Source organism: Ictalurus furcatus, chromosome 1 (genome assembly GCF_023375685.1).
Source record: "Ictalurus furcatus strain D&B chromosome 1, Billie_1.0, whole genome shotgun sequence".
NCBI lineage: Eukaryota > Metazoa > Chordata > Actinopteri > Siluriformes > Ictaluridae > Ictalurus > Ictalurus furcatus.
This window is the reverse complement of record NC_071255.1, coordinates 13,941,933-14,152,689: the sequence shown is the minus strand read 5'-3', so window position 1 is coordinate 14,152,689 and position 210,757 is coordinate 13,941,933. Positions and strand designations below refer to the sequence as shown.

Below are 210,757 nucleotides of genomic sequence, written 5' to 3'. Positions count from 1 at the left end.
AGCTAATTAAAGGTACACCACATGCACCTCCTCAGATAAAAGACAGTACATACTAAAGGTACAAAAGATGTACCCGTGATGGTACCACCCCAGCGACAAGGAAGGGTACAGTCTGGTACCTGGAGTTAAAATAATATCCGAGTAAAATGCGTTATTGCGTTATATATGCATGTTCTTATAGATTCCCTTAGTGTCAACATCGTAAATATGTCTCCCCCAGAAACATCGTTTTAATCGATAGAAATCAAGCGTTCTGGTTAAAAGCGACTCTACAGTCAGGTTGAATACCCCGCTTTTCTAATAAATAAATAATTAAACAAATAAATAATAATAGTAATCATTCATCTAAATAAATATACAAGATAAAATCCAGACGGCGCACAGTTCAGCCCAGAACTCATTGCATCCTAAAATCACAGAAAAAAGCACAACATTAAACCTGAATGTTCCGTACAGTGCAGCTGTGTCGGAGTGCAACAGGGTGCGTGGAGGAAAAGTCGTACCGTGTTTATGCCCTCAGGCTGCGCCACCGGGTCCGAGTGCGAAAACGCGAGCGCAGATAATAAACGTTATGTTTGGAAAGGCGAGTTTAATTATAGCAAACGGAGTAAGAAGAGCTCGGTCACTGCTGGACTAATCACAACATGTCCTGGACTCCTCTGGAGACTTCATACACACTGCGAGGCGCAGAGTGAGCACAGCTCTTCTCTAATCTCAGCATAGACCGAAGGTGCTATCTTTCTTCCCTCCTGGAAGTCCCACTATTACTGATATTTTTTGTTATTAGACTATAGACACATCATAAAACTCTGGTCTGAGAAGGTAAAAAAATATATATTCCCGTCACTCTTAAACTTAAATAAAGGCTGTCACTAGGTTACAGATTGAAAAGATATGTAGGCAATGACAGAACTAGTTCTGGTCCAGCAGTGTGGGGGAAAAGGCGCAGGTTCCAATCACATGTTGAACTGCAATCAAACTATAGAGAGGAGTGGGATGGACGGTGCTCAGGTTCCTGTTGGACTGAACAGATGTCCCCGTCTCGCTCTTTCTTCTGTCGTGTATGGGCTGCGTTACCGTCACGAAATGGAGCTAAAGACAGACACGGCCCATTCGGTGGCCGCAATCATCGCGTTAGTTCTGGCCCAGTGCGCGCGAACAAAACCCGCTTCATATCGCTCGCTCCCGCATAATTCCGCGCAAAGAGAAGAGGAAGGAAAACAAGTGCCTGAGACGCTGCGAGCACTTTCCTCTCTCTCTCTCTCTCCGCTTTAATCCTCTGTCTGAGCAAAGCAACGTTTCACCTGTTCAAGCCTTGCTGTGCTCTGATTATAGTCTAATCAGATATGCATAAACGAGTTACACACGGAGTATCAAGTCAAATAATGATGAAATATATAGGGTAGTCAGGGTAGCTACTTCTCTCCATTATATTGCATAAGTTTAATGTTTGTTCAGAAACTTCTAGATTTTGATTTCAAAAGTGTTCCCTTTTTTTGTTCCTGACATCAGAATAAAACATTTTGCCTAACCCAAGGCTATTTGCTTGTTTGTGATAGGAAATATCAACATAGTTTATAAAAAAGGATCACCTTTCAAATAATACTTGTACAATCTGGAAATAACAACACAGTCATACATTTAAACTCTTTCCAGAATAGTATAAACCTGTTTTAATATTTATCATAACAGTATTGTGGTCATGTGCAGTTTTATATTAATATTAATCCCTCGGATGTCCTCAGAGATTTTCTATGCAACTTAGAAAAACAGTTCATCAATGGTCCATCAAATAGCTTTATATATACTTAAGGGTTACTGACCATTTCCAAGGGTTGTAACTGACAGAAAAATATTCTATAGTATGGTTCTACTGTACATTTCTAATTGTATGCTTCTTGTACCTCTTTGGAACAATGTAAACTGTCCAGTGTTGTCTGTTTATTATGTTACTAGTATAGCAGTCTATTTCTTAAAACTCTTACCAGAACAGTATAAACTTGTTTCAATGTTTAACATAACAGTATTGTGAATATGTACAGTTTTATATTAATATTCATCCCATGGATATCATCAGAGATATTCTATGCAACTCAGTATAATGCCCAGTTTCGCCACTGTGTTAAACATCATATGGCTATACCAGTTTTCACTGCAACTCAGCATGGTCGTGGCCCCGGCTCTGTCTGTTCAGTAGGAGGTCACAGAGAGAGCGAGCAGATGTCTGTGTGTATGGAGCTGCCAACTGAGGCCAGGGAAGTGGAGCCTCAGACACAAGAGCCCAAATGGTGTGACAAAGGAGGAGCAGGAAGCATGGCTGTGCCTGGTTGAGCCTCAGAGAGGGCCAGTCCACTGCCAGACACAGCCCACAGACCCGGAACTGAAACCCACTGGAGTAGATCCACAGGCCAGGTGATAACTTATAGCTGGGTCACAAACACACAATGACAAATATGGATGTATGGACATGCACTAATGATCCCATATATACACACAAGTACCATACATGGAAATTTACCAAATAAGATATTTAAGTTACTGATTAAGCAGTACATAAAGTTTTGATTTATGTGATCTATCTACAAGCTTTGCTCCAAAGCAAAAAGCATACCTATTACAAATCTGTTATTGTTCACCACATATATTATTGGTTAAAATATTTTTAGTGTCAATACTATAGTTGTGTCTTAATGAAAATAACGTCTGAAAAAACATTAAACCCTTATTATACAGGGCTGTGCCAAAAATCTCCAAACAATAAACACTAAATTATCATTCATATGATATGAATATCATATGAATGATATCATAAATATCATTCACATTCAATGCTCCCTGGGATTGGCTCCAGGTTCCCCATGACCCTGCTGGATAAATGATTGGATATATATATATATATATATATATATATATATATATATATATATATATATATATATATATATATATATATTTTTTTTTCAATCATTTCCAATGCTACAAGGTTGTGATGTCACAAGGTGATGAACTTTAACAGGAAACATGGCCAGCACATCACACACAACATTGCTGCCAAACTTATTAACAAATTCAAAAAGACTGGAAGTGTTGTGGACCAACCGAGACATGGATGTTCACAAACATCCACTGACGAAGGCACAACCGACATGGTGCTAGCAAACATTTCCCCCTATGGATGGAGACTTTTGGGACACCCTGCATTATTGAACCGATTTTTGAATTGTAGCCCCTATAAGCAGCTACACTGAAAGTCGTAATTTAATTTGCCCAACAAATAGCCATACTGTAAATATCCTACCTCCCATGATTTCTTATGAATCATGCAAAGGATTTATGCATTGCCTGAATGCATTGCCTATTAACATTCAGTTTCTGTTCAATGTTTGTTCTGGATGTTCAGGACAACTGGCTGCCATTCCTGCTAAAAGTTTTGTCAGAATGTTTAAATAATCTTTTAAAATTAACTGACACCACTGTTAAGTGAAGTTTTAAAAAAAATATATAAATCTATATGATTTTATTTAAAATCTATATAAACAGAATTGTTGTTATATAAAATACATAAACTTTATATATAGTAATTCATATCCTTTTATCTATGATCATTTTTGTGGTTAACAGCTAACAATCCATTGTTAATTAAAGTTTTCTTCTACTATTTTTAACACCTACCTCTGTGATATAAAAATGAGAAATATAATGGTATCTTAAGCCTAAGATAAGTAAAACATTTTGTTGAGTGGTTTTGATACCATCTCTATAAAGTGTAAACGAATAAATATATACTGTATAATACTGTAATACTGCCACATGGATGTGTGGATGGTGTGGTCTTATAATCCTGAAATGAGACTGAGGAGCTGTGTGATGTGCTGTATTTTATGTTTACAGAGTATAGTACATGCCCTAACAAGACTAACAAGGTGATATTTGTCATGTAAGAACATGCTTCACTTCCAGGTGACCCATGTACAATATATCATTCATCCTGATTCAATCAGTAGTACGTGGATACTGGATGGGGAGGAGGCACCCAGTGGTTAATCACTGTACCTAAGCACCTGGAAGAGTGTGGTGATAAACATTAACATAAGCCCACTAATTAAGCAGCAAATGAGATGCTAGTCTAAGATAGCATGAGAGACAATACTCTCATGTGAAAGGGACATAAGGAAGTAGGCTACTGACTTATGTACACCAGCAGGTTTCTGGATTAGATGGTATCTGTAGAACGATGTATTGCTAAATCCTCTTATTATTAGGTTCACAAGGGTTCTTCAAAGAGCTCTGTGTATAATTAAGGGTCACTGGCCACTTCCATGGGTTGTAGTTGTCAGAGAAACATTTTGTAGTAGAGTTATATTGTATAATTCTAATTGTATACTCCTTGTACTTCTTGGGAACTGTGTAAATTGGCCAGTGTTGTATGTTTATTATGTTACTTGTTCACTCTTGTCCACAGAGTCATCTCTCTCTCTCTCTCTCTCTCTCTCTCTCTCTCTCTCTCTCTCTCTCTCTCTCTCTCTCTCTATATATATATATATATATATATATTGACTTGTCAATTGTCAATTGTTTTTTGATGCCGTAAGTCTACTTATATCTTATATCTTTCTATATCTTAGACATCTCTTATATCTTCTGGGGAGATTTTCCTTCTACCAGATGCAGTTCTTTAACACTATATGCACAGTATGTACAGTATTGTTTGTGCTTCCTCATTCATCCATGAAAGGCATTTGCCAAACAGAATGCATTAAGAAATCACACATTTGTGTGAGAGGGCGTGGCTGGCATATTTTCTGCTGAGCGAGGTCGACAGAAGTGGGCAAGCAAGCTTTAAAAAGGGCCTGGCACAGGTGTAGCAGTGGCACTCACTGAAGGAAGGCAATGAAGCGCAAACAATCATCTAAATGTCTGTGAGATGAAATGGCTAGTTAACAATCTTTTGACTGCTCTAACCTCTTTGTCAAGGATCGATCGACCAGCTGCCACCTATTGTCAGCCTGGGTGGAAACCCCTGTTCTTGGGAGGTGTGTGTGTGTGTGTGTGTGTGTGTGTGTGTGTGAGAGAGAGAGAGAGAGAGAGAGAAAGAGAGAGAGAGTGTACTCTTTGAAAAGATGTTCCTCTCTCAGCCTTATATTTCTATAAATCAAAACAAAACTGTGTTCATTTTTGTGGAAAAAATAATATCTTTTTAGGATTTAATTGTTAAGTGAAGCTTGAAAAAAAATTATTAACCTTGAAAATCACATCATTTAAGTCAGCCCAAGCAAGTCTAACATTACTTAGTTACTTAGCTTAACTGTGTGGATAAGCACAACTAACAAGCCCTCTACAATATATTTTAAATTTGTCTCTTAAACATACACTATATTATCACAATATTACATGATTATAATATAGGTGATTAAAATAATATAGGATTACATAGGACATAGACTGCCAATGAAAATCACTTTTGTTTATTATTACATGTTTAGTGAAATTGAGAAATGTTAGAAATGACTTATTTATTAATTATGTTAATGGAACAATGTAGATCTAACGTAATCAGAAAAGGCTATAATTAGACAGTTGCAGCACACCATATTTATGTTTTATAGATTATAGCACTAATTAAGAGACTTTCATCTATAGGCATAGCACATTTGACCTTCTAAGTGTACCTGCCTTTAATAATTTCCCATTGGGATCTGAGAATTAGCCGTTAAGAAGTTCCACAGACATGTAGGTTTCGTTATTTAAATGCTATTCTGTACTTATATTTTCTGGTAATAATAATGTTTAAATCGAATAAAACATAAAAAAAAACCTGACAATGTACAGTATATGACATGATCTGCAGGATAACATTAGATAATTTTGTGTAATGTTTTGAGTCTTTGGACTTTGTCCACGTGAAGGACGTCCTCAGTAAGTGACACTGTGGAAAGAGGCAAGCATCTGAACTGCCTTCTCCAGCCTCACTAATTATCTCACACTGGCCATTCTGCCCATCGGCAGGCGTAATGGAGACCTCAATATAAGCCTGTCATGGAAATAGTGAACGCAGTGAATGCGGAGAGAATAATGTTTCTCCTTTTCTTTCAACTGTAATGTATGCATGATTTCAATATTTTCTGTGTGTGTGAATGTTGCAAAAACTTGAACTAGAAATAGAGCTCATTATGGCTAATTTGTTTGTTCCTCACAGAACAGTGATGAAAATGTACTTTACATAAAATATAGGGAACTGTGTTTCAGATTTGTGTAATATTCACTATAATACTTTAAACTAGTTTACCACTACAGAAAAAATCCATCTGATATGATATAGGTTGTAATCTCCTGCTTTTTCTCTCACAGGTTTCTTTCGAAGAGGTTCAGATAGTAGATGCCCTTGCATCAACAGTTCACTTTAATTATAGCTAAACAGCCATTTCCCACTGGAGGGACTGTCTGGACCAATTAAGTTGCTATATTGTACAATAAAGACACTCCCTTGTCCTTCGCTACCCTGACAGTTGTTTTTGCTTTTAATCAGTCAACTTGTGTCGCTTGTGTGATTTATGCTTAATCAGCATGGAGGGAATGTAGATATCACACAGAGAAAATCATTATGACTGGGTTGTGGTCATCATCCAGCCTTGTTCACGAGAGCCGTATTTCTTTTGCACATGGCAAGAAAGTGTGGGCATTGGCATCTTGGGCACATTCTAGTAGTTTTTAAGATTTACTTTAAATGATTTTAAACAGAAACACATTTCTTTTTGACTGTATGCTTAAGGTGATGTAATGATGCTCATTAGGCATCATTCTGAAATGTAAAATATTTATATATAAAATATTTCATAGCTCTCTTTTTGACAGCACTGCAGAAGTCTTAAGAGTCCTAATCCAAGCTATACTTCAGTCAAAATGTAGTGGGTGGTTGTGCATTGTCTTACAGCATTGCATCATTCTATTCCAGCTGAAGCAACGTAATTGGGAAGATATGGATAAAAAGCAGAATATGTCAATAAAACTTAACACGAGAAAAGAAATACAAATTCGGAGCAAAGAGCACAAAAAGTACAAATGTATATATTTGTATGGAAAATGTACATTTTTATAAGTGTGCAGGAACAGGTCATTTCTTTTCAGAAAAAAAACAAAATATGCTACAATACGCTAATTTTGAATTCTTGATTCTGATTGGTCAGAGGATGTTGATAAATTTTCTATAACAGCTGCTCAGATGGTAGTTCTGACTGTAATTCAGATGATGATAATGATGATCATGATAATGGTAAGGCTAATAATAAACAGATTGTTTAAATAAATATGCTGTTCAACAAAGAAAAACACAAGATTGTTGATCTTGTGAAACTTTCTATAAGGAGATGCATATTTACCATTTATGGAAGGAGACTCTGGTAACTTTGAATGGTTAAAAAGAACAAGTCCTTCATTAATAAAGTAATAAATTATCTTTGGTAAGTCACAGTGTTATAAGAGGAATAAAATCTTCAAGATGTGTTCTTATAGGGAAAAAATCAGCTTCCTGCTTCATGTCAGGCCACATCACATCACCTATAAAGTGTCCCCATAGTTGTGTTTTATTCCTTACATATTAACTGTACTATGAACCAACTGTAGCTCCTTTAAACACGGTGTGATTTATCAGAAAAGGAACAGCTTTTCTTTTAATATACGTTTATAGAAGAGATTCATTTACCAGTGACTGAGTCTGTGACTCAGTGTAGGCTGTCTCCACAGCATGGCAGCAAGCATGATACCTTGTTCTGGACACTTAAGACACCCAGACACTTAAGGAAAATGCCTCTAGTTTTGATTATATGAAGGACAGCATCATATTTGCCTCTAAGTGGAGCTAACAAGCATGTAATCAGATTATCCTTTGTACATTAGTGAATTGCTGTTCCTGCCAATTTGCACATCCATCGACTTGTTGCGGCATTTCAGATCACAGTATGTGTAAGCAAAAAATTTGACGGGGGGGGGGGGGGGGGGTTGGTTGACGTGTGGGAGCATGGGGTGGGGGAGGGCTTAGAGAGGAAGTCGGGGCATTCTTCTCTCCGTGCAATTTAATCACTGTATACCCAAGCAAGTATTGACAGTTGTCCTGTGGAAGCTATTAAAGTTGCTGTCCAAGGTTAAATGAAATTGCAGTTTATCAGGGAAGCATTGAGAAAATAAGGGAATGTGCTAGAGGCAGCTGATTAATGTGGAGCGAGATCAACACAAGGGGGTTCATTAAGCCATACATCACCAGGGTAATTTAACATGTCATCACGCCTGCTTTCCTACCCTCTGCCACATGTGTGCATATGCATGTTTATGTCTGTGTGGATGCTCATGATCTCATAGATTTAGTATTAAGGATGATGATGATGATGGCTCTTTTAATAAGGATCCCTGTATATCATCAGTCAAAAAGATATACATTACACCCTATACAGTTTATATCTAACTATTAAATTCTTATGTACAATGATGAAGAGTAATTTATATGAAGTACTCTGTACATTGCCATAATTGTTATTTCTGTACAGAATACAGAGATTCAGCCTGATGGTTTTCCAGGCCAGCCCACTTCATGTCCTCACCAGTGTCTGGCTTTTCTAATCAGATCAGGCTCTTGATCACTTGTGGTTTTGTGGCGGTGCTGCAGTGGGAGACATAAATAAGGCTATGCTAATAGAGCTCAGCTCCCTGTGTTATTTATTATCAAGGATTTGTTTACAGGAGGATAATTGATGGTGCCTGAGGGACAGTGGAGAGTCGGACATGAATCAAAGACCCAACGAGCCTCTTGATAAGGCGTTGAGAGTCACTCGTAATTAAGCGGGGCACTAGAGACCAATTGTTTGTGGAATGATTTGGCCGGGGCTAATTGACACTAATTGTTTAATCTGATTTTCTTGCCTTCCTCGGTTGATGCTAAGTTGGATCCCACAGAGCAGTCATCCACAACCCAATATTAATAAAGTCCAATGGTTGTATGTTATCGTGTGTCAGAAAATGAAAGTGAGACATTCATACATGCATTTGAAATTCTAGTGCTTTTTTAACCCATTGCAAAAACCTTCATTTTTACAGAAATTGTAAGGAATCCATATAGAGCTTTTCTTTAATAGGCAGCTATAAAGATCATTTAATTAGGATCAGTTATAAGGGATCAAATATGATCAACAGGAAACTGAAGGGGAAAAAAACCCTTCCCTGTAATATAGGGATATATAATTAGCTTATCCAAAGAAAAAAGCTCTCCATGGTAAATCATGGCCTGTAAATCAAATCTCTAATGCTGGTCAGCCTACACCTCTCTTCCATCACTCCTTTATGCCATGCTAACAGCTGGGCTGCCACAACCTTCCCAATTTACCCGAACAGTCCAAACCACTTTCAGCAGCACGCTACACCACTTGGTTCCAGCTGACTGACATTTAATAGCTTTTAATAGCCATATTACTTATAATTACTGGGTCAACATCAGCAAATGTGTTTCATGGCTCATTAGCTAAAGATGTTAGACAAAAGGTGTCTCTATATTTAACATTGGAGGAGATAAAGAACAAACGTTCTTGAGGCACTGTGGTACTGTGCCTCATATGAAATCCTTTTTGCACAAATGAGAATGGAGGTGAGTGGATGCTCTTGTTTAGACATTAGCCATTAGTTCTTGTTAAATTTGTGCAGGCTGCAATTCAAATCACAGGTTGACATTAATGAGCTTGGTCTAATATGTTATCATTTCTATACAAGGTTGGGAGGGTTACTTTAAAAATTCCGTTAAAGTTACAAATAACTTCATTAAAAAAATGTAATTAGTAACATAATCCAAGTATCAGAATATGAAAGTAATGTAATCTAATACATACATACATACATATATATATATACATATACATATATATATATATATATATGTGTGTGTGTGTGTGTGTGTGTGTGTGTGTGTGTGTGTGTGTGTATACACACACAAAATTGGGTTCACTCTGCCCACCTACATTCTTTTGAGTTCCATGGAGTAAAATAAAATATCAGATGCCATGAGTGTGTCTTCTGCCATCATTTATACATTTCAATGACCATGTAGTATGAAGCAATGTGATAACATGAAATTAAAAGTGACCTTATATGACCATGGGCATTGTTTTGACTCAGGATAGCTGTCATTTGCTGCTAGTGTCAAGCAACTATTTGACGTCGTACACAACAGCGCTTCACCTTCATGTGTTCACTGAGAGTAGATTAATGATTGAGAGGCAGGAAATTGGCCAGTATTTGCTGCGAGCCTTTTATAATCGACCAATTGGTGTGCAAGAAAGCGGGAATTACAGAGAGGAGTTAAAGCAATGCAAATATGCACACACATGTTGCAGTATTAGACCATAAGCACATCATAACGAAACTCACGTGAGCCACAACTGCATGGCAAGAGAGAACCAGAATTATAATCCAGCAGCTGTCTATATTGTGTTATGTCAAAAGGTTAATTTCTTTGATTAAAAATGAAAAAAAAACCCAAAACAATACTGATAGTATACCCACTTTTTACAAAATGTACCTGTAATCTGATTACTTTGTTTTTTGACATAACTGTAACAGATTACAGTTACCAGTTACGTAACGCCGTTACATGTATTCCGTTACTTCCCAAACCTATTAGTAACAGATCAGTCATACAGACTTGTATAGAAGACACTCCATATACTGTAAGCAAGTTTAACAACAAACAAATAAAACAAATGTGTTGTTATTTAAGGAAGAAAAAAATATATAATTGTTGAAATGGTGAAGCTTTCTTCAAGAAGATGTTTATGTAACATATGTGAAGAGTCTCCAGTGTCAGCACTTTGTAACAGTCAATAGGTTCTTCCACCAGGCGCGAGTCTTCAAGACAGAGAACTTTGCACTTTCCAGTTTCTCTATAATGTGACAAGCTATTTTTATGATGTTTTGTCTTGTTCGTTTAAGAGAGAAAGAAAAGAGTCTAGTGAGAGAACAACTCTTCATAGTTGCAACAACTTTAATGATAAAGGAACTAACAGATGTTGTTTCACAGCCGTTACACATTATATGCAATTATAAATGGTTGAAATGGTGCTGTTCATTAATTTATTAAAAGTTTTTTTTTTATTTGCTGTAGTGTAAGAGGAATGAAACAAAAACAAAACTTTGCGATGTGTTATTCATGGAAATTAATCAACTTCAGGGTGTTAACAGTAATTCCACTTTATGTTTGCCCGCATCAAATCACCCTTGATTATTTTCATAACATAAACAATAGATAGAATACCTACCTACCTATCTACCCACCCATCCATCCATCCACCCACCCATCCATCCATCCAACCATCCACCCATCCATCCATCCATCCAGCTATCTATCTATCTATCTATCTATCTATCTATCTATTTATGCATCTATCTATCTATCTATCTATCTATCTATCTATCTGTCTGTCTGTCTGTCTATTCCACAATTCCACAAAATGGCAATCCAATAAGGAACAAATTTCCATAATTATTAATTAAATTGCTGTCTATCTAATAATAATAGTTTATTAGCAGACTCATGTCATGGGTAAAGTAAGTGGAACGATACAAAATGGTGCTTGAACTCCTCTGCATCCCTCTCTGATTACATTATGCATGTCTTAAAAATGAGCCCTTGATGGATAGAGCTGAACAAATGGACATTAGGTCCAAGTCATTAGGCTTGTAGTTTTTTTAATTAACACAAACAGTGATGAGTTGTTAATGATGATTAGATTAGAAAATGTCACGTTTTACACCGGATTTTTCTTTCTGGGCGAGATATTAAAATTCTTAACCCATAATATATAATCCCAAATAATTATGTATTTCTTATTGGCTCATATTAATATTTAATATATTTGCCTCAAATTTCTTAATGGCTTTGTGTTTGAAATTCAAAATTGTTACAGGCTGAATAATATTGATACAGTTTCATTTTCTGCAAATCAAATGTGCAGCCATAAACGTAAACAAACAAACAAAGCAACACCACGTTAAATCTATTGTACAATTTGTCATCATCCCTGTCCAAGTTTCCAAAAGTGATCTTTAATGCTGACAGTGTTTTAGTTCTGCTTTGAGCCTCTTTTTCATTGTATTTTGTCATTTATCATGTCAGTGTTTCTTCTCAATAAAGTTTTTTTTCCTGATTTATCAGACATGGCCCCCTTTACTTTGTGTTAATAATTGGATTCTATTGAAAGGATGAGTTTCATTGATTTTGTCAATGACTGCAGACATTACCAGCCTAAACCCTAGATTGTCAGCAGGATCTGTGTTGTGCTGGGATCAATAGTGGTGAATCTTCACCTCTGCTTTTTTTCTTTATTCACTCTGTTTTCCTTTGATTAAGACCGAATATTAATAACAGAATAAAATAGAATATTGTCACAGCATGAAAGAACGTTTCAGCTTCACCTTCCTGAGTGATCTTTTCTACGGGTTTTGCTTGTTTGATTTAACTGCTAATGATGCAAGAAAGACATTTGGGCTTCAGGGAAGAGAGTTTTAGCTCAATAAATTGTGTCACAATTAAGAGCTGCTACTTTATCATCTGTTTAAAAAGTAAATAAAGTAAGAAAACAATAATAATAAAATAGAAAAAGTAAAAAGTAAAGATGGCACAACTATGCCTTATAGTTGTTCTCAGAGTACTGAAGTTATCTGCATAGAATTTATTGTTTGATGACAATGGATGACGGTCAAATTGGGATTTTGTTTTTAAATTAACCTCTTATGTGTGTTCAGAAACTATTAACTATTTGTAACTGAGTGTAAAAAAAAAAAGACAAAGTGAAACCTTGCAAGTTTCAGCTTTATTTTATATTCTACATCATTTTACCTGATTCATTGACTCATTTCTACTTATACAAAGGTTCACAGTTTTTTTGTTTTAGGTTTTTTTTTTTTTTTTTTTAGATTATATTATTAAAACAAAAATACAGGTATATCAAACTTTTAATGCAATATACAATACTTTTCTTGTAAGTCCATTACATTTAAGATATATATTGTAAACACATAAAAACTAACAAACAAAACAGATACTGAAAGAATCACCAACCCAACTAAAGTAACAAAAAGAACAGGGCTGAAAGCTGTTGTGTATTCGCAGGGGGCTCCTTGGTTTCATTCGGAACTTTCTCAAGACCTTGTTTTCAAAACAATCAGAGAGATAACCTTCAGAATCTGTGGTTCCAGCCTTTTGCCATTATTTTCAGCATAGATACACTCTCATCCGTTGGCCTGTGGGATAACGGCCGTTTGCATATCACATTTTCCGAGGGAGCTTAGAGAAAGGTCACTTGTTGTAATCCATCTGGGACTCTCTGGGCTGAATGTAATCAGTATACACTTGTTATTCTGGGGGCCTGGGCTTTTTCTTTTATTTGCTGCTTGGACAGAAGTTAATTTCCCTTGTGACCCTTTGTGCAATAAAATAGTATTATCTGTTGCATGAGGGAAGAAGCAAATTAGCCTTCTCAGCAGAATTTTGTCACTACGGTGATCACTTATAAGTTTATTTACTTAATTAGATTAAGAGCTCTGTAAAGGCTGTCTCTGAAGTGGGGAGGCGTATCTGGTTTGTCTGAATTATCTCGCCCTTGTCTCCATCGATGACTCTCGCAGTGTCCGAAGTTCTTAATGCAGTGACGCACTCACAGCAGCCCTCGTGTCAAACCATGGTCATCTATGAAATATTAAGAAAGCTTCATACTGTTGGCCAAAATAAGACTCTGTTTATAATCGGGATTATACATAGGGATTATCCATGTAAAAATGGAAGTGTAAATGAGACTCATCCAAAACACCTTTGAATCCAATCGTTCAAAACCCTTCAGGATGCAGTTGAGTAGGTGAGGGTTAAAGGTGTCGGTCAATCATGGCAGCTTAGCAATGATCTGAACTCATGATTTTCCTTTCAATAATCCAAAGCTTTAACCACTTTCCTAAAGTTTTATCTTGCCTAACTACAAATTGACCCAGATTGACGTTTCTGAAGGCTTATGCTTATCCAAGTCTCTGCAAACTACATTTGACTACCAAAACTTCACCCAGTAGTTGATGCACATGGTCTGGGAATGCCAAGGTTAGAGTCTTTTAAAATGCAATGAAAATTATAAATGGGTCAAAAAAAATTGAGCATCTATCTTATTCATAAAACATTTAAAAGTAGGACCAATGCTGGAAGTTCATTTGAATGTGAGCTAATTTGCATATTAAATCATAATACCTCAATCTGGCCAATCGGAGTCTCTTTGGACTGCAATTTTTTAAATTAAATTCTATCAGGATGTACTCCAGGTATAGAGACACATGAAATGGCCAGGGATAAATAGGGTCTAAGACACTGCAACAAGATGAGGCAGAACACTTTCTAGGAGCCATGTCTAATTTTGAAGAGAAGCACTTACATCGACTTACAGTTCTAAAGAAAGCTGCTGAAGGAAGTTGGATGACAACCATTCTATCCCCCAACTCGATGTGAGCACTGAGCTATTGTTTGTAGTCACCTGAACCGAACACAGAACGAATTATGAGCGCCAAGTCTGCTGTCTAAAGCCGTTAATGTGGCTATTTCACATGGCCCAGCACGAACATGTGCTATTTGATAGCCTTCGGTTTCTTTCAACCATTCAGGTCTGCTAATCCTTCTCTCGGCTGAAGTCTGATTTGTCAGTTAAACTGGATCCACCACACTGTGCCTGGCACAGCTTGATGCTAATCTGTCAACGCTGTACAGACGTTCTCTGTCGAGTTGTGTTTTTCCTTTGAAAACTGCATGCACAACAGGGCACTGCCTCTGCACATTGTTTTAACAACATTTGGTTACCATGCAAAGATCTTGATGCAAAATAATTGTGCATTTTCACAGCTAAACAATGAGTTAGTAAAGGGTTTTCAGTGCTGCTAATTGCTGAGCTAATCTTTCTGGGACAATATGGTCAGATTAGCACGGAAACACAAACTGCCCTAAACCCCAGGACTGGTGTAAATGATTTTTCATGTAAAGATTTTCTCACACACATAAACACACAATCCAAAGCTTTTTTTGTGTGAATGGAGCCTTAGCGTCAGCATGTGGTAGAATTTCACAGGTGTATATGTGTTTGTGTGTGTGTGTGTGTGTGTGTGTGTGTGTCTATGTGTGTGTGTGTGGAGAGGGGCATGAATGCATATACGTGTGTGAACCTCAGTGGGTGAATGCAATGCTTAACTGACCCGCGGAATCTAGCTCATTATCTCGTCTATTGTGCAGCGCTCCTTCCTCTACCCCATTCACACCCTGTCACAGAGCGGCTTGCACTTCCACAGGCCTGGCCTGCTATTTCATGCCTCTTCAGCCCCGTAGCGAGCAGGGGAAAGGGCGGCCCCTGCTTTGTGTCCCCCTCGCCGCTCTTCACACGCCCGGCAGGGGACTTCCTTTCTCATGTCACCGAAACCGGCACAGCCTAATCCGCCCCGGCCGCACCACCCGCCAGGCATGCTGGGAGGAGGCATTTAAAAAGTGGCCCCTAATGGTTCGTTAATAAATCGCTTCCATTTTACGCTCAACTCTTCACACCAGTGTGGTAGAGAGAAAAAGGGGGCCGGAGGAACCCGAGAACTGTCATTAGTCGTGTAGTCAGACAAGCTTGCCATCGTATACAGGTGGCTTTGATCTCAGTGGTGAAAGTGGAATGTTTGAACATGTCGTGAAGCTTTAAATGTAGTAGGAGTGAAGCAACCGACTATGTGAACTTCAGGACCTCAGCAGTGCTGATGATAGAATGATGATGGAGAAATAGCTTATAAACACTTCTGGACACATGGAAACGTATGATTTGGTTGAAGGTTAATGGTTAGAGCAGTGCCCTGCTGACCGGTTTAAACCTGTGACAGGTCTCTGGAGACTCCAGTGCCATAACTCTCTTATCAGTGAGTAGGTGAGTTGGGTTAGAGCACTCAGCGTGAGTGGGATAAGAGGTTAGAGAGGTGCTCCGTATTGACTGGGACAGAGAGAGGGATATTTAAGACTGAACAGAGGGGGCATCCTGGGTGAATGAGGCCGTGGGGGATTGGCTCAGCGGGAGCGGTCAGGGATGTTAGGGGTGTCGGCAGCACACAGGGATAATCTTGTTAAGTGTGACACACAGCCAGAGGGAGTGGAGGGGTGGTCCTAGAATCACACACACACACACACACACAAACTTAGATTTGTATTTCTATCTGTGTGAGGTATTAACATTAACAACTTGTGTATTTCTATAGTTAAAGAATGCTGTGCATAACCATTACATTAACCTTAGTACCCACAAGGAAATTATATATATATATATATATATATATATATATATATATATATATATATATATATATATATATATATACTGGTCGAAAGTTTGGAGACACTTGACTGAAATGTTTCTCATGATCTTAAAAACCTTTTGATCTGAAGGTGTATGATTAAATGCTTGAAATCGGTGTCGTAGACAAAAATGTGGAAAAAAATTAAATAAATAAAGAATGAATGTGTCTAAACTTTTGACCAGTAGTGTATATACTTTAAGAATGTGTACTTTAAGAAAGTGTAAGAATGCCTTTGACAGAAGAAGAAATTATTAAAATCATTCTCATGGCTGGAGGTTGCAATGAACTTCAACAGGAAACTTGGCAAGCACATCACACACGACATTGTTGACAAACTTATTAACAAATTCAACAAGACTGGAAGTGTTGCAGACCAACCGAGAAGTGGATGTCCTCGAACAACCAATGATGAAGGAACAACCGACATGGTGCTGGCATACATAGTCCCCTATGTATGGAGACTTTTGGGACAACCTGTATATCCTTTCACCATGGAAAGCAGGCAAATAATAAATTTTTATGGTAACCTTCGCCCTTCCATAACACATGTAAATAAAATATAAGTATACAGCTGCATCTAAGAAATGTGAATATCATGGAAAAGTTATTTTTTCCGTAATTTAATTCAAAAAGTGGAACTTTCATATATTCTAGATTCATTAAACATAAAGTGAAATATTTAAAGCCTTTTTTTGTTTTAATCTTGAGGATTATGACTTCAAAAATCCAGTATCTTAAAATATTAGAATAAAGTGTTTATAATACAGAAATGTGGCAGTGTTGCATTCCTAGTGTCAAGCCGCTCCTGAACCAGAGACAATTTCAGAAGCGTCTTACCTGGGCTAAGGAGAAAAAGAACTGGACCGTTGCTCAATGGTCCAAAGTCCTTTTTCAGATGAAAGTAAATTTTGCATTTCATTTGGAAATCAAGGACCCAGAGTCTGGAGGAAGAGTGGAGAGACACAGAATCCAAGTTGCTTGAACTCCAGTGTGAAGTTTCCACGGTCAGTGATGATTTCATGTCATCTTCTGGTGTTGGTCCACTGTGTTTTCTCAAGTCGAGTGTCAATGCAGCATCAACCAGGAGATTTTAGACCACTTCATGGTTCCATCTGCTGACAAGCTTTACGGAGAGTAACTGGCTTGCTGGCCATGGTATTACTGTGCTTGATTGGCCAGCCGACTCGCCTGACCTGAACCCCATGGAGAATCTATGAGAGACACCAGACCCAACAATACAGACAAGCTGAAGGCCGCTATCAAAGCAACCTGGGCTTCCAGAACACCTCAGCAGTGCCACAGGCTGATTGCCTCCATGCCATACCGCATTGATGCAGTAATTCATGCAAAAGGATTAAAGCCCCGACCAAGTATTGAGTGCATAAATGAACATACTTTTCAGAAGGTTGACATTTCTGTATTATAAATCCTTTATTCTAATATTTTAAGATACTTGATTTTTGATTTCCATGAGCTGTAAGCTGTAATTATCAAGATTAAAACAAAAAAAAGGCTTGAAATATTTCACTTTATGTTTAATGAATCTAGAATATATGAAAGTTACACTTTTTTAAATTAAATTATGGAGAATTTTTTTTTTCCACAATATATTTTTTTAGATACACTTGTAAAATAAATTTAAATTTAATAAACAGGTTTTAGAGCGACATTTGCTTCCATCCAGATTCCATCCCATCTTTACTTCTGAAAGACTCTGCCTCTCTAAGATATTCTTTTGATACCCAATCATGTTACTGACCTGTTGCCAATTTACCTAGTTGCAAAATGTTCCTCCAGCTGTTTCTTTTTAGTAACACTAATTTTTCCAGCCTTTTGTTGCCCCGTCCCAACTTTTTTGAGATGTGTTGCAGCCACCAAATTAAAAATTACCTAATTTTTTTTCTTAAAATAATACATTTCATCAGTTTAGAAATTTGATATATTTTCTATGTTCTATTGTGAATAACAGATGGGTTTATGAGATTTACAAATCATTGCATTCTGTTTTTATTTACATTTTACACAGCGTCCCAACTTTTTTGGAATTTGTATATGCAGAAGAATATTAAGGAAATGCTATATTTCATCTTGTATTGGCTTAGCAAATTATTACAGCACTAATGTCCTTTAACAAACTGAGTATGCATGTCCGTATTGTCTTTATTTTTTAATTTATATATATATATATATATATATATATATATATATATATATATATATATATATATGTGTGTGTGTGTGTGTGTGTGTGTGTGTGTGTGTGTGCGTGCGTGCGTGTAAATGCACATGTCAAACAATTTGTTATTTTATTCTTCAATTAAGAAGTGAGATTTTGCACAAAAAAAGTACACTTCAACTTGCCATCTTATAAGCAATTATTTCTTTTTTTAGATTTCAGCATCTAAGTGGTAATTTGCTTGGGCTGTGGGGTCATGCTGTTCGTCAGAGTGTGAGCAGGTCAATTAGTGTGTAGGAGGATCTGTTTATGTCACTTCATAGCTACATGAAGTTAGCTGAAATGTTGGAAGACAGAAAATATGATGTAAAAATGGCATTGTGTTTAGTCACAGCATTCTGGTCCATCAAGATTTTCATGCAAACTGCACCACCTTTTCATCTCGAACAAATGGGATTATGCCTTAAAATGTAAAAATAGGACTGTTTACAGGTTTGGAAATGATTCAGACGTTCTGCTGTAGTCTTTAACATGCATAAAAACAGTGCTATTATGTGCTTTGTTCACCCTGAGCAATCTGTACCTAACTCTTTGTCAGTCAATCAATGCACTGTGTTATCCAGAGAGGAATAAATGGGGTGGTTATAGCAAACAAAAAGCTATCAGTGGTTATGAATAGACAGACACTAGAGAGAAGGGTCAAGTGTCAAATGCTTTGGCCAGCTATAACCAAACTACTGTCATCAATAATAGCTAGAGACAGAGTATCTCACAGAGAGAGAGAGAGAGAGAGAGAGAGAGAGAGAGAGAGAGAGAGAGAGGGAGAGAGAGAGAGAGAGAGAGAGAGAGAATTGGTTGAAAACATTTCTCAGCTGTACAATTCAAAGCATGCAACTGTTCCATAAAAGCACCTATATAGAGAATAATTTTCTTACATCTCTCCACTGGTCGTCTTGTGTGTGTGTATGTGTGTGTGTGTGTGTGTGTGTGTGTGTGTGTGTGTGTATGTGTGCGCATGTGGAACAGACCCAATACCCCATGCTCTGCTCTAACTACTCTAAGCCTCTTGTTCCCTTTCATTCTAAATATTATAAATGTTTCCTTCTAAAGTAAACAGTCATTTTGTCATCACCAGGCTTCAGTAACAGCATGAATGTGTTCCCTGAAAATGTCATGTAAATTAAGAGCAGTCAACTATTTGACATATGAAATGTATTTTGCACTGGTTCTAAAAGGGGTATTACGTAAGTCCACAGCTGCTGAATGAAGGTCATTAGTTATGTGTCATAATGCATGATGCTTTATCTCTGGAGCAATCCTCCTCACACTAGTGGTCTAAAAGAGTTTGCATTCAGGTTACGCTGGGGCAGAATATAATCACAGGCATGTGTTCATAGATAAAAACATCTTGTCCTGTCAGGTATCTAATTATTATTCTGCTGTTGGTTCGCACTTTGTGTGTGTGTGTGTGTGTGTGTGTGTGTGTGTGTGTGTGTGCGCGCGTGCGCGTGTGCACACAGTGGGGATTTCCAGATTTCCCCCCCATATAAAACAATAAATAAAAAAATCTCCTTCACAACTCTACCTTATGTTTTTTGCAACCCCCACCATGTGACAGTGGAAACAGCACTCGGAACCATAGAAGAAATGCCAGAGTTTGCATAAGTGCATTTTCTGTAACATTTTGGATCACCGAGACTTCCAAACTATAATTTTCAGATTTAAGAACTCAGTTTTAAAGTTCAGATTTTGGCAAAACTTCACAGGTGGCATCTTGTCACAGTTCTTCCTGAATATTATTCACGTTGCACAACTCATTATATAATACTGCGGCTTTTGTCGATGGTGGAGCACATAATATGTAACTTCTGTTGTGATATCTGTTATTTAAATCCAAACACCTATTTTGGTTAGGAGTTAACATACTAATTCAAAATTTTCACATCTACCTCTGTGATTTAAAACTATATATATATATATATATATATATATATATATATATATATATATATATATATATATATATATATATTCCTGAGCAATGAAGTTATGGTGTACAATATATGAGAGTGTACATGTGCATGTTTATGTTTGTATACATTGGGGTCCGAAAGTCTGAGCCCGCCTTGAAAATAGGGGATTTTATTTTCATTTAAAACTGGGGAAAAAACAGAAGGTTTTCTAATTTTGAACTATTTAAAACAAAGAAAGTTAATGTTCAATATGTTCAATATTTAATATTCAAGATTCTGCACTATTTTTAGGTTCTTATTTACATGAAGCAAATGTTTGACACTGACCAGATTAACTACATTGTACAAAAGGTCTGATTTTCTACTGAAGCATGTATTCAGATGACACGTCGATGGATTTGATCTAAAATGAATCATAATGTTTTGCACAAACTTGTGGAGTCCACACAGCTTGAGTGCACACTCTCATTAAAGCAAAAAGGGAACATACCTAATACTAAGAAACTCGTAAATATTTCAGAGATTCTAATTTTCACTCAAGCTGTTGTGAATAATATACTTTATAATAAAAATTGATTTATTAAATTAGAAATGAATGCAAAATAGAATCATTTTTCACTTATGCTCTTATACCTTTGAACCCCACTATAAATACTTTCCATGTAAATTTGCCATTCTCACAATGTGTTAAACTATATAGTACGCATTCTGCAAGCGAACACACACACACACACACACACACACACACACACACACACACACACACACACACACATTTAGATATAAAATAATCATGTTGAGAAATCTACAGGTGTTGTACTTTATCAAGACTATCTGTATCAGTTATGCATTTGTGTATTTAATAAAAACACTCCTGTGCAACACATTCATACCATTCCATCATAAAAAAACAGAGGGAGTTAAAAGGTCTTTGCCACTGTTTATCTGCCTGCCCTTTCTTCCCTTGCCCTTGGTTTCCTCTTCAGAAAATTGATGTGCTCTCAAATTGAAGGTGAGTACTTGACAGGTAATGGTTTAGCATGATAACTGCTCAGATTTCATCAGTCTGGGTTTTTTCCTCTCATCGGAAGAATGATTGTCGGAAGTTTGTGTGCGATTAGATGCCGCACAGTGCATCAGATAAACATGTAGAGGAGGAGAAACAGGACCCCAGCAGACACAGACAACAGTACCAGGGGCAGAGCAAGCGAAAATAAAAGCTTTAACTCATTTGGCTTATTTGCACCGGGCGCCATTATTGTCCAGTTGGTTCCAGACAAGATTTTGTATATAAATCCCATGTGGATGTGGTACCGGTACACTTGTAATGCAATTGTTCCATTACTATGATTTAAATGTTACATTTGACTCAGTACAAATATGGACAGCAGTATAGCTCTGGTGGTGAGGCTGGTGAGGAAACAACTGCTCATGGCTGTTAAATGATGTGATAAAAGGAGCTAACTTGTTTTGTGAATGGATGTTCCACAACATTAAACATAACTACAAAGTAATAAAAAGTACAAGGTGTCGTTCTTGAATTAATAAAAAGTGTAATTATTGAGTATTTGATGTGGTATAAAAGGAATAAAACACTTCGGAACATGCTGTTATTGAAAACTTTGTGGTGGTAACATCACATGACCACAACATTGATTAGTTTCTTATAACAGCATGCCATGTTTAGATTTTTGTTCCTTACTTCAACCTGGCCTTTTCAAAGATATTGGCTTGTTTAAGACTAAAACTATAAGGTCCACAAATAAGCATTTATTAATAATTAACTAATATTTTCACAATGATGAATTAATACAGGCACTAACCGTTATACTTCCTTATCAGGAAATAATGAGGTATATACATTAACAGCCAGATGAGTCATAGTATATGAATAGCCATTAATATTGGTATGAGTATGAATTGCCATTAAGTATTAATCAGTTCCTCCAGGATTTAGAGATTTTGCAATCACAGAAATGAATTCAAAATCAAACAAACTCCACAATATTCAGAGGAGCTTGGGATTTTTCAAAATTACCGCATAAAATTTCTGCAGATTTGGGCCAAGACGCATCATGTGACATCACAACGTGCATTCAGTCAAATCCCTCTTCAATTCACGTGCATCGAACATGAGTACAGCTAAAAGGTCTCATTTGCCAACAAACATCACTGCGAAAGACTGTGCAAAACAATTTCATGCAACTGCGATTTTGCCAATTCAAGGAATTTTCCTCAAAAAAGTGCACAAAAAACTCCACAAGTAGCATCAGAGATTTTGAAAAAAGCTGCAGCAGAATCAGGCATTTTTGGCTGCAACAATCACAAAAAATCCTGTACGGACTGATGAATAGCTATTACTTATTAGATATTGACATTTTGTAAACTCTCTCTGTTAATTAATACCAAAACATACAGTATTAATAAAATCTTTTACACTATGAAGGGTGTGTTCAGAAACAATGGTCTACTCAAATTATAGCCTATTATGTACTGTAATTTCAGCCAAATTGAAACTTTTGTATTTTTGTTTTCCCTATTCCAAACTAAACCCTAATACAGGGTATATTATTAATGCAAATGAAAAAGAAAGATATTGATATATTTTTTTGTCTGTGATATAAAACATAGATCTATATACAGTGTTCTAAAAGCACCTCTACACACAGCACTAAAGTAGGCCATAAAAACTACTCTAATTAGCACATACAATTGTTCTTACAGTGTACTTGTGACCTCCTGCGAGATTTTTATAACCTCACACAACCACAAAATAGGTTGGTTTTGATCATGTTGTCTCAAAGCAACTGTTATTGGCGCTGGCTTCAAATTACCTGTCGAAAATGATCACTTAGACTGTTCAAAATGATTGAAACTCAATTTACAGTAAAGTAAAGTTGTGTGTATTGGAGAGGACAAATATCTGGTTTATAATTATTCAGATACTCTCACAGATTTAAAATGACTAAATACCAACAACAACTGTAATTTTAGAAGGCAGATATAGAGAAAACATGCAAAAAGCTCAGGATTGAACCACGGACGCTGGCTCTCTGAATTGGCAATTGTATACACTTCATTATTTCCTGATGAACTATTATGAAATAATTAAGTATTAATTATTAGTTAATGGTTAATGAATAGTTAAATATTAATATATGCTTATTTGTGAATGTTATAGTAATGTTATCTTCTGAAATCCACAAATATACACTCACCACCCACTTTATTAGGAACACTTGTACAACTGTACAACACCTGTAGAACCTGATGTGGCCTTCTATTGTTGTAGCCCATCCACAGTAAACGTTTGATGTTTTATGCATGCTGAGATGCTTTTCTGCTCACCATGCTTGTAAAGAGTGCTCATTTGAGTTACTATAGACTTCCTGGCAGCTTGAACCAATCAGGCCATTTTCCTTCCTTGACCTCTCTTAATAACAAGGCATTACCGGGAACAGAACTGCCACTCAGTCAGTGTTTTTTGTTGTTGTTGTTTTTGTTTTTCTGCACCATCCTGTGCAAACTCTAGAGACTGTTTTGTGTAAAATTCCCAGGAGATCAAGAGTTTTTAAAAGACTCAAACCTGCCCTTATGGTACCAACATCCATGCCACGATCAAAGTCACACACTTTTTCTTCATTCTGATGTTTGATGTGAACATTAATTGAAGCTCTTGACATAACTGCATGATTTTATGCACTGTGCTGCTGTTACATGATTGGCTGCTTTGAAAACTGCACGAATGTGCAGGTGTACAGGTGTTCCTAATAAAGTGGATGGTGGGTGTATTTTTTCACAATGTGAAAATCTCATCATCAAATAATTGGTATTGCATGTATGAAGAGTGATTAATTAATGGGCTTTTACCATAAAGCTCTGTTTTTTACTTTTCAGTCCTGTAAACATAAAGAACTTTTTGACTTGAAAGTGAAGACAGTTTTTATAAATAAAGATCATTATTAGTGCTAGTATGCCTAAATATGACTGCATTAGGGTTGTTGTCAATTATTTTTACTATTTTTACTTTTTTTTTTTTTTTTTTACTTTCTCCCAAAGCAGTGCTCAGATCAGACTGATCTTAGTCCCAGTCTTTGATCAGGCTTGGAAGTTGAATGATAGACTTTGTTACACAGAACATCACAGAAGAGGAAAATGCCATGCAAGCAATGATTTGACTGACAACAACATTTTCATGACGTGTCACATCAGGCAATAAGACGTCCCTGTTATTAAGTGTGCCATCAGGGATATAATGTGACACAGTTATAGATAAAAATGTATAATGTACTGTATAATAAATCATTTTTATAATAAATAATAAAATGCATTGCTATGTGTGAAGGTATACTTGTCGACCTGCTTATAAGAGAACTAATCCAGTTTGATTCTGATCACAAACCCTGATGTCAGATTATCCGGGAATCTCTGTGCAAGCACATAGCCATTGCAATCATTGTTGTAGAAAATCTTTGGTAGCTATTATTGAGCTACATCATTATGTCATTATAAGCACTCTGTTTGAGTTATAGAAAGCCTTCTCTCTCGCTCTCTCTCTCTCTCTCTCTCTCTCTCTCTCTCTCTCTCTCTCTATCCCTTCTGCCGAGTAAAACAGCTGTGCTGTCCTTACAATGCATTAAGTCTCCCGTTCCTTTTAGATAGTTAAATTGTGCATGAAATGTCGTTGGTGCAGGCCGCTCTGAAGCTGCTCTGATTAGGCAACATCTGTTACATTGGGGAGAAATCCGTGTCTACCCTAATTAGCTGTCAGACAGGGATACGGTGTGCCTGATGGCGACAGGGAGCTGCCACAGGTTCCTTGTGCCCAAGCCGTCACCTGCCTGGCACAACTACGACCCCCCTCCTGACCCTCACCCGCCTCCACAAAGATCCCTACCACCAACCACCCCCAACTCACCCACTCATCAGCTGTAATTATGGAGAACACTGACACAAAAGAGCGGGCTGAAGGGGAGTGAGGCATGCCCATCTGTGTGCACACACACACACACACACACACACACAAAACAAGAGGTGTTTGTGTTCTATCTTTTATTTCTTATCTTTACATCAAAATAGTGTAAACGTTTACATTGCTTTAGTATTTCAAGCTGCTTTTTGAAACGAATTGTAAATGTTTCCAATAATGTTACAGTCTCGAGGTTTTTCCAGTCTTTGATTATGTTGTGTCATGTCACGTCCCCCAGCACATGGCTTTATTTCAGAAATCATTACTCTAAATATTCCACCCCCTGTTGCTGCCCCCTGACTTTTAGTGTAAATCTATCCACTTCAATTAAGAGCCAATTGGAGATAACCATTTCCAGTGCAAGGAACAAATCGAATTGCCAGCCTAAATCTAAAAGGCCTAACTGTTATTAAATGCGTGTAAACTGATGTTATATAATCGTAGCATGGCCCACACTTGTTTTTGAAACACATTGTTCCAAAAGTTAACCACTCTTTTTCTGCACACACCAACAGACCCATTTACAACCTATTGAAGCATAACTGTAGTAATATACAGAACTGAAGAAGTGCTGTATGATTGTTTGAAGCTGCAGATGTCTGCATAAGTGTGTATATGCAATTATTGATTTACATTAAACAAATACATAACTAAGTGCCATGGTGGCATTGCAACCTCATACCTCTAGGGTCCCTGGATCAATATTGAGTTTGGGTTACAGTCTGTTTGGAATTTAGCATATTCCCTGTGTCCTCGAGGTTCTCTGGTTTCCTTCTAAGAACCTGCAGGTATGTGGACTGGCTATGCTAAATTGACCCTAAATATAAATGAGTGTGTGAATGTTTGTATGTATGTGCACAGAACCATGTAATGGACTGGCGCCCCATCCAGGATGTACAGTATTCCCACCTCACACTTAGTGCCCCTTGGGATTGGCTCTGGATCTATCACTGACCAGTATAAAGTACTTGGACTAGTAATCAAAAAAGGTCATGAGATCAAACTCCCAGCACCGCTAAGCTGCCACTGTTCGGCCCTTGAGCAAGATGAGATAAATGTAAGTTGCTCTGAATAAGGGTGTCTGCCAAATACCATAAATGTGAATGTATGAAGAAGCTAAATATCTGGACACAATATATATGATCTGCCTGACTTATTTCAATTCAATTCAATTTTAAATGAAATGCTATGCTGATGAGACTCTACAGTTTACATTTCTGCAGTCGTGCTCGTGTTGCATGATTCACTACAAGTTTTAATGAAATTTCCTAACTTTTTCCAGCCTATAGACAATCCAATCAAATTGATTAGGCGACAAAAAGTGAAAAAAGTACACTAAGTTTCCAAAATTTGAAATTGCAGCACACAGAAGTAATGGCTGTGGCAGTGATGGTGCTTGTGGGTGGAGTGTTGAGTGGAAGATGAGGGGGAAAAAAACAGTGGTGAAGACTGACAGGCAACAAGGAGAATGTCACAGCAATTGCAGGGCCATCAGAGCTGCAGCATGATGGCTGATTGCCTCATGTTTCTCTCAGAGAGTCCATCGGCGAGGACGTGTTGCACTTTCGCCCGTCTCAGGCTCCAAACCTCCGCCACTGCCTCCGCCGCTGACATTTAAAGTGTTGATTCCTGAGCACTTATGTTAATTGTTGTAATTTTCCTGATGAAGCGGTGGCCTGCTACCTAGATGCGGCCAATATAGTTTTACATTTTCTCTGAGCGTGTCGCTTGGCCATTTGGTCCATGCAGTGTCAGCTTGGAGTGCTACTGAAAGCCGACAAAATTGCAAGCAAATTGCATCAGATTGCCAACATTGTGAAAAGGTAAATTGCTTGCAAATCTATTTAAACCACTGGCCTATTTTCATCAGCCACAGTACTTGGTATTCATGATTGCTTAATTGGCGACCTTTTCTATTGTGTAGTGCTTTATGGTGTAATGGAAAGCGATCTTTACCAAACCAATTATGGCTTTTTTTCTCGCTCCACGCCAGTACATTATGTGGTGATTGCAATGGCTAGTTCTTTGTAAATGAACTTTCTGATTCCAATTATTTCTTTATGTAACCGACGGAGGACAAAGAGTCATTTGTTTGCTATGATGTTGAATTTGAAAGCTCTTTGTGCCTAAGACTGTCAAAGCAAATGGAGGCTCAAAGTCATGCCCTGCTTTTGACTGACCTCTTATCTAATGCTGCTTTTTCATGGCAGGGACCAATTAATGCCTCAACTAGTAAAATATTGTGTCAGGTATGTGAAAACATGTATATTAGCTCACCATTAAAAGTGATATTTTAGCACAATGGTAAAATGTAGTGTGTGCTTGTAGTGTCGCACTGTGCAAATGTATCCACAGCGCATGCACAGCTTCTTTGTTTCTGCTTATGCATCAATGGCGTTTTTAAAATGATATTTCAGACAAAAATCACAAAACGTATATGATGGCTGTTACATTCAATGTATAGGATGTTTTTGCCTTTTAGATTTCATTTCGATCATATATGATAATGTAGTATAAATAAATCAATGAAATAAAATAAAGTACTCAATCTGAATTCAGTGTAAGAAAACATTGAAGGGAATTTCTGTACATTTTAATAGCAATAATATGATTTTAAATATTTAATAACAATTAAAATTTTTATAAAAGCTTATCATATGTTTAAAAGCTTAAGTTTATCTTAAACTAATGAGCAGTTATCATTCTATGTAGCCCAGCATGGCTCATTTCTTATTCATCATAATGACAACATTGGCTTCTTCATTTGTATTATGTTTTTAGAAGTTTTACTGCTCTGAAGTGAGCAAACATCAGAAGAGGTATATTTGAACTTCATGCACCATAAATGCAGAACTTGCAATAGACATTTCTGTCCTGTGAATCATTTCAAATGTTAGTGTTCTAAAGAAGATCAGGTATTTCAACAGTGTGAGCAATAAACATTTGTTCATCAAAAATCATCATTCATACTTCATTCATTAAATGCTTTTGCTGATCAGGATCATGGTTGATCCTGCAACTATCCAAGGAATTCTTGACATGAGGCAGGAATACACCCTGGATGGGATGCCAGTTCATCACAAGGCAATATATGCACACACTCATTATGTATTTTATCATATCATATTTGCGTAACACTATCGGCATTATCCTTTTATTCAGCATTTCCACTGATTGTTCCAAGTTAATCTTAATTGAAAATGTTTTCTTTGTAGCATACACAAAACCACAAGTAAGATGCAAGTCAATACTTCAAAATGTATTCATGAACTGAATAGACAGATACAAGGCTTCAAGTAGTAAAAAAAAATAAAAATAAATCTTGGTCCCTGTTTGAACTTATATTTTTGTGTAGTGTTTTGTACTGTATGTTGCCATTGCACGGGGTTTGCCAGTTCGCTCCTGAGCTTGGGTTACCGTCTGTGTGGTAACGTCTGGTAGATGTCCAAACAACTGAGTCACTGGCTGACTTCAAACAATATCTAAAGACCTACCTCTTCCGGATGTACTTAAATTAGCACTTTAAAAAAAATTATTGTCTGTGTTTCTTACTGATGGTATTCTTAATCCATGACCTAGTGAACCAGTATTAGGATGTATTTATTGCTAGAGACTTCAAAGGACTTCTGTAAGATTAGGGTATCTGCCAAATGCCATAAATGTAAATGTAGTGTAAATGTGTGAAGGTTCACATGTTCTCTCCTTGTCAGAGGGGTTTCCTCTTGGTTCTTCGGTTTCCTCCAACCTCCCAAAAACAAGCAGGTAGGTGGATTGGTGACCTGAAATTGCCCCTAAGTGTGAATGAGTGTTTATGGTGTCCTGTGATAGACCTCACACCCAGAGTTTCCATGATAGTCTCAGGATCCACTCTGACCGTGGCCAGGATAAAGCACAGGATGAAGATGAATGAATAAATGAATAGTTCACCTGTACATCTCAATTTGACATAAAGAAGCAAAATGTTATATGTCTATATTTTAAAGCACACCATATTTAATGAATATTAAGCTTGCCCTCTGTGTTTAAATTGGATATATTTAAATAAAAGTGCCTTACATAAAGACCAGCTTTAACAAAATAGGGGCTTATAAATGTGTCTTTAAACTGAAGGCATGAAAAAAATCCCTTACACAGAAAAACATATTATGGTTGGACAACTTTAAACAAATGCCCATACAGTTCACACTGATCTGTTTACATTAACGATAAATGTAAACCTCTGTCACAAGTAAATTCAGACAAATACTGTTTTAGCACATTTATGTGCTAGCGAAATTATGTCCCAGCTACCTTAGAGGGTGCATGTACTAGAGAACGACAAGGGACAGGCAATGAGTTTGATCATTATAGAACTCAAGATAAAATGAGCCTATTTTAACTTGTGGTCAGGCAGGACATGTGTGTGCATGCGTTAGGGCAGGGGTCTGAGCTTTGGGTGTCAAACTGAAAATTTTGTCTGCGTAAGGGCAAAAGCTGATTGATCTTTCAGAGTAAGATCGATAAGCAGGCACTGTCATTTCTATAACGGATGAACTGGCTTGCGGAGATAAATTAAGACTCCACAGATCAAGCCAGCAGAGGCTGAGCATCATGCTCATCAATCCATGCCAGCTGGCTTTGGCTAGCACTGTGTCTACACTGTGCCGCCTTCAATCTCACAGCCACTGCTTTAGTCTGCGCAGGTCCCCTCAATGCACTATACTGTATTTTTCATATATGTATCTCTAGTATATCTAGTATATCTTTCATATATATATATATATATCTTTATCATTTGCTGAATTGCATTAAACTGGAGCATATTGTCTTTCTCACACATCCTTTATCAGACCTAATGTACACACTGGGATCATTTGTCTCTCTGTGTTGCAAGGCATAATGTCGACAACAGTCTTCATCATGAGTGAGATTAGGGGGACATTAATACAGTGGTATTTGTCTCCTGCTTGTTCTGCTCTCTCTTTGGCTTGTTGCCGATCACATCTTTGTTGCTGAGACGTGCTGTTTTCACTCACAGGATTCGTTTAACCTTCATCTGCTCATCTGTTACAGTATTGCTCATGTTGCGAGGCTGAATGTAGTTGTTACAGCATCATTGGATTGATGGTAGGAAAAAAACATTGCATAATCCCAACTTTGTCAAGCACATTTTCCAACAAATCTCCTTTTGCGTGTTCTCTTTGTGTCCCTGCGGGGTTCCTCCGAGTTCTTCGTTTCCTCCCATCTCCCAAAAACATCCATGGAGGTGGATTAGCTACACAAAATTGCCCATAGTCCCATTCAGGGTATATTCCTGCCTTAAGCCTAGTGTTCCTGAGATAGGCTCCAGATGCACTATGACTGTAACCAGGATAAAGTAGTTACTAAAAATGAATGAATAATTAAGTAAATTTTTTTATTATTGACCAAAAAAATTGCAGACTGGTTAATGATAAATATAAAAGAATATGTTGTTTAAAAACGTAACCAAATGATAGATATCTTATAATTACGAGTCTAGTTTTTTCTTGATTAATATGATCACTGGGGTTCTTGATATGATTATACCTAGTGTTGGGTGATATGACAATATCCTATCAATATTGCAGTAAATTATGTCATGATGCACTGCATTTCACAACACTACCACCAACTCTTTTGTTGTTCACAGTAACAATTCACTTTTTTCTATTCACTTTTTTTCTTTAAACATGGATTTATATTAATGTTAAAAGCTCTGTTAAAGTGTTTTAACAAGCTTCTTAGAAAAACCTCAGCAGAGCTAAATATACTGGTAAATATACATATCATGGATATTGAGAATATGAGCTAGTATTATATTATTTTTTTTGCCATAATACACTTTAGTTGAAAGAAAGAAAGAAATAAAGAAAGGAACCAAAATCTAGGAAGCGGCCATATTCCTTAAATTCCACAAAAAATAGTAGTTCTTGTTGTTTTTAACAACTTATGACCATCATGATGGGTAAATGCCATTAACAGACTAAACCTCATTAAAGGTCCTGAATGAGAATCCGTGCATGTGTTTGGGTTATTGAGCGAGACAGAGAGAGGTGTAATGCACATTTAATTCCCACCGTGTACACTACTTATTAAATTAAAGTTGTGGGGAGGTCTGTCAGACCTGACATCGATGCCTTTGGGCTGGACAGCATGTGTAAAATTGGTCAACAAGAGATTTGAAGTGGTGGCTGGAGGTGAGGGGGGTGGCTGGGGGTGAGGGGGTGGTTGGCGGGTCAGCTATGAGCCCCTCTTCCTCTTCCCTCACTGGGGTCAGCTGTCCCAGAGCGGCTGCTGTAAAGACTGGTGCAGAGAGACTGGGGTGCACTACATCACCTCCAGCTGGGAGCCTTATTACTCTCACCCCTCCTTCACCTGGCCCGGCCATTCATAACATCGGCACCTTATTAAATATACATGAGGCGGCGGGCAAGAGGGAGGGGGATTGGCTGGTGGGGTGAGGAAGGGGGGCTGCAAAGGGGGGTTGATAGTGCAGGTGGCTGTCAGGACTGTAATTGGTCGCTGCTTGCCTTTACAGCGTAAAATTGTTTTCATTATGTGCGCACACACACACACACACACACACACACACACACACAAGAGACCCTCAGTGAATGCTGCCCCACTTCCCTGAAGACCTGAAAAGACTGGGAGTGTGTGAGAGAGAAAAGGAGAGGAGATAGACATAGAGAGAGAGAGAGAGAGAGAGAGAGAGAGAGGTGCTCTAGAGAACAGTACTCCACTTAAACAAGTTTTTAGCAAGGCAGGATAGGAGGAGGAGGCAGGCAAGAAAGACAGAAGTGCTGAGGACAGTCGAAGAAGCAGCAAGAAAGTTCATCATTGACTAACTGCGCGTGGATAATAGCAGACAACACAATTCATGCTAAAAGAGAGAAAGGGAGAGTGAGAGGAAAACTGAGTGAGATTAATTTAAACATCTCGCTTAGCAGGAGGAGGGGGATTTTGTGGCTTTAGCCACCCTTGTGCCCCTTGAGAACCTCTCTGGTCACAGAGGGAGCAGAGAGGGAGTGTGGAAAGAGAAAGAGAGAAAGCACGAGGGAGAATGAAGGAGTAGTTTCCACCTGACTGGAGTTCCCATGGTTTTCCATGCAGGAGCGTAAGCTGGTTTCGGCAATAAACTCAGCTCATTGTCGTTCCCAGAAAGGCCAGTCAGGTCCCCCCATTTGGATTCAAGGGTGTCTCTTTCTCTGCTCCATACACTGAACTAATCACCACAGTACTTTGTTTAATTGCAGCCAAAGGGAGAGATGTGTTCAAGAAGTCATCATGATCCCACCCACCCCTTCAAGCCCCCTAGCTTCTCTCTCTCTCTCTCTCTCTCTCTCTCTCACACACACACACACACACACACACACACACATTTTAATGAATTGCACAACTATGCAGGACAACAAACAAGGTTGCTGAATGAATACTGCTCTGGTTGAGAGGGCGGGAAAAGATAAGCACTGGAGGTGTCCGTGGTTGTGTGTTTGGATGCTTCTGCTGGTTGCTGGTGTGTAAACAGGACTGGTGAGAATGCAACACTTCAGACTGTGCTGATCTGGCTGCTGGATGTGTATCAGTGCTAATATATGGAACTGAAAGCACGACACCGAGCAGATAAATAAGTATCTGCTGGCAACCCTGCTGAGATATCACAACACTGGCGTTACTGAATCCCTAAGCGACCTTAATGATTACAAATTCAACCCTGCTCTTTTAAAACCAGAGTTTCAGAAAGAGAAGGTACAGGGCCGTGTGTGGGATGACTCAGGGGTCACTTGTTTAGTGGTTAGTATGTGTGTGTGTGAGTGTGTGTGGGATGGTGCAGGATTTATGGACTAACCCAAAACCCCCAGCCCCACCCCATACACACACACACACACACAAATGCACACACACACACACACACACACACACACACACACACCAGTATCCTCTCATTCACTATCCCAGCCTGTGATAGACAAACCCATCCCCTCTTTTCTTATTCATTGAATCAGCCCACAAGCCTCCATTCCCCCATCAACTTTTTGTTCCCTTTCAGAGGTAGGGAGATTCTTAAAGGAAGTGAATAATCTTGAACAAGAGCAAATAAAAACAGCTGAGCATCGTTAGAGTAAATAAAAAGAAATCCAAAGTGCTGATATTGATTTGATGGACAGAATTTAAGAAACGCTGTGTATGCTGAACCAAGAAAAATGAAGTTATTGCAGCAATATATTATTATGTGTGCAGAAGTTAGTTCGAATTATTTTGACATCATTACAAAACATATAAACATACCATGGGATGAAAACAACCTTTTTAGCATGTCAGGAGTCATTACTAATAAAATCAGGATGGATTATAACCAGGACTCTGCAAGGTTGTGTATTTTTATTTATTTGCTGTTGAATGTTCAGTTCATGAATATGACTATAAACTACTATTTAAAAAAAAAGAAATAGATCTTATGATCAATCATACATATTAATATTTGGTCCCAACTTATTAACTTATTGCTGCTTATAAAAATATATGACACCAAATATCTATTGTAAATGTGGAAATTTTATTGACTGTTAAACCTAGATATCAGAAATGGGCAAAAACAGACATGGGTCTGAGGCTTAGCTGTGAACAGTGCATTGGTCACTGAGGAAATGTCTAAGTAATCCAATAATATCCATTATCAGTGCAGGAATTCTCAGTGTCATATCTGAGGTAAGAAAGTGGAAATCAGGATCTTTGGCAGCTCCTCACAGGAAGAACCCACCTCATCATTAACTTAGCAAGACCTTGTATGGCGTTCAGATTCACCCAGACTAAAAGACTTCTCATGTGACCTGGGACACTTACTTAACCCCACACCATGTTTGCTGCCCTACACTTATAGGGTCCCATCTGGATCATTTAGTGCCTAGGTGAAAAGATTAGATTTTTTTCTGATTACTGCTCAGAGCTGTTGGTCTTCATGATATTTCTGAGAAAGTGAATGCATTCATTGCGATCTGTGTTGCAATATAACACATACTTTAGGACAAACTTTCATCTTTCGTTTCATTTTGTGGTTGAACTTAGATACCATTAAAGCAGATAGGGAAATATATTTAATAGAATTCAAAGTCTTTTGGTAGTGCACCCTTAGGGACACCCTTAAGAAAAGTATATGGAAATTGTTGGACCTTTAATCTCAACATATGAATCATTTCCTTGAATTTTAGAGTTTCAAAAACAAGGGATTAATGTAATACAATTGCTATTCATGAATCAATCTCTCTCTCTCTCTCTCTCTCTCTCTCTCTCTGAAGAGCAGGAGGATTTAGCATTGTGTGGCCAATTGCACTGTCCCTCCCTCTCTCTCCTCTTGACTTCTGGGAGGGCAGAGCGGAGGCAGAAACTGGCCAATGAGGGCACTCCATGGCTCATGAAACGCTGAATTTTAGCCTCATAACTCTCCCGCCCTCGTTGTCTGAAAGACTGTTTAAATGGTTTTGGTTTATTATTGGTCACCGAGGGCCAAAGGGATCTTCTGTGAGGCCTGTGGATGGGAGTGGGTGGATGGGGGGAGGTGAGTAGGACCTGGCTTTTTTTGGCCAGACAGCTGTTCAGGACTTGACTGACTTTTCATATGGATATGTATGGTAATGGCAGGCAATAGACTGGGCATGAAGAGCACGCAGCATTTGGGTCCTCTCTCTGTCGGCCGTGCCTGCAAAGGTCCCACAAAAGGAGCAGTAAAAGGGGGCAGCGCCGGTGAAGCTCTCACTTTTTGTGGGCCTGAATTAGTTGTGCAAAAGCAGTGAAAGTGATCTTTAGCAGTGTAAAAGAGGAAGACTGCCCATGGGAGCTGGCAAGCTCATTAGCACAAACCGTGTAAGCGCCGACAGATAATCAGCTGGGGCAGATTCGACCATCACGCTCGTGAAGCCTGTCACAACAGTAACACCCCCTCCTCTCCTCATACAAATGATACAGACTCATCCCATTGCCTTTTATAATAGCTATTCTCTTTTTCTTTATCTGACTATTTGATTTGTTTTTTCCCCCTTCCATTGGCTTTACCACATGTTATACTATAAGTATGAGTTTGTGTTGCCATAACCATGTTGTGTCATGAGTTTGTTTGACTTTTCTGCCATACTACAGAAAGGTTTTATTAACAATAAATGAATGCTTGTTTTTACCGTCACTAAATGGCAGTGAGTCCCGTAACAAGTGAAAATATGTACTTGGGGGTGTTGAGTGGCAACGGCTGAGTATCGCACATGTTCAGACCCAGCAGGACCTTGTGTCTGCTCTGAGTGTAATGGCTGCCTAACTACCCAAAGAGTAAATGGCCTGGAAAATGCCATTTTTATTTTCATGTTAATTGAAATGGACTAATTGTTAATATATTCACAAGGCAAAAATGCCACAACAAAAGAGAATCTAGAGTAGTTTAGACATAATTCATGCTCATTCATTTGATCCTCAATAGCAGAAGCATAATCTGTTCATGAAACATGTGGGGGGAAAGTAGATTTTACTTTTATAAAAAATATTATGTTATAATTTGAATGTGCAAATTTTTGCAGTTCATGTACATTAACTGGATACCAATTTACTCATATAGTAAATGCTTCTAACCCATAGTAAATTACTGTGGTGTCAAAAAAGAGAAACATGGCATTTTGTGATTTGGTCATTTGTTACAGCCTTTTAGCAGAATGAAATGAAAATCACTTTTTAAAAAAACAGCTTTTAATACATTTAGTATAATCCAATTTCCAAATTTCCCTAAAAAGGAATTACGAGATACGGACAGTGGGGGGTGAATCCGTAACCAACAATTGCCATCCATTTTCTTAAAAAAAAAAAAAAAAAAAAAAAAAAAGGAAGAAAGAAAAAAATTGTCAAGCAGCTAAGCAGGCCTATTCTCTGCGGTAGTCCTTTCCTTCACGGGCAACTATAGAAATTAGCCCTTGCCTTCTCTGTGCTCTCACACTTGGCTACACACACTTGCGTGGACAGAAGAGGAAAAAAAACCTCTTTTCTTTCTGTCAGCATTCCTGGCCAACAATGGCTAGATTAGGCAACGAGAGGGCCCCCTTCTGTGGGGGTTTGGGGGGGTGGTGGTTGGTGTATTGAGTGGGCCAATGGCCTCAGCTAGAACAGCTGGTGGGGGTTAATGGTGACTGAACCCCATGGTCGGGACCCTTTCTCTATTGTGTGGGCCACTCATGGGAAGGGAAGGGGACCGATGACAGGTTCTGGGTGAGGGACCCTCTGTGGAGCATGCGGGGGTCGCAGCGAGAGCTGTGTGTCTCTGCACGTGTGTGTGTGGGTGTTGTTGCTAGATGATAGAAAGTAAACTGAGGCCCAAAAGCTGATCTCCCAGAGCCATTACTGTGAGTTTATTCAGCGTGATCTCTTGAGGAGAGAGGAGAGGTAAGACAGGCAGAATGATACATGTTCTGGGGGGTGAAGACGACCCTGGAGAAACAAGGATGGAGCATCCTTTAAAAATTAAAAATGGAAGAAGGCATGTAAGGTAGTGAGCCTGTATATTGCTCTATATATTTATCTAGCTCGATCTCTCTCTAACTTTCATTTAACAAACAACAGGTCGCCTTACTAGTGTGCTTGATGAGACTTTAAATTGCTTTCACTGCATGCCCCGGTGTGCTTCATCACGATACAGATATTCCCACAAATCGATCAAACCACTTTACTACATCCAGAACTCATATAGGAGCCAATCACTTGAGTCCCTGATCACTTGGAGAGCAAGCACCACTATTTTTCACTGTCTGTATGGAAATGCACATAGTGCACTGCATTCAGGAGATGGACGAGGGCGTCCAGGACGCCAAACCTGTAGTTAAAGCTCTTTTTATCTAAATGCCGCCTTGCTGTGTTTGTGGCTGTGGTTGGGTAATGATGCTGTGTGTGTGTGTGTGTGTGTGTGTGTCTGTGATCAGAGCTGGGGCTCAGATTCAAAGAGCTGTTAGCCTAATGGCTGCACACATTAGTAGTCAGAACTGAGAGACAAGGGAGAATCATGGGTACTGTGATGTTAACCCCAACACACCTGATTGTGTGTATGTGTGTGTGTATGCAGTATGTGTTGACTGAACGTTGAGCTTTGTTCTGTGCAGACCCTGATACACAAATCCCCCTCTTTCAGCAGAACCACTCCCCAGTGTCTCTCTCTCTCTCTCTCTCTCTCTCTCTCTCTCTCTCTCTCTCATTAGAATCCTGATTATGATAGTACACCACTGTAACATTTAATAGGGGATGACACCTGATTCGTCCTGCAACAAATCCTCCCTAACCATGCAAATTGAGAGGTTGAGAGAAAGAGAGAGAGAAAGGGAGTGTATGTGTGTGTGTGTTTGATATAGTGTGTCAGACTCTGAAATGAAAGATTAGTGTGGAGATGAGACGATAGCGATGTGTGGCCAATGCACTCTGTGCCGTGATTACAAGAAGGCTGACAAAATCCCTCGTGTCTCTGATCAGCAGCAGGACCATCTGAAATTAATAGCATTTAGCATTTGACCTCTGGGGTTGTTAACTTTAAGTGTAAATTAGGCGTGAAGCACAATAACACTACCTGTATATGCACCTGTATCTTTAAGGCACCCCAAATATTCATATCTGTATCTGTATTTGGATTTTAACCTATAGTGGGTGTGGGGATCTTTTGTGGAGTTTAATATATACCCTACCACTCTGACCCCGGAAGCACACAAGTTCATGATTGGTCTCAAGTAGAGATGTGTGTGGGACTGTTTTTCTAAATCCCACTCCTGCAATTCTTTTTTTTTTTTTGCAACTGCCCATGATATTTTGTAACAAATTTAGTTGGTTTTATTCCCCAAAATATAAAAATAAAAGCCTCATTTAAACCACTGCAACCATGATCAACCATGACTAAGGATGAATGAACGAACCTTGTACTTGCATCATGCAGTGACTCACGTTCATGTTAATGAAGGAGGTTTTTCTTTGTCCCACGAGCTTCATGTATTAAAGTAACTTGGGGAGTGGTAACTCAGGGGTTAAGGTGTTGGTCTACTGCTCAGAAGGTCATGAGGTCAAATCCCAGCACCACCAAGCTGCCATTGTTGGGCCCTTGAGCAAGGCCCTTAACCAGTTGCTCAGATGAATGAGATAAATGTAAGTTGCTCTGGATAAGGGCGTCTGCCAAAGTCTGTAAATGTAAAAACCTCCAACTCACAGAACTAGTTTTGACCAGACCCCCTGTAAATCGTTCTGTCAAACATTCTAAAGTAAACCTTAAAACCCAACAAATTTGTACCTGTATTTTTTAGAACCCATTATCCGTTCACTGGATATATAATGCATACATATTCAGTTGCATCCCTAGCATAAATATTTCATCTCTGCTTTTTGGTTTGTTTTTGTTATTTTTTTTTTTTCCCCCAGAAAATGTATAGATGTCATGTAAATGATGTCAGCTTTTCGGTTGATAAATGTTTCAGCTAGGCCCAAGCTGCTCTTTCACTAAACATGGAAATGAAATCCCTATGATATTGATTTTCCTGTATTGTTTTCTTTCTCTACAATGCAGCTCCTGTAACACCTGGTTCCTCAACCTATTCCCTGTATCAGCTCTTCTAATTTACTGTCTCCCCTCATTCCAGCAGGCAGAGGAAGTCGTCTCTTCACATACTGACACACACACTTACGCACACAGTAAGAGTCAGGCTGTGTGTCGTCTTAACTCCCCCCCACCTACCCCCTGACAGCAAACATTTCATTTCCTCATGCTGTCAGTGGAAGCTTTGTCCTGTGCTTGTTGGCAGGGCCTTAATCTAAAACACAAACTCACTCACTTAGATTAGCCACTTCATCTTCCCCCTGATCGTATTCGGCCGATTGTTCTCTATCCACACGGCCTCCAGATCCCATCGAGTGATGCTGTCTGTCTTGTATACCCTGCTGCTTTGCTCAGACCAGCATATGTTTGCCCCTTCCCTGTGTGTTTATTTAAATTGTTGCCTTTTATTAAGGGCTTTTAAGAGATCATCTAGATTGGATCTGATTCAATCCTGACACACAGCTAACTGCTTCGGTGGACCTCTCAGCTCCATTTTCTTCCTCTGAGCTTATACTGGAAAGCATAGCAGTTGACACCTTGGCAAAGTAAACTGACAGCAGAACAAAGTTTCATGACTGTGATCTCTCAGCGAACGCAGGTAACATGAAGATCATTGTGAAGGTCTGCTAGTTTTTTCCTTGTTCATTTATGAGTGACAGTGATTGCCTCTTGGAGTCATGACTACCTGTTTTAACAAGTTCTCTCCTCTGTGAAACACCTACACAGCTGTTGCCCTCATTGTGTTGCTCAAACCTCGATCATAGACAAGGAGACACCAAAGGACCAGCAGCAACAGTCTTGTACTGACTCACTCTTCCTTCTTGGCGCCAATACTGGCGCTGTGTTTCCTGTCTTTAAAATGCTGAATGCGTGATGTGAGTTTCCAGGTGTTAATTGTAGCTGTCACTATAAATAAAAATATATACTATAAATCTAGAAAGTCTTGCTCAGAGTAACCACAAATATGTGTAAACTGCATTTCAGGTACACACACTGTCAGCTTTTTGACATTAAAGCGACATTTGAGACGTTTGCAAACTTACAACTCATTTTTTTTGTTTTTTTTCCCCCCCTTAAACAGGTTGAATGACGTTCGGTTCTCTGGCGGGAATTTGTTAAACATTTTAACAATGTGTTGCTAAGAATTAGAAGCTTTCTATGGTAACATACACCACCTATAGATTGTCAATAATCTGTCAGCTGACTGTTATCAAGCAGTGCATTAATTACTATTTCTGAACAACATGTCAACAGTTTATGGTTGTTAATGCTTAGCAGATAATCTATACACACTCTAAAGAATTATTGACATATTTCTAACATTTGCTTGGGATGGTTCAGGTTATGGTTGTTGATGTTTAGTAGATAATCCATAGACTATTCACTTGTCCCTTTTGCTTTCAGTTTATATGGATGGTCCAGGTTATGGTTATTGATGCTTAGCAGATTATCTATGTGGCCTCTATTGATGCACTTTGTTATATATGGAATTAAACATGACAGGGCATGTTGTTCTAGGAAAATAATTAGTGCTGGGGTGATGTGATGCAGCATTCCAACCGCAGAGTGGTTTATTTTCCTATAAGAACATGTCCCGAAGTGTTTTATTTATCTGATTATTCCACAGTAATTTGTCAACAATTACAGTATTTCATTTATTAAAGACATTGCACTTGCCAGACAAGATAGTTTGTTTTATTAGCTACTTTATAACAGCTATAATCAGTCATTTTCTCAGCAGCCTCTCTTTTTGATCTCTTTTAAAGTTAATAAGAGGAAAAAAACACAAGTTGTCATGTTACTGAGACCCTGGAAAGCACAATGTCCTCTGTCCTGAAGTAAAGTGGTGAGAAAAATGACTGAGTGTTACAACACAAAGATCCATCCATCCATTTTGGTACCACTTATCCCACAAAGGGTCACAGGGAGCCTGAAGCCTATCCCAGGGGATTCGGGGCACAAGACGGGGGGACCCTGGATGGGGTGCCAATCCATAGCAGGGCACAATCTCACACACTCTTGCACACCCATTCACACACTACAGACAATTTAGAGATGCCAGTCAGCCTACAACGCATGTCTGTGGACTGGGGGAGGAAACAGGAGTACACGGAGGAAACCCCCAAAGCACAGGGAGAACGTGCAACCTCTGTGCCCACAGGGCAGAGGTGGGACTCAAACCCCCAAACATGGAGGTGCAAGGCAAATGTGCTAACTGCTAAGCCACTGTGCCCCCTAAACAACAGCATGTTTGTTTGTTTGTTTTATAAATCTAGTTATTAGTAGGGTTAGATTGTGTGGTACGTCCACCATACTATTGCTGTGAACAAGCTATTCCTATGGAAATGCTAGCATATTTGAAGAAATGCATTAATATAAAACTGTGGTTGGCATTAGAGCTGGCACTACTGTCAGAGCCATACCAACAATTCAAGAATTCAACAGTGCTTTGGAATAAACAGTAAACATAATAATAATAATTTATATGGGTTTGAGAAGAACCTGGATACACTGCTTCATTACAGTGTCTACATTGGACTATCTAGATAAAGTGTTATCCTTTACGTTGTCAAGATATAGTGCAGAAAGATAACCAGATGACATTTCTATCTGAAACACAGAATTGTGAGATAATCGCCACATTTACTGTTGCAACATTCACTCAAATTTGTTCTTAACAATAAAATTTATTATCATATTTGTGTCAACTCTCTTACTTGTTCCATTAAAGCACCCTTGTGAGAAATATAACTGTTACTGTTTTTCCAAAGTGGTGGAAATATTGTAAAGTTATGGATTAAATGCCATGTTTGTCAGCATGTTATAGATGGCAGAAGAATGTGGACGTAGCTGGTGACTTGGATGTAAAAGAGTGGGATTTATAGCCTGGAATCTCTTGAACAATTTTATCAAAGGCCCATTCCGGCATAGCATTTTTCTTTGGCCCATAAATCAGTGCTCCCGGGGCTGTGTGCCTGGACAGTAAGAGGAGATAGATGAGCCAGGGGAGAGGTCAATGGCTATTTTTCACCCCAGAGTCCTGTCACAGCCTCTGGTGTCTGCTGCACCTTTATGAATTGCTCTATTACTGACTTGTGTTTTTAATTTGTTTTACCCTGTTTGGGTAAAAAAAAACAAACAAAAAAAAAACGCAGGGGCATTAGGACCCCACTCAATCCTGGCCAGATAGAGATAATGTATTGATTGTTAAATCACTTGTTTACTGTGGCTGCATGTGGTGTTATATGAAAATTGAAGAAACTTTTGAAAAATGAGACTAGGACTTGTCCCTGTCTGAAATGTTACATCTTACACATACATACATACATACATACATACATACATACATACATACACAGAGAAGTTAGTATATATCTATGTATTGCATGTCCTTTTAAAGATTCAACAAATATTTTCAAATCTTAAGTCATATGTGCGATATACCTTTAGTCTAAAATATTTTACAACATTATGCCAACAGTGCATGGCTCATCATTACTTTAATTGGTTATTTTTATTCATTATTATTATTATTATTATTATTACATTGAAAGCACCTGCCATATAATAATCATAATAACAACACAACATTTTATTCATCTGAACATACAATGTAGATGTAAATAATATAAGCCATACTTATTTGGATTATTTGAGAAATTTTGCATTTAAGCAATACCAGAAATCAGTTATTACATTATAAACAATACACTGCAGTCATGTAGATTTACTAATTTCCCCTCAAAGTATCTACAGTTTGAAATTTGATGACTGCCTTCTACATATGATATCTCTATCTCAGTTCTATTTGAATAATTATTACAGTGTAATTTGTGCTTCTTATAAACTATTATGAAATGATTTGAAACCTCATATTCTTTTACATATGCATCTGTAGCACATTGCACTCCTTATTATTAAAAAAATAATCATTCCAAACTTTTGTACAATAGTGTCAGTTTTCTCCCACTGACAAATTGATAAGTCAGTACAGATTTGTATATGAATCAGGCATGTACAGTAATAATGTAAGTGCTGTAAATTATAGATGTTACATGCTGTGCCTGTATGTATGAGGGAGTCTGAGACAGAGTTCTCTCACTCTGAATCACATCTCTGATTTATTCATGCATTTGTCATGGAGGCTTGTTGCTGGTCAGGTAGATGCTTTCATCCACTCCCCCCTGATTGAAAGGCCTTCATTTGCTATGCGTCCATGTAAAGTGGACGTCTCTCATCACCATGGCGACCTTGGATTTCCAGTCACTTTCATTTAAATCGGATTCTCAGCATGATGTTCCGTCAGCAGTGTGCGTGCAAATGGCTTTGGAGCCTAATAAAGCCAGTGGCACCATCTGATTATTCACAACAAGGCTGAATCGAGACATACTAAGATCACAAAAGGTTGAGGAATGAGTTAATGGAGGACTACATTCAAGCAACAAAATCTCCTATTGCTAAGATTCTGAAATGTAATCCCTTTTATCTGATCACACATAAGAAGAAGACTGAAAACATGCATACATGTCACAACTGTTGGTATATTTGTACAAAAGTGCATGCACACACATATACACACACACACACACACACACACACACACACACACACACATACACAGGAAGTTCTCGTCATAACATGGCTCCAGCAGAGTAGTTGGATAGCATTGCAGGCATTCCTGTGTGCAAGGCCTGAGAGAGCAACCATCGCTTGAGGGATATGAAGGGTTGTCTGTGGTGCTGCTTGATTTACTATGCCGATGTGATTGAAGCTGAGGTCAGAGGTCATAGGTGCACTGGCGGCCCCTGTGATCATTTTCATCAGACTACAACAAATAGGCAGACACCGAGTTAAACACGCAGCACCTGTAGGAAGAGTGTTTGAGAGCTGTTTTACTTGACATGGCACTTGTTTTAACATTTTCTCCGTTTTCATTTAACAAGTGTGTTTCAAATGAAAACACGAGATCTATCAAACCTCACAGCATTTCTTTTACATATTATGTGCTTTATCTAACAGAGGCCCAGTTCATATTTGGGAAAATTGCCCCACACAAAAAAAACCCCACCTAGACTACAAATCATTGCTACAAAGAAGAGAACTATGCATAGTTTTCTTTGGAATTTCTTCCAAAATACTAATTGACCTCTGTCATGCGAGCCATCATCGAGAAATACAATATAAATGATCCATCTCTGTCAAAAGCTTAGTACTTCTACTACACACCATGCACAAGCCCCAACATGTTCAACCATTTTGTTCTCTTTCTTTTATCAGCTGTAATTTTTCAGACCTGCTACCTAGCACTTAAAGCTCAGTAAATTTCCTCTAGGAGAGGTTCAGTGACGGAAAATAATGTTTTCATAGCAACCATCTAAAAACAACAGACAGCCTCCTCATTCATCTTCTCAGTGGAGGGTTCCCACATGTAAAGGCAGAAAAGATATGGATGCTGACAAATATACAGTAGTATTTATATATATATATATATATATATATATATATAAAATACTACTGTATATTTATATATATTATATATATTTATACTATATATATATATATATATATATATATATATATATATATATATATATATATATATATATATATTTTGGTTACAAGATGCATTTATTACAACACATACTCCTGTAGGAGTACTAACATCGCACACACAATAACGCTGGCATTTCCAAAATGACATCAGAGCAAAATGTGTAAAGCATGTCCAATGATAGTTATCAGTTGCACCATTTTTCCGGACCATCTCCACGTTCTCTGAACTGTGTAATGTATTCCACAGCCAATCAAATCAATCAATACCACAATAGACCTTGTCAGATAGTCTGAAGGCTGTACAGACTTGATTAGAGTTAATCAACAAGGACCAAGCATGATCTTTGCTCTAGTTGACTCCTAACAATCTCCATACTTCATACATCTCCTAGCTTCAGGGAGCGACCAACTGAATTTTTAAAAGGGGGAAAGAAACTGGGTGATGCTGTGATTATAGGGAATGTCCCTACCCTTTTCCCTGAAACCAGAGCTCAGACTTCAGCTACTGTCATCAGACATGTGATGGTAATAAATAGCACAGTGCAATCACGAAACTGCTCCAAACCTGCAGAAAATAATCGTAATTGTATTGTGTTGGATTTGATTACAGATGCTCGTGAATTTTTCTTGGTGGCATTTTGAGCAACTTTGATCTGGTGAAGTTTATATTAGTTATGTGCAAATGTATGAGTACATAAAATGAAAGATATTCTCATTAATAGTTTTCTTTCTTAAAAAAAAAAAAATTATTAGGAAATCAACCATGGCATCGTGGCATTGACTTTATCGATTAAAAAGACATGGTCTTAGTCAAACAGTGATACAAACATCCTTTAGTTCATAGGTTTCCATGAATTACTCTCTATACGAGACACAATTTGAGCCTGATTGTAGAAACCTCTTTTAAAAAAAGCTACTGCAGGTTGTGATTTTACGTGAACCCATGATGCACTAAATTATAGACATCCTACATCCCACGTATGGGACCTTTTGATGGTTGCTGGGCAACAACTAATTAAGGTTAGCTGTGTAGTATGTGTGTGTGTGTGTGTGTGTGTGTGTGTGTGTGTGTGTGTGTGTGTGTGTGTGTAGTTTGGAAGACAATAGGAAAGCATTTGTAGGAACCGAGTAAGCCAGCTTTCAATGTTTTAACGTAAGGTGATACAGGACAGTATGAAACCTAGCACTTAAACCCGAAATATGACTTGTCCAATAAATAAAATGTCACATAAGAGAACATATTCCTCTGCTTATTCACAGTGAGGATGTTATCTTGACCACAACGCAACATGTTGCAAGGCATTGGCATGAAAATGAATTTGAGTGATTTACAGATTCCTCTCTCTCGAAAAAAAAATTCAACCTGTTGAAACATCATGAATGAAAGCCATAATCAATTTCCTTTTTAAAAAACGGATTCCTAAGCTGTTGTGTGCTTTCTGCCTATCCATTAGGTGAAAGATCTAAGCATTTGCTGTACACTTCAAAATGAAAGAAATAAAAGAGAAAAACACAGCACAAGGTGGCTCAAAATGAAAATGTTCTCGCCCATCAGAGCTGTAGAGAGTGGCATTAATACCAGCACTCTATTGAAATCTAAATGCACTGGAATCATTAGAAGCCTGGCCCTCCTTCTTCCTCTCTTGTCATTCATTGGGCAGGAAACCAGATGACTGCTGGGAAATAAACAGCACATCAGTGACTCTGCATTAATGTAAGACAGATAAGAGACTTTCAAGCGTTTTAGAACTATATAATTAGCCATTGCTTTCTTAGCATTTGAATGGGCACTTAAACTTCGAAAGCTCTCATTGTCTTGGGTTACTGCCCTATACTCTTAGCATCAGTTAAGCCTTCCATTCAAGAGGAAATCAAAGGTCCTAGCATTAAAATTAAGGAAAAGAGACCCTGTCTTTGTAAATCAAAGACAATTGGATCTCAGCGTTTTTGGTTTTGTTTTGTTTTACATCACTTTTTTTTTTGTTGTTAGTTTAATGGATTATCTTCAAAAGGAGCACAAAGCAGGAACATTGCACTGCAGAAAACATCTCACATAACGCAATTTTGTCATTACAATCACAAAGCAGTATCAGAATTTCGTTAACACTGTAAAAAAAAAAAAAAAGAAAAGAAAAGAAAGAAATTCACTGCCTCTTCAAAAAAAGTCTGAACGGTGACATTAAAACAGAATATGCCAATGATAATGACTTAATCTCATGTTCACCATAAAATAATTGGTGAGTATCATGCTAAAACCAATAAAAAGGAAATTATTGTCAAACTTCTGATGTACTCTTTGAATATCCAATTCCTATTGCATAGGAATTTAGGTAAAATGTGTCCAGTATATTTTTCATAGCTATATATATATATATATATATATATATATATATATATATATATATGCGCAGATCCTACACAAGTAATTGTAATAGAATGGTAATTGTGCACTATATCACACTTTCTGGCCAGCAGACGCGAGCAGGTGGTCGTGGCTGATGAAGAACAGGAGCAACATCCGTGCTCAGGCTCTCTTCAGAGTATCCTTTACAGTGAAAGGAACTGGCTGTGCCATCTGCATGCCTGGTTCTTCAGCCCTGTGCATCAGCAGTGCACTAATGACAGAGAATGACTTGTCACCATGCTGCACAAACGACTCCAGCCACTATTTATCATAACCTCCTATTTTCCCCGCTTGTTCATGAGCATGTCCGCTTGTTGAGAGGTTTTTTTTTTTTTTTTGAAAGACCACTCATGTGGACATGGGCTGGGTGGATCTCAGCTGTGCCTGTGGCTGTTTAGCAGGGCAGCCTGATTAGGTCCTAATGAGGGGGTCAGCTACAGGACAAAATCTGCCTCTGCTGCACTCTCGGCCCTGTTGCTGATGGCAGGGCTAATCATGTGTGAAAAGCCACCATGTTATGGTGACATTGCTGTGATACCACATCGCTTTAGGGTCTGTGGAAATGAGGAGCACTAATGGTTCCTTCAGAGGTGGAACAGAGCATGAGCAAATGGTGGTAGTTCTTGTCGTAAGGCTTGTTACGGGAAAACTGAATCGGATTGACTGCCTGATAGGGCTGTGATATACAAAAATGGAAAACACAATATCACAATCCTCTAACTGTCCATCAGCTCCTATTTGCAGTACCATAGACAAGTGTCAGCATTATAAATTGTACAATTTGTAGACCAAGTTGCACTTGATGCAAAATAGCTAGCAAGTAAACTCTATATACAGACAGGTGACAAAAAGGAAACAAACAACATAAAGTGTCTTAGTCAGGTGTCTGGCTACCATGAGCTGCCTAAACAGCTTCAGTGCACCTTGGTACAAATTGTACAAGTCTCTGGATCTTGTCACCTGTCTGCATGTGTATATACATTGACTGGAAAATATTATTTAGGATTTTAAAGTCCCAATTAAGGTTTTAGGGACCTTTTCTCAGGAGCTGTAATACAAGTAAGATCATGTTGTTGTTGTTGTTGTTTTTAAAATAATAAATAGAGCTGCAGTATTAAATTAAGAGGTTGAAGAAAAGATATCAATATATCAACATGTATGGAAACATTTTCACCCCTCAAGAAAAAAGAAAAGAAAAGAAATCCCATCATCCTCTTGACAAGCATAGCTGTTTGCTAACATGGCACTCAGTGAATGCTTTTTTGAGCAGTACTTAGAGTCACACTGAGCATGAGATTATAGCACATTGACAAACAGGCAGGGAAGATGCCTGAGAAGTGCTGCGGGCTTTCAACTGAATTACATGCACATTTTCAACTCTCAATAGGAGTCCATCAGGAATTAAAAGCAAGTGATTGATGACAATCCTTCTTCAAATCTGGGGATGCAGGGAAAAAAAATGCACCTCTGTTCCAATATTTGGACAAGTTTAACGTGTACAATATGATTATTCTTTTATAATTTTCTATGATGTTTTTCCCACATACTTTAAATATTTAAACTAAATCCACCATTTTGGACAAAACAAAAGAACTTTCTTTCTTTCTTTCAGACTGAGTGCAACATTTGAACTAAAGGCAAAGATCAGCAGGATGGTCACATAATTTACAAACACTCAGGCTTCAGTGATTATTAAGACCTGAGTAAAACTTTGACCTAGTTGAAAGGACAAGCTGTCAAAGTAAGCTTTCATGTACTCAGAGCAATGGTAATAACTGTTTAATGGCTTGTGAACTGACCAAATGACACAAGCTCATCTCTCTCTCTCTCTCTCTCTCTCTCTCTCTCTCTCTCTCTCTCTCTCTCTCTATATATATATATATATATATATATATATATATATATATATATATATATAAATTTCCAAGAGGTCAAAAGTCTCTGCTTTACTGAACCTTACACTAATTATCATTAGCATTTTGCTGCAAAGAGAGCTCAAACTTTTGTTCTTTTGTTGTTCTTAGTAAATTCTTGGTTCTGTTGATCTTTACCCACTGTAAGTTAGAACCGTTTTTTACATGGGATAAATAAAAACCCTTGTGGTTTCAAGTTTTTGCTAAAAACCAATCATGGAGATTTGATTGTGTCAAAATGGCCTACAATTTCTCTGCAGTCAGGGACTTGAAATAATTATAAAATTACATTTTATTTGACTTCAGTCCTACTTGGACAGTGGAAGACCACAGTTCCTCTTACTACTGAACCAACAGTAGTGACCTATGGGATGAAATAATTTGCCCTTTTTAGCTGCCTGCAAATCACCTCCTGCCAGTGTCCTAGTTTTGTTCCCGAGGCCAATTAGCGAGCCCTACCTTAGCCTGAGGCTAAAAGGCTACTAATGGGACCATGGAGGGGTATCCACCTGAGAGGTGTGGAAAGTTCCCCACAGAGCCTTCATTCGAGAGGAGGGAAGAGGTGGGGACAGGCAGGACAGAGGACTTCTAAAGCTTTTACCATCACACTGAAGCTTCATTGTGACTGCTGGCTGTTTGATCTTAAAATAATTTACTTAATGATCTCACGGCGGGAGCAATTGGTGCTGCTCGATTACCCTGCCAAGTCTAATGGACAGACGAGAAAGGGAGAGAGAGAGAAAGAGAGAGAGAAAGAGAGAGGGGGGGGAGGAAAGTGACAGAAAGAGGGGAGGACAGACAGGATACGGTGAGGATTAAACACTGCAGGCTGTTTACTGCGGAGATTGAAATTTCCCAGCCTTATAGAGAGGGGTGAGTTTAGGGTTGGAAATCCACATCAAAATCCACACCTCCTCCTACCGCCCATGCAATCAGGAGACTGAATCTGTTATGAAAAAAACGGATAAATTCTTTGGTCTATCAATTGATCAAAACGTTTGATCAATTCTCTAGACCTAATAATGTAAACTGGCTAACAGACTTTCTTCTCACATAATCAATTTGGCATGAACATCATGAACATTCTTCATGAACAAGAGTTTTTCTTGCTTTGGTGTAGGCAGGTGCTGATGTACTAAGTCAGCTTCAATAAGCTGACTGACAGGAAAGTGGAGAAAATATTAAGTTAGTTTGGCCATTTTTCCTGCTCTGGCCTCAACAGCATGTCAGATTCTAGTCGATTGATTTTGTGCTGCAACAGAAAGCTAATCACTGTAACGACAGGGCATAAAGTGCACACTGGCACCCCTTCATCTAATGCTGCAGCTCAAATTCATAACCACAAGCCCCTCTTCATAATTCATCATTGTATGCCAGTGAATGAACCGCAATTACATTTAATGGCCAAGTTAAGAACTCATTTTGATTTCATGAGGGAAAATCGAATTAAAAGCAGAACATAATTATTTGGCTTTTACTGAGGGGGCTGTAAGACCAAAATGTAGAACACTATCTGTATCAGGGTTTGTATCAAATGCATTGTAGAAAACCGGTCTCAACTGGTTTACTATTTACTTTAAGGCCAGCATCATAAAGTCTCACAAAAGATATTCAATAGTTCAATAGTTTTTCAAGAAGAAGTAATTAAATAGTTTTTTGGGGTTTTTTTTCTCCAGATTTTCAGAAAGGCAAGAAAACCAAATACACACATATCCCGGATATAGGCAGACTGAATCTGAAACTGAATCAATTTCCAACAGGTCAAACGGCACTGCTTTACTGACCCTTACACTAATTAACACTAGCATTTTACCACAAAGCGAGCACAAACTTCTTTTATTCTCAGTGAATTCTTGGTTCTGTTGATCTTTACCCATGGTAAGTTTGAAAAGTTTTTACACCCTTGAGGTTTCAACTTTTTGCTAAAAACTACTCATGGAGATATGATTGTCTCAAAATAGCCTGCAATTTCTCTGCAATCAGAGTCTTGAAATAATTATAAAATGACATTTTATTTGACTCTAGTCCTAGTGGCCGAGGATGACTGCTGTTCCTCTGACTAGTGGACCAACAATAATGACCTAGTGGATGAAATAATTTACCCTTTTGTATATTTTGATTGAGTGTATTCCAAGATGCAATAGAGCAAAATCCAAATCTAGATCAATTCAGCAAATGCTAAAGAGAAACAAAATAATTTACAGCGGTGACCTGAGGCACAGATGTGGTCATCAAGGTCAATCAGAAGAAAAGTGGATAGATGTTTTTATTCCTGTTTGGCCTTTAAATGCTGCAACTCGTGATTGCCATCAATGGTGTGAATGATGAGTTACACCACATTACAGCAAAATGACATTAAAATTACAGCTTTTGCCTACAATATATTTTTAACATCTGGAAATTGTTTTATTTAGGCTGCTTACTAACATCGCCATAGCTGTCTGGCTGCAAAGATCATGTTCCGTAAGGAGCCAGTTTAACAAACTGTGGTAAATGCAGCCAGTCTGCCTAAAGATGACTAAAACCTTATTATCTAAGTGTGATTTTCTCATGCAATGAACATCACAATTTGACCAGTTTGTTGGATACATGAAGTGAATAAGCCTAATTTATTTGGTTTACAATCAGATACTAACTGTCTCCGATGCTGCTGCACCCATCGCATCATTATGAAAACAGAGAAGAGCCCTTACACACTCTCTAAAGATGACAACAAACAAAGTTTTAAAAATTTCATATGACCTTATTAAAAACATTAATGACATGAAAATTAGTTAGCAGAAGTCATTTGTATATTGAATATTTCTCTACTGATGTTAGTGTGAACAGAGATCATTTGAGTGATGAGATGACAATGAGGTTCTTATTTAAATCCCCCAAGTGACTTATACCTCAGATGATGAGACAGAGACTGATGTGGATGATGCTGATAATTAGCGTGAAGCCAGTTCCCATGATAACCTTACAATTCTTTAAAATTTGGCAGTAATGTTGTTTTTCTGGTAGAGCTAGGCAAGGCAGACTTAAAATATTACAAATTTACTTCTGGATGAGATACAAGTGAAAAGGAAAACATACTGTATTTCAGTTCAGAAAGCATTCAGGTTTTTGTCAAAAAAAAAAAAAAATATATATATATATATAAAAAATCATTTTTGGCAGTTTTCCATTGGGCAAAATTCAGCCACAACTACAACTGACAGACTTTCCCAAACCGTCAATCATATATAAATAAATTATTTAATAATGACATGTTATAAAATCCCTATTTATGTATTGCCCTAACATGTTTTTCATTCTTTACTGCATTACACTGATCCTGTGCCAATAAAACCTCTAAAGGTTTTATGCTGAACAGGGATAGTTTATCAACAAGTGATTTACGGTCTGTGTTTTCACAAGGTAACACATCTCTGAAAGAATGTAGTCATATCTGCCAAAGTGTCTGGAACTGTTTCATTCACGCGCCTGCTAGTAAAACTCTCGTAACACTTGCAGCAGAGGCCCCCCAAACACACACACACACACACACACACACACACACACACACACACACAATGACATCTTCACTCCACCAACCAAAGGCAGAAGTCAAAGTGGCGGGCTTTTAGGCTGACAATAGATGTGCACTTGAACATTCAACTCGCTCTTAGAGTAGAGAGGAAAACAAACACTCGAACAGGATTGAACCACTATTCAGAAAGCCGAAAAGCCAAGTGCTATGAGATATCTGCAGACCAACAAAAGTGCTTGATAAACAGATTTCAGTTACACATTAGTGCCAAATTTTACAATATTTGACAAAAGGTAAAAACTCTGTAAACAAAGCAGTGTGAAAGAAAAATTATTATAATCAGTGAAGATAATATTTAAAAAACAATCAAAAAAAAAAAAAAACACTTTAAGTGACTTCAGATTCAGACACCATTAAAACCTTATAAAAAGTTATTCAGTAACACGCCCAAGGATTTTAAACTAATGCTATACCCTTTTACACTTAATAACAAATAATAATTATATATGATCTTGTGTTTTCACTTAAACTAATTTTTCTTCAGGCTCTACTACTGGTCATATACATTGTGACTATAAAAAAATACAATTATATTTAAGAAATTGGCTTTTACATATCTTCATACATGTCTCACCGGCAGTTGGTACATTCACCCAACATTGTTTGTTGGTCCGTGATGTAATAGATAGTAAAGCCTACATTGGTGTCCTGATGCATTTTGAACATTTATTGACCCATTTCCTCTGAGCAGAATAGTTGGTGAGTGTTGGATGAGACCATAGCGGGTGCATATTAAAACTTTTCCGCTGCGGCTCGGTAGCACCTCTGATCTCCCTGCACCAAGCTGGAGACTTGCACTGGCTCATAAATCACACTGTGTGCTGTGAGCGGAATAGCTCATCGGTCCAGGATTAGGAGCTCGAAAGGCCACTTGTTCTCTGACTAATGCCAAACAGAGCTCGGAGGAGGACGAGAAAGCCCAGAACCGGTGTCAGGGAGCTCTCAGCCCACACTCTGTCATCTCTAATGGGGATGCAACGACAGTGGCATCTGCAAGATCCGCATGGCTAAGATTAAAGCTGCAATGCATGCGTATATGTGCATATGTGTGTGTATTCTGCTATTCTGCTAAAAGGTTGAAAAGCTGATTATTACATAATAGATGTTCTTATGGGAATTAATGTATTGTATTAATCACTAATTCTTGATGTTGTCAGTATGCAGTACTACTGTGGGAGCTCATTAACGGGGGTAAAGCTGCCTTTTGTGGATAAAAGCAATCCTCCTTAGGGAGTTCTTAGCACATGATGTTCTGCATGTGCAAGCACACACACACAGACACACCTAGACACACACACTCAGACACACCTAGATACACACACACACACACACATTAAACTATAAGGTCCATGTAAAACTACTCAGATGTATTGGACTTAATTGGAGTATTGAATTTAATTATAATTCAATTAATGTAATGGAATTCTGTGGCAGGCAGTGTTGTCACCTCACCACTCCAGTGTCCCCAGTTTGAACGTGAGATTGGGTTACTCTCTATGTGGAGTTTTGTATGTTCTCCCTGTGTCCCCATGGGGTTCCTCTGGGTTCTACAGTTTCCTCCCATCTCCCAAAACATCCATGGAGGTGGATTAGCTACACAAAACTGCCAATAGTCCCATTCAGGGTATATTCCCATTTTACTGTCCTTGTGATGACCTTCCGCTGACATAATTATTAAAGCAGCTAATTGATGCTGTGCCTACAGTAAAACCTAACCCTAATCTTAACCTCAAACCACACATGGGGACATTTGGTTTCCAAATATATATATAAGAAATTGGCCCCGCTTACACACACACACACACACACACACACACACACACACACAATAAATCATAAAACCATGTTTCTAATCAAAATAAATCATATTTAATAAGCACATAGCCTATAAGCAATTAACTATTTCTAAATTATTTTTTAATGATGTTATTGTGCACAAAAGCATGAAAAATTGGGCTATTGCGCAAAGGAAAAAAAAAAAAAGGTCTGGGAATAAAAAAAAATTGTGATGTTCTAACTTGTCCTATCGCATGTCTTAAAGAGGCGTTCGTTAGCCTATCTAAGAGGAAGCGTTTAAATCTGTCATATCTTCGGATAGGAACTCTTAAAACAAGTCGAGCAGGAGGAGGTGAATCAGCTTCCTCTCTGGAGGGCGCATCCATCAGCGCGAGTTCGAGGCTGCAGCGCCGTTAATTTGTCCTTTTTTCTCTCAGGCTTGCCTACACCGCGGGGCGCGCGCACACTGCCGGGGGCCAGGATGTTGCTGCAGCGCTTCCTGTGTGTGTGTGTTTGTGTGTGTGTGTGTGTGTGTGTGTGTGGCGATTTCCATTGCGCAAATTATTTCTTAACCCAGCTCTGTATTCTCAATGCTTGTGTTATTGTAACTTTCTCTAAAACAGGAGTTCTCAAGCATTTTACAGCCAGGTAGTAGTCATGGGATAAATCATAGTGATTATTAAATAATATGCTTTAGGCAGGTGCTCCCTACCTCTGGTTGATATGAATAATAACACACTCATTGAATGGTACTGTCCCTACGGTTGGCACTCATGAAAGAAACAGGGCTTACCCTCATGTTAAATATTGTATTGAGGCTTTCAAGATTAATAACTGAATAATAAGCTACAATTTTATGTGGTTAACAGAAGGAAAACCTGTGAGAATATATATATATATATATATATATATATATATATATATATATATATATATATATATATATATATATATAATCATCAACAATTAGATATATGTGGTTCGTTAGTTAGATTTGCTGTAGTTTTGCAGTTTATGGTTTCTGGGTACCAGCCACATTATCCTCTAAATCTGGATGTGTTTAAAGCTGTGGAGATTATTAAATGAAATAAATGGTATTTATGGAAGTATTGAGAAAGTGTGTGTTGAAAATGAAAATGTGAATTTGCTGTGTATGTGTGTATATCTCAATTTGGTTCAATTTGACAAAAATAGGAGAAAAAGCTCCCCAATTCTCATAAATCTACCTTTCACTAAAATAATCCACAGTGGAAAAGTAAACTTGTGTAAAAGTCTTAGTTAAAATTGAAAAAAAGTGAAATGAAATTTACAAAGGTATTCAGACATGCTGTTATAACACCTGAAAATAAATTCTGATAAGTTGATTGGACATGACTACGAAAGGCACACCTTAACTTGTCTTAACTCCACAGCTAATGTCAGAGTGAAAACAAGTCATGAGATTAAAAGGATGGTCTGTAGAGAATTCATTCGATCCAATTTATGTTAAGGCTGTAACATGAACTCAATGAAGTGGTCCAAATCATTTTAAATGCACTGCATATAATTGGAATGAGATGTCTAAGAGGAGGTAATGATTTGAGATGATGCAGAAAATAATATTCGAAATGACCAATGATAAATGATTTGGGGAACAGTAGACAAAACCACTTATCATGCCTGGGCTATCATACTCTATTGCTCTGGGTATGAATGTAAATAAGACATGGAGGTAATGTAACGCAGTTAATTTACTTAACCTATTTATTTTTATTTATTTTATTTATTTTATTTTTTTTTAGAAAAAAAAAGTTGCTGTCAATTAACATTTCACCACTTTTTGAAGTCGGTTTTAATTATTTATTTACCACACAGGTTTTGATATTCAAGAGAGAAAAAGATACAAGCACATCAAGTTTCATGTTTCCACTTTAAGTAAAATATTGAACACAAGGGTTAAATGATACATTTTCCATATGCATGTAGATTGTATAGACCATATTTCAGTAGATTAATGCTTCTTGTTTCTGTTTAGCATTGTTTAATTTTTAAAGATTTCAATCATGGTGTGGAAAAAAATACTTACTGCAACACAATGAGACACAGTGAGAGTGAAAAAACTGCTATTTCACAATGTATGCAACACATTACTAGTAATGTTGGAAATGGTGACATTTACTATGAAATAAAAGTTGTGGGGAAGCTTCATTTCCTCCTGGCAGGAGGAAGGACTGCCCTCGTGAGGACACTGCTGATACTCAGGGCAGGTTGTTGTTGTTGTTATTGTTGTTGTTGTTGTTTTTAGGCAGCTGTTGTCCACCACAAGTTATGTCCAAAAACAGTGCTCCAAGTCGGTGTGTGATTGGAGAAGAAGCTAGTTATTGGAGTTATGCAGAAATCTTATTTCCGGTAATGCAACCTGTGATTCTTATAAAGTAAATTAGTTACAGCTGTTGCAACCCACCAGATATCATTTACTGATTCAAACTTAATCGTAGCTGTACATGATTCACTTCATTACAATCCCCCCCCCCCCCCACACACACACACAAATTGTACCTTGATTGATTTCAGTGTTCAATAACTATTAGCTTTAATCCTGAAAATTCTTAAAACTCTTCAAGCTGGCAACCCGGAAATGTTTGGTTTAATTGTAAATTAGGCCCCTAGAGGGCAACAGTGGTGCACTCACTGTCCCAGAACAGCGTTTAACCTGTCTGTTACTTCCATTTTTCTCTGAATAATTTTCAGACCAAGTAAAAAAGCAATGTCGCAAAGCATAAGACGAGTTGACAAGTCGTTCCCAAAGGAACTCAATGTAGTAGGCCATGATAAATGAAAAAAAAATAAAAATAAAAAGAATGAGTTGTACGCCTCATGAATGGAAGGCAAGCCGGGGAATAAGTCCTTTCCTACAGACACAGTCAAACCACAGTGGGTTAAAACTATAAAAACCAGCTCCCGCTTCTGTTGGACAAACCCAGTTTGTTTGAGCTAACGTGTTTACACTGGGTCCATTGCCATGGCAGCACAACGCCATCCCGCCCCTCACGGCGCGTGCATTTCTTTTCTCTTCAGTGTCTCGCGCGAGCGCCAAAACAATCCGCTATTTTTCACATTAGTTTAAAAAAGAATAATACACAGCGTCCTTCATAACTGTGAAAGTATTTCATTCTACTTTTCGCCAAGTTTGAAACTGTTCAGGGACGAGATGTTTGAAGAAGATGAAGAAGAAGTTGACCCTCTGTTTTCTGAAGACGAAAGGGTGCAGTTTATGGGCGAGAAAATTTGCCAGATGTTAAAAGTCACAACAGAGTCCTGGAACAAGTTCGTGCTTATGGAGGAAAACCAATTCCTGCTCACTGACTACTTTGAAGCACGAGTTAAGTTTTTGTTTTTCACTTCAGCCGCCTCTGCTGTCCTCACTGTTTCCTCTGAGGTGAGTATGGCCTGTTCTTCCAAAATATGGGTTTACTAAGAGAAGACATGCAGCATGTATTGCTCATGCATCCTAGTGTTGCTCTGCCTGCACCAAGTGTACCCTCTGCCCTGTAAAAAAAAAAAAAAAAAATTGAGTACTTTACTTAAAAAAATTGATTGCCAAATGTAAAATGGACAGTAAATAACTGTAAAGCACACAGTGGTGGAAATAAGTATTGGACACATCAGCATTTTTTTCAGTAAATATATTTCCAGTGAGGCTATTCACATGCAGTTTTCACCAGACATCAGTATTAACTCAAGAAATCTGGAAATATAAAGAATTCACATCATTAAAGTCCATAAATAAAGTAAAGAAGAATGGCACATTAAAAAAGTATTGAACACGCTAAGTGAAATTTATTTAATACGTAGTGGAGAAGTCTTTGTTTGTAATGACAGCTTCAATCAAGACGCTTCCTGTATGAAGAAATGAATGGGCCTCAGTATTCAGGTGTGATTTTGGCCTATTCTTCTAAACATTTTGTCTTTAAATCTTGTTCAATTGGATTCAAGTCAGGTGATTGACTGGGACATTCTAACGCCTTGATTTTTTTCTCTGAAACCAACTGAGAGTTTCCTTCGCTGTATGCTATGGATTGTTGTATCAACTTTAAATGAGCTTTGACATGCCTTTTCTTTAGTAATGGAGTCTTGTGAGGTGAGTGTGATCAGTGGAGTGCATCGCCTGTTGTTTTCTCTGTGACGATGGCACCTGCTGCCTCCAAGTGTTTCTGGAGCTCTTTCTGAGTGGTCCTTGGTTCTTGGGCTACTCCTCTGACTCCCTGATCGGAAATCTTACGAGGAGCTATTGTGCGTGGCCGGTTGATGACGGAATGATGTTGTGTCCACTTGCGGATAATGGCCGCACTGGTGCTTACTGGAGGATTCAGAAGTTTTGAAATACATCTGTATCCGATTCCATCAATATGTTTTCCAACAATAAGGCTCCAAAGGTCTTCTGAGAGCTCTTTGCTTTTATCCATCATGAGATGTTTCTTGTGTGACACCTTGGTAACGAAAAGCCTTTTTATAGACCATCAATTTACTAACACAGCTGGTATTAATTTGCACAGATAGGGGGTATAATTACTTATGGATTTCAGCTGGTTCTTTGCCTTACCTTGGAGAACTGCTTTTTCTTGTGTTCAATACTTTTTCCTGTGTTATTCCACTTTATTAAGTGGTAATTAAAAAAAAAATTATTTAGTGGTAATTTCATAACTTTTATTTATGGACTTTAACGTTGTGAATTCTTCATATTTCCAGATTTCTTGAGTTAATACTGATGTCTGGTGAAATCTTCATGTGAATAGCCTCATAGGAAATATATTTATTGAAAAAAATAAACTGTATTTACAGTAAACAGCTGTAATATCCTACGTAGTATAAAATTTCCCATAATCCAGTACATTTGGCTGATGCAGGCTAGAACTGAGCTGAAGTTTAAGGGTTTTGCTCAAGGACCCAACCATAACAATTAGGCTCTGCAGGGATTTGAACATGACCCCCTGACCCTGTAACTCAAAGCCTCAACCACTGAACCACAGCACCTATCACAACTAGCTCACATTGAATCATTGCAATCCTTTAGTGGAGTTAAAGATCAATTTCATTACTAAGGATAATACCACTTAACAACCATGAAGATCACTTAGGACTATAATTCCTACAACAGACTTGCACGAAAGTCTCCAGTAGTCATCAGTTGATAACAAATAGACTTGATTTGAAAACTATAACAAACTTCCTGTTTACATAATTGTACTTTTTGACCACATAGTACACAATTATTGAAGGGAATTATCTATAATTGCACTATTCTGTGTCACCAAATAGTTCACACTATTTGAGTCGGTTTCCTCTCAAGGTTTCTTCCTCATGTGGTCTCGGGGAGTTTTTCTTTTCCACCATGACCTCTGGCTAATTTAGATATTTCTGTAGAGCTGCTTTTTGACACTGTCCATTGTTAAAAGTGCTATACAAGTAAGATTGAATTGAATGGAATTAATTCAGTAATGGAGGTGGTTCCATCAGTGGGCACTAATCTCGCTAGTTGTGGTGGCTCAGTGGTTACGGCTTTACGTTCTAGCTCAACAAGTTGAATGTTCAAATCCCAGCATTACCAAAACTTTACTGTAAATATGTTTTACAATTGTTTACAGTAAAATTTACAGCAATTTGTTTTTACAGCGTATTTATACTCTTAACTCTTACTTCTACCTAACATGCTGTTCTTCATGTATGTTGTATGTATACCAGGTTTCTTCTTCCGATTGCAAGAGGCTATATGTTCTCAAGAAGGAAAATGTGCCTGTCCTTTCTGAAAACTGCAGGAACATACTGCTCTTTGGTGTGCTCTCACCATCCCTGCTTCTACAGCTGTCAACCAGTGTGGACAAGGTAAAGAACTCTTACAAGGAAATCCTGCTCATTTCAAATGCAGGTAGCATCTCAAAGCTCCAGGGTCCCAGGTTCGATCCTCAGCTCAGGTGATGTTTGTCTATATGTCCTCCCTGTGTTTGTGTGGATTTGTGTGGATTTTCCAGATGCCTTCCACCTCTCAAAAACATGCCAGTAGGCGGATCAGCTAAGATAAATTGCCCCTGGGTGTGAATACATCCATGGTGTATTCCTGCCTCTTGGCCAGTGTGTCCGCTATTATCCTGACCAGGATAAAGCAGTTACTGAAAGTGAGATTTGAATAAAATATTATGATCTCACAAGTTATCAGCACTGATCAAGGCTTTAAAGGACTTTAGAGTGAATATTATCTCTAGCCTATTTTTGGGTTTTGAAATCTGCCAGCTCTCAGAGTCACCTTTCACTATCAGACAGATCTTTCCATGCATAATATGTCGATGTTTTATGTCAAGGTCTGCCTGCCACTTTTGTCAAACAAGGAGAATCGTCAGCTGTGGCCAAATGTGATATCCCAGGATGTAACACGACACATAGAGAATTTATCAAACAAGGTCTCTGTGGTTAAAGGACAAGTTGATGGGAAAACTGTGCTTCCTGTGCCAGCTGTGACACAGAGGATAGAAGACTGTCATCCATCAGCATCCATCAATCTGTAAGTTGGAGTTTTACACTTGAATACATTATGTATGTTGATCTATGTGATTTTAATATACCTTCTTTCCAGTTAACAACATATTCCATTAATTTCACAATTATTTAACATTATACATATTTCCTTTAATTTCACAGATTCAGTCAGGGCTGTCATGACAGGATGGCAGTGATGCATGCAGTTGAGTCCATGGTCATTAATTGGGCCCATCTGATACAAAAGGTCTTAAAAGAAGATTCTGCTGAACTCATCGTAAAAGGGATGAACCCAGGACCAAGCACTGAACTAGACTTCTGGAGGTCAAGAAAAAACAACATAGAAAACATTCACGAACAGGTTTGTGTCCCTGTGAGCATTTATACACTTTTTACTCATGTAATTCATTAGTAATGATGTAATTGAATTAAGCGTCCTATTCTCAGCTTCAGAGTCCAGCTGTTCAGAAGATGGTGAGAATCCTGGAAGTGGCAGACAGCAGCTATTATCCATCTTTTAGAGCACTTACAGAGGAGGTCTATGATGGTAATTAAGTTTAAACTTACTTGATCTTTTTATCACTGCATGGTGGTCTGTAACAACAAGCCTGTGCAGGTAGTGTGGCAAAATAATCAGCAATCTTGAACGTATCTTTTTTTTTTTTTGCTAGGCGACACAGTTGCCACTTCTCCTACTTCACATACCTCCAGCTCCTGATATTGGGTTACTGTTTGTGCATGTTCTTCCCCTTGTTGGTCTGGGTTCCTCTGGGTTAAGCACTTTTCTCCCACCTCCATAAAACATACCAGTGGATTGGCTACTCTAAATTGCCCCTAGATGTGAATTTGTGTGTGTGTGTGTGTGTGTGTGTGTGTGTGTGTGTGTGTGTGTGTGGTGCCCTAGGATGGATTGGCATCCCATTCAGGATGTAGTCCCCCTTCAACCCAAGTGTTCCCAGGGTAGGCTCTAGATCCCTGCAACCCTGACCAGGATAAAGCTCTTACTGAACATGAATGAATGAATGAATGGATCTCTTTTTTTTTGCAAATTTGACTCTTTCTCTTACATTTTTTTTTATTTGTAGCATTACAGGAAGCGAGAGATGTGGATCTGCACCTGCAGCAGCTTCGGCCAGTCTTGTCTTATTTTGAAAAGGAGGAGTTCTCATCCATCCACCCATTCATATCTCCACTATTTCATGTTATCTTTTTGGTTTGGACTCATTGCTCATTCTACCGCCAGCCTGCTCGTGTTGTAGTGCTGTTGCAGGAGCTGTGCAACCTCCTCATTCAGCAGGTAATAACGATGGAGATTTAAGGTACGTTCACACATACCGCGCTGCAAGTCGGCAGTCGCTGAACTATGAAGTCACTAGTAGGTGTTCCTACTACTGGTTGCTATAGTAACATTTATCAGTGGGTGGCGCTTCCACTTTTGACAACAAACCCGTTTTCTTGCTGCTAAAATTAAACATTTTGGATGGAGAGCTTATTTATGTAAAATTCACCAGTGTATGTTTGTCTCATATCCTACGAGATGAAGGAGAAGCAGTGTGTGCTTTTTGCCATTGCGGCCATCTATCTGCGGTGAAAGTCTGGGTTCACGAAACAATTCGGACTCGCAGGCAGCATGGCAGATTACGGCTCACATGTGCTCTACTGTCTTCACTCCCATTGGTAGTTGCTGCACTAAGTTGCTCCAAATTTGTATAAAGTTAAACTTTTCTCAACTTTGTCACATTGCTGCACATGCCCACATCTAGTTGCCTACAGTCACTGTCGCTCATGTCGCCTGAAGTCCCCAGCTCCCATTTAAAATGAATGGTCTCTGGTCATTTTGTCGCTGCGAGTCGTTGTACATGTGAACGTACCTTAATAGGATTTGACTGCCAGAGGAATTTACCATTTTATTTTTTCCCAAATGAGCCAAGAAGGAACATAGTGACAATTTACAATAGAGCATCTGTATTGAACATCTCAAATATTTTATGTTCAGCATTAATGGCACTAGATACATAGCTCAAGTTAATATCAGCATTCTCTCCTTTCCTTCAATCAGGCTAACTCATACCTGTGTGGAGAAGAGCTGCTACGAGGAGAGACAGAGGAAACTCTGGAGAAGCTTCAGACTGTTACGAAGCTTATTAGATCTTTTAAAGAGACATTCCATACCTACAGAGAAAATGTGGCCACCTGGGCCAGCTCCAGAGGAATACGCAAGTACTGGGACTTTCCATCCGCTTTGGTCTTTAGACGTTTTGACTCTTTCACAGCTCGAGTGCTACAGTTAGAGGTGGGACTCATTTCTGGTTTTGTTTATAGATTAATGGTACGTCAGCTTCAAGGTCCATTTCTAAATGAATCACACTAAATTAAATGGATATGTGCATTGCAGGATCTTTTCTTCACCATGGTCAAGTTGCAAAAACTGGAGAAGGTTATTTTTGGTGGAATAAAGGGACGAATGTACACTGAACAGGTTTTTCTACTGCACTCTGAGTTTCAGCAGCTCTGCAAAGGAATCAGGGACAGTGAATATGATCCTTTAGATTTGACATCCAAGGTACACTTTTACAACCAGTGAACAGTTTGTTGAAAGTGTCATAAAATGGAGTGATTTCATGTTAGTGTTAGAGTTGGATGAGGCCATCTAGGAAGAGGCAAGGAAATACAGATAAGATATGGTGTATAGTTTGCAACATGTGAGCATCAGTTCCATGGTGATATGCTGGTTTATTATGGTAGTAACACAGTGATGACAGCTATCGAAAGAGTCCTGTTGATGAAAGATAAGATATGCTACTCCTTGGAGATACCTTAATGAACATCTTTCTTTAATATTATTCTGACAAACTATATCTCCTTTACTCTGTTAATGTTGTATCAGAACGTATCAGAACTGATACTGCATATAATTCCAGGACAGTTTTAAATAGCCAATGTTTATGATGTTAAACCACACAGAAATTAAATGCATTTTCTGTTTCATGTGAAGGATTTTGATGAAGATTATGCACATTTTAAAGTAAAGGTTGCAGACTATGATAGACGGCTTGGTAACATCCTTTGCCTGGCCTATAAAGACTGTTCAGGATTGGAATCTATTTTCAAAGTAAGTTCCTACCACTGGTCACTTACAACAATTAAAATAATGTGTAAACACTGACACTTTTGTTTTGTTCATAGCTGCTAGCTATGTTTCGACCTTTCATGGACAGAGGCATCATTAAGGAAACATTCACCCCTAATATCACCAAACTGATGCACCTTTTTGGTGTTGAGCTGGAAACATGTAAATACCAACTTAACTCTCAACGAGAGCAGGTGTCACTCTTATTCGTTAGCACAATAGGTCATATACACTCAGTGAGCACTTTATTCGGAACACCTGTATACCTGCTCATTCATCCAATTATCAGCAGTGCAATGCAATTCATAAAATCATGCAGATATGGGCCAGCAGCTTCGGGTCATGTTCACATCAACCATCAGAATGGAGAAAAAATGTGATCTTAGTGATTTTGACCGTGGCAGGATTGTTGGTGCCAGACTGGCTGGTTTGAGTATTTCTATAACTGCTGATCTCCTGGGATTTTCACACACAACAGTCTCTACTGTTTCCTCAGAATGGTGCAATAAAGAAAAAAACATCCAGTGAGCTGCAGTTCTGCAGATGGAATCGCCTTATTGATGAGAGAGGTCAAGGGAGAACGGCCAGACTGGTCCGAGCTGACAGAAAGGCCACAGTAACACAGATAAGCACATAATTGTATAATTCTGGTGAGCAGAAAAGCATCTCAGAATGCACAACACAGTGGCCTTCCCAGTCACTGGATCTAAATCCAATAGAACACTTTTGGGATGAAGAATTGAGGCTGTTTTGAGAGCAAAAGGAGGTCCTACCCAGTATTAGTATGGTGTTCCTAATAAAGTGTTCAGTGAGTGTATATACTAACAATAGTGCTCAATTTTTGACATTATGAGATTATGAGAGCTGTTATTGTTTGGTGTGTGTCTCCAGAAGGAGAATTGTAAAGCTACTGTGAGTAAGAACATGCCGGACATGTCTGGTGCTTTGAAATGGGCCAAAATGCTGAGAAATAGAATCCAGATCCAGTGGGAGAATTTCCGATTTGTGCTTGACATGTAAGTGTTTCCAAACACCCAAGTCCTGAATGGCATTTACAATATTTTAGGGGGGAAAAAAATCACAACATTTGCTTGTTGTTAAGTTAAGTTACTGTTAGGGTTAGGGTTAGGGTTAGGTAACCCTAACCCTAACCCTTAAGTTATTGTATAAATTTTAATGATTAATGAAGGAATGCTGCTTCACTTACCTTCTAGGACTATGGAAGAAGCAGACATGAAGTTCTTATATCATAAATACATGGAGATGTCCTCCCTGCTGGATGAGTATGAAAAAGAGGTGTACTCAGATTGGTGCAGTAATGTAGAACAGGTCTGCCAGCTGAACCTTGACCAACCCCTAATCAGGAGAGATTTCATTTCTGGTTTCCTATCGGTGAACTTCAGTCAAGAGGTACAGCACATTATTATAGTTGACTATTTAAACAAACAAACAAACAAACAAATAAATGAATGAATGGATCCTATCTTGTTAACTTCAGCTGTTAGCTGTCCTGAGGGATGTCAGACATCTTCGGATGTTGGACCAGACCAGTATCCCTTGTGCTGCCTTAGAGGTGTATGAGAAGAGAGACATGTTTCTTACGGTTTGTGATGATTCTTATAACTTTGTAGAAAGTGACTCATTGTGGTTCTCTGTAGATATTGTCTTTGCTGTCTCTTACAGTATGTGGGACATTTCTAGGAAACTGTACTCAGTCAGTACTCAGTGAGACTTTTCCCTTCATTCCATTTCCTCTTTAGTGTATGAGTAGTTTGCAGTTACTAGTCCAGCTGTACAACAAGGTACGACAGATGGCTGTGGATGCAGAGATTTCCCTTATGAAAGCCGAGCTAGAGGCTATAGACAAGCAGCTGTATCGGGCTGAGACTGACCTGACATGGCAAGACCAAGGCTGCTTGAGCTATATCTGCCAGGTGAAAGACATGGTGTATAATATGGAGCGCAAGTTTCAAAAATCCAGAGACAATGTTGAGATGATTAAGGAGCTGATGAAGGGATGGAGCAAACAGCCAATCTTCTGCAGGAAGGATAGTAAGAAAGACACACTGCTGGTGCTGGAGGACAGAGCAGCTAGTGTCGCAAAGAAATACAGTAGCATCAGGAAAGATGGAGAGACCATACACAGTCTGTTACAGGTAGGAGTGTATTCATATGTGGGGCAATTTAATAGTGTATGCTACATTGTCCCTATATATTCATGTTTCCTCTACCTTGCCATTTATGCATAGAATATTTGTTTTATTTGCTACAGGAGAACAAAAACCTCTATACAGCAGATGATGATTCGGAAGCATGGAAAGAGTATGTGGAATATGTGGATGAAATGGTAGTGGAAGGCTTTTACAATGCCATCACTTACTCTTTAGAGTTCTTTGTTAACAACATGGAAGGATCAGTGAGACAGGCTCCACTGTTAGAGGCTCAGATGGTGCTTAGCGCGTCTGAGATAGCTTTCAGACCCTCTCTGGACATCGGTGCAGGAGATGGCCTTTATGAGTTAGTCGAGGGACTGTTACAGGACATTTTCCAAATGCCCACCCAAATCAAAAGGGTGGCACCTCATCTGGGTGTCAAAGACTATCAGGTGAATGTTAGTTCTCTTTTATTTTTTTTAAAGAAAGATATGTTTTGGTTGTTCATGTTCATTTATGAAACAGCAGTGATTTAATGTCATAGTAGCGTGAATTTTTAAATGAATGAATGTCTCTAATATTATTTTGCAGTGTGATATGGATGATATGCTGGACCTCTTAGACCTACGACAGGAAGTGATGGAGAGAGTGAAAGATGTGATCATGAGAGTCTCCCAATATCAGATCTCATTTGAAAACTACACACACCTGTGGCTGGATGATCGTAGTGAGTTTCTCAAACAGTTTCTCCTGTATGGTCAGGCTCTGACAACAGAATATGTGGAAGCATATGAGGAGGCTGTAGATTTACCAGAGAATCCACCCACAACTGACAAGTTCAAAGAGCAGGTAAAACTTCATATTTTTCATACTTTTCTTAACAGACATAAAGACAAATGCTGGTTTATTTTGCTTTTCGTAACAGATTGAAATGTTAGGACATATATTATCTAAATATATATATTGTTCTCCTACACAGATTGACCGTTATGAAGATCTGTATGTACAAGTGAGCAAGCTAGAGGACTCGCGAGTATTTGACGGCTGGTTTAGGGTGGATATCCGCCCGTTTAAGATGAGTCTTTTAAACACAATTAAAAAATGGAGCTGGATGTTCAAGGAGCACCTCATATCATACGTGACAGAAAAGTGAGAAGAAACCTAACTGTGTTTTCGTCAAAAGTGGATACATAGTACAATTTCAAATATAAAGCTCAAGTACTTTAAAGGGTTCTCAAGTCTGCAATCTGCAGTAGTTTCAACATACACTCTAAAAATTGGTTATTTCCTCAAGAGAGGTGCAACAGAAAAGGCATATGCTACATATATCTTGACTTGTAGATATTGACTAAATTATTTATTTCTCTAACTGTTAACATTCTCTTTACCTTGCCAAAATGGATTGCTGTTGTTTTAACCTTTAAGGGTCCTCTCTGAGAGACAAACCAAAGAACCCTTTAAAATTGTACATTTGTCCTTTTTTTCTATGAGTGATATTAATCTCACACTTTTCTGACATGCTTATCTTTATTTGCTGGTTGGTGATTTCTCTCCAGTATTTCAGACCTTGAGGAGTTTATCCTCAGGGTTGACTCGGGAGTAAGAGAGCCGGTGAAGAGTGGAGACTACCAGGCCCTAGTGCAGGTGATGGGCTGCCTGCTGGCTGTCAGATCCAGACAGCCCAGTACAGACCAAATGTTTGAGCCACTCACAGCTGTGGTCAGCCTGCTGCAGCAGTATGGAGAAACACTCCCTGACCATATCTACACTCAGTTAGAGGTAGCAATCTTCATATACCTATGATATTTCTGATATAATATTACAATGGTTTTGGGTTTATTCCCAGAACCAGATTAGATCCATTTTTTTCTGGTATTCTGGAGCCTTTGGTTCACAATACAGTGATTAGATTTATTCAGATTTGTGTAGTAGATCTTGAAATATTTTTTATTGATTGATTTTCTTTTCTTTGTTAAGGAGATACCTGAGAGATGGAATAGCATTAAGAAGCTGGCCTGGTTGGTGAAGCACGAGGTTGCTCCTCTGCAGAATGCAGAGGTGGTAGTCATACGCAAGAAATATGGAGCCTTTGAGGTCTTGGGGCCTTTTTTTTTATTCTTAACTATGATTAGAGTGACAGAATAAACAGAATGTCTATTAAAAAATTAAAGCATATTCCATTTATTATTTTAATTATTTTCTGTGCAAATGATAGATGATTAAAACATTTTTTTCAGTCTCTCTTACTTCTTGCTGATTTATATCACTCCCGGCAGATAAAGCTGCGCCAGTTTGAGGAGAAGTTTAGAATGGAAGCCCCTCTTCACTGCAACACAGAGAGTCCTTACACTCAGCTAGATAATGTACTGCATTTCCTGTTTTTAGTTTACTTATAATATATATATATATATATATATATATATATATATATATATATATATATATATATATATAATATATATATTAATCATCTTTATTCCACTAATACTTCCTTTACACATTGACTTTGAGTTGCCTTTGTGTCTTGGTTCCTCAGTGGCACAGCGAGGTGGTAAGACTAGAGCAGGAGGCGGCGACGCTGCAAGAGTCCTGCAAGCTGTTTGAAGTGAGCAGCCCAGATTTCAGGCAGCTAAGGCTCTGTCAGAGACAGATCTTTATCTTAAAGCAGCTCTGGGACCTGCTCCTGTGTGCTCAGGTTATTCAATCACATTAATTTCAGCTGTGTTATCAGTAATAATCCATAGCTGTGACTTCATTCTTTAGATACAGAATTGTGCACAAAATTGCCTATAGTTTCTGCGGATGTATATTGTTATTGGATATTGTGCTTGTTGTATGAATTTGTACCCTGTGGTGTAATATGTCTACACTGAGCATCCTTATAATATTATCTTTCTCTGCAGAGTATTATAGACGTCTGGAAGGAGACACACTGGAGAGAAATTAACATGGAACAGATGGATGCAGAACTGAAGAGGTTTGCAAAAGTGAGAGATTCTGCTTGGGTATTTTTCCATTTGCATTCATAATCAGCAATAATCTGTATTGTATTAGACAGACTGTGCAGCTGGCCTTGCAGAAAATAAGATCAAATACATTTTACTAATCCTCAAAGGTAAATTCATTTGTTCCATCACTGTAGTGTGTATTGTGTAATGTGCAATATATATTTTATATATATGGGCTAGTCTGAAAATGTTAAATTCAGATGGATTTTGTTTGGATAGTGTCTTAAATATGCTTTTCTCCGTCTTGGTTCTGGAGTATGGGAGCTCTGTGAATTCAAACTCAGGTCAGCAGGAAATCTGAATCTGATGTGGTATATAAGGAGGGAAAAGACTAACCTATTAACCTATACAGAACAGCAAGTACTCTGTGATTGGGGGAATTCTTTTTGGAAGATTTTATTAATTTGATAACCAATGCGTTTTAATACTCCAGGAAATGCAGAGTCTTGATAAAGAAGCCCGGGGTTGGGATGTGTATGTTGGACTGGACCATGCACTGAAAGATTTGCTGACTGCGCTACGGGCCGTGACTCAGCTACAGAACTCTGCTATGAGAGAGCGACACTGGACACAGCTGGCTATGGCCATGAAAGTGAGAAATGGGTAGAAATGGGTGTATTAAAATACTAGCGGTATAATGTATTGTATACTGCACATTTAGTAGCTGTGGTTTACAAAACTGTCATTTGTAACCTGTTACTTGTAGTCACTGTAAACCAACAAATGAATTTGTACTGGATGCAAGTAAAATCTAGATTGTACCAAGATTCCGTCAGTTAAAAGAGTGTTTTTCCAGGTTGACTTTACCGTGACGGAGAAAACAACGCTTGCAGACTTACTGACTCTGCAGCTACACGTGTACGAAGATGAAGTTCAGAATACAGTCTCTAAAGCAGTGAAAGAGATGGCCATTGAAAAGGTTTCAGTTCTTTGGTTCAAGCATGCGAACAACATCCTCACTGCATGTCTGCTTCAGTAAAAGAGTTGTAGGGCAGAGTAATTTAATGTCTCTTTCTTCTCCATCAGGCGTTAAGTGAGATCAGTCAGACATGGTCCCTGATGGAGTTTACTTATGATAAGCACTTCCGTACCTCGACACCTGTGCTGAAGTGCGACGATGAACTCATTGAGAGACTGGAAGATCATCAGGTATCAAAGTCTACAAAGGATATTCATTTATAGTTATTACAACAGTGACCTATAGTTTTAGTGCAGGAATATCTTGATCATATTCACGTCATATATGCATCGAGATGCAGCATTGTATAAGCTCAGTGTTTAGACATTGAAGCTGAAATGAAATAAGACATCATTTACGTTATGGCTTGGCATATTTAACTAGCTTATCAGAAGCACTCTTAAGCGGTTGCTTGGGAAATGAGTATTGTGTTTAGCACTTTGTGTGCCTTCTCTGTTACACCGAGGCGAGGGTGGACAGATCTCCTATTGTCAACCGCCTTCATTCAAACATCTGATTTATGGTGTACAGACCATGCATTAGTGTCTTTATTCACAAGCGGCATGCGTAGGGGCCAGATCCAGCCAAGCACAATGCTGTTCACGATGAGTCAGCCGTATCTCAAGACTCCTTACTCCCACACAGCCTAAAAAATACAACAGGCCAAAGTTAACACTCGGCACCAGGTTGTGAGAAAATGGTTAAACCCAAAAGAAGCTATAGCATCTTGGATTGCTACTTTAGGCGTAAAAAGCATTCTTTTGGTTGTGGATCTGTGGAATGAATGTCAGCTTGATTATTTTTAATCAGGATATTCACATTTGAAAGAAGATGTACTGATGATCCTAGGCCACTCATCGAAATAATATATTATTCAGCATCAGGTACATCTGTACAGCACTGTGCACCATCCTGCTTAGTGTTTATGTAATTTTGTTCCCTCTCAGGTACAGTTGCAGGCCATGCTGCAGACTAAGCAGGTGAAGTTCTTCCACAGACAGGTGCGGGTTCTGCAGGGCCAGCTCACACAGGCTGACACAGTGCTACTCATCTGGTTGGAGGTGCAGAGGACATGGGCTTACCTGGAGAGCATCTTTATGGGCTCAGACGACATTCATCACCAGCTGCCTGAGGAGACACGGCGATTCCACACTATTGACACTGACTTTAAGGTGAATTCATGGGTTCTGCATTTTGCACAGAGTCTAAAGCATTCTAAAGATAAATGAGTTGCAGAGAGCGTTTCTAACTTCCAAAAGTTCACACTGAGATGTCATGTAAGCAGGGGTGGGAAAGTACAGAGAAATTATAAGTGAAAGAGTAGATAACGTATGAAAATTTTACTCCGTTGAAAGTGGATGTGTCCAGCCAAAAATGTACTTAAGTGAAAGTAAAAAAGTTGCTACTAGTAAAACGCTGCTAGTAAAAAGTTAATGTTTTAAAAGCTGGAATTAAGCAAGGTCATGTTTTTTTTATGTAAAAGCTAACTTTTATTTGTTATATGTGACTGTTAGTTGTAAGAAACTACACTATTTTAAACTAATATATATATATATATATATATATATATATATATATATATATATATATATATATATATATATATATATATATATAATATTTATTTATTTTTAAAGATGTAAATAGCCAATATTTACCTTATCTAGAATTCAACTTCCTGCCTAGCCTACATTAGCTACTGGATTCCATGCTAGTCTAAACTGGCATTAGCAAAGACAAAACATGCGAACTTTGTAAAATGTAGCCAGTTAACATTGGCAGATTAGCAAACTTAACATGTTGTTTCAAATTAGCTGGAATTCATGCCTTCTAGGGAGTCAAAGGAGACACCTAATTTTATATGACTCTTTTCTTACTTCATCATATTGAAACATTTTATTGAGGTAGAGTCAGTGGCGCTCATCATCGATTTCGACATTGCAGTCTGTTGGCTTACACATCTTCAAACACACACTGATAGCTGTAGCACACACTACATTGTGCAGCAACGGAAGGTTACTGTAGATGATGAAATGGCACACTTACTGATTTACTTGATTATATGGTTTAAACTGAAATGGCTGGATGAGAGAAGGAACAAAAAGTCCTTTGAGATTTGTAAGGAGTACTTTGAAGGAGTAAAAAGTAAGTTTTGTTTCATGAAAATGTAATTAAGTATTTTGTTTCAATAACAAAGTACAGTTACTCAACTAATTTCCACGTCTACATGTAAGGGAACAAAAATATGTTCTTTTTTGTTTCGGTATAATTTGTCTTTTAAAAAGTGTGCATAATGAAACTGTCAGTCTTTAGCAAGTGATTGCAAAGTATTTACTCCCATTTAATGTGTGATTAGGACCTAATGTTTAAAAGTGCTGAAACAAAGAACGTGATTGCTGCCACCAGCAAACCCCATCTTTTGGAGACACTTGAGGATTTGCAAATAAGGTTTGCCTCTGAAATGTTCTAGATCTTTCAAAATTTCAAAACAAGGTATGGGGATAAGACATCAGATGATGAGTTACTTTTTCCTCCAGACTTGCTGTGTGTGAGAAAGCACTAGCCAAATACCATGATAAGAAGAGAATAGCTTTTCCACGCTTCTACTTCATCTCTTCTGCTGACTTACTGGATATTCTCTCCAAAGGCAACCAGCCCAAAGAGGTACTGTTCTTGTAGAAGAACAAACATAACACACAGTTATTATAAGAATGCATCCAGGACATCATTCCAAATCCTTCCTCTGTTATTGAAATATGGGTTTCATGGACACATGTTATGGAGCGTTACCATAAGACAGCTTCAACAGTGAGTAGAGAGTGGTCCTGTATTGCATTTTGGCAGTGTCTGCCTGTAGCTTCGATTCAATTGTGTTGAGTATTTAAAAAAAAAATCAGTTTAAAGAGTTCTCCCTTTCTTCATGTGACCTTTATCTGTTTTGATTTAACTTTTTTGTTCATCACACTAATAATTAGAAGGGCATTATTTCTCACCAGAATGTGATTATGATCAAAGGAAGACATTTTTACACTTGGTTTGAATCTGACCCTGGTCAGCACTTTTTCTGAGCAGATCCTCCCACATACCTGCTAGCATTTACTTTCAGGCATTCAACCATATCAGGGTCAGAGTGCCTTGTCTTGCTCTCATTGTGCATTGATTATAATTAGAAGTACCAGTACATTTGTAATTCCATCATTATGCATGCATCATTATATCCTTTCTTTGTCTACTTTCGCTCTTGCACTACATGTATTACTGTAAGCAATATCTCTTGATCTGCTAAATATGAGTCACTGAGCTGTATTATTTTGCTCAGGTCACCCATCATCTGGCTAAGCTGTTTGACAGTATTGCTGACCTGCAGTTCTGTCAGGACGAGCACAGGATGAAGGACATGGTGGCTACAGGGATGTTCAGCAGAGAGAAAGAATATATGCCTTTTCATTCGCAGTGTGACTGTGTGGGTCCGGTAAGTCCTGTTATCACCATGGAGATGTGAAGTCATGTTTCAATGTGTGAGTTAAAGATGTTTTTTTGCTCTTTGTAGAGACAAGGGTTAATTGTGCTGGGTTAATTTTTGTTGGTATTTTTTTTTTTCTTATTTGCTGTTTCATTTTTGTTTTCATTATTATCCCCTAAGATTTCAGATATTTGATGTCTTTTTCTATCAGTGGTATTGTTATAATCAAAACGTTAAGGTGATATTCAGCTACCATTGTAACATGCTTCGACAGGTCGAGCTGTGGCTGACCAAGCTTGAGGAGACAATGAGAGAAGCAGTGAGGAGGCACATAGCCGAGGCCGTAGCTCAGTATGAGGAGCGGCTGTGGGAGCAGTGGGTCCTGGAGCACCCGGCTCAGGTCGCTCTCATTGCCTCTCAGATCTGGTGGGCTACTGACGTAGGCCTTGCTTTTCAACGTCTGCTGGACGGCTTTGACACAGCACTGAGAGACTACAGCAAGAAACAGGTGATCTGATCAGGTTTAGGTTGTTTAATGAAACGTTTGAAATTGCTTGTGCCTTGAGCAACATGGTAGCTACAGTTTTGCATGAAAGTTTGTGAACCCTTTTCTCACATGAACTGTGAGAAAACTCACCAACATCCCAGAGTTGAAGCTGTTCTGTACTGAGGAATGGGCTAAAATTCCTCCAAGCCAAAAGGTCAATAGTTACCGGAAATGTTTAGTTGCACTTATTGCTGCACAAGGGGGTCACACCAGATACTGAAAGCTAAGGTTCACATACTTTTGTCACTCACAGCTATGTAATGTTGGATCATTTTCCAAGTTTAATATTTTTGTCTTGTTTGTTTAATTGGGTTCTCTTTATCTACTTTTATGACTTTCATGAAGATCTGATTAAGTTTTAGGTCATATTTATGCAAAAATATCAATAAATTCACAAACTTTCAAGCACCACTGTAATATGTATGTTCAATTTCAATTTAATATTCAGTTTTATTTGTGTCACATTTTTAACTATGGACATTGTCACAATGCAGCTTTACAGAAATCCACATTTAGATTTACATTACATACTGTAACCTGCATTATAGCATATAGCAGTACAAGTAAAATAAAATATGTGAAATGAGTATACTGTAAATAAGAGTACTGGGATATGCACAGGACAGTCTTTATGATTTCAGCAGATGATTCCCAAGTTTAGAAAGCTCCAAGCGAAAGAATATAGCCTTTAGTATCTACAGTATGTAGTTCATTTACTGATTTTGTCCAACATTTTCTTAATTTAGATTCCTAATTTGATGATTAATGTTAATTAGTCACAGTAATGTAGATCTGTACACATACCTACACCTCCATTTGCATTTGGTAGACAATCGGCCAAACCAGGTGGCTTAATACCAGCCAGAAATGTAGTTCTTCTAAATGGTACTGTTACCAAGCCATAATCTCATATGACTCTTTTATTTTCCCCTGTCCCTCATATCTTTTGCAACAGTGCCACTTCCAAGTTAGAGATAGAGCTGTTGCAAGGATGGGGGAGTTGATGGAGCGTCTGCAAGCTGCAAAATGCTTTCTCATCCTCTCTGTGATGAAGTGTGTAATGCTGAGCAATGTAAGCTGTAGTAAAGCAATGAGGCAAGGCTGTCCACACTGTCTCTGCAGTGTCAGGAGCTGTTTGTCTGTAGCAGCATGTAAGGTTAGCATGTCCTTGCCCAGCACAGCTTGCATAATCTAGCTCTTTTCCTTCAGGCCTTTGATTGGAGTCACTGTCAGACATCATAGTGATAAATGCAGCCCAAGCTGAACTGCTTTTACATCAAATATACAGGGGCTGGGGGTTGGAGATTACATCTCATTTGCCTGTAACACAGATCCACAGTGTAGCCCCATAAACCCCCCCCCCCCCCCACACACACACACACATACACACAAACATACACACATATATACTTACACATTTATGTGTCTAAATGTCTCTCTACACAAACTCAGATAAATTCCTCCACAAACATGCACCAACACATACACACAGTAACCCCATGTTGATAAATGAGCTCCCTGCTCATTTGGCCTCCTGACTGGAATATATGACCTTGCGCCATAAATGTGGAGGGATTTCTCTGATGAGTATGTGACCCTGAGTGCCTGCCGTTGCTGTTATTACTGTCCGCTTCTCTCTGGCATGTAAATTGATATAATTACTGTAAGCACAGGCCACAAAGCTCACTGTATGCTCACACAACCCATTACTGTGCCCTCATAATCTCTGAAATATCTGCCCCACTTCTTCAGATTGCTCAACTAAACTCTCTGATAAACATGCTGTTGGGAGAGCTGAGTCCAGGGGACAGACAGAAGATCATGACTCTATGCACCGTCGAAGTCCATGCCAGAGATGTAGTATTCAAACTTATCACACAGAAGGTTTGGTCATGTTTACAATGGGTCAGTTGTAATGTTGAAGCAGTGTGTATTTGTCAAGTAATATATTTAGATTTGTGTTGGTTTATGGTATATGTTATAGAATCAGCTCCAGAAGTAAACTTTAAATTAACTTTAAATAAACTTTAATTGAAGAACATTTATTCTAATAAAATTAGTCACTATTAATCACTATTATTCAAAACATTTAAATAAGGCAGTTAAATAAGGAAACCTAATTCTTTGTGGAATTTATTACCTGGTCACTCTTATGTTCTAATGCAACTCTAAATGATTTATTATTAAAGACAAGTACACTTGCAGGGTAAACCTGTTAAGCCTACAGATTAAATACTCATAGACAGTGCTAGAATTAACTGTAAAACATAAATATGTGGTGTAATACACGAGCCTAAAGTAAAGAATGACATCATTTCTAACATTTATTCACTAAACATTTCTCAATTCACTTATACATATTCCTTGTTTAGATTGTAAAACATAGAGTGTTTAAAATGTGGTCATTTAAACAAAAAAGTGCAAATATGGGGTGTTCAAAAACTTTTGAATTGCAGTTTAAAATAGTACCTAAAATATGATGATATGTAAACAGATCTAATAATCAAAGTAGGAATCAGAATAGGATCAATTATCGGTCAGATTCACTACATGACCATCACACCCATATGTGGGCCTTCTCCAAACTGGAATGGGATGTTTAGAAAACACATATGCGTGTGATGGTCAGGTGTCCACAAACCTTTGGCCATATAGTGTAGTTTTACAAGGAGAATGAGCATTTTTACAAGCTGTGTGAGCAGATTTTGGCTATGACTTAAGCATTGTCCTCCATTTTGTTCAGGTGAACAGTGCCAATTCTTTTGCCTGGCTTTCTCAGCTGCGTCACTACTGGGATGAAGAACAGAAGCACTGCTTTGCCGACATCTGTGATGCTCGGTTCCTATACTCCTATGAGTACCTGGGCAATACACCACGCCTGGTCATTACCCCTCTCACAGACAGGTACTGCTGCTTCTGGACATCCCTTAGCCAGTAGTGCTTAGCTACATGACTAATAATGTTTAATGTGAATGTCCCAAATTAGTCACAAGCATTGTGCTATTCATTGAGTAGTGATGCTATGTTCGTACACAGGTGCTATGTGACCTTAACCCAGTCCCTGCACCTGATGATGAGTGGAGCTCCAGCTGGCCCTGCTGGCACAGGCAAGACTGAAACCACTAAAGACCTGGGCAGGGCCCTCGGTGTGATGGTGTACGTCTTTAACTGCTCAGAACAGATGGACTACAAGGTAATGGCACTGTTAGCTGTTACACAAATAACTGCTCTATTGAAATGGTTCAGTATTGTGTCTGTCGTTCGCCCATGAAATACGGTTCTGATCTGACAAGTGTTTCAGTCCATAGGAAATATCTTTAAAGGATTGTCTCAGACTGGCACATGGGGCTGCTTTGATGAATTTAACCGCATCGCTGTCGAGGTGCTATCGGTAGTGGCAGTGCAAGTGAAGACTATACAAGATGCCATTCGTCACAAGAGGAAGAGGTAGGAGGCTGCAGGCAGTTGATCATGTTTCAGTCAATCATATACTCAGATACAGTGGTAAAATGATAGATACTGTTTTGAAGGTTTTTCTTCTTAGATGAGGAGATGAGCTTGAAGCCCACAGTTGGGATTTTTATTACCATGAACCCAGACTATGCTGGACGAACTGAGCTACCTGAGAACCTCAAAGCACTCTTCAGGTACAACAATATCCTCAGATATAAACACACAAATAAAATGAGATATTTTAGTGATATCATTTTTATTCGCAAATGACTTTTTCCTGAGAACTGGCTTCTGTGAATGCTAAATGGGTCTGCAGGCCGTGTGCCATGGTGGTGCCGGATTTGGAACTGATCTGTGAGATTATGCTGATGGCTGAGGGCTTTCTGCATGCAAGGCTCCTTGGCAGAAAGTTCATCACCCTATATAACCTCTGCAAGGAGCTGCTCTCCAAACAGGTACACTGAAATGCATATTGTGTTAGTGAATGCCAATAAGTACATACAGTAAATGATAAATAATCTAAATGTTAACATGAGCAACACTGTTGTATAGTCACAATGAAAGTAAACACGATTTACTGACGATTTAATTACACAGAACCATTATGACTGGGGCTTGCGTGCTATCAAGTCTGTCCTGGTGGTTGCTGGTGCTCTTAAAAGGGAGGATAAGGCCAAACCAGAGGATCAGGTAATGTGCCTCTAAAAAATGTAGTACTTTTCTTAATTAAAAAATAAGTAAAATGATGAAATCATTTTTGATTTGATTGTAATTGATAAGCTTGTACATTGACACATGGTCCTTCTACATGAGCAGGTATTAATGCGTGCTCTGCGTGATTTCAACATGCCTAAAATCGTCACCGAAGATATCCCAGTGTTCCTGGGTCTAGTTAGCGACCTGTTTCCTGGTGTTGAGGTGCAGAGGCGAACTGATTGTGATTTTGAGCACCTGGTTCGGCAGAGTGCCCTGGAGCTCAAACTCCAACCAGAGGATCCCTTCATCCTCAAGGTTAAACTTGCATACATTTTATAGTAATTCTGGGAAATATTTCAAATTGTCATTCAGTTGTAAAGGGCCTTTCACAGAGCGCGATTAAGTTACGCGAATGTTTGACGCGATGACGCTGTTGAAAATTATAGAACAATAAAACAATAGATCCCTGTCGCTCAGCAATGAAACCGGCCATCCAATTAGATATGAGCTTTAGATCACGTGTTTGGAGCCACTGCTGTTGCAGAAAAGGGGTGAGATTGGTGACACTATAGCACAGAAAGCTGTTTTCGAAAGTATTCTGAAAGAGAGAAGAGAATGGATATTAAGATTTTGTTATCATTTGCCAAGCTTCCATCCACTTTTTTGCACATTTCTGTTAGACAAAGTGAAAGTGCATAAAAAAAGTTGTTTGCTGTCTCCTGCCTGTTTCCATCCAATTGGCCTTTTACCGATAAAATGGTGCGCGCATTAAAAAGTGCTGTTTTCTTATGTCACTTGGCTCAGCGCGTGCTCTCTCTCTCTCTCTCTCACACACACACACACACACTCACACACAAGTGCGTGTACCATGGAGATGTAAAAATCTAAACAAATAAATATACCATTTCGCAAACAAACACAGTCTGCTTTGCAAAGGAAAGCTCGACTCTCAAACAAACAGAAAGCGTTTTTCTCACAAATGTGTAGGCTTGATTTTCTCACAAATGTGTAGGCTTGATTTTCTCGCAAATGTGTAGGCTTGATTTTCTCACAAATGCAGCTAAGCAACTTCCTCTTCCAAGTAAATTAAATCCTGAAATAACGTCTGCAATTAACACAAACGCAAGATATTTTCACATTTTATTCTATGACAGTAATGAGTTTATGTGCCAATTATCCCAATTTCGAACCTCAAATGCCCCAAGAGGAAATTTTTCTTGGATGTCTCTTATTGATAGGTTAAAAAAAAACTTGGTTGTTGCTATATCAATATTGAATACCAAATAAATTTTAGGAGGTTCATTTAGCATGAATTAGCTAAAGGCAATAAATCGTTTCGCGTTTGGCGTGAAAGCACCTTTTGATGTGATTTATCGTGTCGCGCTCAGTGTGAAAGGACCTTAAGGAAGTGAACAGTTTAATACCAATGAGATATTGTAAATGTCCTTCAGATTAGCCTTTGTATGTGTCCTTCATGGACAAACTCATTGAAACTCGTTGTAGGTAGTTCAGCTTGAAGAACTTATGAATGTCCGTCACTCTGTATTTGTGGTGGGAAATGCTGGTACAGGGAAGAGTCAGGTAAGTGTGTTGCTTATTAAAGCTTTTTCTCCTTACATTGTATTTTTTTTTTTTTTAGATTAGGTCACTTGCACTAAAGATTATGTATCAAAGCTGTTTAATAAAAATCCATATCCCTGTTCTCTGACAGATCCTAAGAACACTCTATAAAACTTACGTCAACATGAAAAAGAAACCTGTGTGGAATGATCTGAACCCCAAGGCAATAAATAGAGACGAACTTTTTGGTTTCATCCATCCAGGAACTCGAGAATGGAAAGATGGTACAGATATTTGTGTTATAGGTTTTCCTTTTATATTACAGTTTGTATTTTATGATGTAGCTGTGATTGATGGTGAACTGTTTCATGTGGCAGGCTTATTGTCATGCTTAATGCGTGAACAGGCCAATAACTCTCATTCTGGTCCTAAGTGGATTATTCTGGATGGAGATGTAGACCCCATGTGGATTGAGTCTCTCAACACCGTCATGGATGACAATAAGGTCTCCCTTTATTTTCTGAATGTCTTTCTAATAGATTTGTTTGTTCTTTGTGCATAACTGTAAATAATAATTACAGAAAAAAATTGAATAACCAAGAATTTATAACATTGTGAAAGTTTTGCTTTCTCTTCTGTCCAGGTACTGACTTTGGCCAGTAATGAGAGGATACCACTGACCTCCTCAATGAGACTGGTGTTTGAGATCAGCCACCTGAGGAACGCAACACCTGCCACTGTGTCTCGTGCTGGCATCCTATACGTCAACCCACAAGATCTCAGCTGGAACCTGTGAGTCATTTCAATGCTCGATTTCTTCATTATTCTAATAATTATCTGTATTAAAATAATTAGTATATTGAAATGTACATGATTATTATAGCATGATTATAACCTATACTTTTTGTAGTTATGTAACCAGTTGGATTGACAGAAGGAAACACCAGACTGAGAAAGCTCACCTTACCATCCTATTTGACAAATATGTCTCCCGCTGCATAGAGCAAATGAGAAGCTCATTTAAGACCATCATCCCAATTCCAGAAAACAGCATGGTACAGGTAGAAAACACAACCATTTACACTCACCGTCCATGTAATTAGGAACACTCGTACACAGGATCATTTGTGGAATTATCTAGTCATCCAGTCAGTTAGCTGCAGTGCAGCGCATACAATCATGATGATGAGGTGGACACAGGCTTCTCGAAACTGGACAGATGACCATAGCCTCAGATTCCTGTTCCTAATTACACAAATGAGTAGGTGTACAGGTGTTCAGGTAGACAATGAGTGTATACTCAATACATACTCAAAACAAGTAGGCACCAGTATTAATATCAGTCGTTTAAATGTAGTTCCTATAGTTTGTTCTTTTCTGTTTCTTTTTTCCATTCAGACTCTGTGCTTGTTGCTGGACTGTTTGCTCACCTCTGAGAATGTACCAACCGACTCGCCCCGTGAAGTATACGAGACCTACTTTGTGTTTGCCTGCATCTGGGCTTTTGGTGGTGCTACATATCAAGATCAGGTACAGCTGTTACCATTTCTATGAAATTATATGTTATAACTGTTATATGTGTTGTGATCAGTCTGAGCAAAATGTGTAAAACTTCAGTGTTTTGAATCACATAATGTATATCAAGTATGTAAGGTATAAACTTATATACATATAAAGTTCCAAGCCAAGTCATATTTCTTTGCAGCTGCGTGACTACAGAGCTGAGTTCAGTCAGTGGTGGACTAAAGAGATGAGAAGCATTAAGTTACCGGCACATGGTTCAGTGTTTGATTACTACCTGGACCCCCAGACCAGACGTTTCTCACCATGGACTGACAAAATACAATCTTTTCACATGGAACCAGACAAACCATTGCAGGTCATTGGAGTGATATCATATGGCACAAAAAGTTCTTTGGAGTTCAACAAAAGTTTTTTCTTTCTTTCAGAAAGTCTTTTTTTTTTTTAATTCCTGAATAGCATGCTTTGAATAGTTTTCTTTGTCTACCAGCTTGACTCTTTGCTGAGAAAATTCACACCCCGCAGCAAGCAGTTTTAATTTCACACAATAACAGGCTAATTTAGAGTACTTAGCACATTAGAGAGGGTCAGTGAGCAAAGTGAAAGAAAACAGCAGTCCTAGCTGTGAGGTTAGTCTGCTGTCAAATACAACAACTCAGTATTGGTCTGATTACCAAACCACCAAACTATGTCACAGAGAGTACTCTCTCTCTCTCTCTCTCTCTCTCTCTCTCTCTCTCTCTCTCTCTCTCTCTCTCTCTCTCTCTCTCTCTCTTTCTCTGTCTCTCTCTCTCACCAGCTCTCTGTATCTGATCTTTTTTATTCTGAATTGATCCTGATAGAATAATTGATTAGACAAACTACAGATTATTGTTGCGTCTTTTAAATGCCCATGTTTGATGATAAGTGAAATGGAGATAGTTATTTAACAAAATTCAATTGTAAAATGTTACAGTAATTTTAACTAATTAACAACAACCCAAGATCCTCTACAATGATATATATGCTTACTGTTTTAGTTAATCTGTGCCATGATTTGTATATTGAGTACAGGCAGTGATGGTCCCTACAGCAGAGACAGTGCGGTTACAGTACTTCATGCGCTTGTTACTGGAAAGTGCTCAGCCTCTGATGCTGGTTGGGGGAGTGGGCACAGGAAAAACAGCTATAGTCAAAGACTTGTTGGCCACACTACCAGAAACCTTTATATCTGCCAGTGTGCCTCTTCATCACTACAGCACATCCTCTACACTGCAGAGTGAGTCCTGTCTTTCCTCTTCAGGGCACTTTAAGCCTTCTTTAAACGGGTAGTGCAATGTCTCCTGTTGGCCCATAATAGAAATTTCCATTTGTTTGTTTAAAACAACATCTATTTTTTTTGACAAAAAGTTTTTCTTATCAGTTAAGACATTTGAATGAGCAAAAGAGAGCATTTCATAATATATTTTAAGGTGCTTATATATATATATATATATATATATATATATATATATATATATATATATATATATATATATATATATATACACACACACACACACACACACAGTGCCCTCCACTAATATTGACACCCTTGATATTTTCACCCTATGAAAAACTGTTTTCAACCTTTTGATCTTTTGTTTAAAAAATTTTTACAAAATACTATGGATATCAAACAATTACAAACACAACTCAGGTTTATCAACAAAAAATCTTTGTTAAATATAGGTGTGCAACAATTATTGGCACCTTTTTAATCAATACTTTGTGCTACCTCCCTTTGCCAAGATAATAGCTCTGAGTCTTCTCCTATAATGCCTGATGAGGTTGGAGAATACATGGCAGGGGATCTGAGACCATTCCTCCATACAGAATATCTCCAGATCCTTCAAATTTCGAGGTCCACACTGGTGGACTGTCCTCTTCAATATACCCCACAGGTTTTCTATGGGGTCCAAGTCAGGGGACTGGGATGGCCATGGCAGCACCTTGATTTTGTGGTCAGTAAACTATTTTTGTGTATGTTTTGGATCATCGTCCTGCTGGGAGATCCAACCATGGCCCATGTTAAGCTTTCTGGCAGAGGCAGTCAAGTATTCATTTAATATCTGTTGATCCCTTTCAAAGGGAACTCAATGTTGCGTGAGCTTCATGCTGTGGGAAGCACACCCATGCATGACCGGTATCTGAAGCTTATGTGACATCACACCTATTTAAAGGCCTGCCGTGGTCAGGTGACGTGGCAATTAAGCACGTTGCACGATTATAAAAACAGCACCTGTGAACCATGCCGCCAGCCTTATTATCTTCAGTGAGACTGCATGTCGGTCCTTTTGTGTGAACGCTCACAAAAAGACTCTTCATTTCCTCTGTATTTAACAAAAAATCTCCTTACTTTTCTGTCCCTTTTAAAAAAAGGGGGGGGGGCGGAGAAAAGTATGAGTGGGAGAAAATTCAGAGGTGTGTCACACCTTACCCTCATTTTGTTACGGGGGGGACACACTTTCTGTGTGAAGTGTCTGGGGGTGGAGCATGACACTGCGGCCCTTGAGGGGGCTGACTGCACGCATTGTGAGCGCTTTACAATCAGGCAGCTCCTGATCATGAAAATTACTCAAGTGAGAGTAAATAAAGTTGAGGTCATAAGTTTGCATACACCGTTGCATTTTGTTGTTTTTTTTTTAGTTCTGCCCTGAATAAGCTATTTCACATAACAGATGTTTACATATAGTCCAAAAGAAACACTAATAACTGAAATTACACAAATGAAACCGTTCAAAAGTTTACATATGCTTGATTATTAATACTGTGTGTTGTTACCTGGACGATCAGCGACTGTGTTTATGTTTTGTGATAGTTGTTCATGAGTCCCTTCTTTGTCCTGAGCAGTTAAACTGCCCACTGTTCTTATTAAAAATCCTCCAGGTCCTGCACATTCTTTGCTTTTCCAGCATCTTCTGCAAATTTGACCCCTTTCCATCAGCGGCTATATGATTTTGAGATCCATCTTTTCACACTGAGGACAACTGAGGGACTTGTACACAACTATTACAAAAGGTGCAAACATTCACTGATGCTCAAGAAGGCAACACGATACATTAAGGGCCAGGGGAGTGTAAACTTTTAAACAGTATAATCTGTGTAAATTGTTATTATTTAGTTTAAAGATCTTTTTTTCCATTTAGTACTGCCCTTCAGAAGCCACATAAGATATTTACATGTTTCCCGGAAGACAAAATAATAATTTACACCAATCATCCTGTTCAAAATTTCACATGCCCCTGGGTCTTAATGTATCGTGTTGCCTTCTTGAGAACCATTTAAAACTGACGATGCCTGATAAATTGGGCCAGGGATGCTCATCTATCCCCACTGTCTCAGACATCATTGCTGCTGACTAAACATTTAGCACGTGAAGACATTTGGCAGTAAACGGCTTTAATTTGATTGGGTTGAATTAAATGTATCAAAATTTGCACATATTTTTTTTCAGTTGGCATACAGCCTTCAGAGTTAAATATATTTTTATACCATGTGTTTTTTCAGAGATGCTGGAGAGGCCATTGGAGAAGAAAGCAGGCAGGAAGTATGCTCCTTCAGGGAATAAGAGACTCATCTACTTTGTTGATGATATGAATATGACAGCCACAGACGGTTATGGCACAGTTCAGCCTCACACCCTCATACGCCAGCATTTGGACTATAATCACTGGTAAGGACAAATGTGTGTATTTGTATATGACTTGGCTTTTATTAATGTAAAGTACAGATTCACACTCCTGCTGTGTTGTTTCTTATCTAGGTATGACAGTCAAAAGCTGTCTCTGAAAGAGATACACAATACCCAGTATATAGCCTGTTTGAATCCACAAGCAGGCAGTTACACGATCAATCCCAGACTACATGTATAGTATCTGAACTTGTGCATTGCTTTTATATATTGATTTGTTTTTAATCTTTTTAAAAGGCACTACTATTATTTAAACAATAGGACACTGTTCTGACTTTCTTGATAGACGCTACCTGATTTAAATCTCTTGCAGAGGCATTTCTCAGTTTTAGCAGTGAACAACCCTACCCGTGAGGCTTTGAGCTCCATCTACAGCTCCATTCTCAGCCTGCACATACAAAGCCTGCCATTCAACATGGCTGTGGCCAAGAGTGTCTCCTCCGTGGTGCAAGCAGCCATTGCTCTACATGACAGAGTGATCCACCATTTCCTCCCCTCGGCTAATAAGTTCCACCACCTCTTCAGCCTGTGGGACCTCTCCCAGCTCTTCCAGGTTAGAAGAGTACATGCATAAACTATTTGTTTATACGCTCACTTAGCACTTTATTAGGAACACCTGTACATTCCTGCAATTACCTAATCAGCCAATCGTGTGTCAGCAGTGCAGTGCATAAAATCATGCAGATACGGGCCAGCAGCTTTGGGTAATTTTCACATCAACCATCAGAATAGGGAAAAAATGTGATCTCAGTGATTTTGACCGTGGCAGGATTGTTTGTGCCCGACGGGCTGGTTTGAGTATTTCTGTAGCTGCTAATTTCCTGGGATTTTCACACACAACAATCTCTAGAGTTTACTCAGAATGATGCAGTAAAGAGAAAACATCTAGTGCCAGGCAGTTTTGTGGATGGAAACACCTTGTTCATGAGAGAGGTCAGCAGAGAAAAGCCAGACTGGTTCGAGCTGACAGAAAGGCTATAGTAACTCTGATAAACACTCTGTAATTGTGGTAAGCAGAAAAGCATCTCAAAATGCACAACACATTGAACCTTGAGAACTACAACAGCAGAAGACCACTTCTGTCAGCAAAGAACAGAAAGGCTTACCAGTTGAAGACTGGAAAAATGTAGCCTGGTCTGATGAATCACGATTTCTGCTGAGACACACAGATGGTAGAGTCAGAATTCGGCATCAACAGCATGAATCCATGGACCCAATTTGCCTTGGGCCTGTTAATACCAACCAATCATCACTTGAATGCCACAGCCTGTTTGAGTATTGTTGCTGACCATGTGAATCCCTTTGTGGCCATAATTTACCATCTTCTAATGGCTATTTCCAGCATGAAAATGCACCATGTCACAAAGCAAAAGTCGTCTCAAACTGGTTTCATGAACATGACAGTGTTCTTCAGTGGCCTTCTCAGTCACCAGACCTGAATCCAGTAGAACATTTTTGGCATGAAGAATTGAGGCTGTTTTGAGAGCAAAGTGAGGCCCTACCCAGTATTAATATAGTGTTCCTAATAAAGTGTTCGGTGAGTGTAAGTACCTATGTATCTATCAAAGCACAGTCTCTTAACAAAAGGCATCAGGAAATGAAGATGATTGCCCTGTTTTGGACACCGCTGTGTTCTTTTCTGGTAGCTTGTATATGTGTGATTCCAGGGCCTGTTACTTTCTAGACCTGAGTGTGTGAGACATAGCTCTGACCTGGTCCAGCTGTGGGTGCATGAGTCCAGGAGAGTATATTCGGACCGGATGGCTGACGCTGCTGACCTGCAGCTTTTCCACAGGCTCCAGACAGAAGTTGTTCAGCAAGTATTTGAGGTAATTATATAATGAGTATATACAGTCATGTGAAAAAATAAGTATACCCGATGGAAATTGTTGACGTTTTTGACATGTTTGGATAAGCAAACATTTGATCGTCTTTGAAACAGTGCCTATTAATAAAGTTGATATACTTGGAAAAAAGAACACAAGCAAAACTCGCTTTTTCAATCATTTATTCAACAGAAATATCAATAGACGTGATATTCTTCTGTGGAAAAATTAAGCACACTCTTGACCTCAGAAGCTAGTATTGCTACCTTTAGCAGAAATAACTTCTTGTAGGCGTTTTGCATAATTGTCCACCAGTCTCTGACATCGGCTTGCTGGTATTTTTGGACACTTTTCCATGCAATATTCTTTCAGTTGCAATATGTTTGAGGGTTTTCTTGCATGTACTGGCCGTTTCAAATCCCCCCACAACATTTCAATGGGATTCAAATCCGGGCTTTGACTAGGCCATTCCATAACCCTCCATTTCTTCTTTTTGAGTCAGTTCTTGGTGTTTTTTTTGCTAGTGTTCTCAGGATCATTATCCTGTTGAAAGGTCCACTATCGGTTCAATTTCAACTTTTGGACAGATGACCTCACATTATCTTCAAGCACTCTTTGATATGATGTAGAATTCATAGTTGAATCAATGAATGCAAGCAGTCCAGTCCCTGAGGCAGAGAAGCAACCCCAAACCATAAAATTTCCACTACCATGCTTCACAGTTGGTATGAGGTGCTTCTCCTGAAAAGCTGTCTTTGATCTGCACCAAACATGTCTGCTATTACTGTGGACAAACAGCTCTATCTTTGATTTGTGTGTCCAGAGCACATTATTGTAAACTGTAAACTGTAGTCTTGCTTTAATTTTCTCTTTAGACAGCAAAGTCTTTTTCTTGGGACACGTCCTATGCAGGTCAAATTTGTGCAATCTGTTTCTGATTGTAGAATAATGTACTTTGACACCAGCAGCAAGACTTACTAGCAGATCCTGTGATGAAATTTTGGGTTCTTGGAGACTTCATTTTGCATCAGACTGTCTGCTCTTGGGCTGAATTTGCTGGGACGACCAGTCCTGGACAAATTGACAGTCATTTGAAATCTGCGCCATTTGTAGATGATTTTTCTTACAGTGGAATGATGTATTTCAAATAATTTGGAGATCTTTTTAAATCCCTTGCCAGACTCATAGGCGGCCACAAACTTTTTGCTGAAGGCCTTATAGAACTCTTTAGATATTGGCATGATGACACCACACACCTCCATAGCAAAGGGAACACCAGACACTAGATGTGAGAGGGGTATAAATAAGACAGTTTCCACCTGCACTCCCTAAGTAGGTTCTAATCACTTGCACCCAATCTTGAACACCTGATTCTAATTTTATTGAATTGAAGGTGTGATAAATGTCAGGGTGTACTTACTTTTTCCATGTGACTGATGTTTTTTGTTCATTTAAATTGTGATCATTACTGCAAATGGAAATTTTGTGTCATTTGATAGAGTATATCACCTTTATTAATAGGTACTGTTTCAAAGAGGATCAAATGTTTGCTTGTCCAAAAAAAAAACAAAAAACCCACAAACAACAATTTCCATCAGATGTACTTATTTTTTACATGACCATACATACACAACTTCATTCAGTATATGTTTATTTTTTAAACAGCATCTTTTATAAATGAGAACATAATACAATGCCTGTATTTTATCATTTTGTAAACCTTCTGTTAGAAGCAGCTTGTGCTGCAGGAACCTCTGATATACCTGCACAGCAGCAAGGAGGCCATGGAGCCTTGCTATGGTCCTGTAGAGGGATGGGAGCAGTTGAAGAGCACCCTGACAGCTGTCCTGGACACCTACAACCAGCTTTATTCCACCATGAATCTAGTGTTGTTCCAAGAAGCCATGCAACATGTGTACGTGTTTTGCCTAGTGTCTACTTCAACAAATCATGCTAATGCAGAATTAATTTTGCTTCAATGTGAGTCTATATTAGAGTATAAAGGTCTTTTCCTAGTGTATATTCCAAAACATGAACTGGCCCAAACACGGTTCTGGTTCATTTTCTGCCAACAGGACAGACAACTTGAGAGAGACACTGTGACTATAGTACAAGTAATTTCATTGTGGTGCACAACAGCACCATTGTTAGTTTAACATGGAATACATGTTTAGAATCATTTTTTTCCTATCTGTGATTGGATGCAATGAAATGAAATGAATGTCAAAATTGCTCATCAGTGGAGTTTGTCAGTGATCACAGTAAGGAAATTAAGTTATATATAATGCTGTGCTGTGTGGATAATTCATTTGTCCTCAATTGCTAAGCACGTTACTTTGTGATTAAATTATTCAGCTGTCGGATCAGCCGAATCCTGGTGTGTCAGCGTGGTCATGCTTTGCTGGTGGGTGTGAGTGGCAGTGGAAAGCAGAGCCTGACTCGTCTGGCTGCCTATTTCTCTGATATGAACACCTTCCAGCCCGTCTTGCACAAGGGGTACAGCATCCAGGACCTGAAGGTAGCCACCTCAACAGATTTCTGTGTACCTACTAACCACAATGGGTTAAGCCAATGGGTTAAGTAATATCTGAACTAATAAGTGAAAGTACATTAAAAGTTGATCAGATATGTTCAGACGAGACCAGATCAATGCTGCAATAATATTACGCTCTAGCAGTACTATCAAAGATGACAGTGCCCATCAGTTTGAAGATAAATTTATAATGGCAGTGATTCATTAACAGAGATCATGTTTTCTTTTAGACAACATTTCCTCTAATCAATATCCACTCCTGCTCTGTGCATACCATTGATCTCGTTTAGTCCTGCCTGTACTCAACAAGCGAAGGACTGTCAGATACTATTAAAGAGTCTGGCCAAATATTTCAATGCCCTATTGATGAGGCTGCTGCTATCGTTTAATTCATCATGGTGTGTGAATCTCAGGCCATTTGGGTCTGCTGCATTGATCAACACACTTAACACTCTGGAGACAGCATATGCAATGCCCTTTATACATTGTCCCAAAATACCCTTTATCCTTTGATGCATTTTCAGATGTTTTTTATTGACCTTTAGGACAATAGAGAACAGAAAGAGGGAGGAGACTGCATGTACAAAGCTTAGTTTGTTCTAGAAAACCGTTTTTAATCATGCTAGTGCAGGTTTGTCTCATTCTGTAATCCTGTTGTGATCGCTCAGGTGGATCTAGCAGGTCTCTGTGTAAACACTGGGGTGAAAAACCTTCCTACAGTGCTCCTGCTCACAGATGCTCAGATCCCTGATGAGCGCTTCATTGTCATCATCAGCACTCTGCTTTCCTCAGGTCAGACTTGTTTGGTCTTTCTCATACACACATTGCATTGCATACTTAGCTCCTAAAATTGAAGCTTCTCTCCTCACAGCCCCCTGGGACAAACATTCCCTACACACTAATACACACTCTCATGCCACAGGGGGCCTCATTGTGTGCTTGTCTGATGAATGGGAAACACATGTAAATGTGGCTGTGGAAGTGAAGTAGATTAACGGTGACTGGGACAGGCTGCTATGGCATTGGATCAAGCCCTCCAACACACAGATGGTGCTGCTCATCTGTCACTGATGTCAGACCCAGGGGTCAAAGACCTGCTCTTGGTGTGTGAATTACAATAAAGCACCTGATTATTTAAGGTTTTAAATTCTAAAAGCATGTGTAGACCTACAGTGAAACGAGAACTAATGCTTGTGTTTGCCTAGTGTTAAAATTATGTTTTAAAATCATCTGTTTATTAAAAAAATATATAAAAAGGATGAATTTATTATAAAATGTACTATAGGAACATTAAGTACATATCATATTATATTGAAGTATACCTTAGTATACTCTTAGTATTACTCTTTTATATACCAAAGATTAAAGATGATGGCAGATGGAGATGCAGTGGATTTCCACTCATTGAAACAAAAAATTCTTATTCATATCTGCACTTACTGCCCACTTCATTAGGAACGCATTGCTAATACTGTGTAGGACCCCTTTATTCTCAGAACAGCGTCAATTCTTTATGGCCTGGTTTCCACAAGATGTTGAAGAATTTCTTTTGAGATTCTGATCCATGTTGACATAATTATATCACATGATTGCTGCAGATTTTTCAGCTGCACATTCATGCTGTAAATCTCCTATTCTACCACATCCAAAAAGGTGTTCTTTTGGGTTCAGATTTGATGACTGGGGATTCCACTAAAGTACACCAAACTTTAACCAGTTTGAGATGACCTGTGCTTTGTGACATGGCACATTATTATGCTGGAAAAAAGACATTATAAGATGGGTAAACCGTGGTCATGAAGGGATGCACATGATCAACAGCAATACAGAAATCATCTTAAGCAACCAAAGGGATACCAAAGCAGGCACAATTGGTGTTATGGCAATTAACACGATTGGTGTTAAGGGAAAACATTCCCCACACCATTACAGCACCGCCACCAGCCTGAACTGTTGACATGAAGTAGGCTGGATCCATGAATCCATGCTGTTGGTGCGAATCCTATCAAACCATTTGTATGTTGTGGCAGAAATCAAGATTCCTCAGACCAAGCAATGCTTTTCCAGCTTTCATCTGTCCAGTTTCTGCCTCACAGTTCAGCATGTTGTACCTTCTAAGATGCTTTTCTGCTCACTGTGGTTGTTATTTGAGTTATTGTAGGCTTTTAGTCAGCTCGAAGCAGTCTGGCTGCTGAACTCTCTCATCAGCATGTCATTTCTGCCTGCAGAACCACTCCTCGCTGATGTTTTTTGTTGTTGCACACAGATGGTAGGGTCAACATTTGGCACCAACAGCATGAATCCATGGACCCAACCTGCCTTGTGTCAACAGTCCATGCTGGTGGAGGTGGTGTAATGGTGTGGGGAATGCTTTCTAGGGACACTTTGGGCCTGTTAATACCAATCAATCATTGCTTGAATGCCACAACCTGTTTGAGTATTGTTGCTGACCATTTCCTATTTTTTATACCATTCTTTGTCAATTTTAGAGACTGTTGTGCTTGAAAATCTGTGGAGATCAGCAGTTTCTGAAATGCTCAAACCAGTTTGGTACCAACAACCGTGCCATGATTGCAGAGTGCCACTAAGGTCACATTATTATGATAGGATTTGGCTATCAGACAAAATACAACAACATAGCTAATAACCTATTCTTTCATTTAAAGTTTATGTTTATTTACATTGATCATACTTGCTATGAAAAGAGTAAGAAAATTGAAGGAGGATGATTTGTTTGTGCAAGGCTACAGTGCAATTCCTCATACTTTTCAATAGCTATATAAAAGTGATTTGTAATCTGTACATTTCTATAGAATTGACCTTGTTAATTTGTTATGTTTTAGAAAACATGATGGAATTCCCTCTTCAGTTAAAGCTGAGTATAAATGAAAGAAGTGTAAAGTAGTTTTTTCGCTGCTGTGTGCTGTTGCAGGTGAGATTCGAGAGCTATTGTCCGATGAGGATGTGGACACTGTAGTGAAGGCAGTGAAGAGGGAAGTTCGTGTATCTGGCTTGTTGGACACCACAGAGAATTGCTGGAGGTTCTTCACAGACCGTGTCCATCAAAATCTCAAGGTCTTACAAATTGGATGTTCTAAAGAGCACTGCTCCATGTCGTCTAAAAATAAGTGATGAGTTTATCTAGTTGAAAATTAAATGCTTATAGATTACATGTGTTTATGTGTTATGCGTGTGTGTAGGTGGTGCTGTGCATGTCTCCTGTAGGTACCACCCTGCGTGTTCGTGTGCGCCATTTCCCAGCTCTCCTCAGCTGCACTACAGTGGACTGGTTCCACGAGTGGCCCCAGGAGGCACTGCAGTCAGTCAGCCTACGGTTTATAAAGGAGCTTCATGGCATTGAAGTGAGCTATAGTCAAAACTTTTAAAACTTTCAAAAAAGTCCATCTTTTACACTGGGTCGCTGTGTTTGAGTAGACATTTCAAGTTTGGATTCAGCTTCTTCGATGTCCTCTGTTCACACTCTTTAGTTTGTTCTAGGTCCCTCATCATTAGTTTCACTCTAAAGTGAAGACAAATGGGTGATCACATGCACCATGAGCATTATGACAGACACAGTTTCTCTTTCATTCTCCCTCACCCTCTCCGTCTCTCTGTCTGTAATGTTGTTTTCCCTGCTCCAGTGGAACAATCACTAAGCAGGATCATTTATGCTAATGAAGCAACAATGATTAATACACACAGACTGGCCCTCTAAGGAGCCACAGCTGTTTCAGGCATTGCCAGACTGTCTGTGTATATGTGTGTGTCTGTCAGATGACTCAAGACCAGCTGTTAGCATGCAAATTCCCACAGTTATTGCCGGATCCATGTAGATTATTTTACTGATGAACCGATATCGTATTATTAAAATGCACCAGAAAAGTGCAAAAATGGTCATTTTACACAGTGCCAGAAAACCCCACAATATTTAGTGTGAAAACAGATAGGTTTATTAATTTATTAGAATTAATTAGATGAGGAAATTTGTTTTACTAAAGGTATTTCAGGTATCATAATAATGCTGTGTTTTTCCTCTAATGATAAATCTAAATATGCACTGATTTTATATCATGCACTGATAAAAACCACCCACGCAATGAAGGCTACACCAGCAGGGATATTTCAAGAAAGCCCGAGTCCATGAGATGCTAGCCACATTCACCTTATTCCATATGCTGTGTTTGACCAGCTATAAGCCATTATTTTCCCAGCCTAATCGTGCTCTCTCACTCACAGCACCTAAATTTCAAATTGAGTAAGTGAAGTATCTACAAACTTGGAGATGAATTCAGGATTTATGAAGATGATATTTCAGGGTCCGTCACAGGCAAAGATGTTAAAGGGTGCTTAATCCAGCCAGCTCCCACTCATGTACTCTCTCTCTCTCTCCCCTTCTCCTTCTTTACAGCCAGCCATTCAGGAACCCATCAGTCTTTTCATGGCCCACGCTCATGCCAGCGTCAAGCAGGTGAGTGAGTTCTATCAGCAGAAGGAGAGGAGGCACAACTACAGCACACCCAAGAGCTTCCTGGAACTACTCAGGCTGTTTGGTGCACTGTTGGAGAAGAGAGACATGCAGCTACAGCAGAGGCTTAGCAGACTGAACTCAGGCCTGCATAAACTGAAGACCACTGCCTCACAGGTAATCTTCCCCGAATGAGGTGTGTGTTTCAGGTGGCCCCGAAAGTTGGAGGTGTGGATTAGCATGATTCTTTGTCTTTAGAATTCTATAGTTATTTTTTCATATATAAATTTTTAAATCCATTCAGTTTTGCCCTTATATAGCACGAAAAATCCTGTACGCCAAATGCATGGTGAACTGTGCAGTTCTGTAGAGGAGAATTACCTACCCCCTTTCCATACTTTTTTAAGATCCTTTCTCTACAACAGGCATAAAAATAAAGAAAGAAACAAATTGTCATTATGTACATAAAAAGTACCATCTTTCCTATTCTCCTATATTACTAAAAAACTTGTGCTCTTAATTGAAGGCAAAAGAGCTGCATATCAATGTTCTGTATTGACGATTGGTCTAGTATATCCATTTACAAGGATCTTCAACTTTGTTAAACATTACAGGAAGAGCATTAATAATAGAATTTTCTCTAGGAGAGACTGTCTATTGCAGGGTACTAATAATTGTAAAACCAATGTTTTGAAGAATTTAAGTATCTAGGCCATTTAAGAAAACAAAAACTTAATTTTTTTATGTTTTCAAATATGCTATACAGTGTCACTATATGTTTAAATTGTAATATTTACTTTTTATTATTTATTCTAATTTCTTATCATTTCTTTAATGAGTTTTTTTTTTCTCTAAGTGATCATAATAAGCTTATATATATTAAGAGTGGACTTAACAGGTAGGTTTTGTAAATTTGGAAAATTGCTTTGACAGAATGTATCTGCAATAGTTAACTTTTCTCCTTCTAATTGCTATTAGCATTCTGGATAGAGGAATACTGACTGATAATATGTAATCCAGTATGGACTGACACAATGTTTGCCGCCATCTGTGATCAGAAGTACAGGAAGTAATTAAATGATCCACACTGAACACTACAAGACATTATAAAAGCATTATTACAGCTTGTGTCTTGACTTGCCCACATTTATTCAGATGTATGAGGGTTAAATTTGAGGGGAAAATTTTGCTATGTATTGGAATAATTGTGACGTGGCATGGTCCTGGGTTCGATGCTAAGATCTACTTTCTTTCTGTTCATGTGGAGTTCCACATGTTTTCCCTGTCTGAGTGAATGTTTACTGGTGTGTGCAGATTCAGAACGTGCTTTTAAATTGTAACACTGTGGTATCATTTGTGTACTAGGTGGGAGAGCTTATGGCTAAACTGAACTCTCAGGAAGTGGAGCTGAATATAAAAAACCAGGCAGCTGAGGCTCTGATCACCAAGATTGGACGGCAGACTGAAAGAGTGAGCCAGAAGAGAAAGGATTTAGATCTAGAAGAGCAGAACGTAAGCATGCCCCTTTGCTTATTGTGCCTGAATCCTGTTGCCAGTTTGTCTGCAGATGAAACATATAATATAGTTATGGCTGTTTCTGTTCAGGTGGCAGCCATAAAAGCAGAAGTGACACAGAGACAGAGGGACTGTGAGGATGACCTGATTAAAGCTGAGCCAGCTTTAGAGGCTGCCACTGCAGCTTTAGATACTCTTAACAAGGTGATTAGCACTAGTCAAGTATTGTGCCTGAGCACTGTAAACATTGTTCTATAATGCTGCCAGGTGGCCTTTATTCTGTCGCCCCCCCCCCCCCCCCCCCCCCCACGCACACACAAAAATGTGCATGATAGCTGGCTAGGTTTTTTTTCCAGCACATTTTGGATGATCTACTATTTTCAGCTGTTTTTTTTTTTTTTTTAAAAAAAACAAAACACTTTGTGAACAGGTGAACCTGACAGAGTTAAAGACGTTTCCCAATCCCCCAGAGGCCGTAACAAATGTGATGGCAGCAGTGATGGTCCTGTTGGCCCCGCATGGACGTGTTCCTAAAGATCGCAGCTGGAAGGCTGCCAGAGCCTTTATGGGCAAGGTGAACCTGTCATAGTAAATATCCCATCTCGAAACCCCCCACACACTATTCAGATTCATATTATTGTAATCCACAGGCAGTCCTTGAACTTGTAGACCTCTAACATCATGAGCAGTGCTTGAATATGCAACATTTTCCAGACAGGGTGATGAAATATGAGTGGACTTGTTCAGTTATTAGATGTGAGGAACGACTGCTTTGCCACCCTTGATGTGTACATAGGGTTGAGATATATTACAATATATGCTTCATGGCTATGAGGAAGATTTTTAAACATAATATTAGCTGTACGTATATTCTGAAATAATAGGAGATGAAATCCATTTTAACAAAATCCATTTGACATTTTTGGAGGCATTAATTGTTGATTCTGTCAAATGACCCAGACTTCTTCCTGCAGCTGGATGACTTCCTTCAGGCTTTAGTATACTATGATAAGGAGCACATACCTGAGCAGTGTCTGAGTACAGTGAAGCAGAAGTACCTCAGTAATCCGGAGTTTCACCCTGACCATGTTCGCACCAAGTCCTATGCTGCTTCTGGTCTCTGTGCCTGGACCATCAATATTGTGCGCTACTATGAGGTGAGAAAGAAAAACAGTATTGTGAAAATATTCAGTAAGAATATGTAATAATAATTTCATTCTGCATGCTCTTTTCTGGTTAAGATGTGTACTTTGTTGTCAAAAAATATGATAAAATGGTATCAGAATACTTTATAGCTGCCGTGTCTTACTCCTTTACCATCACCTTCTTGCTATTTAAAAAAAAAAGAACTTATTGATGCATATTTTCAGTTCATTAGACACTGATCTTTAATATACCTGCTACGAGCCTACTAGCCACTCAGTACTTGCCGATACACATCCAGGTCATTTATTAATTTTAGTGAATTGGAAATGATGAAAAACAAACAAAAAAGAAACCTGAGCATTTTTTTTGGGTAATATTTATTGCTTTAAAGCCAAAAAAACTGTTTGTGTATAATGTTTTTCATTTTGAAATGAGCACTTTATTAGGAACACCTGTACATGCAATTACCTAATCAGCCAATCGTTTGGCAGCAGTGATATGCATAAAGTCATGCAGCTACACCTCACATAGTATCTCAGAATGCACAACACATCAAACATTGAGGCAAATGCACTATAACAGCAGAAGACCTTCATCAGGTTCCAGTTCTGTCAGCTATGAACAGAAAGCTGAGGCTGCAGTGGGCACAAATACTGGACAGGTGAAGACTGGAAAAACGTAGCGTGGTCTGATGAATCTTGATTCGTGCTGAAGCACACTGATGGTAGGATCAAAATTTGGTACCAACAGCATGAATCCATGGACCCAACCTGCCTTGTGTCAACATTCCAGGCTGGTGGAGGTGGTGTAATGGTGTGGGGAATGTTTTCTTGGCACACTTTGGGCCTGTTAATACCAATTAATCGTCACTTGACTGACACAGCCTGTTTGAGTATTGATGCTGACCATTTTCTAATGGCTACTTCCAGCATGCACCATATCGCAAAGCAAAAGTCGTCTCAAACGGGTTTCATGAACATGACAGTGAGTTCAGTGTTCATCAGTGGCCTTCCCAGTCACCAGATCTGAATCCAGTAGAACACTCACAGCATGATGGTACACCTGAAAAATCTGCAGGATCTGCAACCATGTCAACATGGACCAGAATCTCAAAGGAATGTTTCCAACATCTTGTGTAATCCATGCAACAAAGAACTGAGGTTGCTTTGAGGCAAAGGTTGCTCAGTGAATGTATATGGACCCTGATGTGAGGTAATGAAAGAAATTTCTGTAATAACTCGTTTTTCAGGTGTACTGTCAGGTTGTGCCAAAGCGTCAGGCTCTTTCTCATGCCAACACTGAGCTGGACAATGCTACAGCTAAACTGCTCACCATTAGAAAGAAACTGGTTGTAAGTATTGTGCTCCATTCATGTTTAACATTCATTTGAATGTACAGTTTATATTTGTTTACGTGTAAAGAAACATTTACCGGAAGACTTTACCAAGCATACTTAAAATTGTAATGTTTATGCTGTGTATTGAGACATGTCCTTTCTCCTGTCTGTGTGTTTCATATTCAGGATCTAGACAGGCACTTGCAGAGCCTCACAGCCCAGTTTGAGAGAGCAGCAGCTGAGAAACTGCATTGCCAGGAGGAAGTGACTCGCACCAGACAGACCATCGAGCTGGCCAGTCGGTTGGTGGGAGGCTTGCAGGTACTACATGAACAAGTAGGCCTAGGGTCAGCATCTGGCTACACAACATGCTTTTGGTGTATCGATACGGATTATAGTTTTGGCTACAAACAGAGATGCTGAGCTAGGAAGGAAGGGCTGCACCATGACAAAACAGCTACTGAACTGGCCAAGAGGCCAGTGGACACTGGCCAAATGGAGGTGAGGGAAGAGGGAGACCAAAAGCCTACTGACCTTTTTCTTTACTGTGCCAAAATAGTAAATTATGTCTATGGTTTGCTTTGTATATAATGCAAAAAGAATATTATAAGATTATTACACAGCATGCTTCATTGAATATAGTAATAATTTAAACTGTCTCATAAAATTCAAATGTACTTGAAAATATACTTGAATTCAAATTAATGTTATTACAAGTCCATTTCAATTGATAAATCTATTTGAATTGACTTTTAATAATCACTTTCCAATTTTGTATTCTGTGTTTAAAAAAAAAAAAAAAGTATTATTCATACAGTGTATGCTTATATTTTTCCTATAGCATACTCAGACATTTATCACCCGGATAATCCAAAATCTTTACCACTGTTAATGTGAAATAAAATTAATGTAATATTTCTTTTAGTGTTTTTATTTATTTATTATTTTATTTATTTTTTTGGCAGCATTCTACTTCCTTATTCAGAGAAATGGATAGGGCTAGAATGGGACAGCTTGGCCTTTATGCATATCAAGACAGATGATTTGTCTTTATGCCATTGACCTGGAAGCAATAGTGTTTAGACTAATAAATCAGCCTATCTATATTTAATCATTAACTCACCGCAAAGCCTCAACAGCTGTTGGAAATTAAAAACACTTCAGCCAGGACTGAGTGATATTCCAAGCAATCCATAATACATTAGGCAAAAAATTATAGTGATTTTTAACTGTCTGACAATTTATTATGTGACATGTTCTGCATGCTCGACCCTGCATAGCCGATGTTAGGCAAGATTTATCGCTGCGGTAGCATCTCAGCCATATTATTGAAGTTCTAAATGAGGCCTAAATTGATGCAGAGTGAAAATGTAACTACACTTTCAAAGCCAGTTTAGGTGAATTGCAATTGTATACTTTATTGCTTGTGTTCTTTTAGTGTGTATGATCAATGGGGAGGGAACATAATCAACATATGGGCCATATGTTCATCTTCCTCCACCCCTGACATTTGATGCTGTAAAGTTGTCTGCGTGGATTTAACCGTATGAAGTCGCACTTCATTTCTGCTTTGAGAGAGTTTTGAGAGCTGATTTTTGTCAAACGTTTAGACACACTCATTCTTTATTTATTTTAGTTTTTCCCCACATTTTAGAATAATAAAGTCATCAAAACTCTGGAGTAACACAAATGGAACTATGAGAATTATGTAAAATAAATCAAAATAATTTAATATTTTAGCATCTTAAAAGTAGACACCCTTTTTGTCTAGAATTTCCAGAAATTTATTCTTGGCATTTTCTCAACTAATTTCTTGAGGAATCTTCCTGAGATGCTTTTTAAACAGTATTAAAGGAGTTCCCACCGATACTAGACACTTATCGGCTGCTTTTCGGAATATTTCGCTCCAAGTCATCCCTTTAAACAAATATTTTTTTGTAAATAAAATGTTAGTTTTCTAATGAAAGAAATGAATATATTGGCACAATTCTATTTTTGTCTACAACACCGATTTCAAACATTTAATCAAACACCTTCAGATCAAAAGGTTTTTAAGATCATGAGAAACATTTCAGTCAAGTGTCTCCAAACCTTTGACCGGTAGTGTACCTCACCTTCCTGTGTGCAGTCTGAGAATGTGCGGTGGTCAGAAGCTGCGCTGGAGCTGGAGGCTCAGCAGAAGACGCTGTGTGGGGATGTGTTACTGGCTGCAACCTTTGTCTCTTATGCTGGATATTTTACGCAGCCTTACAGGCAGCAGCTTCTAGAGTGCACATGGAAGCCTTTCCTCAAAGAACAAAAAGTATGTATTTGGCTTATTCTATCTGATTTATCGTTCCTGAAGTTCCTCAAATTTCAAGGATTTTCCCCCTGTATAAAATATATTTGAGGTCATTTTACATTACAGAATGCTCTACTTCTGTTTCTGTGCATACCAAAATCATTGAAGCATTGATCTGAATAGCATCACTGTGTGTTTTCCTTTTCTCACACCTCATGTTCCAGCCCCTCATCCCGCTAACAGAAGGCCTGGACCCTATCCTGCTGCTGGCTGAGCAAGCCAGCATTGCCGCCTGGCACAACCAGGGCCTGCCGCCCGATCGGCTGTCTGTGGAGAACGCTGTGATCCTGACTTGCAGCCAGCGCTGGCCACTCCTTGTAGACCCCCAGCAACAGGCCGGCAAGTGGCTCCGCAACCTGTACGGACCTGGACTCAGAGTGCTGCAGCATGGAGAGAAAGGGTGAACACGAATATCCTTCTGCATCACCTTCAACTATACTGATGTTTATTGACTGCATAGTGATACATACTTTAAGCTCAAGACTGAGTGTAGTATCAACATATATAATTTTCTGTTTTTGCCCTTATTTTATTTTATTTTACTATCTAGATATTTGGATGTGATTGAGCAGGCATTGGTCTGTGGTGAAGTTGTGTTGATTGAGAATGTGGAGGAAAGACTGGATGCAATCCTGGAACCTCTGCTAGGCAGGAACACTACCAACAGTGGAAGGCAAGAGATGCACTGATATTAAGATTTTATTTATATTCACATCACATGTAATGAAACTGAATCTACAGTCTTCCAGCAAAGCATGTGCATGTATAGCCATTTCTTTCTTTTTTTAACACACAAATATATTTACTTGTATTTTTTTTTTCACAAATGATTTTTTGCATGTCATCCTTACGAGAAGCGCTGAAAAGCCGATAGTCAGATATGACTTAGTACGATATAATAGCTTACTGTTTAAATTGTAGATGAATTAGTGTCGAGTGAGTTGAATTGAGGTGGGGGCAGCTGTATTGATCTTGCTTTCAGGGTGGGTGATAGATGTGCATTTGTTTGCCCATATTCTTTGTGTGACTTGAATATGAAGCAGCTCTCTTGAAGTGACTGATCAGCCTCGAGGCACTAGAGGGACTTGGGCACCAAGTGGACTTTTATCCACAGACAGCTCCCAGAGAGTGCTGGTAGTGACAGCAAGTCTTCATAGAAATACTTTTTGAGTTGTGATGGAAGGTGCAACATTATCAATAAAGAATGGAAATGTACAAGTGCTACCATAGAATTTCGAAAGCACTTAGCTTTGGTTCTTCTTGTGCTTCACCTTAGTTGTATCACAGACATTTATATTAATAATTCACTGTTATCATTGCCATTTGTCTATTTATGCATTCTAAAAACCTTTGACAGATATCACAAAAGTAACTACTTATCAATCAAGAATATGTGGTTTAAGCAAAAAAAAAAATTGTGTAATGTGTTAAATATTCTTAGCACCTTTTTCAGCATTTAGTTATCAAGGTTACATTCTCTGTACCTGAAGTACTCTCACACCTGTGTCTAGTGACCCGTGGCAGCGGCTCTGTGTTTAATCTGACTATAAGTTTATTCCTGCGGGTGACCCACACTCCGCTCTCCACCCATGATCAATTCAGTCCGGCCGCAGCAGCCGTGATGAATCTGGTGCGGTTCCACAGCTGAAGTTCATTAATAATTGGAATGTTGCAGAGTGCAAAGTAATGAATACTAATTATTCCTTTCATGTCTGACGGAGGAACATGAGCCAATCCATCAGCTGGGACTTTAATTTGGTGGAGTAATGGTTCTATCAATAGTACATTAATTCCGTCTTGTGAAGATATAGAGTTGAAGCAAAGCCGGGCTTTGGTGGAGGCTCTGGCGTAAGAACCAGGGCTGTTGGCTGACTAGTGAGGGGTAATTAGAGGAAAAATTAAAAGCCACCAGGTCTGGGCAGCCAGGCTTGATTTAATTGAAATGCAGATTGGGATAAATATTGGCTGCTGGGAATATGATCTTCCAGGTTTTATTTAATATCATTTGCCTGTAGTGGCTAGCAGTTACATTCGTCATCTTTTTCTGTTTTGCTCCAATTAGAGAGCTAGAAATTTGACACTAAAACGACTTGTTATTATAGATCGTAAGCTATTTTCATAGGGTAATTTATGCTGCCCTGATTTTTTGGGGAAAAAATGTAGCCATTCTTTAGGCTGAATTTTCACCTTTAGTCATGGAAAATGAGCACATGATACTGTGTTTTGCACCCACTTAATGTGATTTATGCTGTACATTGTGTCTATAGGTTTATCAGGCTGGGGGATAGAGATTGTGAGTACAACAGCAGGTTCTGGCTTCTTCTGCACACAAAGCTGGCCAACCCTGACTTCCCTCCTGAGCTGCAAGCCCAGACCACCCTCATTAACTTCACAGTGACGCAGGCTGGCCTGGAGGAGCAGCTCCTAGGACAGGTGGTCAGCCATGATAGGCCTGACCTGGAGACCATGAAGGTTAGATAGACAACACTGCACCACCAAACTGCACATTCCCTGACTAAATACTTGCTTATAGTCATTCCAAAGAAAAAATGATTCAGTCATTCCTTTCCCATTACAGCTGGAGCTGAGTACTCAGCAGAACCTGTGTCAGATAGAGCTGAAGAAGTTGGAGGATGAGCTGCTGAGCAGGTTGTCTGCTGCTGAGGGTAGCGTCGTGCGAGACGCAGCATTAGTGGAGCAGCTGGAACACACAAAGAACACTGTCGCTCATATCCAAAACAAGGTGACGCATTTTATGACACTGTTGTATCTGGTGGATTGCTGATACAGTAAAAGTACAAAACTGTCTTCATGCTGTAGCATAACAGTCTGAAGATCATAGAGCCATCAATTGTGTTAACTGTTTAATCGTCAGAATTGTTTTAGTGGTTAGCAGAACGGGGAACACATCATTTTGTTGACTGTATATGTGGGTATGTAAGTATAAATGTTCCTGTGTCTGGCGCAGGTCATAGAAGCTAGAGAGAACGAAATGAAAATCAACAAGACCCGTGAGCTCTACCGTCCTGTAGCACAGAGAGCTACTCTTCTTTACTTTATCATTAAAGAGCTACACAACATCAATCCCATGTACCAGTATTCATTTAAGGTAAAACTACATTATATTGATATCCCATTTTTTATCCATATCTTTTTTTTAAGTGAAAGACAACAGAGTTCAGCCCAAATAAAGCCGTTTTTTTTTTTTTTTTTTTAAAGATTTTTAAGTTTTAGTTGCTGAAAAATGTATGGCATTCTAATTGCTCTCCTTCACATCTGTAGGCTTTTAGTGCAGTATTCCACAAAGCGATTGAGCAAACTCCACGAGATGAAGATGTGGCAGTGCGTGTCCACTCCCTCACCGAGGCTGTCACTTACTCCGTCTTCGTGTACACCAGTCAGGGCCTCTTCCAGAAGGACAGACTAACCTTTGTGACCCACATTGCCTTCCAGGTGAGGGGGACGCGCAACACTGGCACATCTACCCACCCCTACCTCTCTGCCTCCCTCCCTTTTCCAGTGCCCTATCATCTACATCAATCACTGCACTTTTCTGCCCCTACATTAACTTCAATTAGGCCCTGTCAGAGGAGCGTGCCCCGTTTCTATTGATTAACCCTCAGAGTCAAAGCACACTTCTCCCTCAGGCTGTCACCACTGACAAAGCTCTGACAGAAGGGAAGGAGCACGATGCAGTTCCCTGTGAGGGTAGCAGCTGTCTTGCCTGCTGTTGTCTGTGTACATGTACTGTCCTCCCTACAACCACAGTAAACCTGGGGGGTAAACCTGGGGCCTGTTTTTTAAAAATGTTTTATTTATTTATTTTTATTTGATAACATCTAACAAATACAACATGAGATTACATATGCTAAAACTGCTAATCATTACATGAATTCAAAACAAGTTAATCTGGGTCTTTGGGTCTCGAACGTGAATTGATTACAGTCGCAGGATTGAGTTGTCTTTCTATAAGGAAACTGAGAATATCCCAAAGGGACTGGGAGACTTTGTACTGTCAGTTCATCTCTCACTATTATTATCCATCCATCCATCTTCTATACCATCTTCCATCCATCTTATCCTTCCTTCAGGGTCACGGGAAACCTGGAGCCTATCCCAGGGAGCATTGGGCACAAGGCGGGGTACACCCTGGACAGGGCGCCAATCCATCGCAGGGCACAATCACATACACATTCACACACCCATTCATACACTACGGACACTTTGGACATGCCAATCAGCCTACCATGGGACTGGACTGGAGGAGTACCCGGAGGAAACCCCCGCAGCACGGAGAGAACATGCAAACTCCGCACATGCAGTATGCAAACTCTGACCCTGGAGGTGTGAGGCGAACGTGCTAACCACTAAGCCACCGTGCGCCCCTCTCACTATTATTAGAGTTGAGGAATTTAATGGTTACGTATAGGAATTCCTTACAGAGAACACTTCTAAAGCGATGACATTTTTTTCATTAAGCAAGCTGCTTCTGAACAGGTTCGAGCATACAGGTGACTTGTATTCCAAAACAGCTTTGAATTCATGTCAACAGTCCAATCCAACTAATTCACTTATCCACTTATTATTATGTATGAAGAATGGGGTCATGTTTATTTAATGCCAAACAAAGATACGTGTCATACCAAGGCACTGTGTTTTAATCATAATTATGTGGTTTTATTAGATTCTCCTGATGAAAGGGGCCATTGAATCAGAGGAGCTTGATCTTCTTTTGCATTTCCCAGTGGAGTTCAGCAGTGGAAGTCCTGTCAGCTTCCTGTCTGATGGGGCCTGGGGAGCCATCAGGGTAAACACTATCTGAGTGTAGACATATTAAAAAATAAAATAAATTTAAGTAACATATTTCTGGATTTGGAATTTTTAAAGAGTAGTTTGGATTTTTAAGAATATCGCCTTTATAGGCACACTGTGTCTGCGGTGACATTCGAATTGAGACTTCCTCTGTGTTATATAAATTAATTATGACATGGTAAAGAAACCAAATCAAGTAGCTGGCTACAAATTCCTGCTATTCTCTCCACTCATAATTTTAGCACACAGTATATCTGTAATCAGTTACCATTCATGTATGTTGCCACATTCCGGATAATACAGGATCACTCGCATGTTGAACTATCATAAACATGGGAAAAATTAAATTCATCCAAAAGTGGTATTAAGAAGTTTAAAGTGTAAAATTTACCTTGATATATCTGAAGAGACCCTATATATACAGTAGTACTAATATAATCTTAACCTCCACCTCAGGCTCTGTCAGTACTGGAGGCATTTCTTGGTCTAGACTGGGATGTAGAAGGCTCACCTAAGCGCTGGAGGAAGCTGGTGGAATCTGAGTGTCCAGAGAGAGAGCGCCTCCCTCTGGACTGGAAGAAGAAAAATACCCTGCAGAGACTCATTATCCTCAGAGCCATGCGGCCTGACAGGATGAGCTATGCGCTAAGGTGGGAATTTTTACAGTGCCACTTAAACGTCTCTACGATGCACAGGCCGCAGACAATACCCATTAGAATGTAAATATTATTTGCACATGAATGACACTTTAGCCTACATACAGTACTGTGCAAAAGTTTTAGGCACATGCAAAGAAATGCTGTAGAGCAAAGATGCCTTCAAAATAATAAAATTAAATGTTTCTCCATTAAAAAATACTATAAAGAGAAATAAACAGTAATAAATGAAACAAAGGCAATATTTGGTGTGATGAAAAAAGAGTAGTCTCAGGTAGAATTAGTACAGTTTTATAAGGAAATGAGCTGTAAGTTTTATTGAGCATCTTGCAGAACCAGTCACGGTTCTTCTGGAGACTTTGACTGTCGCACTTCCTTCTTATTTTTGTAGCAAAATCCAGCAGCCTTCATTGTGTTTTTGTCTGAAAAATGTCTCTCACCACTTAATATTCTGCTTTCTTTACTGACATACAAACATTTTTCTGTAACATTTAATTTTGTGCTGGAAAATTAATGTTTGGGAATCTAACATGTTTTTGTACTGGCTCGATAATGTAGAAGTCATCAAATAAAAATTCTATAACAAAGTTTGTACAAAAAATAGGGTGCCTAAAAGCACAGTACTGTGTATATACAAAACTGATTAAGTGATGTACAAATATATCAGTGGTCAGTATTTGTGTGTGTGTGTGTGTGTGTGTGTGTGTGTATTTATGTGGTTACTCAATGGTAGGAACTTTGTGGAGGAGAGTTTAGGCTGCAGATATGTGGAAACAACCAGGATAGAGTTTGCGAAATCTTATGAGGAGAGCAGTCCTTCAACACCAGTCTTCTTTATCCTGTCTCCTGGAGTCAACCCATTGAAAGATGTGGAAACACTCGGTGTGTGCTATAATGAATGTGTTCTTTCCACAATCACAGACAGTAACAGATATTTTATGTTGAACCACTTTAAAAGTATTGAATGGTATTTAAAGGTTTAAATACCTTTTAGTTTAAACAGTTTAAAGGTATTTAGTTTAAATAGTTTAAAGGTATTTAAACCACTTTAAAGATATCTTGAAGAAACTGTGATTTGCAATATTGGCATATAGTTCATATGTCTAGCTTCATTTCAGGGTTTTTTTCTGGCCTGGAAATGAACAGAATTAGCCAGGAGTCAGGCCTGCACGTTTGCCCTAAAAAGGAATTCGTCAGCTATACATCGTTTTAGCAGAAGAGGGTTTGGGTGTTGGGATGTCATAGGGGCTTGTCATTGTTTTCATTGCAAAAATGACAAACTGCTCCTTTAACTATGTGTTGTGCTGAATCTGATGTGTAGGGCTGAAGCTGGGCTTCTCCATAGACCGGGGAAACCTTCACAACATCTCACTGGGACAGGGCCAGGAGAGTGTGGCTGAGAAGGCTCTAGAAATGGCAGCTTCAAAAGGCCACTGGGTCATCCTCCAGGTACTATAGCACTCTTCTGCAACTCTTCCATGTAGTATTTATGGTAGGACTCATAAGTCCTGGATAAGCCAGTTTGTTTCAATGCAAAATCTGAAAGTGTGATTCTTTAGCATAGAATCATTTTCAAGGACTATGCAGAGATCCTTTTTGTATTAAACAGAATGTGCATTTAGTGGAGCGTTGGCTGGATCATCTGGAAGGTCTTTTGGAGAGTACAGGGCGAAAAGCTCACCCACAGTACCGAGTGTTCATGAGCGGACAACCTGCTCCCAGACCTGAAGAGCACATCTTTCCCAGAGGCATCCTGGAAAATGCGGTCAAACTGACCAGTGAACCACCGACGGGCATGAATGCCAGCCTGCATGCCGCACTGCACAACTTCAGCCAGGTCAGAGCTCCATGTTAGAATTTTAAGTATGCATATAAACTTTGTGTACAACTTATTATTAAGCATACATATTTTGCATGCTTTTTGTTTAGTATTTGAATATATTTTTACTGATTTGTACTTTCACATTTCTTTGCTTAAGGATGCTGTCAGAGTTAAAATTTAAAGTAGCATTTTTGTATTTACTTACTTCTGTTTCTGAGTAAATAAGCACCATGACATGTCTGTTTTGATTTGATGGTCAGAAGCTGTACTAAATGACAAATAACCTAAAAATCACAAGCAAGACACTTGTAAATAAAATAATTTTATATATGCAATTTATTAGATCCTTAAAATAAAAAGACTAAATAATTGTGCTAAATAGTGAAAAAAAACATAATAGTGAAAAAAACTTGCTGACAGTCCATCACCTGAAGTTTTCTAATTGGCATGTTTGTTTTGCAGTGGCTCGAACCGCAGTCAAAGGAATCATAAACCTGCATGTTACCACTGCACTATCCCAGCACACAGCTCACAAACCTCCTTAACTTAAATACTATAGTTATTATACCTGTACTACGAGACTCGATCACGCTCACTTTATATAGTCTTGTAATTAGAAACTTGCTTAAATTAGGTTAATCATAAGTTTTGATGAGAAACTGCATCCGCCTTGCCTGCAATATACCGCGTGATCACACGTGACGAATTGCGTGATACCACGTGAAAAAACGCGCATTCTTAAAGGCCATCTGTAGTCTGCCTGAAGGTCTCTAAAACCCTCACCGTTTGATCAGGCTTTTCAATACTTTCCTGGCATTGTGAAACATATAAGCCCATGCAGTTAGTAATCAAATGCGGTCTTTCGAAATGGTCACAATGCTCATGCACTGTCACATCCTCAAAACAGAGAAGAGTGCTTACACACTCTGTACAGATAATAGCAGACAACGTTTTAAAATGTGTAAATGACCTAATAAAAATACATTAACAACAAGCAGTTTACCCAGCAGAATATAAATAATCAGTAATTATTTCCCCACCAATGTCAGCATGAACAGAGATCAGTGGAGTGAAGAGACCGACAGACTTCAAAAAATGTTAAATCACATTATTTTACTTTCACATCACATTACTAAAGTTTTCAGGACTTTGTAGTCTAATACGACACAATTTGGCCACATGAAAGGTCCAGAACGCGACACATATGTGTCCTAGAGTATGAAAAATGCTGCATGTGCATGTAGATTATATTTACACACATATCAGTATTGTATGACTTTATGCACATGCCTGTCAATATTAAAGTGTATTTCATTATAACCTCCAGTTCATGTCTGTCTGTCTGTCTCCTGATAGGAAACGTTGGAGATGTGTTCTCACGAGCAGGAGTTTAAAGCACTCCTGTTCTCTCTCTGCTATTTCCACGCTTGTGTCAGTGAGAGGAGGAAGTTTGGGCCTCAGGGTTGGAATCGCTGCTACCCATTTAACACTGAAGACCTCACCATCTCCATTAATGTGCTGTATAACTACCTGGAGGTTAATTCAAAAGTAAGTACAGTGTATACATCGAACACTGAGAAGATGTTAGAATGCAATTAAAATGCATCTTTTAAATAGTGTGTTGAAAAATGTGTTTGGTCTGTTTCTATGATATTGGTCGAATTTGGCTTTGATATTATTTGACATGAAAAAAAGGTTCATTCTTTCCCACCTGAGAGAGAGAGAGCAAGGACAGTTTCACTTCTCACCGTTTCTGTGAGATCTCATAATAGGTTTTTGTCTTCTCTGCATCACGCTGGTCACAAACAATTATCCTGCCTGCACAATTCCCCCTCCCTTCAAAAAAACAACAAAAAAAAAACAAGAAAGGAATGTCCTTCATTATGTTAACCAAACACTAACCTGTACGTGCATATACAGGGGATTCATTAGGCGGCCAATGAAGCGTCACACTAAATGTAATTACACACAGTGCGCGTGACATCTCGCACCACTCCATAAGTGATCACTGCAATTAGGCCTGATGAAGGAAGCAATTTGCAAAACAATACAGATACAAATGACTGTGAACTGCCAGCTTCTGTCATCAGCTCTGAGGTTCGTACTCACACCCTTTCCTCTCCTCGAGACGCCCACATCACTGTGGGGTTTTTTTTCTCACATGATCCCAGTACTGTATGATGTGACATGACTAGCTGTAACGGAACACACTGTGAAAGTTTGAGGACTGTTCTCGAGACAATAAAAAATAATAGTGTGCAATTTAAATACCACATAATACAGGTGTACACAGTAAACCTGTCTCATATGTATATTTATACCATATATATTTTATGAAATGCACAGGTTGTAATGGCAAAGTAATTGCATAAAAGAGATTTGGGCCCATTTTTATTGAGGAAAGCTAATGCTGATTGTGTTTCTGTTTGAGGTGCCATGGGAGGACCTGTGTTATCTGGTAGGAGAGATCATGTATGGAGGACACATCACTGATGACTGGGATAGGAGACTCTGCCGCACATATATACAGGAGTTCCTTAATCCAAAAATGGTAAGATTAAGTATTCCAATTATTATTTGAATTATTCTAAACAATTATATCGTTTATGGTGGTGTTGTTGCACCAAGAATCTCTTAGAAATGTACAAGTTCTCCCAGCAAAATATAAAGATACAAATATAAAGCATATATACGGCAAACTCAATTTTAAAACATATTCTGTCCCTTCACAACCCTGTCACTTTTTTTTCCTTTCCTAATTCGGCAGATACAGTACATTTTGCTTCTGGAATTTTTTTTTTTTTTGCATCCACATTTTAACAGATATAATGATGATTTTTCATGATCAACTGGAATTTGTAGCAAGTCCTTTCACTGTTACATATAAGTACTGTTAACAATATAATAATTATAAAATATAATTGGCTTCTGTGCATTCACAGAAGCCAATTATCATGGTGATTGCTTTCAGTTATGTAGGAAGGAGAATGCCAAATTAAAACAAATCATGAATCCTTCAGTATATCATTTAATAAATACATACAGTCCCTGCTCCCCAGCTTTCTAATGATTGGCACCCTTGGAAAAAAAGAAAAAACATATTGTTGTGGGGAAAAAAAGTCTTACACTGAAAAAATATGAGGTAAATTTGCTCTAATATCACATATCAAAATGATTTTCTAACAAAGCTACATGTCAATTATTTGTACCCCTTTGGATTCATATAAACAAAATGCATGAGAAACATGTTCCCTTTTATAATTGACTTTTTTAACTTCACCTGAGTGTTTAGGAACTGTGAAACTGTGATCCATGACTTTCTGTTTCACGTGGGTATAAATATGAGGTGACACAGAGGCTAAAATCCCATTCCCAAATTATTCATTCACCAACATGGGAAAGATTACAGAACACACAAATGAAGTAAGATGAAACTGTGTTGATATTTATAGAGCAGTGTAGGGTAGAAATAATATCTGCATGGTTGAACATGAATTAAGAAGCTTAAAACAACTTGAGCTGGAATAAACACAAGTATGTTTTAAAACTTGTGGTATTAGCTGAAGAAGAGAGTCCACAAGAGAGGACTTGGGACCCTGGACGATCTGGGAAGTTTGTGCATTCTGGTTTCTTTGTGTTTTTCAGTCTCATCAAGCATTATAACTGTTATGTGAGAAGAGGTTGTAGGCACAAAGTACTAAATGCAAGAGGGCCAATAACTGTGCCCCATGTATATATTTTGTTTTAAGGGTTTATATTTTCTTCAAATAAAATCCCTTCAATTATCAGTGTGAGAGTAAGCTGATTAACCACAGATATTTTTCCCTCCATAACCCTTTTGTGCATATTAGCTAGCCAACAAGCATTAGCCAGCATTAAAGTTCTTACTATTACAGCTAAGACTACATTTGATCAGAAAATAACTAGGGAAATAGATAACCTCCTGCTAACCAAGACATCTACCAATCTACCGAAAATTTGTGGGCTGTGCTTAAAAGTCGAATCAGGGCCAGGAAACCAACAAATGTCATTGAATTTTACCAATTCTGCCAAGAAGAGGGGTCAAATATCCAACCAGAATTCTGCCAGAAACTGGTTGATGGCTACCAAAAGCGTCTGCTCGAGGTGGAACTTGCTAAGGGACATTCAACTAAATATTAAGTGTGCTGAATGTATATTTTTGGTCCTGTGTTGATTACAGAAAAACCCTGAATGAATTAAAACTTGTGAACCAAATTCTTGTTTTTGTTTTTAAATAAAGATGTAAGTTGTACAAACAGTCTGCCCCAGAAAAAGAACAGTTCAAATAAATGAATGAAAGCCCAATATTGCCATGACATTCAAGTTCATGATGAGCGTATATGAACTTCCGACCGCAACTGTATCTCACAAAGTATAATTAGACTACTTCCCATCAGTACAAGAGCTGCAGCAGCAGGTGCTGATTGTGGTTGTTAGTAGCAAGGACATTATCAGAATAATGTATCTAACTTGTTTTTCTTGTCTAATTCAAAAGCTCCATGTGTACTACAGTCCAATCACAATGCTTTGAGCATGCAGGCCTGCTGTCCAATCAGAACCAATCATCCTATAACAAGCCCAGCCCTTATATGAAATCCTTCAACATGCTGCAGAACTTTTAGAATTGTATCCACCAATAAATACTTTAATATAATCCACTAATAAATAAATCTTTCAATAATTCACAGTAAATTCTTGAATAAAGCTCTGAAGTGCTTAATAATTAATGCACTGAGGTACTTAATAATTGTTGATATATTTATGTAGGCTGTGTATTTATTGAAAAACAGATATTGAGCGTATTAAGAGAACGAATGGCATGCTAGCAAACAAATGCTAGTTTACAACATGGAGTATTTATATTAGCTAGCTACCAAGACCTTGATCGTCATCAGTGATAGTGACTATTCTTTGAGCTAAGAAGTAAACTGACAAGGAAAGAAAACTATGAAGACTGGACCTAAAAGTGGCCAGTGGAACAGAATGGAATAAAACACACAGGTCCATGAATGTGCCGACAAAAAAAAAAGGAAGGAGTTAATCTGCTACGTTGCTTCAATTCCAGAAGAGAAATAAGATTAAGCCCTGTGTTAAGATCATTCTGCCATGCTGACTGTCATGGTTCACTGAGTGGGCGTGGCTAAGACCATGAACAATTCATTTGTGTCCATTGGTGGTTTAAATATGTTGTTTGTTTTATATGTTGGATGTGATTTAATTAACTAATTCGGTCTTTCATTTATTCATTTGTTATTAATATTGTAATGTCTATATTTGGATGGTGAGACTATTTTTTTTTTAAATTTGTTTGTTTCGTTTAAACAAAAATGACTCTGTGTCCTCAAATACAGCCTGGGTGAGGGCCGGACAGGGACATAATTTCCACCTCATTCACCCACAGCAAATTTTGAAACCACTGACAAACCTATTTTTTCTTTCCTAAATTCAATTTATTACACACAGTATGGTCATCCCATAAAAACAGAAACAAGCAACCTAGAGGTAGTGAAGCAGTCCGAATTTATATCAGCTTACAAACACCACAAGTGCAAAGCTGCCAGTAACACTCTACTTTTCTCTCACAAAAGTACATGAAATGCAGGAGAGGTAAACAAAAGACTTTTTGTCTATTTTTCATGTACCTGTCACTTCTTTACCAGGTCTGCTGCTACGAACAGAACTGTCTCCACATTGTTGGAAAATGACAGCTTTTTAACCTCACTGTAAATTGTGAGCACAGAATCTAAATTTCTTTAAAGCATCACATTAGGGCCATGTGCGTTTTGTTGTCTTTTTTTTTTTTAAACACTTAAAAATACTTAAAATACCTGAGATTTAACCATAAAATATTTTCATACAAATATATTAAAACGTATTTAATTTAAAGCTTGACCCTGAAGTGTGACCAGTGCAACAAAACTAGTGCCAGGTTGACTCTCTCCACCTTATTGTGAAAAATAAATGTTTTTTTTTCAACCTCACATGTGAGCAGACATAATTTTCTAAATTGCCAAAATATCTCTTAATAGGACAATACTAACTGCATAATGACAATATCTATTTAGATAAATCCTAATATTGAACATGATGTTGCCTTTTATGGAAAAGTGTTTTTTTTTTTGTTTGTTTTTTTGTCGTTGTTGTTATTTGCCCTAGCTATATTTGTAATTTCAGCATTTAAAATAACAACATGGAGGGCTCCCTAAATGTACTGTATGTAAATTTGGATATTTTTCTGCTAAATGGCTTAGTATTATAACTATACAGTAGATAATGCTGTCCTTTAGCATATTTTGAGTGACGATAGTGATAGTGCTAATGTTTGCTAGTAGTGAAACTGTGGTTAATATTTGTTGAGCTAAGTTTGCGAACACAAAGCTACAGTATTTACAGATGAGACTGAGCTGCACTCGAACATTTTGCTGCTTCTTTTTATAAACCGTCAGATGAACAGATTCATGATTTATTATCAAATGCCGTATTCGGAAAGGATCGCTTGAGTACATCGGACACGCGAGACCATAAAATAATAATGAATAAATAAATAAATTTGACAGCATTGAAGCGGGCCAAATCAGTCGTCAGATGGCCAGTGCGTGCCTGGCTTGGGTTAATAATAAGGTGCAAGAAAGTCTGAGGAAATTTTTAAAGTTTAAAGGTAAAAGAAGTGTAACTGATTGGTTGCCTGGTGGCACCTAGTGGTGTCTTATTGTATTACATTTTAAAAATGCCTCCTTTTCTTATGTTTCTAAACGTGATTGAATTGATGGTATCCTTATTTACTGGAATGTGCATCACAAACTGAGAATGTCTTTGACTGATCACTTCACTTTTAGAACACTTCCTTTTATGTTCCTGTAGTGATCAAGCCTGCTTGTCCTTTACCTGGGTCTCATTAAGTCTGGTTCAAGTGTGCACACTGCTGCATTATCATCCCGTAGTCCCACAGCAACTTTCATCCCGTACAAGATTATTGCAACTGCAACTGATACCCAGATTAGACATAAATGTATTGTGAATGCCTGTAAGTGTAAGATATAAAAATAGAAACACTGGCTGAGACATGTGATGTGGGATAAAAGGGAAGGTAAATAAAGTGCATTTGCTGTGTACATTTTGGTTAGGTGTATATTCTCATGTCATGTGAATACAAAAATATCCATCCATCCACTTTCTATACCGCGTATCCTTTTCCAGTTTCATTTTTACTGAACATTTCTGCTGGACATTTCTGTTGAACATTTCTGCTGAACATTTCTGCTGAACTAAACCGCGTATCCTACAGGGTCGCGGGGAACCTGAAGCCTATCCCAGGGAGCAGGGGCACAAGGCAGGGTGGACCCTGGACAGGGTGCCAATCCATTGCAGGGCACAGTAACACATTCACACATCCATTCATACACTACAGACACTTTGGACATGCCAGTCAGTCTACCATGCATGTCTTTGGACTGGGGGAGGAAACCGGGGTACCCGGAGGAAACTCCCACAGCACGGGGAGAACATGCAAACTCCACACACACAGGGCAGTGGCAGGAATCTAACCCCCAATCCTGGAGGTGTGAAGTGAACGTGTTAACCACTCAGCCCCCATGCGCCCCTGAATACAAACATATGATCTTTTCAAATCATATACTTTCAAATGTAGGCCTAGATTGGTTTGCCATTGAATGTGGATATGTGACCATGATGAGAATAAAATCAAATGGAGCTTGTCTTGTGCATGTAGCCTTTATGTGGTTTACATGGTTCAGTCATGCTTCAGTGGGTTACATGGTTCAGTCCATTATCTAATTATGCAAATTGATGCTTCACTGTGCATGGTGAATGGCTAAAGAAATAAAAGTGTACACACAATGGATATGAATACGATTGTGGTAGTGGGTGCTTATGTATTTCTTTTTTAGTTTGAAGGAGAGCTGTTCCTCTGCCCTGGCTTCTCAGTTCCTCCTGATCTGGACTACGCTGGCTATCACAGTTATGTGGATGAGAGATTGCCAGAGGAAAATCCAAGTCTCTACGGTTTGCATCCCAATGCGGAGATCAAGTTTATGACCGCCACGTCCAACACTCTCTTTAACACCCTGTTAGAACTGCAGTGCCGAGACTCAGTGGGAGAGGAAGCAGCACAGAGTGTGGAGGAAAAGGTCGAAAACACTCATGTTTCCTGTTCCTACTGCATTGCTTTTAGTATCTATTTTCAAATAATCCAGTTTCAAATAAATCCAAATTATAATCACATTGTTAATTAATTAAACGTGTTCTGACCTCAGGTGAAAAGTGTGCTTGATGACATTCTGGAGAAGCTGCCTGAGAAATACAGCATGTCTGAGCTGCTTACTAAAACCACAGAGCGCAGTCCATTGGTTCTGCTCTGTTTACAGGAGTGTGAGCGCATGAACCTGCTGATATCTGAGATCCACAGCTCTCTTACACAGCTGGACCTGGCCCTGAAGGTACCTCAGTAACCTTTTGAAACAGACACTCTGGGGGGGCGGAATGGTTTCTTACGGGATTCCACTTTGAACCTTTTCTAAAAAAAACCCTCTGTAAGTAGGATTCTGTTTAGAACTGTCCCAGGCTTCCTTCAGCATGAACTGAAAGACACGTTAAAGGTTCTAGATGTAACCTTTTATCTTTGAGTATACAGTAGGCATTCATTATTTGTGACATTTTGTGTGAGTGTACTTATCAGTGTCAACAGTTTATAGGTTAACAAGCATGATGTTGAAAAGCTGGTATAACATTTCTGATAGAATGTGTATACTGTCTTTTCTTTCTCTTAGGGTGAGTTAAGCATCTCTCCTGACATGGAGACTCTGCAGATGGCTCTTTACTACAACCGAGTTCCTGACAGCTGGAGCCGACTGACCCACCCCTCTACGAACACGCTGGCCCAGTGGTACACAGACTTCATCAACCTGTTAAATTTATATGGCAGAATGGGAGGAGAGAACGTTTCAGTTTCAGTATGGTGTGTTTTAAAGCTTTCCTCTACACTGTGCTTACACCAGGTTCACTGATGTCCTCAGTCAGTGTCGAGAGCTGGACACCTGGACTCAAGACTTTGTGCTCCCGGCTGTGGTGTGGCTCTCAGGACTGTTCAGCCCACAATCTTTCCTGACCGGTAAACAAGTGGCACACACGTTTGTTTTACTATCCCTGCAAGGACCTTCTATTAGCATAATTATTAATGCAGCTAATTAATGCTATGCCTAGTTTAAAAAAAAAAAAGCAGTGACCTCCTCACAAGGTCAAACTTGTCAGATATTAGTAACCTTGTGAGGACATTTAATGCCCACTAAGGTATAACCCCTCTACACCCACCACATACATGTTGTGTATTATAATTCTAAGCCTTAGACACTTAACTATAACCTTAGCCTTAATCTGATTTTTTTTTAAAATACAATTTAGGTTCAGTATTTTAAAACTAAAGCTGTACCGATTTAAATGTGATTGTAAAAAGTAAATATAATTCTTTAAAGTTATATTGTTTCTCTGTAAGTAGATTAGGTTATAACCGTAGAGGTACACAGGTCGTCTTTCACTGGAGAATCTTTAAATGTGGTTTTAGTTTCGGTTCAAACCAGATTTTAAAATGCTTGGGCTTTACTTCTTGTTGAGATATGCATAAACAACCAATTTGAAGTCCGTTAAACTGGTCAACATGTCAGAATTTGAGCCTGGGAAGGGTTTTCTCATGCTGCCACACAAAAAAAGAAAAGCCCTCCCAAATCTCCAAATTGTTACGTATTCTTATCAGTGGGAGGACATTTGCTCATCCTAAAGTGCAAAAAAGTGCCTGCATATATACATACAGTACAAACACACATCAAGCTCCAGCCATGCCTGAGATGATCTTTTGTGTTCCAGCGATCATGCAGAGTATAGCTCGTAAGAACAAGTGGCCACTTGACAAGATGGCTTTGTCCGTGGACGTGACTAAGAAGACAAAGGATGATTATGGCCACCCACCTCGAGAGGGTGCTTACGTTCATGGGCTCTATATGGAGGGTAAGTGAGACAGTCAGGCTATTTAATAAACCATGATGAGGCTCTGTGGAAGCTGATGTTGAATATGCTGTTTTGTGGGCAGGTGCTCGATGGGACATGTCAGCAGGGGTGCTGTCAGAGGCTGTGTTAAAGGACCTAACTCCGGCCATGCCAGTGCTGTATATCCGAGCGGTACCTGCTGACAAGCTGGAGCTGAATAACACCTACGAATGCCCAGTGTATCAAACCAAACTCCGTGGTCCCACTTTCATCTGGAGCTTCCACCTCAAAACACGCCACCCACCTGCCAAGTGGGTGCAGGCAGGAGTGGCCCTGTTGCTAAACCCTGTTTGAGTGAACAGCCCACAGTACTTTCTGTACATTATTACGAGGCACTTAAGTGCTTCTTAATAATTAATTGCACCATTGTCAAGCTGAAAAAGAAGGTATGGTTGATTTGAGAAAATTTTCTGATGAGAGGAGATGAAGTACGCTGTAATTTTAATTGAAGCAGTTTAACTCGCAGTATTTTTCTAGTCTACTCTGTGTGATATGGTTTAACGTTATATACTCAATTTTGTGCCATATATTAATAAAGAAAACTCCTTCAATTCTAACCAAATATTTGAATATTTGACACTCAGTGAATGAGTACAAAGCTAAGTTCTACAGCTAATATAATATAATATAATATAATAGGGTAGGATCATTAGCTTGTGTGTGAGATGTGGATTGTTTGTGCGATCTTCCCACAGTCTCTGAGGGTGTCAAGGCTCTTATTGAAAGGACAGGGAAATGATAGATCAGCAGAGCAGGGAGAGGAAATGATAGGTTTGAGTAGGCCGTACCGCAGCGCCTCTTCTCTCACTGAGCTGCAGCACACTCACAGCAGGCAGTAATGGCACAGCGGGGGGCTCTGTCACAGCATCTGGTCGGCCATTTAGGCTCCTGCTCCAGCTGAGACAAACAGTAAGCAAGCTGACTGTTACAATGCGTATGGAATGTGCTTCCTCCTGTGGCCTCCTACAATCCCCAATGTGTCACTCACATAGGATTTTTTTTTTCTTCTTCTTGAGATTTCAGTACCCATTATAAGTGTTTCATTTCAACTGAGATCTATAATAGACTTCTGTAATCCACTCAGGCAGTTAGCATGTGTGCTTAGAGAGTACCTTTTGAAGCCTGAAACCATTACCAAGACAGGGAAAATAAAGACATTCGTAAGCAGTGATGTAACAGTCCTAAGTTTTAATGTTGTTTTTTTTTGCATTGGTTGGTTTAAATTGATTTTTAAAAAAAACAGAGGCATGAACACAAATGTATTGCTTTGCTGTGAATTAAAAACCCCAGAAAATGTATTGAATATATTTACAATGTTTACACGTTTTTAAACATGCACATTTAGTACTGGTCATTCAGCGGCACTGCCAAATCATATAGACCAGGATGGTTTGAAACGCACCACACACACTGCATTTCTGAGGTGAAGACCTCCCTCCTCCTCCTCACTATACCGACTAATTCATACTGAACTAACCAGAGTTCCTGTTATTATATCGAAGATGTAAACGCACATGTAAGTTACAAGGAGTCTATAAATAAATGTGCTTCGTATAATGCTGCTCTGCACTCACAGTATAACCCTGATGCATGATGACTAAATCAGTAGTATTATGCTAAATTTGTGATGTATCTCATTAGATACAAATAACCAAAATCTCTGCTGATTTTTTGTGTTTTGATGTCGCAACCAGATGACTGGTTTGGCCGAAAAGCGTAGCTACTGGTTACTTTTGTTGCTACTATTGCTAAGTCCTGAAAATATTCTAGATACAGCAAAGACTGTTGTCTTCCGATTTGTCATTTATTGATTGTCTAAGGCTGGAAATAGTTTTCTGTGATCATTGCAAAGCATCACACATTCCTGTACAACCATTACGTTACCTCAGACCTGTGACTTAGGTTCAGGCTTGTTAATAAGAGACCAGTGTACTCCGACCTATCATTTGATTTGTAATACCTTCTTATTACCTTGGCTTGGGTAATAGCCATCCCAGATTCTTCAGTGCCATTTCACATTTATGTACTTGTAAAAAGCTAAAGGTCCTTGGCTCCTTGTGATTCTCTCCTACTCTGATCTGTGCAGTCTGCGAGGCTCGGTCTCTCCCCCTTGTGGCTGTCCATGTTACTACTGCCTCCTGTACAGTGTCTTGGCAATGTGAGAGGGATCATGGCATCAGCTCTTCTCTCATTAGTCACTGAAACACATTAATTAAGACACACAAACGTATGTGTCCTAGACCTTTGTCTCCAGTCTGTGTGAAAGCTCAAACAGAGTCTGCTGATTGTCGATGATGTGGAGATAGTTGATGTAGGCTTTGACATCAGGACTCTCCTTCTGGTTCAGCATGGTTCCTTAAAGATGGAAAGCACATGTTAAATGTCAACAAGTCAGTAGACTCTCCTACTCATTCTGAGTCTTACTTAAGTTTACAGTAATGATTCAATGTATACTCATAATACCACTCAGTTGGGGCCCGATCACTGTTTAATGCATTTGTAGGACATCGTGTAAGTTTATATATAAGAAACTAAGTAGACTGACTTCTCATGTGTTCTTCAAACCATGTTACAGTAATGTGGGCTTTCCAGCTGCTTGTTTTATGCCAATTTTGAAGCCTGAATGAAAATCCATCTAGAACGTGTTTTCTTGTCTAAACATGTCTATATCCTTCCTACCTTTTCCCCCTTATAATTCTTCCCCCTTCCTTTTCTAGCTTAATTGAATCCTCTTCCAGCATATATTAATTGAATACTTTGATTTTATACGCTTGTTCACTTATAATTACTTGTAAAGTGACCTTCACAAAACATATAAATTCTCCATGCATTTTCTGTACCGCTTATCTTACACATGGTTGCAGGGGAGCCTGGAGTCAATCCCAGTTAACTCAGGGCACAAGGTGGGACACACCCTGGACGGGGTGCCAACCCATCGTAGGGCACAATTGCATACAAGTTCACACACTACAGACAATTTGGAAATGTCAGTCAGCCTACAACGCATGTCTTAGTATTTGGGAGGAAACCAGAGTACCTGGAGGAAACCTACGAAGCACAGGGAGATCATGCAAACTCAGCACACACAGGGTGGAGGCAGGATTCAAACCACTAAGTCACCGTGCCCCCCAATGATGTTGATGATGATGATGATTTATTATCATCAATTCATACATCTTCAGTAACTTTTATCCTGGTCAAGGTTGTGGGAGATCTGTAGCTTAACTCAAGAGCAGGTGTGAGGCGGGAACACACCCAGAAGCATCCAATCAACCTACTTGCATGTATTTGGGAGCTGGGAGGAAATGGGAGAACCTGGAGAAAACCCATGTAGACACAGGGAGAACATGTGGAACTCCACACTGACAGTGACCTGAGGATAGCAATTGAGGCTCTGCAGCTGTGCCACCCTGCCTTATTATTATTATTATTATTATTATTATTATTATTATTGTTATCATGACAGCTAAATATAGCAACTCCAGACTGATGGCATTAAATGTCAGTCTCTCTGACTGTTTTTGACTGGCACACTTCATTACATCACCTTTCCCACCTGTTGTTCCATCAGCATTCACTGATGGAAACACCGTGAATTCTAAATTATTTTGCTAAAATTCACTTAAAATTGGTCAAATATTCAGATTCAGCACTGATACTTACCCATGTGGTCTGTCTGACAGTGTCTTATGACCCGCACCATGTCTGCCATCATGTGCTGGAAGGTGGAGTTAAGAACAGTTTAGAAGCATCACGTCGGTATTAAGTGCATTCTGCTGAGGTCTGTGTAAATAAGTGAGTGATTACAGGTTTGTCATTAACTAACTTACCAGCTTCTCAAAGTTGACCAGATTATCAAGAAACGTTTTGTTTCCCTCGTGAATGAATGTAATATCTAGCAGGAGACAAAAGGTTTGTTTAGGGCACCGAACTCCACGCCAGAGAGCAATATTTTATGCTAAAGGTGTGAGATGAAGGTTACGGAAGCACCTTTCAGTAGCAGAGGTAGGAAAGGTATTTTGGGAGACTTCATCTTCTTGAAGGCGTCCCTGTAGGCTTTGTGGTTAAAGGATGGGTCCTGAAAATACACAGTGTTATTTCTGTGTCATAAGCTATGTTTAGACGTGTTTATGTACTCATTTATGTAAGTAAGTGATTGGTGGCATATTCCCTGCACATATGGCTTCACTCTGTACCACTGTCTAGCAACCGCAGAGGCACTGCTATCATCATGTGAAGCTACTGAACATTTTACACAGTTACTTACTGTCAGGCTCTCAAGCTCAGAGAACAACTTTTTGAATTTCCCAGGAACTTTCTAAAAAAAAATAAAAATAAAAAAAGACAGGAAAATGGGGAGATTGTAAAATAATGAAATACAAGAATAATCTCAATTCTACAATGGAAGAGCACGTGTGTAGGCATCGATTGTGAGATCTGCCTCCATACCTCCCACGTCTGAGTCAGTCGGCTGACGGCTGGAGTGTTCAAACCCATTATAATGGCAAAGAATGAGTTCAAGTTCCTCTGCGCTTTACAGCTAGGAGTGAGAAACAGATGTGAAAATGTGTCAAGCATAAAAAGTATTCTTACATAAGACCTATAAGATAATATTATAGAGCATAATACTTCAGCTTTTTTCATGCATACCTCGACCTACTGCATCCGTACCGTATGTGCAATTAATATGTAATTAATCATTTATTATACAATAAAGAATGCTTCCGTCTAACTGAGTAATAAACAAATCGTGCTTATTTAAAACTCACACATAATTGAACTCTAAGGGCAGTATTAAACCTCGAGGTAAAACATATCATTTTGTAGAAGGTTTGAATTCAATTCAGTTGTATTTGTAGAGCACTTTTAACAAGAGACATTGTCCGAAAGCAGCTTTACAGAAACATCAATTCAGGATATAGATTTTAAATGTATGCATGTATCCCTAATGAGCCAGCCAGATGCGACGGTGGCAAAGAGAAACTCCCCGAGACTGAACTGAATGAATTCTCAGTCAAAGCGGTGTGTAAACTAAGCTCTGAAGGTGTATGTGCTACAGATGTGGTAGATGGAGTTTGTGTTGAATAACACTAGAGTTGTGCGTTGGCGGTTTACTCACTGGGCTGCAATCTTGATGAACTTCTTAAAGAGCTGCACACGTTTGCAGAGCGTGGGGCACAGCAGCACTTCAGTCATCACCCACTGTTGCACCTCGTTGCAGCGCTGAAGCAGCAGCTCCAGCGCCACTGTGTGGCCAGAGCAAGAATCGCGGCTCAGTGTGAAATAAACCAGTTCTTGCTGTACGGACAAGGAAAAGACGGGTGACTCGTGTTAGTCAATTATCTACTATTTAAGGATTAAAACATGATGAAGCATGCTGTTAGAGAAAAATGATAAAGGGCTGGTGTGATGCGGCAATTTTGCTAATTATATGTTTTATCCATTTATATAGTTACATAACATGTTGGGGAACATCTGCAAAACATGTTAGCTCCTGTTAGAACACCTGTAAAAAGTTGCTTGCTCACTATCCTCTCTTTTTTTCCTTTCTTTTGTATTTAATAAAAAACAGAAACCCTCTGCTTAAACCTACAACTTTACCTCTGACTGCTACAAACTGCGCTGGTGCTGGACAAAAACGTGAAATAGACGTCACCTAATAGAAAACTGCACCACATTAACAACTACATTCATTTTGGATCAGTTTACATGGAGGATCTGCCATTACACAATTCCTGTGTAGATTGTGACTATAGAAACTGAATGACATCAGAATGAGCCCATTAATATAAACCTGTGATTTGTTGCAAAGCTTCCGTCAAAGCCTAATCAACACTTTCTGACCAATCGGAATCAGGAATTCAACAGTGCCGTGGTATACGTAGTCAAGAATGCTCAGTATAGATGTTGAAATGGTGGAAGCATGCTCCTCGGTTCCCCTTACTGGCAACGAAGAGCTAAATAGTAATAATGTTCTCTGGGGTGATGACTGGTTATTGCTTCACTACTTTAACTATTAGTAAAATTACTACTTGAAATTGTTTTTCTTTTATATCTCGACTAAAAAAAAAGCATGCATATTGAAAATTTGACGTTAAAATGGGCATGACGCTGTTACTCGTTTACGTCCTACTGTTCATACTGAGAGCATGAGAAACAGTGAGATTGCTTTTAATGGTGACTAATCCGAGTGGGCCAATACTTTAATCTTAGAGTACATGAATTTAGTGCAAACTTAGTTACACAATATTAAGACCCAAGGAAAGTCGCTCCTTTTTTTTGAGACTGTATCTTAAATGACATTCTGTCAAGTCAGTAAATCAGTACTTAGGATCTTAGAAATAAATAAGGAGTTAATTATGGAGATATGGTGCTGCTCAGACAGTTGTATGTGTGTGTGCATGCGTGTGTTTGTGTTTGTGTCCACCACCAACTTATTTGTCATGGCCTCAATATTTCACCCTCAGATTAATGTAGTGAGCAGTGTAGCTACACACAAAAAATACATATCATTTTTTGAAATACCAATATCAAAACCTGAAATAAATAATTATACGGATTCCCAAGAGTGCAAGAAACTAACTAAAGTGCACAAATTTTGTAGTTGCTAAACTGCTCACAGGCAATTAAAAACAAAAAACAATCTGACTGCATTACACAAATCCCTGTGTATCTATTTATATAACTTAAATTGCTGATGTTGAATATGTCTCATAATGAATAAGAAGCCACTTCTTCGGTCTAACTTTAAGACGGTAAATTTTATGGCTCACAGGTTAAAAAAATGTTACTGTAATCCAAAAAAACGGAAATATTGTACAGAAAATCACTAACAGTAATCTTGTGAAAATGATGTTTAATCACTCAGCACTATTTGTATCTCTTTAATGCATTTGGTACCCTGGCAAGAAGAATTATATAAGAGCGTTTGAGTGAGAGAGGTCATCATACCTCCTGCAGATTTCTGAAGAGACTCCAGTCACAGTTAGTCAGAGCCATGGCTATGTCCCACGTGTTCATACTCAGCATCCTGACTGTTGGCTGTTGTGTCTGTCCATTATCTGTGACGAGGCTCTGGTTGGAGGTCATGTGAGAGATGTAGCAGTTACTGAGCAGAACGGCCCGAGTTATATATAGCATTCAACTTCAGAGTGGAACACCAAGCGATAGTCTCTTACTGTGATCTCCGTCAGGTCTCTCCTGCACACGCACAGCCTGCTCACAGCACCGAGGGAGTCCGAGTACACACACTGCTGGGGCTGGAGCAGCACCTTCCCTGAAGACAGAGACACACGCACATACTTGATGTTCTCCAGCAGAGGGCAGTCCCGTTTAATATTTCTCAATGCTAACACGTACTACCTTCCGTTTCTGGAAAACTGATATAGGGGTAAATTAATGACACGTTTAGCCAATGGTCCACATAGCTGTATAAATATTGTAGATTTGTACCTCTGGAATAGGTGATGGCCACCAGCACCATGTCGTCCTCTGTACACTCTAATCTGTCAGCTATGGCAGCCAGCAGCTCCTGCGCCGTTACCTCACTGTGTGTCCTCACACTCACATATGAATCCATGGTCACATACACGTGACACAGAACTGAGAACGAACACACACACACATATACAGTACATATATATACACACACACCTCATCCAGACAGCACTCATCATTACACAGGCACAATCAATTATAAAGTTGATTAGAATCAATTTTTGGTGAGAACCCTTACCCACTTTAAATCTACAGTGTCTATATATTAAGCTCTATACTGTAGATTGTCCCTGTTGAACAAGGACACAGTGAGCCAGAAGACAAAAAGAAGAGGGAATATTTTAGAAGCCTACCTTCCTTATTCTGCCTCTGGGCCATTCGCGTAGGCTGCCAGGTCTCTTTCAGGCTCAGCTGGTGGGAAAGTGCTTTATTCTGACAAAGGGGGTTAAAAACAGCATTGGGGAGAATGATTGTGAGGAAAACAACGTCAGCGCATCGAGACACAGCTCAAAGAAAGACTCTGAGACAGAAAGCTGCAGGGCCACTTTAAAGAAATTAGGTAGAAATGATCATGTAATGCAAGTCAAATGTGGCATAAACTTAAATTAGAGACCATAATGTTGATGAATGCATCTGAATGACAGTTTAAGAACTATTTTTACAGAGATTAGTTTTATACGCTTTGACAGTTTAAATCCATTTATTATGTGATTCCATGGTTAGGGTGCCATGTGTGTCCCACTGACACCACATTTAACATGTACGCATTCGAAGTCAAGGTGAAAGACATTTTAAACACAGGTAACGCGTCCTTCAGAACAACCTTTGTGCATGTTTCAGCTTAACAAAGAACAAAGCCTACATTTACTGCATGTTAGAAAACAGCTATTTTCTCTGTCCCAGCCCATTATACATAATACACTTTAGCTTGAACTACTGTATATTCATTAAAACACATCATTATAGTGTGAATACATTTAATATCTCATGCTCGAAACATTGTCTTCCAACATTTATTACGAGTTGTACACTGTAGTGTCCCACATCATTCACCCAACCCTTCACATAAACACATTCACCCCTATGAAATGCTGTTAGAATATTCAACAAGACACATGCTCAACAAGAAGCCCTGCAATCTGAATTTGAAACCTGAAGACCATGGGAAGAAGAAGAGCAAGCCCCTTTCATTCTTTTCCCCCCATAATTTTCACTGATATTGTTACACTGACTGATGACATCACTTTGAAATTAAAAAAAAGTATAAGAATTTTAAGTATCATTAGAATGTCATTATTATTATTATGTCGTTATCATTGATGCTAGTTAACCTCATTTTGTTTATTTGCTAATTCTATGCTAAGAAAACAAAACCCTGTTACTTTCAATATACTGCTCCTCATTTAGGTGCAAAATGCAGCCATTTTTAGTAAAGAAACCTTGTAGAAAAAGATGATATTGTCTGAAATGAGTTAACACATTTTTGTATACTTAAATGCATTTTATTTCTTAGAAACAGTGTTGAATAATGAAAATAATAATAATTAGAAGAAGAAGAAGAAGAAGAAGAAGAAGGAGAATAAGAAGCAGAAGAAGAAGAAGAAGAAGAAGAATTTCAAAGAGTTTGAGTGATAAGTCACACCCCACTCATGGAATCACCCTATTAATTCACACTCAAAGCCCTACTTCAAGAGTTCAAGTGTAAACACCTCAGTACATAAACAAACGCACAGCATAAACCTTTAGACTCAGCCTCATCTGTGTTTTATCAGTGTCTTAAATGAGCAGAGAACAAGCATGTAGGTTAGCTCACCTTCCTCTGAGGAGAATAATCATCCACCGTGCTGAGGCAGAAGGGGAAAAAAAAATGAAAAACTTGAAATTACAAGCCAGGTCTTCATATGATCAGATAAAAGACATTCATCATTGGATGTAAAGCCCAACAATGCTTTTTCCCCCCAATATTCCATTTTGTGAGCATACTGTATCGTTAACGTTAGAATCATCATCATCACTGGAAAGCAATTTTCACACAAGAATCAAACCTGTATGTTAATCATAACTGAAGTGTCGGAAGAGGACATGTTCAAGTAGTATGGAATACAGCATCATAGGGCATGCTGGTACAGGAAAGGAATCAGTGATGGGGTAGTGAACATGATTCTGCATTACTGTCACCATCCTGTAGTTAATTATTCTACAATAACTGAATGCAGTGTAGTGTTTGATTCCTTTTACACCACAGCAATCCTTACAGTAATTAACCAACACTAACCATTTTTACCTGATCATTTGATTCGTAGATATCTATAGATATTGTTATGGAACGTTCCTGTTATCTAATGTTATAGCAGCTATAAACAATCGTTCCTTCGCCAGCCTCTCTTTTCCTCTCACTTGAAGCTAACAAGACAGAAATGAAGCTTGTCTGGTTACTGAGAAACCACAAAGTAGCTCCTTCTTCTTCTTCTTCTTCTATTTCTTTTGCTCCTTCCTCTCCCCCTCTTCTTCTTCTTATTATTCTCCTTCTGCTCCTTCTTATTATTCTCCTTCTTCTGCTCCTACTTGTTATTCTCCTTCTTCTTCTTATTCTCGTGCTCATTCTTCTTCTTATTCTTCTTCTCCTTCTTCTGCTCCTACTTCTTATTATTATTCTCCTTCTTTTCCTCCTTCTGCTCCCTCTTATTATTATTATTCTCCTTCTTCTTCTTATTCTCCTTCTGCTCCTTCTTATTATTCTTCTCCTTCTTCTTATTATTATCCTCCTTCTTCTTCTCCTCCTTCTTATTATTGTTAGTCTCCTTCTTCTTATTATTCTCCTGCTCATTCTTCTTCTTATTCTTCTTCATCTTATTATTAAGTCTTGAAGACTTTCCAGTGTCAGAAAACTTACGTTTAAAGCTTTACCCAGTACCTCCTACTCCACTGATTGAGTCTCTTTCATTTCACAGACCTTGCACATGTATATAAATACTGAAGATATTGCACATGTACATACACAAATAGAACTCTAGCATATGTATATACACACAGATCTGTTTTACTGTTTCTATTATTTCTATTGTATGGGTATTTATGGAAATTATTTTCTTTCTTTCTTTGATGCTACTCATCCTACTTGTGCTGCTGTGTCAATTTAAATTTCCCCTACAGGGGATCAATAAACGTACTTTACTCTGATCGATCTTATCTTACCTCTGACTGTTATAAAGCACTGGCACTGGAGCCTCCTTCCATAAATGTTAAATAAACATCTCCTCGCAGAAAGCTTAGTAATTAAGTAATTACACACATTTCTAAAAAAAAAATATATGTTTATGTGGATTGTCCAAAATACTTGTATTTGGAAGTTATTACTATAGAAACGATAACATATTAGAATGATGCATCCCAATTCGCCTAGTATCCATCCTAAATAGTATACGAGATCAGAATTAGTGTGTCCCAAATAGTAGTATGTAGAAATGAGTATCCCAAAGGTACCCGGATGGTCTACTATTTCAGATAGGTTTTCAAAGTGTGAATCCCTGGACACTTTTTCAGCTAATATTGCCCACGGAGTTTTGTGACGTTTTGCTTCACTGAATTCGAACGAAAAGTGGAAAATAATAAATCAAGGGAATGGTAAATTAAATGCTATAGTATCAATTATATAAGGAATAATGAATGAAGCAAAGCTTAAATGCAACGAGGAGTTTGTTTACGGTGACAGCATGCGTAACTAGGCAACAATGTTCTCTTCTGATACATGATGTGTCAGTATGTCCCAGTACTTTTTTTTTTGCATACTCTTTTGCTACACACTGAAACGTATGTACTTTTGCTTCACAAAAAGAGTATAGAATTTTAGTGTAGTATAAGTAGGTGAATTGGGATTCAGCCTGAACACACTGATATAAACTTTGCAGCCGTACTACTGTCTGAGTCATGCTGTTTTTATTAATCTGACCATTTCGAATCAAGCATTCAACAGCTGTGTGGTATAAGACACTTTAATCGGTATAAACTCTCAGACAAATGAGAGCCATATCATCCTCAGTTAAGTGGCAAAATAATTTCTTACATAAATAACTAGCAATGTGCGAGATTTTAGTTTATGCACACAAGATGTGTAAGTGTATTCTATTTAAGGTTCTTATCAATAACCTTCTGAGGACTGACACACAGCCTGACTAGTCAGAGGAAATGGGTGTAGTAAGGCTCTCTCAAATAAACACAAAGCCACTGTGGAGCTGCTGACTGCCTGTTAGCTGAGAGCGATTGGCTGCGGATCAGCTGACAAGGCAGCGATTTGGTGTCGTGTTGGTAGAAAGGGGGCGGAGAGAATTTGGTGCAGCCAGAAAGGAGTGTAGGATGTTCAATCCAGCAGAGGATTACGTCATCGTCAAGATCCATGAAAGCACTTTCAATGCATGTTGGAAACGAATGGAAGAAAAAAAAAATTCAATCAGGATCACCGTTCATTTCTAGTAACGTACGATAGTTATTAAAACACACATGGTTTGCTTGGTTAGAATAAACAGACATGGAATAGTCCTGCTGATCTTCACCTGTGCTTATTAAAAAAAACAAGAGCATGATTTAAATGTTTTAAAAGTTTTAATGGACTTCCATGCTGAGTACAAATGTACAGGGGCTGAATGAGGACAGTCTGCCTTGTCTACATGCTGGATTAAAAAAAGAGCGAATGAGTAGTGTTTTATTTTCTCATGCTATTTCTGTTTCTTGAGTGAAATTCTGCTTTCTTTCATTGTGTCTCCTGGACTACAGACATGGAGAGAATTCTGGAAATCTTCACATCTTGGCAAGATTCATTCAGAGATGCTTCTCTTATAAAGAGTGTCATTTTTGTTCTTTTGATATATGAATAGGCCCACTTGTTCCCAATGCTGATGAAGAGGGACATGAATCTATTTCCAGTGCCACTGCTTTGCCGATAATTATGTAGTCAACACACAGAAACATCCCAACATCTGTCCTTATTCAGACTGGTATTAAACACGCCAGTCATGAATACAGGTCTACAGGAGGTGTCGTTTGGGTTCTACATACTAGCTAAGTGGATTGGAGAGCACCTACTGTCTGCGCTGCATGCGGAGAAGTTTCTGGAGCACCTTCACCTCTTTCTCCAGAGTTGGGTATTCATATAGGTCATCCAGAACATAGCGATACAGCGTCTGTAATAGTGAGACAAACCCCCCTTTAGGCATGACTTGCAATCGATGGAAGTGGCATGCTGTTTGTTTAGCACTGTAACACTCATTTGGCAAATAATGCGAGACTGAAACCCCAAGCTACATTTACGTTTCAACATCACCTCACCTCATTAGCAAAACATGCTGTGTCTCCGGCACAAACAATTCTGAACGCTGAGAGCGCTGACATTTCCACACTGTCTGACTAACCACATTAATAGCTCTTACTGTACCTTCATAAATAGTTTGGTGTGTTCGCCCTCCTGCAGAGTGTCAGGACAGAGTGCGATCCACTGGGAAAGCACGTGCAGGACTTTGCGCTTCCTTAGCAGAGTCTCGTTCCCTTCTTCCTTCATCCTGCCTCGCTTCAAACAATAGGTGGGCGACAGAACAGTTAAGGCATCAAAGCAGAAAGGTGTTACAAAGCTTCTAGGTGCTTCTACACAAATGCAAGCAAGGATTTGGAAGAGCCTGAGGGTACATACTGTGTACTGCACTACTGAGAAGAGTGCAGTTTTAATTGCATGCTTTCTGGAAGTGGGGAAAGCCTGGAAGAAAAACTATGCGTCATTAGATATGCACACGGTGTCTCAGACAGAAACCCTATGCACTCTAATTAGATATGCAAATAGTGTTTAAACAAGACTGCTTCCATTAATATACTCAGAACCTAGAGCATAAGAGTAAAGACAGCTACGGATATTCGCGTATTAGGATAAGAAAAGGATATTGTCCGAGAAGCGCTTGGCAAAGGTCACTGGTAGACATGAACACTGGATAAGTCAGCAAAAAGTCATCAAGAAGACGCTCTGAAAATAAACCAAACATACACAGAACAAATACCTGTTAAACAGGAAACTCCATACTGCTGAACACTGAAAACCCCAACAAGTTCACTGTACTCAACTGACTAAGTAAACTCGCTCCCTCAATATAATTGTGTAATGGGGTCTCCTAAAACTTGTATATTTAAGTTCACTTAACGTGGCGTTTGTATAGTATACTTAATTAAGTAAGTTCACTTTACATGGCGTTCGTATAATATATTTAATTAAGTTTACTTAACGTGGCCTTCATACGGTGTACTTAATCAAGTTCACTTAACGTGGCCTTCACATAGTGTACTTAATTAAGTTCACTTAACGTGGCGTTCATATAATATACTTAATCAAGTTCACTTAACGTGGCCTTCACATAGTGTACTTAATTAAGTTCACTTAATGTGGCGTTCATATAATATACTTAATCAAGTTCGCTTAACGTGGCGTTCATATAATATACTTAGTCAAGTTCACTTAACGTGGCGTTCATATAGTGTATTTCATAGTTTACTGAACACGAATCTAACTCGGGTAGCGGGAACCTGTGTCCTTAAATAATTAAGTTCACTTAACTTGGTGTTATTTCAGGTGTACTTCAATACAGGGTGTCCCAAAAGTCTCCACACATAGGATAAATTAACACTTTTTAGCAAAAAAATAAACTTTATTTACAAAGCATCTTTCATATGACTGCCATTTCTTTGTAAACACACACACACACACACACACACACACACACACACACACACACACACACACACAGAGTCGTCTCTCCTACTCATGATGAACTCTTGAACTTCACTACACCGGTACCAGCAATAGACGAGATGAAGAGGACCTCTTTCTATAATTATCTACCAATCAGTGCATTAGTTCTCTTGTTGCCAGGTGGAACTCCTTTCATGGCCAATCACATAAAAGAACATCCAGAGTGAGCTATTTTAATAAATCATGATTTTCATAACACTTGAAATCTTGTTTATGTATTTTGTAAGTAAACAAGTTAAACAAACTTTGATTTGTGATTTATGGGGATTTTTGGGTCCAAAACGCGACATTTTACGTAATGTTTAGTCATGATTACTTAACTGTTTAAGTATGTAAAGCTTGAATCCTACAGCATGGGCATGTATACACAGCGCTGTCTATAAGATTCTGTCATTGTTTATACTTTTACAAGATAAATGATTATAAGCAATTTAAGACTGAAGCTATTATTTCTTTTTTTTTTGTAATAAGCAGAGGAAGACTAACGCATGCTTTTATTTTCATCTCTCTTCGTTTCCTTGCTCTTTTCTGTTTCACAGTATTAATCAAAAGACTGCTCCATACAAGAACGCAGCCTGAATGTGTGGCTGCTTTGTGCCTGAAAGGATGAGCCCTTCTTCAGCAGTGACTCTGAGTCAGACTGAGGCTTTGTTTAGTCTCGTAAAGCCAGAAGTGATGTCAATCAAGAATTCATGCCTGGAGATGCTAAGGAGAAAGTCTGGCTTAAGGGTGGATGGAATAAAATCAGAAAAAAGGCAACAAACAGTGTTAAATTTAGAAGTCAATAAAATGCCCCGTGAAGGCGGAGCTTAAAGTAAGAGCAGCAATGGGGAAAAACGTATTCTTGTCAGCGACATCTGATTGTTAGCAAGCGTACAGTACCATGGATGTAGACCCTGCTGGATAGATGAAAAGTCATCAGATAAGAAGCCAGTGAAGCATGCATCTGTGTGCTGCAAGGACAGATAACAGATTATATGCAGTAAAAACAAGCATTATCTGTTTTGCAGACTCGCTTGAGATGCTGTTACTCCTCTGGATGCTCAAAGTACGTGGACTACAGGAAATTAGAATGGGTTTAAGAGGGAAAGCGTTTAGGCATGGCAGTGTTTGTGCTTGTCCTTGCAATGTCTCCAGCCCCCACGAGACTAAAGTGTCTTTAATTTCACAAAGCTTTACAGGCCATTGTCCACTCACTAACACCAAAACCAAGGGGAACATACCATTGTAAGCAAACATTTTATTGATGTTCCTGCTTTGTGTCTTTCTTTATGAGGTTATGAGGCACCTTCTGGTGCAGTGTTGAGGTAAAAAAAAATATATAATAAAAATAAATAAAAGAAGAGACACACAGTGGTCAGTTTATCCTGGAAAGCTGCAAAAAAAACCAAAAAAAAAAACCCATGAAGGTATGAAGCTGCAATATATATATATATATATATATATATATATATATATATATATATATATATATATATATATATATATATATATATGATATGATATATTTGACACTATGCTGACAAATCAACACCACAGATACAACAGTAAATAATAATCTGCTATTATACTATATAAACTAAAGTCGTCATAATAACAGTAATAAATAAATATAACGGTTTGAGTAGTTTCTGATACAAGCAAACCCCATGTACCTACTGGATCCAGTGGGTGGAGTGTATGAATAGTTGTTCACATTTGAAGACTTTTAATATGGCTGACCTGTGCACTGATCTCTCCCTGCCACCACATCATCAGTCTACCTCTCCTGGGTAATGACTCCTCTCAACCTTGCTCAGCTTTAATTTGCTCCTCTGGACTTTTGGCATACTCCAACACATTCATCCATCCATCAGTCCACCCACCCATCAATACCCCACACCGTACAGATCCATTAGGACGAGAAAGCACATGTGCTCTCAAATCATTCAGTGCGTGTTCTTTTCCCTTCCCCAAGAAACCTGCAAGAAACTCAATAATTGAAAGTGAAAGGCAGCTGGATAAATGTGCTGACACAAACATGCTACACACATTACATACAGCTTACACGGTGTACAGCCTCGGATAAGACGTACCGTATGATTAAGTAAATACATAAGTATGAAACAAGCTGAACATGCCACATGTGTCTATGGCTCACCTTTCTTATTTTCTCATAAATCTCTTATTTCTTATAATTCTCATAAAAAATGAATATGAAAGACAAAAAATTTTTCAACAAACAAAAAAGTATATTATTCTAATCCCTCTTGCTGCAGAGATGAATTTGTATTTCTGCTGTAATTAGTTTATAAAATGTTCTGCTTATTGCCATTTATGTTCATTTTCTATCTGGCAAAAACATTTAACAATGAAGAACAAAAATATCTATCTTTTTATCTAATATTAAGCTGAGTAACAACAACAACAACAACAACAACAACAACTATACTACTTCTACTACTACTACTAATAATAATAATGTTAATAAAACGTTCTTACTATCAGACAATAAAAACCTAAGGTGTAAAACTACCAGCAAAATCTGAGAAAACAAAAAGTAATAATAATAATAATAATAATAATCAGCATAATCATCACCATACAGTACACACACATACACACACAAACATGGTGACTGTTTACTCTTTTTAAACATTGCAAAGACCATTATTCTGAATTTTATGACACAATACATATCTGAGAGTAAAATTTATCACATAGAATTTACATACTCCACAGTAATCCGTCTCTGTAAAATTAAGAACCTTAAGACTTAACAACCGCTTTTGACCCAGCTTTTATATATATATATATATATATATATATATATATATATATATATATATATATATATATATATATATATATATATATATACACACACACGTATATAAACACACAGTAATCTGCTAATAAATGTTGTCATTGCTGAATTGCACATTTTGCAAGCTGGTATATTTTCTTATTACTCTGCAATATTCAATCCAATGTTATTATCTCTCGCCATTAAATTTTGTTGTTCATGATTTAACGTAGTTCTAGTGGATCCCTGTAACATAGTGTATCATTTTACATAAATAAATATTGGATTGAAGAATAAGATCTGAGGGAGTCGGACGTTTACTGTACTACTTCAATTAAAGTTCAGCTGATTATGCAGGCTATTGTACAATATTGTACAAAAAATTCAGCTGATTATGCAGAGTCTTCAATTAAAATTAGGCTGATTGTGCAGGTCATTATAACACTGAGTGAATAAATGAAGTAGAGAGAGAAGGGCTGATAGGGAGGAAGGGAGGGGGGAGAGAATAATCAAACATGCATGGTTCTATAGTGAAAGTGACAGAGAGTGTGTTCTTCCTTAAGCTGCAAATCCTATTAGGCACACTCTGTTCGTTGGTTGATATGTGTGTATGGCATGTTGGTGGTATTGTAAATTCCACTTTAATTTCACACTCACTTCCCGAGCTTTGTGTTTGCATTCAGCTCCAGTGAATCCCTCACACAATTATGATAATCTGCAGAGCAAAGCTGTCTGCAGCCTGTGGTGCTGCCTTGTACAGGCACATAATATTCTAAATGACATCACACACACCACACTATATCTATATCTATATATATATATATATGAAGAAATGACAATTACTGAAGAAATGATACTTTGCTACAATGTAAAGTAGTGAGTGTACAGCTTGTATAATAGTGTAAATTTGCTGTCCCCTCAAAATAACTCAACACACAGCCATTAATGTCTAAACTGCTGGCCACAAAAGTGAGTACACCCCTAAGTGAAAATGTCCAAATTGGGCCCAAAGTGTCAATATTTTGTGTGGCCACCATTATTTTCCAGCACTGCCTTAACCCTCTTGGGCATGGAGTTCACCAGAGCTTCACAGGTTGCCACTGGAGTCCTCTTCCACTCCTCAATGACGACATCACGGAGCTGGTGGATGTTAGAGAACTTGTGCTCCTCAAGCTTCCGTTTGAGGATGCCCCACAGATGCTCAATAGGGTTTGGAGACATGCTTGGCCAGTCCATGACCTTCACCCTCAGCTTCTTTAGCAAGGCAAAAGTTGTTATCATACTGGAATACTGCCCTGCAGCCAGTTGGAGGTTGGCGAATACATGGCAAGGGATCTGAGACCATTCCTCCATACAGAATCTCTCCAGATCCTTCACATTTCAAGGTCCATGCTGGTGGACTCTCCTCTTCAGTTCACCCCACAAGTTTTCTATGGGTTTCAAGTCAGGGGACTGGGATGGCCATGGCAGGACCTTGATTTTGTGGTCAGTAAACCATTTTTGTGTTGATTTTGATGTATGTTTTGGATCATTGTCCTGCTGGAAGATCCAACCCTGGCCCATTTTAAACTTTCTGGCAGAGGCAGTCAGGTTTTCATTTAATATCTGTTGATATTTGATACAGTCCATGATGCCAGGTATCCTAACAAAATGTCCAGGTCCTTTGGCAGAAAAACAGCCCCAAAACATAAAAACAAAAAGAGCCACCACCATATTTAACCATGGGCATGAGGTACTTTTCCATATAGCTACCTCTCTGTGTGTGCCAAAACCACCTCTGGTGTTTATTGACAAGAAGCTCTATTTTGTTTTCATCTGACCATAGAACCCAATCCCAGTAGTGTCAGGCAAACTGAAGATGCTTGAGTTTGTTTTTGGATGAGAGTAGAGGCATTTTTCTTGAAACCCTTACAAACAACTTGTGGTGATGTAGATGACTTCAGATTGTAGTTTTGGAGACTTTCTGGTCCCAAGACGCTAACGTCTTGCAATTATCCAGCTGTGATCCTTGGAGATTTTTTGGCCACTCGAACCATCTTCTTCACAGTGCGTTGAGACAATATAGGCACATCCTCTTCCAAGTTCATAACATTCATAACATTAATTATTGCCCTGATGGTGGAAATGGGCATTTTCAATGCTTGTGCTATTTTCTTATAGCCACTTCCCATTCTGTGGAGCTCAACAACCTTTTGCTGCACATCACAGCTATATTCCATGGTCTTACCCATTGAATGACTAAGGGAATTTGGCTTGTGTGTTACCTCATATTTATACCCCTGTGAAACAGGAAGTCAGGGTTAAACAATTTCTTTTTGATAAAAGAAACTGTTTGCAATTGTTTGATATCCATGAGAGCGGAGTATTTTTGTGATTTTATTTATTTATTTATTTTTACAAAAGCTCAAAAGGTTAAACAATAGTCAATAAAGACAATTTTTCACAGTCTTCTTTGATCATATTTACCAAGGCTGCTAATATTAGTGGAAGCACTGTGTGTGTATATAAACACACACACACACACACACACACACACACACGATGCACACTCAGACAGTACCTATACATATGTATGTTTATCTCACGCACAGCTTGAGAGCTTGGTTCTTTCAAATTCAAATCATTTCTACATTTCCATGCTACGCTATTTATCCATAATTTGCATAACATTTAATGCATATAATTTAATTCATCATCCAGATGAAACCTGAATCGAGTTACATCCTGATCCACACCCAATTTCCTCTTTGCACAGGCCATTTTGCTGGATATAGATCACTGTGTGCTGCTCTGTGCTTCACCCAGCTCTCTTGCTCTGCCTCATTACTCCAGCATGTGCTCATTTCAGTGGAATTATAATGAATTTTTAATAATCGTAGAGATTAAGGTGGTCACTGGGGAAAACAGCTAAACCTTTCAGAGCTCTTACAAAGTGGAAAAACAGTAACAGTAATGCATTAAGGGGCAAATTCACAGGACTTTCAGACAGATATCGGAATGTGACACTGATTTTAGATACTGATTCAGAATCACGTGGCCTTGAGTGACACGATTCTTTTTTTTTTCTTTTCTTATTCTGCAAGGACGGGTACTGATCTCAGTCAAGATACAATAACACTAATCTCAATTCAAACTGAAATAACATATGCTTGAATTCTATGCTTACATGCTTGTTTTAATCCACATCAGCACTCAGCACCTCCTGACTCATTTATTACATTGCATCTTTTTTCCACTTGGCAATAAAGACTAAACTGCCAAGAATCCATTAAAATCCACCTCCATGTTCTACACTGAGAACTACAATGATGTGATGATTGTGATTATCTACAAAGTGACTCTGTGGCCTAGCTGCAGGACAGAGTGTATGTACGTTACTAACACTCGCAACACCAACATAGGGAGTCAAAATAAACATGAATAATCCAGTTGCTCACTGCCTCGCTGTCTTACATCAAGTGAACTCTGATGTAATTACACCTGGACCCCCATATCTGATTAACATACATAACTTTCTGCTCTACTCCTGCTGGGTGTGAGCAAGGTATGAAAACGAGACACATGTGGTGTCAATTGGACAGGAGCTCATTACAATAGGCTCACACGTGTCATGTCCAATGCATGTCCTAGCTACAAATTCCTTCTGGATAATTAAGCTCAAAAAATCTGTCACATCCACCAATAGCAGATTGTATTATGTGTACAATGTCAACAGGGAGTGCACTCGGGTGAATGTAACTTAATGGAATCTGGTCAATTTATTGGCCAGACTATAAAGTTGCCTTTTGTTCTTTATTTCCAAACAGAACAGGAGTTACTCTCCCAAATTTCGGGGGTCAAATCTGTGTATGTGACTTGTTTGAAGAATATGATGAAAAACTGGGGGGGGGGGGGGGGGGGGGGTACGGTTAAAAAATCACCTCTCGATTTTCAATTCAACTCTAGTTGAACTGCATACAGTCAGTGGAACACTAGTGGTGTCCTTAACTGAAAGGAAACAGAGGTGTAATCACGTACCAGGAAAGAAATTACATTAGAAATTAGTAAAGAAACTACACTTAAGGCTAATTCTTCTGGGGAGATTAATTGTATGATATAGTAATTATGTTTTTGCCATTCTTAATTAATCAAGATTCTCTAAAATTAGCTAGTTAGTATTTATTGCATAAAAGTGTATTTAAAGGGGGACCAAACGTCTGAGACCACTAAAGAAAATGCTTCTATTTTTGCAAGTTTACAAATTTTATACAAAATGTTTAATTACAAATGATTTGATTAGCAATAACTTGACTGAAAAGTACCATTTTATAGAATATTTACATGAATTTGAAAATATCTGACCTTTAAATGTCACAAAAATTTCAACAGTGACCAACAAATGGTACAGAATCTTAAATGCTGAATATTCAAGATTTTGGACATTTTCTTTTCTCCATATTACTTGGTTAAACTTTCTGTTTATTTCCAGTTATAAATGGAAAAAAAGCAACAGAATTTCAAATGTGGTCTCAGACTTTTGGACCCCACTGTATATTCAGAATTTTTTAGATCCACTCAATTACTGTATCTAAAAAACATACAGATTTACAGATAAAGTCAATCTGTGTGTTAATTTAATCTAATGATTTTGTTCCTAATTCAGCTGAATCTTAGCAATTATCAAGCCAATATTAGCCAACACTGCAATATTTAGCAGCACTACGAAGAAGACTAAGGTTCTAATACCGTTTAAATATCATTAGATACTACAACTGACCGCAGCTAAAATGTAATATCTTTAATAGTTTTAAAAATAAATTAAAGAAAATTATTCCTTCCACTCATCAACAAATTGCTCTGAAGATGCAACAATTCTGGACAGCAACAGCACAAAATCTGGAAATAGCAACAAAAAAAAAAAACCCCAGCAGGACATGAGGAGCACTGGAGGCTGACAGAGTGACGATGAAGGTAAGGCTCAGAGGGACTGAGACATTTTTGAAGCACAGGTATGTCTGGTCACTGACGAAAAATCTACCGCATGTAGCACATGCACACCTACAATACCTCTAGTTTTAGATTTTACTTAAATGATTTCAAGTTTCCCAGCAGATAATGTGCTTGTGCATGTGTGTGTGTGTAATCAGTGACTCCAGTCTGACCTAAGCATTTCATTACTTTCTACTATCATCCATATGGACCTGGATTACTGCTGTTCATTGACTGCTGCTCACCAATTATCTTCAGCAGGCCTTGAGCAGCAGCCATCCAACCTGAGCTCTGCTGCTATGGTGACTGAATTCATTACAGGAGGATAAAGGATATGTTGTAGCAGCATCTCAGCCCACAATAAAGCAAACACTCCTTTATACAGAGACTGTAAATCCAGATCTCCAGTCCGCACAAGATTTGTCGTTTTGTAGATGCTCTGGCCGTCTGTCATATAGTCATCACAATTTGGCCCTTATCGAAGGTGTTCAGATCGTTACGCCTGCCCATTTTTCCTGCTTCCAACACAGCAACTTCGAGAACTGCCTGTTCACATTTTGACTAATATATCCAAACCCTTGACAGGTGCCATTGTAACTAAATAATCAAATGTTATTCACGTCACCTGTCAGTGGTTTTAATGTTATGGCTGACACTCACCATCCACTTTAATAGGAATACCTGTACACCTGGTGAGCAGAAAAGCATCTCAACATGTACAAAACACCAAACCTTGAGGTGGAGCTACAACAGCAGAAGACCACAACTGGGTTCCACTCCTGTCAGCCAAGAACAGGAATCTAAAGCGATCAGACTCACCCAACCTGAACAACTGAAGATTAGAGGGGGGGGGGGGGAATCACCTGGTCTTTTTCCAGTCTTCAACGTTCCAGGTTTGGGTGAGTCTGTGCCCATGATAGCATTAGAGTCCTGTTCTTGATCACACTTTTTCTCCATTCTGATGTTTGATGTGAACATTAACCATTAACTGAAGACCCTGACCTGTATCTGCATGATTTTATGCACTGTGCTGCTGCCACATGACTGGCTTATTAGTAAACTGCATGAATGTTCAGGTGTACCTATTTAAGTGGTAAGTGAGTGCATGTGTGTGTATATATTGAAATTGTGATCCATGATCAAGCAAGACATGGACCACCAGTGAAAGAATTTTCGTTCGTGTATTTCTGTGCCGCTCTTAGCTTCTGAGTATTTTGTGCTGTTGTGTTGTAATGTGGACCGTGATGACTGAAAGATACGCTTCACCAGGAGGACCACAACACCATCGCTCCACTACAAGTCAATCGATGCCTGCAAACCCTCCTGTGTACCTTTACCCAACATATTCCTTTGAACACAATCCAGTTTGTGTGCAAGATCATGAACAATGACAAGCATGTGAGCTGATTGATTCTCAAAAGCACATCCTCAGCTGTGTGAAATCAATACTCCTGTACAAGCACACAGAATGACAATCACACGCAATAATAATGCCGATCCTCTCATTCCTCCATCAGTCAACTGCTAATACGGAACAATTCTGTCTCTCTACACCTTCAACATCCAACACTAAGAACTCATTTGAACTAAGATATCCCAGACATATTCCAATATAATCCAAAAGCAATAGAGGTGCCATGAATCTATTCTATTCCACACCACAATCTCTAAATCGTGCATATAAAACCCTGCTAGATGTGAAAATGAGCTCATTAGGCACGTACGAGTGGAATCAGTTCTTCTGACTATTCATAAATTACCTCAGTCTTTCTCCCACACACACACACACACACACACACACACACACACACACTCTAGCAACACCAAGACTCAGATATAAATAAATGGGAAAAAAAATACATGCAACTGATGAGGTGGCACACACTAATCTAATACACACAAACACTGCATCATGCACACAGTTCACACAGATACACAACATTCCATACATTACCACATACCACACTGACCATATGATTTGGCTAATCTGGACATTTGGTTATATCAATTAAAAGTGTAATGTGGGGGAGAATGTGACAGTTCCTGTAACAGCAGTCAAGGTTGAATCATCAGCAGCCATAAAGCACTTAAATAGAGAGAGCAGCAGCCACAGAGACTCGATTTGACAGACAGAGAGAGAGAGAGAGAGAGAGAGAGAGAGAGAGAGAGAGAGAGAGAGAGCGAGCGAGCGAGAGAGAAAATGCAACAGCGATTACATTGATGGCTTTAATGAGGTTAGCACTCACTCAGCTGAACTGATGCTGAGTCTAGCACAGTCACAGTGAGCTCATTCTTTCTACATGGAAAAAAAAAAGAGCCAAGGATGAATATCGTACTGCATGATCATGCACATTAATATAATAAATAAGGAATAAAGCACTTATTGCTGTTATTGGAAAATAACTAACAACATGTTAACACCCTGAAGAGGATTCTTTTCCAATAACAGCACATCCTGAAGTGTTTTATTCCTCTTACATTAAAGCAATTTACCTATGACCTTTTATGAACTCAAGAACGATACGTCGTGAGGTTTTTTTTTTATCCATATATAGTAATGTTCAATGTTGTGGACCATCTGAGAAACAGGATCAATCCTGTTATCACTGATGTTACAGCAGCTATAAACATTCATCCCCTAACCAGTCTTTTTCTTTCTCTCTCTCTCATCTCTCTCTCCCCCTCTCAGTTAACAAGGCAATAAAACACAGCTTGTCATGTTACTGAGAAACCACAAAGTCCTCTGTCCTGAAAACTCTCCTGAGGCAGAAAACGTAGAGTAACACCGTGCTGACACTGGAGACTCCTTCCAAAGAAATCTTCACCGTGTCAACAATTTAGTCTGTTTCTATGAATGTCCACCATACAAGTCCTTGTGTAAGTTGCTACTATATAGAAACGATACCGTATTAGAACGAACACATTAATATAAAGCTGTGATTCGTCTTGAATCTGAGACTACTCTCAGAGTTTCTGACCAATCAGATATGGTGTGGTATACAACACCATAATTATTTGTTCCATTCATGTGTCATTATGAAGATATGATAGACAATAGGTGTAATAACTAACAATAACAAAAGTAACTAAGAATTGCATTATTATTATTATTATTATTATTATTATTAATAGTAGTAGTATTATATTTCATATAATTATGTGTCCACGTATCTGTGTGTTCTTCAGTTATGTTAAGCCCATGTCTAAAGAGTTTAAACTACACAGTAACTGGGCTCGTCTAGAGAGGATCAGAATTAAAACATCACCACAGGGAAACAAGGTGATCAGCAGAACTGACACACATGGACTCGGTCAACTCTTCTTTGCCATTAACTTCAGCAGTTCAATATTCAAGTACTTTAAATGCACACCATACAATATAAACATATATTGGATATAGAGCTATGTTTTTGAACATATGAGTCAACATGTGAGTCAAGTACGACTTGAGATTCAGTCCCGAACTTGAGTCCCCATTTCTCCTGGAGGAATCCCAAAATTTGCCTGTACATGTATGAAAGAGCCAGTTTAAATGCTCAGCTTATGTGAAACAATATTATAACAGCTTGGAATGTAATAATAATAGAAAAGAAATTAATAACTATATTTCACAAAGTGCAAAGAAACATTTATTGAACGTTTCTGTTTTAATTTTGCTTAAAATCTAAATTTGCGGAAAATGCGGAAAAATGATTATTTAGGCTGAAGGGGACAAGGTGACAAAACAGGATTGTAATCTCATGACAAACATTAACTCTGCTCTGTAAAACTGGCTTTCACTAAAGAGCTGGTGAAATCCTCCTTTAAGACATACACCCTTCTCAGAAGATTTCCAGCTAATAACGCAATGTTCGGTTTAACCCTTTAAACTCCGAGGAGCTGTCAGCAGATTCTGTAGGACTTCTCCACAGCCTAATAGTTACACCACAGCCAGATAAAAATATTACGTTAAATAACTAAATATAAAGCGGAGACCTAGCACCAGTAGTGCAGTACATGTACAACTGCTGGTCTTTTAACCACACATGTGAGACACTACTCGTATTCTGCCTAGAGATACACTTGGGACTCAAACAATAGCAATCCTCGCTCTGTTGACATTTTATATGCGCACACTCCTCATTTGTAAACTAAGCAAAAGTAAACTGAGAGCAATTAAAACTGAGTGTAATGTTCCATCTGGCTAAAAACAGCACCGCGCTCTCTAGGGTAAAGTGTGAGATGAGAGCCCACCTGTCTCTCTTGCTTGAGAGCCCCCGCTGTCCTCGTCCAGCGTCAGGTGGCTCAGCAGGTGTTCCAGAACCTTCTCTGGGCTGGCAGGCACGCTGGCGTACCTGTGAGACAGAGGTGAGTCACTGGATGAGTCTTCCTCCTCAATGGAGGACAGTGAGCGGCTGCTGCTGCACCACTCCTCGTCCTCCGTGCCCTCCTCGTCGATGTAGCGGAAGTATGGTACGTCGAAGGTGGGTACCGTCACCCGATCACCGCTGCTGCTGTCCGAGCCGCCGTCCTCGTCCTCGTCTTCCTCCTGCTCCACCAGCGCCGCCAGCATCACCCTGCCCTCCAGCGGACGCTTGCTGCCCATGCTAGCACCGGCACTTACCTACCACATTGACTCGGGAGCTCCGGGGTGCCTGATGAACCCTGAGGACAAGCTGCAAGCCCTGCGCTGCTTACCAACTTCAGTGTAAAGTGCTCAGTTTGAGAGAGCCAGTGGAAATGCAGCACATACTCAGTGAATGGTGTTCGCTTTGTGTGGAGAAAGAGAGAGAGAGAGAGAATGAATGAAGGGAAGAGAAGAGACTGAAAGAGTGATGGGAGTGAAGAAGAGAGAAAGAGAAAGGGAGAGTGTGGAAGAAAGGGAAAGAGTGTGCACTCACGAGCCTGTACACACCCATGTGTGTGTGTGCATTCATGCAGCTCACCTCCTGGCATGAGAGGAGGGGGAAGAGGAGGAGGAGGGTGCTTGCTCTGACGTAGTCCTCTGAAACAGCAGCATCTCTCGGCTCCTTTCTCTCACACACACACGGACTGCTGCGTCACCGAGGGGCTGAGGAGAGAGAGAGAGAGAAAGAGAGAGAGGGTGAGAGGGAGGGAGGTGGAGTGTATCACCAAGGAGATTCCCTTTTCCTCCTGATTTCCATCAATATATACCCCCCTCCAAATCCCCAAATTATACCAGCCACATCAAGCAGTTTTTTATTTTATCATCCGCCGACACAATGCAGGCCTCCGCATTCATATTCATGCACGGTTTTATGCATATTTTAATGGAGTTCATTAGCAAAAGTGTCAGTTAATCACTGTAGTCTGGCTTCAGTTTGTAGTGTCATGCACTGTGCAGTTTTCTAAGCTGCGTGTGTGTGTGTGTGTGTGTGTGCGTGTGTGTGTGTGTGTGTGTGAGTGAGAGAGAGAGCATATATCAGAGGCGGTGCCTTTAGAACAAAGGAATCAGGAGGTGTATGGGTCATGCTATAACTCTGCCACCTCATCACTTGGATGTTATCAATCTTACACACTCGTATAATCCGTAAAACATTGGCCACACACACAAATATGACAAATATGGGAGGATCTCTTTATGGTAATTCTTCTCTGCTGTGCCCTAAGCTGAAGAAATTGCTAGGAAGTGCTGTGCCTTGGGGCAATATCTAATCTATTTTGCTCCTAGCCAAGTCCTGTGTGGTTGAGCATGATTCTATAGCAGGGAGAGGACTGTTTATATCAATCCTTAACCAGTGTGGTTTAGTTCATGAGATTACTGCATTGTACAGCACAGTAACTGGTTTGTTATAGTGCTGCACTAGAAACCTTATTCAGCTGGGTGTGTAAATGTGGGTGTGCTGGTACTGGGGACAAAGAGGAAATTATTTCTTACACAACTGCATTATCAGGCCCAGTATTAAAACTGACGGTCATTGATGCACCAGTGTGTGTGTGTCTGTGTGTGTATATATATTTGCATTTTAATGTGTTATTGTTTCCCGCATCCTGCTCATGAACCATAGTTGCCCTTCAGTCAATTTTAGTGTGTGTGTGGTTGGTGTATGTACGTGTGGTGTGTGTATGTATGTATATATGTGTGGTGTGTGTGTATGTCTACGTATTTATATATATATATATATATATATATATATATATATATATATATATATATATATATATATATATATATATATGTGTGTGTGTGTGTGCGCGTGTGTGTGTGTGTGTGTGTGTACAAAGAAATGGTAGTCATATGAAAGATGCTTTGTAAATAAAGTTTCTTTATTTTGCTAAAAAGTGTTCATTTCCCCTATGTGTGAAGACCTTTGGGACACCCTGTATTGAAGTACACCTGAAATGAACACCAAGTTGAGTGAACTTAATTATTTAAGGACACAGGTTCCCGTGTGTGTGTGTGTGTGTGTGTCTATGTATGTACATGTGTATGTGTGTGTGTATGTCTATGTATGTATGTATGTATGTATGTATATGTATGTATGTGGTGTATGTGTGTGTGTGTGTGTGTGTGTGTGTGTGTGTGTGTGTGTGTGTGTGTGTGTGCACATAATTAAGCAGGCAGACAGGCTGGAAGACCTTGCACTTTTCTGCCCTAATTGCCAATTGCACCGAAGACCTTAATCACACCTGTCCACACACACACACACACACACACACACACTGATGAGAGGCTCTTGCATCCAGTCAATCAACAGCAAAAACTGCAACGACAACTAACCCACTAAAATGGCTTTTACTAGGACAATCAGCTTCTCCCCTTTAAACACACTCCATTAGAGCTGTCACAGACACACACTGATGTCTATAGGCACTGTACTCTGTCTAGCTTTTACTCAGGAAAAGAACAATATTAAAAAACACAATCTAGGACAACTCTACAAGCCCAAAGCTCCACACAGTTTTGCATTACACAGAAAACTGTTTAATAGATAACACACCATTATCATAGTAAACAGACCACTGGCACCAATACACTTGAGAAACCTTTTACACAGCCCAGGAATTTTTTTCAAAGAACTCTTGAAGGCTAACACATGCTTCCTCCAAGAAACATACAACCAGCCAACCAGCACCTTTTCGAACTCGTGATACATCACAGGGCAGTGTAACACACACTGAGGAAAGCGCTATCTGCCCTCTTCCGCATACACAAGCTCACATATGTCTATGATTGGCTAGTTCTGCTCTGATTGATGGCATGAAAGATTGTATCATCCCACCCAACCATAAAACAAGGCCAATTTTGCTCCCTTAGATCCATGGCCATGTATGGTTGTGGAATCTTCAAGATTCAAACTCATGATAGGGTGAACGCTTTTTTGTTGCACCACTCATAGGCCCTCAAGCAACATATTTAGTTCTTGATCCAACGGAAGTAAGTTTCTCTAAACAAAACTTAAAAGAAAAAAAAAAAAAAACTATTGGGGTGCAGCTTTCACTGCAAAATTTTGTTAAGGAGGAGAGGAAAAGAAGAAGTAGAAGAAGAATAACATGACTAATAATAATATCAGGATAGATCCAGACCTCTTTATTTCCTCAAAAAAGTATAGAAACCTTGTAGAAAAGCATCTTTCAGGGTGAGTCAAATGAAAATTTGTTTGTTTTTATTTTAGCATTTATTGCACATAGGTGTCACAAAAATGTATCATGGTTAAGGTAGCAGTAGAAGAGGCTACTGAGAACCATGGACCAATAGTACAATTTTACTTCTGCAGCCATAAATTGAAATGTACTGTTTCTCTAATTGATATTGCACTTTTAAGGTTTTCATTTGACTCACACTTATATAAAGTCCCTTCTGAAAGTATTCATATTGTGATCTCAAACCTAAATGTCTTCAGTGTATGGCAAAAACTAAAGAACTGGCCTAGCTGTTCCAGTGAGCCCACAGTGAGAGGATCTCACAAAATGCAGTGTCTGAACTTCACCAAGCATCAATAGAACTGGTGTCCTGTTTTGTGGTCAGATGAGACCAAAATCACACTTTCTGGTCATCCACACCATCAGTACGTTTAAAAGGAAAAGTACCTTTTAAAAAAAAAAAAAAAAAAAAAAAAGGCACCTATACTATAGATTATGGAATTGGGATCAGTGATCAGTGCTTTGGGGCTGATTTATCACTGGGTATTCAGGAGCTCTTGTAAAGATGATGTAATAGCACCATGAATTCTGCTGAGTATTCCAGCCGAGAACATGGTTGCCTCTGCCGAGAGGTTCAGAATTGGCTATAGGTAAAGCTTTCAACAAGGTGATTAACCAAGCACATGTTCAAACATCCAAGCTCCTACAAGTTTCTTCAAATGTTTAAGAAAGAGACTCTGTATTGTTATCTTTAGGGTAGGGGTTCCATCCATCCATCCATCCATCCATTTTCCATATCACTTATCCTACACAGGGTTGCAAGAGAGCCTGGAGCCTATCCCAGGGAACTCAGGGCATAAGGCGGAGGACACCCTGGATGGAGTGCTAAACCATCACAGGGCAATGGTAGGGCTTACAAAATATAATTCTAAAACTAGTGGGGTTTTTTTTTCTTTTTACTAAATGTTTTGTTTGAAAAACACCATTAACTAAATCTATACAATGTTCTGTATGTTTGAGTTGCATAGCACTTGTGCTATTCTTTTATATATTATTTTTTTGTTCATTTTCATGAGGCATGCCAATCATTCTGGAAGCCGCTGTAACTGATCATTCTTAGAGTATGTTGTCAGTGTAAGGTATCAGGGCCAAACAAGCAAACAAATTAAACCCTGTGACAGCTGAAATATCCAAAAGATCAATTCAGAGAAAGATCAATAGAAATGACCACAGAGGTCATCCCTGTGCTATACCTCTGGGGAAGTACTTACCTCTCCATTGGTCTTATTGTGCATTATCAGTACACAGTAAAACAGCATGATTGAAGCTGTCGTTTGAGTGAGAGGTCATTTATACCCTGACTACCTGGAGGCTATTGCAGAAGCTTAATATCTGACTTATTAATATAATTTTTTTTTCATGTTATTATAGCCTATGGCTATTTCTTGTATCTATTCAGTTTTGACTAGACTTATTTATGATGTCTGCTTTCTGCAAGCTTAAAAGGGAAAAAAAAACATGTAAACTATCGGAGCTATGCTATGTAGAAGCTAATTATGAGGACCTCTTTATCTTTCATACTGTGGTCAGGCACTGTGCTAAAGACATTAAAATGTACACTTCCATAACACAGTGAAGTTATCTATGTATACTGTATATACGTAGGCAGGGAAATAGACTACAACCTAAAACTTAATAGCACTGTTATATCATGTTTCTTGTTATATCTTGCACATCCTTTTAAAAGGCGAATGAAAATGTTTAGAAAAAAAATTGGTGCTGATATTCACCCAAACACAATTACATAACTGTTTGGAAACCCTACAGAACACAAGCTTCTGGAAATCAAGTGGTCAAATACCAGTTTGTGTCTGTAATCATTGACACTGAATTCATGGATTCATGTTGTCATTAATGTAGGCAATGTACACACAAATTTTTCATTCACGTTAAATAATATTTCATACGAAGCAGCACTAAAAGTATATACTGTCCCTATATGAAACAAATTATTTGATACATGCCAGTGTGAAATGAGAACTGAAGAACACTCAAAGGTCAACCTTTGTACAGGCAAGAGTAAACCACAACGTTTGTTTAATTCCAGAGTTTACAGCCATGTTAGCTGTAACTGTTTGAGTAAAAGCAGAGATGTCCCAGGACATCATTCACTATGAATGGTATGCACTTTTAAAGTAGGAATCTAAATCAAAAGAGCAGACTGCAACCAAATGGCCATGTGCTTGCTTATAAGCATCGACATACACCAGAGCACAGTCATGTTTTAAGCAGAGACACCCAATTCGAATAACAGAACATATACTCTATCTGGTTCAGTTATTAAATGATAACTGATGCTTTTTTTTTAACCACATGGAAAAATGATACATCTCAAGTATCCTGTTTGACATTACACAGAATGTGAGATAAGGTCAGCCAGTCAGTACATATAATCACATCACAAACTATGTAAACTAACTAATATACACTGTTTGAACTAGAAACACTTCTGAAGGGAATAAAGAGTAATCTGTTTGACTTTCCTGCTATGCATCATATATGGCCATGTTTGAGTCAACAACCTGCTTCAAATAGCGCACTTTTATTAAATAATGTTCAGTGTTAGCACTGAACAGGACCATTACCCCAGCATATGAGATACAGATTTTATACAAAATATTACAATTATTAATATCAAAGCATGTCAATTCTGTGGAATATTTGCCTGTAATGTACACGTTATTTTGTGCAATGATCAGGTAAATTAAGGTAGAACTAATGCAGTCACTAAAAATGTTGTAAACAAGTAAGGACAGATCAGAACAGATCTTTTATACGCTACATATTTGAACAAGAATTAGGTTCAGGTGCCACTCCTATCAACCAAGAACAGGAATCTGAGTCTACAGTGGGCACTGGCTCACCGAAACTGAACAGCTGAATGTTGAAAAAAAATCAATCTTTAACTTTCACATTTTTTTTGTTGTTGTAGCCTATCCACTGTTTGGCATTGTCATTTGGCATACTGAAATGCTTTTCTGCTCACCATATTTGTAAAAAGTAGCTATTCGAGTTACTGAAGCCTTCCTATGGTGTTTACACCCGCAGAACTGCCACTCTGCGTCATTCTATGTAAACTTTACAGACTTTTACGCATGAAAATCCCAAGAGATCAGCAGTTTCTGAAATATTCAAACCAACCCGTCTAGCACGCAACAACCATGCCAAGATCAAGCTCACCGAGATCACATTTCCCTCTTTCCAGTGTTTGATGTGAACATTAACTGAAGCTCTTGACCTGTATTCGTAGAATTATGTGCATTGCGCTGCTGCCACATGATTGACTGACTACATGAATGAGCAGATAATTGCATGTGTGTGTAGAGGTGTTCCTAATAAAGTGGATGCATAGTTGTAATAAATGTCACACTAACATTTTAATGCTATGATTTCTAGAATTATGATTAAATAGTTGGTTAGAAATCGGTGAAAAATGTTTTTTTTTTCACTTCCGTGTTTTAGTGACATAAAATAATCTAAATAAATGCAGAGCAAATATTATGGGCTGAGCCCATAATAACCACTGAATCAATGACATGCTAACAACAAAACAGCATGTAATAATAAGGCAGGAGACCTGTCTGTTACAAGTCTTTATTATCAGGATGTACAATGGATCTCTGCAGTTGAAAGGTCAGCAAAACAGGCATTTGTATAAAAAATAAAAAAGTTTAAAAAAATAAATAAAACACTATTTGATGCCTGGGTATATTAGTAGGTAGACTGGCTTGACCCAGTCTTGTGGGAATTAGGTCAGATTTTTCGGTCATTGTTAAAATAATTAGCAAATGACAAGAAATGAGGAAGTGGGAGCTCAATGAAATTGGCCAATTAGAAACAGGGATATGATCATTAATTGGCAGATATTTGAGCTCAGAAATTCAGCTCCTTCCTATCCTAATGGTAGACTCTGATGATAATAATAATAATAATAATAATAATAATAATAATAATAATATTGCAAAAAAACATGTAAATGTATATCATGTGACTTAGAAAAGACTGGTTTTGAATGTTTACCTCAATATGATTAAATATTCCAAACTGCATTTCTATTCATTATTGTATACATTTCAGGGTGCAAGCATTAAAATCATCAGGACTTCTGATTTTAGACAATAATTACTATTAAACACCATTCACAGTGTATATTGATGTCAATGTGTGTCTATGCGGTGTGTGTATACACGCTGACTCACCTCCGCTGGTCGTTCGGTGGGTTTAAGCGGGCTGTGGAGGAGGCGGCACCCATCCTTGGCTAGACGTTGGACCATCTCCCTGCGACTCATGTCCTCTCTGTTGCGTAATCCAGTCCCAGGGCCCTGCTGAAGTGCAGAGGACACAGAGAACACATATCTCAGACCACAGTCCCACGCCATGGAGCTTCAGCACACACCACAAGTTAGTACACTGATGCCTATTTCTTCAGGTGAGACAGAGAGCTCTGGCTACCATAATTCAGTGCAGGGGGTCATGGTATAAAGCTTGGGATAGGAGAATCTCTCTAGACATTTCATGAGAGGGAACCTGCATTTCTCTTTCCTTTAGTCTCCCTCTCTCTCTTATTCACACAAGAGTGGGGGTGGCCAGGAAACATCTGCCAGTGGCTCCAGTCATGAATAGGAAGTTTCACAATGTCCTGAAAGTGGGAGACTGACCAGCGTTGAGTCCAGTAGGGTATGTTACAGTGTATTTATAAAAAGTCTGACCAACATAGTGTATCAATAACCAAGGTATCAATAATCAAAATGATATGTGGTGTCACATGGCTGTACTGGGACCTAATAACTGTAAAGAATAACTACAGAAGTAGATATTACAGTAATCTATACAGTGATTCAGGATTGTTCCCTTAATCAGTAGTTCTCCATCAACATGCACACCTGCACATATACCCCCACCCACACATACACATATGAACAGTAGGCTTCCAGGATGTAACACTTATGATCTCATCCTTTAATGTGACTGAAACAGAAAGGAATTTGCACGAGCCACACGAAAGGAATACAGTCACTACAGCGTATATAAAGCAGTTTAACCTCATACTGGGCAGATATGTTCGACATAACTGGAACACTTCACATTCCAGGACACCTTGTCTGAAACCCACATCTGAATATGGACAACAATGAACAATATCTAGTGACAAAAGGGGAATACTTTAAAGTCTTGCTCTCAACCTGATATGCGTAAAAGACAAAATAGGATCAGCATTTTATTTAAACTATTCTGATATACTTGATAACACTGTGGTTATAAGCAGACACATACAATATTTGTCCATAGTGGTCAGTTTGTTAGACACATTTACTATAGATGCATGTTGTAAGTACATTCGAACATTAATTATAAGCTTGGACACACTACAACCCCAATTCAAAAAAAAGTTGGGACGCTGTGTAAAATGTAAATAAAAACAGAATGCAAGGATTTGCAAATCTCATAAACCCATCTGTTATTCACAATAGAACATAGACAACATATCAAATTTCTAAACTGACGAAATGTACCATTTTAAGGAAAAAATAAGGTCATTTTGAATTTGATGGCCGCAACACGTCTCAAAAAAGTTGGGACAGGGGCAACAAAAGGCTGGAAAAGTAAGTGTTATGGAGTAATGATTCACTTATGGAAACTACACACTATTTGACAGAATTGAAAATATTGTCATCATCTATTGCCAGTACAGCTGCCAAGAACCATCAACTATTAATCAAAACTAAAAGAATTATCTGCAGACAGACAACTAATAAACTTTTATTCAAACCACCCCCCCAAAAAACTGCTCATTTATTTTTCTGCCATGTAAAGCTTTTTAGCTTAACCTGGAATAAGGTAATGTTCACTCAGTTACTGTATGCAGAAAACATCTGACTTGGTGCATACAGTACATGAATGACATGAGTTCAGTAGATTTACAGTATACACCCAGACATGTCCAGATTTGTACCATACCTTTTGCTCATTGGAAAACAACATGCAGGGTGGGAGGTCAACGGAGTGCGCTGGGACAGTGTCCTCAATCACTGTAAAAAAAAAAATATATATATATATATATATATATATATATATATATATATATATATATATATATATATATATATATATATAACTCTTTGTTTTGTGACAGTGACAATGGATTACAGTGCCTAAGAATATGATAGCGGAATACATGCTTCACTATTGTTGAAATACTACTAATAATAGTATTCTTTTAAAAGTGTAGACTTTTGTATCTCCAAGTTTAAACATAAAAAAAAACACACCTAGAGTTTCCTTTGTTATAATAAAAAATGTAAAGATTCCTTACTTGAATTGCACCTTCCTTTTCGAGCCAGTGCTGCTGTCAGTTCATTCTGCACCTGTTAAAATGAAACACTTTAGCAGAGGAGCCTCCAGCAGCATGTGCGGCTCATGTCAGACATTATCCACTCTAAGCAAGTATAGAGAACAGGATGCAGATGACAGCCACACTGCTGGACCAGAATCATTACAGTGTGAGCAGTTAGGACATAACACTGCTGAACACCATATCATGTAGAAAATCAGTATCCACTGCCTGGCAACGACAAAGGCAGCTCCATAAGGAGGATGAAGTCTCCTCACAGTTTTATAAGTCAGAGATGGAGTCTTGCAGGGCATGTAGCTCAGTGTGGGAGTGCATGCATGTATGTTAGACAGTATACATGACAGATTGACCTACTTGTAATAATGATAACAAGGTGAGTGGTTAAGTGAACACAGGATTGGGTGCTTAAGAAAGCCACTTACCTCTCAACTGTTTAAACTGTAGCTAGTCTTAATTGTCTCAACATGAATAAAAACATGCCATTGGTCTAAATCTGCGTCTTATTGGTCAGGTCTACTGAGAGTCTCTATTTCTCCGTCTACCACTAGTGCCGTAATTTCTTACATAGAGAGTTCACAGCTCTTAAGTCATTTTAGTTGCAGCTACAGTACGTGTGTGATTCTCGTAGTACAGCAGCTGATTATGCCACTATATGCACAAAATCATATGAATTACAGCCCATGACCACCAAACATTAAGTTGAGTCCAATATTTAACAATGCTGAAAAACATATGTATGATAGAGAATAACAGCTAGCAACTAATTTGACAGCTATTTGTCTAAGTTAATGTAGCTTATGTTGTAAAAAGTAAGTTTTCCTCAAAGTAAGAATTTGAAGTCCATGACAAACCAGCTATTGCATACATATTGTATCATGAAATTCAGTGTTGTTGCCTCACAGCCCCAGGGTTCTTGGTTCAATTCTGAACTTGTGTTACTGTCTTTGTGAAGTTTCAAGTTAGGCTGTGTCCGTGTGGGTTTCCTCTGTTTGTAGCTTGTTTTAACAACAGTTGCTTAGAATTTAATTTGTCATTTAGATGGCTGCTTTTAATCTGGACAGTTCTAAATGCAATCATCGTTGACATCTAGGGAATCAGCTGTTGTCAAAATCAAGAAAACTCGAACTCTGGAGACAACGCAGTCAAAAGGGGAAAGTGACAGAGCCCATGCTAAAACAAGAATAAATAAATATCGACATGGCTTTTGAGAGGTGGTGAAATCTCCAGCAAAAGTTCAGTACTGCAGTTTTAAGGTCATGTATGAGATATAAATGTACACTCAATTTTCCAGGAGAAAGATCCACTTTAAAGGTACAAAACATGTCTACTTGAGGGTACCACCCCTGTGGCAAGAATTAGACTGAAGAATAAATATATCTTAGTAAAATAGTCTATGGGGCTGGTTTTATTCACTGCGCTTATATGTGTGTGTGTGTGTGTGCACACATGTGTGAGATCGATCACACTAATAAGGAGATAATGCATGTTTACAACAGTGAGCTCTCTATGTAACATACAAAGCGTTGTGAATCCAGGTGTGTAACGGCAACTAAAGGAAGTGTTTAACTCTGCTTAGTGGCCCATGAAAACTAAATTTCCCATGGGGCCAGACAGCATGGCATCCCTTAGCCTAAAATAGTGCTGGTCTGGGAGCCATGCCACAGTAACCCTGTCCGTGAAGTTCTACTTAATGTTACCTTTTAACTACCAGAGAGAGAGAAAAAAAAATCCATATATAGGAGCATCCAAAATCTACCATCATATCTACCACAAACTACAATACAGAAACACACATAAGCCAGTAATCTGACTCATGGTTTCAGCTTTGCTTACCCGTGTTTAATGCTTTCTTTAATGAGTTACTGAAATGTATTAAATGGACTATAACATTCAAAATGCAGTAAGATTACCAGTGTAGTGTGTAACGCGTTACTGTAATTAAATTACTTTTCCCCGGAAAAAAGTAAAGTAAGCGATTACTCTTCATTTTTAAGTGTTACTTATGATGTACTTGCATTATATACTGTATAGACTTTCAGCAATACTGTATAAAACAATATTGAATTGAAAATCAAAATGTATCATTATTTTTTTTTTATGTAACTCGGCTCCTTTAAATTCGTTAGCTCTACGCTAGCGCACGGGTTTGCACCAGGTGGTTGTGAAGTTGCTCAAGTTCAAGGATGTCAGCAGAAACGGGTGACTGTTTTGCCAAATGGAAATATTCCCATTACTTCATTTTTTTGATAAATGTGGACAAGAACATCCTGTCCTGGGTAAAATATATTTTTTTTAAAAAACCCACTATGTTAAAAACACTACCTCACTCTAGTAGTAGCTCTTGTTTTTAAGCAAGTATATATAATTTTTGCATAAAAAATAAAATGGTTTAATAAAGCTATGCTTAAAAGGCTATACTATTCCATGTTTGACTCAAATGTATAAAAAAAAAACTTAAAGAAGAGTTTGATTTCTATTGTCCATGTGGTCAAGGTTGATACAGATGTTAAGAAGTAATTAGTAATGCAATTAATTTTCAGACAGAGTAATTAATCAGTAATTTACATACAATGTTGATGATGTAATTAGTAATTAATGACACTGAAGATTACGCACCAGAACAATATGGCTCATTATAACTCTTAACTGCTTTTTAAAGCTCTTAATTGATTGGTATTGTCATCAATAGATTATATTATATTAAAAGGTAAATCGAATGAAAAGTGGAGAAGCAAGGAGCTTTCAGTTGTTATGCTCTTAAAATCTGTAACACACTAATGCCAGTGATTCGAATAATCCTTCTATTATCAGTTTTTAAAAAAAAACAAACAAAAAAAACTGTAACACCCTGCTTTATAACTTAGCATTTAATCATGTTATTATTTTTAAATAGTTATTGCAACATTATTTTATTTTTCCCATTTAATTATTTTTTACTTTTACCCTTTACATTTATACTTCATATTATTTATCACAGCACAGATTTACTGTATATCGATGTATAATAGTCTCTTACACACAGCACGTAGACATGCCAGTCTCACTAATTCAATTATATCAATATAATTACATAATTGAACTCATCTTTATACATTTATGAATAATTAAATAAATATTCTACTCCATTATACTTTGGATGCACAAACGTGGACAAGCGATGTTTTTATGTCTGTTGCCAAGACAATTATCAGTATACAACCCCACCTCGAGAAGCAATTCTGCAGCATTAGCTTAATGGTTGGACGGACGCAAAGTGGGCTCAGCATTGCCTTGGTAATGTACAATCAGTGCACTGAACACTCTGACTCTCAGATGTCAAGATGGACCAAGTACACGCGAGTTTCATTACGTACTCGTTCAAGAAGGAACATATAATTATTGAGTGCATAAATTCATGTACTTTTCAGAAGGATGACATTTCTGTATTATAAATCCATTATTCTAATATTTTGAGACACTGGATTTTTGATTTCCATGAGCTGTAAGCTGTAATCATCAAGATTAAAACAAAAAAGGCTTGAAATAGTTCACTTTGTGTAATGAATCTAGAATATATTAAAGTTCCATTTTTTGAATTAAATTACGGGGGGGGGGGGGGGGATTAACTTTTCCACGATACTCTAATTTTTTGAGATGCACCTCTACATATTGTAATAAATTGCATATAACTAATTTTAGTCCTAGAGTATAATAATGATAATCCATTAATGTATGAACAATGCTTATGGTCATAGCCATAGTGCGCCAGAACGCCCAGCACACACCAGCTATTAGTGGAGAGGAGAGAGTGATGTAGCCAATTCAGAGATGGAGATTATTAGGGGGCCATGATAGATAAGGGCCAATGGGGGAAATTTGCCAGGACACCGGGGTTATAGCCCTACTCTTATACGATAAATGTTCTGGGATTTTTAATGGCCACAGAGCATCAGGACCCTGGTGTAACGTCTCATCTGAAAGACGGTGCTGTTTCCACATTAGGTTTAAAAAGACCAACCATTCCAGGAGTTGTGGTTTTCCTCACCTTTGATGTGAGGTGCTCCAGAGCTCTCATCTGGACAACATCTATTGGACTACAAGCAGGAGAACTTCTCTTATGCTCTCCCTCAGACCTGCAAAAACAGACATACACACAATAATTTAACAAGACACCTCACTGTTCAGTGTTTAAGCATACACCATCATATAATAGCATTAATCCTAGAGCAGTGGTCACCAACCCTCTTCCTTCAGATCTACTTTCCTGCAGCTTTCATCACCAACCAAAATCTAACACAGCTGTTTTAGCTGATCAAGAACTTCTTAAAGCAATGATTCGATGGTCAAGTGGGCACAGTTATGGTAGGATCTAAAGTCTTCTGGAAGGTAGATCTCCAGGAACAGGGTTGCTGACCACTGACTAGAGTGACAGTAAAGCAAAGGCAAACATTTACTTATCTTAATTTTCACATTAGGCATTTACCGCAATGCCATTATCTGTATCTGGTGATCTAAATATTTCTAGATTTATCTGTATTTGGATTTAACCCGAAAGTGGATGTGGTCTAGACAGAAAGAGAGACGCAGCATGTGCTTAAAACATTAATTTAGGTCTATTCTCCTGTTCTTCCTGTCTGTATAACAATTAACCCGTGCTTCATTCAAGTCTTTTTAATAGCTCAGCTAGAAGACTTTATGAGTGAAGTCCTGAGTTTAGGAACAGAAACACAACTGGTGAGACACTGTTGGCTCAGTCTTAGGTTAATGCCTATAAACTCTCAGTCTAAAAGAGATGTATTCAAAATGTGCTGCTGCCAGTAATAAACTGTACATCCACACAAAGGGCTTTAATTTATACCAGTAAGTATTTAACAACAGGAAATCTTCATGTGAACAGCCTGCATGCAAACTGAAAGAGTATAAGAGAAATAGAGAAAAGGAATAAAAAGCATACCAGTCAGACGAGACTGCATGCACTTATAGACACCTGCTGGTGAGTGCTGTAACTGATCATCTGAGTCCCAATTTCCAGGTATAAAAGTGTTACTGATTACTGTGCTCTTATAATTTTGGGAAAGCGCCTAATGTTCATAAATGTTGATAACCAGTAGCTGTATTCACAGAAACACAGACGTTACACAGTGGCACTGATGTGAAGCACCATTAACCAGACACCTCCGGTGTTAATACGATCATGTGTTAAATAATACAATCATCCTGTGCCGCAAATGACATCAGACATAAGAAGAAGCAGCAGCAGCAGTTCATGACCATACGTTTTGGTGGCGCAGGACAACATTAATAATGATACAGCCTCAAACAAATTAATTCAAGAGACAATTACACTTGACTGTTAACAATATAAACAATGGAACAGGCAGTTGAGAGTAGACAACATACAGTCATCCAACATACACAGTCTAGCAGCTCGTTGTAAGTGGCTTTAGACGTACCTTCGACTTACCGTGTTTGATAGTGTATTTCCCGAAGGGCTAATATTAACCAGGGTTGCAAGGTTGTGGCAAAATTGCCAGCCCAACTACATCTCAAAAACCACATGAAATTCCTGACACTAGACCAAGAAATTTGAGCACTGGATAAGGGAGACACATTTTTGCACACAGTCTGATATATGGATATTATCCACTCCAAAATTCCCCATTTATCTTACAATAGAAATGGTACTGTACATCATAGACAAACTGTCTGTGCTTACACTCTGCCTTTGTTTGAGGAATTTTTTTAGATTGAATTTAACTGATTACCTGCTATAAAACAAGATCTTAGAAGCCACTGATTCCTGCCCTAGAGGGCAACACTTGTTATAGTTCTCATATTGACCTCTAAGCAATAATACCTATATGAAGTTAAATGGGTCAGTAAGCATGCTTCCCCAAGACTTACGCAGTAAGAATACTTTCCCAACACAACCCAAGGAGCAGAAACACAACTACCTCTGAAACTACTGAAATGGTAAGGCCAATTCATTTGTTTGTGCTATACACCAAAGACATTTGCATTTGAGATCATGATTTCATGAATGAGATCATGGATATGAAACGAGAGTTTAGGATTGCAGCTTTTATTTCCTGGTACATACAGTGCTCTCCACTAATATTGGCACCCTTGGTAAATATGAGCAAAGAAGGCTGTGAAAAATTGTCTTTATTGTTTAACCTTTTGATCTATCGTTAAAAAAATTTACAAAATGACTCTGCTCTCAAGGATATCAAACAACTGCAAACACAACACAGGTTTATCCAAAAATAAATTTGTTAAATATAGGTGTGCAACAATTACTGGCACCCCTCTGAATTCATATGAGAAAAATATATTTGTAGTATATTCCCATTGATATTTTACTTTTTTTTAGTACACCTGGGTGACTAGGAACAGGAAATTGTTCAACCATGACTTCCTGTTTCACAGAGGTATAAATATAAGGTAACACATAGGCCAAATTCCCTTAGTCATTCATAACAATGGGTAAGACCAATAAATATAGCTGTTATGTGCGGCAAAAGGTTGTTGAGCTTCACAAAATGGGAAGTGGCTATAAGAAAATAGCACAAGCATTGAAAATGCCCATTTCCACCATCAGGTCAGTAATTAAGAAGTTCCAGTCCACTGGAAATGTAATTAATCAACTTGGAAGAGTATGTGTCTATATTGTCTCAACACACTGTGAAGAATATGGTTCGCGTGGCCAAAAAATCTCCAAGGATCACAGCTGCAGAATTGCAGAAATTAGTTGTGTCTTGGGGTCAGAAAGTCTCCAAAACTACAATACGTACTCACCTACTTCCAAGCCTACAAACCAAGATGAACCTCTACAAGAGTGATGGAATTCCATGCTCATGATCCAAAACATATGAGCTCATCAGTCAAGCATGGTGGAGATAGTGTTATGGCTTGGGTTTGCATGGCTGCTTCTGGTACGGGTTCGCTAATCTTTTTTGATGATGTCATAAATGATAACAGCAGTCTACAGAAACAATCTGTCTTCCAATTTACAGAAAAATATATCCAATTCAATTGGGACTAACTTCGTCATGCAGCAAGACAATGACCCAAAACAACAAACGACATCATCAGAGGAAAAAAGTTGAAGGTTTTAGACTGGCCAAGTCAATCACCATATCTTTACCCAGTTGAGCAGCATTTCACCTCCTGAAGAGGAGACTGAAGGGAGAAACCCCCTGAAACACACAATAACTTACAGAAGCTGTGGTACAAGCCTGGAAAAGCCTCACAAAAGAAGAACACAACTTATGGGTCGCCATATTGACACGGTTATTGCAAGCAAGAGATATGCAACAAAATATTAAATGTTATTTAGTTTAATTTACTTTAAGACTATCTGTTCCTATACTAGATCTATAAATATCAGGAAATGAAATCTGAAATTTTGATCCATCATCTCATTCACTTTTTTTGATCTCAAACCCAAATGTCCAGTCTACAGCAGTACGCAAAAAAAATAAAAAAAGATTTGGCCTAGCCGTTCCAATAGTTTCAGAAGGGACCGTATATGCTGGGGCTATTCCTAATCCTCTACACCAAAGATAATGTAATTGATATAAAATATGGTAATATATCAAGCAGATAGTACTCACGGTTTAGGGGTGGCCACATGGAGCTGATTATGAGGTGCCACGCGTAAGAGAAGATTCACTGCATTTTGCCACTGGCTCTGATTTCTAAATTCACAGCTTTGGGCTTCACACTCCTCAAAGGAGAACTGGTACAACATTTCAGAGTCTTCAAACACTGCCTGCCTTTCCACTGGAACACAGTGTTACTCAGTGTTAATGTGTGTGCCCAAGACATCTAAAGTTATGTTCAGAGAATTTTAAATATTTATTATATATAAAATGTCATATATTATAAGAATTCATAAGTATATCATTAAAAATATTTATAAAAGGCATTCAAATCTTGTATGATTGAACTCTACATGTGAAGGGTATGCAATCGACTCTCATTTAAAAAGATTCACCACAATGGTTAAAAACTGACATTACCATCTGCTTTGTAACTTACTGTTATGTAAAATTACTATTATAAATATTTTCATTCCAAGTTACGTTCAATGTGTATGATTGGGTCAAAGCATGCACATGTCCACCGAGGAAGTGGTTAGGTAGAACTGTTCACTGAGTTTAGGTATTACATTTTTGATTATTTACCTTTGGTGACCCATCTGAGGGGAAATATCTCTTAATAACCCATGACATCATATTTTCTTCTGAAGCCCTCTGTAATATTCTACCAATATCATGTTTTGTCAAGACAAGGAAGTAAACAGGCCATTTTAATGTGTCTCATATAATCTGAATTCACCCAACACCAACACTTTTAACATTCCGACATTCCTGTGGACAAGTATAATTAACTTTAACTTGTGAAGTTCATTTCAGCTAATAGCCATAACGAATTGTCTTAACAATGAACTATGCCATTACTCACTAATTAGGCATTTACATTAGCAGGCTTGGATAGCTAGCCACCTACCTGGTACATCTTCCAGTTCCACTAAGATGTCATTTGAACCCATCTACCACTGCCTTGATTTATTTATTTATTTTTAATAATTAGACCACATGGAGTAAGTCTCCTTCATATACCTGAAAGAAGGATGCCCAGCTTGAGCAAAACATTCCAGACTCTAACAGCTGCATTTCTGTTTTCAACAAACACACACTGCTCCGTCAGCCACTGCACCAGCTCCTGTCCTATAAAACTCCTTCTGTAGGATAACAAGAGGGTTACAAATCAAAGAGACACCACATGGTAACTTAAACCTGTGTGTCAGAGGTCAAAGAATAATCATAAAACCGCCAACACAAACCTATACGATATATTACTTTCAATATGGGGTCATTATGGTTTTAGATTTACAAGTCTTATAATTTAAGGTTTAAAGCAATTATAAAAAGTATGTAAGGCAACTTTATTATAAGGTATTATAAATAGTTGAATTATCATATATTAAATTGAATAATCAGTTGGAATACATTTTAGTAATTAAAAGCATTCTGATTAAGATTTAAGCCTTGTCTAAACTTACTTGATGATTCTGGCTAGTTTCACATGGGCTTTCCAGTTTACTTGTCCATCAGATAAAAAAGCATTTCTGAGTGCACGGCCAGCACAAGTCACATTTTGGACACAAACCTACAACACAGAGACAGAACATTCACACTGAAAATACGTGCCGAGCAAAAGACAACACGTGTCACGTTCTGTAAAGATGTGATTTTTAGCTGTTGTCTGTGTGGACAGCAAAGGAACTGGAAGGAAAAAAACTGACACCACAACCCCATATACACATGCAAATACTAAGACTAGTTCCTCTGACGTTAAGCGTATGTGAGATAATCATCTTCATTCTGAGATATTCACAACTCATCAAAAAAACAACAACAACAAAAAAAAAAAACACACTGCTGATTAACACGATACACACAACAAAGACGAGTCCAAACTTGCTGACGTGCATTTGGACATTCCCAAGAAAGCCAACCAGATTTTCAAGTCACACGAGGACCAAAAACAATGACAGTGTACAGAAATGCTTGTTTTACCTTGTGCCTGGTGTCCGAGACGAGACAGCTGACGGTTTCAGGTGGCTGCTCCTCCGATGCAATCTGTCAAGGAGAAACAGAGGTTAAAAGCCCTATAAACAAGGGCTCTCTGTCTCCTTGAACAATATACACTGTCTGCTGTGCCTTATCTTAAAACTCAGCTTTATACAGTAGTTTATTCATAAACACAGCCAGCTTAGCCTAACTATCTACCCCATTCACTAATGTGACAAAGTATGAATTACAGCAAAAAAAAAACAAATAAAAAAAACAACAACAACAAAAAAGTTTTACTGCATGTCACATTAACCAACAAAGATTAATACTTCATAGACAAAATAAGTAGACTTAACCCCTAAACTCCTAAATCTTGTCAGCCGGGTCAGACGTTCCACATTCCTCACTCTTGTAACTGCATACCTTTAATATTAGTTTCACTGGAATAAGTCATTGTAGTTGAAAAATATGTGACTTAAGATAATGATCCAGGAGTTTGCTAACTGCTCTACGTCTCTCATGCAATTCATTCTTATTCATTCACTGTTTTCTTTCAGTGTGTCACCTCTCAATGTACATGGTGCTCATATTCTTAATACAATATTGGATTAATGAACTTCACACTATATAATGGCAACGTCATTGCCTTAGAAATCACACGAAGCAGGTTTCCCTTCAGCTGTAGGCCATTTATAGTTTATTTTCAAATGTGATACGCAATAATAATGTAATGGTTTGGTATTTCATTTATGTATTAAGCAATAATTACAGATTAAGTAAGGATTACTTACTAATCACATCAGCTTCTGAAATGTTGTCTTATCTACCTATTGAGGAACTACTAGTTGATGTAAAGTAGCCTACTCCAACATTTTAGTAACTACAATATAAATATTTTTTATCCTTTATTATTATAATAAACGGAAAAAAAAGCCTGCTCAGAGGAGGCAGAGGTCAATACACCCCATATTCACCACTCTGCATTCTGAGCGCTATCTGATATTTTGTATGTGGTGGTATAGGACAAATAAAACTCTAACAGACTTCTTACCTAGCGTCATTCTTTTCTGCAGGAGTAAATCTGCCAGCATTAGTTCTGATTAATCACAAGTCACCATCACAAAGACATGACTCAATCTGTGTATGTGTTGTGCTTCAACATATATTCAGAGATATATTTTACAAATATTACCACATTTGTTAGAAAATTAATGAAGTGTTACTGTGTCCTTTTCTTAGTTTCTTAGCGTTAAGGAGTTCATAAATCATGTAAGCATGTAAATCATAAATCATTAGTAATGATCATAAATCATTACTAATGACTACTTAGCTAGCACTTCTCCAGGTGACATTTAACACTTGGTAAATTATACTTAGTTCATAATGAACTACCAAATCATTATAGTACTCATAACGATAACTTACCTGTAGGTGTTAATATAGCACTTTACCCTGCACGGTTTAGTACTTATCCTGCGTTTAACACTCACATTTTAACCTCATACAAGGATTATTGATTAGTAATGGAGTTGGCAGAGGTGAGCTGGAGCAGGAAAGTATTAAGATGTGTAAGACAAACACCAGACATGGGGAACACTGCAACAGATGGGTGTTTTATCAAGGTATTAGTGAATTAGCCTTATTTTACTGTAGGCCTGATATCCAATTAATAGTCGTCTAAGGGCTTATGGAAAGTAGAGAACTGAGTTTGCCTTGAAGAATGCTTTTAGAGCAATCCATTAAAGGAAAAATCTACCCAACAAACTTAATCTTGCCAACTTTATTTTGCAATGACATTTTGAGCTGAATTTCATAATTTAACCCTTTCATCATCACTACCTAAAGAGAGCAGCACATTAATCCTTTTTCTCCAGCTCTCTCACCTTCCCATGTGTATGCTGGTCAAACAAAGTTATAAAGCTTAAATTTTTTCAAGCTAATACTGGCAGTCAGCATCATCATAACTCAGTACAACTGTGTTAAACACTATACAGCCAAAAGTATGTCAACACCTGACCATCACACCCATATGTGTGTGTGTAAGCTTCCTTCACTGGAACTAAGGGTCCCCAAAACAAGGTCCATGAAGACATGGTTTGACAAGGCTGGTGTGGAAGATCTCGAATGACCTGCATAAACCCCTGACCTTAATCGCACTGAACACTTTTGGATTGAGTTGGAACGCCGACTGCACCCCAGACCTCCTCGCCCAATCAGTGCCTGACGTCATTAATGCTCCTGTGGATGCATGAGTGCACATCCTCACAGCCACACTCCAAAATTTATTGGAAAGCCTTCCAAGATGAGTGGAGGTTATAATAACAGCAGAGAAGGGACCGAATGGGATGAGCGACAACCACATGTGGGTGTGACGGTCAGGTGTCCACAAGCTTTTTTTCCATACAGTGTACATCTGCATTGCATTCTGGAGCTTTGAGTCTAGTGTTTGCGGTTTCCACTAATTCGACACTGGATTTCTCATTAATACAGTATGATGTTGAACGTTGCAGGAAAATGGTGAGTGAGAGAAGCTCTTGCTCTTTTGCCATTAGGAGCTAAAAACAAAACAGTTACAGAGCTAAAAATTTTCTCTCTTGTTAAACTCTTTTGCACCTATACTATAATGATGTGTTGTTCATGAACGATTCGTTCATTTTGAACGAATCTTTAATATGACTCGGGAACAACGAGCCGTCTCAGAGAGTGATTAGTTAATATTTTACCACGCATGCACTGCAACATCCCCATATGTTCTGCACAGAAAACAGAAATGATTAGTTCACCTCTCAAGTCTTCGGGTTCGAGTCGTTCGTTCTTCCGGTTACCGCCGAATAAGCAATGCACCATGCAATACCGGAAACGTGATGAACAAACGACTCGAACCCGAAGACTCGAGATGTGAAATAATCATTTCTGTTTCCGGGGAACAGACGTGATAAAAAAACGACTCGGATCAGGAGATGAGGTGAACTAACAGACTGCATAGTCTGGAGACCTAATGCTAAGCAATTAATTAATCATTTCTGTTTCTCATAATTCGGTCTTGGCTGCATTAGCCTATAGTTTATAGTCTATTAAGTACCAGATGTGTTGGGGAATTTAACATGTAACATTTTGATAATATTCTGCTGAAATAAACGAAATGACTCGAAAAAAGATTCGTTCATTATGCTGAACAAGATTCAAAGAGCCGAGTCAGCAAAATGATCCGAACTTCCCATCACTACTATACTAGCAATGTCCCCCGGTGACGTCAGGGCGGCACACATTTAATGTGTTTCAGGGTGGATTTTGTCCTTAGGGTTAATCTTGCAGTTGTTGTTGCTGCTTACTTTTGTAACTTTTAATAAGAGGCGAACTATGTTTAGCAGCGGCTGATATGCTCATATGTAGTCAAACATGAAGTAGTTTGATAAAATAGTGAGTCTCAGGAGAATATGACTGCATGAACTCGGGCACTCCTTCTGTCATTCATTCGACATTTGCGAGACAGGTAGAGGAACTTTAGTACTTTTTATAGCGGAGTTGTTTACATACAGTGCTGTAAGGCTTAGATAAATAGGTTTTAGAGCACACTTACCAGCTCCGAGCTTTTCTTTCTAAACAGCGATGTGTATTTGTTCAGCACAGGTGCGTCCTCTCTGCTTGGACTCAGCCTAGCTTGTTGTTCTTTCACCACTTCACTCCAGCGCAGGTATACAAGGTCACTCTTGACCGATAGCGGACTTTTCTCTAGCATCGCCATATTCACATATACTCCAGTAACACCTAGGCGGTAACGTCTTCATCCATTCATATCATAACAATCTGGCTCAATTCAGTTAAACCGCCACTATGGTTCTCGGTTCTAAGCGAATACATTCATTTTGTCTCAACGGGAAGCACAATCAATTTAAATAAGCTCGATTTATAGGCTACAAATACAGTGTATAGCTTATTTTCCTTGTTTGGTGGTACAGCGATATGTGTAATCCTCATATGTCTAGAGGAGTGGGCGGGATTAACCGGTGAGTAAGTAAATACAGGCGTGGCTCTGGCGTCAAAGGTAAAGTCACGTGACTTATTTTAGGCCCCTAAGCTTATTGCACCGTTTGTCTCGTGTTGTAATAGAGCACCTATGTTTATTATTTTTGAATAAACTATATACTGCTCTAAGTACTCAAAAGTCATTTTTTATTTAAAAAAAAAAACTTTCAATGTTTATAAAGAATTTAATGTATTGTTTATGTGCCCCTATTGTTCTTCATTGTTTTGGGTTTTTTTTCTGTTTTAATGACCTTTTTATGTTTTTACTTTAAGTACTACTGCGATTTAATTTTAATGTAGTGGCTCATTGTATTGTATTAGACATTTGAATTACTAATTTAAAAAAAAAACTGTTTGTCATGGTTTCACAGCGTTTTAACACTCGCTTACTGTTCATATTGTCACTATGGATCTGGGCATTTTTGAGATTGGTCCCTATGCCAAATTTTGTTCTTACTCCAGTTTTTTTTTTCTGATCAAGGAACACCTTTAAAGCTCAGCTGTTAATTGGTGTATGATGCTAAAAATGTTTCTGAAGTCACTCATCAAAAAAAAAAAGATTTATTTTCTTTTGTTGTTGTTGTACACAGGCCTGCATAACAGAAAATAACACAAATAATGATTGTAATGCATTTTAGTCATTGGGAAGCATGCCATAAATATTTCTGAATTTGAATTTGAAAATTAAAAGAAAAAGACAAAAAAAAAACCCCAAAAAAAACTATATGGCCATGTGGTCACCTGAACTTCACACATCACTTATGTGGTTCTTCACCAAACTGTTGTTACAATATTGGAAGCACACAATTGTATAGAATGCCTTTGTATGCTGTTGCATTGCAATTTCTCTTCACTGGATCTACGAGGCCCAAACCTGGTACAGCATGACAATGCTGCTGTGCACAAAGCGAGCTCCATGAAGATATGTTTTGCCAAGGTTGGAGTGGAAGAACTTGAGTGGTCTAAACTCAACCCCACTGAACACCACTGGGATGAATTGGACACTGACTGTGGCCCAGTCCTTCTTATCTGACATCAGTGCCTGACCTCACTAATGCTCTTGTGGCTGAATGAGCAAATCTCTATAACCATGGTGGTGTAGTGGGTAATGTTACTGCACCGTAGCTCCAGGGTCCAGTGTTTGATTCTGAGTTTGGGTTTACTATATTTTCTGGATTTTTACATGTTCTCCCTGTGTGCATGTGGGTTTTATCCAGTTTCCTCTTGTCACTGTCCAGAGAACATGGATGAATGATTGAATGATTGAATAAACGAATGAACCATTAACACTAATTTCACTCTCTAGTTCAGTAGAGAAGGAGTGAAGTTAGAGTTAATGATTCATTCATTCATCAGCAAATATCATGCTTGCAAAAATATTTGCAAATATGGCAGCAACTTGAAAGTATGATGTTATGTTTGTTTTGAAGTCTTTATTGCTGGACAGACATTGCATCTCCTTCTCTTCCCACAACAATTAATATAAAGTTTGTATAAAGTACAGCATAATAGGCCCTGAAAATAATTCTTCCCATCCAAACTACATAGCTATATGCCAAGGCATCATTTTAGTGTTTCACTTTTAAAAGATTCTCCCATAACTGCTCAGTAGTTTATATGAGTCTACAGTACTTAGAAATATGTGTGTCAAGACATACCTTGACCTTTATCCTAACCAGCCTCATGCAAAAATTAATTCATTTAATACATGCTGGCAAAATTCACCCAGAACAGAACCTATCTACAAAAAATGTGGAGCTCCTGTCTGAAAATGAGTGGTAACTCATTACTAGGTAACTCAGCAGTAACTTTTTTGTTAATTTGAGGTCACTTTAGGAAATGTCACCAAATTTCAGGCCTAAATCAAATTATTTAGGGTGGTTTAAAGGCATTTAAATGCCTTTAAATGTCTAAATAGGTCCTTCATTAGAGTAAGGTTTGCTATAGATATTTCTTCCCGAACAATAGACATCTGTGCATACTGCTTCCAGCATCAGGCTATAAATGGTTTTATATGTGCAATTTCAAACATGAAACTGGTTCAGTGACATCCTATGGCAAAATTAAATTTTTGCATAAAACGTTAGGCATTTTTAGGTAACATATCCAATGATATTTTGAAATGAGACATGGGGATAGCTTTATACAGAGACAGAGTTTTATTTTAACTTATTGGCAACCACACAATTAATACTTGGCAAAGCCTGCCTTGGACAGACTAACAGAGGTAATGTCTAATAGGTGTTTGTTTGTTTGTTGTTTGTTGTTTGTTTGTTTTTCGTTTAACATGTGTTCAACCTCATTCAAGTGGCAATAAAGCAGTTACTGGATACTGGGACCCATCTGAATGTCTGCGTAACTGAACTGTAATTTTTATTCTCTTATGATTAAAATGCTGCCTAGCTACTCTAGGTTTTGGATAAGATTAAATTATAATTAGTTCTACATAGTAAAATCCCCAGTGTTGAATTAACACCCAGAGTGTAGTGTTTATATCGTCCAATTGGACGATATAAACACTGAAGGGGGTTAATTCAGCACTCTGGGTGTTAAATCAACACTGGGGAATTTGCTGTGTATTCCAACTTTTCTAACTGCTATAATGGCCATGTAGTCTCTCGTACACATGTATACGCATACAAGCTATTCCAACAATGTCACACATGCGGAATTCAGAACAAATACAAGTGTCGTACAACAACCATCCACTTTTATCTTATCATTTGCTAGCATGTTGGATTACCTCATTTATATAGAGATATGGAGATATCTGTTTAGAAGCTTGTGTCTATTGTCAGAGCTACATGTGTCATGTAAGCAGTGAATAAGCCCAATTTTATGCATTGTACTGTAGAATGTGTAGAGGCTCTAGAGTTGAAGGCTGTTTCAGTGTTAACTGCTGAATCTGATGTTCTTAGCTGGGGTTCTTGCTAATTTTCAGCTTTTCATTTTGGTGTGGGTATTCCCTCCATACAAATGCTCGCTCTTCTGCATTTGGAATTGGATTTTCCCTACCTAGGAAAACAGTGGTGAGTATAAAATTTGTGGCTACAGCCAAGGCATTGATCATCTAACTCTGATATCCCTTGCGTAAACTGTGTAGTTATTCCAGTGCCGACACACATGCTCAGCTGACATATTTGAATCCTGGCTCACAGTGGAATCTGGCCCAAGAAATAAACATCCAAACCTGGTAACAACCCATAAACACCACAAGAAACTTAGTCTGAATTGCTCTAAAGCTGTTTAGAATGGATGATTTTACTGCAGACATGGCTTAGATGAAAACCAGTAATCCAGGAGCTGAGACTTTGTAACGTGGGGCAATATTTTCAGCATAAAACACCTTATAGCTCAGTGGCGTAAGGGCAGCACTTTTCAGGGAAATGGTTTTCCTCATGATATTGTTGGCAGATGTTATCCAGGTGTTATACGCCACCTTATGAAGATATCCAAAGGTTAAAAAAACTCTGTAATAGAGTTTCTCCTCATCAATAACACTTATTAATAATATTTTTAAAGACACTGGTAAGATTTACTACACTATGTGCCAATACATCACTAAATGAGTAAACTTTAGTAACGTTAAGTAAAAAGTCCATAGTAATACCATTCTTAACAAGGGTTAATAATGTATTCTTATACAATATACTGTATCTCTATATACATGGGGTTTATACTGTATAAATGAATGTAACACAAATAACTGCACAAACTCTGAAATGTATGTGTCCTAAACATAAGAGTTGTGAGCTGAGGTAAGGTTCAGTCTTTTTCAACTAGAACATCAAAGAAACACATCACTTGAAGTGAGACGAGTGGACTGTTGGATAAACCCTGCTTTTTCACAGAGGCATACAAAGCTGTTTTACAAGAATAAAACACAAGTGATAGAAAGAAATGGTAGAAAAGTTCAAGATCTGCGTCAACATCACATGACATGTATGTACAGTGCAGCTTTACAATTTTGTGGCCGGTGATATTTAACACCAAACACAAATCCATTAAGGATCACATCCTATTTATCCACTGAGAATTCATTATTCCTTTAGAATCCAGCCATTCGTCCTGATATTATATATGTTTGTGTATGGTACTTTAAACCGGAGAACACCCTGGACCATTTGAGAACACAGCAGCTCCCAGAAAACTTCACAAAGTTACAGGTGCTTCCATCAACATCCACGAGGTGGTACTGTTTCCTGTTCTGAGTCACCCTAGCTGGGGTGCTGTGGCTAAACACCTATAAATGGCACACAGACAGGCAGCTGGATATGGAACTGTGAAATGAATTGTCATTGAGACAGCTGTAGTAGTTCAGTATTCACTGCAGCATGCGAGACACACATCAATTTAGGTGTCTGCACCTTTGTGTCATACAGAGGTGTGATTTATGTATCGAGGCACTGTTTCCTCTTGGCCTTCCGGGTATACAAGAAGTACATGATGTGGCCTGCAGTAATGAAAAACACAGAGATGATGACGAGAATACCAAAGTGTTGTGGCTGTGGTGCAGAGATCACCATGAGGAAGTGTAGCAGATCCATCATGTAGTTTATTGAGCTCTGGACTCCATTTACAATGCCACGCTCAGACTCACAGATGGTTTCCTGCAGAAGCTGAGTTACTGTCAGGTCAAATGACCACAGGCCTATAAATAGAAGAGCAAGAGATAGAGTTGTGAACATCAGAGACCACATGCATTCAGTTATGAATTTCACTCAGTGTTTTTGAGTAAGAGTCTCCCAACTTAGCACATCATGATTTGGCCATTTTATTAAAAAATTCCACAGAGCTATCAAATTACAGTGGATCTCCTGTGCACATGCCTTTTCAAGCCATTCCACAGGTTAGATAGGATTTTGACAACGAGTTTCAGTCATTGAAAAGTTGATGAGTTCAGTTTGAAATCATAGACTTAAAGTTAAAACTGTAATGATGCTCATACTCAAGTACAATTAGCACTATCTGATGCTAGAATATAAAAGAGGAATGATTTATATTCTCATTATCCGTTGTCAGTGGATGAGGATGGGTTCCCTTTCGAGTCTGGTTCCTCTTCCTCATGTTGCCTCAGGGTGTTTTTTCCTTGCCACCCTAGCCTCAGGCTTGCTCATTAGGTATAAATTTAAATTTGCGAAAATGTCCTTTGTTAAAAATTCTTTATTAATAAAAATTTAACTCAACTGAGTTGAATTAGGTCTGGGCTCTGACTGGGCCATTCCATAATGTTGCTCTTCTTCTTCTGAAACCATTCCTTCATTCACTTGGATTGTGCTTTGTGTCATTATTGTGCTGAAAGGTGTTTAACACAGGCCAGCATATTGTGTGCCAGAATAGAGTGATATTTTGAGTTATCCCTGATTCACTTTATCTTGACTAGGGCCTCAGTCCCAGCTGAAGCTGATGCTGCCACCACCATGCTTCACCATGGGTATGGTGTCCTTTGGGTGACAAGCTGTGGGGGTTTTACTTTGTTTGTTTTTTTAAACTAAACATATCTTTTAGAATTATGCCCCAAAAATTCTACCTTGGTCTCATCAGACTAACACATTTTGTCACATGGTTCGGCAAAAGTTAGGTGGACTTGTATGTTTTCATTTTCATATGAAAGGGCTCCTGTCTATCCATCCTACCCCAAAGCCCACACGTGAAGAATACGAGAGATTGTTGTCATATGCAGGAAGTGACCAGTTCTTTCCAAATATTCCTGCATCTCCTTTAATGTTGCCGTATGTCTCTTGGAAACCTCTCTGGTTTTCGTCTTGTTCATCTGTCAATTTTGAAGCGACCTCCTGTTTCTGGTGATGTCACTGTGGTACCCTATTATCTCCACGTGTTGATGATGGTCTTCACTGTGTTCCATGGTACATCTAATGTTTTGGGAAAAAAAAAATTGTACCCCTCTTCTGATACTGATCTACAGTGAGATTCTGTACATGCTTTGTAATCTCTTTGAGGACCATGGCTTCAGTCAGATGAAATCAAGAAGATGTCAAGACAATCCTACAGAAACAGCTGGTTTATGTATTTGGGGTTAATCAGAATTACTTCACTGATGACAGGTGTATAATATTTCTTTTTGAACATGAGTTTGAATGTGATTGTGGTTCATTCTGAGCACAGTCAGATGCCCCATCATAAAAGGGTGTGCAACCCTGTGCAACTAAGTTAAAACAGGGTTTTTTTTTCTTTTCCTTTTCCTAAAATGTTTCTATTTATTTTTCACTTGAATTTTCTTGGTTGCTATATCACATTAAAGGTGGAAAAAATATCTGACATGATTTGTTTTGGTTTCTTTTTTTCTACATCACAAAAACCTGCAATTCAACAAGACTTTCTATTGTGTGGACTTTCTATATCCACTGTATCTCATCTCAGTTCTTAACTATATCAACACTAATTAACACCAACTGTAAATGCAAAGTGTTCAAGGTTTGAGCTTAAAATGGATGCTCTAAACATTCAGTCTTCTCACCAATTCGAGCTGTGATGACTCCTAGGAACAGCAGAGAGATGGACACATAAGACTCAGGTGCTGGCGCTGTTGGTGCATTTTCAAACAGCACTGTATTGTTGGTCCAGTGTATTGAGGAGCGGTCAGGCAGCAAAGGCTGGTTGTTGCCCCACTGCAGCAGGTATCCATGTCTGCTGTGTCCTCCTCCATTCATCCCTCCCATGTCTGAGGCATTGGACTCTTTTAAGATGCTGAGATCCATAGGGCTGCCGGGGGCAAACACAGAGCACACACACAATAGCAGACAGAACAGATGCAGGCAGCTGGAGATCAAGCCTGTTTTGATCAGGCCATAGGCTTTGCGGAGATTGATGAACAGAACTGTACCCAGCAGGCCAGCCATGGCTGAGACACCCATCAGCAAGCTGAGAAGGGAACCACTGATACCTTGTGTATATGCATAACCTGTGGTGATGCAGTCAAAGCCCAGCACAGTGGTGTAGAGGAAGGCCAGGCCCAGACCTGCCAGGAACACAGGCTGCCGGTAATAAGCTCTCCAGCCCTCTCTGCAGGTGCTAAGGAGCCTGCGCAGGCGTTGCAGACATGGTGGCAGGCTAGTACTCTCTCTCAAATGCAGACCTTCGTTGTCCTCAGTGAAGGACGCTGTCTGCCTTAATGAACTCTCACCTGCATGATGAAGAAGAAAAATATTTACTACTCTTATGCAAATGCTGTGATTTCACAAACTCTTCACCCCTTTTCCATTCTTCACCCTGTAGGTTTGTCTAATTCTAAGAATACCTTTGACTTAAGTTACTTTGCAGTCTGTCTAATGTATATTATAGAGAACATGGCCACAGGACCCACTCTATATAAGCATTTTAACTTAGTTTGACTAGCGACTATGATGCTAATGTATCAGTTCCCTTCATAATATATTATACAAGCCATAAAATAATGATTATACAACAATTAGTATAATCCACTAATTTGTTTGGATGAGTTGGGTTCCAAGAGCACAACAGGAAAACATACTGAAACTGGTACTACTATACAGTAGAGCTAGCAGCAGCATCATTGGAAGCTCATCAGATAAAGATGAAAAGGAAGAAGGAAAGGGAAGCCAGCTAGCCAACAAGCTATCAGTCAATATGGCTTCAGGATCTATTTCCATTCACAGAGTAAAAATTAACAAATTATGTAATGGTATTATTTAATAATGTAAGTACCTTATCTAAAGTTAGGAATAAGTCAAAAGACATTGACAATATACTGTAAGCTCACAACTTAGTGCCTAAGTAGATATCTACATTGAAGTAAAATAATAGCTTTTTTTTTTTTTAACCGTAAATAAATATAGTTAAGATGACCTTATTGAAATCAGTGCTACGGATTCTCACCTGATCTGGATTTTCAACCACCTTAAAGAAAGCCACTTATGTCATAGTATTTAATCATTTGGCTGATTCTTAACGAGACATTTTGCTACTTTGCTATACATAAAGATACAGTATATACAGTACATGTTCACATACAGTGAAAAACATGTCTTATTAAGTGTAGTGTGACTTCAAAGTCTTGTTATTTTAGCATATTAGATCATACCCATTACCTTTTGAACTCTTCCTTTCCCCCCTCTTCTCCAGATAGCATTGTTCCTCTACCATGGGCAGTTTGACTGAAAGTGCTGGTACAATGCGATACACTCTAGAGAGGAAGACAAACTCCACAATCAAGGAGACCAGATTCCAGCCCAGGATGAAGCCACAACCCACCACATTTGAGGCCAGGGTCATGACCTGACCCACAGCCAGCGGAGCCAAAATGTTGGTCACTTGGTCAATGCGTCGCATGGTGGCGTTCATCCCTACAGCAGCATTAGAGCAATTTTCTTTGTATGTGGCCAAAAAACAGCTAATACTGATGATACAGATGTCACCCAAAAATGTTATTGGAATGATGCACGCACAGCATATTAGGTTGTTATAACGTGTATATGTTTCCATCATGAACATTTTGAATGCATGTGGATTAGGATCTTACCAGCTAGGTGGCCACGGTTGTAGCCAGTTATGACCACTATCCAGTCTCTCTGTATGGCAATGTTGAGGGCTGTGCTGGCGAGGTTCGCCACATCTGCCAGGATGATCACCACCGTATAACAAACCACCTTGTGTGAGTCATGTGATTCAACATGTTACAACACATACTACATTAGGGCAACTGCAATTCTTATTAACAGTACTGATAGCAAAATAAAATACACCAGTATTAACACATGGAGCATGTATAAATATGTGAAGAAACCATAGCAGTTACTCACAGTTAACCAACCATTCCAGATTTGCTCAATCCACTTTTTGTATGAGAATACCAGCATAAGCAAGATACTACATGCTGTCAGTGAGATGTTTTGAATGAACAAGGATGCATGAGCCACTGCAGTGAAGAACATAGAGGATTAGTTCAGTGCTTAAAAACAAGAACAGTACATCAAATGTTTTGTAACCCCTAACATTTAAATGAAACACAAGCAAATGTCAAACAAATGTTAATTAAAGAAAACAGCAAAAAAAAAATTTGCTTGGTTGCATAAGTATTCACCCCTTGAAATCAATACTTGGTAAAATAACCTTTGGCTGCAGTTATAGCTGCAAGTATTCTGTGATATGTTTTTATCAGCTTTGCACATCTATATCCTGATATTTTTGCACATTCATCTTGGCAAATGGCTCAAGCTCTATCAGACTGGCTGGAGACTACTGGTGAACTGCACCAGCACCATTGTCTTACCACCAATTGAGGTCTAGGATTTGACTGGGCAATTCTACCACAGTCAGGTTCTTGGTTTTGAACAACTCCAGTTTAGCTTTGGCAGCATGCATGGGGTTGTTGTCTTGTTGGAAGTCTCAAGTATATTGCAGACAGGAACAGGTTTTCTTCTCAGATTGCCATGTATTTGGCTTCATCCATCTTGCCTCAAATTTGGCCAGTTTTACAAGGCCTGCTGAGGAAGTACATCCCCACAACATGATGCTACCAATAACATGCTTCACTGTGAGGTTTGTGTTCTCAGGGTGATGAGCATTGTTGGGTTATGTAATACTTTGTGCCAAGACCAAAACTATTTTGGTGTCATCAGAGCATCTATTTTTATCCAAAATTGGCTTTCATCTCACCACTCGAAGAAGCCCAGCTTCTTCGAGTCTCTGGGCTATGGACACGTTTGAGCTATGGATGTATCCAGCTCCTTCAGAGTTACCCTTGTCCTTGGTTGCCTATTTGACTAATGTCCTCCTTACCTTGTGACTGATTGTTGGTGGATTGCCTCCTGTAGTTATTCCATATATGTTTTTTTAAAATAATGGATTTAATAGTGCACTGTGAGATTTTCAAAGTTTTATATATGTTTTTATAACCCAATACTGATTGATGCTTTTTTCCAGCACTTTATCCCTTGGTTTGATAGCTCCTTTGTCATTATGATGCTTATTGTTTAGGTATGATATGTTCTCTAATAAACTCAGGGGCATTTAAGCAATAGGTATATTTATATTGTGATCATGTGAAACTTTAATTGCACACAGGTAGCCTCTGCTCAGCTAATTATGTAACTTATGCAAGGCACTGTACATCAGCTTGATGACTAAAAGACTTTTTCAAGTGCAAGTTATAATGACACAGAACAACAAATCCAACAAATATACTACCTTTGTTTCTTGGGTTACGGTCCACCCAGTCTCCAATTAGAGCACCTAATAAAAGCACAGAACCAGCCAGCACCAGCCCAAAGATGGCAGTTAACAATAAGTTATGTCCGTACAGCTCAATCAGAAAGACAGAGATGGCAAAGTGCCACATACGATCACCCTGGCATGGAAGCAGAGAGACACAAAATAATGACAAATGCAGCAGAGAATAATGACAAATACAGCAGACAATAAACACTGAACATTTATATTTTAACATGGCTTCTTACCCACATTGACAATGCTCCACTGACATATATGAGGAACTTGGGGCCTGTGAGGTGGCTGAGCGCTGATCCTGAGAGACAGGGAAGTTTGGGGTTTTTGTTACATCTTAAAACATCTTAAAAGTCTTAGGTTATTCAATTATTCATCTAAAATAATTTTATTCATGAACATAGCTGGTATGTCATTAATAAAAGCATGTCATTACAAGAGGAATGCAAGTCTGGACTCGCCTGTGGGTCCTGGGAGTTTTAACAATTTAAGTCTGCCAACTCAGTATTCATTCCATTAATATTCAGTAGGGTCACTGTGGATCTGGATCCTATCACAGTAAAGATTGGATGCAGTGCAGGAATACACCCCAGATGCGACAGCAGAGCACCATATACACAAACACTCACACCTAGGGACAATTTAGAGTATTCAACCTGCCTACCGACATGTTTTTGTTTTGTTTTGAGTGGTGAGAAGAAACTGGAGAACCGAGAGGAAACCCATGTAACACAGGAAACCCACATGAAACTCTGAGTAACAGAGATGCTTGATGAATGCTACTGTGTTCTTTTGTTGGACTGGTTGAAGTTTCTCACCTGATTTACCCTTTTTCTTCTTTTTTTGTGCCACTTTGATGTCATTGTTCTCATTGTCTATCATTACACCACCACACTGAGGTAAATCTGTAATATACAATCTGTAATATATAATACAATAGATAGAATAGAATAGAATTTACATTTTAGATAGAATAGATTACATTTAGACATATATATATATATATATATATATATATATATATATATATATATATATATATATATATATATATATATATGGAGACTTTTGACTTAGTATAAATAGTATAAGTATAAGTGGTGAAGTATAAGACTACAGTATATAACTGTTCTGATATATCAGTTTATAATTTAATTCAATATGTTTAAACTTCCCATGACAATTTTATTCACAACGTTCTGAATTTCTCTGGTTCGCAGTAAATCAGCCAATCAAACAGCAAAAATACTTCAAATTAATTGGTACTACTTTAGAGGTTCCCTTTACTGACGTTACAAACCATTATCTTCAGCGTTAATACACCACAAGCAACACTATATTAAAACTACTAAAGTACCATATTAATTTGTTTTTTCTTTCTAAAAAATCTACACAAGTCAATGAGTAACATTGCCACAATGGCAACACCTTAATGAACATGTTTGCAGTTGTTAACTGACAAAGTACATAACCAATATTTAAACTTAGAGACCAGAGTTTAGTATGTTATCAAATTTTAGTAACATTCTGTAATTTATTTTTTGCTAATTTATGTGCACTTTTTGTTTTCATTGAATACATTGAATATTACAAATGTACATATTATAAATGTTATTCGATGGAGGTGTATTAAGTGTAACATTTAAACAAATGTCACTGAATACATGTATTATCTTGCTTTGTTACTTTGTAACATTACATACAGGTTATAATGCTCAGTTTAATATTTGTTAATGTTAACCATTGCAGTAAATAATATTAGTTAAGCACACCTTAATGTACAACTTTACCAAATAAATAAATAATACAGTTTCCAGATCTAACATATCTATACTAATTTACCTCGAGCATAAAAAGCCAAGGATCAGTCCCTGAAGCCAACACAAGTCACCTTTTGAATACGGAAGTGCTCTCGCTTGTTCCTGCTTTATATCCAAGTCCTGTGTGAAGATTGTAGTGTCTTTGCCATGTGTTTCTGTTACAGGGACATGACCACAGACCTGAATTTGCAGTCAGAGTAGGAGTGCTAACATAACAGTGTATAAGGACGTCATTGTATGAAAGTGCCAGAAAAGCAAAACAGGGCATACGGCCTGACAAAGGCAGCATATTCCAGAGCATGTGACCACCAGAAGGGACAATGTCACTGACGACCCCCGAGCATTACAAACAAGTGGTGGAATGAGAGTCACCTTGTGTCTATTCTTTCCATAGAGATCTTTGCCTTGAATAATAATTACTGTTTTATTTTATTATTTTTTTTTTTTTTATGTTTGTGCACTTAAGTTAAAAAATTTTTTGTGCAAGCACATATGTTTGAAATGGTCCTCTGACATTGCTAATCTGACATGCTCATGTCAATTTCTCCTTTACAATATCAGAAGGATTTGTCCATTTCTATCCACACAGGCTACTCAGGTGCTTGTTCAGTCTCTTGTCATTTCCAGACTGGCCTACTGCAGCTTGCTCCAGGCAGGTCTGCCTCTGAGTGCCATTCGACCTCTGCAACCGATCCAGAATGCAGCTGTGTGACTGGTTTTCAACCTGCCTAGGTTCTCCCAGACCACCCCATTGCTACGTTCCCTCCACTGGCTTCCTGTGGCTGCCTGCATCAGATTTAAAACACTGATGCTTACCTACAAAGCCAAAAACAGACCAGCACCCACATACCTCAAGTGTTGTCCGTGTGCTTTTCTTACTATATTACCTGCACAACAGAATTTTTAAACTGATGGTGTACTTAGTCCGTGACCTAGTCAACTAGTATTAGGATGGTTTTATTGATAGAGGCTTCAAAGCACTTCTGTAAGTCGCTCTGGATGAGGGCATCATCATAAATGGAAATGTAAACATAAATGGTCTTTATTGTTAACAATTAGCCTTTATACAAACTAACATTTTTTGGTTCAGATCTTTCAGATAATGATTAATTACAGGTTTGCTAGGTGCTTTGGAGCACTGCACATTCAACTGTTCACACGTTTTGTAAGTCTCTCTGAATAAGTGTCTCATTTAGGTGACTCTCCCTCTCTCACACACACTGGGACAGATTGTGAAACTCAGTTATATTTTATAACTTCACTTTGTGTAACTCTTTAACAATAACTTTGAATATAACTAGTTAAACTAGCTATTGTCTGCCATGGCTTATCATTAAGTTAAACTCATAGCTCTTGTTCTAATCTCTCTTTGACAAAGACTGATAGATAACACAGAGTGTAACTATACAGCTCTACTGTTTCACAGACTAATGAAACATCTTGTCTAAATTATCAGGACCAAAGCATATATATAGTGTTTCCATAAGCTGTTATTCACATCAAAGACATGCACTACTGACAGATCAGTAATCTTGTCAAGATACGGTGATATCTCACATCCTGTTTTTCTTCTCTCTGGCCTGAATTAGTGACTTCATTCATTATTATATATGTAACCAAAATGAGTAGTTTTAAAGGTTGTAATTCTTTAAGAAGTTTATTCTAACCTCCAGATTAAAATAGTTTCAATAAATAATCTAAAGTGAATGATGCTCAGACTGATGTATTAAAGTTGTTGTGAGAAAATCTAATGGATTTGAACTAATGGTACCATTTATGGACTACATTTTCCTTGTATCATAGCAATCATAGCTTGTATTATAACCAAAACAAACAGATCCATCTTATCATACTAGGAAGTACACCAGGACATATTTATTTAGTGACCAAATATTTTATTACTCTTTTAAAGAAAGGCCTCACTGTGTTATTCAAACATACACATAAACATTATAAACTTCCAAATATTTGAAAAATAGATCAGAATGCTGATAGATTGAAGACTAAACAAAACCCAAATCAATTTTTTTTTAATCATAAAACATACAGTTTATTGTATATTTTATTATCTATTGCACAGAAACTAGTGAACTATTGTGAACTGTGAGAATTAAAAATATTCTCTTACGGAGAGCAGTCCATTTACATTACTTTAATAATGTCAAATATATGCCAGTTTTAAAATCAATAGATAAAGTAAATATGATAACAGTATATTGATGCCAACATAATCTTTATGAAGTTAGTACGCAAAACATACAGGTGACATTTTGTTTCCTCAACATGTACGTTTTACATCAGGAAGAAATAATGTGCATACTAAAATGTTATATAAAATGACCTTATTTATGTTTCCACTGCATACCCCTCATTATCATAAAATCTTTCTGCTTGTCTGTCTGCCAGGCGTTTACGTAAAAATTTAATAAACTGATAGAGTGCCCAAAGCGGAATAAGTAAACAGGGAACAGTGGTAAGGAGAATACAAATTGCATAGACCCAGCCTGGATATGTCAGAATTTCTGGAGCAGGGAAATTCACCTGGGAGAGATAGAAAAACATCTGATTATTTGTATCATATGTAGCAAATAATTGATCTCTTTAATAGTTAATGTCACAGTCCTTGGGCATAGGCGTAACTATAGACCTAACATATTAGCCCTGTATTAAGAGTTATACCAGTGTTTGTGGTTCTTACATAATCTGGGTTCCATGCTTCATAGGTGGGTTTATGTTGTGCCTGGTCCACTACATAAGCCAGGAAGACCACCAGCAGCATCAAAGGACTGATCACCCTCCAGGTAGCTTGCCAGTACAGGTTGGGTCTGCGTCCTGTCATCCACTCTATATCATCACTGAATCTGAGAGGGTGGAAACATGGTATAAAACTGATGGTCTGTGGAATAACGAGTGTCCTATACCACAACAGCGGATAACCTAGTACAGCTTATTCCATACATCTTAATTTCATACAGTGGCTTACAGAATCTGAATCTGCTACCAATAGTGGTTTCTATAGAATCAATTAATATCATTTATAAAAAATGTAATTATTGAATGGAATTAAATATATCTCACGATTTACCTGTTTGTCAAGTCATTTGAATATTAGCATGTGTATACAGTATACACCCTCAAAAGGCTATTGTGATGTTATATTTATTGTCTCTTGATCTTGGCTAGTACAGTTCTTTATGTGTAAGGCATTACAGTCAATATTGGCTTTTTTTGTTGTTGCATGTATTAGTGAAAAATGTAGTGTATGAAGTCTTGCTCAAGACATAATTTCACAAAACGTGTTACAGGCATGATATTCATATGTAAGGAATAAAACCACATCTTAGTACTGGACTCATGTTGGACCCTACAGTACATTCCATTAACAAGTTAACAAGCACCTGTTGGCACCGTAGATGTAGATCACGGACGTGATCTCAAAAAAGGCGATGACCAGCAGAGGCAAGGAACCTACATAGTTATTAAAGATGGCCAGCCAGTAGTTTCCAGATCCCATAGTGAATATGAGTGCCACAATAAAGGAAACCAGGCACATCAGCCCTACAGAGAAAAGACAATTCAGTTGGTAAAATCGACCTGATCTCATACAGAACTAAAACGCAAAAGCAATTTTTGTGGATTTACTAATGATGTTGTAAGGAACGCTACATGATTACCCTAACCCACCACTATCCTAACTTTAACCATTTAGAACTTTTCATAACATGGTTTGAGAGGTCAAATGATTATCTACTTTGTGTTGTCCCAGTCTCTCTATTTACCTGTAAAAATCTCCTTAGGAATGCACTTCGGCACCAGGTGCAGGTCCAGCAGTGGGGTCAAGAGCCCCTCCAGATTTCCAAACATTGACGAAAGGCCAAGACTGAAGAGCATAATGAAGAAAAGCACAGCCCAGACCTGGGACCCTGGCATCTTTATTACCGCCTCAGTGAACACAATGAAAGCCAAGCCTGTGCCTGAGGCACTCTGAGGAACAGCAAACAGAAAGACATCTTGACAAAACTTAAAGAACTGAAAGCACATTTATCACAGCAAGTAAAGTTCTACTGAGTGTGTAGTAGTCAATACAGGTAAGTGGTACAGTTATTTTTTTTTTTAACTATATGGCATGAAGTCAATGCTCAGTAATAAGGTGTATGGGTGGAACTGAGGCTGATAGAGGCCAGGGCTAATAGATGTAATGCATTGTATTTAAATTAAAGAGCATTTCCAAAATAAAGTGCATATTTAGATAACGGTTTAAAGAGGAGGCCTGGGAAGTAGAAGTTTTCGTTTTAGGAAACTTTTTAATAAAGGTATTATACCACAGCATTTTTGAATTCTTGAATCTCATTGGTCAGACGTTAATGAATTTCTTTAACAGCAGCTCTAACAGTAGTACTTCAAATGGCAGGTTTACATTTAATGCACTTGTTCTAATACATCCTTGTCTCCAGAGTAATAACTCATTCCCAGGGACTTGTATGACGGACATCGATTAATAAACAGATAACAAAATATGTTATTTAACAAGGAAAAACCTATACTCATCATTTATTTAATATTGATGGAAGGAGTCTTATTTGTCAGCACTTTGTAATAGTTAGTAAATTTTGACCACAACAGAGGTTTTTTTTTTTTTGTCTTAGTAACTTCAAGAAAGAGAAAAGGAGATCCTAGTAAACAAGGCACGGTTTATAACTGTTATAACACAAGTGATAACAGGAAATAACTTGTTTCTTGTTTCATAACAATAATTGTAACTATAAATGGTTAAAAAGCATGATGTGTCATTCACTAATAAATTAAAATATGTAATTGTTGGTAATTTGCTATGGTATAAGGGAAATAAAACACTTTGGGCCATGTTGCTAGAACAAAATTATCTGCTTTGTGGCAGGCCATATCATACCTCCTCGTTGAAGATTATCCTACAACAGCACAGCATTTTATTTCTTTCATATATATCTCATTTTATTTCTTACATACGCACACACACACACACACACACACACACACACACACACACACACACATATATATATATATATATATATATATATATATATATATATATATATATATAAATCTGGTTTCCTGTACAGTTGCTGATGAACCCATTATTATTATGTGTGTACTAATACCTGATCAAGCAATGTTTGGAGATTGCATGTCTTCAGATTAATCTTCTGCACCTCGTGTGGATGTGTCGCATTAAGATATGTCAACTGTGCCTCATAATTTTTCTCTGTTATATTCATATCCGGAATATTAAAAGTATTTGTCAATTCCAAGATATTACTGTGAAAACAAGAAACAAGCAAATATATAGCAACTATATTCTCTGTCACTTTTTCCTATATCACTTAGTGCAGTGCTTACCTGTTTACACATTCATTATAGCTTGACAGTGCTTTAAATCCCAGGATGGAGAAAATGGGAATTGAGGCATAGATTGAGGTAGCGCTGTTGATGCATCCAACAATAAGAGCATCTCGCTCACAGTTGTTTCTGGGGAGGAAATTAATTGAATTTATTTCATTTTACTTATTTAATTAGATTTTACAGTATTTTCAGCTTTACAATGCACTGGAAAATGATTAAATGCCCGTTTTAGGCTATAAATTCTTTATTTAGATCCACAAATTATCATATTTTTTGTACATTTTTATCTCTGCAGATAAAAATATCTGGCATTCTGTTGTATTACAATGACATGAAGTATATTACACCATTACAATGCATATGTAATAAATGATGTAAGCATTTGTTGTTGGTTTGAGTGCAACAATAAAGTGCATACTTTACTGCTTGATACAATAGCTTACTTTTGTGGGTTATAGCTGGAAAATGCAATGAGGCCTCCAAATGCAAGTGACAGAGAGAAGAATATCTGGGTTGCTGCATCCAACCACACTGTTGGGTTTTTCAGTGTTTCCCACTGTCAGAAGGAAAGCACTGAAAGGTCATAAACCTACATAATATCCATCAAACATTTCACTGTAGCAGATGTGGTTATAACGCACTTTCACAGGAATGAATTTCTCTTCCCTACTTTTTTCAAGTTAAACATTTGGAATGCATCTAGAAATTTCATAAATCGTGCCATGATATTAAAAAAAAACTTATTAGATAAATCTTGCTCAGTGATCCATATGAGCCGACCTACAACTTTGCCACTGTTATAATGAGATAAAAGTCATATTTAAGGGCAGTGGTGGCTCAGTAGTTATGGCTCTGGACTACTGGTCAGAAGGTTGAATACCACCACCCCCAGTACCAGTTCCCCAGTATCAGTACAAGCAAGGCCCTCAACCCTCACCTCCTTTGCTTCATTGTAAGTTGCTTTGGATAAATGAATTGATAAAAGCACCAATCAAATTTGTAAATTTAATGCTTTAGTTTTTAAACTGTTAGATTACAATTAGACAGCAATTATATTTAGACTAGGTTTAGGTTAATTTACCTAGCACTAACTAGCTCCAGTAGGCCCCTCATTTTATAGCAAGTTACCACTTAGCAAACAAACACAGTAAGTGCATGGCAGCTGTGAAAAAAGCACAACTTACCTTTGGTGTGAAGAGGTGGCGCAATCCAATACTGGCTCCTGGCAGAGTCAATGCCCGGATCAGAAAGATGGTGAGCACAAGATATGGGAAGGTAGCTGTGACATACACTGCCTGTACCCAGAGTGACAGATTCATTTAATGTTAATGGTCTGATTCATGAATAAATAAATGCTTAATTGAATAATATGAATAAGATGGACTGTGAGGAAGGTCTGACCTTGCCGATGGTCTCGATGCCCCGAATGAAGCAGATATAAACAATACACCAAGCTGAAGCCACACACACCACCAGCCACCACTGAAGGTCCCCACTAATTGAAATGTTCGGAGTGATATTCAGTGTCTCTCTGTACCAGAAGTAGTTCACTGGAGTGCTCTTCTCACATTCCTCCACATACCCTGCAAGAACACGAAGCATATAGCATATAGCACTGTGATTATTATGAGAAAGTGGTGATGAAATGAGATGGTTGAGTTGAGTGAGGTATGATTGGACAGTAGTGAGTGTAGTTAATTCACAAGAAACTTATACAATCTACTTATCTAAATAACTTAGACTGAACACTACGATGTTTTTTGAGACTTTTTAGTTTTTATTTATTGTCTCATTACTGTGGAAAAAACGTGTTTTTAATCAAAACAACATTTTATTGTATTGTAATTTCCACTTAAATATATATATATATATATATATATATATATATATATGTATATATATATATATATATATATATATATATATATATATAATATTTATAATAATATATCCTTTAATAATTCTTTTTTCTCATATTTTCTTTCACAAATTCCTATATTCCTATATAGAGATTTCTATATATTTCCCACTATTAATTTATTTTATTTTTATTTTATTTTATTGTTTATTTAACAGGGACAATAAAACAGTCCATGCCTACCCCAGAATTAGCTTCAAAGCTAAATTTCATCTGCAGTCCTTGGGCAGGAAGTATATAAATGAAAAAAATGGAAAAAAAAAAATACATAGATTGGTAAAAATGTATCACCATAAACTTAAATTATGTATAGTGTCATTAATGCATTATTCAATAAATAACAAACCTGAAATATAAAATATGAATCATGAGCCAAACATCATACCTAAAATTGAGAGTACATTGCAAATAATACAGCTGCAGGAGAGTTATGCTGTGATAAATACCATTACATATCTAAAATACATTATATAAGAAAGACTACTAAATTAGAAAATGCTCATTAATATATAATGGATTGAAATGTGTTTAGTGATCACATATTTGACTTGCCTTCAGCCATATTTTCAGTTGGGACTTAAATTGTGCAAATGTGGGGCATTGTCTAATATTAGTTCATAGCTTGTTCCAAATATCAGCTGCTCTTATAGAGAAAGCTGAACGATCAAACTCTGAAGTTCTATTTTGCACTTCACATTCACCTCTTGAAGAGGCTCTTGTTTATCTTATTTTCTCTGAACACAATGTCACAAATTCTTTCAAGGGTGGTAGTGCAAGGTTGCTAGCAATAATAATTTTATATAAAATTTTATTAATATTTTACATACACAATTTGGTCAAACGTATGTGGACACCTGACTATCAAACCCCTGACCCATTAAGACAAAATTGACCCCCCCCCCCCCTTGCTGTTATAATAACTTCCACTCTTCTGAGAAGGCTTTCCACTAGATTCTGGAGCATGACTGTGGGAGTTTGTACTCATTCAACCACAAGAGCATTAATGTGGTCAGACACTGGTGTTTGGTGAGGAGGATCTGGGGTACAGTTGACAACCAAGTTCATCCCAAAGGTGTTTAGTGGGGTTGAGGTCAGGGCTCTGTGCAGGCCACTCGAGTTCTTCCACTCCAACCTTGGCAAACCATATCTTTATGGATCTTTGTTATGTGTACAGCAGCATTTTCATGCTGGAACATATTTGGGTTAGTTTCAGTGAAGGGAACTCTTAATGCTACAGCATCCAAATACATTCTATACAATCGTTTGCTTGTTGCAACAGTTTAGGGAAGACCCACATACGGGTGTGATGGCCAGGTGTCCACAAACTTTTGGCCATATCGTGTATGTATCGTCAACAAAATGGGATAATGTATATGTTACTGAAACCATTAGCTCCAGTTACTTTAAACAATATGTATATGGGTAAATGTTTTGACCTTGTTTTTTGTTGTAACCAGGAACCCTCTCAAAACAAATTTATTTTATGAACATAATCCAAGTATTCAAATTAATTTAATTGTGTGCAGTAATATTTTGGCTATTCATAGGAGCCACAGAGATTTTTGCTTTGGAAATTTCCAACTTGACATTATTTATAGTGAGGTTTGGTTTAAACCCATCCAATTGAAGTTGCCTGTCAAACAGGCTAATGTCTATAAGAGCTTAATAATAATTATAATAACTTTGATAATGGGTGTGATTTCCACCGATGTAAACAAAAATTAAAAATCCCAGACTCTCTGTGCGGTACAGAACACACTTTTAGAACCACTGGTGTACCACATGAAAAATGTCTGGCTTGCCGTAATAAACTAATGTGATACTGTTTGTCTTACCGGTGTGATTGGTGTTGACTGGGCATGACTGCCATGGCAGTGGGTCTTGGAATGAATGGAAGAAATACCACAGAACCCAGGCCAGTATAGTGTTATAAAACAAACCAACCAAAAATGACACAGTCATAGAGGCCACACCTGCACATGCACACACAGAAGAAAGAGGTTGTCCAGTGAGTACTACAACAGTATAGGAATGATTTCACTACAGTTAACAAACCAAGGAACTCCAGCACCATTACACAGAAGTGATTACACAAACCATAGTGTATCACTGCTGAATGCACACTACCACCAAACATGTACTACACATCAGTCACTAATACTGTATGTACATAACCATTATGCACATAGTCCTTCCATACCCACCTACTCCTCCTAGGTAAGGTGATATTGAGTTCCAGACTCCTATGCTGCCCATGCGGAGCCTCTGACCAATAGCTAGCTCCATATGAAGCAGCGGAAGCCCCTCAAACACCAGCGCTATGAGGTACGGGATCAGAAATGCACCTAAGTACAAACACAATACATTAGTATACTTCCAGATATATTAGCACATCAAAAGATGACCAACAGTCTTAGAGAAGCAATTAAGATTAGACTATTATGCTAACTTAGACATTTTTTTATTGTGTTATCCTTGTTATCATCCCACTAATCACACCATATGTGTTGTAAAGAATGGTACAGTTTTGTTCTTGGAAGTTCTAATGTATTCTGATAACCTGTCATCTTACTGAGCTTATCTTTAACTCTTGGAGGCGTAAAACATTAGAATGAGAGCGTTTTCCATTTAAAGGCTGCACTCATTTCAAGACAGTAGCTTGACCTGATAGACAACCAAATTTTATCTCAAATCATCTTTACCATTTCAATGATTTGACTTCAGTATAATACTACAGTATGAATGGATTCAGTACTGAATGTTTTGTTACTTTCTAATGGACTGTACACTGCAGTGGGTGAACCTGCATTCTATATTTACCTAGGTACACTTATATTTACTCTTGACAAAAAGCTGTTAATCCATATGAACGGTCCTCAAAGTACAAACAGCACATGCATTAGAGCCATATCGCTTTATATAAAAGGTTCTGATAATGTCTTTTATACACTGAAAAGTATACTGGAAAAAAAAACCCCAGAGGTTTGTGTGTGTATGCATGTTGGGTTTTCCCCTCCACTGTTCTGGATTAATAAACAGAGTATAAATAGAGTATGTGTGTGTGTGTGTGTGTGTGTGTGTGTGTGGCAACATAAAAGTTGATTTGATTTCTCTTTTAGCTACACTTTTTATCAAATTCATGCACGATGATATAACAAGTACGTTAACAGTCTTATTCATGAAGCAAGCAACATGATATATGGAGTTGCTATCAAAGTCAATTTGCATTTAAGTACTGAATACTGTACTTTATTGATTCTCTGAATTGGGTATTTCTTTCAACATCTCCAACAGTATTTGAAAATAATGTTTATAAATAAACTTGATTTTTATTCCATTCCTATTTATGTAATTTGACTGTTTGTTAAGGTTTTTTCCTTTAAATTAAGTTCAATGTATGTAAGCCTTTCATCATCCGCCTCTCAGAAGCAAGTACAAAATGTCTGCGACATGTTTTTGTGACTTCAGTAGCTGATTCATCTGCACTCACTAAACCACAATTTCCCTTCAGCCTAGCACAGCATCACTGGTGTACTTCATAGCAGACTGTATGCTCAGGATGAACTGACTGTCTTATACGTGACATTGAAATGGCATGGTGTTTGTTTCATAGCATGATGCTCTCAGTGTATGTAGATCTATGACAAAAAAACACATTTACACATCTGTTTTATATAACTTTATATAATTTGATTTAATCTTTTTTAAATACAGATCATCAGCAAAATGGATTATATCCATATCTGAAAACATGGGTTCCAATTTTTCAAGTGCCAGTTGCTTTCATGGTTATGTGTATGGATAAATGTTTTGCTGTTATTGTAACACAAGGGTTCTCAAACTTTTTTGCAGCCTAGGACCCCTATATTACAAGTTTATTTTATGAACATAATCCAGTTATTTGAATATTAGGCTCATTATTACAATGTGTACAATAATAATTTGGCTATTTATTGGAGGCACATAGCTTTTTAATATATGAAATGTACACCTGCAGAACACTGAGAAGTTGACATATTTATGACATATTTATAAATATTTATATTTATATTTACAAGTTATATGGATGGAAGTATCATTTAAAGGCCTTAACTATGAAGAAAATTTAATGAATTCCAATTCGGTCTGATTGATTAAAACCTGACTTCTTAGTTTAGGTAGGAGTTCAAAGAATTAGAAACCAACTAACATGTATGTTCTAGAGAAAAATAAAGCAGTACACAACACAAGAAGAAAAAAAAAACCTTTTAATTAAATTCAACCCTGTTCTGCACATAATACACTGTCAAAGTCTCTTACCTCCTCCATATACCTGACACAAATAAGGGAACCTCCATACATTCCCCAAGCCAACAGCAAATCCGATGCATGTCAACAGGTACTGAACCTTATTGTCCCATTTAGGGCGTTCATCAGTCTTAGTGGCTTCTTCTTGAGTGTGGCTCAGCTCGATGTCTTTGGTGCTCTGAGCTCCATCCATCCTTCAGTTTACTTTGCAGCTGACTTGTTAGTTACAAGTCAGATCTGACTATCATTTCCTCTTCAGAGGACTCACTTCTCTTTACCATGACTATTTCTTGGGTTTTTGTCTCCTCAGAAGAAGGGGAGGAGCTTTGGCCCTCTTGTTCAATCCCACATTATGCTGCAGAGTACTGCTTTTATCTGGCACATTTCCAGTGGTACTGAGATATGCCAGGAAGCCCAGACAGTTAAAGTGACAAACACTCCTACTCAGTTGTTTATTTAAGCAAGCTGTGGTTGCATGGAGCATCTAATCTACAGGTTAACTGGTTACTCATTGCCATGACTTCAGAATTGAAGGATGTTAACTATGGGTTTTCTCCAACAGTTACAGACAGAGTTACTGTATTACTTTGCTCTAAATTGATTACTCATAACCATAAATATATCCCAAAAAAAGATTTCGGTTAAGAGTGATATTTATATTTTAGTAAAACATTTATTTTAAGAAAAGAGAAAAACAGGAAAACATGTAAAGTGCTTTGAACAAATATTGATTAATTAAATAAAAAAAAGTCAACATGTCCATTAACAAAACTACAGTTGCCATATAATGCAAATACTATAATACAGTGAAAATATTTGGTAAAAAATAAATATGGTTCTTTAGTATATATGATATCACTAACTAATAAGTTGTCACAAATTCCTAAGTTCATTTGACAATTTCAAGCACAATTTGAGATCCACTGTATTGATACAGTTGTTAAGTATAATTGTAATTTCATAAAAGCAGCAGGTGGTGTATTGCTAACAATCATCTATTATTATTCTCAGAAATGTAAGAAAACATGTCCTTTAAAATGGTGACATAAAGAATTAATACCAATTATCAAATGACCAATTACCAAAATAATAACAACAACAATAATAATAATAATAATAATAATAATAATAATAATAATAATAATAAATCACCCTAGCACATTCATAAGACTTTCTTACTGAATTAAGAATTGTGCTCTTAATTTAGACACCAGCATCCATTTAACAACAGCGCTTCCGTATAGCCCTGATAATGGCAGCACCAGGTACAGCAAGGCTAGGAATCCCAGCCAATATGAAGATTATTACATAGATCCATGGTGGGTAGGGCTTCTGCTCCAAAGTAGGAAATTTTTCCTGTAATACAAACAGATGAGAAGAGATTGTCAGGATAACTGCTGTGTATGAAACATTTCTCCCTGACCAGAAGAGACGTATGGATCACGGACATAAGTCACTCTGGAAAGGAGTGTCTGCTAAATGACTAAATGTAAATGCAGGTAATGTTCACCACAACCACTCATGGAATGAGCTCACATGGCAATTTAGCTTACAAATGCTTATTAACTTGGATCAAACTATACTTTAAGCTCTTAGCACATGTAGCCTCATGAGTAACCTTACCGATTCTGGGTCCCAGGCGATATAAAAGAGCTCCTTGGAGACGGTGGTAACAAGGTAGAAGAGGAAGATGAACAGCATGATGAGGGGGCTGATAAATCTCCATGTGGCCTGCCAGAAGATATTGGGCTTATGCCCGATCATGAAGACCAGGTCTTCGTTGAACCTGTTGGGAGAGCACATGGTCTTGGATTTGACATCACTCCAGTATGCAGCAATTAAAAAAAAAAATTTTGTTAACCAATGTATGCTGTAATTTTCCCACCACACTCTTTCTCTCTGAGTACCCCACAGCCACAAATAATAGGTATTATAATAGCTATTATAACAAGGCATGAAAGATGATAGGGTATGAAACAATGGAGTCCAAGAAAGACATGGAAGAACGGTTTTTGTCAAAGAAAATCAGTGACTTTCACTTACGTACCTATCTATTCCATAAACATACACCACTCCAACCATCTCACAGAAGGCAATAATGAGTAGAGGGATGGAACCTGCGAAATTGTCAAAGAGCGCCAGCCAGTAATTCCCTGACCCTTGGACGAATATTAATGCAATACAGCAACACAGCACACAGGTCAATCCTGAAATAATAATAATTTAAAAAACAGTCAAATGACTTACTTTAATAACATTTACCAAAAAAAATACAATAAGAATCTTAGAATTGTAATGTGTGCCAAAAATGCTGGCTGATGATCTCTCTCTGACTACTGTACCTGAGATAAGTTCTTTTGGCCAGTGTTTGGGGAAGACCTTTAAGTCCTGTAAAGGCACCAGGACTCCTTCAATGTTTCCAAACATGGATGACAGGCCGAGGCAGAAGAGCATGACAAAGAAAAGGACGGACCACAGTGGAGACAAGGGCATCTTGGTGATGGCCTCAGTGAAGACAATAAAGGCCAGGCCTGTGCCCTCAACACCCTGTTTAACCAAAGAAGCAAAGCACAGAACATTTCATGTCTTTTTATTAAGCCTTTACATTTAGTGAGGGACAAAATAGGTTCTCAAACTTGAGATATAAAATTCAAAAAGGTTTTTGAGAGAAAAGATGACTCTACCTCACTGAGGAATGTGTTCAGGTTGCAGGTCTGAAGATTTAGATTCTGAATGACATCAGGGTATGTGGTGTTAAGCTCATTTAAAGCTTGATTGTAGTTACTTTCAGTGATGTTTGCTTCTGGCAGGTCAAAGGTGTTCAGCAAAGTCATAATGTTTCTGCAAGACAGATGCAGAGCACATTCTTAGACAACTTCTTTTCCAGATACAGATGTCCGCTGTTAAATAAAAATCACAAGTACATACGTTGCCAAACAGTCGTCAAATCTCTCCGTGGCTCTGAAACCAATGATGGTGTAGATTACAGTGGCAGCAAAGATTGAGGTGAAGGCGTTGATGAGGGAGATGATCACAGCATCCTGCTCACAGTTGTTACTGAAAGAAGGACATATGTACCTTAGGACACAATACTAGAGAGTAATTATCATTTAAAATATGTTTCAGCAGTTGCCTCTACCATTAATACATCACTACTAACTGCTCACTTGTTGTCACTTATGGACTTACTGTACTGAGTTGTAGCTGGAGAATGAGATGAGGCCACCAAATGCCAGAGAGAAGGAATAGAATACTTGAGCACCTGCATCCAGCCAGGTCGCTGGGTTTGCTAATTCATTAAGCTACACACACACACACACACACACACACACACACACACACACACACACACACACACACACACACAAACATGCACACACAGATCTTCAATACGTATACATGGCTACAATATGTCGCAATGTAGTAAATCATGATGATTGCAATATACATTGAATTGCCCTTCAGTGCTGTAAAGGTAAACTGTAAAAGACAGTAATTTTCTGTGAATTTATACTTACATCTGGTGTAAAAAGAAATTTAATTCCCTCTACGGAGCCTTTCAGAGTCAGTCCTCTGATTAGGAAAACCGTGAGAACCACATAGGGTAATGTGGAGGTCACATATACTGCCTTGAAAGGAGATATAAAGAGTTCCTGTTTAATTTCCAGTAATATTAGATACAGTATGAAGCTGATTCATTATGAAATAAGCTAATCACCTCTGAGGTATACAGTTCACTGCTAGAACCCTACATTTTAGAACATTTGGAAGAACATCATGTATGCAAAGCAATATAAATCAATTCGGATTGGTTTTAATAACATGAATGACATTTAATTGGAGGAAACCAATTGTGGCTGTTAATTATGCAATAAACATTTATTCATCATAACTTTATTATATGCGACTTTATTACATGTATTTGAAAGTATCCATTCTCTATTTCCACTGCTATAAACCTATAAAAAAAATTATGTAGTAAATCTTTATGAGTCAGTATTCTTACACAACATTGCAAAATTTTATAGTATGCAGTAGTATATATATATATTTTTAAGCTTCTATTATATGGTTGTTCCATATAATGTACTTAGTAATACATGGCATTTTGCTGTACATGTACATAGTGTATGCGAGCTTTAATGTGTGTTTATACTTAAAAAGACTTTGATATGATAAGATCTCCTAAATGTTCTCACAGACCTTTTTCTTATGACTAGACTAAAGCACTTACCTTCTATACCACTGTATTAGTACTGTTTTTAAAACTACTGATACAGTTGATATCTGCTCTTATGTAATATGAAGTATGTGTACCTTTTAGATAAAGGCCTTTAATTTGCAGCCGTTACTTTTCGATTTTACTTCACTCAAATTATAAGGTTTAGCTCAAGCTACAAGCTGTTAACACAGACCAAGCTGGCAGCTGGGAGAATCAATGATAAAGAATCTGGAAATTACAGACAGGATTCCTAGACCTAGTGTATATAACAAGGACAGACATTTAAAAAGAAATGTAATCACAAACACCATAACCAGCTCTACCCTGGCACAAATGTTCTTCCCGAAGCTTTTGACCAGCACTTATCAGCTCAACCTGTGTTTTAATATGTTATGCAAGAAAGATTATACCTTGCCAGTGGTCTCAATTCCACGGACACAGCAGACATAGAGTACGGCCCAGGCTGAAATTAGACACAGCACCATCCACCAATGCAGTCCTCCTGTATCGTCTATGGATGTAGTTGTGTCCAGGGTCTTCCTGTACCAGAAATAATCCACAGGGGAGCTCCTCTCACATTCTGACACCAGACCTGTCATTGTAGCCATGTTTACAGTAAGTGAATTTGTCTAAGTGAATCTAGATAATGTAGCTCCACCTAAAAGAAAAATATTAAAAACTAGCACCCTGGTATAACAATCATACATGCACCTTAAAAAGACCACTTGAAATTATAACGTAAATGGCGTCAAACAAAATTGGTAGTATTTCAGACTGCATGGAAGGAGAGCATCCTGAACTATAGGAAATGTCTTAGTGCTGCTAGATCAACAGATTCTTGTTTAATACTGTGGTAAAATTAACAAGCAAAAAAACCACCAGAGAAACATGCACACCATCAATATGTAGTTTCAATGACTTGTTTTCAGTGGCAAAATTGAAAAGATCAGGCAAAAAATCCAGACTATAAATTTAAAGCCAGAACATTTGATAACTAATCCGGTAGATAGCAATATTACTTTATCAGATCAGGGATTAGAATGTTTTACTCCCCTTGGAGTAAAACGGAACTAATTTCACTAATTTCCTCATCAAAATCATCGATTTGTGTACTGGATCATTTACCTACATGTTTCTTCAAACAGATAATACCTGAAGCAATCGAACCTCCTCTATAAATAATAAATTCTTCCCTTAGTACTGACTATGTACTTACATCTTTTAAACTAGCATTTATCAATCCCCTGTTTTCAAAAAAAAAAAAAAAAAACCTGACCAGTCCAACTATAGGCCAATATCAAACCTCCCCATTATCACCAAGATCCCAGAAAAGGTTGTAGCACAGCAGTTATACTGGTATCTACATAGCAATAACGTTCATGAAATGTATCAGTCAGGATTTAGGCCTCATCATAGCACAGAGACAGCGCTGGTTAAAGTGTTAAATGACTTACTACTGGCCTCTGATCATGTCCTTGCATGTTTTGCTTGATCTTAGTGCAGCTTTTGACACCATTGATCATACTATTCTCCTTGATATACTAGAAAATGTTGTTGGAGTTATGGGAAAGGCCCTCTTTTGGCTCAGGTCTTATTTGTCTGATCGTTATCAGTTTGTAGATGTAAATGGTGACTTCTCTACGCATACTAAGATAAAGTTTGGTGTTCTGCAAGGTTCTGTTTTAGGCCCATTGCAGGGAGTTTCTCCTTGCCACTGTCACATCTGGCTTGCTCATTAGGGATAAATTTATACATTTAAAATTTATATCTGGAATTGATATATTTCTGTAAAGCTGCTTTGTGACAATGTCCATTGTTAAAAGCGCTATACAAATAAAAAAAATTGAATTGAATTGAATAAGTATTGCACTAAGGATTTTAGATAAGCCTACTGTAACATTTTGAAGAACACTTCATTTTATGAATTCATATCCATGCATGCAGATTGAAATTGATTCTTGCTCTAATAACAGTTATGTCCTGTGCCTAGTAGCTGTGATACCTGTTCTGTTTGCATTGATGGGGCACTGGCTCCAAGGTAGTGGGTCCTGGAACGAGTTGAAGAAGTACCACATGACCCAGGCAATTATAGTGTTGTAGTAGAGGCTGACCAACAAGGAAACACACATGGATGCAATTCCTGTGGGAAGAAATTCATGATGTGCAACATTTATCATTCCAACCTTTGAACAGTAGTGGAGAACGTAACGAGACAAAGATTTAAGGATTTCGTTCTACAATTACTTACAGTGATGTTTACTGCCACTGCAAATAATTTTTCCCCCTAGTAGAGTCAGGTTAGTTGGTGGTAATGAATTTCAACTCACCTACTCCTGTCATGTAAGGGCTAATGGTCCTCCAGACCCCCACACTGCCTTTCCTCAGGCGCTGCCCAATAGCAAACTCTAGGTGAAGAAGAGGAACTCCCTCAAACACCAGCAGGATCAGGAAAGGAATCATAAAGGCTCCTGAAGGAGGACAAATGAAAAGTAAGCTCTAATTAAGTTCACCACTTAAAATAATGTTTATGCTGACGTAACATAAAGGCTGAAAATGTTTCCTGCGGTAATGTATTTCAAATAGGAGTTTACATTGTGAATAGTGTTTGTTTTGAAAATCCCAGTCATGGCCTACATAGGTTTGTCAAGCATTTAGGTAGGGGTGTTGGGTAGGGGTATGACTCAATGCCACTATCTGTATCTTTATCTCTATATGTATGTTTTTAGTGAGCCAAATATTCGTTTCTGTAGCTGTATTTGGATTTAAATCTGAAGTATTTTTGGTCTGAACAGGAAAATACACAGGATTGTTTTGTTTATTTGTTTGTTTGTTTGTTTGTTTGTTTGTTTGTTTGTTTATACCTGATTGTGACATTTTTATATGAATTTAGCTAGCTCTGTTTCCCTGCATATGGGCATAATCAAACAATCAACCTAAAGTAAACCACAGCAATACTGACCAGGCAGTTACTAAAGATGATGAATGAATGCTGAAAATGCATCTCTGTAAATGCACTGCCGTAATTGCATCACAGTAAATGCATCATACTTGTACATTAATAAATGTGTTTTTTCTTTGTCCCACAAGCTTCATATCTTCCCGCTGTCCTGAATGAAAGTAAAAAACCTCACTAGCAAGCTTATATAAAAATGGTGCTCCTATTTGTATCTATACATACTGTAGAAATCACATTATCTATTCATTACGTATTTGTATTCAGTTACATCTTGTTACATTTGGGTTACATTTCAGATCTATTGATTAGTGTGTATGTTTAGAGTAAGGACAATATCCAATTCCACAGTGTGGCAAACTCAGCATGTGTACACTACAGGAACTTTGTGCACATGTGAATACACTGAGGTACACATTGTGCTGTGGGAGTACTTTTATCATAGGAATAACTATGAGATTGCACTCTTATCAGCCTTTTCAATACTCTCGGTATCAACATAGCAAAGCACATCCAGTATGATCTGCTGCTGTTCTGAGTTTCACCCACTCAGGAACATGTGATGGTGGTTCACTCCATTACTACGACGTGCTTTTATAAAGATGTTTACACAGGTGATGAAACACTAAGGCAGGTACATAATGCAATATATCAATGTGTGAGAACATTTCATTCTAAAATTTTGTTTCTTTTGTCTTTAACACTTGTGTGGACTGCAGATTTTCCTAGGAACAATGATTCTTTGAATCCGACCCTAATGTCTGCTGTTTTTTATTTTTCATAGTTGAGTAGTTGTCCTTGAGTCTTATAGACCTCCTCCTGCTGCTCAGCTCTTTATCTCACAATAAAGGTATGAGTTTGACAAGAAAGCTATACATTTACCAAGAATGCTGTTTACCAGGGAGATTAAAAACACTGTTGGCTAATGATATAGCGAAAGCACAACTGCAAGCTTGATTTAAAATTTTTTTTTTTTAAATGGCTGTGACGTGTGACACCTGTCAGTTGTGTACACAAATATAAGAAAAGTAATTAAGGAGTGCTAAACTAGAGAAACCTGTGCAAGAAACACAGACAATTTCTTGCACATGTAAATCATACTGAAAATACATAATATGGGCAAATGTATGTGGACACCTGATAAATCAAACCTACATGTTTGCTTTTTGAACATTCCATTTCTTTGCTGTTATAATAGTCTCCATTGTTCTGCGAAGGCTTTCATTAGATTTTGGCTGTGGGAATTTGCACTCAGTCAGCATTCTAATTCATTCCAAAAGTGATAAGTGAGGTTGAGGTCAGGACTTTTTGCAGGCCACAAGAGTTCTTCCACACAAAAATTGGCAAACCATGTCTTTATAAACCTCACTTTGTGCGCAGGGGCACTGTCATGCTGGAACAAGTTTGGACCTCTTAGTTCCCGTAAAGAGGAAATCTTAATGCTATAGCAAACAAAGACATTCTCTTGCGTTGTGTGCTTCATTGTGGCAAAAGTTTGGGGGAAGGCCCACATTTGGGTGTGAAGGTCGGGTGTTCACATACTTTTGGCCATATAGTGTAGCTGGGCGTCTTGATGTTTTGTTAAACAAAGTTAAAGATTAATGAAAATCACACACAGAAAAATTACAAAAATGCGTCAGTGTTAGGAAAATTAATCATTTATCTGGACATCATTTTCTGACAACTTTTAGCACACCCTGCATATAAAAGTTATAACAATGTGATGCATTAACTTTTTTGCTTAATGTTTGAGGGCTCTAACCAGGTGAAGCGCTGCATGTTTAATTATCCAAGCAACCAAAGAACAGCAGTTAAACGTTGTAATAACTTATAGAGAGATCAGGAAAGGGGGTAATATAAGAAGGGGTTGTTTTTTAGGACAAGACCAGTAGAAATGAGGTAAGAAGAGCTTTTCTTCTGGGGCCAGTAAACTTTAATTACTTCATAATTATAAATAACAGACCAAATAAGTTATTGTGTCTGTTATTTATATTTATTTATAAATAATTTAAATAACCGACATCAGCAATGTTACCGTTCTGAAGTATTTCCACGATTGTGTCTCAAATAAAATCCCTTCACTAACAGCTATTAGCGATATCAATATTCTTAGTTGACCTTTTTAATTGCATAGCATTGGAATCATTGGGAAAAAGGTTTCATGACATTAGGCCTCAATCATTTAGAACATATTTTCAGCACATGTCTTCTGATATTGTGTGGATTTTTATTAGTAAAAGAACACGATCATCAAAACTTTCTTTATTAGCCCATTAAATCGTTGAGGATTTTGTGGATTCCTAAAACATCATTGCATTAAAAAATACCTGTGTGCTTCTCATCAGTGATTCTGTGTCTTGTCGTTAGACAGTGTTAAACTGCTAAGTACAAGAAGTCACAAGACACAGTAAGAGAGAAATTTGAAACATACAACAGGTTGACCTGAACATAGTCTTCTTTCAGAACACTCATAAAGACTCCCTGATCTTTCTGCATGTCATAAAAAAAAGGGTGAGAATAGAGACTAGTCAGCAAACTCAGGCCAACATGAAACAAAGTCTAAATGTAACAATTAGAAAATTAAACTAAACCACAATCCAATTTATAGTGCTATTGAGTCCTGTGGATTAGAAAGTACCTCTATACCATCAAAGATGTGAAGTAGAGATTAAGAAATGTTTTGTCTTACCACTAGTATATATATATATATATGTGTGTGTGTGTGTGTGTGTGTGTGTGTTACAGTTTGATGAATAATGCTATGTCTATTCTTGCAAAATATGCCACAAAAGGTATGTTCTCACCTCCCCCATGGCTCTGACACAAGTAGGGGAAGCGCCAGACGTTACCGAGCCCCACACAGAAGCCCACACATGTCAGCATATATTGGGCTTTGTTGTCCCATTGAGGCCTGTCCCCTGCCTCCTCGATTTCCAGCTTCTCCAGCTCATCGTGGCTCAGGATCCGATCATCCAGGCCCGGGTTAGGGATCTTCAGCTTCATGGCCCAGCTCAATTCCCTCAATTACTGCTGCCCCAGTATAGATCCTGGTTCTCCTCTTTTTGAGAAAGAGGAATTTATATGGTGAACTTTAGCACGATATCAGCAAAGAGCACGTGTATGTTCTTAAGGGGAATGTGTCATGTCAGCTAGATAAGGGGAAGCCAAAGCACCTGACTGAGCATGCCAATAATTAATATCAAGCACACCTGCATACGCACACATGCCCACACACCAATTAAATGGTCTAAATGGTTGAGAAATGAAGATATAGATCTTTATATCACTTGAGTAGCAACTTCAATAATGGTTCAGGTACATCCAGGTAATTTCTGAGAAGACTTTGTGCGCACGCACACACACACACACACACACACACACACACACACACACACACACACCCCAATGATTCTCTTACGCCACAAGTCACCCATTGTTAATAAAGATAATAATCTTTATGTTACTCCAGTGGTAACTTGAACAAGGGTTCAACATTTAATGCCCAGATGAAAACTCATGAGAAAACTGCACATGGAAAGGAGATAATAAAGAGAACAGCATTAACTATTCAGGACTATTCAGTTTTCTGTTTGAAAAGGAAGAATAAACATTGCCCGTTTACTATTTGCCATCCAACTTTCCGAATCAGGTCTCAGTTTAGTCTTTTAGTGCTGAAGCTCAGTTTATATGGAGCAATCAGGACCCTTCATGAAAGATGACTTTGTTTTTTTTATTTCTTTGTAAGTCATTTGGGCCCTGCAAAAATTCTGTAGCGATACGATTGATTTAGTCCCTTTTAAAAATTTACAAGCAAGTCATTCATTCTGAATCACAAGATTTGTTTAATGAAAAAATGAAATAGTTTGAAAGTAGTTTTCCAACATTATTAATAAAAATGTTTGAAAGAAGTTAAACAGAACTGCTTTGTGCATTCATTTGCAGCTAACAGACAACATGCTCTCCTTAGCATTTTCTCATACTGTGCTATTTTGCTTTACTTTGGTTTCTTTTATTTTGTGGAATCCATTTATTCTCTGCATTAATGTGTTTTCTTCTACAAATTTATTCATTCACATAACAAAATTCGGAAACTATATCTATGCTGAAAGGGCTTGCACGTAGTACAGTTATGACACCTGTGTTGAAAGCCATGAGACCATTAAACATTGCACTGATGTGGCTGTAAATATATTATCACACATTAATTTGCAACAAATAAAATGCACTCTATATGACCAAAAGTTTGTGGACACCTGACTGTCACACTCATATGTGGTTCTTAGACAAACTGTTGCCAGAAAGTTTGAAGCACACAATTGTATAGGATGTCTCTGTATGTTGTAGCATTACAATTTCCTTTCTGGAACTAAGATGCCCAAACTGTTCCAGCATGACAATACCTCTGTGCATAAGGTGAGGTCCATGAAGATATTGTTTTGCCAAGGTTGGAGTAGAAGTACTTGAGTGTCCTGCACAGAGCCCTGACCTCAACCCCACTAAAAACCATTGGGATGAACTGGATGCCGACTGTGCACCAGACCTCCTCACCTGACATCAGTGCCTGACCTCTTTAATGCTCTTATGGCTGAATGAGCAAATCCCTACAGCCATGTTCCAAAATCTAGTGGAAAGCCTTCCCAGAAGACTGGAGGTTATTATAACAGCAAAGGAGGACTAAATCTGGAATGGGATGTTCAGTAAGCACATACGAGTGTGATTGTCAGGTGTCCACAAGCTTTTGGGACATATAGTCTATATGGTGTTATAAAGCTGTTGTATTAATATGTGGGTAATGAGACAAACATGAAGAATAAAAACATATTTTAAAAAATGGCAAACGTCTGATATTATTTATTGGTTTTTTAAAAAAAAATTTTTATTGCATTAAAGCACCAACAGATTGTTCAAAATGCATTAAAATTTTCAGCAGAAAATATATAGCACAGCAGGTAGCATTGCTACTTCACAGCTCTAGGGTCCTTAGTTTCATCCTGAGCTCCGGGTTACTGTCTATGTAGGTTTCTTCTGAAGTCTCCAGTTTCCTCCCACCTCCTGAAAAACATGCCTTGAGGTGAATTGGCTATGCTAAAATGCCCCAGTGTTTTTGTGTGTGTGTGTGTGTGTGTGTGTGTGTGTGTGTGTGTGTGTGTGTGTGTTGTACCCTGCGATTCTGGGATCCGCCCAGTGTTCTTGAGATAGGCTTCGGCTCCACCATGACCCTGACCAAGATAACGCGCTTGCTGAAGATGAACTTGTGATCTTTTTGGATAAGCTTCATGTTAATCTTAAGATGCAGATAAATTAAATGCTTTAGCTCTTTAAATTGCCAGCTTAATATACATTTTAAAGCTTATTCAATAATTACAGTGAAACTAACAGGAGTAGCAATTAAGTATATACCACTGTCATGGCATTAACAGTGGGCCAACTGGGACTTTGTACAGTACTGGTTAAATTAAAAACTGTTATATGAACTACACAATGATAGTGCTGTACATTATCAGTTATGATGTATTCAAATGTTCACTGATAATCAGAAGGACCAGTCAGATTGAGAAGATATTTCACGATGTTATCATTGTGTCTAAAGGTCAGTAGCATGTTGTACAAATCTTCTGGGAACTGGATTCAAATTAAGATAACATAAGGAAGATGTCTCTACAAGTGGTTTGTGAATTACCTTTGCAAGCTGCTCCAGACAAAAATACTTAAATAAATGGACTTCAGTTGACTTTGTATGTGTTTAATAATGTTATAGTTCATTCTAATGTCCCTGCATAGCACATTTATAGTGCCATACCCTGAATTTATATGATCCCAGTTCCAGTCATCCAGTTATCAGTAGGATTTTTGGGCCTGGCAGACTTTCCTGGCAGAATTGTAATAGGACCTTATAGCTGGGCTTTACTGTGAGAGTTTTACACTGCTTTCATGTAAAGCATTCTTATATGTAAAGCATTTGTCCTTGTACGTCCTCCCTGAATGTCTGTTACACAATCTTGATGCATTATACTATGGCTATAAAAGCAAGCCTAGTAGTTTAAACTTATACATCGATTGTGTATTACTGTCTTAGCGTGTGAAGCAATATTCAAAATTGCACAAGGATTGCACAAGGATACACAGTAGCATGTTTGGAAATGAAGGCTTCAATTCAATTTTTTTTTGTTGTACTGGGCTAGGAATTCTGCCATTATTGTGACATTATAACTGATTTTCTCATTGGATGTTAGTCTTTATGTTAATACATCATTTTGAGTTATGTCTTTGGAGGTACAGAAGCGTTTCAAAGCCTGTAGCGTGGCAGTTTTATAACAGTGTCCTCTGGTGGTGGCAAATGGAGCTTATGTTTGCTGCATTAATGACATGGAGATTCAACAGATCATTTTCATTGGAAGTTTCAGTTTATTAAATGAGAAAACTTGATTACATTTCTGGGGGGAGCATGGAGGCTTACTGGTTATAATAATAATAATAATAATAGTCATCATCATCATCATAATAAGGGTGGCTTAGTGGTTAGCACATTTGCCTCACACCTCCAGGGTCCGGGATTCAAGTCCTGCTGGGGCCATGTGGGTGCAGAGTTTGCAGGTACTCAGGTCCAACCCCCCCCCCCCCCCCTGTATGTGATTGTTCCCTGCAATGGACCAGGCACCCCGCCTTGTGCCTGGTGCTGCCTGGGACCCTGAAAAGGAGTAAGCGGTAGAAGATGGATGGATAATAATAGTTGTCATCATCATAATAAGGGGGTCATGGTGGCTTAGTGGTTAGCACGTTTTTATATATATATATATATATATATATATTTATATATATATATACACCTCCGGAGTGGGGGGTTTGTATCCTGCCTCCACCCTATATATATATCTGTATATTTAAACAAATCCTAAAAACAAATGGTTCAGATGCTTTCACACAGTTCTTTCACACCTCAGACTGATCTCAGGTAGGTATCTCAGATAAATTATACACTAACAGACTTCTCTATGACATAACTATACTAAAATTAATAATAAAATGAATGTGTATGAACGTGAAAATGAATGTGTGTGTGTATGTATGTAAATAGAAATAGACATATATAGATATCAAATGAAATATATAGAAATAATTTAATATTTTTGTGAGCCAAACTATGTGCAGGACAAAATAAAAAAATAAACAACAAAATAAGATGACATCAATACACACAAAGTCATAAACCAGTCCACCAATATAGTTTCACTTCACACTGAGATAAAAGTAACAGTATGTACGTATGTACGCATGTGTATGTGTGAGAATGTGTGCAATTGTGCCTTGCGGAGTTGGCACCCCATCCAAGGTGTCGCCCGTCTTGTGTCCCAAGTCCCCTGGGATATGCTCAAGGCTTCCCCGTTACCCTGTGCAGGATAAGTGGTATGGAAAATGGATGGCTGGATTACACTTCTGCAGAAATTCCAGTGTAAACTTGCAGACCTGATATATTTGGTGTCTCGGAACTGATTAGCAATTTGAAACACACTGAACAGACCCATTGAGGCACAAAGGGTCTTTTTTTTTTAAATCACAGTAGTGACATCTAGCCTAAATATCAAGGGTCTAACATTGGGAAAATGTTAATGCATTAATTTTAAAAAGACAAGGATTGAAATGGATCAAGGCAACAATTATACATAGACAATCTATTATAATTGATCATAAACATGGATTATTGTTTACTGTAATTGATTATAAATCAGTTATCTGCAAAGGACAGACAACCGGTGTGTTAAACATAATTCATACTTTTTAATTCATGTGTAAATCAAGGCGGATCTCTGCATCAACATCCACCAATCTTAAAACTTAACCTAGATACTGAACAAAGTTGGTCACATATCAAGCAGAAGCTACTAAAGTTAAGTGTAACAGATTCAGTGTCATCATAAATAGTTACCTTAATAACTGATATCATATCATATCGTGTGGAAGCCTGAAGTTTACACCACTACTGAATACATTTACTTTTAATGTAATTATTATTATTATTATTTAATTCTTCTAAGTGACTATTCATGCAAACTTGCATACTCACTACGCCTCTCGTTATGTAATGCCATAATAAGATTCATATGTGAGGTCTCGACTGGGGGCATTGTAAACTGCTACTCAGGCTGTACAAACCCTGTCAAGTCAATATTTGCATTAAAGGGCCTTTATTATGAAAATCTACTTTTTCCTGCTTTTGGTACATTTTAGACTATAAGGAGTCACAGCAACACAGAGAAAAGGTTAAACCTGTAACTATGTGACACAGCTGTGTTGGCTGTGGTCTGACGTGATGTAGTTTACCCCAGGCACTGTGAAGGGGGACCACCCACAGCAGCTGTGTGTTCAAATCACATAAAGTACACAGTAAAACTCCTAAATTAAGTTGGAGGAAGAAGGGGGGATATTTTCACTGCTTAGTCCACTTGTTCGCTATTAAATCGAGATACTCACACTTGTTTACATATGTCACCTGCACATTTTGTGGTCACATCCCACGGCACATCCTCTCAAGCACCACCAACCCCTTTCCCTAAAATGGTCACTAAATCTCTGTAATCATTGGCTTTTTGACCTAGCAAGTTTTGTATTTTGAAGTGCAATTTTTATTGATTTTTTTCCCTTTTCAAATTTAATTGAATGAATTTAGAGCAAAATTTTCACACTGTCTTGCAAATTCAGTGCAACATATTACAATATGATTCATTAAATTAATTAGAAAATAAATTTTTGCAATATTACACAAGTAGTTTAACAAATATGGAAAAAATATATAGAAAATATTTCATATATCTAAAAATATATATATATAGTATATGAAAATATATGTTGAGTACCTTAAAGCTGCAGTATCTCTCTCTCTCTCTCTCTCTCTCTCTCTCTCTCTCTCTCTATATATATATATATATATATATATATATATATATATATATATATATATATATACATTTGGTTAAGCAAGTACTTTTAAAAAAATTGTGTTCAAAACTGTCTCCCTTCCTTAACCTAATTCTCGAAGGCAAGCTTATAATAATGATTTATCATTTGACATATCGGGTCGGAAACGTCAGTTTGACATCATTTTCATGGCCTTTGACATTAGCGTAAACAGAAAGAAGAAGAGTCGGCTACTATATCGTATGTGTGGGTGCTGAGGATGGTGGAGTGTTTGTAGCTTATTCTTACAACAGTTGCTTAGAGTTTAAACTTGTCATCTGTATGACTGCTTTTAATCTGGATAATGTTAACTGGCAATGATCGCTGGCATCTGGGGAATCAGCTGTCAAAACCAAGAAACCTTGAACTGCAGAGAGCCTGCAGTCAAAAAGGGAAAGCGACAGAGCCTGTGCTAAAATGAGAATGAATATCGGCATGGCTTTTGAGAGGTGGACAAAGCTCTGAGATCTGAAGGGACTTAAGACTGATGCAGAGATGGCTTTTTTCTGCTGAACAGGTAAGACATTTCAGTGGCTCAATAGGTAGCTAGCTAACATTAGCGCACATGTCGGCTTGTTTCGGCAACATATCAAGTTTCCTATGTTGCATTGTTTTGTTTTGCTATGGTCAATGTTGTAAATTGCACTTATTTTCTGCTAGCTATGAGAGAGAGCACCTCACTTCTACTCCGTATCTGCCGCCACCTTGGTTGTCAAGTATTGAAGCTGATATACAACCCATACAAATACCTCAAAAACCATCAGATTCATCCAAGCAGAGGAGCAGTGCCGAAGCACAACCCATGTAAACAAAATAACTCTGCAAGTATTTTGCTAAGTGGTTAGCACATTCGCCTCACACCTCCAGGGTCTGGGGTTTGATTCCCACCATGTGTGAATGTGTGCGGAGTTTGCATGTTCTCCCCGTGCTGCGTCTCCCATGGTGGACATGCATGGTAGGCTGATTGGCATGTCCAAACTGTCCGTAGTGTATGAATGGGTGTGAGTGTGTATGTGATTGTGCCCTGCGATGGACTGGCACCCTGTCCAGGGTGTACCCTGCCAGGGTACAGGGTGCCAGGGTGTACCCTGCCTTCTGCCTGATGCTCCCTGGGATAGGCAGGATCCCAGGTTCCCCGTGACCCTTAAGAAGGAATAAGTGGTAGAAGATGGATGGATAATCACAACATACTTAGTAGGAAGTGCAAGTCTCTGCCCAGTTTACACAGCTCTAATAATGAACCCAAAGGTGTATATGTAATCCAGAGAGGTACTCTCTCTATTTACAGGTTGTGGATTCAGTAAATTAGATTGGTATATTGCTTGTTTTGTAAGATAACTGGAAATCGTTTTTAACTGGTAAATCTGATCTTATCTGTCACCATTTTATATTCAATTTTAGGTAATTTTTTTCTTCTAATTAAAAGAATACAAGTGTAGCTTTTATCTTAAATTTTTAACAGGGAAATGTATTTATAGGTATGTACAACAGATTTATTTTCACACCGAATGATACAAAAATGATTTATTTACATGAGCACCCACATTATTGCTTATAGGCGGAGCAATAATTGTGGAGCTAGCTAATTGCGGAGCTAGTTGTACTGTATTTTATTTATCTCCAACTGATTGACTGAACTTACTAATATCTGTTATATTTATTTGTACTGTATATTTTCATGAGAATTTTTTTCTACCTTTTATGGTTTCTCTTATAGCAAAATGTTGTTGACTCTGTTACAGTACATTTCAACCTTGTTACATTACTAAATACAATATATGCAAAATATATGAAATCGTTCTGTATCTTCCAAAATATAGACACAGGTTCATGTGAGACAAAGAGTGCGTGTCAGCAGCCTGACTGTCTCTGCATATGTCTTTATTACAACCCCATGTGTACATACCTTTGCAGTCAAGTATAAGTTGCAGAGAGAGTGACTGCAGTGGAAGGAATCCATCCATCCATCCATTTTCTGTACAGCTTATCCAACACTGGGTCGTGGGGAGCCTGGGAGTGTATTACAGAAAGATCCTAACTTTAGAATCCTATCTTATCTGCTTGGTATCCTTGACAATTTCAGTTAGGACCTCATTTAGGACAAAGACTATTACAGAATAACATTTCCTAAGTGCATTATCTTATCTTGACTACAGATAGGAAAAGCATAATACAGAAGCATCCTAACATGATAAAAATCCTAAAGTGTCTTAACTTTAGGACAAGCCCACTGGTGTCCTAACTTAAAAGTTATTTGAAAGCCAGCGATAACAGTCACACTGCAATAGCCATGTCCTAGAATGGTGTTACATTTATTAATGATACAAGACGAAGAACTTGATGTTTGATGGTGGAAAGACTTTTGGAGTACCCAGATGATGTGCTGTGCTTTGACAACAAAACACTGATAAATAATTACAGACATCCATGAAATATGATATTGCAGTTTGCACAAGAATTGCGACCAACTTTACAGAAGCCAGTGAACTGTTACTGAGCATTACCAGTCATAGTGCAAGTGATTTTACTGTTCAACATACTCCATTTTAATTGAAATTTACTTCACAGCTGTTGGTTGTAGTTGGTTGCTTGGTAACAGACCTGAGAGTTGATTATCGAACTCGATGGAGCAGTTTAAGATTCCTTAACTACAGATAAGATAAGACTTTGTAGGATAAGATAAGAATCTTAAATCAAGTTAAGATTTGCTTCTGTAAAATGAATTTGTGAAAAATCCTAATTTAACTGATCGAATATTAACTTAAGAGTTAATGATTCTGTAATATGCCCCTTGGAGTCTATCCCAGGGGACTCGGTGCATGAGGTGGGGAAGCCGTAGACAGGGTGCCAATCCACACCCATTCACACACTACTGACAATTTGGAAATGCCAATCAACCTACAATACATGTCTTCTGGATTGGTGGAGGAAACTGGAGTACCTGGAGGAAATCCAGGAAAACATACAAATTCCATGCACAAAGGCACAGGGCGGAGATGGGAATCGAACCCCCAACCCTGAAGGTGTGAGGTAAACGTGCTAAACACTAGGCCACCGTTCTCCCCATAGCGGTAGAAATGTATTCTTTTTACTGGTTTTATATTTATATTTATGCATTATTTCAGATTATAGTCAGTATGTTAACTGAATATCATCTGTGTTCTCTGCAATATGTAATATCCCACCTGGGCTATTAGTTTACATTATTTTCCACTCAGACCTCAGACGCTCTTTCATGCTTCATATGGTCATAAATGATTGATGTTCGTAAAGATGACCAGCAGGTGGCGGTATTAAACTGACCGGTATCACGGGTAACTTTTTCACATGTAGAGCATGTGCTTTCATTCTTTAGATGTGATTTTCTCACTTGAATAATCCTTCTTTTCCGCACATGGGATGGCATATTGTTCACATGAAAGACCTATCACACATGTTGAGTTTAAAGCATAACATTCACATGTAATTTTCTTTCTTTTTTTTTTTTTATCAAATCAGATCACACGTTACTCACATAAATACACGTGAAATGTATGTTAAGAAATACTGAACAAACTGAAAAAGGGGAACAGTTTTGCCATTTAATACTAAAGTTTCAGTAACCTTCCTAAAGTCTCAGGGGGATCTTAAGGCAAACCATTTAGCTCGTAGGACTTCATTTAACCCACACACACACCCACCCACCCACCCACACACACACACACACACACACACACACACACAGAGTTTGTGATTTACAGGATTAAACCCCAGCTATAACTAGTAACAGTAAGAACTCTTTTGGAAGGATTTAGAAACTTATATTAATAGAAATAGAAATGTGATAGAAATTTACATTTGATGTGCTTT

The 210,757-nt window shown here is 38.2% G+C and overlaps 5 protein-coding genes across 17 annotated transcripts; 1 reads left to right on the top strand and 4 right to left on the bottom strand.

The window, feature by feature from the left end:
• The first annotated feature begins 56,644 nt into the window (after nucleotides 1-56,644).
• LOC128609104 (dynein axonemal heavy chain 11) lies at nucleotides 56,645-118,732 on the top strand. Of its 11 annotated transcripts, XM_053627491.1 has the most exons (83): nucleotides 56,645-57,730; nucleotides 60,034-60,174; nucleotides 60,648-60,847; nucleotides 60,985-61,183; nucleotides 61,270-61,369; nucleotides 61,908-62,119; nucleotides 62,882-63,115; nucleotides 63,218-63,385; nucleotides 63,818-63,934; nucleotides 64,009-64,146; nucleotides 64,844-64,968; nucleotides 65,167-65,362; nucleotides 65,451-65,555; nucleotides 65,713-66,108; nucleotides 66,225-66,557; nucleotides 66,697-66,954; nucleotides 67,085-67,254; nucleotides 67,662-67,884; nucleotides 68,083-68,199; nucleotides 68,382-68,468; nucleotides 68,642-68,800; nucleotides 69,009-69,110; nucleotides 69,547-69,705; nucleotides 69,910-70,032; nucleotides 70,140-70,262; nucleotides 71,019-71,243; nucleotides 72,428-72,519; nucleotides 72,609-72,735; nucleotides 73,391-73,543; nucleotides 73,809-74,042; nucleotides 75,037-75,237; nucleotides 75,834-75,965; nucleotides 76,825-76,985; nucleotides 77,118-77,274; nucleotides 77,383-77,528; nucleotides 77,612-77,728; nucleotides 77,851-77,989; nucleotides 78,132-78,224; nucleotides 78,351-78,545; nucleotides 79,734-79,811; nucleotides 79,942-80,074; nucleotides 80,168-80,295; nucleotides 80,434-80,582; nucleotides 80,701-80,851; nucleotides 81,189-81,320; nucleotides 81,496-81,669; nucleotides 82,365-82,569; nucleotides 84,840-85,005; nucleotides 85,096-85,198; nucleotides 85,337-85,576; nucleotides 86,691-86,852; nucleotides 88,580-88,764; nucleotides 89,205-89,367; nucleotides 90,051-90,174; nucleotides 92,315-92,457; nucleotides 92,583-92,744; nucleotides 93,791-94,024; nucleotides 95,213-95,359; nucleotides 95,453-95,566; nucleotides 95,793-95,936; nucleotides 96,337-96,519; nucleotides 97,758-97,859; nucleotides 98,031-98,165; nucleotides 99,973-100,146; nucleotides 100,350-100,585; nucleotides 100,736-100,858; nucleotides 102,453-102,657; nucleotides 102,764-102,928; nucleotides 103,154-103,294; nucleotides 103,468-103,638; nucleotides 104,870-104,992; nucleotides 105,454-105,647; nucleotides 106,387-106,535; nucleotides 106,975-107,102; nucleotides 107,263-107,490; nucleotides 108,832-109,023; nucleotides 109,907-110,026; nucleotides 115,404-115,643; nucleotides 115,770-115,952; nucleotides 116,283-116,398; nucleotides 116,511-116,623; nucleotides 117,373-117,513; nucleotides 117,596-118,732. In XM_053627491.1, the coding sequence occupies exons 1-83, from the start codon at nucleotides 57,503-57,505 to the stop codon at nucleotides 117,844-117,846; spliced, it is 13,635 nt and encodes a 4,544-aa protein (XP_053483466.1). In that variant the 5' UTR covers nucleotides 56,645-57,502; the 3' UTR covers nucleotides 117,847-118,732. The 11 variants fall into 11 exon arrangements, with proteins under 11 accessions (XP_053483466.1, XP_053483483.1, XP_053483474.1 ...); XM_053627525.1 differs by lacking the exon at nucleotides 75,037-75,237 and having other exon boundaries at nucleotides 56,646-57,730; nucleotides 69,009-69,092; XM_053627517.1 differs by lacking the exon at nucleotides 75,037-75,237 and having other exon boundaries at nucleotides 56,646-57,730.
• Nucleotides 118,733-118,823: 91 nt separating this feature from the next.
• On the bottom strand, nucleotides 118,824-167,338 carry rapgef5b (Rap guanine nucleotide exchange factor (GEF) 5b). Of its 3 annotated transcripts, none has more exons than XM_053627589.1 (26): nucleotides 166,726-167,338; nucleotides 163,149-163,211; nucleotides 162,632-162,738; nucleotides 162,189-162,310; nucleotides 161,178-161,346; nucleotides 157,607-157,694; nucleotides 153,544-153,595; nucleotides 153,189-153,259; nucleotides 151,430-151,555; nucleotides 144,512-144,636; nucleotides 143,820-143,920; nucleotides 130,975-131,053; nucleotides 130,478-130,622; nucleotides 130,129-130,226; nucleotides 126,863-126,893; nucleotides 125,403-125,481; nucleotides 125,005-125,154; nucleotides 124,731-124,828; nucleotides 124,504-124,626; nucleotides 122,672-122,850; nucleotides 122,002-122,092; nucleotides 121,820-121,870; nucleotides 121,543-121,630; nucleotides 121,383-121,447; nucleotides 121,216-121,270; nucleotides 118,824-119,907 (listed from the first exon to the last, which is right to left on the bottom strand). In XM_053627589.1, the coding sequence occupies exons 1-26, from the start codon at nucleotides 166,888-166,890 to the stop codon at nucleotides 119,789-119,791; spliced, it is 2,640 nt and encodes an 879-aa protein (XP_053483564.1). In that variant the 5' UTR covers nucleotides 166,891-167,338; the 3' UTR covers nucleotides 118,824-119,788. The 3 variants fall into 3 exon arrangements, with proteins under 3 accessions (XP_053483564.1, XP_053483573.1, XP_053483582.1); XM_053627598.1 differs by having other exon boundaries at nucleotides 151,430-151,552; XM_053627607.1 differs by having other exon boundaries at nucleotides 162,189-162,307.
• A 4,132-nt stretch (nucleotides 167,339-171,470) lies between these two features.
• si:ch211-254p10.2 (solute carrier family 40 member 1) lies at nucleotides 171,471-178,256 on the bottom strand. Its single transcript, XM_053641719.1, has 8 exons — nucleotides 178,193-178,256; nucleotides 177,608-177,675; nucleotides 177,339-177,498; nucleotides 175,952-176,067; nucleotides 175,672-175,798; nucleotides 175,241-175,495; nucleotides 173,650-174,315; nucleotides 171,471-171,822 (listed from the first exon to the last, which is right to left on the bottom strand). The coding sequence occupies exons 1-8, from the start codon at nucleotides 178,254-178,256 to the stop codon at nucleotides 171,563-171,565; spliced, it is 1,716 nt and encodes a 571-aa protein (XP_053497694.1). The 3' UTR covers nucleotides 171,471-171,562.
• A 2,592-nt stretch (nucleotides 178,257-180,848) lies between these two features.
• LOC128609092 (sodium-dependent neutral amino acid transporter B(0)AT3) lies at nucleotides 180,849-191,060 on the bottom strand. The gene is made up of 12 exons (XM_053627468.1): nucleotides 190,794-191,060; nucleotides 188,699-188,839; nucleotides 188,330-188,467; nucleotides 185,978-186,159; nucleotides 185,761-185,871; nucleotides 185,020-185,132; nucleotides 184,574-184,702; nucleotides 184,336-184,492; nucleotides 182,974-183,178; nucleotides 182,593-182,752; nucleotides 181,893-182,055; nucleotides 180,849-181,735 (listed from the first exon to the last, which is right to left on the bottom strand). The coding sequence occupies exons 1-12, from the start codon at nucleotides 190,972-190,974 to the stop codon at nucleotides 181,541-181,543; spliced, it is 1,875 nt and encodes a 624-aa protein (XP_053483443.1). The 5' UTR covers nucleotides 190,975-191,060; the 3' UTR covers nucleotides 180,849-181,540.
• Nucleotides 191,061-191,456: 396 nt separating this feature from the next.
• Nucleotides 191,457-201,310, bottom strand: slc6a19b (solute carrier family 6 member 19b). Its single transcript, XM_053627479.1, has 12 exons — nucleotides 200,761-201,310; nucleotides 197,331-197,471; nucleotides 197,006-197,143; nucleotides 195,414-195,595; nucleotides 194,300-194,410; nucleotides 193,971-194,083; nucleotides 193,710-193,838; nucleotides 193,466-193,622; nucleotides 193,124-193,328; nucleotides 192,829-192,988; nucleotides 192,405-192,567; nucleotides 191,457-192,137 (listed from the first exon to the last, which is right to left on the bottom strand). Exons 1-12 carry the CDS (start codon nucleotides 200,957-200,959, stop codon nucleotides 192,003-192,005), a joined length of 1,833 nt encoding a protein of 610 aa, XP_053483454.1. The 5' UTR covers nucleotides 200,960-201,310; the 3' UTR covers nucleotides 191,457-192,002.
• Nucleotides 201,311-210,757: the final 9,447 nt, after the last annotated feature.

Excerpts from the sequence above, each read along its gene's own strand:
- si:ch211-254p10.2 (XM_053641719.1), bottom strand. The coding sequence starts at position 178,256 with ATGATAGACAATGAGAACAATGACATCAAAGTGGCACAAAAAAAGAAG. Across the intron at positions 177,499-177,607 it reads GTGGAGCATTGTCAATGTGG|GGTGATCGTATGTGGCACTT; the intron begins GTAAGAAGCCAT and ends CTTCCATGCCAG. Across the intron at positions 174,316-175,240 it reads GGAAAGGAAGAGTTCAAAAG|GTGAGAGTTCATTAAGGCAG; the intron begins GTAATGGGTATG and ends TTCATCATGCAG.
- slc6a19b (XM_053627479.1), bottom strand. The coding sequence starts at position 200,959 with ATGAAGCTGAAGATCCCTAACCCGGGCCTGGATGATCGGATCCTGAGC. Across the intron at positions 193,329-193,465 it reads TGAACACATTCCTCAGTGAG|GGTGTTGAGGGCACAGGCCT; the intron begins GTAGAGTCATCT and ends TTGGTTAAACAG. Across the intron at positions 192,138-192,404 it reads TCGCCTGGGACCCAGAATCG|GAAAAATTTCCTACTTTGGA; the intron begins GTAAGGTTACTC and ends TTTGTATTACAG.
- LOC128609104 (XM_053627491.1), top strand. The coding sequence starts at position 57,503 with ATGTTTGAAGAAGATGAAGAAGAAGTTGACCCTCTGTTTTCTGAAGAC. Across the intron at positions 61,370-61,907 it reads TACAGAGGAGGTCTATGATG|CATTACAGGAAGCGAGAGAT; the intron begins GTAATTAAGTTT and ends TTTTATTTGTAG. Across the intron at positions 77,529-77,611 it reads ATTCGTCACAAGAGGAAGAG|GTTTTTCTTCTTAGATGAGG; the intron begins GTAGGAGGCTGC and ends ACTGTTTTGAAG.
- LOC128609092 (XM_053627468.1), bottom strand. The coding sequence starts at position 190,974 with ATGGATGGAGCTCAGAGCACCAAAGACATCGAGCTGAGCCACACTCAA. Across the intron at positions 188,840-190,793 it reads GTGTCAGGTATATGGAGGAG|GTGCATTTCTGATCCCGTAC; the intron begins GTAAGAGACTTT and ends GTTTGTACTTAG. Across the intron at positions 185,872-185,977 it reads GCATCGAGACCATCGGCAAG|GCAGTGTATGTCACAGCTAC; the intron begins GTCAGACCTTCC and ends CTCTGGGTACAG.
- rapgef5b (XM_053627589.1), bottom strand. The coding sequence starts at position 166,890 with ATGGCGATGCTAGAGAAAAGTCCGCTATCGGTCAAGAGTGACCTTGTA. Across the intron at positions 163,212-166,725 it reads GAAAGAAAAGCTCGGAGCTG|ATTGCATCGGAGGAGCAGCC; the intron begins GTAAGTGTGCTC and ends TCTCCTTGACAG. Across the intron at positions 130,623-130,974 it reads TGCCAAGCGCTTCTCGGACA|CTATTGTTTGAAGCGAGGCA; the intron begins ATATCCTTTTCT and ends TCTGTCGCCCAC.